The sequence below is a fragment of the Toxotes jaculatrix genome, chromosome 17 (genome assembly GCF_017976425.1).
Source record: "Toxotes jaculatrix isolate fToxJac2 chromosome 17, fToxJac2.pri, whole genome shotgun sequence".
Lineage (NCBI taxonomy): Eukaryota > Metazoa > Chordata > Actinopteri > Toxotidae > Toxotes > Toxotes jaculatrix.
The window spans coordinates 13748845-14005151 of record NC_054410.1 but is presented as its reverse complement, the minus strand read 5'-3'; the positions used below and the strand labels follow the sequence as shown (position 1 = coordinate 14005151).

The 256307-nt window shown below is 42.5% G+C and overlaps 16 protein-coding genes across 19 annotated transcripts; 9 read left to right on the top strand and 7 right to left on the bottom strand.

The window, feature by feature from the left end:
• The first annotated feature begins 16337 nt into the window (after positions 1–16337).
• LOC121197469 (synapse differentiation-inducing gene protein 1-like) lies at positions 16338–23000 on the top strand. Its single transcript, XM_041061085.1, has 4 exons — positions 16338–16426; positions 18232–18726; positions 21930–22067; positions 22696–23000. Exons 2-4 carry the CDS (start codon positions 18301–18303, stop codon positions 22852–22854), a joined length of 723 nt encoding a protein of 240 aa, XP_040917019.1. The 5' UTR covers positions 16338–16426; positions 18232–18300; the 3' UTR covers positions 22855–23000.
• A 10422-nt stretch (positions 23001–33422) lies between these two features.
• Positions 33423–38934, bottom strand: vsx2 (visual system homeobox 2). Its single transcript, XM_041061059.1, has 5 exons — positions 38508–38934; positions 38099–38183; positions 37419–37542; positions 34275–34455; positions 33423–33802 (listed from the first exon to the last, which is right to left on the bottom strand). The coding sequence occupies exons 1-5, from the start codon at positions 38932–38934 to the stop codon at positions 33423–33425; spliced, it is 1197 nt and encodes a 398-aa protein (XP_040916993.1).
• A 5426-nt stretch (positions 38935–44360) lies between these two features.
• Positions 44361–54834, bottom strand: lin52 (lin-52 DREAM MuvB core complex component). The gene is made up of 6 exons (XM_041059900.1): positions 54809–54834; positions 53582–53656; positions 53463–53500; positions 53266–53332; positions 52981–53064; positions 44361–44816 (listed from the first exon to the last, which is right to left on the bottom strand). The coding sequence occupies exons 1-6, from the start codon at positions 54825–54827 to the stop codon at positions 44761–44763; spliced, it is 339 nt and encodes a 112-aa protein (XP_040915834.1). The 5' UTR covers positions 54828–54834; the 3' UTR covers positions 44361–44760.
• An 812-nt stretch (positions 54835–55646) lies between these two features.
• On the bottom strand, positions 55647–61948 carry pomt2 (protein-O-mannosyltransferase 2). The gene is made up of 21 exons (XM_041060715.1): positions 61205–61948; positions 61027–61111; positions 60852–60956; positions 60592–60700; positions 60147–60255; positions 59781–59940; positions 59574–59680; positions 59386–59468; positions 59094–59203; positions 58922–58988; positions 58756–58816; positions 58577–58655; positions 58220–58371; positions 58023–58114; positions 57857–57933; positions 57694–57765; positions 57545–57604; positions 57348–57453; positions 57093–57233; positions 56698–56809; positions 55647–56360 (listed from the first exon to the last, which is right to left on the bottom strand). Exons 1-21 carry the CDS (start codon positions 61513–61515, stop codon positions 56255–56257), a joined length of 2304 nt encoding a protein of 767 aa, XP_040916649.1. The 5' UTR covers positions 61516–61948; the 3' UTR covers positions 55647–56254.
• A 772-nt stretch (positions 61949–62720) lies between these two features.
• LOC121197346 (latent-transforming growth factor beta-binding protein 2-like) lies at positions 62721–142379 on the bottom strand. Its single transcript, XM_041060912.1, has 41 exons — positions 141520–142379; positions 138537–138610; positions 127714–127978; positions 111952–112217; positions 110765–110947; positions 107642–107848; positions 106136–106419; positions 104826–104928; positions 96601–96675; positions 92687–92809; positions 92427–92591; positions 90681–90974; positions 89811–89830; positions 89539–89575; positions 88978–89052; positions 87964–88089; positions 87343–87471; positions 87007–87126; positions 86577–86696; positions 83854–83973; positions 83539–83661; positions 83300–83425; positions 83069–83194; positions 82728–82853; positions 82419–82544; positions 81756–81881; positions 80667–80792; positions 80290–80409; positions 80017–80142; positions 78145–78267; positions 77368–77496; positions 71635–71763; positions 70545–70679; positions 69263–69466; positions 69057–69158; positions 68553–68681; positions 68228–68368; positions 67495–67668; positions 67113–67391; positions 66712–66861; positions 62721–65030 (listed from the first exon to the last, which is right to left on the bottom strand). Exons 1-41 carry the CDS (start codon positions 141987–141989, stop codon positions 64855–64857), a joined length of 6252 nt encoding a protein of 2083 aa, XP_040916846.1. The 5' UTR covers positions 141990–142379; the 3' UTR covers positions 62721–64854.
• Positions 142380–151548: 9169 nt separating this feature from the next.
• arel1 (apoptosis resistant E3 ubiquitin protein ligase 1) lies at positions 151549–172094 on the bottom strand. Of its 3 annotated transcripts, none has more exons than XM_041060635.1 (22): positions 171467–172078; positions 170949–171176; positions 170308–170476; positions 168562–168782; positions 167950–168021; positions 167382–167608; positions 166948–167185; positions 166688–166857; positions 166302–166482; positions 165873–166117; positions 165677–165754; positions 165445–165586; positions 165222–165343; positions 165016–165091; positions 164695–164804; positions 164397–164576; positions 163954–164079; positions 162948–163077; positions 162783–162841; positions 162608–162697; positions 162344–162519; positions 151549–151653 (listed from the first exon to the last, which is right to left on the bottom strand). In XM_041060635.1, coding segments are annotated over exons 2-22 (2961 nt in total). In that variant the 5' UTR covers positions 171097–171176; positions 171467–172078; the 3' UTR covers positions 151549–151652. The 3 variants fall into 3 exon arrangements, with proteins under 3 accessions (XP_040916569.1, XP_040916568.1, XP_040916567.1); XM_041060634.1 differs by lacking the exon at positions 151549–151653 and adding an exon at positions 160661–161493 and having other exon boundaries at positions 172060–172094; XM_041060633.1 differs by lacking the exon at positions 151549–151653 and adding an exon at positions 160661–161493.
• A 20-nt stretch (positions 172095–172114) lies between these two features.
• fcf1 (FCF1 rRNA-processing protein) lies at positions 172115–174630 on the top strand. The gene is made up of 8 exons (XM_041060631.1): positions 172115–172211; positions 172635–172699; positions 172874–172945; positions 173040–173188; positions 173330–173402; positions 173507–173594; positions 173734–173828; positions 173962–174630. The coding sequence occupies exons 1-8, from the start codon at positions 172209–172211 to the stop codon at positions 174008–174010; spliced, it is 594 nt and encodes a 197-aa protein (XP_040916565.1). The 5' UTR covers positions 172115–172208; the 3' UTR covers positions 174011–174630.
• Positions 174631–174972: 342 nt separating this feature from the next.
• Positions 174973–179061, top strand: vash1 (vasohibin 1). The gene is made up of 8 exons (XM_041060952.1): positions 174973–175095; positions 175486–175863; positions 176333–176421; positions 176846–176902; positions 177265–177339; positions 177536–177917; positions 178553–178662; positions 178886–179061. The coding sequence occupies exons 2-8, from the start codon at positions 175642–175644 to the stop codon at positions 178956–178958; spliced, it is 1008 nt and encodes a 335-aa protein (XP_040916886.1). The 5' UTR covers positions 174973–175095; positions 175486–175641; the 3' UTR covers positions 178959–179061.
• Positions 179062–181943: 2882 nt separating this feature from the next.
• On the bottom strand, positions 181944–186857 carry angel1 (angel homolog 1 (Drosophila)). 2 transcript variants are annotated; one of them, XM_041059959.1, is made up of 11 exons: positions 186753–186857; positions 185012–185845; positions 184652–184887; positions 184497–184566; positions 183962–184404; positions 183621–183762; positions 183401–183505; positions 183271–183304; positions 183000–183163; positions 182747–182908; positions 181944–182716 (listed from the first exon to the last, which is right to left on the bottom strand). In XM_041059959.1, the coding sequence occupies exons 1-10, from the start codon at positions 186817–186819 to the stop codon at positions 182748–182750; spliced, it is 2256 nt and encodes a 751-aa protein (XP_040915893.1). In that variant the 5' UTR covers positions 186820–186857; the 3' UTR covers positions 181944–182716; position 182747. The 2 variants fall into 2 exon arrangements, with proteins under 2 accessions (XP_040915893.1, XP_040915892.1); XM_041059958.1 differs by having other exon boundaries at positions 181944–182908.
• A 454-nt stretch (positions 186858–187311) lies between these two features.
• LOC121197620 (leucine-rich repeat-containing protein 74A) lies at positions 187312–191207 on the top strand. Its single transcript, XM_041061305.1, has 13 exons — positions 187312–187420; positions 187668–187843; positions 187921–188028; positions 188133–188226; positions 188470–188519; positions 188609–188690; positions 188840–188925; positions 189009–189203; positions 189296–189391; positions 189537–189680; positions 189796–189900; positions 190206–190291; positions 190598–191207. The coding sequence occupies exons 1-13, from the start codon at positions 187312–187314 to the stop codon at positions 191205–191207; spliced, it is 1941 nt and encodes a 646-aa protein (XP_040917239.1).
• Positions 191208–191699: 492 nt separating this feature from the next.
• Positions 191700–193486, top strand: LOC121197524 (olfactomedin-4-like). The gene is made up of 5 exons (XM_041061174.1): positions 191700–191753; positions 191862–192035; positions 192136–192348; positions 192425–192572; positions 192657–193486. Exons 1-5 carry the CDS (start codon positions 191700–191702, stop codon positions 193484–193486), a joined length of 1419 nt encoding a protein of 472 aa, XP_040917108.1.
• A 1702-nt stretch (positions 193487–195188) lies between these two features.
• Positions 195189–196965, top strand: LOC121197493 (olfactomedin-4-like). Its single transcript, XM_041061126.1, has 5 exons — positions 195189–195281; positions 195387–195554; positions 195640–195852; positions 195948–196089; positions 196172–196965. Exons 1-5 carry the CDS (start codon positions 195225–195227, stop codon positions 196963–196965), a joined length of 1374 nt encoding a protein of 457 aa, XP_040917060.1. The 5' UTR covers positions 195189–195224.
• A 1442-nt stretch (positions 196966–198407) lies between these two features.
• LOC121197521 (olfactomedin-4-like) lies at positions 198408–200535 on the top strand. Its single transcript, XM_041061169.1, has 5 exons — positions 198408–198467; positions 198550–198714; positions 199206–199418; positions 199510–199651; positions 199745–200535. The coding sequence occupies exons 1-5, from the start codon at positions 198408–198410 to the stop codon at positions 200533–200535; spliced, it is 1371 nt and encodes a 456-aa protein (XP_040917103.1).
• Positions 200536–202117: 1582 nt separating this feature from the next.
• Positions 202118–207363, top strand: rps6kl1 (ribosomal protein S6 kinase-like 1). The gene is made up of 11 exons (XM_041060988.1): positions 202118–202232; positions 202414–202587; positions 202945–203069; positions 203434–203526; positions 203731–203778; positions 204284–204416; positions 204563–206041; positions 206128–206217; positions 206426–206508; positions 206643–206738; positions 206870–207363. Exons 2-11 carry the CDS (start codon positions 202452–202454, stop codon positions 206978–206980), a joined length of 2394 nt encoding a protein of 797 aa, XP_040916922.1. The 5' UTR covers positions 202118–202232; positions 202414–202451; the 3' UTR covers positions 206981–207363.
• Positions 207364–208028: 665 nt separating this feature from the next.
• Positions 208029–214599, bottom strand: dlst (dihydrolipoamide S-succinyltransferase). Its single transcript, XM_041061244.1, has 15 exons — positions 214466–214599; positions 213468–213501; positions 213319–213358; positions 212906–212967; positions 212717–212791; positions 212534–212589; positions 212095–212203; positions 211794–211967; positions 211526–211611; positions 211292–211389; positions 209960–210090; positions 209498–209571; positions 209310–209393; positions 209024–209191; positions 208029–208473 (listed from the first exon to the last, which is right to left on the bottom strand). The coding sequence occupies exons 1-15, from the start codon at positions 214526–214528 to the stop codon at positions 208339–208341; spliced, it is 1389 nt and encodes a 462-aa protein (XP_040917178.1). The 5' UTR covers positions 214529–214599; the 3' UTR covers positions 208029–208338.
• An 825-nt stretch (positions 214600–215424) lies between these two features.
• Positions 215425–224675, top strand: prox2 (prospero homeobox 2). Its single transcript, XM_041061536.1, has 5 exons — positions 215425–215456; positions 217109–218721; positions 220703–220810; positions 222257–222451; positions 224078–224675. The coding sequence occupies exons 2-5, from the start codon at positions 217168–217170 to the stop codon at positions 224243–224245; spliced, it is 2025 nt and encodes a 674-aa protein (XP_040917470.1). The 5' UTR covers positions 215425–215456; positions 217109–217167; the 3' UTR covers positions 224246–224675.
• The last annotated feature ends 31632 nt before the right edge of the window (positions 224676–256307 follow it).

Below are 256307 nucleotides of genomic sequence, written 5' to 3'. Positions count from 1 at the left end.
TAAATAGAAAGTGAACACAGTGCCATCTTACATCAGAGTTCATCATCTCACTCAGTATTGTTCTGTTATTGTTGTAATAAACTGTGCGTTCTATATAAAATCATTGCCTGCGTTTCTCTACTTGACCACTGGAGGTCACCAAAGCTTCATCTTGTTTCTTCAGCTTCTTGCTAATGATTATTGACTTTCAGTTTTCAGATTCCCAAGGGCTTGCTCTATAAATGTTGCACTCTAATTAGCTATCTGTGTGTTTGACTGTAAGACTGTTTCTGTCAAATTAGAGAGCAAAAACATCACAGTCATATAATTTTCTCTATTTCTTTGTGGTTAAATTTAATGAAGTATCTTTAAATGTTAAGTTTAAAAAATGTTTTTTAAATTAAAAAAAAAAAGAGAAAAACTGAGTTTCATAGGGCCTGCAGTTTCGAGATAAATTTAAGCGTCTGCAGTACATCATTTTGTAAATATCTACAAAATAGACGGATGGATTTGTGGGATATAAACCTATAAAGACAGGCTATGTGTCACTTTGTGTGGAGACTGTTCCAATCTGCTCTGTCCCTTGGGCTTTGCTGCTAGTAATGAGTCCAACTCCACAGAGGGCAACTGTCTGCTTTTGGAGAAGCACAAATTCAAACCAAGTACCTAATCCTTCAGATTCCTTAGATTACTTTGAGCCGTGCTGCAATTACCAGGTGATTTTACCTTCTTTATTCTCAGTGCTCTGATTCATTATGTACATTTCTATAACGGTAATTCATCCTCAGATAAAGAAAGTCATTGGACTCAAATTATATCGTGTCTCTTCATTTCTTGCAGCCGTAATGACTTGTTGCCTTACATTGGCTGGGCAGTGAGCAGAGACCCACTGAAAAAGGATAATCTCTGAGGCATGGCAGCAGCTCCCAAGCCTAGCCTGGGTGACAGCTAATTTACTTCCATTTGAATGTGACACTCAGCTGCAGGGGAGTAACATCCCAAGTCTACCAGGCTCCATGCGCACTAATGCTGAATAATTTCCAATATCATGGCTGGCTGAGAGAAAGTGACAGAGAGAACATGTGTTAAACTCGAGGGACGGAGCCCCGGCAAGGGCTGCTTTTTTCGCATCAAAGGGGGTAACACAGGCTTGAGAGGAGAAATGTATTTACCCTGACACATTAAAGCAATCATCATAAGATAAATACATCAGTCTCAAATCCATTTACAAACCCAACAGAGAATGTACACATAATTAATTGTAGTGCATTTAAGCCTGGAGGAGATTGCAAGACATATGTAGGTTAACTGATACAGTGCATAACTCGGCCCCTCATACATTGAGAGCAAAATATGACACTTCAATAGTCAGTCTAATTACAGCGGGCAGACAGAGATGATTTATCACCCAGACATCAGTGTACTTGGGGGAATTGGGCCATTGTGAGATACCCATAAGTTAACTAAATCTGCTAAGTCTAATGAACACACTCCGAAACTAATTAGGGAAAGATGTGGAACATCCCATTATGTCCCCCTGAAAGCAGAGTGTGGGACACAACGAGAACACAATACATTTAATACACTCACACACACACACACACACACACACACACACACACACACACACACACACACACACACACACAGATGCAATGCTCATTTCAAACACGGAGCTACTACCAACCACAATGCCTGTAGGATACAGCGACGCCACAGCCGAACTCAACTCCACTAATTCCCTTGATTATTAAACCGAGTTCATTAAGTTCTAATGATGGCCAAAGGACCCTTGTGGAGGAGCAGAGAGACAGAGAAACTGTAGGAGGCGAGGAGGAAAAAGAGGAAAAGACACACATTTTGTGGAAAGTTTCTGGAGGTGGCTTGAAAATTGTGTGAAGCCATGGTGAAATTTTTAATTAACCTTGATGATAGCGGAGGAGTGTAACAAGAGAAGGGCTGTGCAGGAGTTTCGCCAGGAAAAACATTATCGCTCAGCTGCATCCCTTTTTTGCCTTTAACAATCATGTCGTTCTTTTTTTTTCAGCTCCATAATACAAACTAAATCCACTTACTGGTTCATGGTAAATGCAGAATAGAGGAAGAGGAAGCAAAGCCTGAAGTGCATGCAAGGGTAATGAATTTGTGGACAACATTGTTGACTGTGAAAGTACCTACAAAAGAAACACCAGTTTACATTTTGGGCTGTGAATTCGTCAGAATAAAGCTGTGTACACGCATAATCTATGGGTGCAGAAATTCATATCCTGGAAGTATCCAGTGAAGTGGCTTCATAGTATTTTCTTTTGCTGGCATACCAGACAATGCAATCTCTCTTCCTGTAGTAATGGCTCTCCACTGTGTTTGGCACAAGCATGTACAACTTGTAAATAAAGAAGCAGAATGACACTCACAGGATGATGCATTTAAAAGCCAAAAACACTTTCTTTATTTAGGTTGTTCTGTGCATGCTGTGTAGTTCCTGTGACTCGTTAGTCACAGTATATAATAATACACATCATGAGAGAGGAAACAGGATACAGCTTGCAGTTATATGTGGTCTGGTAATGTGAGATTTATGTTAATACACAATTCACCAGTGCAGCTGCCAGAATGATTTATAATTGATTTCCATTCCCTGTTATTGCTGCTCAAGGTGAACTTTGGTGGAACGTGACGGTGGAATAAACAGAAAGCCACGTCGTTCTAAATGTTGCAATGACGTGCATTAGTGCTGCATGTTGGATCACATTTGAGCTGAATTGTGTTTCAAGTTTAGTGTGGTATATGTAGTAGCCAAGAAGTTGTACATGGCAAAGTCTTGCCAAATTACAGCACAATGTTTTATGTAAAGTATTCATCCATGCTAAGAACTGAAGGCTGGGTGGTATCTAACAGAGCAAATACTGCAAAGAGAGAGACTGCAGAGGAGGAAGATGTATTGATGAAAAAAAGGAATCAGGCTAGTGAGAAAAGAAAGAGGTAAAAAAAAATGGAGGGACGAGAGCTGGGAGAAGAGCAGATGCTGCAGTATTGGAACAACCAGAGTGCGTTCCACAATCAGCAGAACCCTCTGAAAGAAAACATTGCCAAGATCAAGGAAAGTGAACCAAAGCACTGCTGCAGCAAAGGGACAGATATAGAGAGAGAGAAGAGGCGGGGGTAGTAGGAGATTGAGTTTCCCCTCACTGAGAATTCTTTATGAAGGTGAGTAATACAGAGCAAATCAAGTACTCGTCTGAGTTGGTCTGTATCTGAACGCTCTAAACTCAGCATCTCCTTCTGTTTCCACAGAGCAGTGGGACACTGTTGGGCTCCCCCATCCGCCTAATAGGAACCACAGTCTGCTGTTTACAGTACAGTAGCACTAAAATAGAACGTGCAGCATAGATCACTGAAATCAGAAACTGCCATAATGTGTTTTTTTTTTTTTAACATAAAACCAGTGGTGCTCAAACGCTTGAGATTCTCTGAGCATTCTCTAAACATTCCTACTGAGCCGCGCCACCAGCATGGCTAAAAAAGGTATACCTGAAAGTGTGTCTTTGGTGGTTTCGCATTACAATAAAATTACATACAAGCCTGTAGATTTTCTCTTTCACTTATTGCCAGGTCATACAAAGTACAATAAAACAGAGAACATTAACTTTAAATTAATTTCTCTTCTCATATTCTTCTTGTACAAGCAGGACTTTATTGTTTTCCTTGAGGCAAGACCTCCACAGCTGCTGCAGCTCATTTGCATACACCAGCCTGTAGACAGTATATTTGCACAGTGCATCTCCAAACAATCATGGTTTGCTCCAATATGTGTGTATATGTTCCAGCAAGAGCAGATTTATTGAGGATTTCATCAAAGCAGACTGAAGATAAAAACCATGAGGACAAATTTAATAACCGGAGCAATGTTTTTTTTTGCATTAATACATTGTGCACAGTGTGATGGCACATAAAACTGATCATCTGCAATAACTGCTCTATGTCCGCTGAATGTGTCCCAATAAAAAGTGAAAATACAAATTGGATGTAACACTATACTATTAGAGAAAGGATATTCGCTGGCAGCAGGTTGCATATCATATTCAGTTATGTCTCTCTGATGGATTCATTCTCTAATTAGGCCTTACTTTAGAGTGGGCCAATATTTCCAGGCTTTTGATTTAACATTTTGACCCAGGAACCTCTCTGCTTGGGATATTCACTTCAGAACATGGTGTGTTAATGCTGTAATCAAACCAAATCATGCTCAAATTTCAGGAACCGCAGCTTTTGAAAGGCTATCACTGAGCTAGAGTTGTGATAATTTGTTAAATGGAGCTTCAGTTTGCCTCAGCAGCGCATCTATGTATAATGAGAAGTTGTTCACTGCAGCAAAAACACAGAGGGAGTGTGCGACTGTCCATTTACTCACACCATCAGTCCCACACCTCTCCATCATGGCTGGCTGAAATAGCCGCAGGACTTTAATGAAGGCCAGCAGGCTGTTTAAGAGTCTGCTGGCTACTGTTGTTTGACTGCCCTCTGCTGCCTTCTCCAATGACCCTAGATTTAAGGACGTGTCAGGGCCTACAGCACAGTCTACCTAAAATGCCTTGAGGATACAGTGACATATGTACCTTGCACATCATAACAGCACAAAACCATTGATATCACTTACTGCTCAGAGGCGATACATCACTTAAAGGTCAGAAGTAAGAGATGTTTCTATCATTCCTTCGCCATGTCTACTCTGTATTCTCTTTGAAGGTCACATCCTCGGGAGAAAAAGAGGAAAGGAGAGGCTGAAGATATGCAGTCACCGCATGGTGAAAGAAACAGATTGAAGAACAGCATTTCTGTTCAAAACAAGCTGGTTTTTATTTCATTGCATGGCCTTGGTGCAGCAGATAAGGCAAACAGAGGGAGACGTGTTTGCAGAAATCTCAAAGAACTAGTCGGTGATGTGTTTAGAGGGTGCTGATTTGTACTGACAGTGCATTAAATTCTCCCAGTGAGGTGCATGAGTGAAACATTCCTCTGTCAAACTCTGTTCACTGTGGAACTGCCTATTGTTCAGAAGATCACAGGGGGCTTGTATCTTGTTTAAATCAGTTAAAGCAGTAGTTTGACATTTTGGAAAATACACTCACGTTCTTGTCAACATTTATATGACATGATTGATAGGACCAGTCTTATATCTGTACCTAAAATATGAAGCCAAAGCCAGCAGACAGTTAGGTTAGCATAAAGACTTGAAACAAGGCGAATGTTCTGTCCAAAGTTAAAGTTTTGACAAAGCTAGTTTTCAATCTAGTTTAGCTTTAGTCAGCTTAATTTAGCTTAGCTTAGCTTTAGCCAGAAAACACTGAAATAACTGCCTTGTCTGTCCAGACATGCATTAACAGGTTACCAAAAACAAAACAAAAAAACAAAAACAAAACATAAATCTAATAGCCACAGGGCATTTGTGTCATGGTTTCTTTGTATCAGCACTGCCACACTGCATGACTCATGTTTCATGTGTAGACACATCCACCGTAATCATCAAGGATCACCTTGCTCATCCCTGGAGTCAACAGAGCAATGGGTGCAAGTTAATTTGGGTCAACTTCAGAGAAGTTAAACACATCACACACAACTCTCCACCATCTGTGAGCAGCCAACCCACAGGGAGCAGCCAACTGTTCAGATTAATGTGATTTGATGCTTTCGTCCCTGCAGGCATCCCTGGAGAGTGACCATTAGCACTGTACCCAGTTTCTTCTGAACAGGATAATGGGAACTGAAAGATAGTCCGCTTTTGTTTTTTTGATGTTTATAACTGGAGCAGATCTAATCATCAGACAAAACAGAAACACACACACACCTGTACTGCTCATCAGTCATTTGTGTGAAATTGCTGCAACAAGGTAACGACTGCATGAGTCAGGGGGCCACCCACAAGGTCCAGAAATAGGGAGATTTCTGACCTTCCCTGAGCCTTGCTGACTGCATGAGAGGAGGAAGCCCACAGATAATGTAAGTAGACAGTTCCGACCTGTGCAGCCACTGCTCTTCATTTATACATCACATCGCCTGGGAACCCGTCTCCTGGCATGTCAGAAAACTCTCACATCCCAGTGGAATCAGGGAATGGTGCAATTCGCTGCACAAACTGAGGGACAGATCATGTTGACTCCAAAGTTGTGGGTATTTTTTCGATGAATCAAGATATGCAGGTTCACACAGCTAAGAGCTCGCACTTCTCCCCACTTATACATTCCCATCTGCAGTTCTCTTATTTCTTTTTTTTTTTGCCTGGTGAAGCTTCACCACTGCACCATGCAAAACTATATTTAGGATGTGTTACTTTGGTCTTTGGCAGTGTTGCAATTACATGCAAGAGTTTCTTATACATAAAATTGGAGCTGGAAGTGGACAGGGAGAGAAGAAACAACAGAAATTAAAGCTGCAAGCAGCGATGACGGGCCCTCGCACCCCTTGCGACCCGCGGGAGTCGCAGCCGGCGCAGCCAAGAGTACCAGAGTCCTCCTATGTCCTCTCCTCTTCTCCCCAGTACACGTCATAGTACAAACAGGTTATTTCCTGTTACCAGCAGGGGGCGCCACGAGTAAGGCGGGAGTTTGACATATGGAGCCGTTCAGGGCAGAGCCCTCATCATGCTCATGAAGTTTGACGATGTTTGGATAAAGTATGTGGATGTGAGAGCCATTCAAAATGTCATGGCAAATTCACCAAACGCCATCGAACTTTGGCGAGCCACAGAGGCCACGCCCTTTAACTTAGAGAAAAGTCTCTTATAACTTTTGATCATCATGGTCTTGAGGTGAGGTCCACCAGATATGAAGTTGATCGGGTGAAATCCCTAGCACGAGTTCATCCGCATACCAGTGGTGGAAAGCAGTGAAATTTGGCCGCCAAAAACAAAATGGTCGACTTCCTGCTGGGTTGAGGTCATGGTGTCAAGAGACTTTTTTTTGCGTCTGGAAGTGTTCTTTATGTGTACCGATTTTCATCTTCATACTCCAAAAAAACCCATATGGAGAGGGGTATTTTAAATCTTCAAGGGGGCGCCGTTGAGCCATTTTGCCCCGCCCAATTACAAAAACCCCATCAGAGTCTAGGACCAGCCCCCAAGAACGTGTGTATGAATTTTTAGGATCATAGGAGGTGGTTAAGGTCATTACAAATCCAAACGTAATTTCACGGCGAGGGATCGTCAGTTGCCGCGCCGCCACACAGATGCCATTGCACCCAGCTTCACGGCCTTTATAATGTAGCTTCACCAAGTAGTTGGGAAGGTTGTAGAGCAGAAACCAAGCCGATGGTGTCAACTATTAAGGAGCAGTACACTTCAGAGTAAGAATAGGTCATTTCCTGTTACCAGCAGGGGACGCCACGAGTAAGGCGGGAGTTTGACATATGGAGGCGTTCAGGGCAGAGCCCTGATCAAGCTCATGAAGTTTGAAGATGTTTGGATAAAGTATGTGGACGTGAGAGCCATTCAAAATGTCATGGAAAATTCACCAAACGCCATCAAACTTTGGCGGGCCACAGAGGCCACGCCCTTTAACTTAGAGAAAAGCCTTGAATAACTTTTGATCATCATGGTCTTGAGGTGAGGTCCACCAAATATGAAGTGGATCGGGTGAAATCCCTAGCACGAGTTCGTCCGCATACCAATGGTGTAATTCGCCAAAATGGCCAACTTCCGACCACAATGGCGGACTTCCTGTTGGGTTGAGGTCATGGTGTCAAGAGACTTTTTGGTGTGTCTCGGTATGATCAACATGTGTACCAATTTTCATGCACCTATGACAAACTAAGCCCAATGGGAGGGGGGTTTTGAAAATTTCAAGGGGGCGCTGCGGAGCCATTTGGCCCCCCCCATTTACAACGACCACAAAATATCAAATTTTTCACCAGACCTGATGAGTGTGCAAAATTTCAGGCGTTTTAGAGCATGGGAAGGGGTTGAAAAATGCAGTTGTTTGGGAGGAATAATAATAATAATAATAATAATAATAATAAACATTAGAAAAACAATAGGGCCTTCGCACCACTCGGTGCTCGGGCCCTAATAATGAGCAAAACAAGGTCACAATGCAGTCACCACAGTTCAGAGCATCATTTGGAGAATTCTATAGCCAAGACTGGATGCTCACTTTCACAATACATGCAGAGTATAATTAAGTATAATAAAGAAATGTATTCTTTCCTACTGTTTCCAACCAAACATGAAACTGAGTTATGCACTACCCTTTCAGACGTCTGAAAAATCTACTGTAAATAGATCGTTACACACTAAATTGTCATCTTGCATTGCTGACATCAGGTCTAAAATCAGAAATTGTTTGGTTAGTGGTATAAACACGCACATGGACTACTACTTGTAAACATTCAGCAAAATATTCTATCAGTCATATCTACTGTGGTAAGAGCATGCATTTCTCTACTTGCAAATTCGTTTGCTATATTTGCACAAAAATCTAATATGTCAACCTGTTTTAGCCGCGCAGGCGACAAGTTGTCACAAAAAATCAAACACTTCCGATAAAAATGTGCCTCTTCCTTATACATGACTGTCTCTGTGATTTCCTGTTTCTCACATACTGGCTTGCCAACACAACTTGGCAAGTGAGCCCACAGATACAGGAACCTTTACATGGAACCGGGCCATTTAGTAGCTTTAATTTTAATATTAGCAGTCTCTGCTGCACAGGGTTATTGCTTCAAATATGGATGTATGCACACATCATCTGCACCACATACTGCACCTGTAGAAAATATGTGAAGATGCTCAGGTATAATGCCGGAAACATCTCTAGCGAATTAGCTGTACTAACTCAGATGACCCATACAGGCTCCTCTCTGCTCCCCCTCTTCCTCTACCTCTTACTTGGTAACCATGGTTACCTTAGGTGTCTCTTTGTCCACCTATTTTAAGAAACTATCATCCCTTATATAGAATACCACACAAACACACACACCTTGTAGGAGGAAGCTACTCTATTTATCATGCGGATGCTTTCAGTTGCGTAATGTTTAACTCATGTTAATCTTTTTATAGTACATGCAGTGTAATTACAGCATCTGGCCATGTTATGTTGGCAGTACAAGTCATTCACAAAGACGGACTGAGGTTTACTCCATCTAAACTAATTGTATCCATTATATATACTGTATTTTTAGCCGAAGCCCTGTGGATGCAATGTTGGTCTGTTGGTCTTTGGTCCAACTGAAATATCTCAACAACTACATTGCCATTGCATCTGGTACAGACATTCCTTAGAACATGAATCCTACTAACTGTGGTGATCCCTGGACTCACTGACAGTTTGCAGGGCCACAGTAAAATGGCATGTCCACCTCTGACTCAATGTCAAGAGGGAAATAGGTCATTATGAAACGAACGAGAGATTAAAAAGGACCTGATTAAATCTCCATCTGAGCCATCACTCAACATAATGAGAACTTCAATAAAATATGGATATGCCAATAAAATATGTATACTTCCAGCAGTCCCCAGTGTTGAACTGACCTAACTTTAGTGTCCTGCATCTCTAGAGTCACAGTTCGTTTACCACAAACCTTATAAATCTGATTAGTGGGTGCATAGGCTAATATGGCATGAATGCATTCATTCACGTACATGAATGTTCAGTTTATAATTCAGATTAAGAGAAAAAAACTAAGCAACACCTCCTCAGTGGTTTAGCATCATCTGATTGCTCCAGTTGTGGTAGTGATGTTCTCATTACATCCATACAGACAGCCTCCATTTCCCTCTGATGACGAGAATAAACAGCTGACACAGTGACAGTGGCTGTGACAACTCCAGCCTTGAACTCAGGAAAAAAAAATCCACAAATAGTGCATTTCAGATGAATTATGCATAGTGAGGCATCTATTATTCAACCTAACAAGAGAAAGCAATGTCAATTATAGCGCAGACATGTTGTCAAGTATTATCCATAGTCACATCAGTTCGTACAAAAGCTTTCAGTAATGGTTCTCAGAATAGACTCATTTTCTCACATTGTGTGATTTTTCAGCAACTGTGTTAATGTCACGATGATCTTAATGTCTGTGTTGTGGCTTTACATTTACCAAACTATTATTCTCCTAAGTTAGTGAGCATGCGACTGATCATAAAACGAGAGAACATCATGTTGGTACGAAAAATATCAGCTACATCCTCTCCTGCTGCACTGCTTTTCAGAGGATCACTCTATTGCCGCAGACCACTGTCCAGGGATAGATGACCAAACTAATATGGCAGAGAAGACCAGTCATTTAAAGAGCCTTGGACCAGAGTGCTCGAATGGATGAGCAGTTACAGAAATTCATCTTTCTTCATGATGATTACTCCTCTCCCAGGGGTTACACATGTGAGCATTGATTCTCTCAAAAGCCAGTCCAAGTCAACACATATCCTGTGGAGCAGTTGTGTGCTGCCTTTGACACAGAAACGATCATGCGGCAGAGCATCATAGATTTCTGGTGGGCTGTAATTATGTCTGGATTGGTCCTTTGCCGTGGAAACAAGACTCGCATCTCCTGTGGGTCCATTAGAGCCTTTTGAAAATGAGAGGCAGGTTGGCACACACAAATAAGTAGTCCTTCCTGACCTTTTGACACCCACAGGAATCTCAGGGTCTCTTGTATTGTTTATTAGTCACAACATCAGCCACAGTGACAGTGTGCACTGAAAATAGCTTTTTAAATAAGGGCACTAACGGCAGCCTGCCAAGGCTCAGATAATAAACCCACCTGAAATTACAGCCTAGAGAAGAACATTAAAGAAAAACATTAGGGAACGTGTGGCTATTGATTCAAATCAGAGGGGGGAGCAGAGAAGAGTTTTACTGCGCATACATTATGCAAGCCTCATGAAATGAAATAATTAGTTTTACAGTTTTTGTTTCAGCAGAACATAGTTTTCAAACACATTACACTGAAGAGGATTATGCAATCTACCACAATCTGTACATCAGCATTTTAGTTTTATTGTTCACAGCGTACCAAATGATTTTGTGCGCGAGAGAAACTGTAATATACTGATAAAGTATTTCCATAGCTGCTGAAAGCACAAAGGCATTAGACTTTCGTAAATAAAACCCAATCTTTGTCAGGGCTCACAAGTGCCAGCACTGAAATAGGACTGGGGAACTAACCTAGCTAAAGCTGCAGTTCAGATACAGCCCTCTGAGCTTCAGATGAAAATGCTGCCACCATTTTAAAACTTTTCAAATAGCTTTAATAACATCATGGTGTCCTTAAATCTGGCACAGCTGATTTTTTGGCGACTTGAGGGCAGCAGATTATGAAGCTGATGTGGCAAATGTGTTAGCAAACAGCTGCCAACTTGCACATAAAGCGGATACAGAGCAACATTAGCATCCATTTAGTGTCATGTTTGTGTCCATCTGATGAATATAACTGCTATATTCACTTTTTTGTATCCATGTTTTGGTTTCCACGAACTCCGGAGGGAAATATATGACTGCTGAATGCTCTGCTGTGTTCACCAGCAGAACATTTAGCAACTGTCTTCTGTTTGGTGCTTGGCAGGTAGAATAAGCATTGGTTTTATAGCTTTATTTATTTTTATTTTTTTAATTTTGCTGAAAACAGCTTTCTGTTGTGACACAAAATTACTCTATGAACCAAAGTGAACCAATTCAGTAAAGTTGCAGGTCGTAACACCAAAACATTTAGCTGAAAGTGGATAAAATGCTTTGTAGTGTTGATAACTGCAGAGTTGAGTGATCATTCTCTATGGGCCTCAGACATAGAGTGACTGCTTTTACACTAATGTGAAAATAGTAATTTGCATTCACTGGGATAAAATAAATATTGATTTTAGCTGCTTTAATAAATTGGGGGAAATTCTTTTTATCATCGAGAACACTGATGCACCCTGAAACAGGCTCTTAATTGTGTGTGCGAGTCAGTGATTTTGAGGCGGTGGTAGCTGGTGCAGTGACAGGTGCAGACACCAGGTAACTGACATGATGCGAAGAGACAGGGCGATGAGTCACCCCAGCCCTCAGCGAGCTCCCTTGCTTAACCTGCAGTGGCTCCTAAACGATTACCTATTTATAACCCTTCCACAGCAGTCCCACAACCACTGACAGACGGGGAAATCTGGCTTCATCTGAGCTCTGTTTTGCTCGGAAGCACACTGAAGACACAACACTAAATCTTTCTTCTGTTTAAGATATGGTTTAATGGAAAATCTTAGTGCAAAGCTCCGACACATGCTTAGGCTGATCCTGTGACACATCAGGGACAGCAGCTCTGGCAAGGTTAAGAACTTAATTGTTACCTCGTCTTATTGGACTGATGAGATAGACTGTGAATAAAACCATACGCCTCGAAGTCATACAGCCAACTGTCAGGCCAGGCTGACTCATCTCCTAGTATACCTGGAAACACACTCCACAGGATTAACAGCATGCTTTTCATTAGCACTAATAATCTTTCGAATGGTAATCCTCTGAGGTATTATGTCTTAAAAAAATCTTTAATCCCCTTAAAGCGGGACACAGTGTCAGTATCAAATCATAACTGTTTTCAGTCTACAAATCAATAATGTAAATAAGGCGCACTGCTATTATGTTTTTTCTTTTCTTTAAATTTTTTTTTCATACAGATAGGACTTCCTGGCACAGCATTACTACATTAGAGGGAATCCATCATATTAATGATCCCAAGGCCACTTCATTATTCACAGAGAAGCAGCTCGGCTGTCCAAATAAATTATCATTGGTGTTCCATTAATGGAAGTTTTCAAATCTCGCCACGGAGGATGCCATTAATCTGCACACAGTGTCTCTGGAGTGGAACGGTCGGCTACTGTACCACTGCCAGCGGTCTGTGAAGATGAGAAACTCCCCACTGTCCTCTCCTCCTTCACTTTCCTTCTGTGGGAGGAAGTCCAATTATGATTGACGTTAACTACTGTGGCTCCAGCCTGGACCTCTCCCAAGTTGCACGCTTTACATTTTTTATGCACTGCTAAATGGGGACGTGTGGCTTACAGGTGGAGGGAAGAGCTACAATGCGATACTTCTGTCTGAAATTGTGGATGACAATCTCCGACCTTTCCCCTCCTGATGGAGCGCATTCAACTGATTCGACACATATTGCATTTGTGTGTTAGATAATTGCAAAGCCAAAAGCCTCTGCCGGTCCCTTGGGACTCCCTGCACATCCATTCCCCCTGAACCGGAGCACAGACGTGGGCCAACTTCCAGACATACTGTTAATATTCTGATTGAACATTTGTAGAAGGACCTTGAAAAGTCACATACTGTGCAACTTTCTAACACTTTAATGAAATTGCTTCTCATAATGTTGGCATTCACCGACTATTCTGTTTTTCATTATGGATGTAAGAGGGCAATAAATTCATTTACTTTAATGCCCTACACTGCCTGGCTTTACTATCAGACCTTAACAAATAACTAAAGAGAAGTTCTGTAATGCGGCTCTTAGAAATTAATTCTCTGGCAGCCTGTTACCAGAACTTTATGGTAAACAAACTGAGCTTTATAAAACATCTTTTGTTGTGTTTGTCATCTCTTAAGCTCAAATTGCTGTTCTGAAAGACATAAAGACATAGCCACTGCCTGCAGGTGAACAGCTGGATCTGTTGTTTTTTTTCCCCACCACCAACCTACTATCTTATTCATCACCACTTCTAATTTACATACTCTCTCTCTCTGCCCATAAGAGGACATGATGCTGTCAACCGCTTCCTGGCCAGCTCATTCTGCCTTGAGTCAGGTGGTGAGTGTGAGGCAGTATTCTGCTGGGGGATTTCTGTTCCAGTGAGTTTTCAGTTTGAGGCTTGCAGCATGCCTCCAGGTCTGGAAGGAGCTCCAGCCAAAGCCTTCCCACATGCAGAGCCTCCTCCTGCTCCTGCACCTGAACCTGGCACCGCAGGGATTCCTACTGTTTTCTGCAAACTGACCTCTTTGGACAAACAGAGGAGCTTCTCACACAGCACCTGATGTGATCTGTAATGAACAAATACAAGAACAACCGACTCTTTCTGAACTGACTAGAGAGAAACAGACACAATATTTGTCAGATATTGGGCTGTAAATGCACAAATATGTCTAAATTAATTTTCCAGACAGATTTAATATTGTATTTTCATCAGTTCCATGGGTTGTTTCAGTGGTCAGAGGTGTTTCTATTGGCAGATGCATTGGTCAAGTGTTTAATCAAATAGGAAATAATGCACAGAACGGCCACATGGGAAAAGCCGCTTAAATCCCCCCGCCCGCCCTTCTTCGCAAAAGCAGGCTGGGCCAGATCAAATTAAGTGGTTTGATACTTTCTCTGCCAATCGGATTAGGCTGATTAATTCCCAAAAGTGTTTAAATGATTAAAGCTGGTTAATGGGCCTTAGGAAAGTTCATGGTGTCAGAGTTGGCTGCGATATCAAAGAGGGGTGGGATGGGGCGTCAATACAAGAGGTAACTGTAAAAGCTCTGTGTCAATCAGGAGTTGAAAAACACCTGCACATTCAGCTCTTACAATCCTTTTGTTTCTTGAAATTACAAGACTCAGAGGAAAAAATGCTTGACAAATAGTGCATCTGCTCTGTAGTGACACAGTGCCTAAATATAGAGTAGAAAATGGAGCAGAAGAAAAGGGCACAGTGAGGACCATAAATATTCACAGTCCATCTACAGAAGGCTTGCAAAAGCATGGTCCAAGGAGAAATTTTCTCCTTTCATAAACTATGCTTAACATGGCACCACTGAGCTCTACTGCTGTTGCCTCAAATTTCAGATTTGGATGTTTCACACGGTGGATGTTCCCGTGCCATTTTGACACAGATGTTCATTAGAAAACGTTACTCTGAATCCTGCTATTAATGATGATGGAGAGAAAGAGAGAAAGAAAGAAAGAAAAAAAAAGAAGTAATGGATGAACGGTTACAGGTTCTGGCCCCTCCCTCACCCCCTCTTCTAATATACTCGTCTCCTGAGGGAGTGGTATCCATCATGGAGGCGGCAGGGCTGTTACGCCACGTCGACTCGTGCATGCGAACACAAGGTGACTCGAGAAGAGACACAGCTCATGTGTGCCCAGTCTTATAAATGCAGCCCCATGTTTCTGCCATAAAGTGTCCATCAGCACCTTAATGCATCTCCCAGTGAAAGTGACAGAGCCTGGGCTTGCACATTATTAACTCCAGACATTTTTATGAGTCTGTGGAACAGAGTGCTCCTTCTGAATAAGATATGTTTCCAGTGTTCAGTGGCTGCATATCAGTCTTTTAGTTTTTGGCACAGCATTACAACATCTGACTGGCAATGTTTTTAGTGTGTTTTTACATGAGTCTAAACCACTGACTGTGTCTCTGTCATGTCGCTATTATTCTCCAGTGGGATCCAAATAAATGAGGTTTATTAGGTTTATGTCACCCATTTGCTTGCATGGGAAACACATCTATATTAATAATATGTAAACAGTGTTTACAATGATAAATTGTGGCATGGAATCATAAGCAGCTTAGCAGAGTGGGGTTAAAGGCACAGCCAAATTGGCAGGCTCATGATAAATGCATGGGATTTGTCTAAAATATTAATCAAATATAAATGTGCAATGAATTTAATAGTGGCTTATTACTGTGCTATATTTGGAACCGATTCAGAGCCCTGCCCAGTTGCAAGGTAAATTGGCACAATTTAAGAAACAAACAGTAAAAGCTGAAACTATGTGAAGAAGAAGAAGGGGAATTCTAAAATTCATACCGAGGGAGAGGCTTATAAATATGAATGAATGAAAAGTTTTTGTGTTGTGTGTTTTCTACAATTAGTGGTGAAGAATGCCACTTAAAACAGCTTACACTTAAGTTGTAGAAATAATAAGCTGCGCAGTTACTTCAGGACAGATCTTATAAGTGTGCAAAGTGGGAATATATTGATTATATTTCAGTGGTTGTCTCAGGAGGCACTCGATCTGTTCCAAAACAAGATTCACTGTTTATGCAACGAGGCAAAATAGTGCCGCTGGGGGTGCCAGCACATGAGACACTGGGCTGGGGGAAGAAGCCCAAGCAAGGAAGGTAGAGTTTAGAAATATCAAATCCGTGGTCGGTAACAGAGTTTACAGCGCGCCTCGCACAGCCAATCAGTTGGCTGGAGTCAGCTGAGCCTCAGTCGGAGTTGTTTGGAGCCTGAGCTCAGTGTGATACTGTGCGTAAAATCTACCTGTCAGACGCAGCAGTAGTGCCATAGCAGGCAGAGCTCAGCGAGCAAAGTCCATTCTCGCACACCCCGGAATTACTACCTTTTATACGGATACCATATGTTGTGCTACGATGGCAGTTTTCCCAAAACTGATTATGTGAAGTAGAAAGGTGGATCCGTCCGTCTCCATCGACTCAGTTGCGCCGAAGGAACGATGCTGAGCAAACCTGCGGGAGGATTTTCCACTACAGGTAAGATGATTTTGCCACTAGTATCTAAAAATATTCTCAGTCTATTATTCTAGGGGAGATATGAGATCTCTATATGACTAAAAAAGAGTAAAAAAATATGAAACAGTTGCTGCAAAAAATCTGTAAATTAAGTATTTTATGTGAAATTAAAAAGAGGTGATCATCATATTTATGAATAGTGTGTGTGCGTAAAGGACAGAATAAGATATATAATAATAATAAACTGTGGTAAACAGACAAAAACAGGGAGAGAGAGAAGGTGGAGAGACAGAGGGGGCTCATGATCATTAATAATTGTGGAGTCTGAGCACACACTCACATGTGCTAAGTGCACACCTTCTCATGTCAGATGAATTATTTGTGGATGTGGGATGTGGTTTTTGTTGTCTAATGTAGTGTGTAATGGAATTCCCTGCTATCTGGTGAGCGGCTCAGCCTCAGAGGCATGTGAGAATGGAGACCGCAGGACAGTGTAGAAGATAGTGAGCCTGAGTCTTGTGCGTGTGGGCTCAGACTCGCAGCCGCTGGCCCACATTATTCATGCTTCTCCAAGCCAAACAGCTCTGAAACCTTCTGTAGCTGCGTGAGCGCTTGTTTTCATGGGGTCACATGGACCAAAGGTCTCCTGTAGATCTGCATGTCACCAATGAGGGTCAGGAAATCATTGCAAATGCACAGAATATAAATCAGACCAATACAATACAGGGTTTCTTTCTTTCTTTTTTGAGACTGTTAGAGGCATTGGTACAAATCTTGAGACTATCATTTGTAATGCTGTTGCACATGATGGCACTGCATTTTATGATGTTCCAGTTAATATGCCTGGCCTATGTGTCTCTGTATTTCCTTCTTTGCAACTCAGTCACCTCCCAGACCTCATAAATCAAGCTCCGCCACACTTCTTTTTTTCCTAATCTGTGGAAAATCACTAAATTGTCTCGAGTATTTTCACCCTATGGCTCATTTCTCACTACAGCACTTTGAACAAAAAAGCATGAAATGACTCTGACTTGATCTGCTTCTTAATACTAATTCCAAAATACTACATAGCTGCCTCAGGGTCTTTTATCTTATTTCATCATTCAACGTGGGATGGAAGATTAATTTGATGGATGAGGTCTTTGCGGGCCAAGAGGGACCGACCGTTGGATGGCAAATTTTCGAAACAAAATTGTGTATTTGCTCGCTCAGATCTGGACATGCTCAGATCACGCAGCCTCTCATTGGTGGACTTGTTGCCTCAGTGACTCCCTCTCCTAACAGAATTACTGCATTCTTTTTACATAAACCTCTAATTTTATAACTGATCTTCCACTTCATTTGTCCCCACTCTCCAGCTGCATGTGAAAACACCGAGGAGGAGTCAAGGAGGCCAGTCCACCGACTAGTCAGAGTGATCAGTATGCACTGTGAAACACTGCAGCACCTGCCACACTTTTCCCTGGTTTTTGATATAGGCAGCTGTGACAAGTGGTAGATATTTTTTCCCTACATGTTTATATGAATCTTGCGGGTGTGAGATGCAACAGTTGAACATACAGCAGATGGTGAATCTATGGCCCAGACTGGCGAGAGCTTGCGAGAGGAATGCTGATTGCCAAACAAGATTTCCCACAGTGAATTCAGGTCCAAGAAAGCACATTATTATTAAAAAACAAAAACTCATGTTGGATCAGAATAGATGGCCACATTACACCTCTATTTACTGTATTTTCCCAAATTTGTGCCATGATTTAACTGGATCATTGTTTCTCTCTTTTGAGCTTACATTGTTCTGTTCTTAATGTGTTGTAATGTGTCTCCAGCTGCCAGACTGCCAAATCTTTCTTGGACTCCATCCTCTGATCCCCTAGACGTCTGAACCTGCCATCATCATGGAGAGCCTCAGCGAGCTCCAGAACCCCCTGCTAGACAAAACCAGCAGACACGTGGTCCACAACGACTACCAGGGTTACCAGTGCGACTACCCGAGCCAGCCTTACCAGGACAGCCTCATCGGGTACTACTACACTGGGACTAATGGCAAGCACAAGACTCAGCAGTTCCTGGATGCAACGTCCCTGCACCTAGCGGTGGAGGCCTTTTACAGGCCCAACTTCATCCTATACAAAGACGACGTGAGCCTTCACAGCAAGGACTCCAAGAGCGAGAGCTTTGAAACCACTTTCACAGAGAGTAAGGACACTGTGTTGGATGGAGTGTCTACAGAAAACACCCCGGACAGCATACAAGGAGAGAAGGACGTGAAGATCCAGACGGTGTCGTACGAGGTGGAGGATGAGCAGGGTCCTGAGTACGAGGTCAGAGGTCACTCTAGGGCTGTGGAGATTTAGGTGCCTGATTTAAAAGCAATATATGTTTGAGTTGTAGACTCATACATGGTTATACTCTCAGTATGCAGAAGTAGAAGTAGTGATACTTCAAATTCCTCACTCCTGCTACAATTTACAAGGGAATAATAAAAGGCATTTGAACACTTGTAACTGTCAAGGCCATCTTTCCGCAGAAAGTGAATCATGCCGCGTATACTGTAGTGATGCCTATTATTTCATTTACTGTTCTAATAGACTGCCAGTGTGATTCATTCTCATTTCTCTCTCTGTTCTCTAAATGGTCAATTTGCCGGAGTCTTTCAAATCTAGTGCAGGGTAATTGTACGCTTTCTGCTTTATAATTACATTCTAAGAAAACGACACATCTGATCTGATCTATCGAGGCCATTGTTCTTTCAGGACTATAACGACACTCTCCAAAGAAAACCATGACAGCAAAAAGAGCAAAGTCTTTTCAGAAGTGGTAAAAATCTAATTTCACCCAGGGACGATTGTGAGACACCCAGGGCTCTGAGCTGGCAGAGGAAGAAGTATAGCACTCTAACTGGGCTGATGATCGCGCCAGCACTTGTCACTCGGAGGCCTGGCAGATAGATAGAGACATGGCAGCGACTGCCATTAATGCCATAAGTAATGTCGTGCTTTGAGGGTATTAAGCAGGACTCTGCTGAAGCACGGCTGTTGGAGCAGGTGAGCCTGGAGCTAAAGTTATTCCGTGTCAATTCAGAAGAGCAAATGAATCTGATGAACAGCTCTCAGATGAAAGTTGGGTTCCCAGCTGGAATGAGACTTTTTACTCAGCACCTGCGTTTCTTTACTTTCCCTTCCTGAGTGCCTGTATGCATGTGTCTGTTGCTCTCAGTTTCATGTGCTTTTGCTCATAGAAACACACAAACATGCACACTATAGATTCATTTAGGAGCAGACGTAATTTCTGGTCTGGGCTAGAGCATGTGCCAGATGTGTGTGTGATGCATAGCAGCTTTCTACAGCAGCAAATCAAACATTCAGAGGACTTTCACAGCAATGGGGACTGAAAATAAGAGGGAGAAAGCAGAGCTGGGGAAGGCTTCATGCACTTCCTTAAATTCCAGGATATAGACTGTGGCGCTTTGTGTCTGGTGTTTACACAGTTTCCCATTAAATCTGCACTAGTCTTTTTTTAGCAGATGTGTTTTTTTCACTCCTATCTGAAACTCACATCATCTGCATTTCCTTTGTTCCCAGTTCATAGTGTACAGCCAGCAACAGTACAAAATAAGGTTGTGTAACTTTACAAAAATGTCTCCAAAGCTAATATTTGTCAGCAGATGTTTGACATCTGTGTGACAGTGAATATATAAATTGCAGGTAACAGAGTAACAGGAGCATGTGAATGACGCCTCTGTGATTGTCCCTGCCTTACTAACCTTGTGCAGGGGTCTCTGTGTGCCCTGCTGTGGAGCTGACTGTCCCCCTTCCAGACTCTAACGAGGCCTCGGAGAGAGCTGTGACAAGGTTGTTAAAGCCACTGTGTCTCTGTGGACCCCCATCAGTTACACTGGCATCAGACCAGACTGGGAGTGTGTCCCTAGCTGGCCAGAGTCGGTGTCAGGCTGACTGTCAGTAGGACTGAATGCACCTGTCACTCAGGACGGTTATCAGGTCTTGCTACAAAGATAAAAGGAGATTACTGCTGTTTGTGTCCACCGGTTTATTCATGTGATGTCAGATTATGTGGTTACGACCGGCTGCTGTTTTGATGGATCACACCTGGTTGTCCAGGTGGACAGTGTTCATAAAGCAGATAACATGAAGCCTCATAATCTTTTCTTGGCAAAGGTAACTGTGTGGAAACAGTTTGGACAGTATGGCGCTGTCGTCCTCCACTTCCCTCTTACATCTGAATAAGGTTTCTACACAGAAACACTCCCAAAATAGCTCAAGATAATTATATTAGACCCTGTGGTTTGGTAAATGCAGATCAGATTAGAAGCCAAAAGAGAAAATTGCGCACAATATGCTTAAAAATGAGGTTGTCAGTGCACAAGCATGGTTCCTTTCTTGTTCGCCCGCCTCCCCGACTGTTCTTTAATTACCTCTAAAATGGTTGGGTCAGTTCCTGCCTTACATATCGATTTCTATTTTGTGCCTTCCTTTTGCCCACTTTGATTGATCCCTGCAGGCAGTAAGACTAACAAATGAAACCTGCTCCTTATGAGAGCTATTTATTTAGACAAACATCCACTCCGTCTCCCGGACAGCTGGATGAGAAGTAAGGCTGCGTCCTCTTAAAGGTCAGCCGTGCAGTCACATTGCCATCCTCGCTGCAGGCACGATGTGCCAGTGTAGTCTGAGTGGCAATCGAATGTATCATTCATTAGCCCACTCAGCCCCTGTGGCCATGAGTTTTGTGGGGGGGTTTTTTTATTTCTTTCAGCAAAAAAAAAAAAAGAAATTAGTTCAAATCTATAAATATGCAAACTCAAAGATTTCTGCTGTCGGAAAAAAGTGTAGGCAGAAGCTACAGTTTATAATACCTACTCTTTTAACAATCCATCTTGTCCAACGACTAAAGGTAACATCCAAAAAAAAAAAAAAATCCAAACAAAACAAAATCAAATGAGAAGTCTGAGTATCGAGGCACAATATCAGGAGCCTGTTGAACACTCTGAGGCTCGTAAGACGCTGGGTGCACTGAGAAGAAATGGTTCAGGTCTCTCATGCTGTAGAGGCAATTTAGCACATAAATGACACTGTCTTCTTGCTGTTTCCCCTGTCACCTCGCAATGATGGAACAATCCGTTAATCCTGCGTTATCTGTCAGGCCGTTCATGAGTGTTGACAGAGCCACAAAATCCTCTCTGGCTGGCTGAGCACATCGTGTCCTGGGTGGTTGTGGAACAAGGGCAGATACTGTGGCCTGGGGAGGGGTGGTGGGGGGAGCTTGAGTTGTCAAGCACCACCACTGTGAAGATGTCCAAAGTACACCTGACTATCTACACGTCCGCCTTACTCCATTATTATTTAGGTGTCAATCTCAGGATCATTGCATTCGCCTTTTGTCCCATTTTAAGAAAGTGTTCTTTAGCTCTCTAAATGTATTTCCACTGTGGAAAATGTGCACTAAACAGTATAAACCCTTCCTTTTCTGACATTTAATTATTCTTTATCAACACGCTGTCTTCCAGAGTGACAGCTCCAGTGACAGTGAGAGTGAGGACAACTTCATTGTGCTGCCCCCTCGGGACTACCTGGGCCTAGCCATCTTCTCCATGCTCTGCTGCTTCTGGCCCTTGGGCATCGTTGCCTTTTACTACTCTCACAAGGTAAAGGCCCAGAGACCTCAAGCCTGTCATTAACTCTGATTACACTGCATTCTATTTAAGGTCAGTGAGCACGAGCACTCAGACAAGTGCTACCGCAGCCCATTTTCCACAGCGTGACCCTCCTTGCAGTTGTTTCAGATGATTGACTGCATAAATGTAGTAGGTCCGGCCCACACGTCAGCCTCCTGTATTCCCTTTAGGAAACCATTAACATAGCTAAGACCTCATTTGTAATTATCGCAGCATCTAAGGTTTGTCTAATGTCAGTATCTCTCTGGTACGAGAAGATTGGGCTCATGCCCTCGAAACCTCAAAGCAAGCACAGCGTATCTCAGTGGTTTTGCAACATCTTCCACAACAATTGCAGAGACAATTATACCGGAACAGAAAATAATGTGTCAGAAGAATAAATAAGGGCCAGGCTCATTTTTTTGATAGGAAACCAAAACACCCAAACAACACATTTGTCACTGTCAGAGGGATAATGACCTAATTGCCATGGTAACTAATGGCTCCCCGAGAGCATTTCTTGTTTTCTCTCTTTTAACTGTGGCTTAACACCTACTCATACGCTCGGTGCTGATGAGTAACACACCGGCTCATTTCTCTCTCTGCTTTGTTTTGTCAGACTGGGAAGGCCATCGCTAAGGGAGACTTCTCCAGAGCAGGAATGAGCTCCAGAAGAGCCCTATTCCTGGCTGCTCTTTCCATCACTATTGGAACAGGGATGTATGTGGGGGTGGTTGTGGCCCTCATAGCCTACCTGTCCAAGCCTGGACATGTATAACAGTGAGGCCAGCTTTCTTTTGGAGGGGGAAGACAGTGAGAAAGAGCAGACAAGATAGGAAGAAGGGAAAAGACAAGGTTGGACAGATTTCTTTGCCTCTACTGACTCTACTACGGTTGAAGGCTGCTGCTGGCTGTCTGCGAAAACGAGAGGCTATATGAAGAGAAAAGACTAACCAAGAGCGAGAGGAAACAAGGGGAAAAAAACAAGATGTGTGGATGGAGTATTACTTGGACTGCATATTGATCTGGACTGAATCTTTATTTCTGGGATGCAACACTCCCACCAAGGTATTCCACCACCATCACAAGGAGAACGAAAGACAGCGCTGAAAACGATGACTACTCTTCCACAAAGACTGTGCTGTACATGTATGTTAGAAGAAAACTGAGCTAACGGCAGTAAAGAACTACCTACCTTTTACCACATTAGTCGTTTACAGCGTTTTTATTTTCCCTTTACAGTAGATGTATTCTCTGTCAATACTATTACAGATTGTGTACTGTCCACTTTGTAAATGAATTGCTTGGCAAAACAGTCAGCCAGTGGGTTGTTATGTTTGTCTATTCAAGGAAAATACCGGAAATTGATCCAGTCGGTAAACAGAGGGACGTGGACCCTTGAACACAGGAGAACAAAGGTGATATTCAGAGTGTACACAAAGCTGCTGAGCAGTGGTCAAAGGGGTTAGTTGCGTTTATTGTGTACTGTAAATTTAGTCAATAAATACATTTGGCATGAATAATGAAATGTTCTCTGCCAGGTCTCTCATCCTCTTGTTCATTGTGTCTTTGCAAGGTGTTGTCTAAGAGCAGTGTTTCCCAACCAGAGGTACTTTTACCCCAGGGGGTGGTTCTACAGGAACCAGGGGGTCCCACATGCTGGGGGGTATGTGGAAAGCTCAACTAATTAACTAATTAAGTCAAGTAAATTCAACTAAACACCAAAAATAAAGCTATTATTTGGAAAATAATACCACATAGCTGTACTGAGGAGTAAAACGGCAAACGCAATGACAGATTGTGCGATAGCGATCTTTACAAGCTGCACATCAACCAGAGTCAGCTGTAACACAAGTGTGACACCAAGAGTTGCAATTGAGAACGTGTAAAACCTCATTAAAAAACAAGTTGAAAGAGTTAGCTAACAGGAAGGAGCCTTCCTCTTCCTCACTTCCCTGCAGGCAGCAAGACCTCAAATGAAATCTGCCCCTTATGAGGCCTATTTATTTAGACACACATCCACTCCGTCTCTGGGACAGCTGAGAGAAGTAAAGCCATGTCCTCTTAAAGGTCAGCCATGCAGTCACATTGTCATCCTCGCTGCAGGCACGATGTGCCAATGTAGTCTGAGGCCCTGTTCAGACCTAGCGTTAACATGCGTCTCGGGTGATCCGATCACAAGCGGACACCTCGAAGTATACAGGTGTGAATGCATCCAAGATGCACTGATGACGCATTGAGATCCGATGGCTCAGACCATCATCAGGTGTGGTCTGGGCCTACGCTACTGTCACTCAGTGCTAGCAGCACAAACTTGAGCACAGCAACTTACGCAATGACAATTTAATGGTATTAAAACATATTATAACAATGTTCACTTATGATACCGAACAGTGTTAAATAACATCCAGGTGACACAGTAAGAACATATGTGGAACATGATGGCTGGAGGCGAGGAGGAAAAATTCAGCTCAGGGGATAGGGTTGTCAGCGTAGCATTACATTGGACAATAAAGGTTGAGAATTACTGAACAAGACATAGATTGTGTGGTTAGTGAAGCCTGTCAGAGCGTACTGTCGACCGCAGCGTGTAATATCGACTATTTGCTATTGCAGGCACAAGCCTCTGCTATAACTGCCATGGCTCTTTGCTGTCTTTTGGCATCACTCACCTGTTTGGCCTTGAGGTGACTTTAGCTGCCAGCGTCAGGAACAATGCCGGCTCTCTGAAGTCAGGATGTCAGAACAAAATGAGAGCAGCACTTTATTCCCCGCCAGGATTTGGAAGGCCCATCATGCACGCCCCGCTCTCTTGCCCCACCTGCCATCAAATCACAACATGAGATTTGTCAGAACCAGACAATCCTACACCACTCAGCATCCTTCAGGTTCAACTTTGCAGATAATATTGATCACCTCCTAGGCTCGAGAATCGAGAGACAAAAGATTCACTACACCTGTAAACTTTGCCATTCACTGCATGAGGCTAAATGGAGCAGATGGCAAGGCAAGCAAGTCTTACAGGAAAAGCTTGCACAGCCTGACCCTTTCCTAAATTTATGTGTTTTCTCTTTTGCAGCTTCTCTCCAAGCAAGTCTCTAATGCATGAAATGTGGCTCGATGGGGGGAGACGGGGGCGAAAGTGCCGCTCTCATCAATGGGAGCTGTATGGGGTGCTGAAGTGGGCTCACTCTGTGAGCGAGTGCAGCGCTGCATGTGTTTTCTCTCCCTCAATAGCTAGGAAGCTTCACCCACGCCTGCTCGCACACTCACTCACAGCATCCACAGCTAGCTCAGACCACCAGAAGCAAACCGATTTTATTAGTCATCCACCCCCATGTGAATAAAAAAACTTTCCAAGAGGCTGCAGCAGGTTGAATCTGAACTTCTGCAAACATTTCATTGTGTGAATACAGTTTTATTGTGTCTCACTGTATACTACTTAGGTTTTGATAGAATCATTACATTGTCTGCACTGTGCTTCTAAGTATAATCCTCTTGTCTAAAATTAACCAAAAGTCTGTTTTTGTGAAGTCTGACAAAGTCATACCCGAGATCTCACATGTGGCAAATGACAAAAACAGCAAATGAATGGGTCTTGCACTCAGAACTAAAGTGAGAAACACATTTCTGGGTGAAAAACAATGATGAATGGGCTGAAACAAAATGGATAAGAAACTGAAAGGGAGTGGAAAGACAAAAAGACATTAGAGCTGAGTGCTACATTAATAAGGAGCATGATGCTCTTGACTGTTCATGCGACTGTGCGACTGAAAGGCTTTTTTAGATTCTTATCCTTGCTTTGATGAAATACCTGTCACCACTCTCCGCGCATGGACAACAGACGCATAAACAATATTTTCAGCTTGTGCCATGCCTTTGCAAAAGAGGATTCGTGTGAAGTGGTTGCAACAATTAAAGGAGAAAGCAGTAGATGTAGGCATGGCAGCCTTTTGTTTTACTGATATAAAAAAATAAAAATAAAAAACAGAACAACTTCCAAGGAATTTCTCTCTTGTGACAATGATAAATCAAGTGTTACACTCAAAACCGAGATTCAGCGGAAACATTTTCAACTCACCACCCAAAACCGCAATGGGAAGATGTGAATGAAGAGTGTGGAAATTGTGTTCAAGCAGTTGGGGAAACAGCGGTTATCTTGTAAAAGCGGAAAAACCTCTTGGCTCTTTATATTTGGTGACAGATCTTAAATCAAAACCACACAGTTCATTTGGCAGATTACAGACCCTTGCATGCGGTTTGAAGTTCATCCCAAGATCATTTTCCATGCAAGCAGATAAATTTAATTTATATTTGATTATTCCAGGGACACTTTCTAGGTCAACAGCAGCACCAGTGATGTCTGAAGCAGTGGATGGAACTAAATTCATATCGCACCCTATGAAATTTCAGGCAGTTTACATACAGAAATGAATGGCGCTGAGCATACAGTAACACCAGCAGTTTCAGACAATGGTATTCTTAAACACAGGCTGGAAATCTGAAGCGTTTTTGTTGCTGCTGACTTTATTTTGCATTCCCATTATTTCATAAACTGGCGACTCCTCTGGACTCTCGCCCAGCGTACGCTGGGATAGACTCCAGCCTCCCACAACCCTGCACATGATAGGTAGCTTCAGAAAATGGCTGGATGAATTAATTTCAGAAATTGTTAAACATGAGGGTGTTTGAGAAGTGTATTCTTCTTTTCCTTGTACGGCATATGAATTAACACTGAAGATGAATGTGTATGAATTGGAATTTGAAACGTCAGACAAGATTTAAGTCTGGGTCTCACAAATCTGTGTCTACACATCTTTTGTGAAATGGAAAAAAAAACCTTGCATAATTCTTTCTCAGAGCAATATTAAAGAGTTTTTAATTTTTTTGGTTCCCATCATTCTACTGCCAGGGCCCCTTTCTTGTTTGAGACATTTTGGCAGCTAATTCTAAATGCACTCGTTAAATATGTGAAGAAAGAGAGATGTACTGTTCTCGCTTACTGGCTTATGATTCATTACCAGAAACAGTGTCTGGTTTTTCCTGTTTGACGCTCAAGGGCAGAAAACTCTCCAATATGTCACCCCAAAAAAAAAAAAAGAAAAGAAAAATTCTCCTTCTTTCCTTTATGCAATTAATTATGTTATGAGCCCTCAGATTTATCTTGTAAGTCTTTGGAAGGGACCCAGACCCAGGCTGACGACCACCGGTCATAACTACACATTTCTATATAAAGTAGTTAAAACTAGCTCCACTTCAATCAGCTACAGCTGTCAAATGCTTTACATGCACTGATGCATTCATATAACAAGCTAATAATGTAATATGATGTAACATTCACATGGTTCACATGTTTATGTTTTATTAAGGACTACTTTTACTTTTGATCCTTAAAGGACATTTAGCCCAAAATGCCTCAGTACTTTCACTGAAATAAGATTTTAATTGAAGGACTTTTGCTTGTAATGGAATAGCTCAGCCTTTTTACTGAAAGTAAAGGATCTGAGTACTTCTTCCACCACTGCTCAGCTTTAGCAGGACAAATCTGTATTCCCAACAGGTTTTCTATAGCACTTTTCAGTGTGCACAAGAAAATGAGGACATCCCTACAGCAACTCTTAGCACAACAGATGTCAGCATCCATTTCTGTAAACCCATCTCTCTTTCCCCCCTCTCTCTCTCTTTCTCTCCCCACTTTCACATCAGAGTTAAGCTCATCTTTGAAGCATTTCACACATACACGCTTATCTGCCCTCACACCTTTGTCGCACAGCAACATGCCTCTCTCTGTGGCGCCGGCATTTGCCAGGACGCACTCTGGACTGATAAGAACCTCACAGCCTCATCTTCTGGCTTCACTTATCACTCTTGAGCAACAAGGGAGAACTGTCTATCTGTTCATGTTTCTCTTCCCTTGATAAGTAGAGACTGGACACTTTGGTCTTCTTTGCTTTGAGCGTTCCTCAAAACTGCCGTCTTGTGCCAGCAAAAGCATCTAATGCTGCTCAGGGACTTAAGAGCTGCATTGGATGGGAGATAAGCTGTTTTTTTTTAATTGCAGTCTACCTGACACATCACAGGGAGGGGTGCTGTCATTTTCTGAGACAAGAAATGTGAAGCAGGAAGTAATAAAGGCCGGGAAGATTATATTAAAGTAAACAGAGACGAACACAGTTTATGTCTGCCCGGATGACTGGAGTTGGCATCTAAAACTGCCCACAGATGGCCTGCTGAAAATACCCAGCACTGAAGGCTGGAGGGTGGCTGCAGTGGACGGCTGCTGGTGCTGTGCCACACAAATCTTTCTGGTACATTCAGTCAAGTCCAACTTCCAGAGATAACCGATGTCCATTACTAGACTAGGCAGCAGTGACACAAAGGAGTCTGGGTCTATAGGGCTGAGCTATGGCAGAAAAGGTTATCCAGACACACACGCAGAACTCCCACCATGCAGCTGTAATTGGTCTAACCCTATAATCCTGATGCATAATATTCAAAGACCCTTTTCTGGTAAAAGAAAACAAATGCTTGTGTATTTTTTTTTCTTTTAGAAACTGGCTTGGACATTTATGGCCATCTAATGTTAAGAAAAATAGTGGTTAATGTCACTGTTGTTATGCTACAGAAAATGCCAGCAGGTCCAGGTGAGGAAATGAGATGCGTTTTTATTTCTATTATTCACTTTCCTTGTTCCTTCATCTGCTGTAGTCAGACTTTAATCTATCATAAAGAAAGAATAAAGTAGTATTCAATAGAGCACAGACATCAACAGCAGAGTTCAATCAGCAGCCTAATCAAAAGGCTTATGGGGCTAAATTAGCATTATTATTACACAACTACAGTGATAATATCCCACACAAACTCAGCATACTGACGCACACAGATGATGATTCTTATCCAGTGAAGTGTCAGAGAGAGAGAGGTGGTCGGCTGTGTGTGATCGAGCCTGAACGGCTCTGGAAGGATAAACCTTGGAGATGAAATCAGCCCCCAACCAGGACAGATCATTTAGCCGCGGTATCAATCTCATCTCCATTAACCAACAGCAGACAGCCTCATCACTGGGAGCACCACAAGAGTGACAAGAGATGACAAATATCGATCAAGACATCAGATCATGTTTGCTCAAAAGCTTGTAATACAGCCTCCCCTTTTTTTTTCAACCTGACAGATATGATCAGTGCCAAGGTGCATATGATGTTTAAGGAACAGGATTTTCAAATGTTGACAGATCATACTGACCGTCAAATATGTGAACGTGAACTTGCAATTTAATTCACATGCACATCAAGTTGATAAGAGGTGTGTTTTGGATTGAAGTTCAAGGCTGCCACCGTGTGGCTAAAACAATGCAATGCGGTTTCAGTGACAAGAGGGGCCACTAAAAGATATTTACAGTCACACAAAACAAAACAAAAAGACAACACAGCTAGTTTTTGAGTATACTTATCAAATGTAAAACATTTTAATTTAATGTTAAAAATGGCATTTTTAAAGTAAGGTTTATTCTTTAACACTACCGGGCAGCTCAATTGTATGAATTAATTCAAACTGCTTTAAAATTCAATTGTTGCTGTAAGCGGTTCACTCTCCTTCTGTTACAGGCACATAGTGAGAGGTGAATTAGTTGGATTGAAAAAAGAATAGTAAAGTAGTGAATAGTAAAGTACATAGAAAACAAATTGAATTTGAGCACACAGTTGTAGCTGCTCTAGAACAGCTACCAAAGGACCTTGTGGTGATTTGTCAACTAAACATAGTTTCATTCAGGACCTACAATTACTTGAGTCATTAAATTTTGATTTTAAGAGAGTAAGTAATTCTGTATTTTCAGTTCTTTAGTTTGTGGTGGATTTAATTCAGTAGTTTCCGAGTTAAAGAATTTACTTTCAGTTCATTCACTGATTTGTGCACTTTGGTATATAAACAGGTTTTATTGATTTATTATCTTTATACAGTAATTTCTAAAGATTCTGTAAACATTAAATATAACTGAGAGACTACCACCACATTGGTTTTTTTTAGATATTGTTAAATATCTTGAAGGATTCAGATTTTGATGACTGAGACGTCCTCGGGCTTGTACTGATGTTGTACTGATAACTCTGAGCAGCAGAGGGCAGAACAGCACCACATTTCAACACTTCAGTCTAACTACAGTCTTGTGTTTCAGCCCAGCAAGCAGCTGGAGCCAAGAGCCTTCCCAAAATGATCTGCAGGCACTTAATCTCACCAATGAAATCATATTGCTCATAACCCCATCAAAAAGAAATTGAATGTTAATATTGCATTAGTCGAAATCTTTCCATAAACCTCCCTCTGATCTCACTTTGCATGGATTGAGATGATCTTATGATAGCCTTGAACGAGCAGACTGTCCATCATAAGGGATACTGTGAATTACCTCCTCATATCCAATGTAAACAGCTTGATCTTCAGCAAATCTGATCTATCACCAACTTCTATTCCACTCTCAGAGGATTAAATAGCTTTGCACTTTAGAGGAATAATCCTCACTCTGTATATGTCTTGGTCTCAATAACTGAGGGTCTGTGGAGGTGAGGGCTCGGTCCACTGCAAATCATTTTGCTCACTCAGCCTCAAATGTTTTTTTTTTTTTTTACACTTCTTTAAGGAGGGTGTGGAAAAAAAAATCACATTTTGTGTGATGTTTGTTTCCAGATTTAAAGCGTGACCCTAATTCTCCTGAAATTTAAGACCAAATCAAAATGTTCTAAATTGTGTGAATAACAAAGATCCAACTGCTGCGAGCAAATCATCCTTCAGAAGTTACCAATTTTAGGTTTTGATAAGGTCACGGTGCAGTCGAAGGCCAAAAAAAGTTCAGATTCAGATCAGGTTGGTCTCAAAGGTCTTACTGAGGTATAACTGAGAAAAATCAACTGAAAACAAGACAAGAGTCTACAGCCATGCCAGTAGCTCTGTACGGCTGTGCTCAGGCACAGCTGCACTTTGAGCTTGATGCAAAAATTCCTGTGGTAACTTGCTCACAATGAACATGGTGACATGCAGGTGTAACGTTTACTTTGTTCACCATATTGTTTTAGTGTGTTAGCAGGCGTTTTGCAGTCATTTGATTATAAACGTATTATAATCAAAGTATTGGACAAATTTAAGAAATGGACCCGATGAGGGTGTAAGATCAGAACTGAAGGGATCACCAAAAGCATTACAGTCCACCCTCAGTGTACCAAATTTCTTGGTAAGCCACTGAATAGCTGCACAGTCACTCAACTAAAAATGTCAACTTCATGGTGCCGCTCGAGGAGAAGTCAGATGGGCATCAAAGTCAGCTAGCTCATTTAGCTTCATCCTCTGTGGAGATACAAAATACAGTTGCAAAATATAGTTGCAATCAACACAGTTGTTGAGATATTTCAGTCTAGTGGTGGACCAACCTACATTGCCATCCTTAAAACCATATTGCCAGCATGGCTAAAAATATCATTTGGTGATTTAGAAAGCAGATGAATGAGCAGTTGAGCTGCACAATGGTGAAAAAGACAAACAGTGAGATTAGCCTAAAATCAAGACTGATTCGAGAATCAAGCCCAGTGTGCTGACACTGTTTCAGCTTAAATCTACCTGAAACAAGATATTGAATCCCTGTCTGCTCTGGAGACTGCTCTGTAGAAGATATTAAGTTCTGTCCTCAAAATAAAACCACGAAAGTGTATTTTTCTTTTCAGAAAAGAGCCTCTTCATCACAAAGGTACCGTTCAAATCTCAGGTACACCACTCTTTACTTCCACTATTTAGGTGATCAAGCATCTTCTTAAATCCACACCTCACAACACACAAATCAGGGTTATTCCCAAGTTCGGTGCATCAACATTTACCACCCTGACACAATCCAGTCCATCTCCCAGCCACCATTAATTATTATGTGTGCTTATCTCTGTCAACAATGTGATTAGCAACCTTTTTTCCATTTCAGAACATTATGGTTCCAATCTGAGAGTCATTCAGTGCAGGGACATGCAGCAGCATACTGATAGCCACTGTCCCTTGCCCTTTGAAATTGCTGTGTGTTTAATAGGAGTAGAACTCAGTTGTTCAACTCATTGGGAAGGTCCATTAGCTAACTGAGGATGAAGTGTAAAATGTTATATGGATTACGGCTAATGCGAACACACAGACGCGTTGTAAAGACGAGTTCAAGTGGCCTGATACAAAGTTTTATGAGCAGCCCGGGGAAAAAGAAGATTGCCAACAAATAAAGCTGTTAGACTTTGGCTAAGTATTTAGATAAGAGGATGAAACGGCTTGAGTGTCGGCTGGTAATAACATCTATTAAAGTGATTTGGTATCAGGCTGGGGTCATCCTGCTTGGGGGTGGGCGGGGGGGTCGGGGTGCTCTCACTCTTTGAGCCATCCCGAAAGCACCGGTCCCCTGGTTTAATCTGAAATTGAAGGCTCTCAACTGCGACGGATTATGGGGACTAACCCAAGCATGCAGCCCGGGGACTGTCTCATAATGAGCCCAGCCAGCAGAGCATCAAGTGACAACAAGTAGCTACTTCAACAACGAGGGCAACTTCATGCCAGTTAAGAGTTACAGTAATGCTTTGACAACGAAATCGTTTGACACAGGTTTGAGAGGTAAGTAGAATAAATAGACAACAAAAAGCCACATTTAATAAAAGGCTATTTCTATTTTTATGCTTTGTATTTTGAGTTATACACATTTTGAAATGAATACACAAACATTTTTTAAGACTACAAGAAAACATATTTAAAATTGTGCCTTAGAGAGAGAGATTAATATATCAATTATATACAGCGTGATATAGGACAACATTTACTTTCTTTCTCTTGGAGGAGTACTGTCGGTGGAATGGTTCTTATTTCAAATGTCACCATTTACTAACTGTACAAGCAAAGTTAAAATGAATGTCAAGGATAAAATGTAGACCTTCAGACACTGACTGCTCATCGGTCAGTGGCAGCCCTAACTGAAATATTATAAGTGTTATACTGGATAAAATTTGACTCATCTGGCTCTATATATATATATATATATATATATATATATATATATATATGTATACCAATATTAACACTGGACTCAGTCCAGTCTTCTCTACTATGCATAAGAAACAATGACCGCGAGTAAACTGTAAGTTTGGAAGTAGATCAGAAAAAGTGCATCTTCTGTGCAGCAGATGAGTTTTCTTCGGCCAGACGTCCAGATGCAGGCCAGTTTAGAGAGGTCGGTGAAGGATGGAAACCTGCAGGACAGCGTGTTATGGCGGGTAAGTCCGTACACATGCTGAGAGCAGCCAGGCCACTGCATTCCCTCAGGAGAACAAGAGTCCTCAGTCTCTATGGACTCTTCTCCTCCTCTGCTGGACTCAGGGGATCACTGGCCCTCTCCTCGACCGCCTGTCTCTCCTGTTTGCCCTCCTGCAGTCTGTCGTGAGAAACCGTCCCCAGCACTTTGGCACTGTGCTCCTGTGCCTTGGCCCTGAGTGCAGCAATGCTGTTCTCTCTCAGTTCCTCTTTAGAAATGGTGGAGTTGCCTTCTGACCTCTTCTCCTCCGCCTCAGCATCTTCTGCCCTCTGAGAGCTGGGCTGCTGGGGCGCGTCACACTTTCCTGTTGACGGGGGAGCAGCTGCCTCCATGGACTTTTTGTGCATCCCTGCAAAGAGTTGCGGGTATTCAGATTTAGAATTGCGTCTGTTGATTGGTAAGCCATCTTGGACTGAAAATAGCAAGCAAAAATAGTTCTGGTTTAGAATATCAGGTCTGAATGCACAAGGGCAAATCATGGCCAAGATAGAGGATGAAATATTTTATGTAATACAAAGTCTAAGCTGTATTCTTGATTTATGAAGTCTCTTTGCTTGAAAGGGTCATGCTTAGCAAATGAATGAAATCTGCTGTACTTGCAAAAAAAAAACAAAAGTGCCTGCACATACACCATCAGTCAGTCACTATGACCATGAAAACTCAGGGTAACACATCTGACACTAGTGTAGAAATTATGATTACATGTGAAGAACTTTCAAGCAGCCACACAGAGAAGATACAAGATGATGCTAAGCTTCAGTCACATGATTTAGATACTCTCTACACATATTTAAACTGTCAAAATCCATAAACAGAATGGCTAAGAACAAAAATGAGAAAATAATACTAGAGCATGTAGAGAAACAGTAGGACATAAGCCTCACCGAGCAGCCAGGGGGCGCAGGACTCCATGATGCCATCCTTGGCAGACTTGAGTATGGACTCTGGCAGAGGGATTGAATGTCTCACCATGGCTCCATACAGGCCGTACTCAGCCATCACAGTGCTGCGGCCCCAGCATTTCTCCCTCTTCCTCCACTTAGCTCTGCGGTTCTGAAACCAAACCTGTGGCAGGACGACAAATGAGTTGCTGGGTAGCTGCACCATCACCCTCACACCCAAATACAACGATTAAGTCATTATTTGCTCTTCCTGTAGAATTTCTAGAAACAATACTGCAGTTTCCAGTGAGAGGAATGTGTGGATGCAAGCATTTGATCACAGGGATAAAACAGGTTAGTCTGAAAACACTTGTGCTCAGAGCTAAAAATATGGTGCACTTTTAAAAAAAAAACGCTTTCCATTAGGATCACCCTGTTTTTGTCAGTAGTGTCGGACGTGGCTGAGATGGAACTAAAAAAGACCCGTGACCCTTAACCTGCAATAGCAGAGACCAGATGATGAGGGAATTCTAAGAAACAGAGGAGAGAAATAAGATCTGTGGCCGTTCTGACTTCAGTGAAGTTTAGCCAAATATGGCAGAGAGGATGATGTGTATATTCTAGGATTAATTTTTGGGTTACAAATAATCCAGCTGCAGTTGCCATTTGTATTTTCCTATGTGCAAAGTGCAACAGTTGGTACCCTAAAGAAGCTCTGGCTTTATGTGATAATCAATTTAGCTTGTGTATTTATCCTTTCTATTTGGTAATGATGTTGGTTATCCTTTAATAAATGCTCACTATTTTGTTAATAAATGGTCTGCGGCCATTTTCCAGAAGGTAAGGTAATGGTATGGGCCATTTAGTCAAAAAGATTTTTCACACAACCCAAAAATTGTTTTTTATTAATGAACTTTAAAGCATTACTATGTGATTTATTAACCACAGTTTAAGCCATTAGTTGCAAACCCTTCAGAAAGTGGTGCCCGAGTATTTATTTTGTTGGTGCATGAAAATGAATTTGGACATTTCAGTACTTATTTCAAAGCTGAATCAAAGTGGGAGTCAGAGTGTGATTGGGAGTAACTTAAGATAACAGTTGCTCCATTTTGATTCAGTCCATTGATTTCCCATAACCTCCTGCTACAGGTGTGAGGGATCTCTGCCTCCTGTCAGAGCTCATCTCCAGCTACCTGTGGTGGCATTTATAGATGGTTTGACACATCAAGACACTCCACTTGGCCACAGCCAACAGCTGCTTGCGGTCCTGCAGGCTATCTGTCAGCTCAGAGAGAGGCCAAATTGATTGTATAGCACAACACAGGACTGTTAAACACTCTACTTAGGCCCCTGTGATGGCTCTATGAGGAGATGAGGGGGCCAGAGAGAGAAGGATTCAAGTGAGGAGACAGATATTAAATTGAAAACGACCAAACCGTTTTCAGGCTTTTTTTTCCCTGGTAATTTTGATGATAACCCTTATTTCATACAAGATACTTTTATTTTATTTATTTTATGAGAAATTGCTTCTCTGCCCCTCAAAAGAAGCCAGTGTGGAAGCCAGCGAGGAGGAGCGACCCTGGGGCACGCCGAGGCTGATTGAAAAATAAGTTAATTTCAGGCCCAATCGATGGTGGGCAGGCGGGCAAATATCACGGGAAATTAAACTACCGGGACTCGGGGGAGCAGTGCTATTGACCCGTGCTAATAAATTCAATGTAGTTATTTCATTTGAACCCCCCCTGCGTCTCTTCTGCTGCAGCAGAAACAGCAGCAGCAGCAGCAGCAGCCAGCCTCCCGAGCTCGTCTGATTTAACTAATTACACTCAATGAGAAAATTGGGTGTTAATTTTATTTAGGATAGGAGCAGGATCCGGCCTTATTTATTTATTTATTTATTTATTTATGTCCTTTTTATTATTTATTCGCGGCTGTACTGTTGCAGCCCGTAATGAGAATGAGATTAAAAAGGCACCCCGGCAGATGGATGGTCCAGGTCACACAGCAATCTTCTTCCGCCTTGATAGCTTGATTAGGTCGTTAGTGGCTTCTTCTCCGAGAACAAATTGTTTCACATCCAACTACTGCGCCTGATGAGAGATTATCCGTCCTGGCGAGGATTGCTGGAGGAGAGCGGTCTTTGTGCAGACAGGAGGGGAGCAGCACTGATCGATTTGCGGGAGGGGGGGGGGGGGGGGGGGGGGGCGTATGGAGGGGGTGAAGCTCGCTTAGCCTGTCTCCTCTTAAACGTTAGAGCAGCGTGAGAGGCAGCTGGCGGCCTCCGGCTCGAACATTACAGCAGGTTATTAACACTGATGGGAAAGTGAAAGATGAGCGAGTTGCACCTGCTCTTACAGGTGCATATTCATTAGGCAAACGATTATAATGTTCACACAAATTAATTGGAGGGAATAATTTCAGGAGTTATTTTTAAATGCTGTTTTAAAGATACTGTGGCTTATTCGAAAAATAGTTTGATGGCTATGATGGATGTTTTGCGATGTGTGGTGTCAGTCTAAAAAACATTTAAATTGTTGAGTCTTTTGAAGACACTGTGCCTATAAGTGTCTTTATTCTTTTATTAGCCAGGCATTTTTTTGTTTCACATATATTTGGCTGAGAGCATCTCAAAGAGAACACAGGTCAAATAATGCTTTTTCAGCTTTTTGAAAAGCAGTTTAAGGTCCTACTTGAGTATTTTGCTATTCATACTATAGCCCAAAAATTAATTTAAAACGGCCCGAAAATCTTATTTCTCTATAATGTATAACCTTTCTATGTGGAAAATTGACTAACATTGGTACCTTATGACAGAAAGAACGTGTCTGAGACATTTAAAATATAACTTAAGCTAATTACTGGTTAAAGTGCCCCATAAAGGTTTGACCTAATTCATATAGATTGGATTTAATACACTCAAATAAACCTAACACACGCCCTTGTATTAATAAAAACTGTCAATGCCAAAAAGCAGGAAATCCAAAAAGCAAAGCATTTTCAATGCTACCAGATATTAAAAAAACTTTCGATTGACACCAACTGATTCTTATTATCATTATCATTATCATTATTACTATTATTATTATTATTATTATTATTATTATTATTATTAGCACCAAAACACAGGAATCTAAAGAAGATAATTACCTGTATCCTGTCTTCAGGCAGCTCTGTTTTCATGGCCAGCATCTCTCGGGCATAAACATCCGGGTAGTGCGCTTCATTAAAGGCCTTTTCCAGCTCCTCCAGCTGATATGAGGTGAATATGGTCCTGTGGAAAACGGGTTATCATTTTCAGTGTGTGGACAAGACGAACAAAATGTATTTTGCAGAGAAAATCCAGCAGAAATCGTTATTTTGTGCTCTGTCGTTTAAAGTGAATGAAAGGTGAAAATAAATTTTAAAAAAGCAAACAAGGATACAAACGCAAATGTTAACAACAGCAACAAAATTTCAAAAGGCTAAATAATCTCTGGTTTAAAGAAATTAGCCCTTTCTTCTGTATTGGTGTGACGAATGTAACCAAATCAAACAAAGCCTGAATATTTCAGACGACCTCTTTAACTCCTGGGTGACAATAAGGGGAAGGAAATACGAGCAATCTGTGGCCGATTTGTAGTCAATTCTAACCAGTAATTAGGCTGGTTTATTACCAGTATCAATAAAGCTACAAAACAAAAAACAACTGTATTTTGATGAGAGTACTAGAGCCTGTAAAATATGACTCATTCCATTTTATAGGAGAAAAAATGTGTGAATTTCAGTGAATTCATAATTTCTAAAATTATTATTATTATTGACCTAATAAACCACAAATATTCACTAACCGGTGACGCCTTTTCTTGCGTTTCTTGCTCTGACTTACAGATGACTTCGACAGTTTTCTTTCATTTGAAGATAAATCCTCGGAATCTGGATTTTTAAAAAGGGAGAAAGTACAAAGGATGATGAAACCTAAAAGAGCATTTCTGAATTGTTATAATGCATGCTGACAACTGCTGACACTGACAGTACATCCCTATTTTTATTAGGCCATTTTATTCGAAATAATTAATTTAAAATCACACAACAACAACTACAACAACAGTAATAATAATCATAATCATAATAATGATATAACTCAGTGTAAAAATAAGGAAATGCCTGCACAGTAAAGCAGGTTGGAAATATGACAAACACTATAATTCTGTTGCAGAGATTTTCATATTCATTATTATCAGTAAACCTAAAGCTCACCTGAGCTGGCAGACTGGCTGGTGTCCAGCGGCCCCACGGACCTGCTGTGGGGCTGCAGGTGAACATCCTGTGCGTCCGACAGCACAGTCTCCAAAAACGCTGGCTGGCTGTAAAACGACGGAATTCCACCAGGGCCGATTAATCCCATCCCGACACCCATACCCACGCCGGCGGGGCCCAGCACGGACCTGGCGGCGATCAGGTGCGCCCCGGCCGGCAGCGAGCCCAGCGGGTTTCTCGGGGCCGCGGACGACGGCTCCTTATTGAGCCCCAGTATCTCCTGGATGCCAAAACCGGTGCACCTGGGCGGCGGATGGGTCGCGCTGTTCTTCGGCTGGAGGCTGTTACTCCCTCCATTTGCACCCAGAGAGGTTTTCTCCGATAAATTTAAACTTTCCGAAAGCACGGCGCCTTGTTTCCCCGTCATGGTGTCTGTAATGCTACTTGAAAGGCCTATTTCTTATTAAAGCGTCTCATAGGACGGTCCCCAGTGCATGATCCTCTGTGTAACACACAAGAGTCCTTTAGAAAATGGTCCTTTTATCCAACAGGTCCATCCCAACAAGAGGCAGGGCCCAGCAGCCAATCAGCTGCAAGGATTCAGGATTCCTGTGGATCATGGATGCATTATACGCCCTCTCGGATACATATCTGCATTTTCCTGAGGGCTATATGGATAAACGAGGAAGGGATTTAGGCTACAGGAAGAAAGGGGTGAACGAAATGTCTGTCTTCAAGGCAGGAGGAAAGGCGAAATGCTGCGAATGAAAACTACATTTCAAAAAAAGATCCCGGCATCCTACACATTTTATAGAGACACTGAATAATAGATATTAGAAATTTTTAAATTACACTATTAGACCTACGAACGAAACACGCAAAATGTATTATGTTCGAGTCAATATGAACTCACTTCAGATACATTATTGTCCGTATCATTTTTCGTTAAGAAGTCAGGCCTAATTAAATCGTCTATTTCACACCTCTTATTTACCTTTGAAATGCTGCAGGTTTAGAAAATTACCTCAATCTCTCAGAATAAATCAGTATGTGTTACACACACACACACACACACACACACACACACACACACACACACACACACACACACACACACACACACACACACACACACACACACACACACACACACACACACACACACACACAGTGAGCTGTGATCTCTCTGCCCAACCACTGGCTCACACGGACGGATAATTGATCTCCAGATGCTATGGGAAACTCATAGCACGCAAATCAAAGGCCCTCCCAAAAAAAACGACAGCTGGACGATATGGACCCACTCTGCACTGCACGGTGCTGAGCGGCGCTAATCCCACAGCAGCAGCAGCAGCACAGCGCACACTACAGAGCAGATTAAAGGACATTTCCTCGGAGGAAATGGAAAATTATACAGAATATGGAGCAAAAGAGGAAGACTAATAAATAATCAACTGCCTTTTTATTAGCAATTATTATTTTACATAATAATAAAGCTGATACAACTGTTTACCATTAATAATGATAATAATATTGCAACCTGCACTAAAGTCATCAAAAACTATGTGCTGGCTAATTATGACTGGTACGGGATAATCATATAGGGCCAATACATTCACATTAGTTCAATGATGGCAGAAAACTGAAAGATCTTGATGTCAGTAAGTTGATGAACAGGCTTATTCATATTTTGATCATAGTTGGTGGCATTTTTGTATTTGCATTTATAGTTCAAGTCTGTTTAAAAAATACATATAAATATATATACAGGCATATATCTGTATGAATTTGGTTCTTTGTGACTTAATTGCTGAAAAAAGAGACATTTAGTCTGATATGGTGTCTCGATTATGTTAAGAACTATTTGTTTTAAGAATAAACACGCAGACCAGGGCTATCCATTCTTCTTGGTGTTTCAGAGCCAGTCAGATCATGAGAGTGTTGAGGGTTGTAAAATAGAATAATCTCGCCATTAAAAGCTAATTTGACATATTTGTGCTAAATGAAATAAAATTTAAAAAATAATAAGGCTTGTAAAATGATGATGTAAATATATGTTGTTTTCCTAATTGCTTCTGGTATCATTGCAGTGTTTGGCACGATTCATTCGTTGGCATGAGCTTGCTTGGAAACAGTGGAGGACAAAATTAGGATTGGCCCACTTTGTGCATATGGGGGACAAGTGTATAGGATGATTTCCAACAGATTTTCTTAGCGCACATTTTACGCACAGACATCATCAGCGTGAAAATGCAACGAGACAACGAAGGAAACGAAAATACTAAATGAACACAAGAAAAACACCATGTCACTGTAAAGCAAAACAAGAAAAATGCTGAGAAACTGCAACTCGCAAGGACACAATGCACAACATGCTTCAGACTATATGAACTGTGACTCAGACTTTATGCAAACAGGAGTGCGGAGACTCGACGTTGCCGCATATTTTCTATCAAACAGAGTGAAATGAGCTGCTGATGAAGGAGGAGAAAAATATTGCAGCTGCAATTAGAGGTTGGCCGGTTGAAACTAATTAGGGCCTATTTAGTGGAAATTCTATTAATGAAGAAATCAATGTTATTAGGATATGCTAATGACACACCAGCCTGTTGGGATCCAGTCATTTATTAACATGGAAGGGTGTGAGTCCGGATGACCCGTCAATTACAGGCGAGCCACTGCCCGCTCTCCTCACTCCATCACCACTCCTGCTGCAATCCATACAGACTGTTCTTGTTTTTTTTTGTTGTTGATACTGCCACACTTTCTCCTCTCTGTGTGGCTTTTAATAATCCATCTCCTATGAAAATGGCTGCATGCTGATTTACATGCAGAAGAGAGGCTGCCTAATAAGGCTCTAGATTAAGGGAAGATTTAGTTCAGTCATTCGTGTAGATTGGGTTGCCCATCAAAGACATGCAGGATCTGACGGCTGCAGATTAAAAACGCAAACAGCTGTTGGAATTTTTTTTTGTTTATCTGCTCTCCCCCACCAACCCCACACACACCTCACCCCCCAAACACACACCATTCCCTTCCAAACCCTGCACCCTCACTTCCTTCACTCCTCCTGCTCCCTGCCCTGACACCCCCCCCCCCCCCCCCCCTTTTTTTTTTTTGTCTTAACAGGAACAAAAGTGTCCTCAAACCTTTGTAAGTACACGTTGACAGCACAGATGAGAACAAGCAGTGATAAACTTATTCAGTCTGTAACCTTCAAACATAGGAGTTTGTCGGCAGCAGGTCAAGCACTGATAAACAGCTGAAAGTGCAAAAAAAGCAAAACAAAAAAACTACCATGAACATCATATTATCATTTCCCCGCAGACGTGACGGGTTAAAGCTTGTAGTGCATGCGAGATAATGAATAAGCAACTTGTTTATCAGCAGGAAGGTCACAGCAGAAGTGGAAACATAAATTGAATATATGAACTGATGCCCAGCACATAGACCAGTTTCTCAACTCACATCACATTCATCTCATCATATGAACTTCTATGAATTCAACACTGGTAACACTCAGCATCTCTTCCTGGTGTGACACCATTCATCTGTTTTCAAAGACAAACACACTAACGAGCCATTTTGCCTCAAAAATGTGGAGAGAAACCTCCCGTGAGATTCAGTGCTGAACCAAGCTGGATCCTCAGTGTTGAAAAGGGGTGCAGGCAACTTGATGACAGCACACATGTAGAGCCGAGTCAGGGGAAAAACTAAAGCACAGCCAGAGCCTCTGCTTTCCCAAAGCACTCGCAGGGCGTGATGTGATGCCATGTAAATGCACCCCCCTTCCCCTCCACACACACGCACACCCACCCTCGCCCCTCGACCGCCCCCCTCCCCCGTACAGAAAGAGTTTGCAAGCCCCGCAGCTTTCTCATGGCTCCTTCACAATGGCATGTTTGGAAGCTGCCCGTCGGCATTGCTTAATTAGGCGAGGAGTTGATTAATTTGTACTAATTGACAGCTAATTTAAGGACTCAGGGCACATCGGATTGACGTTTGTAGGGGCGCAGAGGCTATGTGAGGTCAAGGCAGCGCACTGAGGATGGATAGACGGATGGATGCGTGGATGCATGGGTGGATGGAGGAGCTGTGATGTTTTTTCTGCTCCCACCCTTCTCTCTCTCTCCATGTGGAGGACCAGCTCTCCGGGGACGGACGCGTTTCTTGAAGAGGCTTCTTAGCTGGAGGTTGACTGCGGGTGGCAGTCAGCCGACAGTGCTTTGCACCATATGGAGGATGTCAGGTCAACGCCGAGCAGACTGATCAGGCAGCATCAACAAGTGTCCACATGCAACCGGTCTCAATGACAGCAGGGTCACCTCTGGGATTTTTAACGCATTTAATAGGGAATCTACTTGCAGCTATTGTGGGTCTGTGCTGCAAAATCACCATACTCCAACACCACTTTCTGATACGGAACCCAAGGAACTTGAATATTAAATACATTTCTCACTTTTGCCTGCACATTTATCTGACAGCTACAAATTAAAATTAATTTTAAATAATACATCCGATGAGCTTTTACACCCAAAAGTACAAGACAGTTAAAATTAAACTCAAACTCGACCAACAACCAACAAATGAATCAGTAAAATCAGTGAAACAACGATAACCAATAATATATAACAGTATAACAGTCACAAAAGGGGCCGTTTACCTGCACACCTAAAGGATCTGAAAGGATATATACATTTGGGTTTCCAGGTTTGATATTGTTTGTCCTATTTGGTAATAATAGTTAACGTGCATTAATAAATACAGAGGGGCTTCTCAATTTCTAATAAACCATTAAACCTGCAGTTATACATGTTAATACATAATTGTTTTCTTTTCTTTTTAAACAGCAAATCCACAAATCTACATCCTCTACAACTCATTCTCCAGAGAATAAAAATGACAAAGCAATTGTCAAATTACAACTATGCTTTTCAAGGAGTGCCTTACTAGAAAGTGGTATTTACCATTGTATGGGAATTTTCGTGAGACTATTTTAAGTGATTAATTTGCAGATGTATCAGTCTTGGTTGGCTAAACTTTGCATCTGGATTAAATACTGTGCTGTAAAACACTAGCTCCTGAAGGTTCATGTTGCGTTCAAGACTCCCCGGATTCCCCTCTCCCTGTCCCGGGATACTCCAGCAGCGCACACAAAGGTAGTCACTGTTTCCGAAAGCCGCAGAACTGTATAAATAATCCATATTTTTTCGGAGGGGTGAACCAGGGTCCGTGTGAGAGGCAGGGGGTGAAGCCACCGAGGCAATGGCGGCCTCTGTCCGTGTGAATCGGAAAGACTCGTAGGGGCTTATTAGCGGCCTGGGGAGAAGTGTAACTTGTTGGCAGTGAGCGACCAGAGCCTCAGCGACATCTCCAGCCGAGAACAGTCCGAGGCATTGTCTTACCTAATTATGGCGGATGGACTTCTTTTTGTTTCCCATTCGGCATGCCTGTCTGATTCTCTTTTTGCCTGGCCGCTTGCTCCGACAACGCTGAAGTGTGCTAATTAGAAAAGAAATGGTCCTAGTAATTATGTCAACTCTCGTTAACGGCGATGACAATGAGCAATATTATTTTTACGCAATGTTTTGTGTAGGGGACCCTGCTTCCAATGCTCATTAAATGGAAAACATGCCCCGGTAGCCGGGAAAGCACTCTCACGTCGGAGCTCCTTACATGTCCACAGCCGGAAAGGTGCTGCACTTTGTGGAATGGCGGAGGCATGAAGTTATGGCCCTAATTAAAAGTTGAACGGTCTCTTAAAAACTGTTGCATCACCAAAGTTGGTTGCTTTGGCTGCAAACTTAATCACTTCAAGGGGTCCTTATAAACGAAAAGGCAATCATCTTTTCATTTTAAAACTTTATTATACAACCTCACGAATTGCTCAAAAAATGTAAATCATATTTAAAATAGAAATAAGAATAAATAGAGAACGCTTAATCAAGGCAGGTCTACAAGCTACAGAGGAATTCTGTGAAAAGCCATAAATCACTTTAAGTTTCCATAAAAGGAAAGGCATCTATCTAGAGGACAACAGGTGCACTGAGGAGTCTGGAGACCTCAGCTGTGTGTGTGTGGGTGTGAGCATTTTATCCCAGTTTACAGTTTGAATGCAAAGTCTCTTAACTTTGTTGTGAAGGTCTGAACATATCCTGAGTGTATTGCCAAACACACAGATCAGATTCCGTTTGAAATCCCAAATCTCCTGTTGTTTGAAGAAATCAAACAAAAGGAAAAGGAAAAAAAAAGGTTACTTCTTGGGTCTCTCCAAGATGTTCAGGAATTTCCCCCTGGTCATTTCCCTTGCTGGAAAACAAGAAGACACAACATCACATATTCAAGCTAAAGCACTTCATAGGTTAAGAGACCACTTATGATCATTATTACTCTTGTACGAGACCAAGACTCCAGTTTCATTTACCACCTTTGATAAGACGGTAAAATCAAAACAAAGGTGTCAGTCTTAGACAACATTTGCCTGCCGCTCTAACCATTTCTCAACTGTTGTTTGGTTATGCAAAGCATGTATTTAATATCTGCAGTATCGCGCGGGGAGGTAATTTACACAAACATCTGTTCATTCAGGACATGGAAAAAAAAAAAAAAAAAAAAAAAAAAAAAAAACATAAAATGGAGACGCAGCTACCAAAGAGCCTTGTGATTTGCTTGATTGCTATCCCTAATGTAGAGAGGCACAAGTATGCTGACCTACACATGCATGGAAGCGTGTGTTTGTGTCTATGCACCTCACCAAGACAAGACACAAGTCTAAAGAACTGGGAACTACTACTTTAGGTAAAACACTATAGACACGACTGTCCTCAGAGTTTCATTACAGTTAGGTGATTTACATCATTATGAGTTACAACTGAGTGAACTGTATCTTTGACTTTGGCAAATATTACCCAACTTTATTCATCTTCACACACTAGAATTGCAATGACATCTGTGATGCCAATAAAATACTATTAACGTGGGTTAACAAAACAGTGTGGTAATTCCTTGCTAACGAGATGTCTGGGTGGAATCCAGTGAAATAGGTTTTGCACAAGTGTGTTAACTGTGTGTCATAGACACCCCTGAAACAGAACCATCCCTGCTGAAGGCCCTTTGTGAAACTGGTCTTCACTGGGAGGGATTCATTGCTGAGGCTTTTCTGTCAAAGACAAACCAATTGTGTCACTATGCAGACTCACAGGGACTTTCCTGCAGCAGCATCACAAACCCCAGAGAATCACCATCCAGGTACGGTAATTACTCTTTGTTACAGATAAGAAGAGGATCAGGCTCTCAGCTCCACTACAGTTTTCATAAGCTGCAAAGCTGAAATCACCTCACTGACTTTATTTGGCTTCTAACTAACCTTGTACATCACACAAATATGAGACTACAGAGCAGCAGAGTGAGGACTGATTGCAAATGGGCATTAAGAAGAAAGTCATCCGCCCTCACAATGTCTGTACGAAGAATGTGATCAGGATCTCGACTGGCTGCTGCCTGCCCGCGCGCTGGTGTGAAGGGGCCCCGCCTCTCTCCCTGCCCACGGCGGCTAATGAAAAAGTCGGGGCAGTAAGTAATTTAGATGAGTCGCACAGTGTGGAATGATAATGGTGCATCTGGGCGTGGGGGCCACGTCACCTTGGGGTGTCCGTCATTAGGTTAAAGATGATGCTAATTGGAATGGGATGGAATCATTTTGCACTTTGCTGTCTCTTCAAATCACGCTAAACAAAGTCATCAGGGGACTCCTGGACTTGCATGGGGTGATTCAGATTAAAATGAAGCCATCAAAATTTGGCGAGGGAAAGCAATTACATTGAGGTGACCCTAAAACCGCAAGTACACCAATGTCAATTTATAATTGGGAGCAGTTAAGATAGGAACGGCGAAGGGTAGCACTTAATATTTTTGATTTTTAAGGTGTCATGCGTTTCTAGCTTCTCTTATCCTTTACTCCATCTCTTGATGAGCCCAAACTATAAAACAGATCAAGGATGGCTGAGCCACTCCCCTTGAGACCCCTCACCCCACTGAGCGTCTCATTAATTACGGTTCAGTTCAGCCTCCTGCTACTCAGACAGAAAACTGGTAGCATTGATATCATCACATTAAAGACCCCATTAAACATAAATCAGAGCTCAACTTATAATGTGGGAAGTATGGGGGGAAAGTGATGTGGTTGGAAGGGTGAGGGTGGGCTCTCGTTTTGGTGACACGGACAATCAAAATGTAAACAACAGGAAGTTATTACAGTGAACGAAAGGTAGATGAAGAACACATTGCAAGACATAGTACAAAGATAGTGGGACCACTGAAAGAGCTACAATAGCCACAGACACAAACATGTTGACATGTCAGCAGGTTACGAACAAAATTAACTAAATATTCAAGAGTCCTAGTCCTTCCAAAGTGGAAATGTAGGAAACCAAAAAATATATACATCAAAATATCACAACGTTGGTATATCAATAAAAGCAAAATGCAACAAAGTGCAATGGAAAGAGATTTAGCAGATAAATCCTGACGTATGTGAAGCATGTGATTTAAATGTCCACTTAAGTTTCTGCTTCACAGACAAGATGAAAAACTGCAGCAGACAAAAAACATCAGATTTGTGTGGAGTGCTGTGGAGACTGTAACCTTCCTCAAATTCATACACAAAACAAACATATACGCCACATTTCTATTACATGTTCCACCATGTTTCATTAGTCTGAGGTTTGATCGGCGCTCTTTTAATTACCTCATCTCAATGATTTAATGGCACCTGACTAGAGAATTATTGCCACTAACTGTTTATCTTGATGGCTCCAACTCTGAATATTTGCATAAGGGTAGTGGATGGAAAAAGACAGGATGGATGGATGGCTGGATGGCTAGTGTGACACTGAGCCAGCACGCAATACCAGGACCCTGAAGCTAGAATTCTACCATTTGTTTCTACCATCAGCATAGGTCATTTCTTAAAAATGACCTATGCTAACAGGAAGTAAAAATTTCAAAATGGAATTCTCAAGAGAAAGTCTGGAAATGGTTGATTTCAGCTTTGCTTTTAATTTGTTATGGTGCTGTTTTATTATTAACTATAACTTATGCTATATTTAAGAATTTATTTTTTTCCACAAGTGATTGTATATTTTTGTAAAAATGTACAGATGAGATTCAACAGTCTCAAAACACACACACACACACACACACACACACACACACACACACACACACACACACACACACACACACACACACACACACACACACACACACACACACACACACACACACACACACACACACACACACACACACACACACACAGTCTTTGTCATACAACAGGAGAGATCAATACTGATTAGGGGGACTTAGAGATTTGTTTAGTTGATTAAAAAGGTCAATTACTAATTTTGCACTAAGTTAATCAGCATCTCGTTACGACTGCCATCCATACTAAATGACACCTTATGGATTTTGAGAGCCGTTTCCTTGCCCTGTTGATTTGTTGCTATCTAATTATCATTTAGCCCGAACTTGTCTGAGATTCCATCATAGTCTAACATGGTAGTTTAGTAAACACAGCCACATTATACTACTTACAATATTATTACCTAAACTCAATAATCAGTGTTGCTTGACTGCAATACACTTTTTTCATCCATACACAGAAACAATGCATGTTGCAAACGAAGCTGAGCCAGGTAATCTTCAGCCTGAGGAATTATGGCATGTTGGCAGAGAGGCCACTATGGAGCAGATAACAGAGCAGCCTGCTTAAGGTCTCTGGCTCCTGTACCCCGAGCTCCCACATCAGGCCAGTAATCCTCTATCCCCTGGACATAGATTTGGACCTGATTACTGCTGTAAATGTACATAGCAACAATGGAGATCAAAAAAAAAAAAGAAAAAGTATGCCCTATAGCTATTCATCTTTATTACAGATATACATCAAGAAGTAAAGTTTATACAACAACAAGCTGTGTGGTGCAACCTAATTTTTTCAGCAATTTTCTGCTTCACACTGGCAAATTATTTTCCTCTGGCAAATCCCAAGTGGCAAATCCCGAGGAAATGCAGTGGTGTAACATCTTACTTTCCCCTCGTTTACGGTGAGTGAGCTGGGTGTCATTGTCACAGCCCACTCCCAACCCCCACCACAACTCCCCTGTGTATAAAAGGAGAGTAATCATCACTCTGTGCCCCCCTCCACCTCCCGCCCCTCCCTCTGCACCCCCCCCCCCCCCCCCCCCTCTCTAGATGGCACGCTCCTGGCGAGCCGCTGGACCCCTGTTAGCTCCAAAGACAGATGACCACCTGGGTTAACTGGAGTCCTGGACCCCGGCCGTGACTGCCCCAATTCACTTTCATTAAGAGTTAAGAGGACTTATCTGACCCTCACTGCCCATCTCCAAGTGCTGCTCAGCTATTACGGGCTGTAAGCTTTATTTAATGGATTTAACATCCACTTTCACCGCCCTCCTCCCCGGGGACAAGGGAGACACAGAGGAGATGACACACACAAACACACAAGCAAAGAAACGCTTGGAGGCACACACATTCAGCCTACGCACCCCCCCCGCCGCCGCCAAACACCCCCGCCTTGCAACACATACACCTGACGCTCATGTTTGTGTTCAAAATTCAATTACCCACTTATTGATACTTCACAGGGATATTTAAGATGCAGACACGAGCTGTGATTTCCCAGGGGAGCCACTGGTTCCTCTTTATGTCCCAACCGAGAGGGCCCACCCCTCCCCTCCCCTCCCCTCCTCTCCTCCTTCTCCAATGCATTTTCGCCTGGCTGACAAACACACACACAAAACACACTCACACAGACACACACGGACACACACTTGCACACCAAAACAAACACATCTGCACCTCCCAACCCCTGCCCCAGCCTATGCCTGTTCAAGAGGTGTCCTTATTAATAGGCAATCAGTCAAAAATCATTCATTAAAAAGCCTAAAAGGTTTTACACCCGCACTATGATTAGCTGGGAAAGAAAATCCAATGAATTCCTAATGCCTTTATGGAAATGAGGTGTCATTTCCGATCTGCTCAGGGAGGCGGCAGGCAGGCAGAACTAAGGAGCAGTGTTTGAGTGTGTGCATGTGTGTGTGTAAAGCTCTGCCTCTCTCTTCTTTCTCGCAGCTCCGACACTGATCCTGCTTACGATGTGGAGAGGCTCTATCAGATACAGCTGCAACCTGCTACGCCCGAGGAAGGAGATACTCAAGTCATCCTGCTGCACAATGTGTGTGGAATGGCTGACTATTTTTCAACAATGGACTGTGACTATAAGTAGCAGCACTATCATGAAACAGCACACCCGATAATGTGAAATATAACTCAGAGGGAAGCCAGTTTGAAAGAACTAACCATACAAGGTTCAAGGTTACTGAATATTAACCAATATGAACCATCCTTGATCCTTGTTTGACTTTCCCTACAAGGAAGGTGCCACATTGAAGGAAACACACCACAACGCTGCCATTCATCGCCACTACGAGCCCACAGAGACACACGGGAGAGGTGAAAAGACGAACACAGCGGAGTAGAGGTGAGGAGGAGGCGGAAGAGTAGTAATGGCGGTGGCAGGGAGGCATCCCCTGTTCCTCATTCAGCGGCTGTCAGCTCAGGCACTTCATAACCGCCCGCCCCGCAGTCAGCCCATCCTGATGGATTGATGGAGGCACATTAGCGCCAGTGGGGCCCAGTGAATGCAATCATATTCAGCAGCGGCATGCCTCTAATAGGCCGGAGATTGATCCTGAGGGTGAGGAGGAGGTGGTGGTGGTGAATGTGGGCCCATTAGGAGCTGTCAGGGCAGGGCGACCTTCAGCCTCACCTTCACACAGGAAGATGCAACAGGGGTCAGCCTGGGTCTACACCGGGTGGCATCACGGTGGAGGAGAGGGGCTCTGTGGTGCTACACAGGCAACAACAGGTGGTTCTACACACTGAACACACTGAGTGACACCGTTTTTACCTAGATTACCTCTGGTACCACTGAAAGGCAAAAGGTATTTGCCTCTAGTCAATATTTTTATATGACAACCTCAGCTGAGTGGCAGCGTTCTCACTGTTATCAGCTCATGAGGTTTCCCACCCACCACAACAATGGAGTGGAATTTTAACACTGGTGTACATCCTCATTTAGATATGATTTAAGGACCATTATTAATGTTACACTATGACATTTTTTGATATCATTTCAAACATTCATGGCCTGAAATTTCTGTAACTGCTGAAATGGTTACTGAAGCAAGATTGCGGTACAATAATGATGACAGTACAGACACTGCAGCTTGAGCAAAATCGAAATTAATGTTTATAGTAAAATAACTTTTCCTCATTAGCTTCATGTCCCAGCAAAACAGGTGTTAAATGGTAGTCAGTAGCCTTGAGCACACAAGTGTGATAGAGCACCATCACCAGCTCCAGCAGCCATGTTACCAGCCGCCTCAGAGGCCGAGGCCCTCCAGTGCATCCCCAAGGAACACTCAGCTTTCAATTACCTCCAATAACAGCACTTATCAGAGTCCTCAGCTTTCCCCAGAGACTCAGGGCTTGATGCCCACGCTCAGTGGCCCACGACAGGGGCATTCATCATGGGGCGGAGTAACAGCTGGGGCCTGAGGAAGAGGCACGCGTCAAGCCCCTGTGGGACTAGACCCGGCCAGCGTCACACAGCCATTGGGGGGGGGGGGGGGAATAAGGGGGCATCTCATCCTGTCTTCAGATCGATGTTAATATTAACATAGATATGTTAATATTAACATAGATGTGCACAGAGCACAATCTGCAAGAAAAAGCAGAAACCAGTGCTTGCACTGCTTGGGTGTGTTCTAGCCATAGGAGAATGGAGTTTTTGTAATGTGTGGTTCAGGTCCCCTTTCTCACTGCAGTCGGGTGGGTGAGTTTTCACTGCTTGATTGTATCCTGCCCATTAACCAGCTCCCTCTTTAATGGTCCACATGTTGAAGGGGGAGGGGCAGTAAATCCTGTCCCCTGCCCTAGCTCTGCCGTGACTCTGCGGTGTCTCGTTTATGGGTAGTGAAGAGTGCACAAACATGATGAAAAAGTAGCCGAGATTTACAAGGCCTCCCCTGACAGCCAGGAAAAGGAGAAAATTAAACCAGAGAGCATTAAACAGGCACCCATTACAGGGCTGCTCCGACACCAATAATAACCATCATTGTGTCCCGTCATCCCGAGGTACATGACATGATTGCAAAGCCTGCAGTCCTGCACCTATGACAGCTAACATCTTTATACCAGCCAGATTACATGCTTCTCTGGGTGTAGAGAAGTCAGGCAGATTAGACACTTTTTCAACTAAATGAATTTGTGACCTGTGGTCTATGCAAATTCATCACATGCTACACAATCTATAGACGCTTCCTGTGGCCTATTTATATAAATTTACTCTTTTCTCTTCTCTTCTCTTTCTTGACCCCTGTAGTTTGTCTATTTAGACATTTGTGCATTATACCATCACCAAAAATCTTCAAAACATTTCATTCAATCTGGAATCGACTCACATGCCTTGAAACCGATGATCTCTCTGGATAATTAAAAAGTTTCTACTCTCACATTTTATCAAAGCCCTTCCAGATTTTTGTTTGGCATCATTTGATTCACAAGTACAGACTGTCTTTATGGAGTTTTACAAAGCAGCGAGCTCATTACAAGCAAATGTTGCACTGTGGAGGCCACAGTGCAACATTTGTACAGCTTTTTCCCTAGATCAGGTCACCTTGTCTTCATGCACATGCACATTGGTTGAATTTAACAGATTTAACCTTCAGGTTTGTTTGTTTACATATCTGATTGCAATAAGAGGGATGTTACTCCGAAATGCTTCATTGCTTGTTTGCTTTTTCACTGGAAAAATACACACCCGTTTTTCTCTTAGGAAAATATGAGCACTTATCTACATCTCTCTAATCCACACTCCACAAGGATTATGACAATGGAGGTAGTGGGGAATGGATTAAAAACTAGATTTTGCATCCATCAAATGCTTGAGCATTTTTTTGTATGGGCTCTTGTGAGCATGTCCTTCTTTCTTACCTTTTTCCAATTTAACAAGATTGACCTAAATCCATTATTTTCAGACCCTGAGGTCAACGTATTTGTGCTGTTTGACAGGAATGGAGAGCTGATTCTAAATTGCAAAGTTTCACTGACTTAACTTTGTTAACTCAAATTAAGATGATGTATGTTAAAAGCGACATTATCTGTTCTGTCTTTGGATAAAAACATATAAGCCTGGGTGCAGTCAGCCTATTTGAGTTTTGAATGTGAAAGCTCATGAGGATGCTGTGAAATCCACCAGCCAGACACAAAAAGGCTAAGAGCACCATCTGGTGGTAACATGTGGCCAACTAACATTTTAACATTGAGGCACCTTAAGGTTGGATCAACCCAATGCAATACATGACCATGTTTGTGTTGCTCATGTACTTACACTCCTCTAAGCCCAGCTGGTAAGCGAGGTTCTGAAGTCCTTTGACCTTCTCCATCAGGTTGGCTGTGGTCAGACTCCCCAACTCTACGGAAGAGTAACAGGACCCATAATGAAACCTCTTGTCTACATGTAACTAGTTTTGTAACTGTTATCCCATTTGACAGGATTATATTCTAATGCTGTTTCTGCCCACACTCACTACAATCATCCTGTTTAACACCAACTGTTGCCGGTACAGTGAAAATGTTCTAAAATAACTATGTGTCTCTATATACATGCACATACCTTTCAACATTTCAATGTCCTCACTCTCTAGTTCAGCCATCCACTTGGGAGGTGAATTAGTGATGGGCTGTAACATAAGACACAACAAAAGTCTCAGAAGTCAACTCATGAAAGATTTATACAGCAGGTTTATATATTGCAGCTTACTTAATTATTTAGCGTGTAAATCAAAGCGAGCCACAGTGAATATCACTCACATTTTTACAAGATGCAGCAAATTCTGCAACTCCGGGCACTGTGTGAGAGCAAACAGGATAATTAGGATAAAAACAACATAAAACATAATCCCATAATATCTAAAGATGTGGAAACTTACATTGTTCTGGCCACAGGTCTGGTGACGCTCTGTCCAACTTCTCATAACTCAGCAAAGAAGACTCAAAATCGTCACCTATCATGATACAAAATGTTTTTAAACATTTTCTACGGAAAATGCATCTTACGTATTTGTAAATAATGTAATGGCAGAACCAGAGCACAAGCACAGACGAACACTTCTTGGTGGTTTTGGTGGACTTAAAAGTACCTAAAAAGTATATTTTTTTGTAACACTAGTTACTAAGTTTAGAGACTGCACACTAAAAATACATCCACATATAAAAACCCAGTTTGGTTTGTCAATTAATGAAATCCAGTTCAACACCAGTGGGCAAGTATTTTCATCATCAATTAATCATTTCAGTCATTTCTCAAGCAAAGAAAATGGTGAACATTTTTACTCATTCTCTGGTTCTAGCTCCTCAGTTACCTGGTAAACTGAATACCTCTGTGCTCTGGACAAAACAAGACATTTGAAGACATCACCTTGCATTCTGCAAAGTTGTGTTGGTATTTTTTTCACCCTCTGACATTTCATACACCAGACAACTAATTCATTAATAACAAAATAATCGGCAGATTAATCGATAATGATCATTGTTTGGTTCCAAACCCTAAAATATATAAGCAAATCCGCCCCTCTTTGACAGTTTCTAAAGACCTGGAGATTATTGGCATCATGTAAGAAGACTTAATAACACAACAGTTGCGCTGGATGGCATTAGACTGTTCAGGTGTGGTTATAAAAGTGGGCAATGAGTGTGTACCGTGCAGTTTAGGAGTATTTTACCGTAGAAATGTTTTTAAAAAATCCAACGCGAGTGTACAATCTGCAGTGATAACGTTGTGTTCAAGGCGAAGAGTTAAAAATCGAAAGACCATCCATAAACAATTACGATGCTGTGAAACAAAACACTGTAACTGTTACCCATGATATAAACAGAGGTGATTTAGCCTGTATGTAGCGCATACAGGCTAAAAGCAGCATATGTTTTGGGTGAAGCTGTACGTTAGGTTCAGGCTCTCTGTGTCTGCTGTGCTTCCCTTTAGCCAACCGGGTGAAAAAACATCCCCAAACAGTACAAATACAGCGCTAACATGTGTGTTCTGTCGTCTCTAGATGTTCGTGTAAGACAGCATGGACGTTGTTTGCCGTTTAGTGCGCTTAATAAGGTTAAATTTACAATTTATACACGACATAGCAGGGTAAGGAATTAGAATTTACCTCCATTTGGAGACGCCATCTTCAGAATTGACACGTGACAAACGACAACCAATCACAACAGACGTCCTCGGAGTTGACGCGTATTTGTGTACTTCACAAACGCGCCACCAGACGGTACATAGGGTTACTGTGACTCCAGCATCAAGGTGAAGACAGGTACAAAAATACGTTCTAAACACAGTGTACTAGACACTTTTCTTGTGTGGTACACAATCAAACAAATAAATGGAATTATCTTTCATGTTATCCAGCTTTGGGGCTGTTTTAAGGACCCATTCAAATTGTTTCTAGCATTTAAACTTTTGTATAATTCAGAGGTGTCCAAACCATTCCACAAAGGGCCATGTGGCTGCAGGTTTTTGTTCCAACCAAGCAGCAGCACACCAGACCTGAGTCATTTAATCAACTGATCTCAGTCTTCAGACGGCTGATTGGTCAAACTGTGTGCTCTTGATTGGTTGGAACAAAAACCTGCAGCCAGTTGGCCGTTTATTTCTGATTTTGTGACCTATGTTTTATTATTTTATCTGTTTTATTCTGTTTGTAAATGAAAGATTTATGATAAGGCACCCTTGGTCCATTAACTATTAATTAAAATGTATATATATATGCAATTTAAGCTAAGGTAATGCTTTGTTAGACAAAGATGGCAAAGCTGAACTAACTGCCTGGCTAGTTTGACATGGGGGTATCTGGTTGTAGCACAATGCACCTTTATTTGGTAAGTCAAGTAAAGAGTAATAATTAATTCAGAGATTATTAAATTATTTTAAGATGAAACATTGATAAAATGAGCATAAGTAAGCACAGACTACAAGAATACTATAGTTTATTGACCATACTGAAATATACACAACAATGAGAGTCAGTAGTCTTATAGTGTCGAAACAGAAGCCAGTAATAGACAGCTCTATCAGCTGAATGTAATACAAAAATAACAGGTACTAAAATCACAACAATCCTTTCCAATAGCAACAATGTTTAGGTTTTTTTTGTGTTTTTTTTTTTTTTAAAAACGGACTAGTCTTGAGATGCAGCATTTAAACCCTTCCATTTTTTTTTCACTAGTTCCAGGCACTTTAGCTTCTTATTGTGACACATACAGTATACACTATGTTCAGGATGCCAAATGTGTTGTCAGTTAAGGCAGCTTGGTGATGATTATGTGTGTAGATCTTTATTCTCAAATACTCCACAGCATATTGCACTGATTCAAGTGTGTCTTGTCAAGCTTTCTTTGTACTACAATGCTTTGAAATGTTTAGACACATAAATACTTGTACAGGTAGTATAGTAGTGTGTACAGTAAGTACCTTATGAAAATTATATCTGTGTGTAAACACTCTAAGACCATAAGTCTGTGAGACACTTGATTAATTTAAGTCCCTCATATTCAGAACAGTTGTTATACATCCTATCATTAGTGTCATCTTTTTGCAAAGCTGACTAGAACTCCCAGGAGTCCATCCACTTCAGACCAGCCATGGTGCTGCCCGGCTCGTGTGCCAGAGGGCCCGTCATGCCATAGGAGAGTGGGTAGAACAGGTAGAAACTAACAGGGAACAAATTGCATTGATTTACACAAAGCAAAGAACTTTACACAGTACGTTCCAGTTGGCAGATTTAATTTTTTTTTACATCTGGACAGAGGCAGGGGAGGTGTTTCCTTCAGCTTCCAGTGTTTGTGCCAAGCTATGCTAACCACCTGCCAGCTGTAACTTCAAACTGGACTGGTATTAGTTTTTTCATCCAACTGCCAGCAAGAGGGAAATTAATCGTACTTACCAAAATGTCAAACTTCTACTTTAATGTCACACTATCTTCAGAATTGTGTAAGAATGAACAATAAAAATTTTCCTTCACAGTGATTATTCTACTGGTCGGCTCACCTGTAAAGAACAGTGAACAGAAGTCCGAGCTGCCCGACTCGCTGCAGCCAATCCGAATAAGGTGGGCGGAGCAGCAAGTCAGTGCTTTTTAATAAGATGTCAAGTGTAATTCCTGCGAGAAATAAACAGAGCACTTCAACCGGGATTACATTCTGGCTAATCTGCACCATTAAAAATTAGCCATTAGCAGTTAGCAGTATACCCACAGGTGTACAGACAACTATTGTGGGATCACATTCATTCTAAACAGATTTAAGAACGTTTATTCATGATGGAATCTAAAACTATGTGTTTCGGCCGCAAGTGCCATAATTCATCTCATGCAGTATCTTTGCCTCACAAAACATCTGCTCTTTATAATGGAATGGAATAGATGGCAAAGTGGGATTTGATACCTGTTAGCATGGTGCTAAAGAGCATGGCAGGGAAGTAGTGGTGATAGTAGAGAACACGGCCCATAGTATAGAAAGGTGCATAGTGAAGCAGCCAGCCGAGGAGAAGCAGTCCTCCTCCTCTCATAAGCACACGAGAGTGCTCTGAAACACAGAGTGAAGTACAGAACATTTATCTGATGTTTAAACCATCTTTTTTTTACTGCTGCTGCAGCCATTATCTATCACATCAAAAAAAGTCACTGTCAATAATCATACCCATTCTCTTTTGACCCAGTGAGAAACCTCTTTGGAGGGTTATAGACACCACTGCCACCATGATGAGATACAACCCCAAACTGGCCAGGTTCAACCACCAGACCACCTGAAAAAAGAGTTTTTAAATCGTGAAGGTTTTAATGTGCACCAGTCAGACAGGAGTCACAACGGGAGAATAAGACAAGCTTAAGACTTACAGGGTTCCCCAGCAGGTAAACTCGATACTCTGTCTCATTCACTCCTGAAAACCTCAAGCCCTTCACAGAAAGAAACCAAGAACATCTGTAGTTAAAAACAGCTGATTTTTGCAAAAAATAAACTTTATACCATAAATCATTCAGTTCACCTGGAAGTTGATGGGCCAGTGCCAGGGTTTTGAGTTCATCTCATTGTCTTTGGGTTTCAAACCACTGTTTCCCTGAAAAGGCACATTTTTCATTTCAGTAAATCATTTCTGAAAAGACACGTTTAAGAACACAAGGATTTGCTTGCACAAGGATGTGTCTTACTCTGATCATAACAATGTGGGACTCCAGTAAGATCTCCAGAAAATGGGGCTTCAGCACAGACAGGCTAATGTTAGGTACTGCAAAAAAAGAGTAACATGTTTGCTAGTGTTTGACATCAAGAGGTTTATACAAAAATGTAGGCGCACATGTAGTGAGTTTATCTTACATTTGGGATTGATATGATCTTCAATGTTCCACTGAGAGTTCGGAGTTTCCTTCAAGTAGGGACTACAGGTCACCTCCACCTGTTCCCAGCCCCTGAATGGAAACAAAACGCATACTAGTACATGTTGACTGACCACACACATAAAGAATCTTGAATAGAAGAGGAAGTTAAGTCGGAGCAGAGATGACTAGTGTTACCACTTTGGAAGAATCTTGCCAGAGGAGTAAAGCACGCAACCGGTAGCTCGGTGCAGAAAGCGGACTTTGCTGCGCAGCACCTTCACCAGGTCACCCTTCCGACCTCCACACACCTCCACCTGCCACAGGTCATTAGTGTCTCCTGTGCCATTCTAACAACAGAACAAAGACACAGCAGTGTGTTAAGCTCAGGACAAACAAAGATATGATGACACAAGATCACAATCTGATATGTTTTTAATGCTGAGCATATCGCTAAGTAGTTTGGCAGCAAAAGGTAAACTTAGCTTTACCTGGAAATAGTGCAACATGTCATAGGCTAATTGTTTTGCTTCAGATAAGGTGAGCTGTACTCACAATGCCATAGCCTGTAACCTGGAAGTGCTTCTTGGTCAGAGGGGCCTCATGAAGGTGACTGTGAAGGTTGCGAGTTGTTCTGAAGGAATAACATTATAGAAAAGAGAAGGACATTTAGATTAAAATGAGCTTTTATCATTTAAATTAGCTGGGATTAAGTAATGCTATGTTATACATACTCTTTGTGCTCCAATCGAATGATGTCACCATGACGAACCAGGTCAGGGGTCTCAGATTGAGCTTTATAAAGATAAACCATAGTGAATAATGTCATGTGGCTCATATTTAATAATTAACTGAATGTTACTGGTAACTCTTAACAGTTAATCAGCCTCATCTTCTCACATTCATTATTATCCTGTCTGTGAACGAGCCACAAATTGTTGTAGTCCTTATGGAGATAGGCTGTCACCTGTGAGCAAAAAGAAACAGTTTATTTGGAATAAATAAAGTTACCACAGGTATAAGCATATATAATTTGCTTGTGAGTGTTCTGCAGTTGAATCTGTAGCCTGACCTGCTGCTGCTTTGCTCCAACTCCCTCTGGGTATAAGTGCCAATGAGAGTGCAAATAGCCTCCAGCAATGCGGAGGTTTTTCACAGTAATGGTGGAGCCATATGCAAGATCTACACCATACGAACAACAAGATATCAAAAAGGCCACATTGTTAATACACATGAAACAAGTAGATTTAATGGAAAATGCTGATACAGCCCTCACTAGCCAATTATGGAACTGAGTGTAAAAAAGAACAGTTAGCTTCAATAGTAAAACCCTGATATGTAACAGTCATATGTTTGACACTCACACTCAGGCATGGACGCATTGTGTAGGTTGTTCCCGATTAAACGAGACTGAAAGGCAGAACTGAAGAAACCATCTCCCGGTCCACTAGTGAGAGTGAGAAATCATGACAGCCCAAATAATGTCATCCTGTTGTATTCTGTGAGCCGAGCAGTAAACACACTTCATCTGTAATACAACAATCAGACTCACCTTTTGTTCAGCACAACAAAGTGGATGGCAAATACTGTAACATAGAGGAAGAGTGGAAGCAGGATGAGCCCACCAACCCGAGCCAGGAAGTGCTTTGCAATGTCCACCTGGAGCCAGAAAATAAAGTCATTGGAGCGGCCAAACTTCAAGCATCACTCATCAACACTGTCAGCTACCAATACCATTAGAATGTATGTTGTTGTTTACCAGTGAGAGGCGAAGGTCTCCCAAGAGTCTCCAGAGATCCCAGACTGTGTTGAGTCCAACCAAGAGGATAACAAACAGACCCACAAACTTCACCCCCAAAGCCCCAGCAAGGTTTACACCAGTCAGTACAAGCCACAGCCACCAGGGGGCAGTAAAAGGCCTGAAAACAAGTGTTATGATATGAAATTTGAAATAATAGAGCCATGCGGTGACCGAGTGGCATTTTTACTTGAAAAGTAGTTGATTAATTGATGATAAACTAACTGAAATGAATCACTATAGTCATCCATTTGTTTACTAGTTTCAGCACTACACAGCACAGGACAAGACAGAAAAGCTAAACTTAAAGTTCTAGTGGTGTCCTACCTGTGTTGCTGCTGGTTGAACTTGACCATGCTCAGCACTGCTGCCATGATGAAGAACATGAGTATGGGGTCTAACAGAATGTACTGGGAAATGGTGATGCAACCGGTGTCTGTCAAGGAGGGTGAAATGAAGCACAAAGTCACGCTCCTTCTTACAGCAGGATAAATACCTGCTGTGACACCTGTCAATGCACTGAATGATTTGACATTTAAAGGATAGAAAACTACAACTGCTGTGAGGAAAAAAACACATAAAACAAAAACAATGAGTCATTTCTAGACTTCCAAAATGTGTATATGCAGGTTTCACCCAAAGCTGCCTGCTGTTCCTTTTATATTTTTCAAGAAAAATAATTAAAGTAGAAGTTACAGTAGTCAGCGTATTGGAACTTTAACATATTGATTAGAGTTGTGCAACCCTTTGAAACAATTAGACAATTACTCACCAAATATGAGCAGAGTGGCAGTGATGAGAGCAGCAGTGTGAAACCGAGACAGCTCCAGCACTATGAGGTAGGCAAAGACTGGGAGGAAGGAGCCCAACACAGCACAAAACTGTAGGGAAAACGTGAGCAGGACAGACACATCAGCAGCCATAATATATGTTGTCTGTTTTAAAACTGTGACAAGATTATACGTATGTATTCAAATAGCTTTCTTAAAAGATTGGAAAAGAGCAGGCTTTCTAGTGTGGAAAGCAGCATACCGCTCTCATCCCCCAGTAGTTGTGGAGTTCATATTTATCTCCTGGCTTTATGAAGGGAAAGGTGCCATCATAGCCGGTCATGTAACCAGCGAGACCTATCAGCATCTAGAAGAGAATAAAGGAGATTAATAATGGAAAGATTTTCCCAGACGAAAGGGATAATCGGACATCTCACTTTTCCAAGAGGTGGATGGACATCAAAGAAGAAGGTCCTGTTGATGTAGTAGCTCCCCATCTTTCCAAAGTGCGTCTCATCCCAGCTGAAACACCAAAACAAGACACAGTGTAAAAACAAAAGGCACGCTGCGATGCTCAAAATCACGTGCATATGTTTACAAAGGACTTTTACTCACCACACATGAGGAGGCTCTGTGATCTTGTAGAGGCGTGTAGAGAAAGACAGCCCAAACACCAGCACCAGCAGCACTTTGCTTGGGGGCTCCTTACTGACACCTCGTCTGTTCGAAAACTGAGCAGATGTCCCATTAAGGGACTGGGTGTCATCTTCTGACGAGCGTCCAGCAGTTTGAGAGCCTTTGTCCTTTGACACAGGAGTGGATGGGGTTTGGAGGGTCCTTTCTGAAGTGGCGAAGGTTTTCCTGTATCGTAATGTTGAAGTGTCCCCTGTTTTGTTCCTCTGTGTAATACATTCTTCTTTTGCCATGAGGAAGTAAAACCTGTAATAAAATGACCAAAGCCCCTTCCAAGCCAGACCAAATCATATACTCCCTGCTAGTTAATGAGTGATGTCTAGATGATGTGCAACTGTACTAGCCGGGACAAATAACTACATTTAGCATAAACAACAAAAAGGATTTTCAGTATTGCACGTTATGTCAGAGAAGGCGAAGCTGACAGTGACTGTCACACCTTTCATACTCAACAAATTATCAGACATAATATTAGTTACTGTGTCGCCAAGGCATTAGGACACTTTTATCAATAACATGCTAATGCTAGCGTGCTATTTTCTAAACGAGCATCCAGTTCCACAGAATAATAAGCAGAAAAGTGCGAACCTTTCTCTGTCGCTGCAAAATACCGTTTTATTTCTCAAAGATTTGCGTTAGCCTAAAAAAAAAAAAAAGAACACGAGAGCTTGTAGCTCCACTGCACGAAAGACGTAGTGAGCGCGGGGGCTTCTGGGAGGTGTAGCCCACTGTATAATTCATGTGGGCAAGGTGTCGCAGGGAAAACACAATTTCCCAGAATCCCTCTGGAAAAGCTCCTCGTCTCCCGGTTAGCCAATGGGAAAAAGCTATGGAAAAGCGGAGGAAGAAGCAGAGAACCTTGCCTGCGCAGTTAAATTTGACCAGTAGAGGGAGATGTGGTATAAGAAATCAGTTTAACACCAAGTTTATTTATTCATTCATTCGTTCATTCATTCATTCATTCATTCCACAGCTCTGATTTATTTATATTCTCGAAGACAGACTGTGTATATAAAGGCTGTGGTTCATACCCGTAGTCAAATACATTCGCCCAAGTACTAAATACTTTTTAAGTATTTTCATTCTCTGCTACTTAATGCTTCTGCTTAACTACATCTCAGAGGAATACGTTTTTATTCCACTATAATGATCTGGCATTGGTTTGTAGATTAAGATTTTACATTCTAAACAAACTATGATCTTATATGAGACGTCGCTTTGTCATGCTTTAATACAAATTTGATGAATTTGCTCTGCCTTGACCAACTACAACATTAAAATGCTGCTTACATGCTTTTGTATCAAAATAACACTTAAATAATCCAACAACACTACAAATAAATTTGTATGGGGAATGGAGAATGCAAACTGTGTTGGGTGCCATTTTCCAAAGTAAATCATCAAAGAGAAAGACATTTTTTTATGTTTTTATTTTGATGACTGATAGTGATTACAGTCAAGAGGTAAACAAAATGAATGAGCATGATATTTCCAATGACCTCAGCTTTACAACAAGACATTTATCTCAAGTTATTTGTGGTTTTCAAAAGGCTTTAAATAGTCCAACTCTGTCCTAAGTCTTAGAATTCTGGATCGGTTCAGACGATGATTTGAACAGTGCGGTGGACGTGGAAGTGGAAGCATTTGTACGACTGTAGGTTTACGAATGCAGGTTAAGGGCATAATTCATCAACTTTAGTCATCCTCCAAAGTTAGAATTTGACTTTTATATTGCTGCTGAGCTTCCTTGAGAGAAGTTCAGTTCTTTAGACAAATAATGCCATATTTCCTTAAAACCTGAATATGTAAGACAAAAAGGTATGACAGGGAAATCAGAAACCAAATGAATAGGCTGATACTGTCCTTGATACATTCATGACCAAAGGATTCAACAGAGACTAAAAGAAATAATACTTAGCCATAAAGTTGTGACGCACATAAGCAGGTGCTTGCATTTCAAAAGCATTGTCTTTGTAATGAACTTGAAGAGACAAAGTGTCTGTGATTAGAACAGTGCTGCCACTTCCAAAAAATATATTTCATTGTCTGCTCCACAGGGCAGGGTATACGCACACAGTTCCTCTGGTACAGTGTCAGCCACTCTCCTCATACATAAAAAGATATGCTTTAAAAAAAACATTTATACAGACATGTATAAATCTACAAAGCTATAATGCCAGATTTTTCTTACACTTTATGTTTTATGTCAAACAAAATATTGGTTGTGCTATAATGCATTAAGAGAATATGTAACAAAAATAATACATAGTACTAGATCTGTACAAAATAAACCAAACCTCTCCAACGAAGCCTTTGTCTTTACATGCATTCAGAGATGCATACATGGGAATGGACAGATATGTGATCCAATTGCATTGCAGTTGAATGAGAAATCCTTTTGCCCGTGTGACACTGGAGCCTAAAACCAATCTTGAAGTGTAAGCAGTGATATTTGTGGATAATTTCAACTTACGTATCTTCTCATAGTTTCAGACGTTAGGCTAGAATGTAGCCTAGAATCATAACTTTGATAAGTCATGGTGCAAAAGTATAAAACACGTTAACACTGTTAAAAAGAAGAAAGAAGAATTGGGATCAGCAACTGAGTCCATGTTTTCCTACTTCATTGCTTTATATTAAGATTGTGAAAATGGTGTCAAACAGAGGAAGGCAGGTTATACCTATTGCACCTTTTTCAAAACATTACATAGATCATCATATACATCTACAGTCCTTCCATGTCCATGTAAAGACTGATGCTTTTCATGAGAAAGTTTGGCTGTGCTGACTTCCCAGTTCTTGGTCCAGAGATTCTTCAACTTCAGCTTGTAGTTAATCTTGAAGTATAGAAAGACAGCTGTGGGATAAGTTCTTTCTTTCGAATTTGTGATGTCTGCCAACCTTGGCATCCGCTTAGTCCAAGGCCAAAGCTAATTATTATGACTGAGTGAGACAGTATTGGTAAGAGGTTTGACAGTGATGCACAAGCTCTTTTATGAGTGGCTGATTTGTTATGACATTCCTTCTTTTACACAATTCTTATCTCCCCACATTGTCTCTGAATCAATTGGTGAGACAAATAAAACAAAAGGAACTGAGTATGCCCTCTGAAATAGGTTGCTTTCTAAGTTTGCAGAGGCCAGTCATGTAGATGAAATAAATAACACAACAAAAAAAAAAAGAAGTGACAGAGAAAATAATGTGGAAAATATATCTGTATATCAAATTGCCTGGGGTTACTGAATAAAAAAACATCAGTCCACAAAATCCCTTTAAGGCAAATGGATATCTGGTAAATACTAAATCCCATGTAATACATTCACTGCACTGTATTCTTGGTCCTCTTGAATGTGTTTGAGGGGGATATGAATATGTTTTGTGCGGAAGGCAAGTATCTGTGTGTGTGTGTGCTTTAATATGTATGTATTTGCATCATATGTAGGCAAACGAGTTTGGACGTTTCAGCGTTACTGTTGGAGGTTTAGTGCCGGGCCCTCGGGGAAAAGGGCAGAAGGTTATGTAAGGCGATCACTGAGGGAGCAGAAGAAGCCAGAGCACCAACAGTCACTGTCTCAGTTTCCTGTCTCCCTAAACCCAGACTCCGGGATTGCTGGGATGCATTTGTGCGGTTGGGCGGAGGCCACAAAGCCCGGCAAACAGGTGCACTTGTATGATCCCTCTGTGTTGGTGCACTGCCCGTTCTGACATAAGGGCACCTTGTCGCTGATGTCCTCACACTCATTTATGTCTGCAGGCCAAAGAGACATGAGGAGTTAGTCACCCGAGGGAGATTTCACAGCTGAAACAGCTGCCTGCTTCACATCTGCTGCTGAGTGGCCTTATGGGTATTAGAAGTGGGATACTGGAATAATTCATACTAATGATTTCACTTTAACTGCTCTTTGGTCTTTCTTTCTTTCTTTCTCTCTCTTTCTCTTGTACCTGATCTAATCTTCTGAACTCCTATTCCAGTGATTTTATTATTTTAAAGTACATTGAATTTGAGTTCCAAAGTTTATTCTTGGCCTAGTTGACAAAACCACCTCACCTCAAGGTTCCTTTAGTAGCTCTTCTGGAGTTTTCTACTACATAACATAATCTTCAGCAGCAGATGGAGTTTGAAACTCTAAGAAAAAAATGTGATCTATAGAAAAGTACTAGGTAAATGCTTTGATAATCAGTTCATGGCTTACATCATTTTTTAAGCACAAATATCAAACATTATCTGGTTCCAGTTTCTTAAATGTGAGGATTTGCTGCTTGCCTTTTGTCCATACTAAATTGGATATTTTGGTGCTTTGGTTGGTTGGTCAAGACTTTTGGTTTGAGTGAACAGTTAATCAAGAAAATAATGGGCAGCTGAGTCAATAATGAAGATAATCATTAGTTGTACCCTTATACAATTCATTGACAACTGAGCAAGATTTTTGAAAATCTTGTGAGCCATGAACAAATGTGTTTTAATTAGTTCCACAAAAGTTCAGATATGGTACAAAGTTGTCAGTGTTGCATAATATCTCATCTTGTAGATCTTTAATCAAACATGTCGTCATGTTGCGTGTTGGCTGGATAGGATCTGAACTTTATTTCCCAGCCATCTCGAGCACTGAACTGTTCAGAATGATGGTAAAATTAACAATGCAGTGGATTACGTTTCCTTTTGGCCTTCAAGAGATTTTTCTTTCCCTTTTCCAGCACGGGAGGTCTGATTGTCATTTCATAGCAGTCAATCTCAAATGACCCTTCATCTGTTTATGTCATGTTCTGCTGGGGAAATGCTAGTGGTGATATTTATAAAAGGAGGCATGGCATGAGTTGCACAGCTCCCACATGTTTCCACAGTGTCGGAATTCAATCGCTTTCCTTGGGAAAGCGGCTGGCCTTGGAGCTGATAAGCTTGTATGCAGACAGAATATTGTAAACAAAGCATTTCATTACAACAAGACAGTCTCACTTTCTTACAAAACAAAGTACACTTAAAACACATAATATCTCATGTAATACACTGAGCGGCTAAGATTCAAGGCCTCCTCACTCTTGGCAGTGTGCGACTAGGGAATTTCAGACCAAAGGGTAACACACAATGGTTTTGAGGAGTAAACCACTTTCATTAGTTTCCCATAAAACATAGCTTAATGCAAGGTTGTTAAATTCAAAGCTTCTTCTTGAGCATGATGATATACTGCATAAAACGTTACCTCACTGAAATTAATCCAAGACCTGGCTCCAAAAGGCTTTAACCTGAAGGGAGAGTTCAACGTGTGGTTTGATTTTGAGATTCAACACTACATTTTGAAATGAGATTAAATGAAGTGATTAATTCCCTATTGATTCAAGGAAGTCCCTGAACAATTTTACTTGGAGCACGGAGTCTGCATGTGGGTGGTCTGCTGAGAAAGATGTCAGAGATGCTGGGGAAAAGAACCTACCTATACAAGCCATCTTGTTGAGGTCAAGTTCGTAACCGTCGAAGCAGTCGCAGGTGTAGCCTTCTCGCACACGAACACAACGGCCGTTTTCACACCCATTCAGGATTCCACACTCCTCTGCCTGGAGACCCTCAAAGCCATCGTAGCGCTCTGATTGGACACAGAAGTATGTAAGAAATTACATTATCATTAGTAACTTGCCTTTATGCTATCACTACTAATGAGCTTGACAACTTTGCCAACAAATATTGGTGTTTTTTTCTCCATTATGAATCTTGTGGTTTGCCTGCATTTTATTTGCAAATGAATTAATGCACATAATACATATTATTCACAAATGCTCCAATCAGTGAACATATTGGAGATGAAAAGCTATACAGTGTGTGCTTGCATATACCCACCAGTATTAGAGTCCACAGGTCGCGGCTGCTGCTCCCGTGGTCGTGGGATGGGGACACGGGCAGGTGGCTGTTGAACGCTGTAGTCGTTGTCATTAAAGAGAGGAACGCTTTCAGGAATGTCATAGGTTCCTGCAGGGCTGCCATAACTGTCCCAGTACGGAGGAACAAAAGGCTCCGCGGGATCTTCTGGCCCCTCAAGACCGTACTCGTATCCTTGCCGCTCTCGCAGACTGTCTGAATCGCCTGTCCGAGGCAGGTTGCACATGACTGCATAGTCATCTGAACACAACAGCACACAGGGAAGAGTAATATTTTGGATATTAATAACAGTGACAGTTATTAAGCAGAGAAAACACTGTCTTATGTGCATCCTGCTTCTCACAAGAGTCTCTCCTGGGACAGAAGGCACACTGTCCACTCCAGGCGATGCCGTACAGGCAGCAACACTCAGTGTATGTAGTTCTGGGTCCTGGGAGGGGATCCGAACACATGTTGTCCCCCTCCAGACGCTGCCAGCAAATATCCATGTGCACATCTTGATAAGGTTCTAGAGTTTCTGGGAGACAGAATGAGCAGGGATTAACAAACCCACCCCGTTGTTTTGTTCCCTCCGAGGGAGCATCAATCATGAGCCTACACCTCACTTCTCAGCTAACGATTATTTTCATTATTCACTAATCAGCATATTATTTTCTCATTTAACTGATATATTGTTTAAAGTATAGAGTATCTGAAAATAGTAAAACGAATACCAATTGCAAATTTTCAGAGCAGACATTAAGAAACTATTTGAATTGCCTTGTCTGACCAGATATAAAGATATTGAATTTTCAATGGTATCTCTGCATAAGGCAGCAAATCATCTCACGTTTGAGCAGCTAGAATCACTGTGTTTTAGCCATTTTTTGCTCTTAAGATAATTTTAATGATTTGATTATCAAAACTACTGCAGATTAATTTTGAGTTTATCAACTACTTGATTAATCGATTCATCCTTTCACATCTATAAGCAACTGCAATTCTGCTATTGTGAGAATCCACAATGAATTTTCAAAACTCTTTTAAATATCATAAATGTGTGTGTGTCATTTTTTTTGTGAGAGTGTGTGTCACACCTTCTGTTGTGTTGAGGCTAATGCAGCGCCGCCGTGTGCTGTCCAAGACTAACGGAGGACTACAGAAACAGTTAAAAGACCCGGCTGTGTTCACACACACTCCATCCTCACAGGAATTTCCAGATTCACACTCATCATAATCTAAAAACACATACACAAGGAGAGGGACATACACATTATTAATCATCAGTAATAATTCACTGCATTTTAATGAATTAGTTAAACAAATAATTCGATGTTGGATGGATGGGGTACAGACTATCTGTTGATGTTATATGAATGTTATCAAACGTTAAAAAAAATGTAAATAGATGTCATTTCTTACCCACGCACTCAAGTCGGATGTTGTCATAGTAGAAGCCAGAGCGACAGTAGCACGTATAGGTAGCAAAGAGATTTGAACACTGTCCATTCTTACAAACATCTGATCCAAATATCTCACACTCATTTGCATCTGAGGGAAGACAGAAAGATTCACACCTTGGTATTACATCAGTAACATCAGTACAGAAATGGAACTCTGTAAACACCGGCACCCTGCCTGAAATGTCATTCACTCGCCTCGTATGAAGCTGTCAGGACACACTACGATTACAGTTAGTCAGGAATGTAGGTATCCCATTAAGCCTTGGCTAGTTGTAGAGGCAGCCTCATAAATTTGGTGAAGGATTGTGTCTGTCTATCTGGCTTTAAAAGTTGCTGACGGTAGAAATAAAAACAGGGGCTGGCATTGCACCTTCCCGTGCCGATGTAAAGTTTGTGTGATGGAAAGCTGTAAAAGCTCAGGGATATCAATAAAACATGTTAGCATTCATGAAAGAGAGTGTACCTATGTAATCGAGCTGTTCTCCCAGAGCTTGTGCGAGCTTGTGAGAGGAAACAGGCAGGGATAACAATCCACTGCCATGAGGGCACAACTGTTTAAAGTCATCTGGAAAATAAGAAATGGCTTCATTAGTAAAATGCAAAAGGAGTGAAAAAAAAAAATCAAGCGGTCATTAAGTCTCAATATGGATCATCAACTTCCTTTTGTACCTCTTCCTGGGACAGGACAGGCGTGGATCTCGCAATTGTCCCCCCAGCCGGCCCCCACTGTGCAGCAGCACTCCTGCTTGGTGACGTTGCGAGACAAAACGTTGTCACAGAAGTTGGCATCATTCAAGTTATAGTAACACTCCTTCCTCTCCTCAGCTGTGGAAGCAGATGGAGGGACTTCAGCAGGGTATTTCAGGTCAGTATCTGCGGTAAGACAGACAAGGAAATGATTTCTTTAGCTCAGGGAGGTCAGAGGTCATGGATAGCTTTAGAAAAGCAAATGTGGAGGTGGTAGGGATTTGGTAGTTCAGGAGGGCAGATGCTTGCTGATAGAAGAGCTTGAACCCAAATCTCCCTGTTGAGGAGGGATCACCCACTAGATAAAGTTACAGTCGATCCTATACTTCAGTTGCACATCATCGCACAGCAGAGGCGTCAAGTGGCCTCTGCTCTTCATCCATCAGAGTGTGTCTGCATGCCTCCAGCAGGTAGTGCATTACCCTCGCCTGCCACTGCTGAGCCTGCTCATTTGTCCAAAGGCATGGGCTCAGGCATTTCACCCTTAAGCTGCCGGCTTAGCCAAATGGAAACACTGGCATGTGAGTCAACACACCATTCACTCTCACATGATTGATTAACACACGTCAAAAGCAAACAGCGGAATGTGGCAAAAAGGTACACAAAGGCATAGCTGGGGTTTAGTGCCCATGCAGAAGAAAAAACATCCCCGCTAAGGGCGCGGCGCTTAATAATGTAAATACACCCAATTTGTGTACACATACGCCTATCAAGCTAGAGATGTGATGGTATTTCCATGACTCAGAAGGCTTGTTCTGTCGTTCTGAAATTGCAATACATTGCATATATGGAACCACTGCACTTAAGATCATTTTAGCATGGAAGACAGCAATGTGTCTTTAGTGCTAATTGCCAATAGCTACACCTTATCCTTGTTTGTCTTGGTGGGAAAATGGGTTTACAGTAACTAGGGCCTTAGGGCATTTGTTTGGCTTTACTAGAGGGGTTACTTCATCATTTGTCTGAGGGATTAGGCTAATACGAATTTTTGTAGGCAACCCACCCAACCATAACTCCAGCCTATAAAACAAATGGAAACGGCCAGGTCAAAAGATACTCTAAGAGACGTTATGTCCACCTCGTCACCCTTGTTGTTTGGATAATGAGAGACGGCTCATTAAATCAGGGAAAACTCCGTCTCCTAACGATGGGATGGAGAATTAAGTCCTGTGAGTCACTGTGAGTGCTGGTCCTGCTCTATTACCCAGGGAGCGGCACTGGCTGGTGATGGGATCAAATTCCTCATTGTCGTTGGGGCAGATGCACAGGAAGCTGCCATCGACGTTCTCACACAGGGCCTCCCCGCACAGCGCCAAGCTCATCTCGCACTCGTTGATGTCTGAGAAAGATGGGAGAGGAGGGCGTGAGGTCAGTGAAGCATCAGGCACGTAGGCACAGGAATGTGCTCAATGTGGTCAAGGCAAGGTCATGCAAAAGCATAGGCATGAAATAACCATCTTCATCATTACTGAAAGAGTAATTCATATCATCCTAAAAAAGCGAATTATAGGCATGCATTTCTTTATTTAAGTACTGTATACTTTCTAGAATCAATCACTTTCTATGAAGAGGACACTTTTCCCCTGTCAAAATCTGATGTATATAAAAAGCTGAAAGTTGTTCAAATTTGCTAAATACAGTAAAAGTGACCAAACATTTTTTTACAGAAAAAAATAATTCTGGTGATACTGTATCTTTTTGTTGATAACAAATCCCAGAAAAAGAACAATATGATGGTATGTCTCTCAGTACTTCATGGTTTTTCTGTGGCTCTCCCAAACCCTTTGGCTCCTACTGAAGATGTCAATCTTGAAATGGGTCACAAATACATACTTTCATTTTTTCAAAAAAGGGCTGGGCACAGTAGTTTTAAGTAAACACAATTAAACAGGAATAAACAGTGCTTTTGTTCGGGATTATTTTCAGCTGCAGATGAATACACATTTGATCCTCTTGTGAGTATTTATGGCAGCAGGATGGTGTGTGGGCTTGACTCAAAGTAATTTCAGTGCCCATGTTCGTAGTAATGAAGGAACATGTCATCCACTGTCATGTTGTGACTCACTAATGTGTTTTTAATGTGTTTTAAATTCCTCATTGTTGTTTTTGAACAATAAAAAGGAGGAAAAGTTATATCAGGCTGTGGCTCCACAGACAATATTTGTTAATGGGATCAGTTCATTGCTGGTTTTGATATTTTCATAGGTTTGTTGACAATAAATAACTAGAAAACATCATCAGACTCATCCTTTAGCTTATTGCTCATGGATATTTATTGGAGAGCAGTTACGCACCGATACATCTGCTCATATCTCCAGGCGGGTTGGTGTAGCCCTGGTGACACTGGCAGCGGAAAGAGCCATCTGTGTTCTCGCAGAAGCCGAGGTTCCCACAGATGGTTTCATTGATGCACTCATCAATATCTGCAAGGCCAGAGCAGAGCACACAGAGAGGTGAACATTAATGTTTACAGCATCAGTCTGCACAATAGACTTTCAAACTGCCTCGGTAAACACAGCACTGCTTTTCCAAAATAAACATCCCTACCATACAGAACTTACAATAACAACAGAAATCACTTCCATCATAACATGTTAGACAGAGTGTACAGATTAGACAATTCATTAAGAGGGTTTTCAAACTGTGCTGTTTGTCAGTTAACTCAGGGAGACTTTGTCTCTGCATCAGCACGGCGTATTTGAATGTACTGTGGATCTGGAAAGCTGCAAGTGAATGTTTTTTGGTTGTGTTAATGGAGTGAGAAGTCACACTTAGGTCACTGGGATGTTGGCAAAATGTAGGAGATGGGGGAGTGTACAGCCAGACACTTTATTAGCAGTTGGAGAAAGATGGCTGAGAGTTCAGATTTGTTGTGGAGAGGTTTTTTTGGACAAGTTTTCAGGCAGGAAGTGCTCTACACTGTAATCAATGAATCTGTTTAAACCCATTCAATCTGTCTGACCTTAGCTGTAGATGGCCTTAAGAATTAAAATGGTCCTATGAAAAGATTTGATTTAATTGCAGCCCAAAATGGTAGTTAGTAATCAAATCTTTTAGGCGGCAGGCCCCATAGTAGTTCCTTCTTTACGTGGCAATAAATGACAAAGTTTAATAAAACCAGCGGAGGAACGTTTCTGTATGTCAGTGTATGTGGAGAGAGCGACATGGACATCGAGACTGGACATCGCTGGACCATGAAACGGCACTGTTGATTCTCTCACTGTTTAAAGGCAACATTTGTTAGCAATTTCTGGCATACATGATTTAGTATTTCTTGGCATCTTGAATACAGCAGAGAGGCCAAAGACTGATACCTCCACTGGAGGGCAAGTCTGATTCTAATTGTTTAAAAAAAACAATCAGACACTTTAATGTTCACACTTCAGTCACGTGAACTTGTTCTCTGGTTGGTCAGACTTGCCACAGGTCAGTGTTAACATAACTGTTTCTTGACAACCTACCAAGTATGGTGACATAACCAAACTTTTTATTTAGTTTTTCGGTTCCACTGAACTGTGTATTTTAGTGAGTGTTTACTTGTTCTAAAGACAAAGCAGACACACAGACAAAGTAAAAACTATTCAGCCAGTGATGTAGTTAAAGTCAGTGTTTGTATAATTTCTGCAAGTCATTAAGCTGAGAATATTATGACAGGCAGACCTTTCATTTGATATGAAATACACTGATGAAATTAGAGGACAAACCACTATGTCTGTTCTATCATAAGCATGATTAGATTTTTTTTTTGTTGACTTTTTAGTTTCATAACAACCCTCCATGATCATTCCATTCAAAGTTTCCATGACTAATAGAAACTCCATCAGAGTGATTACACGTTTTAGAAAATATGGAAAAAAAAAAAAATTTGGACAATAAAATCCCAACTTGAATATTTGAATTACATTTTGACCAGCTTCAGTGAACAGTCTCATACTTAGGGTTAGCTAAAGCTCGTCCTGGATCCGTCTGTTCAGTTAAGACAAAACCTCACATCTAATGATACCTCAGATGTTTAAAACAAACTGATGTACCGTCATTCACATGTTGTCTCAACCAGTTTTATTTTGCCTCTGAGCACTCATAAAGGTTGTAAGCATTGAAGAAAGGAAGGAAGAGGGCCAGAGAAACCACAACCCGTTTCATCTGACAGAGCGCTTGGCCGGGGCCCCATACAACACAGACAACTGCTTTCTCAGGCTTGCTGGGGGACAAGTCAGTGTTACTGTCCTGACTTGGCTGCTTCTCTAACATGCCTCCGAGGTCAGAAACAGGGGCTCCCACAAGCTAATAAAACTGCAGAGACAAAATTGTCTTTGTCATTTGTAAAACCTTTCATAGGAAATGCTGAGAAAGACCAAAATTGCTAGAATAGACTTGTGGGCTCAAATGGCCGCCAGATGATAGGGGAGAGGGAGAGGGAGAATGGATGGATACATACTGAAAACCGCCAACCCCTCGGATTTGCATTTTGCAGCTGAGGAGAGAGATGCCAAAATAGTGCAGAAGTGGCGTAGTGTTTTTTGGACACTCTAACATGTTGCTTGTAACCGAAAAATACATTTTCAAGAAGAATATTCCCAACGCTCTATCAAGAATATTCTCAAAGTAAGGTAAAGGGTATTGTATATCAGAGTTTGAGGAACATTTCCTCAAGTGTGAAGCACTTAAGTGGAGTTAGGAATGTTGGAATAACAGCGGCTGCCAGCTGGGAGGTCTGGGAGGAAGGCGATGAAAGCTTTCTGCTAATATATGAAATAATCAGTGTCTGCATGCAGCTTTTCATTCATGTGTAACATGGAACAAAATCTGTTGCAAACCACATGTTGTGATGAGATGCAATCAAAGTATCATCCCAGGGAGGAATGAGAGCATCGAGACCAAAACAATTTTAATGGCCTTTGTTTTTCTGTGTATCTGACTCTGGTAGCGTTTGAGTGGCAGCATTACTTGACCAGCCATTTAGATCTGTCATCCAAGCAGCTTGCTCATCACAGCACTAATGGTTTGTGGGAAAAAATGAACAATACAAAATGAGATAACTCCACCAAGAGCTGGTCTCACACCAGCAGAACATGGGATCGCTTTTCTTAGTTTTTCCATGCAATAATGAGTTACGTTAGGACACATGCAGAGCTGTAAATTGCCCGCAGAGAAGAACTGAGGCAAGAAAGAGTGTAAGGAGTTCAGCTGAGACGGGAGGAGCTGAGGTTAAGGGACAATCCAGGCCCAGTAGGCACCTATCCTAATGGTCTGACCCAGGAGGGCCTGCTTCCTGGATCCAGTGATGCAGTGATCAGGGGGTGGAGAGGGGGTAAAGTGTGGGTCTCTGTGCCATTCGTTAATCTGGAGCACATGGTGGCAGGCAACGAGAATATAGGAATCACTGACTGTTGGCTCACCCTCCGCAGCCCACACTTCTCCCATATTCTCTGGGCAACCCCTTGTGTGATTGGACCCATATGCTGAGGTTATTTCACACGTGACTGGACAAAGATGAAGTGAGGTGTTAGGTTTCAGTGATGTATGTCACCTTGTAATGCACCTTACCTGACATTACATCTACAACCTGCCTTGGCTTATCTACCGTGGAGGTCAACCTGTCATATTGTGTGTGTGTTCTTCTAAGAAAAAAACATCATCTTCCATCTGGACAACAGCATGAGCAATCACACACACATGGTAAAGTCTTTAGGTTTCTATACGTTTACAGGGGTGGGAGGTTGGCAAGAGTGTGACCGCAGACAATTTCCGCTCTTGGGCAAGTCTTATTAGAGGCCGGGCATAGTTTGAGGAAATTTATGGGTATGATGGTGAATTAAAGCTAAAAACAATGACCTGGGAATACACACATCTACACACACACACATACGTTGTGCCCTGTGTACAGTATCATGGCAGTGCTGAGCGGAGCCCTCATAGCACAGTTGCGGCTGACGCGTTGCTGTGGAAAAAAACCCTGTTTTTCCCTTTTGTATCATGGCCTCTAAATCTAAATGAGTGCTTTGAGCAGAGCCAAAGACAACCGCTGCCCCTTCGAAGGCCGGTGAGTAAAAATAAAACAACGCCCCTCACAGAAACGGCAAATTACAGCGTCTGGCCTCTTCTTAAATATTTGATGATTTTTACAAGCAGACAAAAATGCCCCGGGGTAATTGAGCTCCCTCCCTGGACTTTTATTGAGGTGACGGCAGCATCTCCCACAGCTTCCCATCGTGAGGTGAAACAAGCCACTATTGTGTGTAGTGTTGGGCTTCTGAGGGTAAGAGGGCTTGGTTCTCAAACTGGGGCTGTGAGTCAATGCAGAGCTCTGTGAGTGTTTGTTGTGGGGTCTAGTGAAAACACGAACAGCTGGCGTCACAACATAGCAACAGGAGGAAGATAGTCAGACGTGGTCATAACTGGGCAACCATACAGGCAAACAGTTAAACTGGGAGTGTTGTGACACCATCGCAGACAGTGTGAAGCTTTTTCAATCACGTCCCACCTACAGATTCCATCATGCTTCACAGGACGTGTCAGGTAGGATAATGTGTAACAAGTCTTTGGTCATTGATACAGTTAACAGGGACGTACAATGAAATCACACACCAATGTAAACTACGCTCATTTGAACCTATACAAACTGCCTAGTAGTGTTTTGACTCTAAAGGCGCAGAGGTGAGCAGCTGGTTTCAATCTGCCCTTATCACACTGCAGGCCCCTGCACTCTTCAGCTGGTGCCAGACAGACAACGCTATAAAGTGTAGTTAGAAGTCAGTCGCACATAGCCGGGATCAGGGTGATGGAGGGGGCGGAGGTCGGATCTGTCACTGATCAGTGCTGCAGCAGCATATTCTCCCCTGATCGCCGTCTGTTGATAGTCCAATAAAAACTAACGGTTATGAGAATATGTGAAGCTGCGTCGCACTCCGAATGCATCCCTACAACCGTTACAGGCCGTGGTTCTTTTTCTCTAACACAAACACACGAGCGAGGATGCAAAAACCACATGCACACACACAGGCTCGCACTCACATACACAGACAATCACCCACAAACACCCACAGCTTCCAACTTCAGTCCAACACATCATTCCAATCTGATGCTCTCAGCCTGCTTTCCCCTCTTCGACTGTCACTCTCCGATGACTGTTTGGATTCTGTCTTAATATGAAGGAAAATATTTGGCCTTTTGTTTTTGCCTCTCATAAACCCAACTTGTTGTTTTATGGTGCTATGAGAGCAACAAAGACAAGAAACACAGCACTAGAAAATAAAGAGAGATAAACTCACATCGTTGTGCAACAAACCACATTAATATCTCAAGCCCAAGGTGTCTAACCCTGCCAGTAAATACATAGCAAGGCTCCATGTATTCTGGAGGTCATGGAGATGTGTCTGTTGTTGTTGGACATTTGTAGATCCAGATGTAGCATAAGTGCAAACCCAGCCTGCCAACCCAGGTGACCGGGCACCTCCGTACGGGGCTCCAAAGAGGTAAGGGACCATATAAGTCGGCCTGACAGTCCCGTCCCCTCTCAAAAGGAGAACAGCGGCGATCAGGTTCCACCTTGTGTCTCTGCCAGAGGCATTCCATTAGCTCCGTTGTCAGGAGGATGAGACTATTATCGGCTGCTGGCCTCACACACTGCCTCCAGTGACAGTGCACTCCTCTTTCTAAAGTGCCCCAATTTCAGGGGCCACTTCTCCTCATCTCCCTCGTGGTCTTTTGTGTGGGAGGACCTCGAGTGTCTGATAGCTTCTGATTCACATCGGCCTCTTTGTGTTTGCGTGCCAAACAGATATCATTATCTATGCACAGAGGGAGAGCCCAGAGGAGTTTGGAGAGTGGTGGGTTGATTTGAAGCTACTCTCTACAATCTCTTTCTTTCTTTAACTACAGCCCAAATGGTAAATGGATTGAATCAGGGAATACGTATGGCAGATTCTTTTCCTTTAGTCTGAAGACAGTTAGGCTCCAAATTTGCCTTTTTTTTCTTAGGATAATTGTGTGCTAGTCTTTTAACTATATGGGATTTGACCGCTCACCACAGTCTTTGGTGTCTCCTCCCTCGACACCAGGCTGGCAGCCCATGAAGCACCGGTAGGAGCCGATGGTGTTCTCGCAGCGCCAGGTACCACACACTGAGCTGCCAAACTCCTTGCACTCATCCTGGTCTGTGAAAAGAGAGAGAGACAGATGTTGGTTAGTGACTGACAAACAGAGGCACAAACGCAACCACATGTGCAACCAGACACTAACGTGGACACACGCACCCCCGCACACACAGTATTATTCCCTCCACTGCTCCTCTGCTTCCAGTGTAATGGCTGTGCAGCAGGAGTCGGCCAGGGGGCCTGTGGTGTAGCTGTCCTCAGTAAACGCAGCAGGCAACAGGAGTGGCCAAGAACAATATTATCACAGCAACCAAAGAACTTGTGAAGGAGCTAAAGGGAGACGTTCCAGAGGGAGAAACACCTCCTGCTCACAATGGGGTCATTCATGCTTCCCTCGGGAGAGAGGGAGTTCAGGGTTCCAGCCACGTAATCCAGGCACCCCTCAGTCCTGAAACCATGGAGGAAAACCTCTAAGCCAGGCTTGGACACTTTCACTGGAGCCCAGTCCCAACTCGCTATAGATAATCAATCATATCCAACTGTGCTATACCGGGTACGGTTAAGGCTAAATGTAGCGTGACAATCAAACAGCAAATGCTGACATGTTGGTTCACTCAGAGAGAGGAAATGTCAGGGCAGAGTTTTGGGGTCAGTAATCACTGTGACATACACAACAGGACATCACAAGGGAGTTTTATTCCATCTTACCTTCACAGTCAGCTGTGTTGGCGTTGAACTTGAAACCAGCTTCACACAAGCACAAGAAAGAGCCATCAGTGTTCAGACACTGGCCCCGAATACACACATTGTCCTTACTGCATTCATCCACGTCTACAGCAGAGAGAAGGGAAAAAGAAAGGCAGACAAATTAAGGGTGATAATTGGAGAAAGGGTGGTGTCGAGATTTGTTACAAATTGATTATCACTAAATATCCCCGTATATAATCTGTCTTCATTAAATCCACAGGGAACACCACTCCTTTTCATAAGTATCACAAAAAGAATGTGTAATCAAGCACTTGTCTGGACACAAGATACATTGGCCATTTGAAGCACTTATCGGTGTACTGGCAAACAGAAAACAAGGGAGAAAAAAAAACTTAACCTCAGTTTTTCAGGCTGAGAACATTTCCCTTCGTAAAAATTAATAATGAATGCTACATGCTTGATTAGCTGTAGATCGGTGGGTAATTGCAGCATTACAACATAGCTTGTAAGGTACATGGACCTGGGGTAAGAGGTGGGGGAGAGGCAGGAAATCGCTGGGAAAATTAATCAGAGCCTGTCTTCCTTTTCCAACCTTTGATAATCAGATGAATCTTTCAGAGACGACAAGGTAAACATCCATTTGCAAAGATAGGGTAGAAAGAAAAAACAATACTCCAGACTGTAAGTAAACACATAAATATGCAGTGACTGGATATCTTTGGAGTTATTTCAAGGACTTCAAAGCCTGTACTGAACAGGCACAGCAAGTCTATGGCACAACCTGATGATTTGGATTAAAATTAGATGTGTTTCAGTCTGCTGTCAGTCTTTTATTACATATGCTCTGTTTTTGCCGAGACACCAGCCTGGTCAAGGCCAAGCATCATTTTGGCCTCACCTGACAAAACCCATCTTTCATTCCCATAAACTCACATACCCTCATCTTCCCCCTGCAGGCTCATGTCAGAGGGGTCTGGCTTTCATTGTGTCAGCACTGTACACACAATGGCAGACTGCGAGAAAATATACGACAACTGCTGATTTATAGGATAATTAGAGCCCAGTGTTTGTTGTGGCAGGCAGCCAAAGTACCTGATGCAGGCTGGGCAGTTTGCTCAGAGACTGTGGACGATGTCTAAGGCGCTACAAGGCCAAAGCCTCAGTGGAAGAATGTCCCTGTGCAAAAAGTGACCCAAGTCTTCTCACCCAATACAGGACCACGCCAGCGTCTTACAAGGGTCTGGACCCAGAGATCCAACCCTACCTGCATCATATCATGACAGGATATTTCACTGCCAGACATCCAGCTGTTTACTTAACTTCCCTTCTAACTCACAAGACCCACCAGAAATAACACTGATTCAATTCTGACATCCAAGCCAAAGTTATTTCATGTATTTTGACAGCAAATGCTCCAGAAGAACAGTCGTCCTCAGCTGATGATCAGGCTACATCTTTTTTCCACCCCATCGCAGTGACCAGAGGGTCACTGGGTGCGGCTGGAATAACATCAAACTGATGTCCGAGCTGAGAGCGAGTGAGCCGAGACAGTTGATGAAGCCATGGCCAATTACGCAGACAGGCTAGCCTGTGCACCCATGCCAGGGGTCCCAGGCCTGGCCTCAGCACCCAGGGCAATAAAGTGAGGACACTGTCTGTCAGTCTGCCTGCACTGAATGAAGAAATCTGCACCCGCCAACAAGGTTACTGTAAAATTACTTAAGCAGTATGCGCTAAAAACTATTATTACATTACTACCAGCGTTCTCCAATTTTGACTCTGCCTCACCCAATTACACAAAGCCCGTAAAATCATCTGAAAAATAATTTCCCATTGCTATTACTGCTCATGCTGTTTAGTGCATTACTGTACCTTGGCAGCCGGGCCTTCCATCGATGGTGGTATATCCATCAGGACAGATGCATGAGTAGGAGCCCTGTGTGTTCACACAGTCTCCTTCTCCACAGATCCCCACAATGGTTAAACACTCATTGATATCTGTCACACACAAACACAAACATACACACGCAGCTGTGTCAAGATGCCAACATGAGGTAGGCCACAAGAAACGGTTAACCACTAATGGTATATTTTATGTGTCAGATGATCCACAGTGCATATAGATATATACATATATATATATACCTCGGCAGGAAGTCCCATCCACCAGCTCCAGACCAGCAGGGCAGGAACAGCTGAAGGAACCGACAGTGTTGGTGCACTGACCTCCAAAACACAGACTGGTGTCCTCACATTCATTCACATCTGTATTGACACATACACAGACGTCATCGCTATGACACATTCACACCAGCTGTAAATCACAGGGTCTCACTTTAGATTTGTCATATGGATGAAGAGCTTCCAGACCACAGTGAACATGTCAGAAAAGTCATGCATCATCTACATCAGCAAGTAATGGCTTATTCTTACTATAGCACCCTGGGGCAGAAGACTGTGAAATGAATTGCGCAGCCGTCGTAAAATTTAGTGACCACAGTGAACCACCCACAGCACTGTACCTTCACATGAGAGCCCGCTGGGTGCCACTGTAAAGCCTGGGTCACAGGCCATGCAGGAGAAGGAGCCTTCTGTGTTGGTGCAAACACCCGTGGGGCACACACCTGGGGTCTGGCACTCATCGATGTCTGAGAGACAGAAGAAGAAGAAGAAGAAGAAAAGGTTAGCTATAGGTTATCATGTAAAGCAAAGGGACCTTTAAAGAGTCCACTTTTTTCTAATTCACTCTCTTATCTGTTAAAAAATTATTAATGGTTATGTGGGACTCAGCCCAAAATACAGTAAGTAAAGCCCTCTTTATTAGATCGCACTGACAGTGTTTTATTAAAAAGGGTGGAAAGATAAGTATGCAGGATGGTCACTGAATCCAAAACAGCAAGCTATTACAGGTGGCGTATAATTACTGTATCTACAAACAGTCACTGGCTCGCTGTTATGTGATCATTGGAAATTCCTCGAGCCGGTACAGATTGTATTTCTTACGGAGAAAATAGTGTGGGCCATTGTTAAGTGATTGAGACGGCTCCGTCTTGCCTTTGGGTGAACAGAGCGAGTTCAACAGGGCGAGCTCTCTGCAGTACATGGAAGGCAGGGGAGTGGTTGACTTCATTTCAAATTAAGCCCTTAATATTTTCCATGGCATCAGAGACATCCATTAAAATCCTATCAGAGGCCGACTTGGACTCTGCCTTGTTTTGTGAAACTTTTTCCCAGAGCAAAGACACATATCAGTGGGGGATCTTCCTCTCAGGCTAGATCCACACTTCCATTCAAAAACACACCGCAGTGTATATGACTAACTGAGGCCGTGTTTGAATCCATTTAAATAATCATTCCTTTTCTGCTTCCCATGAAGTCATGACAGATCCAACCTCCCTGGATTCGTCAAAGCAGCCGTTTCACTGCATTGATCTCATAAATCATGTCATGACAAATTACTGAGTACTATAAAGATTTTCTGTAATCATGTTCTAGGCCTTCTGCAGTCCTCCTGTTTGGTCCAGTGCTCTCCTGTAACTTTGGTCCAATGTTCACCATAGTGACAGCCTGAACTGTCATGAGCAGGTAGGTAAATACAGATGTAGTCTTACCCTCACAGCTGTAACCGTCCTCGCTTAGTTGCAGGCCAACTCCACAGCTCCTGCAGGTGTAAGATCCTGGGGTGTTCAAGCACAGCTGGCCCGGGCATACGTTAGCCACCAAGCACTCATCCACATCTGGACACAAATACACAGACACATCATAGCACAGATTATCATCTCTGGCTTCAAATAAATAAAGCCCGCCAGTTGTAATCAGTTAGATTGGTCATCACTGGAACTAGGAATTACAAATGTCGACACCTCTATCTTTTTAGCTGAGCTATCTGCAGGACATTTGCCTGACATCATCTTGTTCTATTTGAGGGCTGGTGTCTCATTGTGTTGAGCAAGGATTAAACGAGCGGTGCCAGAGGCGGAGGGATCCAGGATCCAGCTATGATGTGATGTCTAGAAGGAGTATTTTGGGATTTTGAGCACAGATGAAGGGGCTTTTGGTCGAAGCTGTCACACCTGATGCTGTTTACATACAACCTGAACCAGCTGGGAAACGTGTTCGACAGAGCTGGCACATTCCACCCTAACCACGACTTTGTTGAGTATTAAAAGCATGGTCTGACATGTTTGAATAGGAGAGGAAGCTACACACACCTGCGCTCAAGTATACAAACATAACAAAGCACATTCCTGCACAAACACAGCCAAAAGCCTCACCATCGCACTGCTGTCCATCCTCAGAGACTCTGAAACCGGGCTGACAGACGATACATGTGAAGGAACCCTCTGTGTTTGTACATGTTCCCTGGGGGCATGTAGTGGGCAGCGCACACTCATCAATATCTGGCGTGAAACAACACACACTGTTAGACATTCTCTGCAGGACTGGGATGTCTCTACAGACAACAAAACAGATCTAAATTCATCTAAATTCATCATCAGTGTTAGGTCTTTGAGCCTGAATTTAAGATACATGTGGGCTTATGCAGAGGTCCATTTAAATGAGTGGGTGTTGAATAAACAAACCTTCACAGAGCTCCCCGTCATATGACACTGTGTATCCTGTAGGGCAGTTCTCACAGGTGTACGAGCCCTCCGAGTTTAGACAGATCCCATTGGCACAGGTAGACAGGGACTGGCACTCGTCAATATCTGAGTGAGACATGCACACACCAGCACAGATGTGTTTGAGTATCACTATAGGTCTGAATAAATATATAAACATGTGGGGGAATTCAGTTGCACAGCAATGGAGTATTAATGGCAAGCTGACAAACTACCCAGATGTGTTGAGTAACTCCTTAAATAGTCTTTAAATAGTAACAAAACTAGTGATTTATAATGAAACAGCTGGAGGCTGGGTTTACCTTCACACCTCTGCCGGTCTTGAGACACTCTGTAGCCAGCCTTACACCTGGTGCAGGTGTAGGATCCCTCCGTGTTGGCACACACCCCACCCAAACACAAGTCACCCTGGGCACACTCATTCACATCTGAAAACAAAAACCACCACAAACAGGAAGACAAATCATTACCATCTAACAGTGGCTGTCAAAAACTGCATCTTAGCATAAATCATTATACAGCAGATTTCATACCTTCACATCTCAGTCCATCAACAGATGGTCCAAACCCAGGCCTGCAATCCTGGCAAGTGTAGGAACCTGCTGTGTTGATGCAAATTCCCGCAGGGCACGGATTACCAGTTGCGCACTCATTGACATCTAACAAAAAGAAATAATTTGCAGACATTATGCTGCTGTCGAGAGAGCTCCACAAGCAGAGGAGTATGCAGTGATGAGTTACACCCATCAGCTCTAGATAATCCTTTGCAGACCTTCACAAGCTTTGCTGTCTGAGGTGACTTGGTAACCATGGTTACAGGTGCATTTGTGGGTGCCGTCCAGATTGACACAGCGGCCGTTAAGACAGACTCCTGGGAGCACACACTCGTCCACATCTGGTGGGAAGATACAGAGGGGAAAAAAGGGGGCCTCAGAAATAAAGACAACTGCTAACTCTTTGTAGCCTTTTTATAACTTCAGTGGTGCCGCAAGGCTTCTGTAGTAGCACTGTGGAGAACTATTCACAGGGCTGTTACTTTGATATGGGACGTTAATAATGTTCGACTGACCTCTTGAGAGACACTTACCTTGGCAAATGTTGTCTGGTGAGAGTTTGTAGCCTTGGAAACAGTTGCACCTATAGGAGCCCTCAGTGTTGACACACCTACCGCTTCCACACACCGTTTGGTTCAAGCACTCATTTACATCTGAGGACAGAAGGGATTGGACACATGGATGAGAACATGATTTTAGGTTTGATCCTGCCACAATTGCACTGTAACATTCAACAGTAACATATCTTTTAAGAAACAACGTCCCAGTTTACTCAGGATAAATAAGGGTCAGCAGATTTCACAGATTCACTGTTGAAATGTCTACATTTAATTTTCAAATGTAGTAAACGCCACAAATAAAGTTTAACTCAGAAACAGACACTCCTGACCCTGGAAAAAAATCTGTATGGCTAGTTGGTACCACTGGAAATAAGTTAGATGTTTTCTGTTTTTTTTTTTGTAATTTGAGAGCACTAGCCCTTCAATGCAAGATTAAATGTAAGATGGGAGGTTGATGATCCCTGTGGGAAAACTGAGCCTTTGCAACAGGAACGAGCATTAAGGTACAGAAAATAAAAATAAAGACCTGTATACAAACTAAGGGGCTGTATAAGCAGCAGTAAAGGGGAAACAATCACAGCATAATTAGTGTGCATAATGACTGCAAACAGCAGTCATTAAATTACATCAGTGCACAGACCCAAACCTCATTCATGAAGGCCTTTTACTATATGTGGCAGTAGCTGTCTTTTCCACTTCGTGAGTCAGAACAGTTGACCCAGGAATTATGTGGAAAACCTCATGCAGAAATAATGTTTTATAGTGGAATTTACTAAGTGTTAACAATGGCAAGTTTTTCAGGTTTCATGAAGGTCCGGGGAGAGAAAGCAGCTGAAGTCTGCTGATGTGAGTGTCAGAGACAGTGACATTAAAAGAGGAAGGGAAAAGGGGGAGAGGAAGGAAAAGTATTTGTCTTCAAAGGAGGTGGAGAGAGGACGTTACTGAGAGGTGATAGCGGTTCTGAAACAGAGAGCTCACACAGTGAAAACACAGCGAGAGAGTCACAGACGGGGTTTTGTTTGACTAGCCGTGGGCACTGCCAGACGTCTGTCAGTGTGGCCCAATGCTTTGTTTCTGCAATCATTCGGCATCTCTCAGGCCTCCGCGATAAGCCTTGACAAGGGAATGGAGCTGTTTTCTCTATCACACCAGCAATTAGGCTTATCCACGATTTGGCCAATTGGGCCCAAACTACTGAGCTACCGTCAATTGACTGAAGCAAATACTGGAAACCCAGCACTCACGTTGCCTCTTTTATGTGACTCCCACAGCGCCAGACGTATACTGTGGGGCTGTTAGTGCTGCCTGAGTGGATGTTCGGAGTAAAAATATTTACCTCTAGTGTTATCCCTCATTTACAGGGTTCCTCCAAGTTACTATTTATACACCACAGATTTACACAGAATGAAAGCGACTAGTGGACTGATAAACAGAAAGAAGCTGAAGTGGTGTTTTCTTTGGAGGCAAGGAAATCATGAGACTTTAAACAAGGGCATAAGTCATCAGACTCACTGAGAAATCGATTATAAAGAACTCCAAAGTACTAGTAAAGTTAATTTCCATAGTTTCCATCCTCATTCCGTCTTTGAGCTTTTCACATTTCTGGAATCCTCACTCCAGGAGCTTAGGTTTCCAAACAAATTAGAGGGGTGCAAGGTCTTACAGAGGGGATGTGGTAAGTAACACCAGTCAGGCTGTTATGTAACAGGGACACTTTCAGGCTGGGAGCTGCTCGCGTGTTAGCTTAAAAGCAACACACACCAAATGTAGTTTGTCAGCTATTTGTGTATTCAAATCTAATAATCAGCAGTAAAAGTTTTACATTGGACCACGACAACACCGTGGGTGAGTGAGAGAATTTGTTTGCATGTCGAGACCCCTCCGCAGTGGGGAATTGACCGTCTGACCTTCCCATACATCTCCTGCGACTGCTCAGTCCTCTCACCTAGCTCAACAGTGGTAATGAAGCCTTGCTGGCCTCCACCGGGCCCGAGAGTACAGTGGCCAGAGCTCTCCAACAATAATATGCTGTTTGTTCAAGGCTGTGGCCAAGAGAAAATATTTGGACTCTCCTAAATTGAAGTATTATAAACAATCTTTTTTCGGGGGCCAGTGATATCGAAAGATCAGCAATAACACAGTGAATGTGTTTAAACAATATTGGGGATATGCAGAGGCTGCTGGGTGGAGGAGCTGATATATCATATGTGGAAACACTGAATGGAGAGAGAAGGTGGAGGGTTTTTGCGAGGCCTACAGTCACTGTGGTTTTGGGCTGTCAAGCGGACCCAGTATTGGTCCACACTGGACACTGAACATCCAATATAAAGCCTTTTGAAGCATAAAATGAAATGTATTTCATATAATCTTTGTGCAGTGTCCCTTTGAACAAAAAGCTCCACTCAACTCAGTGAAACTATTTCAGCTTGTGCCATTAGGTGAACTGCACTGCATCACAGGCTGTCAACAGGTCTTTAACGGCACGGCTCCATGCCACGTCGCCTTGGTTATTTTTGGTGATGCCAACCGGGAGCAGTAGTTTCATCTACGTAAATGTTACCTAATACAGGAAGCTTTTACAGTGTAAGAGGGAAACCCAGCTTATTTCCATGCCGCGGTCGGAAAAACCCTTAGAAGTTTGGGTAGGGGTGGTGGTGGTGCCGCTGATGCTATGATGGAGTGTGGGGTTGCCTTACCCACACATCTTTCACTGACAGGCCTGAAGCCCGGGCCACAGGCCTGGCACTGGAAGGAGCCGAGAGTGTTGACGCAGACACCGCTGGGACAGGAGCTGGGATCTCTGCACTCGTCTACATCTGCTCAGGGGGAAGGTGGGACATGAAAATAATCATTTGAATTAGTTGTTATTAAAACAATGTGCACATGCATGGAAGAAAGAGGATGTAAGGTCGCAAATGCTAATATATACAAACACACATCTCTCTGTCACGAACTGAGCATAGCTTTCGTATATTTTCTTCCTGGCTTTGACTACAGGAAAATGCATGTGTTTTGTTACTGGGCTACACATTGACTCATGGCAGCAAACAAATAGGTCTGGCTAGGACTGTGCTGTTACGTGGACTTGACTGTGTGCGTAGGTGCATGTGTGTGCATGCATGTCACCTTCGCACAGGCCTCTCCAAGACTTGGCGTAGCCACTGTTGCATTCACAGGTGTAAGATCCTTCTGTGTTGACGCATTTGCCATTCTGGCACTTGCTGGGCATGCTGCACTCATTAATGTCTGCCAAATTGAATGAAAACCAAGGAGAATGGAAAAGAAAGTGACTATTGTGTTCCACAGCATTAATTAGGGCAGGATGCTTTTTAAACGAAGAGCGCTGACAGACAAGAACTTGCGATGCTCTAACAGAGAGTTAGAAATGCTAACAGCAGCCTGTGGTGGCTTTCATCCACAGGAAACATTATATCTCTTGCTGTCACTTGGGCTGTATCTCACCTTGACAGAACTTCCTGTTCTGGGTGATCACCTGGCTGTAGCCACTGTGGCACTGACACGTGTAGGAGCCATAGCTGTTTATGCAGCGGCCCTTGCCTTCACATGGGTCCTCGTCACACTCATTCACATCTGCGAAGGAAGACAGAGAGAGAAGGTAAAGACAGAGAAGGAGAATAGGAGAGGTTGACTGCAACATCAGATTGCATTTCCATTTCACCAGCAGAGACTGTACACTTTCCAAGCCCTGACTTTGGAGCTCCTCTACTATACAGGCATTCCTCAGTGATGGGCCTGAGCCCAGCCGGGTGGAGCAGAGGCTCCAGCCAAGGCCTTCACTGTGAGGTAAGGGATCACAGCACCGTGGCAGCTCTTTGGACAGCGTGTACGCTGTTGTCAGGCATCACGGAACAGGTCAACATAAACAAATGGATCCTTTTCATTTTGGCTCGCTTCATTTCTCAAGGCTTCTGTGCCGTGTAATGTTTGGTGTTGAAGACTTGCTTGCACTGAGATGATGATAGACAGAGCCGCTGGGACCGCTGGTGTCTGCATGCCCCTCCTTCTCTCTGAGTGTCCCACCGTTACCCCTGTCTCACTCCATCTCCCCCATTCGTTGCTTACCAATGCAGTTGGTCTGCAGCGCACTGAGCTTGAATCCCGGCTCACACTGGCAGGTGTACCCAGTCTGCACAGGAATACATCTCCCACGACCACATATGTTGGGGGTGGTGACACACTTGTCAGTGCCTGAAAGAAAAGCCACAAAGAGGTGCACAGTCATTGCTCAGAAATCAGACAAGAGTATTTTTGACCTGAGGTTACACAACATTACAGACACTGTAAAAAATAAAAGGGTGCATTCCAGTAACACATGTTGTTCTCCATGGGAACCCATCTTGCTGTTTTATAGGTGGGGTCTTGGATGAGAGGACAGGTTTTACAGCACTGTAGTGTTCTAACAGGTGGTATGGAGCGCTTACAAAGAGGTCGACGAAAAACAGGTCACGCACAGTAGAGCCTGACATTAGTGTTGTTCTTGTCTTTTTCCATCCAAATGGACTGTGGTAAAACAAAGACACTGAACTGGGCCCATGTGTATGACTAAAAAAAAAAAAACTAACTGCAGTATGTCTTTTTCTGTAGGTTTACTGTGAGTTCTCCTCACTTCCTTTACCTCCACATTGCTCTTCACCTCACTCTCTCTATCACCCAAGCACACTTTTACTCTCTCTTCCCTTCTTCCTGCATTTGTCAAAAGTCTGGCCTCTGTCCACTCAGGATAGCTTCCCCTTCCAAGATGCACACTCTTTCTTGGTTTCTCGCCCTCTCACCCTCTGTGCAGTGCAGCATCTTCAAGCCAAATTGGCTTTGAGAAAAGGGGTCAAATAAAAGGGTAATCCAAGTTCTCCCCAGCTTAACTTCGGGTCATCCTGCAAATATGCCTCATGAGATACGCCGCTGTCTGCCAGCAGTTGACAGAGAGCATAAAAAATGAAGAGTTCAGCTTCTTGCTGTTCTTGAGCATGGATGTCCTTCAGCGCCATACCCACCTGGTGATTTTAGATTTGCATCTAGAGTTTCAAAAAAAAAAAAGTCTCAGTGTTTAATTCATGTAGTCTAATGTGTGTTTTCTACCTGTGACTGAGTCTGTTTGGATCGTGTCCTTTGAATCTGGCCTCAGGGTGATGATGGAGGAGTCTGGAGAAGTCTCTGTGAAGGGGGATCAAGGGAGTGGGAGAGTGCAAATACAAAGAGCCACTAACGCTGTCTCACAGAGTAAATTATCATTCTTCACAATCATTATGATACACTGCTTGTTCTCCCACCCACTACCGCCTTAGTTTGTCACTCACTGGGCAGCTGTATAAAAATGATCTACTCTTTTCTCCAGGCTAAAAACAGCACAATGACCAAAATAAATCAAGCAGACTTATTGAATGTAGGCAACCTTCAGACTTTAATGTCAATGTTTTCACTGGCACGAGGGCAGAGCAGACAGGGACTGAGACTGCCACCGCTGTGCAGGAGAGAGCAATTTATAGAAAACACATCACATGTCTGTGCTTGACTGAAACTACTATTGGCCCAGGAGCTTAGAGATGCTAAATAAAACCACAAGAGGCATTAAATAGCACTTGTCAAGAGTGAACAAGTAGTGTTATATGATCTCTGTGAGTAAAGCCAAGAAAGAAATACCTGGATGTTTCAGTGGTGAGTCAGTCACAACAGCTGGCTAAAAAACAAGCAAATATTACTTGTCAAAAAAGAATTTTGGTTCCAGTTTTTATGGCCATATTCATACACTCTATCATCTTATGTCATTATATTTAGTGCTAATTATGTGTGTGTACCTACTAAAATGTGGTCTGAATAAGTTATATAATCACAACAAACCCTCCAGCTGAGATAGCTAGAGCATATTGTTCTAAGATAAACATTTCAAAAACATGAAGAGAGGGAGAACTTACCCGGCTCAGAATTTCCACATCTGCCACCAGACAGAAAGAAGAGGAAAAGTTTATCAGTAGCAAAAGCTTACATTCTGTTCGCATTAACAAATACCATTATGGACTACAAACAGCATACACAAAAACCTCGGGTTCTCTTTAAGCACTTGACTTGCAGCTTTGGAGGTCTTTAATTCTAATAAAACAAAGCTTACGGCACATTTATCCTCTAAGCCAGACAGAGAAAGGCGTGTCATAAAAGTAGAGCAGACTACCGGCCAAGGAAAAATGCAAAGAGAGACAAGGAAATAGATACCTCTGATAATGAAGACAAAAATCCCTAAATATTTACAGAATTGTCTCCTCATATAAATCAAAGCGTCGTAACTGTGCCAGTAAAGTATCCCACAAGCATTAAATCAGGAAGATACATTTGGAGAAAATCCGGAGGATTTAGATGTATGGCCAATGTGGATTACTTGTGTGCATTGCTGTGATGCTCACAGGAGTTTCACTTTGATGGATGGCGCACATGAATACTCCTCCGAATATCTTGGATGTTGGATCAAGCATTTATTTGTGGAGCTCAAAACATCCTGTTGATGTTTGGATTCTTACAAAAGAAGCTAATCCATTTACATCCTGGAGAAAAAAAAAATCCCATTGTGTAATCACTCAGCTGCCCTGCATTATTTATGCCATGGGTTGTGGTGAAAATATTTAAGTGGTTAAGAGAATACCATGTTTGGATAGCTCTGAGGCTTAAGAGCATAATATGTACAGAACATTCAGCAGCAACAACTATTTGTCTCTTTACCATTCAGAGAAAATATTTATCAACCTAAAAGTCAACTTGGCAGAGATTTTGTGTACCAAGCATTTTATTCTCACCTTCCGGCTGTTTAGGTGTCTCTCTGCCTGCGTGAGAGGGATGGAGAGGCTGCTGCGGAGTCAGAGGGTACTGGGGCACTTGTGGTGTCAGTGGGTAGATGGGGAATTGTGGCCTGCTGGGCACTGGCAGTGAAGGCTGGGAGGATGGAAGCTGAGGATAAGTGGGGCTCTGCTCCTCCCATGATACTCCTGTGCTCTGCAGGTCATCTTCTTCCAGCTGTCTGAGGGATATCTGCACATCAGAGCGTGAGTAGGTATATCCGTGACCAGCTGGGCAGATCTCCTTGAAATGGTCTGCGGGGTAGGAAACATATCAGCAAACAATGAGCCACAGAAAACACTGCCTCTGTATTGTGCTCTCGGTCTCCTGCAGCTAACATAAAACTCTGCCAGAGTATAATTGTGGCTCATATTTCTGTCCGATGTTCACAGCAATACCATAAGCCATCCGTGTAATACTGTTATGTTGAGCATGCTGTGCTTTACTGTGTGCTGTGAATGAGGGGGTCGGGTTTCGGCTATTGCTGTAGAACTAGCGAGCTGGCAAGCCAGTGACAGCTGTCACAGAGGGCTACCAGGGGAATATCTGCAAACAGACACAATCATGCCAGTGGGGGAAGCAGAGGATCATGTAATACTAACTGACCTTTGAACTCTTTAGTGTAGAGGCATGAGAGTGAGAGGCTAATGGAGGATTGGCTGGTTACTTAAAAGGAGGGAGACTGCACCTCTTTGTGTCCGAGCCCAACAAACCTCAGCAATGGTGAATCCATTACAAGTGAGGAGCACTGTGTCCCCTACCTGACCTGAAACCAGCAACTCTACGCCAAAAGAGTCTGGAATAGAGATACGAGTAATGACAGATATGTGGTCTCTGTAAATGCTTGTCTAAATGCAGGAAACGTGGATATGATAAGCAACTGAATGATGAATTTAAAGTGGAGGGAAATGGGCCTATATATGATCAGGAGCCACATCCGAGAAGTAAATATGGAATGAAAGTGAGTGGGCTCCTGTTACTGAGTCATAAGAAACGGGCTTGGCTGCTTTGGTCAGAACATGGTTCTAACAGCTTGTCAGGCCAAACAAAAGCCAGCGTGCGAAATAATCAGGGGTTGTGTGTCTGTGTACTGAGTCGGTCCTGGTTTGAGCAGCGCCATGGAGGTCTGTGTATGTGATATCTGATCTATGACAATCCACATGAATCACTGGCCAGTACAGACACTCCATAAAACCAGCCTGTTTCTTTCAGACACTTTGAAGATTAGATCGGTACCAAAAAAAAAAAAAAAAAGATGACAACTACTTCCCATGTTTCACTTGGCCAAGCTATTTATTTGTGCTGTGAGGCTTCGCCGGTCTATTAGTGGGGTTTCTCTCAGGAGGTTGGAGTGATAACACAAAACTGACTCCCACTATTATGTAGCCTCCAAAATATGAAAACTGTTATGTTTTTGGTCCTTCTCCACTCCAAACACATTTGGTTATTTTGAACTGCCTTACACGCCTGGCAGAGAGCAAAATGGTGACTGAGTGGTAAATATTCTTTGCCTGCGTTTTCACTACCATTGCTAACCCTTGCATAAGATTACATGTGACATTTTATATCTGCAAAAGTGTTTAACCTAGCGAACAGTTTTACAGCAAGTATAGGAAAAAACAGACCTTGGACAGTTAAGTTTGCAGATGGATGACAAGTCTTGAGGAGAATTCAGATTCATGCAGTGGAGTAATTTTACACTGTACCTGATCCTGGCAAAGGGCAGCGATCACACCCAATGCCCCAGGCCTTGCCCACTCTGCTGCAGCAACAGATCTGCTTGGTGATGTGTTGAGCAAGCGGCAGAGAGCATGTGCCGGCTGACACCGATCGGTAGCACAATGCCCTCTGGTCAGAAACAGCCTTGTCCGCTGAGGAGAGAGTTGATACCAACGTGTAAACCAGTGCAATACATAGGAAAATAGTCACAAGCCTGTAATAATTTGCTGTTATGAGGGATACTTACAGACACAGTGACTCCTGGCAGCGTCTAACATGTAGCCTGGTTTGCACGTGCACCTGTAGCTTCCCTTGGTGTTGAGACAATCAGCATTCTTACAGATCCCAGGCAGCAGGCATTCATTGATGTCTGTGAAATATGCAGGACGTCAGTCATACGGTGCATTCTGATTATGGAAATATCATGAAGTCATGTTTTTCCCCTGGCAAAATTTTTTTTGAACTCCCCCTGAACCCCTCGACCAAACTTGGTATAAGTATCAATATCAGATTTAGCGTTCTGCATTTCACATTAAGTATACAGAGCTTTCATGCCTGCAGACCAGCAGAGATGATGTCAGGCTTTAGAAAACATTTTATACCTTGAAAGGTGACAAATTATATTGCAATAGATCATATAGTCAAAACCACCAGCTGCTGGGAGGTGATGAAATAAGGAAACTTTAAGGTTACACAATTGTATGAAAGCAAGGAGGAGTGATGACATGGGGGAAACATGCACAATAAATTTGACCACCGTAAATCAGAATACACTCAAAATAATGCATCCTTCTGACTGAAAGATATGACAAGCTCTCAGGGCTGCGGTAGCCTTGACTTTAAAACCTGGGAAGTCAAGCAGACACAGAAGAATTTGCAGAGTGTTTTATACTATCATCTTCCTCAGCATCGTTCCATTGCAGAGTCCAATAAGGTCACAGCTTCCTCAGCATACGTCAGTGAGTGAAACTTTTTCCCTCTGTCTGACCTGAACCATGTGCCGGAGTGATACGGTGGTGAGTGGAGTTCACTTGCTGCTCCAACGACTCCCAAGTCACTAAGCCAGATGGAGGCAAGCTAACCAGTTAATGTGCCAGCCAGGAGCATAGGGGGACATATTTCAGGCGCTTAGTCATGCGATCACACTGGGACCAGGCAAAGTTTGTTGTTCTACCGTGTTAAACAAAGAGTACATCATTAGGTCTTTTCCCATTGCTTTGACGACTGGAACTCGACAGCCTGCCACCACAGATTTTCCCAATTCTAATTAATCTGCTCTTGTTTTGTTGTTTTGCTTCCTGCTGGAAAAAGTGAGCTTATAAGGGATTGAGGCTGATAAATTCTGTGGACTGAAGCAAATCCAGGGAATGCCTCAATGTCCCTGTTGTTGTGCAGTTGTTTCTTCTTTTCTATCTCTGTTTCCCTTTGTTTTTCCATTTCTCTTTGTACTTTTTTATCTCACTTGGGAGGGACTTGTTCTGAAGCTAAAGCTGCCCTTGTAATGACAAAGCGTCCAGCCCTCTATGTTATGATAATGTAAACAAGCCTGCATCTCTGCTAGCAAAAGAAACCTGTTTGGATGAGGATGGGGTTGAAGATGATGAATCAGACCACAGATGTCATGCCTGTCTCTGATGATATTAACACTCTGAAGATTGGAAGAACAATGTTGTGTGGTTTAGTTTAGTTTAAGCAGCATGCTATCTGGTCAGAGTTCAGGTCAGCGTTGGGCTCAGCCTTCATCACATGGGGTCTTTAATCCATGGTTCGGTTGAGTCCCAGATTAGTGCTATTGTTACAGTCTGCTGGTGGGTTGATTGGGATTGAACCTGACTTCCATGACAACCTGTCACGACCAGCACTAATCTCAACATCTATTTTGAATTTATGCTCAGTCGCCCTCACTGACAAATAGTCCTAGTGGTAAAAATTCCCAAGTGTCCATCAACAGCTTTCATCACGCTTGTTTTGTATTGTTAAATGATACATATTGATGACTGCAGTACTTCCAAAAAGTTCCCTAACTTTGGTTTAAGTGTCAACCGGTCTGTTGCAACCTTAGGTGACCTTGCCCGCTCTTAACTAGGGGAAAAACCAAAGATTCACATAAACACCTGCAGAATTATTTATAGAGACTGTGAAGGAAATTGGCAACATTATGCTCTTTATTATGTATTGGCTGTTATGGCCAAAGGGAGCACCTTATGACTACTTTGGAAGTCTCAAACCAGACATAACTTGTCAGGCCAAAATTCATCCATTTAAAAACTGCGAAAAGTGAATGCACATTCTCAAAACACAGCCAAAACAGCCATTACTGGGAACAGTAAGTTTTCACAGGCAAATTCCTGCCTAATAAATTGATGTATCGGGGTCTCACCCTGTTGACCTCAATATGATATATGTCAAATGTCTGTGTTTTTAAATAGTTTGTAACTTTCATTAAGTTGGTCCAAAATGTAAAAAGAGTTGCTCCCAGTACCAGTTTGCCATCCACAACAGAGACTGAACATTCAACTACTGTATGTGGGCCTTTCATCTAACAGGCACAGTAACAAATGGCCAATTCAGCTGACCTAGTTTCTGTGAAACAGCTTCTGAAGATAAGGAATCATCTCTGAAGTCAGAGTGCACAGTATGGCTCTGATGGGGCATCTTATCATATCGTACTGAGGACGTCACTGACCGCAAGGGTCAGCGTACAAAGCCAGAGCAGTAAATCACGCCTGTTATAGAACATGAGACAAGCTCTGTTCTGTTCCATTAAAATACACTCCAAACAGCTCGGAAAAGCAGCCCCGGTTTGGCAAGCTGGACACCATCCTGATAATAATGACAAAATCCAAGAAAAAGCAGGTTTTTGCCTCCTTGGCAGCTGCTGCAAGACCTGAAATTAGAAATAATTTTTGGGAATGGCGCAGCAACTGAACGGGACAGAGACTTAAAAGCGCTCCAGTAAATATTGTGGGTAACTGTCAGCTTTGCTTTTTTGGAACTCAAGTAACGAGCAACTGAAAGGGAGGAACATCTTGAAACAATCATAAAAGAAAAGCATGAATAATAGAAAGATAAATTTCCACATTTGTTGGCTAGTTGACACACTATTGGAAAATAAGTGCGTCCTTGTCCACAGGTCTTTGTTTTATTAAAATATGTTTCCCAGCTCAATCATTACCTGAAAACATTAATAGTACGGATAGGAAAACATGTTGAACTTGCTGAACCAGTGGATGAGGCCTGTTACTGATGTAGTCAAATCTGTCCATTGGAGCATTATGTTGTTACACTCCATAGGCTTCAGTAAGCATTGCCCTTTGGATTATGACACCATTAATCAAGTCACTGACGGAGCTCAAGTAGGCTGTCAGAAAAGCTGCATTTTGTTTTCCAAAGTGTCAGCATCGGTTGCCTTGTTCACAGATCAAGCAGTGCATTTTGTTCCTGTGTCTTTGAGCCAAGGTTTATTTGTTCATGTTGACTAATTCCGATGCTGTATACTAACAGCACCAAGAAATATAAATGGTCTAAATTCTCAAGCGGAAGACTGTCTACAGGGTTGACACTGTGGGTGGTTATTGCTTCTTGAACCATCAGCCATCTGACAAATGGCCACCTCTGGGATGCTGCAGTGAAGTCAGGCACAGCGTATGTTCAGGAACAACCTGAGTTTGTTTTAACACACAGATGGATGGGTGAGCTTGTCCTACATACAGCTTTTCTTCTGTTGGTACATTTAGGAAGGCTGAGCAACAAACAGGTCTGCAAGTAAAGCTCCCTCAAAAATACTCAGAGACCCACATTTACCATAATCGTAGCCTACCGTACCATTCTCCACTTAGAACCCCAAAGACCAATTAAAACAGCAGCTCTAGGCGCTTATTGGCTGCTGAACTCTGACCCTGGACCAAGGCTAAGTGTAGTCCTGACCTGGTTCCCATAGGGGCCAAACATACAGAAAGGAATACTTTTATAGGCATCCTCAGGGGTCCATGTATACATGGAAACATATGGGCAGTAAGTTTTTATCACATCCATGCCATTATATTTAATATGAGCTATGTTTTTGTTATGGGTAAACTACCTATTAAAATATACAGTGAGATAAATCATGTAATAATAGTCAGAAAATACTGAACTACATCGACATATTTTACGGCTTACCTTGACAGTGGGTGAGATTCATCCTTTTAAAGCCTTTGGAACATTCCACTTGTCCATTTGCAATAACTGCAAATGCTGCAAACAGAAAGAGAAAGCACAGCTTTAGAGGAGCAAAATGATCTTACAGCGCCGTGCCTCTCTGTCACAAAGCATTGCATTCATCGCACTGAGAGAGGAGAGGAGCTCAGCTTTAGGAGGGGACCATATAACTTACAGATGTGAGCATCTTGGCAAGAGGAGAAATGAGGGGACCCACGGCTGGGCCTCGAGGGACTCCAGGGTGAGTGTATGGAAATGGATCCCCATCAACCACATTTATAAGACAGCACTGCCATCCAGCAGAATGTAACGATAACACTCGACGTCATTTATAATCATATTACCTATAACTCTCCTCAGCCCCCAGGGACAGATGAAGGAAGTGCTTATATCATAAATATGTTGAGGAAACCTCTGTGACAGCCCTAACCTTTATCATCAACCACAGTGCAAATCTACTTAAACAAGAGACTAATGCTTTAACTGTGCACGCAAGGAATGACAGTTAATGTACGGCTCACAGGAAAGTGACTGGCCCAAAACTTCTTTTTGCTTGTTTTGCCAAAGCAATAAAAATCATATGGTGTGCGCTTCAGGTGTGTACATTAGAGGGTCAGAGAAGTGCTACAGTAAATAACACGGCGTGTCTGTTAATGCCCCCAGTGCGGCCATACTATCAGTGACAGAGGCCTGAAAACATCATGTCATTACTCATTCGGCACCCAGTCAAGCCCCAGCATGCTCCATTAAATGTAGAGAGGGGTCAATGTGACTATCATATGGCAAAGAGAAGGTCTCTGTTTATGCGGTTGTGTGTGTGTGTGTGTGTGTGGGTATGTGTGTTTGACAGAGACAAAGAACTAGTGTGTGTAAGGATCTTAGGGTTTCTTAACAGGGTGATTATTAGCAGCAGATCTTTCCATGACATAAAGTGAGATGAAGAATTTTGCTTCATATCATGTTGAAAGGAGATGATCCACCTTCTGATTATGAAGGGGAAAACGTGTGTTTGGGAGAGGAGAGCTCTAAAAATAACGACATGCTTATTAGTATGACGGAACTGTTTCTCACTGTTACGGTCAAATTAAATTACAGTCATGAATCAGACAGCTTAAAGCCATGATGGTGGAACCGTGCTGTGAGTTCCTTCCTCATCCTGATAGTCATGATTCTGTTTTGCACTTTTAGCACATAAACGCACTGGAAAAATATTGTTTACTGCCAGGATCTTAAAAAATGTACAGGTAGTACAACGCTTCTAAATGTATGTACAACAAAGTTTATCATTTCTCAGCTCAAGCAAGCTTTACAAATTCAGGAATATGAATAGGCATTTTACTTTTCCAAAATATGAAACAGAGACTTAATTTTTTAAAAATACATAATAGCAGAAGTCATCTCATTCACATTCGCTTTTACTTGCATCATCATCCAATAAGAGCAAACGCAGGGTTATCCAACATTTCCCACTCATGGAAAACAGGGACAAATGACAGTGATGACAATCTTTGGATTAACACCATGGCCAGAAAAAAATAAGATTTTACCCAAGTTCAGCATTGCTTTAAACTTGCTGCCACAGAGATGAAGGGTTGAAAACAGGGGTGACGCATGCAAGAAACTACGGTCACAGTCTTGCCAGCAAAGAAAACACATCTCTTTCCCTGGCAGGGTGCTCTGGGAAAGGGAGAAAAGTCGCACTGTGTTTGTGACCAAAACTCCAGCAAATCAGAGTGCTGACTGAGAGGGAGCACTGGTCTGATGTAAAAAGCTGCCTGACTGCTGGCAAGCAGGATCAGACAGGATCACATCTCTATAACCCATCATTCATCTTCAGGCACCTCTGCCACCTGACAGAAAGCACTAGAAAACACATACACTGAACCCTCCAGTGTTTCAGAAGCTTAGTCATTAATTTTCAAATTTGGGAACTGGAAAGAATTATGTGCTGTATGGTTTGAGGTTCCAAACCCAGCAGCCAGAAAAAAACGACTTCATCAGCCTTTAATATGTACAAGATACCAGCACAACAATCCTGTAAATATATGCCGTCAATATAAAACCCAGCAATCAGTCATTAGTTTGTGTCATTTTCCCAGGGGTGACTGGAATGTGTGCCACATGGAGGTTTTCTGGGAACGAGGTTCTGAAAGCTGAGTTATGTTTTGGTCCTGCTGTGACCCAGTGGACCAGGCAGGGTCAGTGTACCTGAGGGTTGACAGAGCAGAAGTGGGTCAACATGAAGGGGGCAAAGGAAAAAGGGGGGAACTGTGTCAAAGTGACGCCCCTGTTCCTGTCTGCCCACCTCCTCATCTTCCTCCACACCCCTCTAATCCCCCTCCAAAGTTTCTGAGTAATGAGCTGTTGTGGTAGGGCGGTGGGCACGCCCTCCTGCAGTGATGGGATCAGGGAATGTCTGGCCTGAGTGACAGCAGGGCGCACATGCCAAGGGAAGCCCAGTGGGGGAGGTTCAGGAGTCTCAATAAAGCTTATTAGCAGGGAGGAGAGGACCTCTGCAGTCAGTAACAACTTCAACATGAATCTGAGAGACAGCTCATTTCAAAACTCTGCTTGTCTTAAAACATCTTTGTGAGAAAAGACTTGGATGCTGCAGAAGACTTGTGCTGCTTCAAAACTTAATTATGTAAGAAGTATCGCAGCGACATTAAAAAGTGATGTGAAATTGGCAAGTTTCCACAAATACCAGAAGCATTTACAGAATATGTTCGTAAAACTTTATTTGCACATAGGATCTAATTTGGCAGATTGTACTCAACATTTCCTTATGTGCCTCCTGGATCTAAAAAAAATGCTTGCTATCAGAGTTTAGTTTAGTCGATCTTTATTGTTCCCTAGAGGCAGTTTGTTCTCAGTAAAGTTTAAAAACCAGCTGCTGAAAGTCAGCATACAGAGGTTGACAACAGCCTCCCTAAATACTGGTTGCCTTCTCTAGGATGCATTTATCATAAGATACAAAGAGTCATGTCTGTTTGATGAATTAATTAATTCTGTAAGTTTGGAAGAAGGCTTGATAAATTACTGTAGCTGAGATCTTGCATCTGAATCCTAGACTACTGTACAGGAAAATGAGAACCATGTCTTCTGAACAGTCACTTCAGGAAAAGATGCTAAGCACTGCAAAATCATTGACAACTTGGCCATGTCATTTTCATTATTATACAAAAAGCAAAGGATTTAATGATGTGTCCGTTCTCATGCTTGTTTCTACAGTCATTTGTGTAGAAAACATAGTTACACAGGCAGTGGCTTGCAAGAGTGAGCTCCAGCTCTGCATCATTAGTGTCACCCTTGGTTACAAAGACTGTAGACCCAGACTGGTCTGTATCCACTGAGGTTACAGACAAAACCTTCCAATTGTTGTCCATCCGTCCCTGTTCAACAAAAGACTTTGTCACCCCTCACTAATTTATTGTCCGTCTCCATTCAATTGTGTTGTGCATTCCAGGGGCAACTGTTCAGTAATATTTGCTCAAATTCCCTTAATTCAAATTCCTTGGAGCGTCTTGATTGGCAGCGCTGTCCTAAATCAAATCTGAATAAATCCCTTAGGTCTCTTTTAAACATGAAAGTAAAACTTGCTCCACGGAGGGCACTGCTGAGGGCATTCAAATGAAAGAACAGCTTATGCAAAATGAGAAAGAAAGTAAAGAGAGAGGGAGGCAGGAGGCTGAGAACGGAGAGAGTTCATAGTCAAATGGGTTCCTCAGCTGTACAGAAATCTTTAATTGCTTATTCGGTACAATCGCCCTGTGGACCACCCGGCCCGGGGGCTGTTCTTCTAAGACGATTGAGAGGTCTGGTCCATCAATCACGGGGCTCAGAGCCCTTCACCAGCTTCCCCTGGGACCTGCCTGGGAGGCAACCTCAGTGCTGGGCTTCTCTCCTTAACTGGCAGGAAAACCTGAGAACGCGTGGGAGACAGGGAGGAGGAGGGATGGATGCCATCCACAGGACGGGAACAGGAGACAGTCTTCCTTTCCATTCCACTGGGGGCCACTCAATAGGAAAACAGCCAACACCAAAGCCAAGTACTCCTCAAGACCCTTTCCAACAATTTACTTTCTGACATGCCGCCATGGGACAAACTGGTGCCGCAGAGAGAAAACCAGGAGCAAACACAGCTCTTTAATCACCATGGAGGGTTTCAGCTCTTGTGAGTCTCTAAGATGGCAATGCCATCTCTTCCTGGCCTTTGAGCCAATGTTTGATTGGAGCAAACAGTTTAAAGGGAAGCCGTTTGCTTTCAAAACAGAATGCCGCCTTGGCACACGCCACATTTGCCATTCTGGCACAGTCCATATCGAATACCCTGTAAATAATGAGTCCCAGTTTGTGAAGTAAAGACTAATCCTTTGGGACACATGGGACTAATATCAACATCCTCTTGCTGATACAGACATAGACACAAAACCAGTCTAGAAGCTATAGGATATTTGCTCAATCATTAACAGTCTTTGCTGTGTATCTGTGTCATATTGCTTCAACATGATAATCCCGCAGGACATATACATCAACAGCAAAAAGGCTTTGATGGAAAGGTTATTTCATTTTTCTGCAACATTAAATCTTTACTCAAAACATACTTTTCATTGTTCCTATTCACGAAAGTATGCATTTTACATCTCTGTTTGCAGTTTGACAATTTTCCTAAACGCCCTTCTCCAAGATCCTGATGGCAAAGTAACCCGCATCAAACACACATTTAAAACAGATCCACATTCCTCTATAATCTGCAATCCACAGTGGAATAATAACCAGCTGGGCTGGTTCCAAAAGAAGGCATGCCACGGTACATTCCCAATAAAAATGTGCTTAAGTTAGCTTGTATCCAATTAAGAAATGTAACACAAATTTCATATCCATCTGCCTCCAACTGGGATTTATTTCTTGTAGCGGTTAGGTCTGCTCAGCCCTGATTAGCTACACTGTTGCCCAGCTAATAGATTCCATCATTCTAGTTGTGAAGGGATAACACTAAGTCAACATCAATGAATCAAATGCTGTCAAAGAGAAGTGACGTCTCTGTCTAATCACCATGAGAAGCTGTTGTGGAGTTGTTCCAATCCATCTGTTCTTTCGCGGCCTACTTCTAAAGCGAAGTTGCTGCATCTCTGGTTCTTGTTGGTCATTAACAAGTGTTCATGTTTGATCAGCGCTAATAAAAAGCAATAAGCGCAGGCTTTGGCCCCTCGATGGATGTCAGATTAAATGTCTGGGGAATAGATGGGAGATTTGGGAGGGATGAGTTCATGTGGGAAGATCTGGAAGTTGTGGAGCTCTGTGGGCCCCCTCATGCTTTGCCTCATCTGCCTTTATTCATCTAAACCTCATGAAGAATAGTGTCCTGGTTACAGAGAGACATGGAGAGGAGGGCGGGGGCAACAGGCAGCCAACTCCCGCAGATAGAGGTGGATAGAGGGTGGGGCAAAGACACCATGAGGGCACTGACATCATGATAACCTCGATGACCCAGGGAGGTAAAGTTAGAGGAAGCCAAAGCTCCTGTGGGTGTGGTGGTTACTTTAGGCCCTGGGGACGTCTGATCTGGCTCCCTGGGAAGCCTCCCAGCATCGCAAATGGGGAGAGTCACAGAGAGTGAAGCTGCCCAGCAATGACAGATGGGGAGACAAACGGCTTGTGGAATTCCATTAGCTGTGAAAGGCACAGTGAGGGAGGGGCTGCCAGTAGAATTACACAGAGTCATGCCAACAGGGTCAGACTTAGGCCACAGCAAATGGCCTTCAGTTGGCTTAGAGGACCTCAGATTACTTTACTGATAGAAATGTATCCTTAACTCATCCCCAGAATGCACAAACTATCATGGCTCTTTGATTTTTAAGGATAAAATTCCTCACACTAAGCAGTGGATTCAGTTTCTGCCGTATGCTTCTTATGCGACTTGTGCAACCAAATTGCCTCCTGCTCCTCATTTCCCATTCTCCCTCAGCAAAAGTCACTGGATAGACCTCATACCTGAGGACAGTTTTTTACCGCCTCTACATCAGTTGCTATCAGAAATCGCACATCGGACTAATTTGAAATTCAAACAAAGTGCACACAAGAGGGATGGAGCGGACTGCAGCCTGTTGTGGTTGATCTGGATCTCATTACGGGCCAGGAATCCTCAGCATGTGACTTTTAAAGGCGCTGACTCCTAAAGACTTCACACACGGATATTCATGCCTCCATAACGTCAGACACATACAGACACGCATACAGACATCATGTCCTCCCTTATTGCCACAACAGTGACATAACATTCTGTATAATAATAAATAATATCCTGCAATGCAATGTCATCATCCGCGCTGAAATGCAAATACATGCACAGACTTCTCATAAAGACCCAACCACACTGGAACAACAGCAATATATTATGAATCTATATCACTAGACTGAGTGAGGCTGATGCAAATATACTGACAGCGATGTGGAGGCTAAATGGGCCTAGATTGGGACGATATATGTAAATCCAGAAATAAGAATCCTGTCTGCAGCAGGACCCCATTACACTGTGGCGATATTGGCACCCTCTGTAAATGTAATTAAAAAATGAAGTAGCAATATTTGCTCCCAGGCAACAGTGCATTTTGTAACCAGCTATAAACTGAGCAGTGGTAGTGTTACACCCCTAAATACAAACTGGGCTTTCATGACATCATTATCACATACTCAGAAAGAGACGCAGGAGACTCTTTTAATGCTATATGACTTTTCCCCACGCCTCGAGCCCAGCTGACCCATTCACTGTGAAATGAAAAGAACAGCATCATTTTTCAGAGGCCGTTGTCTCCAGGTTGCACATCATTCCTGTCAAACAGGTACGAAAGCATACGTCTTGGCCAGTAAGGGAGGAATGCGGCTGAAAGAAGTGTCTGAGAACTGAGAACAATAACACTCTGGAGGAATTCAAAGCATTTCTCTTATTAAAGCTCCCTCCAAGACTTCTGGGACATAGTATATGACTTCATTTTGACATCATTTTTCCTCTCCTTCATTCTCTTTAGCCTTTTTTCTCTGCCTGCATGTGACCTAGGCCTACAGTATGGTGCCCCCCCAAAACAATCACAAAAATGAGTGAAAGGGGTATTCACTCCGTTTCTCTCGCAAACTTCAAAGGAGGGAGCAGAGGAAAACATCTGGGAGCCAAAAGAGATTGTGCCAGAGACTTAGGAAGAGCGGGAATCGAGCATGCTGAGGGAGATAAAGAGTGGGAAAGAAAAGAATGGATCAGCATCGATGATAGATGGCAGAGGAGACAGAGATGGATCATGTCTGCTTCTGATTAAGTTCTGGTCAGACATTAAACAAGGTACGAGGCCTTCGACAGCCACTTTGGCATCTGCAGGCATGGTCGTAGTTTGATTAGGAGTGATGGGAAATAGCTGAAAGCAAAGTGTCCCTGTGTACCACCATACTGTAGCTGCTTGCCATGAGGATTTAATAGCAACTCCTGGACCAGCACAGGGACCTAACCATACCCTCCAAGAGCTGTCAGGTTGAGCAAGAGTCTCCATCTACAGCGAAGAGTGTCACCACCCACCCTGCCTGCCGGCATACAACCACCCTGTTGCTGTTTCTGAAACCTACCGCAGCTCTGGTTGGGCTTTTCATTTCCTTACTCTTTCAAGGCCACATTGGCTCATTCTGCCCTCAGGGTGGGTGGCACTCCTGCCAGACTCTCATCTTCATGCTAAATGTGTTTTCATTTGCTTTCTGGTTTTTATGGAAGCGCAAACAGCTTCATTTTTACAACTGGGTGCATGGGCGAGTCACGCAGCCTCCTCAGTGGAGTTTAGGAAACTAATGATGACTGCTATTTGCTAATCATCAGCAGTCATTAGTATTGTTTAGGTCTGTGATAAATACTGTAAAAATTCACCAAGCACAAACATGTGTAGCTAAAGAATATAACACGCATCACTGACTAAATAACTTCATATACAGCACTATGAAAGTAGAGCCCAGCTGTGTCTGGCTGTTTTGAACAAATGTGAATAACAGTACAAGAACCAAGAGATCAACATACCAATAGCACAACAGAAAATAATACCAACAGCATTAGACCAGATTAGAAATAGATTAGAAATAGATTAGAGTATGTAGTGGAACAGAGCAGGACAAAAAAGTGTTCAGATTTGTTGGCTTTAGTCGTTAAGGCTTACCTGGTTTGGTTGGACACTTTTGGCACTTGTTTAGACCCCAGGAGGCGCCTACGCTTCCACAGCAATCATCCTGTTTGGTTAGGCCTGGCAGAGGCTTGCCACACTACAACAACACACATCTGTGTTAAATCTAAGAGTCTAAGAAATCTAATCTAAAAGACAGGTTTTGAGTATGAGTGTTACATGTTTGTGCATGCTTGCTTGTTTGTGTGCAAATGTGTGCGCGTAGGCAGGGGCCGAGCCCGCGAGTGTGTTTGTGTCAGAATGTTTGTGTATACCTATCTGTGAGGACAGAGTGAGCTAGACACATCTGAGACTGGTTACTTGGAGGAAGACATAAACACTGAGCCTCAGGAACAACTATGAACCTCCTGGCATGCCTCATTAAGTCTTTTGGCTAATTGTGAAGAGAGATTCCTATCAGACGTACTTATTGGATTTTTGGCCAATAGAAATTTCTGAAACTAAAGAGACAACAGAGAGGACATTCTTCAGCAGAACATCCAACTGGCATACTGGCATGAGAAGAGGGAAATCTGCAAGCTAAAGCTTTTGTACACTTCTATCCTAGGGCAGTTCTGTTGGGGTTCTGAAATATCACTGTGACTGCAGGGTTTAATTTCAATCTCTCTATGAAACCAGAGTGGGGAAAATAGGAGCTGCAGTTCAGGACAAACAAACTTGTTCAAGTAATAATGTTGGCAAAAACAACTCTACTGCAGATCATTGTGTTGTTGCAACTGCAAACCTAAAGGCTAAGAGTCAAACATAATGCCTTATCACAGCCAGGCAAACAGATGCTGTATTAAGTGTATTAAGCTTTGGATTAGCCAAGCGCACGCACTGCCATTTAAGTCCTCCCCTAACTTCTTTTTCCCTTCCAGTACCTCATAGTCTGTTGTGACATCCATACAGTATCTTGTACAGTAAATCTGCAGTACGTGCCATGAAAAGTCTCCCTATTTGAGCAACAAAGAGAAGGCCCACATGGGCTGGATTTCAAGCTTAACCTTTGTCCTCTGAATGCATCCTAACTTATAACATGCCTTTGTTGGAGAAGTGGCGTAACATGAGATGACCAATGTGGTCAAAGCTCATAAATCCTGAACATTTCATAAATCATTTCCACAGGCTCACTTCTTGTTTGAGACAAGGAAGGTGGGAGGATGTGAACATAATGACACCAGGGGTAAAAACATCACTGTCTCCCACTGGTTTCAGTGACTATCTTGGATCAGAACACACCAGGTGGCTTGGATCAGCTCGTGATGACAGTGTACAGAGTGTGCTTTAACAACTTAACACAATACCTGTCCATCGACTGTTTCCTGAAAGCATCTTCCCACATGTCCGTTCTGACGGTTGTGTGGTCTGGGGTGGCCATTGCCATTCCCATTGGTGTATGAGTTCCTGCTGCTATGCTCACTGGTGGGTTCATGTCCATTCCCAGGCTGGGAGCGCTGCTGGACAGAGTGAGCACCCTCTGTGGTGGCCGGTCTCTGTCCAGGCTGGACTCGAGCTACTTGGTGGATCTGAACCTCTGCCTCTGGAGGGTGCTGTATATGGACATTCACCAAGGATGGGTGGAGAGACACTGGACAAGGAGAGAGACACAGTTTATACAATATAGCGGATAGTTTATAGTTTCAAATTTTGAATAATGTAAATGGAAGTGTCCTCAGCCAAGGCATAAAACCTGTATATACATACTGCAGTTTGCGAGCTATCAGCTAACAGACCTATTCACACACACACTTTGCTTGCTTCATCACCAAGTTATGAGATCTACATGGGGAATTCCCAGCAGTGAAGACACTATTAAAATACTACAAAACAACAACAACACAAAAAAAGTTTTGGATTCTCTGGTTCAAATCAAATCATCATAAAGACCAAAAACAGATTTGCTGAGGAGCCGAGAAGATGTTGCAATGAGGAGAATGGGCTCTTTTGTCCTACTGACAGAGGGGAAGCATCTATCTTCAGGGAGTGCCAGGGTTTTTTCCCAGAATCCTGACCCACTCTAATGAATCATAGTCTCACAGACAGACGTCAGGGAGAGTCCAAGGAGAAGAAATAGACCTTATCAAAAGTCCTGGACATGAAACTGCCTCCGTGCACATATAAAGCATGCAGACAGGAAGGCTCATTTCTTCGTGTGACAATGCAGACATCTGACTCATGTCATTAAATTATGATTATTCATGTCATTTTGTTCAAAATGGAGGATGGACGTTTTCTGAATGGAATTTAATTTATCTAAGACAGAGCTTCTGCTTCTATTTACTGTCAGAGTGTGTGAGATGTGACACGAAGAGGAAATTAAAAAAAAGAAGGTACCAGGAGAGATGGAAAGTAAGCAAATCTTTCTCTTTTATATTCCTTCTTATGGCTTCATGATGTTGCCTTGTCTCTGTTTCTAATATTCACTTCTGTTTGATAAAAGCATTGTGTGAACAATATGAGGACTTCCACTGAGTCATCCATTACTTGCTCTGCTCAAAATAGAGTCCGACCCCCACTGCTGTGCTGCAAAGGCAGAGCGCTACAAGGTAAACAGGTTTGTGCAAAAAGTGCAGCAGCTGGCTAAAAATGAAGGTCTTGTTGCAGCAACACTTAAAACAATGAAATATTGTGGCAAAACCGGGGAGTAAATCTTTTTGTGTTGCATTCAACTGACCTGACCAATAGCAAGCCATCCTGATAGTGCTGTCAGGATGATATGGAGACAAGTGCTGAGCATGTTACGTAGACATGACAGAAGCTTGATAACAGTCAGTTGGTAAGCTTGGTCAGTCACAGTGCTGAATGATTACCTTGCTGATTGGACAGTGGCAGGGTGTACATGGAGTGGGAGGGAGATTTTGGTCCCTGGTGGCTGGCATCCTTGTGGCTGTGAAGGGTGGGTCTGGAAGGAGCCGGGGCTGGCAGGTGGCAAAATTTCCCCGTTGAGTTTGACGGACACCAGCACAAGTCCCTGCCGATGCATCGGCCTCCATTGAGACAGGGGATCTGACAGAAGACTGAACGGGAGGAAGAAGGGAGAAAGAGAGGGATGACAGAGGTAAAGAGAAAAAGATGTAGAAAAGAGGTTATTACAAGTGAAAGATTCATTAGAGAACACAACACGCCACATTTAATTTTACAGATTTATGCATCCTCATACACAAGGATCCAGTAATAAGAAACAGAATAAGTACGCTTAATAGGAAGGGCATGTGCTGAGGCATCATGTGGACGAGGTTCGTTTGCAACCGGTTAGCAATGGTCATGCTGTTCTCTTACTTTGGCACTACCAGACACCTCATTCCTCATGACATTTATAAAGTTTCAGCTTTGTCCTGAGGCACTGCCCCTCATGCTACATCTCCTTCCTCGGCATGTTGTGCCTCACATCAGTAATTACATACTCCTGTGTAGGGTGATGAGTGATGATTCATCCTGTAATAATTCGGAGAAAATAACAAGTACAGGGATATCTGCAAGGAACACTTGCTTGGCGAGCAGTAAGAAAAGAAATGAGTGTACAAAATTTCAAAGGAGGACAACTGGCTCTAAACCATGTAAGTAAATTTAATCTCAAAACGTGCTCCGTCTACACTTTGATTTATAGTTTGCAATTTACCATGGAGAGAAAAAGAGGAAAGGTCGGCACTGGCCAGATGGTGTTTGACAGTACTGCTTTCACAGCGTTTTCATTGGCCTTATCTTTTGGCATCAGGAATGAGTGCCAGCTCAGCACCCTACATACCTGAGCCTGCTCCCATCTACAGATTCACTCTGACCTGAACTCTCCTAACTCAAAACATCAAAGACTATCAAATGAAAAAAAAAAAAAAATCTATCCAACCGTGACGAATAAGAAAAGAACCATTCTGGTTGCACAAAGAATGAAAACGTGAAGCACTGCACTTTTCCGGCTCAGCAATACCACACGCCACAAATATGAGGACTGTTTTACAAGACATTTGGAGATACGAATGGCACACATGCTATGAGATGAAAGAGGAGTGATGGAAATATGCTGCGAGCTGCGTCCTCTCTGTTTCATTGAGACAGACAGTAACATATTAACAGGGTGCAAACCGGGAACAGACAGACGCTGGACAGTGTCGATGGCATGTAGGGAATGAACTCCCTGTCACATAACATCAACAACAGTGAGATTGGAAGAGGAAGAGAGGGAGGGATGGAATTAGAATAGAAGAGTAACTGATAGAGAATGAAAGAGATCAGGAGAGGAGAATGTTAACAGAACAGATTGAAAACAGAAAAGAGACAGGGATGGAGAGAAAGAGGGAATAAAGATGTGGAAAGGCAGACAGAGAGACTAAGCTGAGTCCTGCATTGGCGTCCAGACATGCAGGAAGGTCTCTTGTGATTAAACATGTTGGCTAAATTATCAGCTCAAGGAGGCTATTAAATCCTCTCAATGTGGGATGCAGGTCTGCACTGGTCTGTGTTAGGCCAGTCCCACCCCGGCATGGGGCTAGGAACTATTCTTAGACCTACTGTCGACGTTACACACCTCACTCCCTGTCTGCCTGTCTGTCTATTTAACAACCAGCCAGACGCACACACACACTTCTCACTCAATAAACAGACTTCTACCCAATATAATATCAGGCTTTAAAGTAAGTGCTGTACACAGGGCGCGTATCAAGGGAGTTTGTTATAATTATCCAGTCAGATTTTACTGCACCTTGTAAGGAACATAACAACAGCATGAGATAACTGTTTGCTGTCCACTTGACATTCCTTGACGAACACGCACACCCAAGCAATAACAGGATGCAAGTCTAAATGGAAAGCAATCTCTTTTTAACACACTCTTAAACACATGCCTTTACATAATGAAGGGAGATTTCTGGAGAATAAAAATGGGGCATAAAAACAAACCTCTGCTCAGGAAGAAGTGGAGGTGCCAGGAATGTAATCTTGTGGAAGGCCTCTGCCAGGATGCTGAAGTGTTTGGAATATCTACACCACGTTCCAAAACCCCATTAATAGGCACATAAATCTGCAACATCAACCTGTTTATATATTCATAAGTCAGATAGGTCCTCCCCATAGAGCCTCGTGCACTTAGGTAAGGGATGGGTTGCATGTTAGAGTACGTATTTATGTGAGTTGTGCCTCAAGAGGACTTGTATGTGTATGTGTGTGGTATGTGCACCCTTCACCTCTAATCCACAAGTAGTAATTAGTCTGAGCTGTAGCTAGACACTTACAACTGATGAGAAAACTAAGAAACATGCAGGGGTATGACCCTGCCCTTGGCATTGACTGCCCCCTCCCTTCCCATGGACACTCCTGTGTGAATTTGGAGCAATGCCCCCCCCCCCCCCCTCCCCGGGTAAATGGTAGGTTTAATGTAATCCCTATAAAACCCTGTTCATGCTGCTACTCTTTCTCTCTTTCTGCCTCTCCCTCTCCTCTTTCATTTGGTTCCTTCTCTCCCAGGGAGCACGTTAAATGGTTAATGGCGGGGCCAGCAGCGAGGTGTAAACCGCAAAGAGATGGGGCTAAGTGTTGGGAGCGTGGGACCACCACGTGTGTGTGTGCGAGGGGAGATTAGTCCCCTTTTACAGAGCCCGCTTTTTAATCTGCTCTGCCCCGTCTCTCCTGCTCTCCCTGTCTCTCTTTCTTTTTGACAGGGAGAGTTTTTAGCGTAGCTCTCAGCTTTAATCTCCACTCTGCCTCCTCTCTGAGCTTGGTATTCAGAACAGACAGCATGCCACTGGGAACCCATTTTGTCAAGCTCACCCCATAAAAAAGTAATGGGAGACTAGGATGGACACACAGGGAAAATGTGTGAGAATCAGAAAGTAAGCAAGAGAGACAGCAAGAGGGAGGAAAAGAGAAATTAGGGAGCACAAAGAAGCATCTGAGAAAGATCAGCGTTAATGGCAATCATAGGGCCTGGAGTCGACACTCACAAAGTCTGAAGCCCTGGTTCTTTGGTTGTTGCTGCTGCTGCTGCTGTGAGTTCTCACTGTAGACGGTGGTGATGTCTCCCTTCTCACAGCTGTTGTAGCAATGCCCACCGCTGCACACCCTCCGGCACAGCATAGGAGTGAAGACGATCTTAATGCGGTCCAGGTTGGAGGTGAGGTTGGCCCCTGGAAAACACATGCACACCTGGTTGAGAAGGAGGAGCAGCAGAGACGGGCTGGAGACGAGCTGCATCCTTTCTCCTTCAGCCTCACTGTGACACACTCCCCGTCTGGGCAAAGGGAGGTTTATAAGTGTGTGAGGGTGTGTGCTGACGGTTGGCCAGTGGCACGCTGCAGCTGAAAGAGCGATGTGCCACAGGCCAGCAAATGAGGGAGAGAATACTATTAGGTATTGGGCTAGCCTCCAAGCCCTTTATCTTTGGGAGAAGGTGTTTTAGATGTGTGTATGTGTGAAGGAGACAAAGAGAGCGTGAGTGCAAGATATTGTGTAATGGTGGGAAGCTGTTCAACAACCGTTGCCCTGGTACAGGGCTCAAAAACAAGAGAAGCTTGAACAGCAGACAGCTGTGTATGCTGGATATTGGATCAGATGAAGTAGTGAAAGGAGAATAAAAAATTAGGAAAGACAAGATCACATTTCTTTTTGTTGTGGGTAAAGGCACCGGTGTTCAGTGCCTGTCATGTCAGAGAGGTGACAGTGCAGATTCCCAAAGATATCAAAGCATGAAACTGTGCAAACACACAAGAACAAACACACTGTTCAGTCTTCTCCGGCAATTTTGAGTTTGTCGACCAGCGGCACACACACACATGGTCACACGCTGCATGCAGTTTTGATATTAAAAGTTTATTTGGTATGATGCAGACCGCAGAGGGGGTGGGGTGGGTGGACAGTGGGAGAGGGGAATGGCAGCCTGGGATGCGGCCAATTTTTTTTTTTTCCTTGAGGCTAATGTTCCATTTAGCGATGACACCAGAGGATGTGCATGCATGTATCTTAGCCTCTGTGAATTGAGCCAGAATGTGGCTGTGTTTGTTTTGACTTGGCTAGGGAAAGTGGAAATGTCAAGTATGCACATGAAGTGAAAGCTGTTAAAAGTTTTATGGTATTCATTTCACCATCTGCAATAGATATGTCTTTATCTTTATGATAAGTTTTTTGTCCTTACCTGCTGGCAATAGTGCATTGTTGAATTGTCCATGTAGCTGGCTGTCGCTGGCAGGCCTGTGAGTGTTAAAGGAGTGCACATTGCTTTGTCCGTTTCTGTGTCCATGCCAGGTCCTGTGTTCACTGTTCTGGCCATTAGCGTAGCCATTGCCACCAGGTAGGGCGTTGGAGGTGATAGGCCCAGAGGATGACGGATAACGTTTCACAGTGCGGGAGGTCCCAGTCTGCTGAGGGGAGGAGTCAGGGGGTCCCCGTCTCACTTGGGTCCTGTCAATCACATCATCTCAAGATCATAAATATATGACCTCAGACAAAAGCTAATGCTATACATTTATATATATATATATATATATATATATATATATATGCTAAAAAAGATACTCCCATCAGCAACGTATGTGCATCACCGTGAAATCCATTTAAGTGTGGGCAGTGTGTGCAACAGAAAATAATATCCCTGAGAGACAAACATGCTGTCTTAGGTCATAGCTTCGCTTAATTGATTTTATAGATAAGACACAACGATTTGGAAATAATTTTGTCTTAATGAAATTAATAATACCATATCATTCTTTAAGCACACAGGGTTTCTCAACTAACATCTGCTGTAAGTCAGAGCCATGACCCACACTAATTAATGAAAGACTCTGTTTGACATTAAAGACATTTCGCAAGAGAAGATTTTTCATCACTGATTAACAAAAAATAAAGTCAGGCAACCAAAGGGAATAACACTCACAGGTCCCAGTTTGTGTGTGTGTGTGTGTGTGTGTGTGCGTCTGTGTGTAGCTGGTCTGTTTGCCTCAGAGAAAAGTGTGTGATTAAGCACATTAGATCTTTCCATCAGGACTACAAAACCTCTCCATCACCAATTGTGTCTGCTTGACTAGATTATGAACTCCCTGTTCTGTCTGACTGTGGCCAACCAGGGAGCAACATCCTGAGGGTTGCGCCGGGCTGGAGGAAGTATTAAAACTGGGGTCGAAGAACAGAGCTCAGCCAGAGCTGCGAGGGGCACGTTTTTTACCGGTGCGCATTTGCTTTGGGTCAATTACTGAGCCTGTGTTGTGCGACCTGGAAGCTGAGCTCATGTGAGCGACCTGGGGGAGGCGCATGCCTCTCAGACAGACAGGCAGACGGGCCTACCTTGGCTCTAGGGGTCTAGGAAAGCAGGGATTCTAGGAGTGCTGTGATTCGGCCCTGCAAAAAACATCTGGATCCCACTGATCTGCCCTGACAGACAGTCAGCAGAGCAAGACAAAGATGAACCATGTCGGGTAGATCAGAGGAACAGTTCCACAGAGCACACCTGTGGCCCTGTAATGTAATTGAGGCTGTAATCAAACCCAAAATGAGGATATAAACCATGCATTAACATTTATTGCATGTGGTTTTTAGCCACACACTACGTATTTATCCATTGAATCAGCTCTGCCGACCGACAGACACACAACAATAATCAAGGAAATAAACACACATGTGCATGCTTCTCTAAAGTACATATGTGTAGACACACTTGCATACACAAAAACATACACACACGCCCTGTCCCAGATGTGCTACATGTAGCACAAGCCTATGCATGTCATCTCTTTATTCACAGAGTACAGACCACATTCCTGCTGCCAAGGGGAACAGGACACTAAATGAGAAGAGGAAAAGAGAGACAAACGTTTGATAACGGTCTCTCACGTCATCTTTTCAAAAGACCACAGGCAGCACCTATAGCTGACAGCTGCTGACCCAGATCCTGAATCTGTAGGGTGGTTCCCGGGGCTAGGATGTGTCACAGGGAAACAAGAGGTGCTTGTGTCAAGGTGGTAAGGATAGACAGGAGGTGGCTAACCCAGCTACACTGGCCACTCCAAACTATGACTGCGTTTTTCCATTGCTGACAGTGACACCTGGCCTGCAAGCATCCTGTCTTGCTTCCTAGGCTAAGCCAGATGTTGCGTATTCTGTCTCTCTCACTTTCAATAGCAATAGACTTCCTCCTAGCATGAGCTCAGCACTGCCCTCTCTGCCTGCAGATCAGGGGGCGGCAAGGGCGAGCACGGCTCACTCTGCACGTTTGATGTCATCATTAGGAACTTCAAGGCCCCCGCGATCCAAGAAGGAACCATTCCCCCGCCTCATTCTGGGTGACTTGAAAGCAAATTTGAAGACCTCTGCCAAGATTACACGGAGCATGGTTTGAACAGACAGATGGAAAAAATGTTTTGGGTATCAAATTATGGCCATACAGTTTTAATTAAATCACTGATGGGGCAGATAAGAGAGCTGCTGAATGAGCATATGGTACAGACACGAGGCAAATAAAAATGACTCCAAAAATATATTGAATATATAATATTTGTTTTTCATATGACTCCATATTCCTGATGCTGTCCACTGCTAACTGAAAGCTTGTATCTTTGTCGAGCACTCCTGAGTATTACTGTAGTTATGATCATCAAACTCTTCTGTGCAGCTTTCCTCAGCTCCACGGAGCAAATTTCTAAATTACACCCTCCAGCACCTCTAAAGCTCACTAATTAACATGCCTCACCGCTAATCTATATACAAACAGAAATATAAAAATTAAAGTGTTTGGCCTTAGGGGGGATTTACCTGTTGTAAGTGTTTGCTGACAAACAACTAATCCACCCAGCACTTCTGTGCTGCACCTCAGGCTATAGCACTGCTTGTAGTAACCACAACAAGTCTCTGGGAAATCAGGAAGCATATTTTTGAACTTTGGAGCAAGCCAGGTGAGCTGGTTCCCTCCATTTCCTGTATTTATGCTAAGCTAACCTAGTCAATGCTTGGCTTTTGCTCCAAAACTTACCTAACTCAGAGATATGACATTGGAATCAATCCTCCAATCCAACTTTCGGAAATAAAGTCAATTGGCATATTTCTGCAAATGCCGAACAAATCATTTAGCTAAACACATTAAGAATGGCCAAAGAAAAAGCATTATGAGTGCACATGATGTTGAACTCACGAGGCCAAATCATATTTTATTATTTAGTCACTTTGATTACATTAGGGAGATTCACAGCGTGAGGCTCAGCTGGTACATGACATGTATTATTTCATGTTCAGAACATGTGCTCAATAATTGTATTCAAAGACAAACAATTCATATGCGTGGATAAATACTTGTCCACGCATATCCAAATACTTGATCAAAGCGTCAGCTTATATTTGATAAAGCCATTGGCGCTGTCCACTTTCACTCATCATTATTCATCTCACATGTATGGAAAGCAATTAGAACTACACCTCATCACATCTGAGAAAATTACAAATCGAAGTGATGGCCAAGAATCTACGCTGTGCATGAAACTTCCAACGCGTTGCAAAAGAATTACTTGGCACTCGGCTGCTACGTATCTTTGAACTCATCTCAGCATTACAACATGTGAATATTAGTTCTCATGAAGGCGTGACAGGCAGCATAAATGGCAGTGCCAGCCGTGCCTCTTGACCCAGATGAGTTGGAGAGGAGGCAGTTTTGGCGCACAAACAGCACAAAGTCAAGCTCTGTGAAAAAACAAGCCAAAACCAAGAACTGGAGGATAGTCAAAAAGGCTACAAACCCTCTGATCTCTCAGCTTCTGCTGATGCTGTACATAAACCATGTTGTTAGTAGAACCCGGTGAATTGCACTGCCAAGCAAAACGCTAGGTGCACTTTGAAGTTTTGATGAAAGTGCATTGGGGGAGGGGGTGTTACATGAAGAAATTCGGTAAGGTGCCTTTTTTTAAGTGCCAGGAAAGCACCATAGTGGGTGCTTGGAAAACACCACTTCCCATCACCCCAGTGGTGACTGTGTTGTTTCTGTAAGTTGCCCACTGGGAAACAGGAACCTCTTAGATAGATGGGGAAATTCTGGATTTATCTGAAGATCCTGTTCACCCCAAACATTCGCACACATGCTCACACACACACACATACATGCAGTGACCCAGATCCTGGGGAACTGTTTACATCTTAAACCATCTCCGTAGCCCACTCGGCATGACGAGGCCAGAGCAGTGTTTATGTGAAGTGCTGCACAGTAACGTATGGGCCACAGCTGATTCATTCAGTTCAGTCTCTGAGGTGCTTCCTTTATCTTCTGTCTCTATAAACCACTATGAAATAAAGCATATTTGTCAGTTAATGTGTTTCAGACAGAGAACCTCATTTTTCTGGGCTTAGGATGCCAAGTTGGAAAGAGGGTCAGGATTAAACAAACATACCTTTGGTGGTACAGTGGTTAAAAAAGATATCAGAATACTACATTTCTTATTTGAAGAGGACAAAATATTTCAGTATGAGGGAATAATTCAGGCTGGTGGGACATCTCTGGAAATATGCACAAACTAGATGCTGTATTAAATGATCAGTCCTGTCAAGAAAAATAGCTACCAACAATATTTTATAAAGCATTAAAGTATGTGTAAGATACACTACAAGAAAAAGCTTTAGTATGATATAAGAAAAACAACTGGGATCCCCCACCATGTTTATGAGGAAACATGTTAGAGGACCTTTCCAACAATGGGGAATACATCAGAGAGGCAAATCTATTCAATATAAAATACTCCTTATTATCAAATAAAATGGGTCTAAAAGAAATATATGTTGAATGGTTGGAATATGAACTGCCCAGATCACCAAAGGTATGTCTCCTTAGGGACAAAACTGTGGTGCAGCAGTTGAATTCATTTGCACTATTAACAACTAGCTTGATAACTTGTAACCAATTTATTCTTTAATGTTGGGAAGAGCCTCAAACTCCTACACTGAAAATGTGGAGGGAACAAATGATGGAAACTGCGGCATGTAAAAAGATGCTGAGAAGACGGAACGTGAAAAATGATATGGCTAAAGAACAATGGGACAGCTTTAGCTGGTATGTGTCTGGAGGGGACAACCTAACCCTGAAAAGAATCTGATGGTTTGGTACAGTATCTGTAATTGCTGCCATGTACTATTGCCCACCACATTACTGTAACCAAATAACTGCCTTTCTTATATCAATGTCCGTTTGGTTCCCTGACTTTTTTTTTTTTTTTTTTGTTTCCATTTTTGGGTTTGTTCTCAGTTTTTTGTTCTCGCATTTCTCTTTCTGGAAAACTCATTTAAAAAAAGATCAAATTAAAAAAGAAACAGGGTCAGGATTGTGACATGGTTTTTCACAGGCCCTCTCAGCACTTGAAGCTCAGCACAAGTCTACCTTGGCAAAGCTCATTTTTCATTTTGATTTGTTTGAGAATACCACACTCTGAACCCACATCTTATGGCTTGGATTGTTGGCTTATGGCAGCTAATGCAGAAAATAGTCTGATATGAAGAGCTCGTCTGGTTGTTGGATGGAGCCATTTGGCTTTCAGCAGACTGTCTAAACAAGACAGTCTGACAGCAGGCAGAAGTGTCTGGCATCCCAGTCTGGGTCACACCGCACAACTCGATAGCTCCCAGCTTTGTCACTTTAACTCGTCACACTTCTCTTTATGTTGGACTGGACATGACCTCCAGAGTGACAAGCAGCAAACCTCTGGAACCATCAGCAGGCTTATGACCAGTCAACACAAGAGTCTCACTATTCCACTAAGGAAAATCAAGTCATTTTTCTTTTTATTTAAACAAAATGTTTAATGGTTCCATTTACCTCTTTCCAACATGGAGTGTCGGCCAAAAACCCGTATTACATAAGAACTGCACATAATTAGGGCAATTTGAAAGCTACTTGGTAAATGGGAGACTAAATGACGGTCATCAAAGACAGAATGTAAATCGAAGTTTGCACACATTCATTTCGTTCAGAGAAAGTGTTAAAGACTATTGTTCATTTCAAAGCTTGTCCTCAGATACACACGATCATCAGTCTAACCAGAGGGAACAGAAGAAATCTAAAAAATTGTGCAAACAGCAGCTGAAACAATGAAAACTTTGTACTGCTCAACCACTGCAAACACTGTTGGCAACAAAGGAGGAGAAGATTTATGAGTGTATTTGGGACATGCACTTTTGCAGTCAGAGAAGGAGCACTGAGAACTTTACTGAGCAATGTGTGAGGGGTACAAACAGTTTTTTGGATCCAACAAAGCACACTGGCCCTATTCCAAAGCTTTTAAGTGGTCCCTACGAAGTGGCAAAGCAACAGTTACGAGATTTGGATTCAGATGGTTTGTGATGAAACAAATAAACCATGCAGGCCAATGAGTTTGCAAAAACACTATAATGCTCAGAGGAGACACTGTTAAACTGGGAAACACCTTGAACCGGACAGAGATCATGTATCTTTCTGCTCTAGATTTTAAATTTGAGAATGTCAAGAGAGATGTTTTTCAGCAAAAGGCTCTACAACAGATGGTGCTCCACATTTCACAGACTAAAGCTTGCAGACAAGGAAGGAGAGCACAGACTGTTGAAACTAGTCCCAGGAGGTGTTATTCAAGAACATTAGCAAAGACATACACACTTGACTCTTGTTCATGTTTTGCTATTCAAAGCCCAATAGTGTTATGAATCTCTGTGACGTCCAAAATATTAACAGCAATGTAGCTAAGAAAAGGAAAACATTACGGATTAGAAAGATGCTATCATTGGTTGTCTAGGATCCCTGTTCCAAGTATGACCTGTTAGTTTCAGAATTTAATTTAGCAAAAAGTCAGCTTTTATATCTGGCATTTGATTAGAAATTAATTACAAATCTGAATTTTTAGATCTATTTTGTTTTTTGTTTTTTATTTGAGGAGATGGACTTGTTTTCCCATGTTTGATCTAGCTCTCTGGACTCACAGGCAAAGAAGGGAAAAGCTTAATTCAGAATTTGGTCTGTCTTAACAACCTTGGTGTATTTTAGGAGGTGAAAGAAGTCTCTGAGGGCTGAGCAAGAATTAATCCTTTCTTACCCACCCAGTCAGTGCACCAAACCATCTATACCACCAGTGGTCAAACCCCAGTGTGGTCACACATCTCATTCCTCAGGCTTTATGCAGAACGCCCTCATCCATTCATCATTCACCACAGAGGTCCTTGTGTGTTTCTTTCAATAAAATCCTGAGGTTTGATCCTTAGCATGCACCAATACATATAATATCCGAGCCCATTTTCATTATACTGTTGTTGTGTGTTCCTCATAGCAACAAAGTCATGCAATGGCATAGCGGTAAAGTTTGTGTTTTTTTGGAAATTCAAAAATAACTCAACATGAGCCTCTGTCACATTAAAGTCTTACCCTAAATTATAGCTTTTTGTGGATGTTTAATCTCGGGTAATAAATGTTTTAACCTTCAGAGTCTTGGCTTTTCTCACAGCTTGTTTTGCAGGATAATCATGAAGCTTGCATGTCAACTTTGTATTACAGAGTTAAAACCTATTGAAAAACTCTTGATACTAAACAATGTTTATAGAAATAGTTTATCCATTTTCTTGCTCAGAGTTAGATGATAAAATTGATACCGCTCACATTTCTGTACAGTAAATATAAAGCTACAGCCGGCAGCCAGTTAGTTTAGCTTAACATAAAGGCTGGGAACAGGGGAAAACAGCTAGCCTGGCTCCATCCAAAGGTAACAGAATCCACATACCAGCACCTCTAAAGCTCACTAAATTTGTTTTATCAGCACAAAACCCAAAGTGTCAAACCTAAAGTGTCAAACCCAAAGATGTTGTAATTTTACAGAGAGTTATGTACTGGACTATTTCTATGTCAGGACTGGTAACTTAGAGTCTTTGCAGGTTATTTTGCAAGAGTCAAAAATTAAGCCCATGAGGCCTCGTAAAAGAGCCAATTGACATTTTTTTTGTTACAGATTAAACAAACAAGATATAATGTGTGCAATCGTCACTTTTAGAGCTGGTATACTCCTGTTTCCCCTGTTTAGGGTTAGGGTTTAACAGCTGCTTGCTCCAGCTACATATCTTAAAACAACAGAAAAATGAATAATGAATGAATAATGCCACAATACTCAGAATACAGGGCAAGAAAAAACAAAACTAGACTGGCACTCAGTGCGGCGTACATCCTCCAAGGTCAAATATTGACGAAAATGCCTCGCATTGTTAAGGAAAGTGGAAAAAAAAAATGCCCGCCCCTTTAACTGGATCTGCACCAATATTTAATGGGTTCTTCCCTGGCCCAAGCCCCATCCCTCCACCAAATTTGGTGCAAATCAGTTCAGTAATTTTATGCAATCCTGCTGACAAATAAACAAACAAACCAACAAACAAACAAACAAACAAACCAACAAACAAACAAACCAACAAACAAACATGGGCAAAATCATAATCTCCTTTGCGGAGGTAATGATGAAATTTTGTCTGAATGCTCCTTGGAAATTTAATTTAACATTGCCAGTAGTGCCAGTAGTCCAATATGTGTCCCATACTAGAAACAAGGAATAACAGGAAAACACCTAGTCACAGAAACATGTGCAGCGCTTTAACGATAAGCTCCTTTCTCCTCAAACAAGTTTTTCATATGTGGCTGCATAAGGCCAAACATCAGTGAGCAATTAAGGTTCAGTCTTTCTTTGATAAAATCTCTAGTCATTATGAGTTGGATAATTGTGGGTCCTGGCAGAATATTTCCCCTTGTGAAAATCTGGGTGTGTCTGGGGGCTTATCGCACCAGCCACGGAGGCTGGATTAAATCATGTTCTCTCTGTCTGGACGGCCTTCCAGGAATCCCGCTAGTAGCAGCCAGAGCCTGGGTGAAATGAATTACAGTGGAGTTGGATTGATTCAGAAAGCCTTTTTTTTCTCCCCCAAGGGATGAGGCTTGTATTAGTGCAACAACTGGGTCTAGTGCACAATGGAAAGCAGAAAATGTTCTTGAGAAATTTATTTAGCAAAGACTGTTATTTGGATCAGCCACAGTGCTACACAGATAAATGAAGAGATGAAGTTCCACTTAATTTTATAGGTATTGCTTCCCCCAGCTGCCAGCATGAAAATAGATTTTCTGTGAATTTGACCTCATTGAGGTTTTCAGACACTACATGATCAAAACATATGACTACTGCAGTCTACACAATCACAGGCCAAAAACTGTTAAATAACCGGTTCCCTTTTTATCTTCAGGGGCACAGTAGCAGTGGCAACCTGTCTGTTTTGACCTCAGCATTTATAAAGTGGGGTTTGCGAGCTATAACAAATCCAGAAAGAGCCTGATTCTGGATAGAAGCAAAGCAGTGTGGTTGGTGTGGTTCAGGGGCCAGAATCAAAAAGCCTGGAGACGTGGGGAGCTGAGAGGCCATTCAATACTCTCCAGTTTATTGTAGTTGCTCTGATCATTCACTTAGTAAAATGCCACAAGACAGGTCAGCAGGAAGAGCCGTTACAAAGTGCTGACTGAGACCATGCCTACACTGGTCAGTGTCATATGTCAGACAGCTTTGACAATAAGCCAAAGAGGGTTTCCAATAAGAGAGGTGATTGAGAGAATTTTTGAACAGACCTGTAACATTGGTTTGAAAAGCAATAAAAACTTTAACAGAGGTTCAGAAAGAACATGGGGGAAAAAATGCAGACAGGAAGACCAACACAAATCTGAGTTTTGATGTCTGGATATAAAAGAAGAAATGAGAACTTGAGCATGTTGGATGTGTATGGTAGCCCCTTTAGGTGGTCTGCTCCACCACTCGGCCCCCACAAGAACCCTACATCCTGACATCTGAATGCACCGCCCTACCGCTAATTCATGCTTTCAACACCTTGCCCCATATCTGGGAGATGAGCCTGATTGATGCTGTCTCCATCTGCCTCAGCTCCGGAGCTGGAGGCTGGACTGCATTCTGGGATAAGCGCCCCTCTTCTTATAACTGCTGTACACTATTTGTCCCTCCGACAGCTGCATCTGCACAGGCCCGCTTGATGAGATGGATTTGGCTACAGATGGCGAGCCTGCTGGCACTGAGGCACGGAGAGTGTGTTTCTGATGGGGCTTCGGGCGAGTTGGGATGAAGAGAGAGAAAGACATATCTGTCCCACGCTGAGTGCTGAGTTCTCTATGGTCCTTTGTTCCCTCTGGCCTAGCAGGAAGCCAAACACTCATGGGACTCGTTTGGCTCTGTTTGTAGAAAAAAAAAAAAACACCAACTCTTCCTGGCCTGGCTCGTTCAATATTGTTGCGTGTTTAGCTTGCTCACATTTGAAAATCTACACTACATTTATTGTAGACACACATTCTAACAACATATGCTGAATCAATCGCGGTTAATTTCTATCATCGTATGCTGCACAAAGTTCAACATTTCGCTTTCTTGCCTTTTTCCAGCATGAGAGTTCACCTGAGGACAGGGTGGCCTCCACAGCTGAGTCCGCATTCTGCCATGTTGATTTTAAACACATAGTAGCAGAGGTACACAATGCCCCCTCCAGCATCACAAAACCATTGCAGAGGATGTCCAGCCATGCTCCGGAAAGTCCTATCCCATTCATATCACAAGTGAAAATGCTCACCAGGGACTGGGGTTGGGGCAAAGGTCAAGTTTGTAGCACCAGCACGCCAAGACAAACACGCCTGCGATCCACAAGCAGAAAGCCAGTTAACCTGACCCCGTTCAAGTTCATTCCCACTCTACCCACGCAGGGATACAAATCACAGCTCTGGACGCACATAGTCATATGCCTGGTTTAGAACAGAGATAGAGTCCTATTCATGTGAGAGCAACGCATACAACCTGTGGGAATTACCCTGCACTTTACCCCTCAGTTCTACTTCAGCCCATGACTCCCCATCTGCAAGCCTCCTCTGTTTTGGCAGCAGCCAAAAAGGAAGACATGACGATGATGTCCTCTTTGAACAGCAAAGCAGACTGCCAGGTGGTACAGTGGGAAAACTTTCCCAGGCCGAATGTTTAGACACATATTTTAGTTTTAAGAACACCCATATCTGATCAAAGTCGAAAGCATCAAGAGTATTATGAGATGGAAGGCTACAGTGGGATTTGGGCTACTCTTTTAATTTATTATCCTCTCAACTAAGTTATGAGAAACTTGTTGAGCGAATTTCCACTCCTGCCTTTACGTTTATGATCATATTTTATTCAAGCTCTGCGTTTCTGTTACACTCGATATCCCAAATTCTTCAGTGATCGTTACAACCAAGAACACTGGTGATGATAGTAAAACAGTATTTCGATACAGGTGCTGAGGTCACCTAGAGGATTTTGACAGAGGCTCCCGTCAGCGCTGGTCGTGCGGTTTGTCTGGAGTGGGAGTGAAAGCAAGCAGTGATCCATGATTAACATGGAGAACTCCCACTACGACCACAGTTTCCTCTGAGAAACAGCTGTGTGGCTATGTGCAAAGCCTTGAGTCAACAAGCCACATAACCGCCAGTCCTATTAGTCACCAGGCAAACGGTGGGGCTGATATAAGCATAACAGTTAATGCAGAGAAAGCCGCGTGTATCACCCGCTTAAGGGTTTTTTGCTCCGTGTTACTGGGTGTTCTTATTTACCTTCAACATCTCAGTATGTTACTGGGTGTGACTGAATTTGCAATCATCCCTGAAGCAAATTGGCCTCTGCAAAATCGTACAGAACAGTTACTTTCACTAATGGTTTGAAAAACTGAAGCACTGAAATTAAAGCTGAAACATTTTAAACAAAGAACTAGGGATGATAAATGCGAATATATCAATTTTTATATCGATTTAAGATCTGGGTCAAACTAAGGCGACTTGAACTGAAGGCATCAGTGCACAGTTCTGTTATCCAGGTACAACCTGCCAGCTGTCCTGACTCTGATTATGCAACAGAGAACAGAGAGAGAGATGACCTTTGCAGGGATGACCCGCATACTGCACACACATCCTGCTCTGCCCTGCTCTGTTTCCTGCAGAGGACTGATGTCAGAGAATGGCAGGGGTGTGAGGCTGATATGGCGGACTCCTAGGAGGTGGTGAATACGTCCTCTATGCTTTATCACAGTTCCAGCTTAGCCAGGAGTGTTCACCACTGGCCCTGACCTTCATACTGGGAGCTGACGGACCAGCTGTGATCTACAGGATCTTGTGCTGACAGGGACAAGCCTTTCACTACCGCTGAGCACAGCGCTCACAGGAAACGCTGGGTTACAGTGAAACGCATTTGCTCTGCAGCGCAGGTCAGAGGAGGAAACAGTTATTTGTTTGCCAGCTGCATATAGGATGTACCTTTTCAATTTTACAGTTTAAATCCCACAGAACAGGCAGCTGATACATTTGGGACACAGTTGAAAGGGTCAGAGGAAAGGTGGAAGGCCGGAGACAGGAATACAAGAAGAGGGAGTAGGGTATGGAGTTGTATTCACATGTCTCAAAATTTTCACCGAACAGGATGCTGCTCATATGTTTTGTTCATCCCACTAAAGCTTTTACCCAAGGCTGTCACTGATGAATGTGCTGGGTTTGTTCAGTGGGACTGTTCAGAAAACACTTTCTCTAAAATAACATTTCATAGTAGAGGTATACCTGGACAGAGCAGGCAACATTTCTACCATCGTTAGATTTTGATACAGAGTGAGTCCAGATTAAACAGGCTAATCTTTCGGATGTACAGATGTGTTACCATAGATATGGCCACTAGGGGTAGAGCAAGCATTATAAAGGTATGTTCAGACAGAACATGCTGTGAACTGTGGCAGAGGTAGATGGTAATTTGCCCAGACTGGAGCCAGCTACAGCAAAGATATGTCCAAATTTAGCTTTGCATTCTGACTTAACACAAAGGTTTGTTGTGAGAAAACAGCAAAGAAACACTGAGACACTAAGGTGAGCATATAAAAATATGGCTACTCCAAAGGAAGTCTGTGATGATCTGATACATGCCAATGGTGAAGCCTTGCCAAACAAAAGACAGCTAGTTAAATCGAGTGTTTACACAATGATTATTCTGCTAGTAATTGAAAATGTTAAAATCCTACACATTTGTTTATTGGGTGAATAGTTTAATAAAAACACTTCCTTCTAACAGAGTAACCAGACTGCAAAATCTCTTTTAGTTGCTCAATGTCTAATCAAAAAAGTCTGTGTCTAGCCACACAAATTTTGCTGGCCTACTGAAAATTGAGTTAAGCATCATCTTCACCAAGATGTTGACAAACCTCTTAAAATCAACAGCAGACACCACACTTTCTCTGCCTGTCGCCTGCTGAAGTGCACACAGTGGAATTTCTGCTGTCCATACGTACAGCCAAGCCGTACGTATGGACAGCAGAGAGTTTTCTAGAATCTGGACCATAAACTGGTCAGCCCCTTTCTCTTGTTCAGCTGAACTAATTGCTTTCTCTGATTGATGTTTTCTCTTATTATCATTATTTTTGTTCTGTCCCTCCTTGTCTGTCTCATTCCTTCTCTACACTATTTCTTGTTCTTGGCGCCGTTTGACAGGCTGGGTCAGTAAGAGGGTGCTCCTGACATAACAAGTCGAGTCCGCTCCAAGAAAGACATATATAGTACCTCACACCTTCTCTAGTAGGAAAAAAATGAAAGGAGACCGGCTGGGTGCTGCATGTATGGGGTGGCCTTTGCTCTTTCAAGTGGGGGCAAGACCAACATGATCTATCTAAGCCTGAGCATCTGTCCTCCCCACTCCTCTTCTTACTCCTTAATTGAGCCTTGGCACTGGTCTTGTCTCTCTATCTGACTCTCACTCTCTGTGACCTCACATTGCTCGTGCTTTCCTAGCTTTGGAAACAGTGGAACCTCAGCCTGATATATGAAACCAAGACTTGCATCCACCACTTCTCCAGGGGGAACACTGTTCCACCCCTAAAAGATCATTCTGGGCCGAGAGAATGCAGAACATTTGCAGCAGTTCACCAGGGCTGAGCTTTAAATGTGCATTACACAAGCACTCAAACAGCTTCCTGGAAGTACCAATGAAAGAGAGTCAAGTATTCAAATAATTCTTTGAGTAATGTTTAAATGAAGACATTTTACAATTTTGGCAGTAGTTTTTATTCTGTCCTGAAGATTTCAGGGAAATCTGTCAACTAGTAATTGGATTAGTCTGAGCTGAGTGCTTGGAAATTTTGCACTGCAGCACAGGAAAATGTCTCATCTTCAACTTGACAACACCTCTTAGGAACAGTTAGTCAGATTCAGTAGAAACATGATGGTAAAGTGACCAGTCATAGTAGGGGCATTTATGACTCAGGAACACTGTCTGCTTCTTTCACTGTTGAACCTGTAGCCTCGTCTCTTTCTATGTGTCCCAGATGTGACTCAGGACGCAAAAATGTCCTGTGAGTCAAGAACAAAGAAAACATATGCACAGCAACTGTGCGCTCTGCAGAGGTCTTGTATTGATTAGAAAATTTACTATGACTCCAGGATAATTGTTTTGGGAAGGAGGATGTACAAAAACTCTTTTATGAACCATCTGCCAACGCATTTAGTAGAGTTTCATCGAGCTACCACAAACATGTGGATGGCTCAGCCAATGTAATTCCGTAACACCAGCAAAAGCACAAAATGACACAAGACCCTCACAATTAGCAAGAGGAACACCATAAATGTCAGATGTAATTGAGAATGTTTGAGTGGTTTGGTGGAGAGAAATTACCCAGATGACAAACTGGCTAAAAAGTGAATGATGACCTCAGTGCCCAAACAAATTATGGCACTTTAACCAACTGTGAGCAGATTAGAAAAGAACTGGGCCTAAATCCAAATTTGAGCACAATTTGACAAGATAAATCTGAACCTGTAAGCAATAACGATCCATCAAAATATTCCCGGAAACAATTACTCCCTTTCAACATCCTTGATCAAGAATATGGTTCTAGCCATGGCAAAGTGATTAATCAAACCAAAAAGCTATTTCCAACAAAATTGGAACTAAAACAGTCAGACGTTCAAGCCAAGAAACTATTAGGCTTGTCTGATTAGCAGTCTTTGGAGAATTTGCTGAATGCACTGAAAGAGGCCTTAGTCTGAGCAATTATTAGCTGGATGCATCATAGTCACAGCTATTCCAATAAATCAAAGAACAAACTGAAACGGTCAAAGCCTAAAGAAAATATAATCTTCCTGCCTTTATTTTCATAGCAAATAGCATGGGTTAATACTTCTGTCTGGTAAATCAAATTATATTTTCCTATATTTTCCAGATTTACCTTAATACATTTTCAAGAATGGCAGTCTGTGGTAGCAAAGCTTACTTGCTTTACTTGATATTTGTTTTACTTAAAGTGTATTAAAGATTTAACATATGAACCCAGTCATCTGGTTTGATTTATTGCAAAGATAAACACAACTAGTGTTGAATAGGAGTGTAATGAGCTACTGTTTGTTCAAGAGTCTTTAAATAAATGCTTACAGCTCAGTGTGTTAATTTGTTTTCTATGAGCCTGCATCTATAACAGTAATGGTGGCTAAAACAAAATATTGTATATTAACATATGTTCACCACATTTAAAAGAAGTTTTCCTATGCTCTGAAAAAGCACAGCTATCAAAATGAAGATTCTAACAAGAGCTGAAAGTGTAAACACTTATTTTAACTATGAGTGAGTGAACTTACTGTCCAATTAGTGACAGTAAGCGTTTCCCTCTTTAATATCTGTTGACAACAGAAAAAAAGCTAAGAGAGCTATTGTGACAAACCAGTGCTAGTCAGTCAATAGTTCACAAACTACCACTACAAGTAATCCCTCCATTATTACTTCCTGGTGTGGCCAGGCAATAAATTAGAGTTAATGGAAGACCTTTCTATTAAAATGTTTTTTGGCAAAGCCCTGAAGGATCTTCCTGGCTATAATAGGAAGTAGGGAGGCACAGCTGCATCACTTACACAGTGTGGACAGGCTGTCTGGTGGTCGCAGGTCGTGGGGTCTGGACCTTGATGGTATCGATGACCTGTCTTTCTGAGGGTCTTCTCCGTGGTTTCTGGAAAGGGTTGGTGCCGGGTTGAATGCGCCTGAGGGCGCCTCCGTCGCGGATGTACACCTGCTCTGGAGCCACCTCCTCACAGCGGGGCCCCTGGAAGCCTGAACGGCATACACAGGTATGTGGTCGGCTGCAGGAGCCACGGTTCTGGCAGGGGGGCTGGCAGTCAGCTGAAGAGAGAGCACAGATGGAGATCAAGTTTTCAGCAGGTCACGTTAGAGCATGTGCCCCCCCTTGTATGAAGGAGCAGTAGCAGGAATGGCTTTTCTGCTACTGCTCTTTCATGGCTTTCCCTGATCTCAACACTGGGGCTCACTTCAAATTGATTCAATCAAGAGGCCATTAGTTTCACTTCTCAACCTTTTTTTTGTCTGTTTCATTCAGCAGAGAGCCTGGAGGGGCTGTCATGTTCAATTTCTTGAGCCTTTAACTGCCCTGTTTAGTCTAAATGTATATGATCACTTACATTAAATCCTTATCCAATTTCTTACTGAGGTAAAGCCTGTGCATCAGGTTCATGGCTCAATTTGGTGCCGCCGGCATTTCTGTACGGAGCGATTTCCTAAAAATACCTTTCGTCACTGATGTAGAATCCAGTGTGTGCTTTCACTGTAACAGAGGCAGCTTAAAAAGGTAATAAAAGTAAGAGGTCATAAAAAAATGAGCGAATGGGAAAAACTGGTTACTGAAGGCCAACTGCAAATAGCTGACACTTCATCAAAGAAAATGCCTGTAGTGCTGTATCTTTTATTTTAAAAACAAACTAAATCTGAAGGGGCTTACTGTACTTAAAAGATGAACGTGAACATAATGTCTTGATAGTCTGCAAAGACACAGCACTGAGGTCATTTTATGGTCATGGAAAAATAATCTGTGTCACTCTACCAACCCACCCCACACCCTCTCATCACATTCCTGATACTTGAAGTACCGAAAGACCTGTGGCACGCAATTTAAAGTAAATAAGCTCTCGATCTTGTGACACAAATGTATGTAGTAAACAGCACTTGAGGATTTATGACATTGTCCTCAAACAGTAAATCAGGCCACTGGTCTGTGGTGGCTAAAGCAAACAGCGGCACTCTGTCAACAGGGCAATGGAATGCTATTGACACAGATGCTGTGGACACTGACAGATCGCAGGCAGGAACGCTGCCATGGCTCTTGGCAGTGAGGAGTGCTGGCAGTCGAAAAGGGCCCCACTGGGTGCGAACAGCGCTCTACCTGCTGCACACTTCCTGTTATTGCAATGCTGCTCAGACGGGACCGCTTGATGTTTCTTTAAGCCTTGAGTGAAAGTTAAAGAAGGAAACGCTTTGTAACAAATGTCACATCAGACTTTGATTTCCATAGATATGTTCCCACACTGAGAGCCAAATTAAGCTCTGTATTTTGGTTTTCTCAGATCATGATACATGTTAATTGAAAGACCACTGCATTACGCATCGTCAGCCTGTGGTATGATGAGAAAAACTAACAAATTGAGGATTGAATATCAGACAATCACCACTCTCTTCTGCTTTATGGTAAAGCAAATTTTATTTAGACCAGCTTATTCACTCAAGCATTTCGTTTCAACTACTCTGAGGAAAATGTAGACCCTTTTTTGATGAAGCAAACACATTTAGAGAAATGCGGTTGTGGATTTGTATAACTTGGTATGTGATCCAAATTTTCCATCATGGGATAAAATAGGAATTGCCTGAGCTCTGTTTGGCAAGGAGTTAAATACATCGTCTAACTAAAGTACGGGCTGGCTGGGTGCCATCTCCTTGTCCAGAGTCTGTTTAACCTCAAGTTTGAGGATAAAGCGGTGAATCAAATGGGCCACAGATTCCAGTGACATTATGCTTCAGGGGGAGAACTTGGTAATGTGTGAAACGGCATTCTTCAAATAAACCGTCTGAATTGAAATGAGAAACAGCACGGGGCAGAAAAATAACCCAATAAATGGCGGTTCATGGCTGGCTTAAGATGGGATATGTGTTCAGTCGAGTGACGTGTGACCCGTTTTTAGCTGCGAGGCACAGAACTGACACCAGACAAACATGTGCTGCGCTGACAATAGAGTGGACAGGTCAGTGACTCCGTGCCTGACATGTGCCCACATGAAGCCCATTGCGTGGCTGCGGCATACAGTGTCACTGCCTGTCTGTGTTGTCTCTGGGCCCTGCCTCTGGGCTGTTGAACACATTGTCGCAGTAATTGCTGTCGTACAGATTTGTCTTGCACATCATTAAAACTAATTGCCTCGCATTCCACCCATTTCACAAATATGTGCAGCAATTATTACTTTGCGAGAGTAATAATAAAATGAGAATCCATCGGAAATAAAAGAGGAGAAATGGCAAACATTCCTGGCATTGCCACTTCAGCCTTAATTATGGCTGAGACAGACTGGCCAAGTTTTGAGAGATTGTGTCCAGATCCAGTCATCTGAAAAGAGGAGACTATTAGACTGTTGTTGGCAGCTCTGAACCTCCCAAACAAACATGCTGATCCAGACGAATCAGTAATAAAACACATTATTAATATGGAAACCACATTTTCTTTGGGCTTAGCTAAAATATCTTTAACTTCATATTTAAGAGAGTTAGATGTCTTCAAATCCTCTCAAACTCAAGCCACATAAGGATACTCATCAAAAAAGTTTAAGGAGGTATTTACTGCCTGAGTAATGCCTGACAGCTACGATACATGCAAATATCCATCTTTCTGCAAATAGAGTTCACTTGGGGGTTTAAGAAGCCCTTCATAAATAATATAAGTTCTTGGTTGGTTTTTAAGTGATCACAAAAGCAATTCTGTACATACTGTATATTAAAAACAACCCGAGGGTCTTTATTGAGGTAAGTATTGTTCATTATTTCTCTAGTGGGTTACTGTTACCTGTTATAAGCTTAGGTCTGCAACAGCATGTATATCCAAGGAAAATTGTCGTCCCCCCTCCACTGCACTCTCATTTCCAACTTAGAGCTCGTTTCCAGTCCATTACAATCCACCAGAGATTCGCCTTTCCCTCTCTCTGACTCAATGTAATACAACCCATCAAATCTTTATAGTCCTTTCATTCAGCAAAGGGCAATTTGAAACCAATATCTGAGATAACTCAAACATGTAGAGAAATCTCCTCACTTTACACGGGTCAACAGCTCTACCAGAGGAAACCTGACATTTCTGAAAATAATATTGATAATGAAAGCATAATCGCAATAATCTTGGGAAGGACTCTCTACAGGCTGAGAGCCATTATGAGATTTAGAGGCTAGGAGCTGCTCCGGAGATTAGAATTTAGTAGAATATGACAAAGGGCTTGACTGAAGGCCTTTTCAAGCCCTGAAAGAAGAGCCAGGAAGCTAGGAAATATGAATGAAAGGCAAAATGGCATAAGAAATTATGGCTGAAGCGACCTAGCTCTGATTGGCTGTTGCAGCGCGGCCATTTTTGAATGTATTCTAGTGAATAGTAACTGTTATCATACATGTGTGTACATGCACGTGTATGCAATGCTTGTGAAGAGGCTGAAAGCCTTGAATGTGCCCTTTAAAATAGGTTCTAAAATTGACGCAACTTTACGCAAAACTGCAAAATCAAAGACAATTGTAAAACTCGAGTGACTGAACTTGTAGTCTGGTAAACCTCCTGTGATGACAGCTGGAGCCTCTCAATGGGAGTCACCACAGAACCTAACAGATCTCATGAAATAGGTCAAGTGTTTATGATTGTGGGAGGCAGCAAGGAGAGACAAGCTTAAAAAATTGACCTCTCATCCGACTTCACTGTCCACTAAAGAAGTAAGAATTGGTCTATTGAGCAGTTAATACAATTGCCTCTCAATGCTAATCATTTCAAGTGAGTGGTAATCTCTTTACAACATGTGATTTCCACATGGTTGCCGGTGCAAGTGCTATCATTTCAGGCCTGCCAAACGCAAACTATCCTGCCTACAACAAACTCCTGTTACTGTAACTCTGCATGCCTTCGTTAAAAGTTCAGAATCAAACTTCTCTATTGTTCTAATCAGAAGCAGAAGGGAGGGAGCCTGACACTGTTTGACTGATCCTTTATTTTCTCTTTGTGGTGAATCTTACAAGGGTAATATTTCACCAAATTAAGGTGCCTCTGTCATAGATGCACATTTTTCAATCACAGTGTGGGTTTTTCGGTCCAAAACAGTAGTTGGAGTTTTTATTCTCCTAACCCACCTCAGCTCTGTGGGGGGGGGATTTTGTTAACCTACATCTGACCCATGACACTGTGTACATTACTTTTAGCCACGCTATATCGTGCCTCCACCGCACCCCTCAAACTCCCACATTCAGCTTCTAATGAGCCACATGCTGGGGCGCTCCGTGGAGGATATCTGGATCTGGAGTGTGCGCCCGCAACTTGTAAAGCTGACTCTGTGAGACGTGGTGTTCACCAAAAACCCACAAACCCCATCCTCCTGAGGGATCACATCCCAACAACTTCCATATGGTCTTTAAGCAGGAGGGTGCTATGATATATGGTTGACTACAGGCTGCCCTAACAACACTGTGGCCTCAGTGAGCGTATGTGTGACTGAAGGAGACGGCTGCTTGTTGTTAATGTTGCACTGTAGGTTAATAAAGGCTCGTCTTGCTTTTTTTTTTTTTTTTGGCATTTCCGCTGAGAGATCTGCGGTAGCATGTGTACTTGTGTATGTTTTTGAATCATGATGCTGTAAAAAAAAAAAAAGAGAGAGAGAGAGAAACAAACAAGTGCTCTTGAAGATTGCTTTTCAGATTTACATGGCCAAGTTTGTTCTTCTTCTCTCTTCATCACTTCTGTATTATGAACAGCTCATGAACAAAGATGTACAAATAAACAAAAAAGAAATTCCACAGGAAGATGTCTAGGTCCAGACGCTGAGTAGTACCTCCTTTCACCATACTTTCGTCTGTGGTAGCAATTAGAAAAACATGTGGCACAGGAGGCTAAAACAAGACCCAATTGCAACCTACAAACAGACGCACCAGCTGGAGTGGAGAAAGCTGCACTCCTGGTTTGAAGAGACAAACTGAGAGCGAGCTGTCCGGCGTCTGTGTTAATGATGGGGTTTGGGGACGATGGGGTGTGTATTGATTACAGGATCTGTCTAATGGGCCATAACTCTCCACAGGGCTGCCAAGGGAGTGTTATGCCCCTGAACTGTGAACTGTGCAACCCCCACAAATCCACACACACGACATGTAAAGTCGAGGAAGGCTCTGTGGCTGTCTGCGTTGCAGTAATTTCAACCCCAGCTCAGTGACGTCGCTAAAAACACCAGCATCTTAAAAACCTCCTCCTGTTCTTGTAAAACTGAGGACGCTGTTCAGGCTTGGTTCTCATCACTGTTAAGTTTTTTTTTAACCTTTGGGAAAATAAAATTTCTTTCTTTTTCATTTTTACTGTGATTTGAATGCATCAATGATGCAGAATAATTGCAGATGTGTGATTTAACTAGGGACATGTTACTCCTGCTCATCATGAAATTAATTTTCATTAAGTAAACTGAGAAGTAAACTCTCTGCATAGAAGATGTTGTAGCTTAAAGGCTTGCACACAGGATACTGACTCATCATATCTACAATCTGTCTACACTCTGCTGAAAAACTAATGGATTTAACAGTGGTATTTACTGGGAAAGTCCTGGTGACTGGGTGGATCATGGTGCACACTGCATCATGTGCTTGGCTCTGACTCATGACCTCTAGCTGCATATACTATCCCATGATGACAAATCAAAGACTGTACTATGAAAAACCTTTAATAATACAGTTGTTCAAACATTGTTTATGCACACTAAGTCTTTTCAGCCAATGAAAACACATTCTACATGTGGTTTATGTAGATTAGAGCATGTATCATGGTGCAATGGACGTGTAACTACCTTTGAGCCAACGTCTTGACGTTCAGCATAAGTTTTTGTCCGTACGAAGAAAACAAACCTTACTGTAAGATCAGGGCCACTACATTTGAATACTCTGCTGTGTGTCACAAAAAGCAAACCGAGACGGCTTGTATCTATTAGGTGAAGATGGTGAACCTGCATTTTTGGGTACTGTTTTGGGGGTTAGAAAACGTTAACACATGTATGTCCTTGATACTTTACCAGCTGCGTCACACATGTTGAAAGCCAAAGAAGAGCATCAAATGTGACACACCCAGAGGATCAGGTTTAAACCCAAAGTGCAATTGTGATAAAAGAGTCAATTTAAATGTTTTTATATGCTGCTAGGGGCATAAAATAATTTAATCAATTAATTCACATAAAACCCACATTGTGATGCTTTCACATCCATGAAAATCCAATTTCCTCTTTTGGACTTTAAATGAGCTTTAATTAAATACAACCAACCAGTGTTTTGTGTGTACAGAATGAGGTAACCATAAAAACGTTGAACAGCTGAGCCGAGCCTTTAACGTGACATACATGGCTCTCAATGTGTTCACGCTGCAGGCTTTAAACCTGCTCACTCTGCACTGGAGGTGTGATGGAATAAGAGATACATGGTACATTAAAATCTTTTTGTTTAGAAAGGCAGGGATAGTTATCTTGGGATGGCAGAGGTAAGCAAGACAGAGAGAAAGACTTTCTGCTTGAGGAGTTATTTTAGGGTTGGGATGGGGCCCTGAACGGCACAGCAGGCCAAAGAAAGCTGGAAGGCAATCAAAAAGAAACTCCTCTCTACCGCGTTTCACTCTGTCAATCACCAACTGCGTAAGAGACTGAAAACAACTTTATTCCTCCACGTGAATGATGCACCTTTCATCTGCACTCTGCAAGACAACAGCAGCGGGTTTAAATCAAGGGCCACGTGAGTGCTTTTCTTTGGTGGGTGTGTGTGCGTGCGGGGGGGGGTGCTCTCACTTTTGACTATGCTTGCAGCATGTTGCCATATGTAGCACATGCTTTCGCCAAAACATTGTGATGTATAGTGTGGTGAAATGGATTCCACGACAGAATCTCTAAGCCTGCACTTCAGGGAGCAGTATGAGCTCGGGTGAAATGTAAAGTCAGTTCCTGTCTGTGCAGCAGGGAGTCTCTCCCCATTCTTCCCCTGTTCTGGAGTATCCTATATCGTCCCAAGCATTCACATTCACACTCTGTGTGTGGTAGACTATGCCATTAATCCAATTACTTAAACAGCCATGTCTACTGGAGAAGCCAGGGCAACATGACGTAGCTTTGATGCATAGTGACCCTCTTAGAGGTACGCCAACACCTAGAGCTCATTTTGTAGCCTTGCTAGTGGGAAACTTTGTCCACCACTTCGGTCAAGAGTGAAATATCTCAACAACTATTGAATCAATTGCAGTGAAATGTCCTATGGATATTTGTCGTACCCAGGAAAGGAATGCTAAAGACGTTTCCGCTAGTACCATCATGAGGTTGACATTTTTGGTTTTCAGTGGCATAACTATTAGAGGCATTTCCATTAAATTTGATAAACCTTCATGTCCCCCTCAGGCTGAATTGTAATTACTTTGGTGATCTCTTAACCTTTCCTCTATTGCCACCGTCTGGTCAAAATTTCAATTTGCCAAATGCTTTGGTTTATGAGCAAATAGATAACTAATGACAACCCCCTCAGCCTCAGATATACTTTGTGTGAACTTGGGAAACATTATATCTACTAATCAGCATGTTAACATAGTCATTGTGAGCACATTAGCATGCTGATAATTAGCATTTACCTTATGGCACCACTGTGTCTACAGTACATACAGCCTCACAGAACTGCTAGCATGGCTATAGAGCATTAACAGTGTATTAACACTACTCCCTGGTTGGACTGAGAGCCATATTCAAGAGTGCTCAGATAAGAGTGAAGCCTCTGACAGCAGAAACAAGAGAGAAGAGATAGCCTTTAAATCTATTCTCCATCAACACAGGCATTTAAAAGTTCTTACTATAATGTTTTTTCCAAGAAATGTTGTAAACCAAAACTGTAATTCTGCTTTGATACAAGACATCTAATTGAGGGTTACTGTATTTTTCCTAAAATATGCCAGCTATTCAAACTTTCATCCTAATTCCACAGCTAAGTAACTTACTATTTTGTAAACAGATTTCTGTGGCTGTTCTCAATACAAACTACAGTAATGGTACAAATTTTACTGAACCAACATGCTGTTTTCTCTTTCTGGCAATTACTGTTTAGGCAGATGTGCAACATTCCCAGGGCTCACTATTACTGGCATATTTTATGATTGATGTGTTGTTGATGTGTTGGTGAAGCACTGTTTTAACCTGGTGTGACACTCCATGAAAACTATTAGAAAGCTTTATCTGGAAATCTTACAGTGACCTTTAATCGGTTTTGACAGTGTTGACAGTTACAGTAAAGCAGCTGACAGAAAGCCTTGTCATATAACAGGACTGCTGCTGGGCTGTGACTGGGTGAGGCTACAGTATGGCCTCCCTCTGCTCTTCATCTAAGAAACAATACTTTTGATGAACAGATGTGAATCTCAACACAGCAGGGAATAAGTAAGGGCTGACACAGAAACAAGATGCTCCATTCATCTCGACGGGAGCTTCGATCCTGCCTGCAAGTAAACAGATGGAAATAGAGCCAAGCTCACACCTGGCCTCACTTTACCAGCCAAGCACAACACACGCACCTTTGGTTCTCGGCCACCATTAATAAAATCAGCATTGGTTGGGTAAAACTTCAGTCATAAAACCGACAAAGTTTTACCCGTAATTACAGCGGTTAACTTGACTAGAAGAGAAATAAACATGACGCAGCAGTGGAAATGCAATGCTCTTAATGGATCAAAGCTTTCTATCAGACAACACTGGCTATTTTCTGCACACAGATTTTGCCTTAATATACAAACAGATCTGCTAACCATCCATCCTGAGATCAAAAACAGGGACAGTCAGCACCAAACCCTCCAGGACTTGGGCAGGACCAAATCATCAGAGAGCCTCCAACTAGCAGACCCAAGCAGACCCAGACGCAGACCTTTTTATAAACACATTTCTAAAGACATGTAGGCGCACTCCCTGGACAACTAGTGATCCAATTCCTGTCATATATTTGTTCTGAGCTCAACCCAATTGAACAAGGAGGCATTGTTAGGAAGCCATAACTCTAGACACCCAATCCAGCCTCGCGGCTGAAGCCTGCAGCTGACACTTTTAATATTAGACATTACTTCAGTCCCTTCAGCGAGAATTTCCTAGACACAGCTCAGCCCCGATATGTTTTTACTTATACTCCCAGCCAACAGGTTTGTTCCTTTTCTTTCCCCCACTGTGAACATGTTTTCTCATGCTGCCATCTTCTAATAAAGCAGCCAGGGTTTCAGGCAGGGACGGAATAAAGATAGCCTGAGCCTGTTTTCCTCCACGGAGGTCTTCTACGTGGGGGCTTCCAGTCCCAGCTCAAGTCTGGGGCCTTTGTATTGGCACCTTGCCTGCCGTGGGGCTTCACTCAGCTGATGATAGCATAGCCTCCAGTCAGACCTGGGTGAGGGCCAAGCTGTAAGAGGGTCCAGATGGTTGGACAGACCCCTGGCCTCCTCAGATTCACTGCCTTGTTTAACATAGTAGTGTTAGACTGGACTTGTTACTTTCTGGCAGATTATAAGTATTTACTCTTTTAATTTGGGTAACTGCAGCTCCATGTTAGATGTAATTCACACCCTAGTAACTGTGCTTTTAGCTGGGCCTTGAGAAAAAAAAATGGAAGGAGGCTTTTCACTGGGCGGGAGGGAAGGAGATCTAATTAGGAGGCTGCCGGGGCCAGTTAGCTTGTTGTGTAATCGACTGGTTGAAATGTATGTGAACTGTGTGTGCATATGTGTGTGTGTGTGTGTGTGTGAGGAGGATAATTAGCAGAGAAAAAAACAGAGAAAACAGTAAACAAATCAAAAGAAGTACAGCTTCCTAGATTCCTAGCTTCTGAGCTTGATAGATAGATAGATAGACAGAGCTTGAGTCACTAGTTGGTGAAGAAATGTGGCCTGCCGTGTGGGTTTTACTTGTAAAATTTAAAGATAACTTTTTCTAAAAAAAAAAAAAAACTCAATTTCCAACCTGTTATTTCAGTCTGCTGCAAACAATGGTGGTCATAAACGTGAAATTGACACATGACATGCAATGAGTAAAACTGGTGCAACCATTTCTATTTTAAGCTCGGCCTCCTTATCAAGAACTGGTCTGAAAACAGTAAGACTTTGCTGTGACAGTGGCCAATTATTCATTCACAGCCAGTGTCTTCTATTCCACTTTTAATTATCTGGCTGTAAGGATATCCAATACTGGTCTGGTCAAATAAAAGAAGAAGCAGTTCCACCCATAATTAAGGGCTTGTGTCAAAAAGAGGGCCAAGTTCTAAGTGCTTGTAATTTCCACGTGAGGATCTTACATGAAAAGAAAAGGCAAACACCACATGATGAACATGACCATGGGTGCAATAACATCCTAGGAAAATTTTATAGAGCTATTCCACTTGACAGGATAGTTATTAGTACCCATTTACTGTGTTATTTTTCACTCTGTGTGCATAAGATTGTAAAGCCTCTCTGTCAGCAAAGTTTTCTTGCTCAAAAAGCTCTAATATACTGTACATAATACTTGTCAGTGTGCATGCGTGTCATTTAAAAACATCACAAACATGTATGACCTTGGTTGCTAAGCAAGAAAGGGTATTCATGCAAGTTATATTTATTTAAAATTTACATAAGATAATTAAGTTTTTTCCTTACGTTTTATGCAGCGATTGGTTCCTGGAGCCAAAGCCCAGCCAGAGCAACACTGCTGACCTCCACAGACATTTGGCCTGAAAAAAGGAGAAGACATATAGAAAAACCACTGTAAAATAAGACACTGACAGCCCTGTTTCAAGCACACATTAATATATAGAGCCTCTCAGTTATCCATAGCGCAATAACAGTGAGTGTGGAAGGCCTCAGACCTTTGCATGACAAGCAGATCTGACTGCAAAGACTGTTACAGTTTCGGATCATCCTGACATGGCTGGCCTATTGATAGGAACACCTATGAGATTACACTATAATTGCATTTTATTTGATAAAAATTTCAGGGCAAGTCATGAAACTCTATCTGAGTGTGGACCCACAAGTCCCTCATTCTGTTATGCGAGAGTCCAAAGTGAAAACAAATACAGAGTTATCTGAGCCTTGAAGGGATTAGACACACGGGACATGAAAAGCACCCTGCATCTTCTATAAATCACTGAGCAAATGAGAGATGACAAGTTTTAAACAGTTATAACTGGATTCTTTGCACTCTTTAATCCTCACTTGCAGCGCAGGCCAATTTTTGCAGCAAGATAGATGAAAAGGCACCAGACCGCAAGAACAATTTCAGGGCAACAGTCAGTGCACTGGCAAGGATCTGTGCCCCGTCATCTTTTCACAAAATATTACAGTAAGTGGATGTCTGACTCATGGTGATTTGAGAAGATAACGGGGATTGACTCACTGACCTCAGTTGGATTGCACTCATTAGATACCACGAGCGTTACTGAGGCATCACAGGGATAACATGCAGTTGTTTGGGGCCTCTGGTGGACTTAGCTTTGTCATAAATCAAACACATCAGGCCAGGCCCGTGCCAGAGACATCAGTCATCACATTCAAATTCCATCACAGGATATATGTCTGTAATGGAGAACTTCATGCAACATAATTAGGATTATCCCCCGGGTTAAAACATAGATAACACCCCATTCACACCTTGTTATATATTTTTATTTAAATCCCAACATGAGGAGGTGGAGTATTATTTCACCACTGAGTTATCTGGATCTGTCAAACATTTGACAGGTGCATTGAAAACAGAAGGGGGAGTCACACTGAGTCAACTTGAATGTAAAGGACGGTTAAGTGAAACCCAGCGCTGCCAGTGCCGCGGGGTACAGTAAATGAGTAAGCTGAGTGGGAATTCCAGGAGGAAATGTGTCATGAAAGCACTTTCTCTAACAAGCAGCAGATGATTCATCTGAAGCTAATGAATCAAAGTGTTAAAATCACAGTGCAGGCTACTATAAGGTAATGGTCCCGCAGATTTATGTAATGCTACCCTTATGCTTCTTTAAAACTCAAAGAACTCGATTCATTTAACTCTGAAATATGTTTTGTTGGCAATGTCGAGCAAGGCATTGGCACCGTGCTGCAATAAAGCATGTTGGATCTAATACTACAGGCAGCTATTTTCTTCATGCACTACTTTAAACAGACAGCACTTCAATTCGACCATGCATCAGTGCAGCTGTCTGAGTGACGGATATGTCCAGAAATGTTGTTTTTAATGTGTGGTAAATCAAGGCCCGTGGGTGGCACATGGTATAACACATGTATTCCATGGACAGAGTCAGTAAAATGCAGATTTAAATACTGGACAAGATCCCTGTCCATCACCTCTCATGGGTGTTAAGTGGTGAGTGTTGCTTTTCAGGATCCTGCACCATAAAGACATCTTTAAGAACAAAAGTATCAATAGCAAGCAGGTGGGTGAGGGAGCACACTCAGGGCATGAACTGAAATGTATAGACCATTAGTCACTTTCCTCTTTGTTTCTATCATGTGTTAGGCTTAACTCAGGTCAGCACACATTACATGTGTGCCTACAGATGGCAAACCAATTGGCTGAATCCTCCTATTGCTTGTAAAGCATCCCCTTAAATTGGCCATATAAATAATGCAGTTTCCTAAAGGGAAAGAGGCCTTGTTATAACACGCAAAAAGGGATATTTCATTTATATTTCACTGTCTGCAACCCAAGGTGAGCCATTCAAATCCCCCTCTGATTATTATGTAAACACTCTCCCCTCCAGTGTGTATCATACTTTCTCCCTATGGAACAAACAGGACTGGATAGACAAGGGTTCATTTAACAAAAAGAAAAGAGCTCTAATAAGGAGTCAACCGACCATCCTGTTTAACAGAGACACAAAAAAATTTGGGGATTTGCAGCATTGAGAGAGGGCCATCGGAGAAACAGGTGTTTCTGATCACTAAGCAAATTTGCAAAGGTTTGCGAGCCAATGCTCCAGTTGAGCCACTACAATACATGGCCACAGGCAACAGCACGAAACTGGGGCACACACACACACATACACAAACACACAAAAGTGGTCTGCAGCCTCTCTCCTACCACAATTTAAATATACTGTAATGTGTAGTAATGGGAGGAAATGGTGATAATGCAATGTTGCATGAGTCTCAAAACAGTTCAAATACAGTTCACCCATTCACATTTGCTGTTCATTACTAGCATCCAGTATCAGCCCAGTAATCAGCAAAGCATTTAACCTCAGCTATTATTCCATGTCCTGCCATGACCTGGATGACAAAATACATACATTGCAGCTATTCATATGTAGCTGGAGTAGCTACAGCTCCTTTGCATGTTCTGGATGACAGTTTCATGCACTGTATCCAACCAGCTCTGTACTGTTATGGAGCAACACTTTGTAAGCCATTTTCTGAGAGTTGTTAAGTTACATCATCACTTGGTCTGCCTTACAGGAAGAACGATTCTGCTTAAGTGGGCCACCACTACTTTACAGTAAACCACATGGACTGATGTACAGTAAAATAGGTCACACAAATTCCTTCTAAAGTACTGCTCATACAGTGAACTTGAATGGCTTAAACAGCTTGGTGAAGCAAAGCAAAAAGGGGGTTTATATAAGACTGAGGAATACTTGGCTGTCACTCTTACCCAGAAAGTCTCCTTGTGCTGGCAGAGCTGGGCTTGCTGCTCTGCCTGCGGTTCACTCTGGTTCTGTGCTGCGGGCTGGCTGCTTGTCTGGCGGTGCGTTGCGCACCATCCCTCTGCGCAGAGGTATGGTCTTCCCGGGAGACGCCTGCAGCATGAGCCGGTCCTGCTCTGGATATGTGCCTGCCATCCACCTGGGATGAAGCGCCTCTGGGCATGCGGACCAGAGTCCTAGATTGGCTCGTCCCGGGAGAGGTTTCACCGGTTGTTTTGGAGGATGCACCGTCCTCTGGTCCCTTTGGCAAGTGACCTTGACTCCTCACCCGGGACTGCTGCTGGTCCCAGACCGTCCGGTCTGCCTCTGCAAACTCTTTCCTTCCACCTGTTGTGTTCTTGTGAGCGATGCCAACTCGCATGAGTGCAACAGTCAAAACCATTAAAACAGCAAATCCCCCACGGTCCATTTTGGGCATGCAAAGTTTTTAAAACTACCGCGTAAAAGGGTCAGATCGAGTTACAGTTTATGGAGAGCCACTAAAATATGAGCGAATTTAAAAAATCCGCGATTAGGCAACAAGAGTTCAGCAAGAAGACACCCTCTCCCAAGAATGAAAAAAGCCTGGATACCTCTTCATAATGTCCAGGTAAGACTTAACGCGGGATGTCTTAAGGTTATCAAATCAGCACCTAACCACAGTCCAAAAAACCCGAGAAACTCTATATGAGCTTTTCTCCTTCCAGCGCTGAAAAAAAAAACAGACAAAAGTTATTTTAAGCAAACATTATTCCATCTGTTTTACAAGAAAAGAAGCGCAAACAGAGCAGCTCCTCGGCTGCTCCAGGGCTGCTGAGGCTGTACTCCTTACTCCAAGTGAGAGCGTTTGAATCGTGCTCCCATGAATATCACCACCTCCTTGGATCTGAAGTCACCGGGAATTTTTGTAGGGATTGCATGCGCTTTGCAAGAAGAAACTCCCCCTTGTCGGCTGAATTGTTGCTTCCACTCACTGCACCGCTCGGTCCATGTGCCCACACGCACTTTCTCTGCCAAGTTACATCATGTTAGTGTGTTTCTTCCTCTGATTCCTTTTAACAGGACTGTTGAAGTTATCATGCCTGCAGCTGCATCAGTCATTCACGTTTAAGTCAAAGGGAAACTGACAGGCTACTACAGCATCAATAAATAGATAGATAAAACATAAAGAAATAAACATTTCCAGGTTTTCTAAAAGACAATGCTGTCTCTGTGTTTGATGATTTGAATTGACTGAGTATCGGATATATCATCTTATCACAGTGCCACAGGACAGTGTGAATTTAATTCACAAAACTGCAGTTCAGCCAGATTAGGACATATAAAACGTGCATCCTGGCAGTTTGTAGGCTTACAGACTCGCTTTGATCTAGTAGTAAAAGGTATGAGAAGCTCACACTTCAAACTCAAACTGAAACCTTGGAAAACTGGTCAGGTTATGTAACAAATCCCATTCATCTCCCCCTCTCATCCATGCTGCATCATCACTTTCCCCTCTCACTGTCTGGAAACAACACATTACTCTTTTCCCATAATATCTTAAACAACCCAGAGAGAGGGGGCTCCCTCCTCTCATTCAACCCACAAAGATGCACGCCTGTCTCTCTCTCTCTCGCTCATGAGCGGTCACCCAGCATCATTACCACTCACAGGACTGCCATCCAAAACACACAGCAGCTGACAGGCAGACTAGTAGTCTGGCCATTCTGCTTCTCACTATAGCTGAGATATACAAACCTCTAAAAAGAGAAGTTTCACCAGGAAAAGTTACTGCATGAATACTTTAAGAGACAGATTGTCCCTCCACCAGACTCTTGCCTTCCTCTTTTCTGTTGGCTCCGAGCAAACATAAGTGGAGGCTTGGACTGAGCACCACAGCTGATTACAGCTCATCTTCCAACCCATGAGAAATCTAATTAGAGAAGGAGGCTGCATTTGTCTTATGACTGTCCAGCAGTCTCACCCCACCCCCAGGCATGTTGCCTGCCTGGTGTCGATGGCGCCTCTTGAAACGGTTCACGGCCGGTTGACCCCCAGCGTCCTTGAGGGTGACCAGGGCGTGCACAGACAAGTCCATGAGGTGCTATCAGCTCAGTGACCTGTGTGAGTAAGCAGCTGGCTGCAGCTCAAGTGTTGGCTGTACTACGGCCTCAATCAGTGTCTTAATCTGTGTCTGTATCATATCATAAACTCAGTGTTGCATGTTTGTACAGCAGTGTTTTGTTTTGGGTTTTTTTGTTGTTGGCAGATGGACCTTTACAGGCCTGTCAGATGAACTGTTATGTAATACTAGAGAACAGATCAAAGTGAATATTCTTACAATAAGATTTTCCCCAAATTTTGTCAGTGTGGTCAAATTTGTATTTGTTCAACTTGGAGTGCCAAAAGCTGGACAACGTGTAGCCATGGCTTCGACTGCCTACACTTTTGTAGTTGTCAGTTTATTAGAGTACACCTTGCTAAAACTAGTGTGGTCTAGGTTATAAGGTTCAGTTTTTGTTGAAAATATAGAGAGGTGTCGATTCGTGGTCATTTTGGAGGATGTAGTTTGTTATGTCGTTGAACTGTTTTGCTTTATACTGACAAATGTTTTCTATAATTTGTCATTTGTATCAGTACATTTTAACCCATCACCTTTAGCTAATTATTTTCTGTCTATTTTTAACATTTATCCATTCCTTTTAGCTCACTGTTTCCACATTTAGCTATTACCATTTAGACCTCCATGCACCCTTGCCAACTAGATTTCACGAATGAGTGGATATATTTTTCAAATCAAATTGTAGTTTCTATTTTTTCTTAATTAGCTGACCCGCTCAGCAATCTTCCACAATAACCGCAACTGCAGACACACCCTCTGGGGCACAAGTAGCCCTGGTCGAGAATCACTGAAGATCTGTGGAGCAGCTATCCATGTTATGAAAGTGGGCCTTAATGTGTCCCAATTTGATACAATTTACAGCATCTGGAGGAACTCTAGAATAAATACCAGGAGGATGTCTCTGGCTATGACCGACGCTTCAACACAAAGGGTCCTTTGAAAACTCTGGCATGACAACCAAGCCACTCCTATCATCTTTCAAATGCAGAGCAGAAATATAACTGCATTACACTGCACAGTTTCTTACAAAGCACAGGGTCACTGTAGCAATAACAACTCCCAAGTTTTGTAATTACACTGACGCAAACAGCTTGTGCGTTTGTGTTTGATGGAGAAAGCTCAAGGTGAATTTGTTTCGTCGTCAGACTACTGAGTGCTTTCAATTGCTCCACTTCCTAGATGGTTTTCATTTTATAACTGTGAGGCAAATGTTTTGAAGCTACTGGACACACATTTTATGCCCTCTAATTAATTCTATCGTGGGATCAAACTCTACATGTTTACCTGTCAGCGCGAATGTCCCAAGAGAGACATTTTTGCATCCATTCACAGTGGAGAGTGACAGCCTCGTCACCGCTGAGTGAGGGAAGGGTCAGGGTTCAAGTGTACCCATTAGAAAGCCAAACAGTATCGTTGCACTCAGAATGTAGGGCTCTCATTATAAGCAAGTATCAACAGCGTATTCTTTGCCTTGCCTCCAGAATTTTAAGTGATCCATGTGAATCGGTCTCTGTGATGACTTTCAATGGAAAGCACCAACAAGGAACGTCAATCTCTTCGTTAGCTACCTTTTGCCGTTTGTATCAAAGCCCTCAGCTCTCCTTCCTCTTTGCCCAGCAGCAAACATAATACTGACATTGTTCAGACTGGGCAGCGGAGAGGACCTGAGGGAAAACGTGGAAAAAGGAGGTTCATTTGGCAGAAAACCACTTCGTAAAAGCTGAAATTATGTGCTTTATTAATGTAGTGTTTTTTCATTAAACATGACAGCTTTTCCTTGGAAGGAATATCACAGAAGACCTCCATCGAGCTTCGTAGCAGATTAAGCAGTGTACATAAAACAGGCATTCACGCAACAAGAGGAAACAGTTGAAGATAGAGCAGGATAAATGTAATGTGCTTAGGCCAAGGACTACAGGGTCTTTCCCAGCTTGTATGAATGAAGTGCTGTCAGCTGGGTAATAGAAGTAGGTCACATGGGCGTTATTTAAGACAGGCACTTCCACTTCGCTTTTCATGATATTCATACTTGGTTTTTTTTTCTATGGCTGTTGTGAGGGCTGGCTTAAAACAAAAAACTGACAATTGTGTGCGTATGTTCTTCAAAGCCATACTATGCATGCAAGCCTTGCACGGCATTGTTATACATTACCGGAGACAAAGGGAAAATCTATCAACTCTGCTCTTTCAAATAGTGGAGCGATCCAGAAACATGATAAAGTTAGACAGACTTGAGCGCCACTGGCCATGTTTCTGATGCATGTCATAGCACTGGCAATACATCCGCCCTGCATTACTTCATGGGTGAATGATCAGCTCATTCATTTATGGGTGTGAGTTGTTGAGTTAACAAAGGCTTTAAGCAGCCTGGGATGTCGGCGCAAAGAAAGAGATCACCAAGAAAACTGTAACAAAGATTAGATTAAGTACTTCCCTTCTACAAATTACCCTTTTGCCCCCTCTGAAAAGCCTCACCAGAGAACAAGCAGTTTTGGCTCTGGTAGAGGAATCATGATACATCATATGTTACAGTGCAGGCTGTGATATAGATGGACTCCTTGCTGTAGAATAACCAACCAGATGCCAACCACATCAAATGAAGTCAAGCCTGGTGTTCAGAGGTCACCCTGGAGAAACAAGAAGGACTAAATTCATCTTACTATATGTTAGATTTTGTTGATTTACTTTACGAGTCATTGTTATCATCAGCATGGTTCTGTGAGGTTTAAGACCTGAAGAGGTTTAATGGATAGTTTTCTGCTTGACCTGATGGGGGCTAAATGTTTTATGGGCAAATCTCAGAAGCTTCCCTGTCTTGCTCTTGATGTTCAGCGTTAGCCAGCAGGGGATCGCAGAACAGACCTGTGTTTTCTGCTGGTATAATAAACTGTAGTGGATGAGGGCAAGGCAGTCATTCTAGTTATCCACTGATACATGAACCACTACGGAGCTGGTGCCCCGAAGAGCTCTGCTCCTTGAATATTTGAATAGACTCTAGTTCCTGAGATAGGAATTTGAAAAAAAAAAAAACAAAAGAAAAAAACAAAACAGAAAGGCAGATGTTACCCTCATGCTTCCATCTAGGGGCTAAATATGTGAAAAGTAAAACAGTTCTGTCATTGGTTTAGTTTTATCAGAGTCCAGTCAGCTGACAAAACCATCTCTGCTATTTGGAATGTAATCCAGGAAGCTGCATTACATTATAACCAAGATGTCGGATCACGACTGTCCATTTCTATCTCTCATTTAATCGAAAGTGGAAGATTCCTGTGGATTTAACATAATTTACACTTCTAGTTCAACACAAACTAATTGTTTTATCAGTGACAACCTTGGTGAACCTCTGCTCAATTCTGTAAATATTCTCTAAATCCTCCACTTTAGCCTTGAATTTTGTGGTGTAGTCCTTCTGTCTCTTAAAGTTTGATTTAAACGCGTCTCTGATGAACAATACACAGAATGATGTCATGCTACTGCATGATAAATGCCACTGGAGCACATTCAAAGGGTGGATCATGCTGGCAGCCAATTAGGTCAAATAAGAACTTGCCATAACTTTCCAGAAAACATACATTTTCCAAAAGATGTGGGGGCCTTCCAGTCATTAGCCAGACATAGCTGAAAACATTCAGATTCACAGGAAATCAATCACAGCATAAATCAATACTGGCAGAAAAGTCTAAATAAGAGTGGGATGGTGGGATTGTGCCCTCTTCGACATGCATTCTTGTACATTCTGGGTATTTAGTCGTCATGTTTTCTTTGGCTCTTAGCAGAATTCACTAAAGAAAAAAGAGAGGGAGGACTTAATGTGTGTGATAGATCATTCTGGCTTTTCACCCACAGCTTTCTTCCTCCTTTTCCCCATTTTTCTCTCCCCTCCCTTTCAGTTTTCCTGGCCCCTCAACCTTGATTCAGCGTGACTCTCTAGCCGCTGGCCCAGGCCCCGCGGACTCTCCTCCTTCTGGTCCTCCTGGCTGTGACCTGGCCACAAGGACTGCTGGACTGACTCAGCTGCTATTTATCGTGAAGGGGTGATAGATGGCCCTACGCCTCACAGCTTCGTGTCCCCGTTCACGTTGTTTCACGGTGTCTCCACCAGCCGACCATGGAAAATCAAGGTCAAGCATTTTCCACATTAGCAGCTTTACCAGGAGGATATACATGGATATCTGCTGCAATTACCCTACATCCCCCTCCACCCACCACAGAAGGAAAAAAAAACTACACTTATCTCTCAAAAGCACAAACTGATGGCTCTATTCAACACACTTTCATAACAGACAACATGAATGATGCTGAGGCAAAATTAGATGGGATATTTTAGAAATTGGGGCAAAGGTGAGACATGAACCTATGAGTTTATGCCAACTCTCTGGCACCAAACTGCCAATGACTTTCCAGTAGTTAACCATCTAAACCCGGAGTGTGCAGTTTTTCAGACACGCAACTGGTGCAGTACAGAGCAAAGACTGAAGCCCGTCTGGTGTCACACTGCAAAATAAATTCACTGATTTTCAAGTTAAGAGGCGACGTAACTTTTTATATCTCACTTTAATGAGCGTTGCTCAGATCTTATAAAAGTGGGTTTATTTTTGAAGCAGGACCTGTAAAAATGCTGTTCACACTTGTGCAGGAAGAGTTATATTCTACTCACTTAACTCCTTTAATTGCCTCCAGAGGGTCATTCCTTTTTCAGCGCCGGGCATCAGCAACACAGCCTATAATGTTAAAAATGATAAACAGTGTTAAAAGTAAAGATAAGTATGATAAATGTGGTGTACATTTGCCTTCAGATCTTTGTGTATTTACAACACTGTCGGCTGTAACTCACTCTTGTGGAAGTTTTGAAACCTCGTGTTTTTCTTAAGTACCCACAAAATTATTTTAGGGTTTCTAGAACAAACAGCTGTGGCACAGAAACTGTGACTGCCTGACACTGAAAAACAGCTTTTTTTCATTTCACCCTCTCACTCATCAGTCTGACCACATGCACAATACAAGGAAAGATTTACCAAACTGTCAGTTGTTTTGATATTAGAGTGCAGCCTGCTGAGTAATGCACGTTAAGGTCTGTTTACCTTTACTGCTGGGAATGGATGATGCATAAACCCCATTTGGTGGCTGACTCATGGATGACACGTGCCTTCCAACCTCAGACACAACAGTACAACAATTTGGTATGTAGTGTAGTTTGGGCCAAACTAACTTTGGTGTTTTCAAGCAGTGTTTTTCTTCCCATACGTAGTGTTCATGTAGTGTTCACGTTTGATGGCTGCTGGACGGGCCTCATGCTTGGCTAGCTCTGAGCAGAGAATCATGTGCTCTCCTCAGCAACAGTTAGGTGAATGAAAAATCTTCTTCGCTGCTCCCAATTAACAGTGAAGGTCGAGCGCCAGAAAGTTATGATGCGATTTAACCCCCCGCATGAGGTCAATTTGACCTGAATAGCTTCCTATTAAGCATGATAAATTTGTTATTTTTCAATCCATTAAACCTTTTCCCCATAGTCCATTTAGTCAGAACAAACCACTGGCCTGCCATAACCTACGTCCTGTTTACCGCGAGCAAGCTTCAAGGAAAAAGGGGATGACACAACAATTAGCCGAAATGACTTCAAAGTGTTTTCTGCCACAGGCTTTCGCTAATTATCAGTCACCAGTGTTGGGTGGGAATCCCTCCAGCGCAAGGGTCAAAAGGGTAACATCAACAGCAGCATATAAGAAAGACTAAAACTTCAGACCAGCCGGTGCGACTGCCATCAATGAAACCTTGTTATGACCATGGGATCCACGGGATAGGACTGAGGGGAAGAATAGGGGTGTGAGGTTCAGGGGAGGAAGCCTCTCTGACTGCGCTGACCTGTCTGCAAGAGCCCCCCGGGCAGACAGACACCAAGGCCTCCGACAGATGTTTGAGAAAACTGCCCCATTCATCATGGCACTTTTGTGGAATCTCTTTGAACTGCCTTTTTATTTTGTGTCAAAGTTGCCAGAACCAGAGACGCTCAGGATAGATAGCTAGATAGCTAGATAGATAGATTGATAGATTGATAGATAGATAGATAGAATATTCATAACATTTCCATGTCTGTAAAGTAGGCCTTAGTTCCTGGATGTCTCCTGTCACTGCCCAGCTCGTAAATCACACCCCTGAGGGAGCTGTTGGGCTAGACGTGCTATTGTGCAACACTGTCTACAAGCCCACATCACACTCGGTTTCCTCCAGTGTTCTCACACACATACACACATATACACGCACAAACATAAATTGGCATGTCCACAGTGGAGTGTGAAGTCATGGCATGGATGCAGGATTTCAATCAGCCCTTATGGAACTGCCTTTTCCTCCCACTCTCCCATGCCGCGGCAGTGGGGTTTTAAATCACCCAAGGCAAAGATGACAAGATGATGACAAAACTCTAAACAAAAAACAGTCGCAGAGCCAATAAAACTGCTCTCCCCATCAGATCGCAAAATTAATTTCCGCAAAAATAAAACATGGAGGAACGACCGCAGAATTTATTCTGTGGACTGTCTGTTAACATTCCAGTTCACTGTAATGTAAAAGTATTCATATGACTCTACCCAAGCCTGCCGGTACAGCTGAGTTTTATACTCGGGCTCTCCGTGGGGAGCAGGAAGAGAGGCCCCGTGTGTCCAGAGCCCCGTCTCCTGAGCAGCACTAAGCACTCAGCAGGCTTCAAGGGCGAATGTTCATTAGGGAGCCAAGTTTTAATAAGCCCGCAGACAGACATGCTGCTACACAGCCTCAAGTGCCAGAAGAGGTGAGTTTACTTATCCTGCTGATCCTCATGACTTTACATGGCATCATGAGCAACGTATCTATGTACACAACCCAACGTTCACCTACTGCGCAGCATTTACTATCAGGTGAGGGAGGATAGAGAAACAAGTGAAATGTATTAGATACTTCACTCATGGAATTGGAGTTGGATAGACGCAAATGAATTGAGATGGATGGGTGAAGCAGTGGATAGTTCAAGGTTTATTTATCAAGTGAAAGTTGACTAAGCATGTGCCAGCTCCAGCCTGGGCTAGGAGCGGAGTGCCTTGCAAAGAAAGAACGTGAAAGGTGTATGTGTAATTCACTTGCCTTAAATTATTTCTCAACAGGTCATAGGGTTTAAACCAGCAACTAGCTGGTTCTGTCTGCCACCACGTTCTTATATTTTCCCATCGGTGGTGAAAGAAGTATTCAGGTCTGTTACTGAAGTAAAAGTGGCAAACCCACAACTTAAACATACTCCACTACAAGTGTAAGTCTTGCAGGCTTAAGTGCTGGACTTATTCTTGGCTAGTCCAACTGTCAGAGCTGGGCTGGCTTTCTTTCCCTGTTTCCTGTTGTAATGCTAAGTTAAACTAACCGGCTGCTGGCTGTAGCTTCATATTTAACAGACAGATAAGACAATGGTGTCTCTGTTTCCTAAAATGCCGAATTCATATGCTAATCTGCAGAGTAACTAGTAGGCAGATAAATTTAGTCAAGTAAGACAACAGCATCAGAAATATAGTGAAGTTTATAAACTGGAAATAATCAAGTAAAGTACAGTTATCTTTAAACTGTACAGTACTTGAGTAAATCTTCATAGTTACAATCCACCGCTGTTTCTCATATATTCGCACCAGATCTGCGACTGTGTCATATCTATCAACCTACTACTACAAAAACAGCCTTTTTATTTAAATGAATTACAGTCTATAATCCAAAGATAAGAACAGGGTTGCCACAGCGAGAGCTTTGATTTGTTTTCTATGACAAATGTTAAGATGCAAGACACCAGTGATATATAATGTAATGAAACATGAAAACACGAGAACATATCAAGGGTGTACTTTATTACTCTGTCATTATGGAGTGAACTGGGTATGATAACTGATCCACTGTTATTTCTACAATGTCAAAGTGCTCTCGATGCAGAATGAGTACCCGGCCTCCTTTCTTCATGGATAATCTTGGCACAGTCCGAACCAGTGTTTATCTAGGGGAGACGTAAATTACGAAATGAATAAAAACAGGATGACAGCCGAGTAGAAAAATACATGATGATCGACATGACAATTATCGAGAGCTGTTAACAAAACGATAAGGTCATAAAATTGTCCTTCAACTGTTTCTACTTAACTGTGCCGGCCCAAAGATAAGATAACCCAGAGGAATCAATCACAGGACTTGTATATTAAGACTTGCATGACAGACCTTGATATAAGTCTGTTCTGCGTGGGATGTTTAGATAGATTTCAAAGCAAAATTTGGCTTAAAAATCTTGCACATTTCGTTCTGTACCAGGTTTCGTGTTGGGAGAATGTCAAAGGCTGCAGGGGGATTTCATAATGGGCAAAAGGAGAATGGAATGGAAGTATGTAGCTGTATTCACAAACAACCCAGTCTCTGTTTGTTGTTTGTGGACTGATCCAGAATATTTTAAGCTTCCCTCTGAAAATAAATAGATTCTGTGGCATTCTAACAAAACAACAAAGACAGATGCAGTCAGTAATATTACCCTCGAAAGGTCTGGCTAACATTAGAGGCCGTGATGGTCGAATTCATATTAATCTTACTACTGTTTCCCGCCACCTTATTGTTTTCATCTCACCAGTTGATAGTATATGATGAGAGGTTTGGTAATCACTGGCTGTGATTGCTTGCAGAGGGATCAACCATCTGTCCACCATTTAGCAAAAAGAATGATTCCATTTTTGCAGCGAGTAGTCAGATCTACTTATTAGATCACTGCGTCATCCCTTATGATGATGGATAGTGTCGCGTAGGGTCACTCTTTTATTGCTGAATTGATCAAAAAATTTTCTCAGTGTGTGTCTGAGGCCAGGCCGCATCTGGAGGCAACCTGGGGACTGTTAATCACAAACCTAAACAGAAAATAGCTCAATCTCCTTGTCACAAACACCCAAGAATTCCTTTGGTTGCACAACAGCCTTCATTATGTCATTTTCTTACTTAGCAAAAGACAGAAAATGGATGGTTTTTATATATGTATATACATATTTATGTGAACTGTGACTGAAAACGTGTGTATACTGTGTTATACTGTGTTTACTTGGATGTTTATTTCTATGCAAAGCTTCTTGGGAGAAGTGTTTCTGGGCATCTTTACTGATGTAATATTTGCTTTGCCACAGAAATCTTGCTGTTGCATTTTCTAATGACTGTAACAAGATCACAGATTTATTCTGTGGATGGAAAATATCCTAACCACAGTCCATGGACTATGTTGGATATGTGACGAAATTTGTATGTCCTTGTGGAGCCGCTGGCCGGTTATGCGAAGGGCTTTGAAATGATGACGGTGGTCTGGAACGGACAGCTTCAAAAGGCAAGGGATTCCATCAGGTCTGTGAAATATGTCGGCTAATTGGCAGGAGTGATGCTGGGAATGAAACAAAGAACGAGGGAGGGGGAAATACAACATCTTGACACCCAAAGTGATTGATTATGATGACATGTAATGGCAGAGGTAACAATGAATATCAAGCATTTTTGTGTGTGTTTCACAGTCTGGACAGTGTCACTGGTGGGCCTTGTTCCCTGCTCTTCAGCTTTCTCCAAACAAAACAAACAAATCAGAAGCATTTCAGCATGCCTCTCCTCTGTCTATCAGCCCAGAACAGGAATATGTATTTTCTTTCACTGACCTCATGCAGGCATTTCACGGCAAAAAGCCTGTTGCATTCTGTTCTCTTCATTTTACTTTGATGTGTCTGTTGAAAACTGTAAAGCATAAATGCATTCTTTGTTTTGTCGGCACCACATGATTCTTTGAGCTGCTGCTCAAAAAGGTCCCAAGAAAACACAAATGGCTCTTTTCTCTGAAATTACTCAAAGTGAGTGAGCCATATTTCTCATCATAAACAAATGCGTAAAGTAGTCATGTGTTCAGAAGATAAGCAGGAACGAAGGGTCTTTAAACCCACGTGCTGTGAAGAAGTTGCTCAAAATACAGATTTGTTTACACGTTCTCTGTGATATTCTTGGTGCAACAGTGTGGTGACCCTTGATGGGGGTTCCTCTACAGAGCCTCGTTTCAACCAGTCACCATAAAAGAAAAAATATACAGGCAGATCCTCGCATAGCTCACACCCAGAGCAAAGCAAACACTCTTTGCCATGTCCGTGGCCTCTCTCATGTCCTCACTTGTCTCTGGTCTTTAATGTCCTCCCCAGAGTGTCCTGGATGGTATCCTCATCATGCTATTGGGTGGCTGACACCCTTAAACAGGAAGGGACTCCTGCCATGACCCGCGATGCTAACAGAGAAAGCAGAGAGGAGCCTGGAGTGAGTTACATCACATCCTCTTTGGGCTGACTTGGACTTGGATCCTGAGAGTAACTTTACGAGAAGGGGGACCTGCAGTATTCCTTTAACTGGAGACAAGATATGTGAAGAATATCATGTTATGAAGCTTATTCCCTAGGATTACATACACTGAGTCCAACTTTTACATGCAGCAATGACTGTCAAGAGGAGTCATGTGAATCTGCTGTTCATGAGAACATAGCTGAAATGAACTCAGGTTGAAAACACGCAGTCTCTTTTTTCAAAGCATGTACACGGCAGGCTGCCATCATCTGAACTATGAGCTGGGCACGTTTTAGACGCAGCAGCTGATAGGATGCAGTCAATCTTTCTGTCAGTCCGAACAGAGCCTTGCCCTGTTCCTCTCTCTCACCGGGGTGGTCCACATTCTGCCAACCATCCCTGTTTGGGACGACTTGGCTGTGATCGCTGCAGCGGACAGGAACACGCTTCCTCTCAATCAGCAGTTTCCAGGGGGTGTGCTGCACCTCTCTTTTCTTTCATCCACATCTCTAACTCACTGGCTCCTGGCAGTTCCCCTTGAGTAAATTTAACAGTATGTAGTGTGGCGAGTGGTGTGCCAGCTTAGATTCTCACACACCAACATCCCTGAGCCAAGCAAAACGTGTGCGAATGCAAGATTCTTATTTGGCTTATTTTTAACATCCTGCCTTTGATGCTCCCGTCAAACTGTCTTTCTCTCGACAGATTTGACTTAACAGCACAGAGGTGAAGGTGATATGTGGCTCTGGACTGTAAACACTCTTTAATCTGGCCGTTGCTGATGTGTACACAAAAAGTGATGGCACATGTGCTGGCCAGATGTGGCTACTATTGTTGTGGTTGCACGGTTGTGGTCAGTGCAACCCATTTAAAACCTCATCCTCTAACCGGAGAAAGTATGAATGAATGAATTCCCCATGTGAGCTGACAAACTCTATGATGACTTTCAGCTCAAGAGATGACTAAAAGCTGTGGAACTTCCACATTATTGTGGTGTGGCCCAAACCACAGACCAACACAAGGTGCTTCATTCACAAATACTGAGCCTTAGGTAGTGTGATGTGGAGCTCTTTAAATCACCATACATTTAAGGTTTCTGTCTGTGATAATAAGGATCGACATCTCCCCTTCAAAGCACAACTTCTTTGCTACATATTCTTAATAATTCAGAAATTAGCAAAGTGTACTTCAAGACAGGGGCTAGGATACTGACCAACACAGCATCCTGGGTCAGTCCATGTAGATGTATGGCCAAATATGACCTCTCTGTTGAGCAGGATTTGCTTGGAGACAGGGTCTGGCCTGGTGAGGAATTACAGTGTCCAGGATCAAACCAGTGGCCTGGAGCTCTTTACTGGCTTGCAGTAGCTGTGGTTGGAAAGAAGACCAGTGCCAGGCTCATTACTGGCCAGTGCCAACCAGATTTTGGCACATTTCAAGATCCTCAGGGTGGCAAGTATCCCATCAAGCCTTGCTTATTTTTCTCTTTGGTATAACTGTGGGAGTCAGGATTAATGACAGGGATTTTGATGCTCACCTTGTGACCCTAAGCCAGAGTTATGCAGCTTTTCATCACATTGGAAAAACATGTTGTAAACCACCCAGTTCTTCTCCACAGTTCAGGAACTGTATGAAGCATTTTACATGCATGTACAGTTAAAGGGACAATTTGACATGGTTAAGTTTATGAGCAGACAGACAGAAACAAGACAAGAAGTCTGCAAGTATGCTACTGGCTGTATGAGGCAGCAGTGCTTTGAGCTAAATGCTAATGTCAGCATGCTAACAATTTCACATTTAGCACCTATAATGTCCATCCAACAGTTGTCAAGACATGTCTCTAAGAACCAAAAATGTCAATCTCCTTGTGTTGGTAGAATAAAAGTCAGCAAAAGTCAGATTCACCAAAGTTAGTAGGGTTCACCACCCGAGACCCATGAATGTCTGTACAGAATTACAAAGCAATCTATGAAATAGTTGTTGAGATATTTCAGTCTGGACCAAAATAGTTCACCAAGCTACAGACTTGACGTTACTAGAGTCATTGCTCTATTGTGGCTAATAACATTTCGCCTGCACTTAGAGTTTACTGCACTTGTACTGTACACACAGAGACAGACATCAAGATGAATCTCACTTCACAGTTCATTTATACCTGCTATGGTGACGACCATACGAACAATAAGGGTGGAGCGGCGGCAGTGTTTGTCAAACAGTTGGACAGTGTACATTAGAGGCCCTGTCTTTGGAGAGGAAATATAAGGACTGAAATGTTTCCCGACACACCGAATATAATACAGCTGCACATCCCAGCAGGACAACTAACCCCATGAATCAACAGCCCCTCTCCAACATCATATATAACATAGACAGTCATCAACCGGGGGACACTTAATCTCCACACAAGCAGTTTTTCAAGACCACTTGTGGCTGTAAGCTTCTGCTTGTCCCTGACCTCAGCTGTACACATGGACGTTTATATCATTTTCAAAACAAAACATGTGTTCCTGTTCCTGCTATAGGAACGTATTTTAATGGGGTCTTTTCATGTTTGTGTGGCCACTCGTTCATATTGCTCAGTGTGGACTCGCTGCATCCCAGTCCGGGTGTTGAGAGCCAGGTCTCAGCACTTAAATCACACAGGATCGATAGGAGCAACAGAGAATCTGCGAAATATCAAGAGACGCAGGGAAAAAAATCTCTTTAATCAGCAGCAGTATCCCGTCCATACATTCCTTTGCTACACTTAGTTGCCAGACCATTGTCATCACCATGATGCGTATTTCTCACAGTCTTTTTTTCCCCTCATAATCCTCAACAATTTCAATCGCAGAACCCACACTGTCACCAGTCATAAAAGGAGCCAGTTAAGACCCTGATAGGGCAACTGCTTAAGACACGGCGGAGGCAGAAATTCCCTCTAAAGAGCCAAACAGTCAAAATTATTTTAGTGGTCAACCATTGTGAAACGAGGGGGAGAACTCTTCTTTCAAACTCCGAAAAGAAGAAAGACTTTGAATGGTCACAGACAGAAACCTGATGTTTACCAGGGTTTGGACCAAGGCCTGAGGCTAACATGAAGTCTGTACACTATACAGTGAAGAATAAACTTCGTGGGGAGAACTTCAGTCCAAGACTGCTCCTGCAGCAACGCTCTCCCGTCCTTCAACAGCACTGATTGAGATTGGCCTCTAAATCGGCCCAGTCATCACCGATGATGAATACCTGCAGCCAATCCAGTTGGCAGGTAATCAGTGGCGTCCAATCAGATAATGAGGGCCTGCATGTTGGAATGGGAAGCAGACAACCCCACGGCTGTCTAGCAGGAAGGAGGGAGAGCAGTCATGTTCTAAAGATACTTAAGGCGTGCCACATTTGTGTTCTCTGTCCTGTGAAGATCGCTGTCTGTGGACAATTATCTTTGATCAGAGAAACTGATGGACATCTCCTCAGAGGCAGGGTGTCTGACTCAGAGATGGGAAATGAGGCACTGCATTTTCGATCATGTAAATTCTTTGGTGGAGGAGAACCACCCATAAATTGACTCCCCCAGGAACTTGGCAACCCCAAACCCCAAAACCAAGCTGCAGTAAGGTCTGGAGATGTTTATGGAATAGTACATGGAAAATTTGTCAGAGAAACATGTTTTCCCGGGGAATTAGTATCATCAGATGAATTTACAAAAATGCACAGTGTTGTAGCTGAGCGACCTCCCACAGGTTCTCTGGGGAAAGAGACCCTTTCCAACGTGGTACATTACTCTTTAGTGAGTGCCAGAGGATGACTTTCTGATTTGTGGTCCCTCTTTAGCAAGCATTCCTGGGGGAAATTTGAGAGAGACCATTATGCAAATCCACAGGTGCATGCCAAGACCAAAAAACTGGACTCCCTCCTCCAAGTACTTCAAGATGCCTTTCTGCCTGCTCCTGATAGTGTTCAGACCACAGTGTGAGGAGGCACGCCAGGAACATGTGGGTGTAGTGCGGAGGGGCCACGAGGCCTGCGTGTCCACAGCCTTCAAGCAAAGCAATTAAAAATTACATTTTTACTTGTAGAGTCCATTATCAGACCGTCTCACTGAGGAAGCAAACATTCAATCATGCAAGAGTGCGTTCCTATCACATCTTGTGCTGATAGGGCTGTCAGTTATGCCACCATCTCCATCTGGTGAAAGGAAAGGGAGCTCTTGTTTTCCATTTCACTTTCAGCAGTTGGGCATTATCACATTCCACACACAGGAGAGCTCTCAAAAGAGTGATTTCATTAAGACATCGGCTGACGAGAAACCAGCAGGTTTGAATGAACTCTGTTTATTTTCATGTGTTTCATGAGGAATGTGTTGTATGTGCGAGGGAAATGAGAAATGTCTTTAATGGAGGGGGATTCAATCTGGCCTGCTTCTCTGTGTGTTGAAAACTTTAAGTGTTGAGGGTCAGCTGAAGACAGGAAAGCCCCTCATCATTTACTGCTCCTAAACTGTCACGAGGGATGACAGCAGAGGAGGCATGTAATCTCCACTCATGTCACATGTAGAGCCACTGCCCCCTTGTGTCTGAAACATGAAAGCTTCTGGCAGATGACAGCTCAGCTGATGTTTTCTATATGTTCACATAGTTATAAAATACAGTCTAATGAACTGCAAAGAAACTCACATGTAGGGTTTTGCCTTCATTACAAGAACCCCACACAAGAGAATTGAACTACAGTCTACATGAGCTATTAAGAAGTAGCATTCCCCAACTGTTGTCAGTGACCACAACATATTTTCATGCGAAATCTGAAACCTGCTTTTGATAGAAAACCTTTAGAAGATATGTGTCCATCTGTATTAAGAAGATAGTGGTACTAGAGACTGAATTTAGTCTCTAGTACCACTAGAGTTATATGCTCTTCAGTTCTTTACCTTAAGTAAAGTTTAAAAAAAAAATCTACATAATGTTGGGTACACCCATGGGCCCCTCTCCAAGTACTTAACAATTTTCAGGCACAAGTTTAAGAACTACTTGCCCTGTAAGGTTTCCAGATCAGCTTTGGAAGGGTTTGTAATCATTTTGATCCACACTGCCTAACACAATCAAAATATTATGCACAAAAAAAAGAGATATGGTGATAAGAATTTAGTCCATCATTTTTTATTCCCATAAACAAAGGACCTGCAGTGCAGAGAATCTCAAACATTCATCAGCAGAGGCTTGCCATTAAATAAAAAAAAAAAAAAAAAAAGAAAGAAAGAAATGGAAAAAAGTACCCCAACTTCAAAGTCATAAGCAAATATTTCACAATATCTACATCGCTAAAAGTCACACACGGACGAACTAACTCAGAAACCATCCAAACATAAAACAGAGTGGTAGACGCTCATGAAAAGCAAAACATTAAACAAGAACATAAAACTACAGGACAGACCTCCCTCATATTTGTTTACAATGGTCATGTCATCTAATGGAACATCAGCTAACACATTTAATGCTTAAACTACCTTTAATTCAGATAAATAGGATATCAGCCATTGGTACTGGTGCTGGGAACACACCCTTCATGAAACATTTTCATCAGCACTTATCACATTTTCACTGCTCTGCTCAGCACATCAGGTCGACATTGCACAACCCAAACACACATAAATCCACAAACCCTCTGACAAACCTCTTAACAGTGTAAAAGGTCAGCTAAAGCAAAAGTAAATGCTCATTGAATCCCACTGTATTGGCTCTGTTCAGTCAATGCGATTAATCCCAACCTGCAGCAAATAACACCTACAGTGAAAATGTGACATCTTTGCCATTCAACAAGTTAAATCTCTTAGTGGCCGAGTCGAACTGTTACTGCTGACTGTGAGAAGAATGAGAGGAGTGGAGCTGCATTCAGAGTGCTCTGTGGGTTGAGAAGAATTATTCATAAACATTTTCTTTTTGCTTCTGAGTCTAAACATGAATTTTCCTAAATGCTCTACAAAGACTCTGCCTGGCAGCACACACTATAACAAAGTGGCTAATGAACATGTAAACTCTGGAACAGCAAAGGAACTGTTACACAATCATGAACAGAAAAAAAAACACAAAACAAAGAAACAATTCTGTTGGCTCAGGATACAGAAAACTAACAAATAGCTTTACAATAATATAAGGGCATATTCCCCAAAGATACAATGCTTTAGTTTGCTGAGGATGTGGGATAATATGGCTAAAGGTTGTACAGTCAGGGGTTGGAAGGAGGCAACTATGGACAAACTGAATGTGTGTGCATGAACACATATACACCTGGGTCAGAGGATGCATAGGTGGAACAGGAGATTCTGAGGTAAACCCATAATAGGCTGTGAATGAGAAAGTAAAAACCATACAGCATATATAACAGAACATTTGTTATATATGGGCTCTCCCCAACATCCAACCAGCACTCACATCCACAGTGAACCCTGTGGGGGTAAAAATGCAGAAGAAACGTCATACTTAACTATTATCTATTATTGTCGACTATGCTTCTCTCACCTACGCACCTCTCTGGATACAATCAGAGGCAAAGGGCATGAATAAGGCAGGTTATAAAACATAACAAAAACATATACCGCTCCAGACAAACAATAGTTTTGACTGTATGGGTCAACACAAATATTTTTTTTTCAAGACACAATAAGTTAAAAACATGTATAAACAATAGAAATTACTTGGCTCCTTTTTAAAACCCATTCATCTCTGACAGAAAAAAAAAAAAAAAAGCTTATAGAAGTTATATAAACTCTCAACCCATCAAAACGTGCAACAATAAAGAAATCCCCTCACCTTAAACGTCAAATCAATGAATAACAAGATGGAAAGGTATGTATACACACTAGTATGTACAAGTACTGAAATAAAAGAGTGATATTAGATATTTACATACAAACATCAGTCCCTGATTGATTAAGGCCAAAGTGCTGTAGATGCACGCGTCACCCACATCACATGTAGGCTGCTGTTGCACTTAAGTGTTCCTCAGTTTGCAAAATTGCAAAAGAAGCGATTATACAATAATACTCAAGGCCTTTGCTCTAGCATCCTTTGTCTTTCAAACATATAAAACTTAGCAAACTTTTAGCTTTGAGAAATAAAACTAGCCCAAACCTCACCTTTTCCAGCAGTCCGTGGTTTCCTTTTTTTTTTTTAATACAAAATTGAGATATTTTATTATACATACAGTAGAACTAGAGTTCATATAGATCGAGTTCTGTTCCAGTTCAGCCTTCTGTAACTTGCTGTAACACCCTCTCATCCTGAGAGAATATTTATAGGGAGTCTGGGAGATTCTTTACCAAGAAACCCAACTGTTAAATGCAGATGAATGCAGGGAACTGGTGCACTGGAGCGGACAGTGCTGGTCTCCTCTTGTACGAGTGGAACCACAGTGCCAGTGATGGAGGAGTCAGAGCATGCCGAAGCCTTCACTGCCCTCACTGATGGCCAGCTTCAGCATCTTGTGCAGCTCCTCGTAGGAGTCATAGGTAGGGAGGCACAGCTGGTTAAAACTAGAGAGAGAAAAGAACCATGAAGAGTCAGCTGTTGTCCAAATAGTGATCAAGTATGTATATAACATTTATACATAATGCTACATGTGACTGGACATGATATTCTATATGTTCTTACTGTTAACAAATCAAATTAAATCAAACCAAAAAATAATAAACAGCATACTATAGTCCAAATTCAAAATAATAAAGGTTGAGGATACTGAGCCTACAGGAACGAGCGCAAGTGACAAAGAGTCCTACACTGTGAGCCCATCAGCTAATCTACGCGTTTGCAAATTATAAACCAAATCATGTGGATTTTTTATAACTGTCAATGTTAGCTAGATGCATGGTAAGCTAGTTAAACTGTGCGAAGCAAGAAGCTTCACCTCTCGTAACATGAACATTGAAAGCTGAAATTACTCAAACCGCCCATCTCTACTAGTTGCAGTAATAAATTAGTTAACCTTAGCTGAGGATCAATGCTTACCTGTTGAGGAGAAAATTAGCCAACTCAGCATCCGTCTTAAAGTCCGTCTTGGTTCTAAGCTGTCTCCACCTTTCAAATGTATGGCCAATATGTACGCGCATTTTACCTCGTCTCTGGTCATGCAGCTTTTTAGAAGGATGACGAGGCTTTTTAGGTCGGGTAGAATCTAACATGATCACGATTCAATTCGTTTGCCTGCTTCCACGTCTGCAGCAGGCTACGTTCACTTGCACATTAGTTTCATATATGGCAACCCGGGTGTCAATATTGTCTCCTTAATCACTGATGACATATCATAGTGATTTTATGACTTGCACGTGCAGTACATGTATTACACATTGTTCCTTTCAGTAGATCTGCCTGTGTTTGCCTACTCACCAGGTGTGTGCGGTGGGCAAGGTGCTGTGTGTGGGGGCGGCGATGATCTGGAAAGAGGGGCAAAGAGTGTTGAATCCCCCAGGGGGAAGCTGAGAGGAGCCGGTGGTGAACTGCAGCAGACGAGCCAGCTCCTCCTGGGTGAAGCTGGACACCACGGCCCAGAACCACTTCATCACCTGTAGCAACAGAAAATAAACATGCTCAGACATTTTCATCATGCCCTGCTGTTAGGAAAAAGGAAGACAGAGAATTTCCATGACATACCTTCTCCCTGAAGTGCCACGATCCTCCAACAATCACAGCGTGGGCCTTGAAGTCCTGCACGTTTATATCACCGGTGCCGCACATCAACAGCTGAAGAGATTAAAAGGGGAAAAAAATTATAATAACCCAGTGGTGTTGCGAAAGATCAGGATTTTATTGTAAACATCACACATACCTCCAACTCATTCTCATCAAATATGGCTAGCAGGTTTTCTGGAACCAGTTCATTCAAACCTGCAATTGATGAGGAAATTACACTAATGACGCCTGCAATACCGGAGACCTCAAATTAGAGGATTTGGAATAAAATGGCAAAGTGCAGCTGTGCTAGTTCCCTTACCTTTCAGGAAGTGTTCCACCTCATCTCTCACCTGGCTGGCAAGCCTGTACTGGGCCAGCAGGTTGAGATAATGCATCTTGTTTTCATTGGTAACAGCGATCTGAGCTCCCCCCGATATCAGCTCCACCACCTGCAATAGAACATGTGGCAAAATATAGGCCAGAAATAAATATAAAACATTAAAACAACAAAATGTCATAAAATAAATTAAAATCTAAAATTATGCAGATATTTAAAAAAAGACTAGTAAATGTAAGATGGTGGAGACAGGATTAGAAAATGTGAGAGTTCAGAAACTGTCTTGAATGTGTGTGTTTGGCTGTCAAACACTTGTCAGCCTTATTGTAAATATTTAAAGGACCAGTGTGTAGGACTTAGTGCCACCTAGCAGTGATTTTGCAGATTGCAACCAACCCCTCACCAGCCCCTTTCCAAGTGTGTAGGACAATCTAAGGTGGCCTTCAAGTAAAACATAAAAACTGGAAAGGCTCTCTCAAGAAGCAGTGTTTGGTTTGTCCATTCTGGGTTTCTGTAGAAACATGGCAACGCAACATGGTGGGCTCCAGAGAGGAGCCAAAGAGGACCCGCTCTTCCATGGAGGGTTGATTCTAAGCTAACAAAACACAATGATTCTTAGTTTTAGGTAATTATACACTAATGAAAAATTAATGATTATTATATTCCATTTCTAACAACAGGACCCTCTAAATTCTACACACCAGTCCTTTAATCAATTTAAAACTTAAAAAACAGTGACATGTATCTAATTAAAAAGAGAAGGATGAACTCTGTTTCAGCTCATTACACAGTTACATTATAACTGAGCACCAAAGTTTAAAAAGGTTTAAAAACATAATGTAAACTCACCACTCCCCCTCTTTGAGGAAAAGCAGGACGCTTGCCAAACAAGCAATATGTTTTCTTTTGTTTGGTTTATTGCTTCTATCTCCTGTGAAATTACATCAGGGATAAAAGGGGAGGTTCCTTTCCAAAAGTGTTGCCTCACCTTCTCCAGCTGCCCTGACTTGCTGTACTTCTCCTCGGCAAACACCAGGTCCATTTCACTCACGTCATTGTTTAGGATGAAGCAGACTTTAGTTTTGTAGAACTCCTGGTCGTCAGTTTCAAAGTACTGCGTGTGGAAAGTAAAACGAAAACACAGGGAAATGACATTTTTAAATAAACATGACATTTCATCGTCTCGGTGGAATGATAAAAAAGATGATGGGGTGAGTTTGGGTTCTCAGCTTTGAAATCTTAGGAAGTTGGATAAACAGCACTGGCTAGCTCTCCATGAAATAAATAATGCCAAGAAACAAATCCTGGCTCTGTGAAGAATTTTAAAGTGATGAGACAGACCAGCTGACACCAGAAGGTAAACAATGAAGACATGACCTTCCAACTTTTGGAGAATGAGGCTTTTCTGTGGGAATGTATCGTGTTCCATACCTTGTAGTTCATCCGAAGGCCAATGATCTGGGCCAAGAAGGAACGAGTAAAGCGAGCTCTGACCAGCTGTTTGTAGGCTCCACCCAGGGCAGATTCATACAGGCACTTCCCTACGATGCGGCCCGCAAACTCATACATCTTTAGACGCAGGTGGGGCGGCCTGTCAGCATTTGGGTGCACCTGCAAAATAAATGTTAGTTCTCTTATTCTGCGTGTACTGTATGTAGTTTAAGAGAAGACAAAGCATCCATATGTTGTTTTAAAGGTGGAGGTGGTTTTAAAAAAAAAACTAACTTACAAGACCCTGGTTGTTGTCACTGAAGCGGGTGAACAGCTGGTTGGAGGTGTCAAAGAGGGTCTTGCAAATCAGCTCAAACCACTCCCTGCGAGGTCCTCCCCAATCCAGAGCTGCAGAAGAATGTCAAAACATTCTAGCAGTCTTAACAAATTACCGTGTTTGTGACTTTCATCAGGATGTAATCTTAAGTTCTTTTCGAGTTTAAGCCGTTGCTGCAACTGCAAAAATGTGTGAAATTCTCAATGCTGAACTAGAACTTGTACACTTAACACAAGCTAAAGTTCACTCAACCATACTCTGTTTTGTAACTGTTTTGTTTACCTTCCTCATCTTGAAACACGACCTCAAAGTTCTTACTCCAGTCTGACACAGAGAAGTTCCTTGTAGCCTTCAGGGACTGAGCAGCAGGAAGAGGGACAGAAAAATAAGAGTCAAAATTATCACTGGGTTGTCACATGATCGCTACAAGTAAATGCCTGTTTTTGTAATCCACAAATTATGAAACAGCCTCATTAAACAGCACTCACTGAATCTAGGATGGAGTGTCGAGTGATTTTTAGGCAGGTCTTGGTGCGAGGTCTCTTGGAGTGGATGTGTCTGAGTTCGCGCTGAAAGAAGTTCACCTTGTCTTGGAACGTTTCAGAGCCACCTGTGGACAATATCGTCAAATTACTGCTGCGGTGTCCACAAAAGACTGTGTTTACTAAGTACAGCCCTAGGGAAAGTGAATCACATCAGACTGAAACAAACCAATGTTCTTGTGGAGGAAGCGAATGAAGGTGGCAGCCATTATGTTCCTGTCTTTGCAGCTGAGCTCCACGGGAGGCTGGATCCCATCATCCACCACTAGAGTTAGGTACTTGTGAACAGGATCAGGGCCATAGTAGGTAAACTGAAAAGAGAGCAGAAGGTTACGGTGAGTTTGTCAAACCAAATGAAAGAGGCCGGTTTTCCAGTGCTTTCTGAGACCAGTTTTGCTTACCTTCGTTCCAGGACAGACTCGAAAGGTGAAAAGGCGCCACGGAATTATTTTCAGGTAGAACTCCTTCACGGATAGTTGCTGTTTGACACAGAAGCCCGTGTGCATACACGTCTTACTTGCTTATATTCACAAACTCAAAAGTTAAACAAGAAAAATCCTACTTATCAAACACAACGATCAAATACTTGCTGCTTACCTTTGGCGATATGTAACAGTAGACCTTTTTTGGTTTCTTGACCTTCTCGGGTTGTCCCTCCACAGGAGAGTCATGCTCATCCTCCTCTTCTCCCATAGAAGGCCTCCGCTGGGGAGCCAGCAAAGAGGAGGCTGGTAACTGCCACGAGGAACTGCTGTAGTTCCCACTGCTGTAAAGGTATGCCTCAAAGTAGATGCTTATGCCTGGAGTGGACACATTCTTCTCCACACAGGCCTTCTCATTCTCTGTAATATGAAATGAAAATATGAGTATTAGTATTTGAAAACACATGCACACTAGGCTGAATAAAACACAATCCACCTCATTCCTAATAAATGCTTTGAAAAGTTATGAGAAAACTACACTGCATTTTTGGTTATTTTCTTCTGAAGCAGTGTATTTTTTCCACAGCATGTAAATGCTGCTCACCACTGAGAACAATAATGTCAAATTCCCCATTGCTGAGCGGCTGGTCCTTGTAGGAGATGCGGGCCCTGAAACAGCCCGTCTTCCTCAGGGTCAGTCTCAGCAGAACCTGGCACTGCTGCTTGTTCAGTGAAACTGACTTGCTGTAGTACTCCTCCAGACTGTCATCATCCACTGTGCCCAGCTGGAAGAACAGGAAAACTAAAATGAATTCCAGCTTAGAATTTCTCGAGTTACTGGTAAGAACATGTTCTGCTGTAAAGCCAGAGACTGTGCAATTGGGAACAGAAGGGTGAAAAGAAAGGCTGGCTTTCATTTTTGCAATTTTTTATAATCAGGAAATAAATCTTCAAATTACTGTATAATAGAAAAGGACTTTGTTCCCTTACAGAGTGCACATGGACGCTGTAGTTGGCTTCATCTGTGAGAGATGTGGAGTTACTGGTGGGGTTTCCGTACTCGTCCCTGGGTTCAATCTGCAAAGTGTGCTGCTGGCCGTTTGTTAGAACCAGAGTGGAGAAATGGTAGGCTATCTTGGTTTTAGATGGGACAACTGTACCTAAAGTCAACAAAAGAACGGAACTTGTCAAATCCATAATTACACAAAGCAAGATACAAGTTGGCTCTTTGACATATTCAGCAGTCATACCTGGCTGGAATATTTTGTAATAAGGGCTGTAGGCCACGTTGAGGCCGCCCAGCTTGACAGCAACCTCATAGCGACCGGCCTTGCGCACTGTGAAGGCCACTTTGACTACATTGGACTCTGGTTCTTGCAGAACCTCCTGTGTAACAGGGATGTCCAGAGCCAATTCAATGTGGGTGATGTTAACCCTCAGTCCCACAGGTCGATGGGCCGGGAAAGGCTGGCCATTCTTGTAGAACAGCTGAGCAGACAAACATACAAAGGGGGTTTAATTTAATAGAGGACACACAAGTCATGTTTACATATCTCAACACAGTTTTTCTAAACAACTATTCTTGAAACAGCTGCTTACACTAGCCACAATCAAAAAGTCAATTAGGCTAGAAAAAGAGGTGCAGTCCATCTTTAGCCTCAGTGCACTAGGAATCAATTATCACCTGGACTCTGAAGCTCATAGTCTGCCCCACTTCCTGCGGTTCCTTCCAGTCCCATGACACCTTGCAGGAGCGTGGGTCCAGGTAGTTTCCCCGGACGTAGTCGTAAATGCTGCGGTCACCGCGTCGCCCTGGATCCTCATTCTGCAGGAAGCTGACAACCCTCGCTGCAAGCTCACAGAGGAACTTGATGGTAAAGACAAACGCTATGATGGAAACAGTAATTCCACCTGCCACAAGAAGAGAATAAGTACAAGAGACAATTTGTTGGAACACGTGTTTGCAATGAATGCAAGCTATTTCTGTGGCTTTGAAATGAGTGGATTGACTGGTTAGTAGACAAAGAGAAAGTATTTGAACAGCAGAGATTAGAATCTGACAAAGGTTTACGGGAACAAAATTTTACAACAAATCCTTGTGGCTACAAAATACTAAAAAGCAATTTGCAAAACTCCTAATGCCACATCACACTTGAAGTATGTGCTTGAAGGAAAAGTAAGAGTGAGTCATGTAGCAGCAATTTCAGAACTGGCTGTATCAGCCCAACCCAAAGAGCAAACACCAAACTCACCAATCACGTAAAACATGAGGTCCCTTATCAAGAAGCACAGCGCCACAGTACAGCCAAATATGAGAGCTCCCGCTGAAAAGACAATTGAATATTGTATCAATGAATAGTTAAAATGAAGACAACACATTTCCTGCTCCAGGCTTGCAGGGTAAATTTTGATGGTTGTACTTCCTTTTCTTTTTAAGATATTGTTTTTATGATTAAACAAACCCAGCAGCACTATATTTTACATGGTTTGATGTCAAATGAATCAACATTAAATGCCAAGAAATTATGTGATTTCATGCTTTAATGTAGCAACATTTATTCATTTTTTTAAATTATCATGTGTTTATTCTCAATAGGAGTGAATGCTCTGTTTTTATGAGAGAAAAGGTCAAAAAAAACAAATGAATGCTGAGCTGTACAAAGAGATGAGGCAACTCTGAACTTCTCCATTACAACACTTTTGAGTTACATTCAAATAATCAGTGACTTTTGTAGTAAAAACATTGGTGAAAACACTTAGCAACACTTAGCAACAGTACAATCCATCTTATGTTTATGTTGATGCTCTGCAGCTGTGGTAAGCAACCCCAAACTAAAACCATCCTGAGGCAGAAAAAGTCTCACCAATTGACCACTTCTCATTCAGACGCCTCTCCGCAAGGCTGTGCACCAGCCGGATCTCGTAGTCCTGGTCTCGACTCCCCCTGGAGGTCTGGAGTATCTTGATGCCTGTGGACAACTTTATGTAGTCTTCGTAGTAGTAGCCCCAGGCAGCTAGAGACAGCTGCAGCTGACTGTCAAACTGAGATAGATCGTCCAGATTCATACAACCCAAGGTCTTCAGTCTGCAGAGGAAAACAAAAGTGAAACTATATGAAGCACATAATTAATAAGAATGGTAACCCTGCTTCCAGCAGTACAGCCTTTAGAAAAATACAACCCTTGAGTCACTGCTGTTATGTGAGGTTTATTGAGGAAGTCTGCTGACTTAACTGCACACAACAGGTTGTCCCACACACTGCTCAAACATTCGCTTTTGTGAAACTCTGCACGAGCGTAACCTTAATCTTATCAGCTAAAGTCTTTAGTGAGATGACATGTTGCATCTAGTGTTGCCACAGAGCTTTAAAGGGAAAGGTCAGCAGCAGAAAACGCTTTTTAGATAAATGGCTGTAACGATTAAAACCAGAATATAATCTCCTATTGTGAAAGCTACTACTGCAACATTGTCTCTTTGCTGCAATTAATTAATCTACTGCCACGGCCAACACTACGGTACCACACAATACTAAATAATTACTAAAATAATATGAACATCTTCTAGCAATATTAACACTTTAGTGACTCTTCACTTCCTGATCATATGTATTTTCTCCATTTTAAAACATATTTTCAATTCAGAATGTAAAAATCCTTGTGCAAAACATCTGACATTGCTTTTTCTATCTTATGTTGCACAACATGTGAATTTACTGGCATGTTACTGTGTCCATTTCACAATGTGTGACATGGCTGATTATCTACCTGTTTGTTGTTAATTGTTGTCATAATGACGGTAATCCAAACAAAAACTAATATCATCCAACTCTTACTTACACTATTTCTCAGAGAGCCAATGAGAGGCTTATGTAAATCTACAACTTAAAATGACCCATTTACAGCATACAGATCATCTCTGGCCAGTACGCAGTTGGTCAGTGAAACTCACCCATAATTGTGTGAGTAATAAAGGTTCTTTAAGTCCAGTGAATAAAAATCAGCAATGTAGGCAGCGGCAACATGACAATCATGACCTTCAGAAAAGTGACACTGTGTCCCTTTAGAAATGTTGAACAATTTTCCTTAAAAACATGATTATATGTGTTTGAGAAACACAACTGACCTTTAAAAACATTTCAATTGACTCTTCTCAAACACAGACAGGACAAACAAACAGTGTCATGATGAAGCAATAACTGCTTATCATAGTCAGTTCTGACTGCGTCAACAGAGAGTACCCAACACACACGCACATACACAAACATCTGCATTGCTGCAGGGTCTCACTGTAACAGTCTCTAAAGAATACTTTTTACTGCAGTGACCCTCTGAAACACTGCAACCTCCACAGCTCAGTGTCAGCAAACTCAGCTAACCGTGGTTGGAGAGGCTGCCCTCAAGTGGACATAAATACACAAAGCTTTTGTTGACCAGCCTAAAACATGACCATAAACCACATAACCAATTCAAGACATTAAAAAAGTCACACACAAAAAAAAAACATGCCAGGAAAAATCTACATTCATGACATGCTAACTAGTAATTGAAGACTGCTCAAAACTGTTTGTCACTTCAGTGTAAATGCTAAAGTTAAGACCTTTCATTGCTTACGTATGGTAATAGTGCTCCAGGTTCTGGGAGCAAAGCCACTCCTGGAAGGCAAAGTCTCGGAGCAGCTGGATGTGAGCCTCTGCAATTTCCCTCCAGCGCTGCTGTTCCTTCACCACCTCTTCCAGGCGACTCAGTACACTCAGACTCAGTTCCTCCAGTGTCTGTACATCTGGATGACACATGAACAGCACATGAAAATCCCCTTGCACATTCTGGCCAGAAACTCAGCATCAGTAATGCCAGAGCACAGGCTTAAACACTCATTAAAGTCTATTATAATGAGTATTTAAGCCTGTGCTGATTGTCCGTAAATGCAACTTGCATTTCGTAAGCCTTTAGCGTTTTGAAACCAAAAAATGACCAGGGACAAAGCAATAAGCAATACAATCTTGTTGCATTAAACATGGGTCAAATGAAAACATGACTCTCATCCCATGAACTTCTACAGAAACTGGGATAGGTGCTGGATAAGTCCATTGTTAGAGAAACTATTCTAACCACAAACTGTCCAATTTTAAGCCAACAACCTGTCCTGCATAAGTTTCCTTGTGCATATTTCTGAAGCTGTTTATTTCACCTTGGACAAGACCATCAACTGAACTTCTTAGGAGTGTCATATGAAACAACAGTAACCCACTGACCTTCAAATAAGTGCCTGTATTGAAAGAGGCTGTGTCCTTGGAGCCATTCCTCAATCTGACTTTCTTTTCTTTTCTTCCAGCGCACCTCCCAGAAGAAGATCCACGACACTGAACAGAAGAGGAAGGTCAGGAAGAAGCGGCGGTCCATCAGACCATCTTTCAGCCTTCACTCAGACCCCTCTGTGCTCAAAGAAGAAGTGCCATGCACCAAGGAGCTAGTCAAGCCTCCTACAATGGAAGACAAAACTGCTTAGGCTCAAAACTGCTAGACCATAAAACACACAGAACAAAGAGTTCAGGTTTACAAGAGGTGGATTCTAATGAGCAACACTGGTCAAACAGATGAGAAATGATTAAGCTTAGAAGCTTCAACTGTAAACTGCTCTGCCAAGAAAGCATGAATATTTAAGTGTCACCCTGGAGAAATGCTGGCCGGTGGGAGAATAACATTACATGTAATCCACAGCACTGAAATATGCATGAACAACTTGGCAAAAGAATAGTCATTAAACTCTCACCAGCCTCTGTTTAACTATCAAAGTCAAAGAAACCAGGTCAATTAGGGTGTAACTGCACTCTAAATCCCATCCACCGACAAGTCCAAATGATGATGATCGTGGTAGTGAGGATGATGAGCTGTCTAGACGTGCTAGCTCAGGTGTCAAAACGCTTCCAAATGGCATCCGCTGCCACTGTCATAAACAACCAGATGGCTAAATAACCTATTCAAAAAGCTTTAGTAAAGGTCACAGGACAGCTGCATGAACTACATTTCAAAATTTTCCAAAAATCCGATATCACCAATTCTCGACTGTCTATTGACACCTGGAGCGTTAGGTAAAGCTAGAGGCTAAAGCTAACGCCTGTTAGCATGGTTAGCATGCCAAACGGCTCCAGTAGCATTAGTTGACTGGCGAACGATGCTAACGGCTAGACAAGTTAGCCAACAATGTCAGCGTATTTTCAGAAAGCTCCTCAACAACGCGTGGCGTTAATCAAGATGCACATCACAGCACGTCCACAAGACGCCAATTGCAATAGCACGACTACACAAATCCAACCTGTAAATGTAAAAATGCCCTTTAGCTATGCTTTTAAACACTGCATCTACCTTCGTCTCCTAGACACTAGCTTAGCAGCCGGAAAATGCGCACAATAGGTGTCGACTTTTGATTACGTCACCAGTGATCGCATCGGTACACGAGGGGAACGGGATCAATTTTAGCAGAGCTACTGAGATCTGTGTCTCACATTTAAAGCATGGTAAGTAATCTGTAACTGAGTGACAGCTACTCCACGGCTGTCTTGATAGCTGCTGTCTCTAGTGTGATATTTTGTATATTATTAATGAGGCGTTTAAGGCTTTTTGGCAGGCAAGCCTCTGAGCTAAGTTAGCTAGCCTAGCGTTAAGCAAGCTGTGCCAGTTGAACAGCTTCACTAGATCGTGCTAAAGTTAGCCCTTGTTTTCCTGTATGTTCAGCTGTGGGATACGGTAGCTGATATTTTCTCCCATCAATAAAGAGCCTGTGACAGCACTGTGCTGTGAAGTGGACTCTCCCTTGTTAAACATCCACAAACACAATAACAATCTTTTCTTCTCCTGCTTTCAAACAGGCTGCTTGAACTGTTGGTTGTGATTTATTTTCTAAACAAAATTTCTGTTTTTTTGTTTGTTTTTCAATGTAGGGGAAGCAGAAAACAAAGAAGTTTGCTGCAATGAAGCGAATGATCAATCTGAAGGATCAGAGAATGTGAGTTCTGGTTTGTTTTAATAATTGTTCTCTGTTGTCGAGCTAAAGGCACCACTGGTTTAACCAGCTCCTCTATCACTATGAAGTTTATTAATCCAGTAGACCAAAGCAATTACAGGTGAAATGTGGACTTAAAAGATGTATACAAGCCTCATAAGTCTCTTTGTTTTGTAGAAAAGAGAAAGACCGAGCTAAAGCAAAAGAGAAAAAGAAGAAAGATCCATCAGAGCTGAAGGAGAGAGAAGTGTAAGTTGGCCACACAAATTGAATTTGAATTGAACTGGATGATAGCTTGTGGTTTATGGCTCCTTAATTTAATTGTTTTTAACTCTTTGCATAGGCCAAAGTACCCATCGTGCCTGTTCTTCCAGTACAATACTCAGCTTGGTCCACCGTACCACATTCTAGTCGACACCAATTTCATCAACTTCTCCATCAAGGCCAAACTGGACATTGTTCAGTCTATGATGGATTGTCTTTATGCCAAATGTAAGTACTATTGTCCAATGTAAAGTATTGATGAGGATCATCTTTTTTACAAAATATTTATTATATACTATAATGATTCAACCTGTTATAGTTTAATAAAAACATAGTCATTCTTTTTTTCTGCAATCTTATCCCATCCAGGTATCCCATATATCACAGACTGTGTGATGGCTGAGATTGAAAAGCTTGGAATGAAGTACAGAGTTGCGCTCAGGTACAGTATGGTTGATCTAAAAAGAAACTTTGGAGATGAACCTATTTAAATCATTAATAAATTATTTTGACAATTTCAATCTTTGCTTGGTTTTGTTTTTACAGGATAGCCAAGGATCCAAGGTTTGAGCGCCTGCCGTGCACACACAAAGGAACATATGCCGATGACTGTTTAGTCCAAAGGGTTACACAGGTAATATATTATGCAGCACAATACATATATTCTCTTGGGAGAATAAAAATAGCATATGACAGACGGCACTGAAATCAATAGATGGAGATAATGTGGATTATGAGGGGCAGATATAACATGCATAAAAATATTTCCACAGCACAAGTGTTACATCCTGGCTACTGTGGACAGAGATCTAAAGAGAAGAGTCAGGAAGATCCCAGGAGTACCCATCATGTACATCTCAAACCACAGGTACACCACAAAAAAATGTATCAGCTTTATGTTTGTGTGCTTTTGCACAAAATGAGAGACTTTGTCCTTGAGTCAGTATCAGCTTCGCCAAAAGCAGACACAAACACTTATTTTTCTCTATTTTTAAATACAGGTATAATATTGAACGGATGCCTGATGACTACGGTGCTCCAAGATTTTAGTATTTCTACAGCTGAGCTGGACTTGTAAATGGACTGAAGTTTCCTGTGTAATATTATTTTCCTTTTATATACATTAAAAACTATTATTAGGTTTGGAAGTTTGATTTGGTGAAGATGGGATAGGGGTGTGTTTGATGTAACTGAAAATTACTTAATGTTGTTTTTCTCATAAACATTTTTGTTACAAGAATAAATGAATTGTTGCAATGCATGTTCTATTCAGCCTTCAGTTTCTTTCCAACACCCTACATATGCAGAGGCAAGATGTTAATTTATTTTGAGAAAAATAACCTAGGGTCATTCGAGGTTCATATTTTACACTGTTGAGTGGGCCTTTAAAGCTTCTGTCTTCTTAATTATCCTATTGTATGGTCCTTCAAGCAACTACAGTGGAAATATGTTTTACTGCATGTTTATTTTTTTGTCCCTACAATAAAGTTCATTTAAATGTATAATAGAAATTACTGGGAAGAGATGAATGTAAATGTAACAGTGTAGTTTGACAAATTAATCATGAGCTAAAAGTGACACGATCAGAGCATGTTGGATATTCAGCTGAGGTTAAAAACAATACTTTCTCACTCTTTGACATGTAAATAAACACGATTGTTTTTATTACCTATGGTTTTCATTTTAATGTTTGAAGTCAATTTCCTTTTCCTGTCATTTCCATCACAGAACCAAAAGCTACACTATTAGTGAATTGTTAGTAAATTGATCCTAAAACGTTGCGTTTCGGTACTGTTAATAACCAAAAACACGAATATATAAATGTATGATTTTCTCAGTTTGACACCTCGCGAGCAGCACCTGAATGCAGCATTTGTCACAGCTGAGCTCATCCGATAAGTAGAGAGCATGCGCAGTACACGGGAGTCTGGGAGTGTCTGAGCGGCTCGTTGGACGTGAATCCAACCCGCAGTCACTGAAGCCAAGAAGAGCATCTGCATGAACAATGAACCGGCTGACTTGGGAGGAAATAATGTGGTGAAACGGACATGAACTGGACGTACGAGGAGCGTCGCGTCGTGATCGTACAAGAGCAGAGATTTGCTGGATATCTGTGGTGTGAATGACCTCTAACGGTACAGGGAATTAGTAATTTCTAGTACTTTGTTGTCTGCAGAGTCAATCCTCTTATAGACTGTGATAGCGTTACATTGGCGGGATCGCGTTTGCTTATTGGTGAACATTCACATTATAGTCATTATAACAGGCTGCATATATAAAGGCTTAATGGCTCAATCAATACATTTATATCAATAGCTGATCATTGGACGGCCTGTAGTCTGGTAGATTTTTTTAACCAAAGTAAATAGTTACTGCAAAGTCGTTCTTTATTCAAATAAGATGAGCTTTTTCTAATCCACTTCTTACATCGTTGCTTCATATTCACCTGCTTCAGCAGCAGAGGTGAGTTTCATTTACAGCAGATTACCTTTACATTTAAGACACGGCTGCACTGACTCTTTCAGACACTGGTGGCACAAAGCTGCTGGATGTCATGAGTTGGCCATCTGTTGTGGGAACCTACTTAAACCTGCAAGCAGATTAATCAGTGAAAGGGTCCAAAGGCATCAGTCAGGACATTTCTGTGCCAGGACTCTGTTGGCTTCTCCGGTGGAGGAGGCATGCTGAGGGCCACTGTGGGCTCAGTGGAGGAGAGAGATGAGGAGCAGGAGGATGAAGGTGAAGAAGAGTTGAGGGATGGAGGGGTACCTTTCTACGTGAACAGAGGAGGCTTCCCGGTGGATGAGGAGACTTGGGAGAGGATGTGGCGCCATGTGGCTCGAATCCACCCCAATGGTGAAGCTCTGGGGAAGGAGATCCGGGGTGCCACTGACCTTCCTAAGGTAAAGTGTTGGATATGTAAAGTTGCAGATGATTATACATGACAGGAGAAACTGGTAGAGTACACTGCACTTCACACTAGATATGTGGAACCTAGTGGAGAACCAATTTACACCTATGTGTTGTGGGAAATTTTGAGTTACAGTGTTACTATGCAGTCCCCACATGACTAACAGAACTGCAGGCAGCCATGTGCCTTAAAATCCACTATAAATCATTTTTTGTTGATAATTTTTTTCAGTGTAATCATAATCATAAAGTACTGTGCATGTTTTTTTGGATTTGGATGTTGTGACACAGAAGAATGATACAGTTTATTCATTTCTCATGAGAGTCGTTAAAGAGCAATTAAGATACTTACACCATGAACAGAGAAGAGCATAGAGGTCAAACAAGACTCCACTCTGCAGCTGCAGTGAATATTGGGATTGTATGATGCCATTGCATTTGTTTGGCTCCTCTGTCCCGCAGATTCCAGTACCGAGTGTGCCTACATACCAACCTACCACCACTATCCCACAGCGCCTGGAAGCCATACAGAAATACATCAGGGAATTGCAGTATCCTTTGGCTTTTGGTTAGAACCAAAACAATGATTAGTGAGTAGATTTAAACATTTTTGTAAATGTGTCATGTATAGTTAGAAAGATATATTTTAAACATTCATCTTACTCAAATAGATGCACATAGCACTAGAAAACAAGACAGAATACCTCTTATTAATCCCACTGACCCACTGTTTTAGCATACTTCGGTAGATATGGGCCAAACATTAGAAAGTAGGCCACTGTAGATACTATATTCTATATTAAGCAAAAGCTTGATTTCCAGTTAGAGTATTCATTCATTCATAATTAAGCAATGATCTATGACTGTTACTAAGCACTTTATGTACTTGTCTCTTCTCCTCACTGAATGCAGCACTGAGTTCCAAAGCAGCCTCACGATACTCTGTTACAGTAAGACCTTAACTGTATCCTACAGGTACAATCACACAGGAACACAGTTTTTTGAAATCAAGAAGAGCCGTCCTCTTACTGCGTAAGCCAGCTTTCTTTTTAAACCCAAGACTGATCATCTTGGTTAGACTCACAGAGCTTTATGGCAGCAGTCACAGCATGTCAACGGTTTAGCCTGTGCTGCTGATGGCTGATGCATGCGGATCAGCTGTGTCTCTGGTTCACCCCAGGGCTTTGTGAGAAGGAACTAACGTCAATCAGCAGAGGCCTGACCTCACTTAATTAGATTTAACAGCACAGATTAGTTCCTTGGCTCATGGAAAATGTTTTCTTTGACAGCGTGAAATCAATAATGGTGTGTTTATGTCATTTTCACTGCAGTCACCAGTGTACTATTGTCTTATACCACAAGATCACGAGTTCTCGTTCAATTTTTCTGCACAGGTTGATGGACATCGCTAAGGAGATGACACGGGAAGCTCTGCCAATCAAATGTCTGGAGGCGGTGATCTTGGGGATGTATCTTTACAGCAACACATCATGTGTTTTGTGAAACTTTAGATGCTGTGGTGTCTTCAGATTATATTGTTGTGTGTTTCATTGCATTGACTATCAAGGCTGACAGCTTTCCAAGTTTTGCTCAAGAAAGTGTCTAGTCTATCAGAACCTCTGTGTGACATTCATCCATCCATTTCCTTGACCCACCTTCATACAGTTACCTCACCAACAACATGCCGAGTGTGGAGCGCTTCCCCCTCAGCTTTAAGTCTCAGTTCTCAGGGAACCACTTCCACCACATCGTGCTGGGAGTTCACAGCGGGGGACGTTTCGGCGCGCTGGGCATGAGCCGGAGGGAGGACCTCATGTTCAAGCCCCTGGAGTTCCGGACACTGATGGACTTGGTGCAGGAATTTGACGGAGCCTACAGGGGCTACTGGCACACCCTCCACAAGGTCAAGATCGGCCAGTACGTGTCCCACGACCCTCACAGCGTGGAGCAGATAGAATGGAAACACTCCATACTAGATGTAGACAAGCTGACCAAGGAGGAGCTACGGAAGGAGCTGGAGAGACACACTCGAGACATGAGGCTGAAGGTACTGCACAGTAATAAAGAGAAAAAAAAGTTAGAAAAATCCGAAAAGACATTTCTGTGGTGGAGTTGTGAATACAGTGCAGACGCAGACTGCAAATGCAGGAAAACTACAATCTAAACATTAAGCAGATGTTCTGCATGTTTAGCTTTTGCTTTACTTTTCTTTCTGTAGTCTCACTCTGCAGCTGACACTAGTACAATCTGATGGAGCCCTTGCAGGACTAAAGACAATGATGAGAAATATAATTTGTCCTAACCTCTTATTAGGTTTCCTTTGACATGCTGTTTCTCCACGCATGGTGACACCGAGTTGACTCGCTATTTGAGGAGGGATTTCTGTCAAACGATGCTCTCTCATCACCTCTCATGCTAACATAATGAAGGCAGCCTTGATGCTGAGCTCTCTGTATAATAAAACTAATGTGATGGCTTGACTCCGCTCTGCTGTGCTTCATGCATGGCTGGCTCAATCCATCAATAGGAGATCTTTTACACTGATTGCTCTGCACAATCACATTAAAGACACAGACAGGTCTCAGCCACCGACATCGAGAGAAGTGAGGACACAAGTGTAGTGTTACTCAACCATGTGATGTTTTAAAGCGACTGAACTTTTTGTGTGCATTGCTTTTGCAGATAGGAAAGCCCGCACCTCCCTCTCCGACCAAAGACAGAAGAAACAGCATGGGTTCTCCCCTCAGAGGTCCGAGCAGCCCCATACGCAGGATCAGCCGTGTCGAGAGACGGTATGATGATAAATCATGTGCTCTGGATAATTTAGTTCTTCCCTAAAAATACAGGCACTACAATCACTGACATGAAATCTTCGTAGTCACTAGAGAATATTTGGACTTCAGATGTCTCATGATTCAAGGCAAAGGAGAAGTAGCTTATGAATAAGTCACAGTTTCCTTCTTGTGTGAATAAAACTCATTGTCTTGTCTCACATTTGGGTTTGTTCTATTACAGTCCCTCTGGAGAGAAGAAGGTCTTGGAGAGGAAATCATCAGCAGACATGAACGGATACCAGATTCGAGTCTGAAGAAGAATTTTAGTTGGATTGTGAAATTTTAAAGGTACCACACGCTTGTCTCACAGGGCCGTTGATTTACTCTAAGGCTTAATTCTTTGTACACATTGGCCTATTCACAGGATGCAATGCTGAATAGGTCACCAGCAACTTTGCCTCCCAAAAACAAATGCCTCATTCTGCATCCCAGTGTCTGTGTTGATAGAGGCCGTCTCTGGAGCAGTTACTGTGCATAGTAATTGGTGCTGGCAATGCTCCCAAATTATAAAAAAGGGGTCAAAAGTGCAGTAATTTGTAAACATTTTTAAATAAGCGCAGAGTTTTGCAGACTGTACACAATGTGAAATATGACGCTTCCCTGAAGCTGGGCAAGACTACCACTCAGTGTAAATGTGCTACTGGACATATCATAGGTTTTCGTGGTGTTGTTACGTTCAACAACTGCTCTTAAGGCTCGTCTGCAATTTGTATCGTCGTACTGTAAGTGTGCAAATACATGTAATGTAATTTTAAGTCCACTTAGGCCGTGCTGGGCAGCAAGCGCTTGTGTAGTTACTAGTCTGTTAAACCACTACCCTCGTGCCTTGTATGACAACTCAAAGTGAAGAGAAACACTTTTTATATCTAATCCATTATCGTCATTGCCTCACTAAACACAAAGCAGTGTAATCTCTGCTCTTCCAAATTACTATGAAATAAACTGAGGGACAGTAAATAGCCAGATGCTAGCATGTTTAGCATGCTCTGTACCTAACAGATGTTGACTGAATACAGGATTGAATACATAAATATACATAAATATATCGAAGTGTAAGAAGGCATCTGCTGAGCGGAAGTATGAGTCATTCTGTTTGCTGAATATAAAACATTTCAGTGAACTAAGACAGTTATCAAGATAACTCATGGCAACACCGCTGACTGACCTCATCTGCATTTAATGTAGATGCAACTTAATGAGAAGTCAGTATATATGTACTGTATAACTGCTTTATATATACATCATTTCTAACTTTTATTTGTAGCAACTTTTTTTCAGTGTTTCACTTGCCTTAAGTGGTATCCAAGCAACTGACTTCCATTTAAGCAAAGGTGTAAAGAAGTTTGTTTACAGCACTTTTATCTGCATTTATAAAATGTTTTTTTATTGGAAATTCTGTCATTTTATACTTCCGTCAGTGTTGATGATCACCAGTAGACCACTTAATATTTATCACGCACTGTTCTGAATCTGTTGCCACAGCCAACATTTTTAAGTGTACAGTAGGTGTTGTCCAGTTTTCATTTCAACTCTGTAACACAGTTTTTTTGTATCAAAAGATTGTTGATTCACAGGATCACAATAAAGTGTCACCAGGACTGTGGCAACACAATTTTGTGGCAAGTTTCTTTTTTAAATTCATGGTTTTGTATTTAACTACCTTGCCTACGTCCCAATAAATCCACAAATGAAGTGGTACTCTGTAATTAGTTGTTTGGGTGTCAGGCAGGGAATGGCGCCAGTTATCTGTCAACCAATAGTTCAAACTGAGCACAGGGTGTCCTCAGCTGAAGGGCGGCTTTTGGCACCAAGGCAGATGATGATGAGAGCAGACTGAAGAGATCTCTAAACACTAACTCTGTTAGGTTTATACAAAGGAAACTCAGCGCCAACAACTCTATAAAAGGGAAGTTATAGGCCTCAGTGAATTAATACACTCAGTCAGACTAAGTGGGACACTTTCAACATGTTTCAACTCTCCAAATGTTCAAGCTAACATTTCCAAAAGGTAAACCTACACTGACACAAGATGGATACTGTATAACATAATTCCACACTTCATATTGTTTTGGTGTTGCCAGTGTTTGCTGAACTTACAGTGTATTCAGAAAGTATTCAGACCGCTTCACATTTCTTTCATGTTGTTATGCTGCAGCCTTATGTGAGAATCGTTTAAATTCAGTTTTCTCTCGTCAATCTTCACTCAATACTCCATAATGACAGAGTGAAATTACGAAAACTGACATATCACATTGACATTGACACTTGAAATTTAGCTCAGGTTTCACCAGACCAAAGAATCTTGTTTCTCACAGTCTGAGAGTCCTTTTGTGTTTTGCTTTTTACATTTCTTTTTTTTTTTTGCAAACTCCAAGCAGGTCTCATGCCTCCTTCACTAAGGAGAGGCTTCTGTCTGGGGGTCGGAATACTTTTCTGAATGCACTGTATGTAAATTATTGCAGTGGTATGCTGGCAGCATGAGCTTTGCTCTCATGATCAAGGATCCTGCTTTTTAATGGCTCCCCAACTCCACCCCACAGCACAGCAATCAGCTAATAAGCTTTAATGGATCCTGCATTCAATGAAAACCAGTCAGCAAGGAGCCACTTTCATGCATAGGCCAGTAACATAGCTCAGAGAGGGCCAGGGCTACATGTAAAGTAAAATAATGTCATATTACAATATACTGCAAAACCACATGTGAAATAGAAGGAAAATATGTGCAAGTGAGTTCCTAAAAACAAAGATTTCTGAATGTGGTAGAAATCTGCGCTGAAGTTTGCGGTGAATTATGAAGAGACAGGAGTGACAAGAAAGAAAAACAAATCCCTATCCTCCCTTCTCATCTGGAATCCCAGTGGATTCCAGATGAGAAACACCTTGTCCACCAGTGTTTGTAAGACACAGAAACAGGAGGCATCATGACCTATTTGGAAAGAAAACCTACTGACCTATTTTGTTTACTTGCATACATTTGATGCCTCAAGGGGAGTAAAGACACACACAATCTGATTCTGCTGTGCATCAAACAGTTCATGTCATGGATGATTGTATTATATGGAAGATATATATTTACATAGCACACTGACGAGTATGAGGAAGAAGTGAGTGAAAGACGTCCTACTAATGGGAAACACCTTCACAGACCCACACACAACACAAAGGTCCCTTACTGAGCCCTGTCATGCATGAGCACTCAACTATCTACATGAATTATTCATTCATGCATCAACCAGATACACGCGCACACCCACAAGCACACACAGACATCTTTGCCCTAACAAACTGAGTGCTTCAGTTTAGTGGGATGGGAGGGGCAGAGCCAACAACCAGGTCACAGCCTCAGCACAGGATACACAGGCAGCCCAACACCAACTGGAAGAATTAATGCTAGCGGATGCATTTAAACCTTGCTACATCATAAATCCAGAAAGGAACTATAAATTGTTATTTCCAGCCTGGAGGCACACATTTAATGTCTGCAATGTGTTAAAGATTAAAAAAAAGGAGTCACAAATTAATGGAAAATATTTATTCAGTATTTTTTCCCATCTGAAAAAATAGAGCTGGCTCATGAGAGAAATCTAATTCTCATTTTGAAATTGGGTTTAAAATAAATTAAAATGTGACTGAGTAGTTATCAACAAAAGGAGCACGTCAGTGTGTATTATCACACCAAAAAGAAAGCAATCACTGCCTTCATTCTTTTTTTTTTTTTTTTTTTTAATGAACTATTACATCACCACAATTAAGATTTGTCGTATCTCACTCATGGCTCATCATTTATCTGATGAAAACCATGTGGAAAGAAGCGGAATATTGGCATTCATTATATTTTTCCTGACCCTTTTGAACAAAAATATTAACTTCAATTCAGTTAGAAAACTATGAACCTGTGTTGCCAAGACTGAACCACAAGTAATGCCATTCATGCTAATAAAAACAAAAACCAAATGTGTACAGAGCAAGACCTGAACCATTTGAATGGAAATATGCTTATCCTCTGACGTACAACCCACTGAATTCACCCACCGTCCTTCCTATCATGCTGCATTCAGGTCCAGCTGAAATTTGGCCACGAGACTGAGATGGTCAGAGGGGAATATGTGATTGGGAAGGCCTTTCAATGACCACAAGACATCCTCTGATAGGAGGGAGAGACTACCAATCAGCTTCAGACCCTCATTCGCAAAGCTGCCTCCATCTAAGAAAACAAAAAAACAACACCTACGTTATTTACTCATTCAGAGCTACAGCATGGCAAATAGTCTCTGCTTCATGACATGTCTCGTAACCTTTTTTATCAGAGGTTAAGATGCGTCTTGGGGAGTAGAAGATGTAGTCGACAGTGGCTCCCCCCTCAGAGTGCAGTGTTGTGACTTCTGAGGTGCCAGAGCCTGGGAGAATGTGTTTATAAACCGACTCCAGGTGTAACCGATGACTGATTGTGTGTCTGAAACTGTGACACAAAATTTATATCTAGTGTCACATGGTATGAAAGCACAAAGAAGCAGTAACAGTTGATCCTTCAAATAACTACGACAAAAAGACTAGAGGTAAACTGACCTTTTATTATAAGGCTGATTTCCCCTTGAGGCATCTGTGCACAGTAAGAGGACACACAGATCTAAAATAAGTCTGAAATGGTTGAACTGGTATAAGAATATGTTGCTGTGTCTGCATGGTACAACTGTACCTGGTGTGTTGTCGGTCACCCCTGGGATCAGCTCCAGGTCCACAGGGCGGACGCATGCAGCTGGACAATAGCGCAGCTGTAGCATAAAGTCATGGTTGTACTTCCCTACACAAAAGGAAGTAACACATAACACATAACACATAAAAGACTGAAATTTGCTCCTTGGGTCGAGATTACAAAAACAACAGTGTGTAAAAGCAGTGTGACTTCAAACACTGACCTGACTTCTGACTCTTGCTCTCAAACGTGTCCTTGACAGTAGTGTACTGGCAGGCATCACTGATTCCCAGACAGCTGGGCCACAGGGGAGCAAACAGTCTGTGACAATATGTTTTGTAGGACAGGTCCTCTTGACCTGATATCTGTAGGACAAGGTGAATACATGCATGGTTACAGAGTGAAATGATGCCAGTGTTATGACAGAAAACTTGACGTAAAGAAACTAATACAGCTATTCCAAACAAGTCCACCGAAAGTGACGTGGGAGAAGGTTGATATTTTTCAGTTAGTATGCCTGACACTGATTACAGCCAGTTGTTCTTTGCAGGGTTGCAGTCTCACCATCCATGCTGGAAGACCCTGGTAGTAGAGCTCCCCAGTGGTGATCAGCTGGTAGAGAGGCATGTGTGGGACCGAGTTAAAGTCTCCACACAATACAACATCACAGTGTTCACCTTTGGCCTTACAGGACTTGACCATGCTGTCGATCTCTGCCAGTATTATGGCTAACTGAGCAAGCTTCACGTCACCCCTCCTAGGGTTGAAGAGCAGGTGGGTGTTGGCTACGCAGAGGAGCGGACCCTTCGCCTTGGCTTTGGACTCCTGGGTGACTACAGGCCGAAGCAGCAAAACAATGCCCACATTGTGCCGGTCCAGCAGCTCTGTGTCAGGCCTGAAGAACTCCAGGGGGGTGACTGATACCTCAGAGAAGCGACTGCTTCGATAGCATGTAGCACAGCCGTCTGTCTTTGTCCCTGTCCGCCGCTTGTACACACAGGTGTAGCCTGGAGCAACAACATGAAGACAAAATATGTGATGTCTTTGTCACAGTATCCCCCAACATGATTGTTCCACTGTTTTTTCTCAGATGACCTACCCATCTGAGACAGGACTGGATATAGATGCTCATGGTAGTGGTTCTCCTGAACCTCTTGGAGACACAGAATCTACACACAAGAGGACACCCACAAATCATCACTGAATGCCTAAAAAATAAATTTGAAAATTTCAGAAAAGTTGCATTCCACTCACATCTGGTGTCCATTTAAGTATTTCGTCTAGGAGTAGGCTGCAGCGGTAGCTCCAGTCCAGCACCTCCAGAGGACAGTGCATGTACAGCTCCTGGTTGGCCTCCAGTAAGTCCTGAGCCAGGATGTTGTAGGACATGACAGTGAAGTCCATCGAGACCTTTGTGAATGGGAAGGGTATCAGGGCAGGCTCTGCTGCAGCACCACTCTCATCCATCTCCTCCCATACTCTCCACATTACTGGGTGGAAGACAAGAACATACATACAAGTCTGTGCAAACCCGTGGCTGGATGTTCAACTACTCATGACTGTAAATGAATCTCATGATAGTGGAAATATTGGGAAAAGAATTGTGAATCTCACCTTCAAAGGGTTCTGTGTGCTCTACTGGAGGGTAATAGCTCATGGTAGGAAATTGCATCAGTGGACACTGCACTTCTTCCGCCAAGCCAGGTCCTGCAGGGAAGTGCCAGCCAGTCTGTGTATCATGCTGCCCACTGACATTAAGGTGGGTCTGAGTGTCAGGAAGAAGAGAGGGAAACACCAGATTGGAACTGCTTGTCCCAACAAACATTGCATCAGCAGTAGGAGCTGTGTATTCATCCCAGCACTCAGTTACTTCAGATGGAGTCACAGACTCTCCCACACTTAGTATCTGTATTTGTGTCTGTACTGGATTGGTAGTTTCTCGTGTGCTGTCCTCAGCTGGAGCTACCGCTGACTCCTCCAAGTTGTCTGTCTGTCCTTGTTCCTGTACTGGAACAGCAGTTTCTTGCATGCTGTCATCTGTTTGTAGGCCCTTTAACAGTGCCCTGAATGCTTGTTCTGGACTGACAGGCTCGGTTGGAAACATATTTCCATCCTCTCTGTTTTGTCTCCTATGCAGCATTACATGGATATCCTCTTGCTTGGCAACTTCCACTCTTTCTTGTGGCCCCTCACTCGTCTTTATAACCTCATTCTCTGTTTCTTTCAGCAGGACAGCTACCAGCTGTGCTTTGTCTGTGTCAGTACGTGTATCATCCTCTTTTTCTGAGTTTTGCTCTTTCGTTTCTCCTTTCGTCTCACTGCTTGGACTGAGCCACTGGTCCAAAAGGGTTGTCTGAGACTGGGTGAACTTCCTGGTTGTGACAGCACCACCATCCCACACTGCCGTGCCATTAACCACTGCAGGAAGGAGACTCTTTTTTGAGGCCTCTGTAAGACAAGATTAGTGTAAGAACACTGATAACAGTGATGCATTCATAATAAGCTAAAACTTTGAGCTTTTTTTTGTCTTTGCCTAAACAACAACGAGACAACCAGTTTTAAATGCGACGCAGTGTTTTCCATAAAGGCTCCACTGACAAAATCACTCGGTTTCAGCTTTGCTAAATCTGATATTACATCGACTTATTGCACTATTTTTGGCCACACACCTGTCTGACAACAGCCTCCTTTGTGCGCAGCCGCCTAGCTAGCGTCAACCTCCAGCTTACAGGTGGGGCGTTTACAGACGCTCGGTATATTGTAGCGTCTCCCGATAGCCTGCAAGTGAGGCGTTTAAGGGACGTCTCTAAGTTGCCACTACGAAAAAAAATATATGGGTTACACTCCCCTCCTCTAAACTGCACGAGTCTCTGCATGCACATCGGTCTCACACCGCGCCACTCACCACCACAAGTACATTTTCAACGTGTGGGAAACACTGTCTAAACAAACATGGACTACATTAGCAAAACACCCCCACGTGGTGACGTTCGAATGTCACAGGGGGCGGAAAAATCTGTAACAGGTGCAAGCAAACACGTTGTCATGAGCTAAAGTTAACTAAACTACAATAACATGATCAGCTCTGCTCTCCCGTTTTTAATAAAGGAGAACCTGTTAGCATTAGCTCAAACCTCAAGAGAGGTGTCACACCAAGCCTGTGATAAAACACAAGTTTGAATCAACAACACCGCAAACAAATGTCACGGCAAACTGCTCAGTCAGCAGCGAACTAAACTTAACGTTAGCAACCACAGTTAGCGCCTAACAGCTGCTCAGAGGACACGCACACAGGCAACACTGGCACTCACGCTTTTAAACACGGTTATCGTTGCAAGTGTGCTGTGAGATTTACCTGAGAAACGCCCGGTCAGGTACCGTGACAGCGGGTACAGCACATAAAACAACAGGCTGCCAATCATGTTTCTCGACTGAGATTAGCGCATGCGCGTTCCGGGGTTGATAGAGGAGTGAGAGGTTAGGGGGCACAAGTCAAAAGTCACCGGTGTGGTTTTCCTCATGGATGCATTTAGTTTTTTTGCATTTGTATTAATGTGGTTTAAAAAAACATAAAGTATAAAATAAAATAATATAAATAAAATAATAAACACCATTTTACTCCAAACCATATCATTCCACATACTGTGCCATTCTAAAGTTTGTTATGCTTGGAGTTACTAAAAACAGAGGATTGTAACCACACTGAGGCATAAATTGTTAATGTCGCTACACATGAGACATTACCTGAGGGGTAGAATTACCTGGTGAACAGCACAGGCTTATTTCATTTCACAGTATTTCATTACCCATACAGAACAACGAGGAATGAATGGGCAAAATACCCTGAAGACTCTGTTCCTTTTGTGTCTATGAAGTGGTTTCAAATAGGACATAAGCTCTGAAAGCAGACTGCAATGTTGACTATATCTTTCGAGTCTCTTTGCTTAAAAGATGATGACTGTCCATTCCCAGCTCAACTCCAAGGCGAGGAGGACGAGTTTGACACAGACTTGGAGTCGGATGGTAAGTACATTAAATTAATTCTGGGTTTAATTTCTGTAGTTCTTGGCTAAATACTGCTCTTAGTGTGAAGCTGGAAAGTCTTATACTACATACAGCAGACATATACTGTAAATTTATTGCAGTTGGATAAAAACAACACAGTGCAATTAAATGGCTTGTCTGAAGTGTTGCTGTAAAATATATCCTGACTACTCTATGTATAGGGTCCATATAGTGAGACTCACTGTATGGGGGTATTTGTTTCCAGAAAAAGATGAGAGCAATAAGGAGGTGTCTACAGCTGAAGTGTACCTGCAGGCCTGCAAGCTGGTGGGTGTGGTGCCGGTCTCCTACTTTATAAAAAACCTTGACTCTACAACCATGACCCTCACCCACCATGGACTAGGACCTTTGGGAAGCAAGGCACTCGCTATTGCATTGGTGGTAAGTTTAAAAGGCAAGCGTGTTATTGAGTTTGACTTCACGATGTACAACATTTCTGATAAGCTCTTTGTATTTAGAGTGATATGCATATAAACACTCTGGAACTGGCAGACAATCACATTCAAGCTGAAGGAGCCAAATACCTTGTGGAAATGTTGAGGGCTAATTTCACAATTCAGCATCTGGTATGTAGTACTGCAAACTCACCACTAGGTGGCACAAGTGCTATTCAGTTGAAATTTTACTTGACTTTCACAGTGAAGTTTACCAGCATCTGTTCTGCTTTTAGGATTTGTCCAACAATTATCTGCAGTCTGCAGGAGCAGAGTGTGTGGCTAAAATGTTGCTGGACAACATTTCATTGAAATCTATTAAACTTTCAGGTAACGTGCACATTAACAGCATTTAACTGCACTGACATTAGTTGAGAGTGACACCATGAATTCAGTTTCAAGTACCCACATTGTTAAGTGTCCATAGGAGCTTAGTTTGCCTTTCAGTGTTGGAGGTTGAAAAAAAAATATTTCTTACAAGATCAGTAAATTAACAATGACAGTAATAAGTGTTATTATTATTGATCATCATGCCTATTTTGTATACACAAACAAGTAATACTTTCCCAACAGGAAATGGATTTACTGATGTTGATGCTAAATATTTTGCAGATTCCTTCTTGGTAAGTTATTAAAGAATAACTAACCAAAGCCTGAGTGGTTTGTTTGCTTTTTTTTACAATTACTATATTTCTAATATTTTGACATTTAGAGCAATTCCAGAATCAAGGAACTAGACCTGAGCCATAATAAGTTTTGCGGAAAAGGAGGGGAACATTTGGGACAACTGCTGGGTACAGTGAAATTCACCAATCCTTTATAGATGTGATGTGATGTGATGTGATTCAATGCATTGCTTTACTTCAACAGTGTGATGAAAAATTGCCACAGCACTGGACGCAAAACCTATGTATTTATCTCTGATTTTCACTTTCATCTACAGCAAGCAATGAAGGTCTGGAGGTGCTGGACCTCAGCTGGAATCATCTTAGAATGAAAGGGGCTGTAGCTTTTTGTGCAGGACTCAAGGTATTGCTCTCTAAGAAATTAGTTTGATTATTGACCTGGTGTACAACATTTAATGACATGTACTGTACATGTTCCATATTTAGACGAATATGATGTTAAAACACCTTGACTTATCATGGAATGGTTTTGGGAATGAGGGCGCCCTGGCCATGGGAGAGGCCTTAAAATTCAACAACACTCTGGTGCACCTCAACCTCAACAACAACCGCATCACCAATGAGGGTGTCAGCATGCTGTGCAAAGGTCTTGAGTTCAATGACACACTCCGAGTCCTACTGGTGGGTGGATGAAATTGTATTAAACCAACAGACATCATCAGTATGGCTGCACATACACTGTAAGCTGATGATTTATTCTTGTATTCCTGTAGCTTGCGTATAACTCTATAACAGTAGAGGGAGCACTGGCCTTGGTTAATGTGGTGAAGAACACACCTAAAACTGCCTTGGAGGAGATAAACATGTGTGTGAGTGGCTGGTGTGGCACTGTCTTGCATCCTGATCTGATTTTTCTGTCACACAATCACTGGCTGTTAGCACAGTTGAGTGTTTGTATTCATATTAATCAAGATAAGATTGCATTGTTTCTTTTTTCACCTTTTAACCAAGCAGAATGTGCTGGTAAATGAGAACTTTGTGCATCTGTTGGAGGTGACATGTCAGGAACATCCCGGCCTGGATGTACAGTATGGGGGGGTCGGGGGCTTCATCGCTAAGAAGCCACCAAAACGCGTCGATCCAATGAAAGTCATCCAGGTCTGTTTAGTCACCTTATGAGAAACAGCAGTCTGACACATTCATGTATAATGTCTAACAAGTGTTGTAGTCATACTCATGTTTTTATCATAATACATTCTCCGTTTTTCAAAAGGATTATCTGGATCAGCGCAAGCTGCGCCTGTGGGATTTCTTTCGGAACATTGACAAAGATGGCACCATGAGAGTCCCTGTTGCTGACTTCAGGAAGGCGGTGCAGGTTTCCAAATAAATGCTGATTCATTGAACCGTGCAGAGTTAGTGACATTTGCAGGAAGAGCTGCATTGATGGATTTCAGTGACAGAATATTATGAGATTGTCCTCTGAAATAATCCTTCATGAGGGCTCCTCCAATCCAATTCATAGCCGTTTCCTGATGCTGATCATGACCAAAATAAAGCACACAGCAAATCAATAAAAATCCTTCACTAAGGGACTTGTAATACACTAATGCATTGCATGGCAAATAGAAACTTTATAAATTGACTCTTTGACTCTTTTTTTATTGTGTAAAACCCTAATAGCAATCAAGCATACCTTTGGATCGATACCAGATTGAAGAGCTGATTCAGAGACTTGATCGTGACAGGACAGGAATGGTAGACTACAGGTGAGCATATCTACTGTTTGATTATACTCACAGATGGGGCCTCTATATTGTGTCACACAGTAAACCTGGGCTGGTAAAATTGCTTGTTTTATTGTTGTTTGAGTTATTGTATAGTTGAACCATGTGTGTTTAAATTACGAACTGGGAATTTGTCCAGATCTTCACTTGAATGATGCCTTCAAGAATGATGTTCTTAAGGAGTGATGTTGTGATGTATATGGCACAGAAACTGTCGTGTGATAAACTTGTTACAGTCCTAAAGTGTGACTCCACAAAGCAAATGTTTGATCTGATGTTTCTGTGCAGGGGGTTGGCAGATACTAGGAAACAGATGATGAGAGATCACCGGCGCCAGCTGAAGAAGGTTGAGTCCCGTCAGAAGAAAGAGAAACAGAAGAGCGACCGTATCCTCAAGACCTTCCAGAATGCTGTGGAGGCGGTTACACCTCACAGCTCCATGGTCATATCTCCAGGAGGTGCCAAAGATGACTCAAGTGGCCCGCAGCAATTTTCTGCCACCCCTCTCAGCTCATGGCACCACATTGTCATGTCCAACAGCAGTCGCTATTCTGTCACTAACCTAAGCAATGAGCATGTCCACCTGCCCATGTTAGGAGGCTCCACATCTTACCGTCCAACCAGTTCCCTGGCAATGCGCTCCTACTCCCAACCCAACCTGCTGGATGACTCCCCACGCTCTGCCCCAAGCAAATCCATCTCAGCTCAGGGTATACGCTCTGATCCAGAGATGAGCCACAGCAAGCTAAGCCCCACTGCTAACCACCTGACCAGGTCCAGGCCTGCTCTCAATGCTAAGCAGCCAGAGGTTAAAGCCAAAAGCAAGAAAGTGAAGAAAAAGAAAACAAAGAAACATGTGGAGAAGGGCTCAAAGAATCTCACACAAACTGTCAAATGACTGTTAAACTCTGCACAATGCAATGAAACATTATGATTCTTTCTGCATGTCCTCACTGGCTTCTTTGTTGCATGCAGTTATTAAATAAAGAGTGAGTTTCATTATTTATCTTGTTTCCAGTCTCTAAAAACAAATGCGGATAAATTTGTGAATTCATCATTCAGCATTGTGGTCGCCTCTCAATCAACATCTCATTCAGTTTCCTGCTGAATAAATGGATTTCATAACTCTTGGGAACTCTATCAGATGCTAAACCCACCCACCAGCAATTCTTCAAATCCTAATGCACACCCAAATATTGGTGGAACGTTTCAAACAAGCATCTGAGTATTTCATTTCTGTTTGCTGAAGATAACGTCAGGTGTTACGTCTTGGCTAACAATGCTGTGAACTAGGACATATGCTGTGTCCTGCAGGATCCGCATCCTGCTGCATATATATAAGCCCTGAAGATTCAGCTGCCTCAGTCATAAGCACTCTGACTACACCAGAATGATTGGCACTCTGTATTTCTTTGCACTGCTGGGCTCCACAGTGGCCTGGGGGGTATGTATGGCATGACTTAGATCAACTGATTCATCTTTATTCCTTTAGGCTCTACCCACATTAGAGGTAAGCTAATCTACAGTATGTTCACATGACCCTCTTTCTCAGGGTGCAGGCTTGTGGAGCGAGCGGAATGTGAGGAATGAGACAAGTGGTGGAAGTGGGGACAGATGTACCTGTGATGCCTTCTTGCCCAGTTCAACTTTTCCAATAAGAGACCTGGTGGTAGTGGAGCAGACAGTTGGAGAGATCTCCCACAAACTGGATCTGGAGATGGGCAAGGTACTCTGGCATACTGGAAGCATGTGCAATAAATTATGACTTATTTGAGACACACAAAAAAAGTCTAAAGTGTGTGTTTTTTTTTCTGACTTGATTTCAGCTGGAAGACTATGAGATCAAGCTGACTGCATATGCAGAAAAAATAATACAGCTGACAGTGGAAATCGAAAAAATGGAGAAGGACCCTGATGCCTACAATGAGGCCCAAATGGATGAAATGAAGGTGGAGATCAAACAAGTGGAGGCTCTGATTAAAGAGCTGCAGCTTTCCATCAGAGGCTCCACCACTGTCTTTGAGTCTCTTCGCGTACAGGTGAGTCCTGAAGATGGCAGTGGGCAGTCTCTGCATCAACAGACACGATGCTGACAAGCCATTTGTCATCTTTCAGATCACAGCCATCGAGGTGACATTGAATAGACTGGAGGTGACCTACGACAAGAACACGGTTCTGTTGACACGCCGAGAATACATCAAGGTGCAGCTGCAACTAGAGGAGTGTGAGAGACGCCACCAGGAGCTCTTCAACCCCAACATTGGTAAGGACATTCACAATACTACATACATCTAAATCAAAGCCCCTTTTGGACTCATTTAATTCATTTTCCTCTCTGTCTCTGCAGGGTCCTGTGCACATACTGGTATCATCAAGGTTAGCAAACCCATTGTGAGCCAGCTGAATGCCCATCTAAACTCGGGCTACAAATTTGGAGGCTGGGGGAAAGATTCAAAACCTGTTCCCGACAGAGAGTCTATGTACTGGTACTCTGGGTACACTAGTGGCTCCATTGTTGACATTAGATTCTACACTAACTACAAGAATCTCATTTTGAGAAACCACTTCCAGCATCACAACTTACACAGCAGCTGGATCGGTACAGGGAACAATTTCATCATCCGTGCCAATACCCTGTACTATCAGATCAACAGTCCATTTGGGTTGGCTAAACTGAATTTCACTACCATGAAATATGAGTCCAGGGTGATTCCTGGGACTAGCACCAAATTCTCCTACACTAACTCCCCCAATCAAAACTTTGACTTTGCTGCTGATGAGACCGGCTTGTGGGTGACCTATGCAACAGAAGAGTCCAGTGGTCGGATGATCATTGCAAAAATAAATGAGCCTTCATTTGGGGTTGAGGAGGAATGGGAGACTAGTGTCTACAAACCAGGAGTGAGCAATGCCTTTGTGGTGTGTGGTGTTCTGTATGCAGTCAGGACAGTCGATATCCAAACTGAAGAAATCTTTTACAAGTACGACACCAAAACCAAACAGGAGAGCTACTTGAGGGTTCCCTTTGAGAGGTTCCAGGATAAGTATTCTAACCTGGACTACAATCCCACTGACCAGAAGCTCTACATGTACAATGACGGCTACTATGTTAACTATCATCTGTGGTTTAACCACACAACTAAAGCCACTGTGGCACCACCACTTCTCCTGAACTAAATCACTATCTGTGATTTACTGAAGTATAATGTGAAACAATAATTGTGTCTCTTACTTTTTTCTTGTACTTCATGCCCTTCTTCATCATTTATCCTTCTTCCTGAATGCTAATAAATGAATAAATAATCTCAAGCACTACGAAAGTGTAATGTGTGTTCCTGTGCTAATGCTCATGAATAGAGTGTGTTATGTGCTTGGTTCTGAAAATGAGAGTGCGACTACAAGCTGATTCAGTTCATTGACAGAAAGTATAGGGAGTTATATTCAGATTTAAAATGGAATTCTCATCTTCAAAGCCCAATTTTCTCTTTGATTGACCCTAGAAATTATTAAACATGATTTCCATAAACATTCATACAAAATGAAGAATTTGTTTACAGTACTAGATGAACATTTTCAGTATAACACTAAAAGACCTGATCTGAAATGCCAGATTACCTATGAATCAGAGTATCTTGTGTTTTGCTCTGCCACTTGTTTTCAGTTTTTCTGACAGACTACAGACTTGTTATCAGCCTGCGGCCACAGTGATGGCTTTCCAAATTTATTAGCTTAGTGCTGCAGCACAACAAATAGCATTTATTTTGTAGCACAGCTGTATAGTCGATCAAAGATGGCTGAATTCCGTTTGGCTGCTTCAGTTTCAGAGCCCTGGTGTTGTGCTTGCTGTCTCTCTGTCACACTGTCATGATTACTGGGATGTTTGAATAGAACAGAATCATTGTTAATGTCTAAAGGTGTCAGTGGAAGTGTCAGAAGTAAAGCTTGTGTTTTTCTTACTGCTACAAGTCAAAATCCTCTGCTACGAAAAAGGCCTGTTTTTGACCATTAAAAATACAATATCCCACCAAGAAGATTCAAAAAGAGAAAAACCTACAAAATACTCACCTGAAACCTCACTGTTCATTTCATAAGTTTAATAGAACATATCTTTTTTTAATCAATAGGTACAATGACAATCCATTAAAACAGGGAGAAAATTACAGTCAAATACCAGCAACAAAATACATCAACTGATGTGTTAATTTAGGTAATGTGCTGTGCTTTACTTTAGTCTGTCAAGGTTAACACAACAAAGTTAAAGACTTATTTCAGTTGCTGCTGGGGTTTGAGTCAGCATTAAATTCAAAGGTTTTTCTCTTGTGGCATAATATTTCCTTCCTATGAGCTTCACTGTTCAAAGGCAACACCCAAGTCACATGCAAGAGATTATGCAATTAACCATGCAGGATAAGGGTCAATTTTAAAAAATAACTTTGATTCCATCATTCAAAAAACAGTGAAAACTGACTGCTGAGGCGATGACTACAGTAAACAAGTATATTCTATTAAGTGTGGTTAAATATAAATAAATTACAGTACACTCTTGGGCCAATGCAATACAACATGTCTGCCTGGGGATATGACGATTTCTGCCTGTTCCCATATGGCATATGCAGCACTTAGCAAACAGGCCATAAACATGACAAGGTGTTGCCAGAATTCACTGCACGTGGCCTTTTTCTCATCCACACCCCGTGTTCGGATCAGACCTTGTGTGGCAATTTCCTCAGAGCTTATTGTGGTCAAACAAGGATAATGTCTGTTATAGGCCACGTGTGAACAAACATGTAGACCTACGCTGAGCTCAGATCATAAATATGGGAAGAGAGAAGGTGTCTCTGATAATCTCATAAGAGCTTTAAAAACCCTATGACTGAGCCACAGAGGAGACACTCAAGAGGTAAACTGACACACGATGCTGTCAATTCTACTGCAACTCCTCCTGGTCTTCAGTCCTGCTTTTGCCTGGATTGTAAGAGACTTCTACTTCTACACTTCTTTGCATGCACTAAAGCATACAAATGTATTGGTCATTTATTATGATTGACTTTAATTATTGTATTTTTTTTATTTTCAGCCAGTGGTAGACTGGGAGTCTGGCAATGTGACTGCATCAGTGGGTGAGTCAGGTCAGTGTGTTTGTCATGTGTATCTGCCTGACACCACCTTCCCTGCTGACCGGGTTCAGCACATGCAACAGGTCAGCAAGGAACTGATCCTGGAAGTGGAAATCCAAATGAACAAGGTGCAGTAGGCCTGACTAGTAGCAAGATGAGTGAAAACAAATGATGTGGAAAAACATCATCATGTTGACCTATGTTTTCTTTCAGATGGTGAGCTATGAGGGTAAACTGGAGATCTATTTGAAAGAGCTGATGGACCTGACTGTCAGAGTGGCCATGCTGGAGAGCAATCCTGACAAATACATCAAACTGGACTTTGAGCTGCTCAGGATTGAGCTCAGAGAGTTTGAGGCTCTGGTGTCGCAGCTCAAAGACTCTCTCAACTCCTCCTCGCCCATGTTCGACAGTCTGTACAGCGAGGTGAAAGAGCCATTTTTGAACCTACTTGCAAATAATGCATCATTCTTCACGGTTAGAACATGAGATTTCAGTTTAGTTAATGTGTTTCTTTACAGATACACAACATGACACTCATTGTGAACCAACTGGAAACTTATGACAAGAGCAACCTGGAGGTGATCCGCTTAGAGTTTGCCAAGCTGCAGAAGAAGCTGGAGGAGTGCCAGAAGGACCAGGAGTTCTTCACTCCAGATATTGGTGAGGCAGTGAGTCAGAAGACAGCGGATAATATTTTACATTACCAGTCATTTTTTACATTTTTCTTTTTTTTTTTTTCCAGGCAACTGCAATCACACAGGAATCATGAGCATGAGCAAACCCACTGTGGTCCAACTAAATGCTCATTTGAATGCAGGTTACCAGTATGGGGGCTGGGGGAAAGACTCCAAGCCTGTTCGAGGCTATGAGTCAATGTACTTCTATGGTGCGTACAGCACTCCCTCAGTGCATGACTTCTACTTGTACAATAACTATGAAAAGCTGATTCTCCGGTCTGCATTCAAACAGCATGACATACCAAGAGGGTGGGAAGGTGCTGGTAACAATTACATTGTTCATGGCAACACCATATATTACCAGATCAACACACCTTTCAGTATGGCCAAGCTGAATCTGACTAGTTCCAAATATGACTACAGAGTGATCCCAGCTGCCAGTCAAAGGTTCACATACAGTTACTCAAACAATCAGAACTTGGACTTTGCAGCTGATGAAAATGGCTTGTGGGTAATGTATGCCTCAGAGAACAGCAAGGGTAAAATTGTCCTTGCAAAGCTAGATGAGAAGTCTTTTGGCATTGCGGATGAGTGGGAAACCGGTGCGTTCAAGCAACTGGCTGGCAATGCTTTCATGGCCTGTGGAGTCATGTACGCCACCAGGTCAGTAGATCTGAACACAGAGGAGATCTACTATGCATTCAACACCAAGACCAGAGAGGAGAAACACCTCAATATTCGCTTCCAGAAGTTCCAGGAGACATACACCAACCTCGACTACAACCCCACTGATCAGAAGCTCTACATGTACAACAATGGCTACTATGTGTCCTATAGTGTGAAGTTTAACAGACAGTGATTCTTCCTCTTTGTGATCTACCGTATTGTGATTGGTACGACTGATCTGTGTTTACTCTCTTTGTCACTGAGTCTGACTATGTACTGTTTTCTTCTGAATAAAATCAAGCTAAAGCATTCAAATGACGTGACTGGCCTTGATTTTTTTATGCACATGAAAAGTACAATTACAAAATGAATGACACACATGGTGGGGAAAGAAGTACACAAGTAAAAATTAGCTCTAGATAACCAAATTAAACAATTAACTGAGATATAAAGTAACGAGACAACAGACCAGTAAATTCAATCCCATATGGCATCAGTGGAGAAAATATATAAATAATAGCGAAAACACACTTGTGTTTTGGCACTGCTGTGTCAGAGCCAAAAGTGACAAAAACATAAGGAAAATATATACTGGTTATAATCAACCTAAAAAATGTGCGGGCCCATTGCCTATGATTACAACACAGTATGTGCTAAAGACACATTGAATCAATTTCAAAAGGTGCAAGTATTGCAGCAAACGGATATGATCAATAACTGTATCTTTCAGTGTCATGACCAAAATGAATTAAGCGTGCATGTACTGCTCTCTCTGCTGCTTGAAATGAGTTTAGAGAAAACTTGGACAGAAAATAGAAAATGCTCATGTGCTTTTCCACACATTGACAAGAGCCTTGCTATACTTACATTCAATTTTTTGTTTTTCTCCAGGGTGCAATGAAAGCTTAAGATTAATATTGAACCAATTACCCTATAGTCCCAGCTAATCTAAATACAAACTGACTGAAAATGTCAGCAGCCTAGTGAACATTGCTGGTACTTTCCTCTTTCGCTCCTGAGTTGACGTATATTCACTTAAGAAAATCTGAATGTCTGATGTCCAAAGCCTCATGTCATTTAAGGCCACATTTTGACTCTCAGCATCACAAAAGTGGGAGAGGCCGTATTCTTATTTAGGAGATACATGCAGTAACACAAGGTAAAGTAAATCATAGAGTCTGAAGAATAAACTTCAGAAAAAAATACAACACCATTTCACTTAAAAATACTGTATTACTTGTGCCAAAGTGGTCACACATACTGATTCTGAAGCACTTCACTGTTTTTAATATACTCACCACCTACGTATGTCCTTAATATATACACATTTATATATAATATATATACATTTATATATAATATATATAAATTATCTTAATCTGTATAGGGAACATTTAGTGTTTTCATAAAACATAAAAGTCGTAGAAGACAATAACCCAATCAGAAATCATAAAACTATGTTCATCCCAGCATAGTGTGTAATGCACATCTGCACTGATCTCAAGGATGCTAATAAAACTGTTATGACTGTGGAGACAAGTCACATGTTTTAGCTGGGCTGATAAGAAGTGTAAAACCCACTGTTAACAGTAGACATCTGATCAGACAGCAATCAGAAAAACTACCAGCAGAGACATGATGCCTCTGACTCTACTACTACTCTTTTCCATGCTTGGCCCTGTGCTGGCTTGGCTCGTAAGTTCTAAATGTCTTCATTATCCTTTAGTGAATTTTATTTGTTGTGATATCTGAGTAAGATAACTCTGTTTTCTTGCAGCCAGCGGAGGACTGGGAATCAGGAAATGTAACTACATCTGGTGGAGGACTGGAGTGTGCTTGCAGTGTGTTCCTGCCTGACAGCACCTTCCCTGCAGACCGAGTGCAACACATGCAGCAAGTTACCACAGATCTCAGGCTGGAGGTGGAAATTCAGATGAACAAGGTCAGTTTTTTTTTTAAATTTTGGAATAAGTGGTGTAAAGCCTCATTTAGACCAGACACACCAGAGATAACAAACCCATATGACTTAATAGTAATTTATGTAAAATGGTGCAATAATATAAGTGGTTTGTCATTACTAATGTTTTATGAGATTGAAACAGGCATTTATGATTTTTTTTAGGTACACATAATTCAGTAATACCTCCCATTAACACAGAATTTTGAACTACAAAAGTGAACCAATACCAGCAATTTCCGGCGTCCATTTTTCTGGATCTTACAACTTGTGAAATTTAAGTCCAAGCACACTGTAAATACTGTATACTGTACACACTCTACCCATCACAGATACTCACAATGCACCACATTTACACAAAGTAACTCACATTACACATATTTATTCTAGCTGCACCGTTTTCTTGTTTTGTGGTTGTGTTGATTAATAAAATATAAACAGTTAAAATGCGATACAAACAAGCGTGCATCTTTCAGCTTGTCCACTATGAGGGCAAACTGGACATCTTCCTGGAAGAACTGATGGACCTGACTGTTAGAGTGGCCATGCTGGAGAGCAATCCTGATAATTACATCAAACTGGACTTTGAGCTGCTCAGGATTGAGCTGAGAGAGTTTGAGGCTCTGGTGTCTCAGCTCAAAGACTCCCTCAACTCCTCCTCACCCATGCTGGACAGTCTGTACACTGAGGTAAAAAGACAAAATCAAGACTAAAGCCTAAAGACTACTTTTGAGATTTTGTCGATTATGTGATAACTATTGTGGTGCTCATTTGTGGCAGATTCACAACATGACCCTCATTGTAAACCAAATGGAGACCTTTGACAAAAACAACCTGGAAGTGATCCGCATTGAGTTTGCCAAGCTGCAGAGGAAACTAGCAGAGTGCCAGAAGGACCAAGAGTTCATCAAGCCAGATATTGGTAAGTCTATTAGCCAGCTATCTGCAGTAGCTGACTAGTAGGTTGAATGTAACGTCAAGGTACTAACACTTTTTTTCCCACTTCTCTTTCCAGGTAACTGCAATCATACAGGAATCATGAGCGTCAGCAAGCCTACCGTCATTCAACTAAATGCTCATTTGAACCCAGGTTACCAATACGGGGGCTGGGGAAAAGACTCCAAACCTGTTCGAGGCTATGAGTCAATGCACTGGTATGGTGCATACAGCAGGCCCTCTGTGTATGAATTCTACCTGTACTCTAATTACGACAAACTCATTCAGAGGTCCTCCTTCACACACCACGGTCTGCCACAGGGCTATGAAGGCACTGGTAATAATTATGTTGTTCATGGTAACACCATATATTACCAGGCTGCTAACCCGTTCAGAATGTCCAAATTAAATCTGACCTCTTCTGTTTATAGTCACAGACAAATCACAAAAGCAAGTGAAAGATTCTCCTACACCTACTCACCCAACCAGTACCTAGACTTTTCAGCTGATGAGAAAGGATTGTGGGTAATGTATGCCACAGAGGAGGCCAAGGGTAAAATCGTGATCGCTAAGATAGATGAGAAGTCTTTTGGTATTGAGGATGAATGGACCACTGGCGCGTTCAAACCTCAAGCGGGTAATGCTTTTATGGTGTGTGGAGTCATGTATGCCACCAGGCCGGGGGATCTGGACACAGAGGAAATCTACTACTCCTATAACACTAAGACTGGGGAGGAGAAATACATGAGTATTTCCCTTCAGAAATTTCAGGAGAATTTTGTCAACCTGCACTACAACCCCACTGATCAGAAGCTCTACATGTACAACAATGGCTACTATGTGTCCTACAATTTGAGGTTTAACAAATAATCAATGGTCTTGTTCTTGATCTGCTGAAATGTGACTGATGCAAATGATCTTTGTCGGCTTTCTTTAACATTTGTGGTACCTATGTGATGCATAGAAACCATACTTTTGCTTCTTGAATAAAATCAAAACTGGGCATTCAAATGAGTGTCGTGTTTTCTTTTGTTTCAATCAGTTGAGAATGAGTGTAAATATCTGTGATAAATCACACCCCTCCCTTTCTGAATTTTGGATAAGGTTGCAGCATCTGATACATCTTGCTTTTCCTTACCCTCCTGCTCCATACTGGAGCTTCCTCCCCCCTTTGTAAACTGGCCCTCCCTTGGGGTGGGGACTACTCTCCTTTGTGCTGTGGTTGGAGCCTGGCTCCATCTGGTACTGAGCACCAAGGCCCAGCAGATTATGGATTCTGGGCAGGGTGATCCCTCCATTCATTAGTGGATGGAAGACATCAAAGAAATTCATTACTGTATAATTATACAAACTGATCAATTTTTGTTTTGTATTTATCAACACAGCACTAAAAATGGAACACAGTCCATTTTAGAGGTAGAAGTCAGGGTTGAAAATGGCCTTCAGTCAGTGCACACAAAAACAGCACTGTCTCTTTAAATCGGCCAGCATCTGTCAGGATGAGAGGGGGGGAAGTCATGGTACCCTGAAGTGACATCATGCTCAGCCAATGGGCAGCCTCGCCTGAGCTCTCTCCTCCTCTCCTGCTCGTGGGATGAGTGTGTAGAGGCTGCTGAAGACATGGGCCGCTGCTGCTGCTGATGCTGCTGCTGGCGCGGAGGGGTCCAGGGCATGCTCGCCTCACATCAGGTACAGCGTGTGCATCTGTGCGTGTACGCCTGTTTTCTGTGCTATTTGTGCATGTATTTGGTATGGTGGGTCTCTCATTCAGTGGCTATGGAAGTGCATGTTGAGAAGATGATGGAGGAGAATGGAGGAGACTGAGGGTGGCTTTGTGTGTTTCATAACACTCCTTAGATGATGTCGCCTCCATGACTGTAACCAGAGTGGGGTGTGTATGTGTGTGTGATGTTTGCGTTTCACTCTGCAGCTAAATCAAGGGGAAAGGAAAGTTGTATTTTACATTAATGGGAGATTACCCTTAACTGCCTGACTGGTAATACATTTGTTTCATGTGACAAAGAATTACTTTAATAGTAATGACTTTAAATATCCTTGTCAGCAAAGAATGTATTCATCCTTTGGAAATAATCCACTTTGTGTGATTTGTCTAAGTGTGTGGGTGAATGTCTGAGACCAGATCAGTGTGTCTCCAGTTTGGCACACACAAACACATGGTTTTTGTAGCATATATTATTTTTTATAATTTAGTAAGAGTGGGGTTTCAGCACCTTCTCTGGCCTGTACTTCAGGTTTTAATTATCCTGTGGGGATATGTGACTGTGCAGTTAACCTCAGTGACAATGTGCCTTAGTGTTCTGAGTCATCTCTCTGTCATCTTTCGACGTTTGCAACTCTGCTTCTTCCCATTCATCAGAAATAGTAGGCACAAGCTCGTACTCACTTCCTGTGCAGGTCTGGAGGTTAACTCTTTGTTTCCACTGGCTCAGATGATCATGCTCTGCTGCAAAGACCTAAGCCGTGTAGTCACTGGGGGCACACGCACACTGAGCCCAGTGACAACAGACAGAGATGTGTCCTGCTGTTGATAAGAGCAGAAAGCAAAGGTGAGTCCCAAGCTAAACACTTATGGTCTTTAAATACTCTTGAAGCATTCATATGACTCACTGAGAGCAGTTTAAGATTCACTTTCTTTTTCTATTTCAATAAAATAGCATATTTATAACTCAGCTATTTGCCGTGTCTGAATGAAGCCCAGCTAAACCAGCAATACTTTTTTCCGCTCAGGCCCAGCTGGACCTTGACTGGTCCAAAACAAGGCAGCAATGGCAAAGAGAGATTACCTGGTGGAGGCTGCCAAGCAGATCCGCATGGCACTGGACAGTGAGGTCAATGAGGACTACGAGGCAGCTTTCAGTTACTATAAGAATGGGGTGGACTTACTGCTGAATGGGGTTCAGTGTGAGTAGACCGCATTTGTTTTTTTCTTTTTAACCCAAGTGTTTATGGCTGCGTGTGACAGTTTATGGGGAATTTGAAGAGGCGTGTTTCCACAAGCCATGTGATGGGAACGTGCTGACGAGAATAAAAACAGGAAGTCACTAACCAAAGGTTAAACAGATTTTCTTGTGGGCCAGATATTTTTCCCCACAGTGTCAACAGTCAGCTGGCTCTGTATCACTGTTCCTTATCCTAGTTCAGAGGCCAGAAGGTTTAGAGAGGACAGGGTGTTGTCTGTTAGATCTGTTATCTTCACAAAGCTACTGTATTGATCTTTACTTTTTAGCTGCAGCCTGATATAGTTTAACTGTCTTGCAGTGGACCCTAACAAAGATCGCCGGGAAGCTGTGAAGAGGAAGACAACCCAGTATCTTAAGAGAGCTGAAGAAATCTTCATAACCCATCTGCAGGATAACCTGGGGAAGGGGAGCTCACATTTAGGGGTAAGACATCTTCATCCTTATCTATCATTTTCCATTTTCCTTTTTGTTGACTGCTTCGAAGAGTCTAAATGTGTGGTGAGAACAGTTTCACAGAGTTAAGGTATTCTTAATGTTCTCCACCTAAGAATGTTGGAATCAAAGTAGATAAACTGCATAAAAATGCCAGCATTCCTAGTGTGTACTCATTTGAAGAACACAAAAGAAAACCTCCTGTATTGCTTCTTAAATTGGATGAAACGTTTGGTGCCTGTCTATCACACACTGTGCCTTATTCCTCTAAAACAGAGCGAAACAAAATGCAGTTCTGGGTTGCAATGTGCTGCGTTGTCCTGAAGCTAATATCCTCTTTGGCTTTCATCCCCAGGGTTATAGCAGTCTCAGATTCCGTCCAATCAGACACTTGAGTTCGCCCGTGGAGGATCTGGAGATGTGTAAGGTGGTCGGAGTGACTGATAAGGTAAGACAGGCTTTCTTGCACTCTAACACTCACCACCTGGGTGATTCAGAATGAGTGACGGCTTTGCGCGTCGACACTCCTTGTTGAAACAGTGAAAAAGTACGCCATCATGTCTAACCACGAAAGCTGTTCCTTGTTAAATATGCTGTGTTAATTCATCTGCTCTCCAATCGTTGCCTAAAAATGTTATTTTTTATTCCAAAGGTCATGATTGTCCAAAGTATGATCAATAAGGAGACGTTTGTTGTAAAGGTGAGCATCCAGTCCTTCTCCATGGCCACTACACAGGAGAACATAAGTCCAGCCTTCAGAATGAATGGGGATTGCACTGTGTTGTAATACATTTGAATTAAACACAGATGCGTTGGCCTACGTTTATCCACTCGTAGTGGAGGTGTTTTGGGGATTGTCATCTGGCAGCAGTCCAGTCTTTTTGAATTCTGTGGCAGGCCAGTCGATGGGAGCTCTCTCCATCCTGTCGCCCTGAGTATCATTCAGCATCGATCTGCCTGAGAGCTCTCACCCTTTTAGCCAGTGCAACTGCACCTCAAATTTCACTCACCAGAGAGACATGGTAACAGAAAGACACTAATCTCTGAAACGGCCAATCCAAGCAGTAGTATATCTTTTTTCTTTTTTTTGCCAATCATGTCCATAATAATACACAACATTAATGCACATATTTTTTTCTCTTGCTAAAAAGGTACATATTTCCCTTTCTGAAAAGATCAATCATTACATGAATGTGTTCTCGCAGAGTCTGGTCAAGTCGAGCTGGGAGAGCAGGGACCAGCCAACCATCATTCCTCAGGGGGTGCCATACATGGTCAAGTTGCTACGATATTATGTCAGCGAGGATGCTGTGTACCTACATCTTGAGCATGTCAAAGGTGAGCTGCTAACCGCTGTTCTGCTCTGACAGCTGCAGAGACAATAGTGGATGATTTCTTTCACAATCAGCATTGTAGCATTAGCAGTAATGGAACACATTGCTTGTCCAACTCCTGATCTTGTTGTACTACACCTATCATCCTAGGTGGGAGGCTCTTCTCCAAGCTGCACAAGCTGAGGAAGGAAAGGGCCAAGGAACACCCAGAATGCTTCACCTCTGGCCAGCACAGCATCAAGCTGAAGACCAGCTACACCTCTCCCACAATCAGCACAGACTACCAGCACAACAACAGAGGAGGCACGGGAGTGATTCCTGAGAAATTAAGCGATGAGAGCCCAGATACGGACTTCCCCACTTTATGGGATGAGACTCAGCAGCGTCTGGAGAGCTGCGGGACTCACTCCTACATCGAGGAGACAGGCTGTCTGCAGAACACGCGCTCCGCTGCATCATTTTATACCAAGCTTGATCGACTAAGTCTGCATTCACCTTCGGGCCCGGCGAGGACACAGGTCAACACCCGCATCCATCCACCAGCTCCTAGTTTGTGTTTGCACTCCAGTGAAACTCAGGAAAAGCCTGCCCTTCCTATTTCTTGCACCCGTGTCAGTCAAGCTCTCGACGTCATGTCAGAACTCCAGAAGAAGAAAGCTGGAATGGGACTGATAGAGTGCAGCTCGGAGTTTGAAGTAGCTTGGAAAGCTGCGGATCCATCACACTACTGTGAGAAAATAAACCCCTATGCAGTGACTGACAGTAATTTACATAGCACACTAGGACAAACCGCACCTCATACAAACCAGACCTCATTTATAAAAGCAGGGCCGCAAAACAGTGAAAATAATGGTTTGAGTTCGTCCCCTGCCATTTTGCATCTTCCTCTCCATTGCCAAACCCAGATCCGTGGCAGGGCACCATGGGATACCAGTGGCTCTGACCAAGGATCTGTTTTAAGTGGTAACTCTGCAGACACATTTACAGACTCAAAGCAAGACAGCGGCAGTCCAACCACGGAGGAAAGAAATGGTATGGTGGTCATCAGGAGCACGGACAGAGCAGTATTTTCTGACCACACAGACACAAAAATCACCTCAGAAAGCTCCTGGCCTTCTGCCTCACTCTGCCACAGCACTGTGGGAAAACAAGGGACATTGTCTTGGGTCCCCCTGTCCCTCTCAGGGGTGAAATACAAAGGGGAAGCAAGTTCCAGTGAAGCAAGAGAGGGCGCAGAGGAAGCCTATGAATTGCTGAGTCCTAGAGAGAAAGTGGCACCTGCAAAACAAGGATCATTTGTGAGCTGGTTCTCCTCTGGCCCTCCTGGGGCCCCACCTGGAGCCCCACCCCATACAAGGGGAGAGGATAAGGAAGCTTTCTTTAAATCAGAAGAATCAGAGGGGCAAGGTGACGACCAGATCATTGAGGTGGATGGCTGGTGCCACCTGCCTCGGTTCCCTGTCAAGTCCTCCAGGCCTACAGGTAAGGCCATGCAGGCCTGCTGGGGGCTTCCCGAGGCAGAGGTGCGTGTATGGGGGGCACAGATCCTATTGGCTGTGGAGAGTCTGCATCAGCAAGGCATCCTGTGTCGGGATCTCAACCCTAGAAATGTTCTGCTGACCAGCAACGGTGAGTCCATCAAATAACTACAAAAGACTAAACGAGGAAAAAGGGCAGTATTTTTGATTTTGATTTCCAATGCACTGTTTTCACAGGAAAGGTGTGTTTGACATTTTTTGGCCAGTGGAGCGAGGTTCAGTCAGAGATTAGCTCGAAAGCCATGGAACAGATGTACTGTGCTCCAGGTAAAATATGCATCGCTGTAAAGCTCACATCGGTAGTTGTTCCTTGGTGTAACCTGCCACCTAGTGGCAAGATGCAGTTTGTGCACTTTATTCCAAATAAGAGGTCAACTACTTTACATTGCATGGGAATACAAAGACATACAGTGACATCACACACATTTTCAAGAAATGTGCACGAAGTCAAAATCAGCTTTTTGTTTGTTGACAGAAATTGGTGGGGTGTCCAGGGTAACAGAGGCTTGTGATTGGTGGAGTCTCGGCGCCTTGTTGTTTGAACTGCTAACAGGAATGGTGAGCAAAAAGCACTACGAGCATGTTCAGTCTAAAAGAGCAAAGTCTGCAACTGTGTCATTTTGCACCTCTCCTGCAAACTGTGACATTGAGACAATGGCTTCTCAGACACTCTCTGTTCACTGTGCCTCCAGCCACTGTGGCAGCTCCACCCAGCAGGAATCCACTCTCACACCCAGCTGCTCATCCCCGACCACCTGAGCACTGCAGCTGCATCGCTGCTCACTGAGGTTAGATTTAAGGCTTTTGTGTTTAATATTACATTTACATTATAAAATTAAATTGCCACACGCACACACAAGCACAGTATGATTTGATGTTTTCTTTCAGTATCTCCACTCTACCTTATGCTGCTCCACAGTTGCTTCAGTTCGATGCTGGCTATCGCTTGGGTTCTGGAGGTGGAGGTGTGAGTGACATTAAGTGCCATCCCTTCTTCAGCGGTGTCTCCTGGAAAGCTCTGAGCTGCTAGCGGGTGTGGTTGCTGCACCTCTGCACGCCTCTGGAAGGGAAGATGAATGCTCTCCTGAGTCCAAGCATCCTTGTGTGGCCAAACTGGATGCAGCACCATATCCGGCTTTCCTTCGCATTTTGTGCTTCCCAAAGAAAAATGACACAATAAAAACTGAAACATCAGAAAAACTGGTCAACAATGTCCCTTACGAAACATGAAACATATGAACTGATTGTCTGAGAGAGTTCTGATATGTGAATTTAAGGTAACCATAATGCAATTTTGATAGTTATACTTTATAAGTTATACTCTATAATACTATCCATGCATATCAACTTCATTAGCACCAGACTAATGCCACTCAACACTAAACTCTGATAATTACAATTTTTGGACTGTCTGCCAACAAATATGGTAAAAATCAGGCAATAAATGATTTCCTCTTTGTATGTCCCTGACATTTTTACTGTTAAAGCCTTTGTCATTATTTATAAATTGGCTATGTATGGTCCAAAAGAGGACTGAGACTCAAGGACCACGTTAAGTTTATGGCTAAAGACAGAGGGTTAAGAGATATAAATCTCACACCTGAACATACGGAATTATACACAATCATGGACAGCAAGCAATAAGCACATCTCTTCTAAACGCTAATTAGTTAATCTATCACAATATAGTCTATGGATTAACCGCCTTTTAAACAATATATGCCCTGGGTCTATTCTTCTAAACTAAAAACTACCGAGACCGTCAAAACGTAAGAACAAAAAAGTATCCAAGGCAAAATCTACAGTCGAGTAATGCAGCTTTTATTGTTTAAAACCTTCTTTTTCTTAAATAGTCTTTCTTAAACAGCATAAAGAGTGTTTTCCTCGGTTTTGTGAAACAGATGGAATAAATTCTCAAGAGGATTTCTTCGCTTTGGACATTGCAGAACATAGTGTTTCTTGGTTTGCAGCAGCCCAATGTGCTTCTTGTTCTTCTCTCAACCAAAATAATGAAATGATACTATGTAGTTTTATCTATACTTGTCATTCATCTCACAATAAGGTGAAAATTCTTTTAGTTTTATGTAGAAAATGACATATGGCGCACATGAGTAATAGAACATCCTTTTTTTTTTTTTTTGATCTATAGACCAGCACCACAGAAGCCCCAGGCCCTGAAATTTCTCCACAACAGCCCCAAACCTTTAATCACTGCCAGCCTTACAAATGTCCATTGCACAACCCAACTGTTCTCCAAAAAAATATTTTTTTTTCTAGTTAACCAATACAACAATACATCAACTGCAGTTACGGTAATGTTCATCAGGTGAGTACAGCCACTGTTTGTGTAGGGTGGTTTGTTTGGTTGGGCCTGGAATTTACGTGGGTTCACATGTCAAGAAGCAGCACCCTGGGGTCCTCCACCACTGACTTGATCTTGCGCAGGAAAGTGACGGCCTCTCTTCCATCAATCAGACGGTGATCGTACGTCAGGGCAACATACATCATGGGACGGATCTCCACCTAAATAAGGAGGGGAAAAAAAAAATCACTGAGAGAAAAGTTATTTACTTATACACCAAACAGTTGGTGAAAGAGATGAGGTAAGGTTTAATTGAACTGGTCAGTGAGAAATTTATAGGCCAAGAATAAGACCCCTCCTTAATGTGTTCAGCCTGATTCTTAATTACACCCTTGCACTTGCAGCTACCACAAGTCCAAATATTTTTCTTTAAGCAAAAAAAAAAGAAAAAAAGAACTTGTTATGTAGGGACAGAATTGTTAGCGAGCTGTGAACGTGTGTCAAAAACTGCAGAGTTGCCGGGTGTAGCTTATGAACGACATGATTCTGTGCATGTAGGAAATATAGATAAATAGAAATACACCAATAAAAACTGGGAAACATACTGTGATCCAACAGCTACTGTTTTTATCAAAGACAAGTTACTGATCAACTAAATCATTCTCTGATCTACTGAAATTCATTTTCAATTAATTTTTACCATTCATGTTGCATATGTGACTGTTCTCTTATTTTTGTACACCATTATGTGCTTGCACTGAGGAAACAAACCTTGCCACCGACAGCAACAGGCCTGTCAAAGATGCCATGCATGCCCAGAATAGCTGACTGTGGCGGGTTGATGATAGGTGTGCCGAACATGGACCCAAACACACCACCGTTGCTGATGGTGAAGGTTCCCCCATCCATGTCCTCAACAGCCAGCTCATTCTTACGGGCCTACAAACACACATTGATAATTACTACTAATCACATAATCAGGAAATCATAAGAAAATAGTGAACCAAATAAAAGTATGACAAACTAAGAATGTTTAATGTGTTATGTAAAATATTACCTTTTCTCCCAGCAAATTGATGGCTTTCTCAATGTCTGCAAAATTCATTCCCTCTACGTTTCGGATTACAGGAACCACCAGACCCTGAGAGAGAAGTCACATGACTGAATTTTCTGCCCTTCACATTAGAGACAAGTGGGCTATCAAGCCCTTACACTTAGTGTTAGAATATAATCCACTTGTCTTACCTTTGGCGTGGCCACAGCCACACTGATGTCGACATAGTCCCTGTACACAATCTCTTTGGTTGTGTCATCGATTACTGAAAACACAAGAACAGCAGAAATACTGTACATAGAAAAATACTTACACATATTACAACTGTCGGTCATCACTTCATTTGGTTAATTTCCTTTTCTCATGTGCCATTTCTCTTACATGGAAGTTAAAAGGAAGATGAAACCAACAAACTATTTTAGAATTTTATAAGCCAGCAATACAGACCACCCCTGCTTCATTGTGGTCTCTCTAAATAGGTCAGGGTGGTCTGAAAGCAGTAAATAAGTTAGTGCTGGTTTTGAGGTTTAGCAGTGAAAGATACTGAAACTCAAATCTTTTTCTTCACCACACACACTTGCAGTGACTTGATACGAAGCGTGCAAAGAAACAGTCAAACAGAGACCACAAAAAAGAGGTCTTTTAATCCCTACCAGCATTGACAGCAGGCTGGTCAGTCAGAGCATAGGCAGCAGCCTTCACAAATGCAGACATGAAACCCAACTTGATGTTGTGCTTTTTCAGGAAAGCATCTTTGTAAGCCTTCCTCATTTCTGAGATGTTGCTGTGGGGAAATACAGAAAAAAAAACAGCTTGGTATTAAATCAACAGGCAAAGTTAAAGCCTTTAGGAGACTGGATTTGGTGCCAGTTATGAAAATGAATTCCAAGAGAGCTCTGACTCTACAAACCAGTAATATGTTCTACATGGAGCTGATGCTTTTTCTGTCTTTGGTTTGTTTCTATAGATGCAATGAACAGTGCACAATCCATGGCTCTTACTAATGAGGTATACAAAACTCTAAGTAATACCAGAGTCATTACTACAAGATTTATTAATTCTCTTTGTAAAAATGTAATTTTCGAAAAGTCTGACAAAAACACGTATGCTTTTTGATGGCTATAAAAGAATGCTGTTGCAGATCATGGTGAATTAAAGCTATTGAAATTGGGCTGCTAATCGTTTCACCATTGCTCATTTTTCTCTTGTATCTCTCTTTTTAATTGTTTGTTTTCCTGTCTCTAACCCTGTTGAAGCTCTAGGGTTTCTCCGCTAACATAATTAGCCCCTCCCAAGACACAGACTCTCCGAGAAAGGAGAGAAGAAGCGATAAAAATCTTCACTTTCTAGAGCCTGTAAATCTTATTGGGCTGTCATAAAAGCCCATATCGGTTGAGGCAGCTCTTCCACTCAGAGCGCAGGTCTCTGTGGGCCCCTGCAGATGCTGCGGCCTCCTGCTCTGACTAGCTCCTTCGGCTCCAGATGAGCCCTAGCCTGGGAAGTCTTCCTCCAGACCGTCAATGTCAATCCAATTAGGATACATAGAAAACCCTGAATAGCCGAAAGCTGACACCACACATTTGCAGGGAAAAGAAATCCTCAAAGTGTCCTCTTTAGCACAGGGGGCAAGTGCAGACAATAACATTTCCTTGTAAATTAATAAAACCTGTTTTAACAATTCTTATCTTCGTTTTAGATGGCATTACGACCAAATATTTACATTCCAGTGTTTAAGAGGATATCGGGTTTCAAAAAGCTTTTCCTATTGGGCAGATTCCAATCTATAACCATTTGTGCAAGTACTGTTTTGGCTTTTAACACAGATATATACATATAGTATGTATACCGTACATGTACTGTGCTGGTACAGCGTGAGAATGCACACTAACAAGCATGTTTACACTTATTAAAAAAGATTTGGTCTCCTACACTCTAAATGGTCTGAGGGCTTAATAATGTAGGTCAACCAATTTAGAATTTCCTACCTCATGTCGACCTCATTAAATGTAGTCAACATAGCGCAGGTGTTCTGGGCTTCCTTCAGTCTCTGGGCAATTCTTAGTCTCATGCGGTTCATCTTAACCTAAATCATAAAAACAGAAATATAGGTTTCAGTAAACATTTCCTAATTCTTACTCTATTAGACCATTAAACAAATAAAAAGTCGACAGGTCCCCCAAAATATTTTTTTTAGGTGTTGCGGTGATTTTACACTTTACCCTGCTCTCTGTCCTGGCTCCTTTGGGTCCTCCTTCTGCTTGGGCTGCTAGTGCAGCTGGAGCAGCCGTGGGCTTGATGGCTGAAACTGCGAAAAGGACATAAAGATGCAGTTAGTATCTCTAGACATCAGTTTAGTGGAACTGGTGAAAGCCACTGTCTACAGAAAGCCAAACAATGATTAATCATGTAAGCTCGAGGTCAAGAGCACAGATGTCAAGCAAAACAGTTCTCACATGACACAGACCCGTCTGTCTGATGACAACTAACCTGGTTTGGTGTCCATAGCATGTGCTGGCACAGGTGGCACAGGGGGCATAGTGGTGGGAATGGGGCCCACAGCTGAGGGTGGAGGAGGGGGAGGTGGGGCAGCAGAAGGTGGTGGAGGGGCGGCAGCGGCTGGGGCCTCAGCTTTGGGAGCTTCTGCAGCTTTTGGAGCCCCAGCTACAGACACAGAGGTGAACAGTTACAACAATACAGGCTTCACAGAAGTAAACTGTCAGTCAAGTATCACTTTAATTACGCTACTTAATATTGAGGTTTATATTGTTACATTTTGAGTATTACAGACCTCCTTTTCTAAGCTTGAAAAGAGGAGTTCCTCCCTCGACTTTGCCTCCGTCAGGGACCAAAAGTTCCTCAATCACTCCAGCAGCAGGAGAGGGAACCTGCACTGATGTCTGACAGCAGGGAAAAGAATTAAGTGTCAAAATTATCAAAAGTTTAAAAAAGAAAGGTAAAAAGTCCCAGGGTATTTTCCAGATACCATTCAAGTTTGTGATTTGCCTGATTTAAGTGCAAACAAAACTAAAATAAGTTCAGGTTTTTTGTTTCAGTTTTATATGCAATTACTGAAAAAGTAAAAGGTTACACAACTTTGGGGAAACATGCCCTAATTCTTTCATTCCTGTTGTGCAACATACTCTGAAGGCGTTCACTTTCATAGGCATAGCCCAACACTTACCTGCAATCACAAATACAGAATCTGTGTAAGATTTATTTAGCTTTACCTTATCCGTCTCAATTTCGCACACCACCTCATCCTCCGAGACAGTGTCTCCAACCGCTGTAAGGAGAAAAATGTATTTTAGCATCTCAGTGCAATTTGACGACCGTCTGTTGAGTGTGGTTGTGTTTTGACCAGTGTCTGTATCAAAAACAACTAATGCACGTTTACCAATAAATGGAGTTACCTTTCTCCCACCTTACGTCCCCTTCTGTGACAGATTCTGCAAATGCAGGGGTCTTGACTGTGACAACTTCATCTCCTGGAGAACAAAGACAAGTCAAAAGAAATGCATTTCTTCACTCCACACATCACTGGTTGCTCCTCATATTTGTATTAGTGTAAAAATAAAAGGAGTGCATGGTAAAAAACATACTGTAGGCTACAGACGTCCTGAAGTACTGGATTTGGAAGATGCTGGACCGGGGATCAGGTTTTCTGAAGATAACAGAAAAATGTAATCAGACAAAGAAATAGAAATCCTAAAAGGTTATCATATCAATTACTAATAATTGGTGGCTTTACATTTGGATTGTACTGCATTTGTGGAATGACACTATTTCTGATGAATCATTTAAATTGGTAACAACTGCTGGCTGAGAGACAAATACTGATAATTGGAAAACACATTTATGACTTAGTATCAGTGGCAAGGTTATGACACTTTGTCAGGGTGACAACTGAAGGGCTTAAGACTATCAATAAAAAAATTAATTCAACATATTTGAATTTTGACAGTAATACTCCCTGTCTCTAATAACAGTTTCACGTTTTTATGTGTGTACTTACACATTGTTGTTGAAAGTGATAGAATGGTTAGCTGATAGAGCTGTTGGAGGGAGTACAAGAGAAGTATGTAAATAACATCTTGGAGCAGGATTATCCAAAAGCAAAGATTGGGACTTAAGACTTCATGTTTGACCAGTAAGTACACATACCTGCCACGGTCCGACGAGCTAACACATTATTCCCCTGTGAAAACACACAGTCAACGTATGTGAATCTGTGTCACAGTCATGTCATGTCCTGAAAAGTATGCATTCATAAGTTGGCTGACAGGGCCATCAAGTTAAACAACTGTGCTGACAGAGAAAATAACTGACAGCTGAGATTGTATGTAAGTGACAATGGAGTCAGCAACAGGGAGACTAGTCTGTGCTGTTGGTCAAAGGTCACTTCTACCCACTAAACGATGACCCTTGACATAATCAATAAAATTATCTAACAAATGGGTGGTTTGTGTGGTTTTACATGAGCACAAAACTTAAAGATGTATAAAATATCTATTTATATGTATAGATCTATTTATGTAGCTAATGTAACAGCTGCATTCAAGTTAATGATCAACTTCTAATCTTGTTGACAATTTGACACTGTGAATCCAGAGCTTCACTGTCATTTGACTTAGCTGACTTTGTTTTTATGCAACTACGTAAAGATACACACACCAAATGAAAAAGAAATTAAACTTAATACTTCCGTTATATTAGCTAAACTCACTGTCGTTTCCTCTCATAACCCACAATATGACCTCAGCATGACAGCTAGAAGCAGCTAGCTAACCTACCCATACATTTAGCTATGAATGGCTAGCATGTTCTTGCTAGCTGCCTAAATATCACTAAATAAAGTTTGTGTTAACTTCAATGAACATGGACCTGGAGGTCTTTCTGCTCCGGTCAAACACCTTTAACACTTGTGTCAAAACGTGAGACCAACCCAACACAGAGGGCACTGCGTTTAAGTTTAATACACACTGCGGCACAGACTTATGAAGGAAAGTGTCATACTGTCCTTGGCTCACAATGTTACGGCCTGACCGCGGCCTACAGCAGCGAGCTGGCTAACGCTAATGCTAGCTCTGACAGGGCTGAACGTCCACCCGCAGCCGCAGGCAACGCGGAGTCCGACAACGGTTTATCTGCTTGTTGCCTACCTGGCGGAGGGCAGAGAGTGAACGGCCAAAATTCCTGGTGAGACACCGGGAATGGGATAACATGGTGGCTGTATGACAGCAGCCTGTCAGCGGAAGGGAATCTCCGGTCACACCGACAAGCTAAGCACGCGCAAGTACCGAGGAAGTAGTGTGGGATAAACCAAGTCCTCCTAGTGGAAGGGGGGTGAGGGGGGAGTCCTCAGTGTGGTCCCCTCCTGACCCCCTCTCCTCCACTACATCAATTAGTGCAAGTGTAAATAAAGTGTAATTAAAGTATAAATACGGTACACCTTTGCAGGTAGCTTGCAGGCAACAACATAAACCATTAGAACAGAATCGAATAGCGATAAGATAATTTCCCAATGTAAAAGCATAAAAAAGAACAGGACAGATTAGATTAGAAAAAGTTTAACTTATTCAACTGACTAAACTAATCTTTGAGTAGACTAGTAACATCAGTGATGCTGTAAAGAGAACAAAGAATAAAATCATTTTTTAAATTTTTGTTCATAATTAAACTTATTTTCGAGTTGTTTTCGCTCCTGCCTTCTTAGTTTTTATGCATGCTTTGTGTCTGTTTCACCACTGAACAACCAGACGCCCTTTGGGAACAAATAAAGAGAGTGATGGATTGTTGTATGAAATACTGGCATTTGTTGTTTCCCAGTTATTGACTAATATTAGTACAGAATTACTGGCTTATGAATATTGATGCGTATTTCCAGAATGCCTCGAGCGTGATTTTTCTCGTAATTCAGTAAGTGGGCTTAAAATCCACCCGCTATGAAACCGCTATGAGCAAGTAATCACTCCAGCACCTTACAAATACTTTCCTCCTGACATTTAAATGGGTGATGAGCCCATGACCATTTCTTTGCTTTCATATGGCCACGCCCCAGCTCTGTTTGATACATCGACTCTCCTGCACCCCGACTGTCCAACTCACAGTCTGCGCAGGCCACCCGCTCGGCTGCACGTTCCAGCGCAACAGGTAAGGTCCCATCACTGCCGCTTGACTCTGCCTCTGTGTGCCGTGGTTAAACTGTAGCCCTGTAGGAGGTGTGACAAAGTGCATGGCTGCAGATAACCCCGCTTCAAAACTCATCTCTTTAGTTTAGTGGTTTTACATGAGACATGGGGGTTATTGATATTCGCACGCATGCTTTTACAGCACGGTTTGCAACTACAATTACGTTTTGATGAGTTTTTTTTTTTTTTAAATTGAGTTATCTTGTGTTTATTGACTGTTCAGAGAATGTTTCAGGTTTAAGAATCTATAGGATAAAAGTAGACAGTACAGTCTGTGCCTTCACTTAATTAGTTTCACATATTTGAAATACATTTGATCTGAAGATTTTATGTTGTTCTTCAGACAGTGAGGGTCAGCTAATTCACCATTTAGCCTCAAAGCAGAAGGAGTACATTACAGGAAATGTTCAAACTGTAAAAGGAAATGTTCAAACTGTAAAAGGAAATGTTCAGACTATAAAGAGTAAAGGAAACCAAAAAAGTCTTGCTGTATACAAATTATAGGATGTTTAAATGATCTTAAACTTTGCTAAGTCAGATGAGTAAGTCTACTTATTTTTAAATATGTTCCTAAAGAAGTTTGGTCTTTCAGATAAAATGCTTATTTATATTAAAAATAGGAAATAGAAACATGAATGAGACTTCTCAAGTTGTGAGAAATTACTGATACCGAATCCATTGTCTAATGTAGAAATATAAAGTAGACACTGTTCTTCTAAAGTCCGTCTGTTCCACTTGTAAGTGCAGATATACATTCTAATTAAATTAATTAATTTGTGTTAGATCACTATATATATATATATACACAGATTAAAATATTTTAAATACACACAAGGAAGCCAGTGACCACAGAAGAATAAGGCAATTGAGCTTTGCTTTTGATTATTCCTCGAGATGAAAACCATGAACTATAAAGAGGTTTTCGTGATATTTTCTCTTGTAAATAATGTATACACAGAGCCGTTTCTTGTGCGTGGACCATTGCTTTCATGGGCTGAAATTTACCTTTCATGGGCATATCACAAATGTTCTTTTTATCCTTTGTGTTTGCGATTATTATAACCCCAAGATGAAACGATACAAAAGAATCCCCTCTCTTAATGCTTGAGATCAAGGATTTATCTTTATTTTATTTTATTTCAACAGAACTGAAGATCTTAAAAATAATGCAGATTTCTTTGATTTTCTATCATATGTAATAGTAATACCACATTTGCTAGTTAATGTAGTAATTTTAAATTAAATTCACAACTCTAATTTCAAGTTTGATAAACAGTGATAGAATTACCTGTGAAGATTAATGTGATCATTGTACAAATGAATATACTGATATCTCTTTTCTCTGCCCAAAGCATAAAGAGGCATTACCTGTTTTATCATAGCAGTTTTTTGGAATAACAGGCAAAGACACAAAAAAACATTATGTCTTTTTTTTTTTTTTTACTTTTAAATGTAAAAGAATCAATTACCCATTTAGACAACTTGACAACATATAGAATTAAAAACAATTTTAAAACCAATTAAGGGCTATAGAACTAAACATATTTACATGTTTTTATGTGTCTTTTTTATTATTTATTATCGTAACTGTGTTGAATTTGTTTGTCTTTTCAGATTCTTGTATTTCACTCAACTCAGATTCGTCAACGTGTGTAGCTGAAGCCCCAGTGAGCATGAACCTCAGTCTTCCTGACCAGAACATGCACAGCTCTAGTGAAGGCTGCATAGAGGACGACAAACCTGATGTCATGTTACCTTGCTTCCGCAGAAACATGTATGACGAGCCTCTGGCGTCATACTCCAGTGGATCCATCATCTCTCAACTCCTTCGCAAGACAATTCACAACAAGCGGGCATTAGATGAAAGCCATTTTTACCTTTCCAGCTCTGCTGCCGCTGACTCTAGCCAGGAAGACCAGAGCAGTGTGTCCTCCAAGGACAGCACCGTGGAAGCAGCCTCCCCAAGTGGTCACATCTCTACAGGAAACAGCCCGGACGGAGAGCATGCCATGACTGACCACCTGCAGGCCAAGAGGGCCAGAGTGGAGAACATCATCAGGGTCATGGCTGGCTCTCCCAACGGCAAGCAGCATGGAGACGTTGAGAGGTCTGACACAGAAGCCAGAGACACCAGGGAGGCCAGGGAAGCATACAGGGAGAACAAACGTAAACAGAGGTTGCCTCAGCATCAGGAACACAGTGTTTCAGGACCAGCGACCAGAAGACCTGGAAGCAGCAATAGTGATAACTGTAACAACAAGGACGAGGAGTGTCACAAGCTGAAAGAGCAGCTCCACAGCATGCAAAGGCTCCTGCGTCAGCTCCAGGAAAAGTTCCTTCAAGTTTACAACCAGGACGATCCTGAACATGATGACAGAGACGAGACAGAAATCGCTGTCGAGCATGACACCCTGGCAGAAAGCACAGAGTCACGCTACATAAGCGCTGAAGATGATTTTGAGCGGAAGAATAGCAGAGTGACTGCAGCATGTAAGGATCGAATGAAAGTAGTTGGTTATCTGGTACACCAAAGAGAGAATCAGAACCTACAGGAAACCCTGAAGCAGGAGCTCTCCTGGGCTGTTAATGAGTGTGTGGACAGGGTGTTCAAGAAGATGTCTCCCCAAGGACTGGACCTGTCCCCTCAGCCATGCATGTGCTCATCTCCAGAGATGCAGATAAGTGTGGGTGCAGACAGGAAGAGCCAGCAGGCCAGCTCCACCCATGAGCAGCCACAGTCTGAGGAGGCTGCAGTCAAACCGCGCTCTTTGGAGTACTATGAAAGCTCTGAGGCTCAAAGCCCACAGGATCAGACAGAGGCACTGTCACTGGTGGTCCGCAAGCCGGCAGTGACCCCCCTGAGCTCAGTCACACCGACAGTGAAAAGGCCCTATCCTGTGCATCAGACACCATTTCAGTTCAATTACAGCACTCCTCTGCATGACAGCCAGATCCTAGAGCACCTTCTTAAGTATGGGCCTCATTCCAACTTTGGGGGTCTGCCTTGCATGCCCCCATCGATGGACAGGACCTCCCCAGACTCGGTGGACCTTCCCTGGGACACCATCGCCATGAGGTCCAAAGTGACATCCAGCCACCTTGGACACCACCCTCGTCCCTCCACCCTGGGGGCAGTGACAGTCGACAATCTGTGCCTCCCTCACGTGAAGATCGAGTGTGGTGAATTGCAGAGCATGGCTGAACGAAACCCCTACATGTCTCTCAACATATCCTTTCACTTCAGTGAAATAGCTTCCAGCCAAAGTGCCTTATGCATTTTTTGATGCAAAAATTACCAACAAGCTGCTGTTGTTGTGGTTAAAATTAAGAACTGGCTTGTTCATTTTTTTTTTTTTTGCCTTATTATCTATTGTCAAAAACATAACATAATAATCAGATTCCAACATATGTAGGCTGAAGTTGTGGTGATGTAAAACCCTGTAACGTTACCATAAAAATATAAAATAGGTAATAATGAATGACTACATTTTTTTTTAAAAATAAGAACAAAATCAACATCCACAATCTCACAAAATTTGCAAGAAAACCCTGATGCCACAACATCATTTTATAAGATGGTATATTTGATAATATTTTATATATTCTGTATTTACCTTTTATTTTATACAAACTCCCTATATTTCAGTTCTTCCATTTGAACAATGGCTGGTTGAGGTTCATTGCAGCATGGGCAGTTCCAGTAACAAACTTCAAGGAGAATTTTTTCTTTGATCTCACTAACCCCATAGAAAATTATAGCATCTTCTTTAATCTGAGCAGAGTAATGACTTTAAGTCTAGAAAAAGACAAATAAAAAGGAATACAAGGCTTTGATAAGAATTGCCAGGAACAAAAGCCAATTTTTCAAAGGCAGAAAAAGCATCGGTTTCTGTTTCAGGAAGCGTCGTTTTTTCAGACTTGAAAAGGTGCAGGATCTATTTCTCCATCATCAGAGTGATAGGGGTGCATCTAAAAGGTCACATCTGAGTGCTGGTGGAAAACACAAGTGCCTCCCAACCATAACACTTGAGCTCTTGTCTTGAGCATTTGTTGTTGGATGCCTTTGTGAGAATGTACATGATTAAAATAGAGTGCAAGATAACAGCATTTTTGCCTCACAGGAACTCAAAGAAAATCACTCACAGGACAAGTTGTTCTGCTCAGGGAAAAATCTGGCCATTGTTTGGAAAGTTAAATAACATTTTTTTTTTTTAATTCTGTGGTTGCTAATGTCCACAATCAATACGATTAGAATAATATCTACATTTCATCGCTCTGTGCTTAAGTAAATTGAAATAATTTCTTGTCACTGTCACTCAATATAAAGCAAACAATTGTAAAAAACAAAACAAAACAAAAAAAGATCCAGTTTTGTTGATCCTCTTGTCGCAAGACATTAGAGAGGAATATTGTGTGGTTCCTCTCCGGATTTGCTTTATCTTTACAGTGCAAAGAGCTCTGCTTCTCTTTGAACAATACCACATAAATCTTTCATTCCAACTTCCTTATTTCAAAGGTAGGGTTCCCTAATAAATGTATGGTGTGGTGACCTGATAAGGAAATATTATGACCTAAGGCGTGGTGGTGGACTACAGAGGAAATGCTCCTGAGCATCTTCATTGCCATGGGGGAGAAAACTTGAGAAAGAATTGCATTTACTAATATTTGCAGGAAAGGAAATATACATTGTTGAATCTGTTGAACAAATTGTAAATTTATTGTTTATTTTTCCACCATTGAAATTATTTTAAATATACCACATAATCTAAACTATATGAAATTATATATATGTTATATATATTATCTCTAACGTTTTACTTTTTTGCAGCTGGATGTCCCATTTTTGCGGGGTTTTTGTGAGTTAAAAATATATAGCAACAATTACTGTCCTTAAATCAACTTAATTATATCAGAAAATCAGCCTTTTTTCACAACATTTCAAAACAAGCTGTCTTAACTGCCAGGCATGAAGTGCTTCGCTCTCTAATTAAAAATCCCTAATCTAATTCGTAATTCTGTTTTGCCAATAAGCACATGTTAGGGTCATTATTGACTCCCCGGTTAATGCCGAGCTGTTCTTTAGCGAAATTCAATTTAGCTGAAGATTGAGGCAACACAATACTCTGGTCTACTATCACTTTGCACAGGACTGTATTCTGTGTGTTATATTTAATTGTCAGTTTTTTCTGCCTTAACCTAAATGTGAACATCCAGGAGGGGCTCACCCCGAGCCATCTGAAGAAAGCAAAGCTCATGTTCTTCTACACCCGCTACCCCAGCTCCAATGTGCTGAAAACTTTCTTCCCTGATGTCAAGGTAAATTTTTTTTTATTGTTTTTTTTTTTTTTTTTTTTTCATATAAAAAAATTAAACTTTTTATTTACCATGTAAAATGACCAACAGACTTGTTTGTTTTGAGTTTAGCTCCCCGGTATCTACTTGTCAGTGTGTGTTTGGGACAGAAAAATCAGCAGCGTGTCGGAGGAGAGAAACAAAAACGCAGAGGGTTTAAATAACAAAGCCGCTGAGCTGCTAGTATGTCCTGGGGGCAGAGGGAGATACAGGGGCATTCTCTCTTTAAAAAAGCCTCTCCAGTCAGCAAATGGAGTGACAAAGGACTCTGTAGGAAAGGCATTGCTATTGAGTGTCAACAGAGAGTTGGTATTAGAGACTTGTGCGGCAGCCACCAGGCGGTGGTGAGCTGGCCCTAAACACAACATCCTGTGTGTTTTGGCCTTGGTCTCGTGTCATGCCTCCTCTTCTGTCACCTCTTTTTGTCTTTTCTCTTGTCTCCTTATCTGCATCCTGTTGTTAGCTCTTCCCATTCATTCTATTTATCTCTCCTTTCTTCTTCTTACCTTCCCATTTGTAGCACAAGCTCCCACTAATATCTCCTCTCCTGCCTACCTTCCAATTTCCTCCAAACACCTCTTTACGTTCTCTTCACTCTCCTCTCCTTTCCTATCTTGTCTCCTGGATCTCTGAGCTGGTTTGCGGGCCCCTGCCTCTCAATCTGCTCTGACCCCCGGGGTCAGGGGGGAGGATGCTGTTGCTGCAGTCCTGCGAACGTCTCCTCCTTGCTTACAATCCTGTGGTGGGAAGTGGCACTGAACAAAAGAGCACCTAATCCCAGTGTCTGATTCCATCCTATCAACCCGAGTCAATGAGAGGGAAGCTTCCTTCTGTCCTTACACTGCCGCTTTCTCACCCACCACACCAGAGAGAAGAAGCGTCTTTGATGCCTGCCCAGCCCTTAGGCATTTTTTTTCCGTCTTTCTGGATGATGAGATAGAATAACAAGACTAATGTCAAGACTGAGTTTAGAAATACAGAGCCCTGACAGATGTTTTTTCACCCCGGACATTGGTGGGAAAGGATCAATGCAATTAATGTCGCATGGAGCGACAGACCATTAGGTGGCATTTTGCCCTACAGGTACTAAATGCAGGTTTTCAGTCAATTATGCGAGGGTTTCTAATGCCAAAGCATCAGAATGTCATTCCATTTTTAATTGAATAGCACAGAGATTAATATTTTTAATTTTCTCATTGAAGTCTCGAATTGTGAAAATGCAAGCATAATATGAATTTTTATTGGCCTTCTTCACAGGGAGGTCAAAGGTCAGAAGCTAGTGATTGATTGTCTTGCTTAAGGAGACTTAGGCTGCACAGATGCTTGTCACTTTCTACAGCGTCAGTTGCAGAAGGTCCCTTTATCTTATGAATGGGATAAAGTCAAGTACTATTTTCTCTCCATTTCCAGTTCAACCGCTGCATCACCTCTCAGCTGATCAAGTGGTTCAGTAACTTCAGAGAGTTCTACTACATCCAGATGGAAAAGTTTGCCCGCCAGGCCATTGTTGACGGCATCAGCGAAGTCAAAGACATTACAGTTAGCAGGGACTCAGAGCTGTTCCGGGCACTGAACATGCACTACAACAAAGCCAATGACTTCCACGTAAGTGTCACTCATTAGTCATTCCTCTTTTATGTTACAGTTTGTATTGTTGGATTATTCTAGCTGATTTTTTTGTGCCTATGAGGTTTTGTTAAAGGGGCAACTACTGTCATAGAGTACATTCACTACAACAGAGAAACTGCTTAAACTGGAAGAACATATTTTAAGGATGAGGGTTAATTTTGGGAAATGCGCCTATTCGTTTTCTGGCAGAGATTGAGATGAGCAGATTGATCATTCTCATCAGTCAGTCAGTCAGTTTAGTGTGAAGCTGCAGCCCACAGCCAGTTAGCTAAGCTTAACACAAAGACTGGAAACGAGGGGAAACAGCTGGTCTGGCTCTGCCCAAAGGTAACAAAATACACCTGCCAGCATCTCTGAAGTTCAATAATGAGCACTTTATATCTTCTCCATACACAAATTAAGTGTAAATTTACAGTTTTACAGGGGTTTTGTGCTGGACTACTTTTGTTTTTGGCTCTGAGAACTTGCCAGACAACCAGCGAAGACATTTGCTTCTTATTTATCTCTCTCCACCAGAAAGCAAATAAGTGTACTTTCCAGAACTATTCATTTAAATCACTGGAGTTAACACATTCATCACAGTAGTTACTAACCTGCTAAAGTATGTCAGACCTCCTGTCAGCCTACGCTGTGGTCACGTATGTTCATATGCTGACCTGTGTGTCACACTGCACCTGTGGCTGGCCAGCCTTTACAGCCATTATCTAAACTCCAGAGTGATGCTTTATCAAACTGTGGGAAGAGGAAGCCGCAAAATCCCACTAAAACAACTCAGGATTAGAGGACCAGTACGCCTGAGCGAGGCCGAGATTGCTACTGATGCGGAATGCTGAGAAAGACGCTGTGGATTCCGAGGGAGAAGGCCATTTGGTGGGAAAGGGACGAGACCGTTTTCTTTACCTTGGGACCAAGACATTCCTTTCCCAGGGATGCTTTTGTGTCAGGAGATGAGGGGAAAGAAAAATAACTTATGCCAACAACTGTTGTGCTAACTGGCCAGTGGATGGGAAACAAGGGCGGCAGGGCGGTTTTCTCCCAGCATCCCTTGCATCTATTCATTCACTGATGCGCTTTTCTCTACTCCCAGTTTCGTACCCCAAATTTAACCACACCAAGCCCTTACTTAACCACAATTATCTCTATATTTATACCTAAACTTAACCAACCAACAAAGTCTTACACCTCATCATAATAATTTTAATCCTCAGCTTCTTGGCATATTCCTGGGATCCATTATCGTGCTTTGTTGACTTGCCCTGGCAGTGCTGAATAAGAAGAAAGCTCACCAGTAGTTTGTCTAGGTTCAAGAAAACAAGTCGACCTAATCAAAGAAGCCTCTAATTGAGAGTTAATGATTGCAGCATTGCATTTATTGTATCTGTGCAGAGAACAAAGAGATGAGCTCCCTTTCATCAGTTTGAGTGTTTGAAGAATTGCACTACAGGTCTTGACTTCATATATTTCTGACTTTGAGAAAACTGAAGATAGACGGCTTCCAGTATGTTTGCAGCACAGTGTTACATCAAGTGATTTTTTTAATATAATAAAGTTCCAACTAGATCAACTTCATTTCTAAATCTTTACATTTTCCCTCTTTACCAGGTTCCCGACAGATTCCTGGAGGTTGCTGAAATCACCTTGCATGAGTTTTACAATGCCATTTCTGCAGCCAAAGATTCAGACCCTTCTTGGAAAAAGGCCATATACAAGGTGATCTGTAAACTGGACAGCGATGTCCCAGAGGAGTTCAAGACATCTTCTTTTTTATAGGCATAAGTGGAGAAATGTACAGGTGAAAGAAATGCGATTTTTGAAGTTAGTCCCTTGACAGTATTATTTCATTTCATTTTCATTTTCATTTCTTGTAGTGCATTTTAGTGAGGTGAAATGTAGATGTTGGCTAAATAATTATTTTGTAAATCTGTAAAAAAACAAACAAAAAAACCCACACCATTTTAAAAGTTAGCAACCTATAGTTCTACTTTTATCAAAAAGCAACTATTGATTCATATTAATGCTCTTGTGGTTTATTCTGTTGTTTAGTATTTACTCATATAATCTGCCTCAACACATTTAGAGAGTTACTGAGTTTGTGGGTGTGTGAAAATGTTTACAAAGATGTAATCATTTATAGTGTTGCCTTATTTAGTTGAACTGGAAGAGTTTTTTTTTTGGGGGGGGGGGGGGGGGGGGGGGGGGCATTACTCGTCAGTATTAGTTTTTTTGCTTCGCTGTTTAATTCAATTTCTTTTCATAGCTGTGTGTGTTGTGTAAATGTACAAGCGCTGCTGTTGTATGTTGCATAATGTTCTATAAATTTGTTGTAAACTATTAGCTCGACAGAATGTGCATGTGAAAATAATGCAAGTTACTGTAATGAGTGTATAAAGGTCATGTAAAGAACAATCATTTTCAGATATTTCAGTCACAAACATTGTACTGGATGATTATTGACATTAAAGATGCACTAAATTATAATATAAAATTAGTATGTCATGGTTTTCCTTTGTGATAATCACCGCATGAACATATTTTTAATGTTTATAAGAAACAAGACAACCCAGGTAAATGCTTTATTTTGGGCTGTAAATGTTTAACTCTCCTGTGAAAATACTGCGTCCGAGTGCTGAGCCCCTAAGGTGCCTCTAATCCACGTCCAGCAGCCAGCTGTTAAATGTCCCCCAAACTATGCTGTTCTCATTGTTCACCGAAGCCAATTCAAGTCAACTTTCTAAGGCCCGCATTCATTGTGTGGCCGTTGCGGATGCGGACAACTGCCATGTCTTAAAAACAGCCACAATGCATTCTCTCCTAATGACTAATGCCCGAGGTGACCTCATATCACAGTTGTGCCACCAAAGCAAAATTCCACAAACCCGTTGACTCTTTCTTCCAGGCACCCACTCAAAGCAAGCTGATCGCTATCACATACACACACGCACATATGCACACGCACATTTGGTGATGTCAGAAAAATCACAGATGAGATACTATTGATGCCGTGGGCTTATTATAAACCAGAAAATCAAAGCAGTGAATAAAATATGATGAATCACATCCACTGTCAAATTTATATTTCACTGTGAATGAACATAGTAAATCATCCATATAATGATCACATTGTCAGTACCGTTTTCGTGTGTTTACAGGTGATTTTATCCCTTAAACTTTTACAAAAAGCCTGCAATGTGCCTTTAAAATAAAGCCCATGATATGAATGCACTGTGCACAACAGCATGGACTACTTTTATAGAAGTACACTGTTTCTTGTCACTGTGTGCGATGACATTGTCAGTGCCCAAAACCAAACATTTAATTGGAAAACCTGTTAGGCACCCAAGCACCAATTACATCAGAAATGATAACATTAAGGAAATTAAAACAATAGTTGGATTGGTTGATGACAAAGACTGGAGACAATAAACCTCACTAATCTTTTAATAGACATTTCTTTTCAATTAGATCAGTCTTCTTCAGTAAATTGATTTACATTCTCAACTCAATTAAAATGCCTCTGGTTGAAGCAAAGTGCTTTGCTCAAATTAATTTGTTGTGACATTTTCTGAACAAGACTTGGTAACCTCTGATATAATGAAAGAAAACAAAGAAAATACCTTCAGCTGTTTAACTGCCTCTGGCTGACAAGGCTTCAACTTAAACACTACAATATGAAATTATGTTCTGTATTAGAGAGTCTCGGATAAAACAAAGCATGCTTTGTAATGAAGATGAAATGAAAAGTAAAAAGCAACAGGACGTGATGAAATTTAAAAAAAAAAAAAAAAAAAAAAAAAACACTGTTTGATCAGATGCTCGATGCATTACATTTAACCACTTAGAAATAAACTTTTATACATATACTGATGTTGATGAAGCCATTGTTTTGTCAGTCTCACACAGAAAGAGAGAAATAAAGAGAATTTACATCAGAGTCGGTCGCTTATAGTTCTTGGAGATGGATGAAGCTGATCACAGAAAAGAGTAACAGCATCATCTAGTGAATCTCTGATGTAATGCAAACAGCTCAGTTTGCCTCAAAGTGGACTGAAACATCTCTGACAGTGCCAGTATGATGTTTTTTTTGGCGTATGCTGTGTGTTTAAATTCATTTTTATATTTTACCCAATCACTTTTAAAATGATATAGGCATTTCAAGCCATTAAAAAAACAGCATCAGATTTTGTTGTGTACAAAAATCTCCACACAGGGGTGCACTCGTCACTGTACACTGAGCTGCTGTAAGGGGATTCTTCAAAACTGCTCAGTTTTTCCTCACAGTCGAGACTCCAGGGAGGTGGACACTGTGAAATCTTGTCAACATCATGTTTTATACTTTTCTGAGTTAGGAAACCATGGCTGATTGTGCACAGTCAGTGTGTGTGGTGTATTATTAATGAAAAAAAAAAATGAGCTGGTGTCTCCTTAGCAGGGTCCTGGAAAGACAAAGGCAGGATCAAACACCCCTGAGCTGGAGACAAAGCGAGCTGTGGGACTGGGGGCACTGGGACAGTCTCTCTGTTTAATCTCTTGCTCATAGATCCAGGCATTTTGGCAGGCTTACGGTGGGAGGGCGCTGGGAGCAAAAGGGAGTGCAACTTGAGAATGGAGGCCGCTGACTTTAGGCTGCCCTTCAGACAACCACTTCTTGGTGTAGTTTGGTGTGATCACCAGTAAATCTTTATTAATTTTAATTGGAGCCCCCATTTAAAAGAGCAATTAAAGCGGATTAATCGAGCCCATCCCGTATAATGTCTTCTGTTAATTAGTTTGTCAGCACTGTTTTAATATCGCTTAATGACTTCATATTTCAGGGATGACATTAAAGGGATGCTGAAGGAAAAGAAATGGCCTTATCACAATGCGCTGCTTTAATGGGAGATGTCCCCCGCCAGCGGGCAAGGTCAGGCCTGGGGCCGCTGGGGAGGAAGAGGCTTCAGGGTGGCACAGAGGCAGCCACCTCCAGAGATATGCTGCCTCACACACACCAGCACCCAGTCAGTGTCATGCCTACAGTCTCTGTCAGTCACTCATTCATCAAGGATAAGACATAAATGGAGAGCTGTGAATATTTGTCAGATTCTGTTGAATTCCAGTTATAATGTGTTTCAGTTGAAAAGGAAAATACAAATATTTTTTGGTGAAAGTCGGTGAGTGAGATCAGAAGTTGAGGTAGCAGTGTGTGGTTTTCTTAAATTTATAACTGATTTATTTAACTTTACATTTAACTTTTACATAGTCTATACTGGAGAGAGACACAAAAGAGATGAAGACGAATTGTAAGTCAACACTCTCAGGTCAGACTCCCAGACTACTGCACATTGTACTGCAGGAAACCACCAGGATGCTGCATGACATTCAAATCCTAAGAGCTCCTTTATATTCACATCTACACTGAATGACATCTATAGCTGTGGTTCCCAAAGTGGGTGCTGTGGCACCCTGGGGTATTTAAAGGATGGGACAAGGGTGCTGTAAGATTTTTTTGATTTACATTTTTACACTTTTGAATACTGTTGGACTCGTTGTGGGTGATATCATATTCAAGGTTACCATCAGTGGTTTCTTCAGTGTTGTTTGCTATATAAGTAATTTTCTTTTTTTAATCCTTAGATGTTCAACAGAAGCACTGACAAGTTAAAAATGCTCCTCTCGTGGACATAAAGTTCAGCTCCTTTTTCAAACAGAGATCAGATGTGCTGTAACAGTGCCGTACATGGTGCCTGTACATTAGTCCTGTGATGCTCCCCTCACAGTGACACTGAGCCAAAGGTGGCTGGGCAGCAAGAAGTTGATAAAAACCAACAGCACATCCTCCTTATTGCAGCCCTGGCTGGCGTGCATCCCTGCTAATTTGAGTGTGCCCTCGCACCTCCACTCTCCTCAGCAGATTCATAAATCTCATTCCCATTATCCCGCTAATTAGCCGGGATTACAGGAGCATGTAATGCCCCCGCTTCCCAATAGATTGATTGGAGGACGGTCTCTTTGTTTTGAAATCACTTCCTGATTGATGTACAGAGCCCTAGTTTGCAATTGTAATGGCCCAGATGTTAACAATCAAATGTGTTTCCGCTCCAGGAAGTAACAGTCTGTCATGGAAGAGGAGCCAGCCGAGCGTGTAACGACACATCACAGGAGTGTGGGGAAGGAGGGACTGCAGAGGAGGGGATGGAGGGATGGGGGGGGTGGGGTGGGGTTAGGTACTGGATCCTGGCTTGAATTGCTGCTGAGAGAGAGTACAATGTCCATGCCAATGCTTCCATCTGAACTGTATCTGAGCTCTGTGTTTTTGGATGCTTTTGCAGTAGAGAGTTGGCTGTATTGGCTTTTCTGATGCTTTATTATGGGTCTGACTTTTTTTTTTTTTTTTTTATTGTTTGAATGGTCACCCTAAATCTTTTCTTTTCTTGAGGTTTGTCAGTGTGATTAAAGATTGTCTGTATTAAAAGGCATATTTCAGGCTAGAAGAAACACAGAGCCCTTTTCCAAAACTCGCTCAGCACATCAATGTTGACAATGTTATCACTGCCAGTTTCCAGTGCCCAGTCCCTGGAAGCAATCCAATTTGTAAACAGTAGAGGGCACTATTGTCTAACCAAACTGACTCCTTTGCCTTCCTGCTCATTCCTTTTTTCTTACCCTTCACCAATAAATCACTTTCCCGGATAGTTAATGGATATAGAAGCAGATCATGAGTGAGCTATCTGTGGGGCGATAATTTAAGTGAAGATCCTCACAATGATTGCAGTGAAAGGTTATTTATTTCAACAATAATGCAGGACACAAAGGGGGAATCTGGGCAAGATTACCAGCTAGGGTACGCTAGAGTGCTCATCTCCAATGGAACAGCGTGTAAATTGGGTTCACTTTCCCCAATGAAAATACAGACTGCAGTTTATTTCAACTTTATGCACATGGAAGGCTGTGCTTTCCTCTCAAGGGTGGCTAGGGACTTAGAGATGGCTGTGCATATGAGGGGAGGGTGGGTTTAGACCTTGAAAAATGCCCCTTTTGTCCCTGAGTCTCTGGAAGGCTGAACTATTGAGGTATAGTCCCCCATCCACCAGATTCCCACTCTCCTCTAATTAAAAAGCATGATGACAATAAGGAAATGGTCTAAAGTATGTTGGCCTGAATAATGGACAGAACAAGCACCGGCTTCTGAATCAAACTGAGGAAAACTCTTTGCGTGTATCTGTCCTTGTGCGCATTTCTATGAGAGTGTGTGTTGGCATGCATGTGCTGTGTTGTCTGCACAGTGATGCCGGGCACTATTGATTGACTGAGTTGGTGGAGAACCACAGGGCACAGAAGCCAGCTCGGCACAGACACTCCAGTTCTCAACTCATGCAGAAAAATGCATGATTAAGGCCCAACTGACATGTCTAAAAAGTCCTGGAGAGGGGGGAGAGGAAATAGCTCCATATGCTGCCCCATGTGGTCACAGCATCCTGGAAGTATGGCACCGCTCACTGTCTGGTTTTGCATCACTTCCAATAGCCTCTAATCATCAGGGTCTACAAACAGTGCTGCTGGTAAACACATGCCATAGCCAAGTATGAGAACTTAAAAGCTGCAGAGTACAATGCTCAGGACACTTGGGTTTACAATTTATACTTTTACATGTCTGTCATGCTCTGGGCTTTCAACTACGCTGTCAGCCAAGATATGCATCGGACATGGATCCAGTGCTGTGTGAGATATAACCATTGGGTAAAGGATGGGAGCCCTTGAGCTGCATGATAAGCACTGTCACAGACACATAACATATGTATCTATGCTATGCTTTGCTTAACGCTCCAGCAGGCTTTGGCTGACTTTACCTGGGGTGGCAGGTGAATTCCCCTGCTCAGTGCCAAAGCTGAGGAGTGAGAGGATCAAAGCTCAAGTGTCTGAAGCAGTGCAGAGAATGAATAGCCAAGAGAGGTAAAGTGACGGGGCGTCTTTAGGAGTCTAGGGTTTGGACTCTCCAGGGGGGGATCTCTGTCCCCAGATGGGCCTCCTGATCATCAGACTGCTTCCTCGGGGTGATGGAAGCTAAGCAGCCGTCTCAGTGCCGCCTTCTCTCCAGATGGGTGGATCACAGGTCAAATCGTCCTAGACAACTGACTGGGGACATTTGGGTGGCTGGTCCCAGGGGGACAGCACGGGACAAGAGGGATCCTGCCTGAGACTGGCAGCTGCAGCACTCCCTCCTGGCCTAACATACCCGAGGGTGTACCTGCTGCTCAGCTTGTGCCCCAGTGGCATGTGACAAATGGTGACATGCTTCTGCTCCCCTGCTTTGTTAGATCGGTGGCCCTGATTGAAAGCAAAGCAGCAGGCATCTCTCGGATCCATATGTCTGCAGAGAGACGGAGAGAGGAAAGAACGAGAGACGGGGCAGACTCATCTGCAGCTTTAGTGAACACTCAGACAAATGAAAATAAAGTGATATCATTCCAGCGCATGAACGTATGCAATTTTCTGCAATAATGGGGTAGTGGAGATGAGCATATGCACTGCCATCATTTTATTTACATATGGATGAGTCCATTTTTGTTTTTATGCACACCACTCTCTTCATTAAAATGTGCAGCTCAAGTCATTCAAAGAAGGATCATATTTCATGGAGGAATATGGAGAGTTCCAAAGGATTTTGAAGAAATAAAACAAGAAAGAAGACAACTGAGCCAGGCCTTCCACTGAAGTTCCAGCAGCCTTTATTAAAAGTGCTGCATGATTGATAACCTGTCAGTCATTGGAATAATCACGACCAATCCCGTCTCTCGCAGCCAGCTCTGCTTCCCGCCCTCATCCTTTATGCCCCTATCACCCCCAACACATCCACTTGCCATTGAAAACCTGTAATTGAATGAGTTTTCGTCATTATTGTGATTAATCATATTAATTTGAACTAATTAAGAGATGGTTCAAAGTTATGACAATTAGATTAATGAAATTAGTTTTAACTTTTTCCCCCAACCTAATAAAGAAGGGAAAATCAGACCAGGACTGTTATGAAACAGTTGGCAATCTGGATTTTGGGACTAATTGAATGTCTGATTTTATTAATGATGAAATTTATAAAAGTCCTTGAGGGGGAAATTAACGCAGATTCAGCTGCTAAGAGTGGAAAATTAATTAAAATTCCTGGAGATATTCCTGTCATTAAAGGCACAGGCCCTGTTAACCCTGGTCCTACTGTGACTGGCTAGCGTGTACACAGAGGGGCTCCCCACAATGACTGGAAGGAGATAGGCTATGCAGGGTTTTTAAGGATGACAAATAAGCTTTAAGAAGCCCTCCCATAACTGGGGTCATTAGGGGTTCAGCGCTGGAAGTCTTTGTATTTGTTCAGGCTTTTCCTTTTCTTGCCTTCTTTACAGTAGATTTCTATCAAATTCAGAATACAATTCAAGATTTTTGTGACAGATTTTAGAGCTCTGCACCTTCCTGTTTTTAAAAGCCACAACCCAATATCAAATGATATCAGTGATTGATGGTTGTTTTTTTGCACCAGGCTTAAACTAAACCTAAGTCTAAACTGTGGTACTCGTTCTGCAGACTTCTACCGACTCCTACTGACTCTGATGATCCTTTAACTTTGGTAACGTGCACTTAAGTTGCACTAAAGACGCAGACCATTGTTCACCTGCTTGCCTAACAAGTTACTTCATCAACTAGCCAGGGAAAAATAAAAAACAAAACACTCTAAACTACCTTTAAATGCTATTCAGAATAGTAGGTAGAGTTAAATGGCTCCTTTTGAATTGTTTGAAGAGTTCTTATTTTCAATATCCCAATATTTGTCAGGAAGAGATGATACTTAACTTTCTTGTTCTACCATGAAATAAAAAAAACTTTATTTCTATGTGAGTCAAACTGCAGTGTTTTGGGTCCATTCCAAGCAATCCCCATCCTGTTGCTTGGCCAGTGCTAGTGATTGACACCCAGGTCAACCCCTGCCACTCTGGGTGCAGTGGGGGTCTGACACTTGTGTTGCATGGGCTCTGTGTGCTCCTTCAGGTCTGCATATTCACCAGCCTGTCTCCCTCTCTGCAGGCCAATTCATAATTAACAGCTGTTGGCTTGTCAAGAGTGGCCCTGGCCGTGGCACACACACATATATTTATATTCACTGTGAAGACCCCCTTGCCATGGATGGATTTCAGAGGCCATGAACCCATCCTCTTTCCCTGAATGATGGACACTCACCTGAAAGCTCAAATACATACTCAGTCAACCTGCTCTCGCCATCCCACCACCTAACCCTCTCTCTCTCTCTCTCTCTCTCTCTCTCTCTCTCTCTCTCTCTCTCTCTCTGTCGGTATCTAGCTCATCCCTCTCTTTTTCTCTTTTCTCTCCTGCTCAGCGCCTTCTGCCACCATGTCAGGAACTTTTGCATTAAGTCCCGTCCGTCTGGCCTGCGAGGAGGCAGTATGAAAATGAAGTGTGGCCGTGGCTGGCCCTTTGCTATGTGTGTTTGTCATGCCTGTTTAGCTGAAGTTGAAATGTAAATATAGGCCGCGGGAGATCTTGGCTGCGATAGGCTGCTTGAAATTCTAATAAACAAGTAGCTGTCCACCTGTAATAAATGATGCCCATAAAAAGGGGTGATTCCTTGAGCAGATAAAGATGAAAAGTAATTGTTTGTGCTCACACAAAATTAATCAGATCAAAACAGGGGCAATCATTTTAAAGAGACACCAGACCCATAAAAAAGGCAAAGCTGTGATAAAGTATTGGCTATCAGGCATGCAGTCTGGAGGTTAGCATTACAATAATATGGAGGTTCCAGTATTCATGTGGCTGGAGATAGGATTATTGCATATATTCAAAGAGGGGAAAATGTTTATAGTACATACATATACAAGCAGAGGTTCACAAAGACATTCAGGGGACAAGGTCATATGCTATGGAGAGTTTCACGAAAGGAGAAATATAATAATTTTGTTCAGACTGAGGCCAACAAAGTGAAAAATTATTATAAATGTTTAACACTTTAAGAGAATAAAATTTAAATCCCTGTAAAGAGTGATCAGAAATTATACTTACAATTAATATGTTACCAATGAAAAACGATCAGTGAAGTACTGAAACTATCTTAATAATTCACAGAAATACTCAAATTATTAAATTCGTAATTTAGAAATGAATAATTACAAGGGCATCTCTGCTCCACACATCTGATGGCATTTGTCTATCACAATTTCCACATTTGTGCAAAAAGAAGCTTAATTTGAATGAGCATTGTGTCTTGTTTGTTTTGCCATGGCTACAGTCACTTGTATTGAAACTAACACACTTGCGGTGCCAGCCAGGGGTGTTCCCCTTACCCAGATGCCACAGTGATCAACACACACAGCTCGTGCCATCCGGTCTGAGGGCCCAGATATGATAGACCACCTGGAAAGAGAAGAGGCAACGCAAACATGGTTATTTTCACAGCTTTGATATGCTAAACACACAAAACCCACTCCAGCAAAAGGGCCAATTTCTGTTGCTCAGTGTTTAGCAATACACATGGTGAGGACGTAGAGGAGCTCTGTTCAGCTCCTATGCACTGGCTGTGGTCCTATGCAATGTGTTTACCAGAGCAGTGGAGAGAGACCCTGATGCACACAAACAACAGTGGAGCTCAGTGCCCACCAGCCACCTTGGAGACCATCCATACTCTATTTCTAGAATTCGTATTGGTCAGTTGTATAAAATAATGGCTGTTACTCCGCATTATTTTATTTACTGCACTTCTTCTTCTTCTTGTCCTTTCCAAGCCCAATGCGATGACTTACTCCTTCTTGGAGTGTTTGATGTGATAAAAGATTGGTGCTGGAGGATCATTCCAGAGACAGCTTTGGAGATCAGATGGACCTAAAACTGAGCCACAGTTCACTAGAACAGTCCCCACCTGTCAACTGACAATGACCTGTTTTTCTATTTGAGTGCAAAGCTGCCAAACTAAAAGTACAATGAACTCGGAGGGTGTCAAATAGAAGAGATCAACAAGTCTTCCATTTAGCAGCTGTCCAAATTGAGCTGGTGATGAGGCTAAGGCTTCTCTGGAGGGTATTGTATGCTTTGGCAAGTGTCTCATCTAGTTACAGGCAAAAGATTGCATTTGAAAGTGAGAGAGAGCCAGCAGCCGAAGGCAGCACTTGTGTGAAACTCTTAACACCGACCAAATTCCCTGCTCTCTTTATTCTTGTCTGGCAGGTTGTAATGGAGTTAATTGTACAATAAAAGCTATTCTCTAAATCATTTCCTCTCTGTCCATACAAGATTGATCACGGAACCAATCCTTTCTACTGCTGTAATTTTCATATTTAATGAGCGTGACTCCAAAACTATTACACTAATTAGTCAAATCTCACATATCGGTAATGATGCTCGCAGTAATTAATATTGTATTTAATTAAAAAATGACCCATTTCAATGGCTCGCATGCAGGCATTGCTGGTTGCTTTGCCTGCGGTTAGGAGGGGATGTTAGAGATGGGGGGGGGGGGGGGGGGGGGGGGGGGGCGTGTGAGGGGGGAGGATGGGGGTTGGGCTGTTGGACAGCACGGTGGAGATGGATAGAGAGCTAGAAGAGATGGGGAGAAGTGGGTGGAGGGGGTGGTGGGGGGACGGTAGACAGGTGTAGGTGCTGTGAGTGGCTCCCTCTCTAGCTGTGCCACTGCAGATTTCCAGTTTCCTGCAGCATATGTCTGTGGGGTTAGCATGTGCTCAAAACCCCCTCTTTCTTTCACTGAAGGCAGCCAGCCTGTGTGATTTATGTGGGGCCCCTGTTCCACTGTGCATACACTGGAAAATCTCCAGTTTACACAAGAATTGCCTGAAAAATGAGATCTGTGACTACATTCTTTTCATTAGCGGCTTACGCTAGCGTGGAGCCTGGGAGCCTCTGAGCTCCTAATGATGCGCACGCAGCCCCGTAGCCTCCCAGCTGCTCTCAGGCTCTCATTACCTACAACATTCATGTCACAAACACTCTTATTTAATTTCCACAACAATTAAAAAGGAAAACAGTTGCTAAACTTGTGCTGCTTGAGGCAGCTGAGTGCTGTGTGTTCAGTGGCTGGAGCAAAATGTTTGTGCATCACATGCACACTCAACAACACACATTTTGATGTTCAGCTATAAAGAGAGGCTATAAACAAGGGCTATATTTTGATATTGTATTCTATGCAATATACAGCCAAAGAGCTCCCAGATAGGAAATGACATTAGGATGGATATACAACAATGAAATTTTATTACCAGGGGACCCAGTTCACAAATGCACACTTAGAAAACAAAAACCATACCTGTCTATCTGTGCAGTGACAGATATTCTCTGCATGTGGTCTGTTTGCCTGCACTCCTACAAACAACATTCAATCTCTCTTATGGCATAAGAACATGCAAAGACCGGCCACTTTCCCCGAGACCCCCCCAACACCCCCCACCTCTCCAGCCATCAGTAACAAACAATGATGCTCTCGTCCTAGGCAGCAGTTCAGTTCTCTTATCTAAATAAGATTTAGCCTTCATTTAAACAGGGCCTCCATCAGTTTGGAGAGATGGCAGAGGAATAGTCAGCAGGATAGAAGACCTAGGGCACCTCATTTTATCTTTATTTATGTCTCTCTGCCTCGCTCTTTTCCCAGCAGCAGGACTGGGTGTGCACATGCCACCGCCGAGACGCACTCAACAATGTAATTGGGGTGATGAAAAATTATCGTGATTGGGGGCATTGCCTCTCTCCCTCTCACCCCCACCATCACCACCACCCCCTTGCCGCCCTGTGCTCCCCAGCCAACACACCCGCTCCTCCCAACACCCTCTCCCCTCCCTGCTTCCCCCGACCAGTAATAACATCTCCGGGCCCATCTGTCACCATCTAATGTGACAAAGTTTTTATCGCATGTATTAAGGCGGCCAGATTAAAAAGTAAATACGGCAATCTCACCAGGCCCCTGCGCTGGCAGGTTATGGCGCATTTCACGGTGGCCTGAGCACCTCATCAATGTTCCGCCGCCTGTGCCCCTGGCAGGGAAACAAACAGGCCCCCAGGGAGCAGAGCCTGAGGGGGGGTAGAGGTAGAAGGGATCGTGGTGGGGTTGTGAGTGGGTTGCGGTTGGCTGCAGGGGGAAAGAAGGGGATGGGAGGTGCTCGGCAAGCAAGGGGGATTGGGGTTAAGGAGATGTTAACGGATACCATTAATGTTATATGTCTTCTTCCCCAAGAGGTAGACGGCAGCCTATATTGCCCCTTTGTTCCCTCCACGTTTTCTGCTCTTGCTCTCCATGGGTTAAGAGTGTGGAAGAAATCAGGAAGCTGCATGGAAGGAGAAGAGTTGGAGGGCCATCGTAGCCAAGTGGATATGGTACCATGGCCTTCTGTGCAAGGATGTCACATAAACTAAACAACTAGGAGGTGGATGTTGATTCTCCCAAACTTCATGCCCTAACCAGGTGATTCATCCGTGATATGACCATACCCTCGGTCGTCCTCTCCCTCAGTGCATCTCTCTGCATCCGTGGTCAGTGGCTCGCTTCTAAAGTAGGGTGTTTTCCATCTGGCCCATCCATCCCAGTTCTGCACTCAGGAGGAAACACACTGTGGCTCTCAGCACCGCGGCTGGCAGATGGGGAACTGAATGCAGTGTGCCTGTCAGATTAGCTCCTGTAATGGCTCATTTGGGCTCCTATGAGGAGATATTAGCACATGTGTTCCATACGTCTGTGCTGAGCTCCATTACACTACCAGGAGAATCCTTCATAAACACAAAACGCACACTTCAGGAGTCATCTTAACAAGGGAGACCAAGTGGAACAAGGTAGTGAGAGTTGTCTGGAAATTTAACACCAGAGTACAAGATGACTTAACAACATCCACTCTGGAAGATGCTGGACAGCAATTCAAAGCATGAAAAGTGCTGTTTATTTGTGTCCCAGAACACTCTTAGGTGTGGTGATAATGAAGTGGCCAAGGCCGCTTTGAATAAAGCCTTAATGAATCTTAGCAGCAGCAGGCTTGGCAGAGCAGCCGACAGAACAGGGTGTGGAGATTGTCAGCCGAGCACCTGGGATAGCTGGGCTGCGTGCTGGGCTGCATGGCTGACAGGCTGGCTGCTGACAGCTTTGTGACAGGTCAGTGTCTGTGCCGGAGCGCTATCTGTAGCCTCCTCCAGAGGGAGAGCCAGCGAACATGTGTAGCTGTCTCTCTGCCTGTCATTAGGGGGTGCTTAGCGAGTGGGCCCCAACGCGCCACTCCAGTTCACAATTAACTTTGCAGGGCGCCGGGTGTGACAGACAGTGGATGGTGCAGGATGGTGTCGGGCCAACAGCGAGGACAGGGCGGCCGCTGTGCTGCTCCCGTCCGCAACAGATGCTAGTTCAGATGCCCGGGACCTCGGTGTCACTGACCAGTCTCATTGCCACCACACTCCACAGACCTGAGATGGCACTTGGACAAAGACCAGGAAATTCATTGGCAGCAAATACTCTATACACATGTCTCACTCTGCATAATGTAGTGGAATGGATCACTGACAGGCTAGTATGCTGTGTAGAACTATACCTACAATACAGTTTAATCGGCTACATACATGCTGCAGGTCAACAAAGTAAAATGTCACGCGGTGCTCTCATGCAACATCTTGTTTTCCATCTGCCTACACTGCAAGTCCAAATAAAATGCAGCTGTATGCATTGTTACAGCCTCAGATGGACACACTGTTCTGCATTGAGGCCTTCTCTGTCATGTCTCAGCAGTTCGTTGTGCTTGTGTTTGTGCATGAGAGAGAGAGGGTTTGCATTTGTACGCCCGAGCGTGATGTGCTGACAGGCTGCTGATGTCTGCCAGCCAGGCCACACTGCAGATGGAGGACACCCATGGTGCTGAAAAGGCCAGGGCCAAACACTTAGGAGTCAATTCACCAGAAAGGAGCCCACCAAGAAAGGTCAAGTGGACACATTACTGGATTCAGTGAGGAAGACATGGGCTTTATAGGGCGGAAGAAATCAATTCATAATCTCCTAACTGAAGGTTTTTCTGTGTTCGTACGTGTGTGGGGGCCAATATCTGCTACATCTCTCTCTTCTTAGATGTGTGTATCACGATGCTATATTATTGAATGACCTATCGTGTATCTAGTCTTAACACACACAAACACACATTTCAGTCACAACACTCACCTTATCCAACTCCTGAGTGTTGTACAGAGAATCTAAATAGCACAGTTGAGTTACTTGACTTACAGGCATTGACTCTGATAGCGCACAAGTGGAAAGAAACAATCTCAGAGCCTTTTAAAGGTTGGAGAGAGATGTTTTACACACAGTACAACAACACACTCAGGTACACAGTGCAGAGGAGGAATATCTAATAAAGTCTTAACAGATTCAGTTGTGGGGTTTTTTTTTTCAGCACCTCAGTATTTCTGCCAAGTGGCCATCTATCATTGATTCCTGTAGCCATTGTGATCAGATATGTGAATGACCTCTCATTAAGTCAAATGCAGCAGATTAATCAGGGCCAATGGGTCCTGTTCAGGAGCAGGATGAGAGAAGGGGGAGAGACGTAATGACTGGGGTATGAAATGAGATTGAGAGGAGGAGGGAAAGAACGTAAAGACAGAGGAGAGAAATGGATCATCCTTCTGAGGCAGAGAAAGGTGAGAGGAGAGCTGTGAATGAGTATGCAAACTGGGTGACGGCTGTAGTGCCAACACTTACAGAATTACTCTGTTCATTCTGTTTTAAATGATTGTCTGGGCCTATACTATACGGAACATAATCTCCTCTTATTTTTCATTAGTTTCACCAAGAGCTGCTCTGTTTGCTGCCATAAAAACAGTATAAATAACGTAGATGCACCACACGTAAAATGTTTGTTAAAAAAAAAAGTCAAATGTAAAAAAAGAGAGAATTGTCAGATTATTATTGAAACAGTGTTCAAAAAGGAATTTGTTAATTTGTACTCTCAGCAGGAGACATCCTAAGCCATTGTTTTTATGTTTCTTTGAATAGATTCCCTTTCAGCACAACATTTAAATAGGTCATTTTGGTCAGGCACATTCTTTAAGAAGTGGAAATACTTCTTGATGTTTGGAATATCCTCTGTCGAGGCCTTTTTTTTTTTTGCCAAATAACATTTTTATGGAACTTTTAGTTTCGGAAAATTGAGATACAGGTGCATAACTCACCTTGTGTTTCATTCTTCAGTCTTGCTAACTTCAGTTGACTGTTGGCTGACCCTGAAAGGAGAACATTCATTTTTTGAGAACAACATCTAAGTTTGAAAACTCTATTATTATATTCAAATATATACAAATTTGACAGATATGAAAGTGAAATCATGTTTCGGCTCCAGTCTTTGTTTTGGTTGCAGTCTTTGCCTCTTTAAATATGTTTTAACTAACCCAAAATCTATATCTGCAAAGTTTCTGTGTTTGTGTTTTTGTACACCCACACATTTAGCTGATAACAGTGTTTTTGCAATAACTGCAGTTCCTCCTCTCATACTATGTTTCCCTTCAGCTACAAATAAACAAATTCTTCCTTTTGGTAGAAGGTTGCAAATCCATCAGTCAGTATTCCAAAAACACTGATTATTTTATCCTCAGCCACTATTTTAGTAAGAAAAGGCTCTTGTGATGACTCATAACATTTTTAACATGATAATATATAATATAAATTCATAACCCATAATCTGCCTTTGTCTGAGTTCAGCAATTATTTAAAGGAAGCAGGTATCAGTGTTCTCATGTGAAGATCCCACATTGAAAATTACGTGAGAAACAAGTTCCAGGCCAGTCTACAAAAACAAGTATGTCAATTTGCTTTCAGAGCAAGGAAGTCATAATATCTATTATGTTACAGCCGTATACTGTATAAATATTATCAAAGCAAAAAATTCAAAACTGTCAAACTTTGCTTGCTACATATCTACTGGATGTCTTTTAACGTGCTCCACCTATGCGCCTGCTGACGTCTGATATTTCCTTTAGCCCTGTGTGTATCTGGTCACCTGAGATTGCCTTCGCTCAGAGTTGTGGGGATATTGACGAGTGGACAAGGTCAAGAGCCAGCAGCACTTCCACCTTCTTGTGCATGGCAATTAACATTGAAGCAGCGGGGGGGGAGGGGCCTGATTTCACTAGCCAGTCAAAGTGCCAATCAACTCTGATTGGCTCTCCTTCCTCTGGTGTGTATGCTGCTGGGTGACGGGTGAAAACGGGTGTTGGGGGGGGGGGGGGGGGGGGGGGTGTTGTGGTTTGAAGGGTACCTACAGTGATGGTTGGTAGGGAAGGGGGTGTTTAGGCTTTTAGCACTACTCCCACTACTTAGCGTCTTTGTTTAGCAAAATGGTATTCCTGATTTAATTAACACTTCAATTAGATGTGATTGCATAAACACTCTGCTAATAACAGCAGAAACCCGCTTGTAAGCGGTGCAACATTTGAAGGAGTTTTTCTCATTATGGCAATGAGAACAATCTTGTTACACAAATGATAATTAGGTGTCATTAGCACATACAAACTGGGTTAATTAGGGAGCAGGAGCACAAACACTTGAGATGGACTGATCAAAGTTCCAGTCCGACATTGTTAAGAGTAAATCCAGCTGAGGGTAGGGCCACAGAATTATCACTCACATCAGCTACAGAGTCGGACCAAAAACAAAATATGAATACACAGAGAACCATCCATTATGGAATGCATTTTATCATATTCTCAGGTTCCCCCTTATCGTCCCAAGTTTTTTCCTCTTTATTCATGGAATATTCCTGTGGTAATCTGTAGGTGCTCAGAGCATCCCCCAACTGCTACGGCAAGACGGTAGACTCACACCTGAACTTTGATACTCTTTAGAATAATTGCATATCAGCATACGGCATCACCATGGTGCACACCAAACAAGCTCTTATGCATGGCAAAAACCCCACTGTTTGCATAGGCCCATTTATTATGAGTGATAGCGCTGCCTTCACTGACATTTCGTAAACTGGAAGCGCCTAATCTTGTTTGGGCTTGATACTTATTAAAATACCAGAATAGTCAGGCAGCCGATGTCCAAAGCAGCGCTGGCCGTGTCCTGATAGGCGTCTTGTTTTTGGTAACAAATATAAATACATTTGTCTTGTGGCGGGCTGGCTGGGTGCGTCTGTGTCCGACGTGCTGTCCGAGGTGAGAGGAGCCCTGTGGCTGCCTGCCTCAGTCACATGATTTATGATCTAAAAGCAGCGAGCAGGAGGACATGGCTGAATATGAAAAAGTTCACGACGGCTGGCCAGAGAGCAGGCCTGCCTTCCAGCCTCGTAACCTTCCACAGCTGGCTCAAACAGCGGGCCAGAGGAAATGCTGTCAATATCACACGAAGACGATCAGATGTGTGCTTCTGTGCAATAAAGGCGGGTGGAGGGGGCTATGTGATAGTGGTGCGGAGGTAAGCAACTGAAGACAGGTGGGGGTAGCGTTGCCGAAATAATTGAATTCTACAATGGCTGGCAGATATCTGAATGTGACTTTGTGCAGCTCCAATCCTTTATCCCTTCCCAGTTCGAGTATTGACAGCTAAAAACAACAGCCATTATCTGTTAATTACATTAACATTTTATCAGCGGTGGGTTGCTGGGGTGCATGTCCCGCAGCTGGAAGATAGCTGTCAGTCAGCAGCACGACCATGGAAGGGAGCGGAGAGGGGGCTGGAGGAGAAGGCCCTGGAGATGCAGCCCTGCAGGAAAAAAGGGCCTTCTCTCTGAGCTGCCCTGCTGCCCTCACACCCCTGCCCCCTCCAGGCCTAACAGGGAGGGGGCTGACAGGGGCTCGGCACCACCCCCTCAGTTGTCCAGTCCACAGAAGACAGGCCAAGATAACTGCTGACACCTGCCAAGCTATCCAACCCCTGGGCCAGAGACTCACCGATTCAAATAAACTAGTCAGGACAATGGACTTGAGACACATGCAGACGTGTGATCAATGACACACTGCAGCTCTCAGTGAGAACTAAAGGTGGAGCTGTTGGCTCTGCAGCTTTCTGTTACAACTGTAATTGTACTGGACTACCATCGAGCTCTCTATCTGAGTATATCAATGGGCACTGCTCAGTGGCTCTGCTGGCCCTGCAGCTCTTTTCTCATTACAGCTCTCATATGTTTTATTTATGCTGTCTGTAGAGTGTCCAGATCTGCCTGGGCACTGGCATGGCTGGCAGTGCCAAACAGAGGACAATAAGAGCGTGTGCCAGCTAGCACTGCACGACTTGGCAGTGGACTCCGTGTGATGGCCCCAGTCCGGGAGCGGAGAGATGATTTCGGCTCTGCCCGCAGGTCTTTGGGGTGATCCACAGAGCTCAATTGCATTACCCCCCGGCTAGTGGGGCTCCTGCCGTGGGGACTTGGCCCTGCCCCTACTTGCTCCTGGCTCTGTTTATTGATTGGAAGCTGACTTATAACTTAATATTTCACCTGCTTATTTCCCCCACTGAGGCTGCTTCCTGTCAGAGGGGCGACGGGGGGATCAATGGGAACCTTGTCTGAGCAGTGGAAGGTCCCGGCAGGGGTCGGCCGCTGATTGACAGGAGCCCTGCATCCAGCTGGCAGCAGGACAGCTCACGGTCAATGAGAAAAGCCATGTCACTCTGGCCATATTGGGTCTCTTCACAATTAACAACGTTACCTTGTTTTTACAGGGCACAGTGCTGCAGTGCCCAGTCAGAGAAGGGTTAAGGACCAGTAGCTGGACTGAATGCGCACAACACAACACAACACATACACGGTACACCAAACCATACACAAAAAATGCTAAGAGCCGCTGCTGACAAAGAGAGAGTAAGAAAGAAAGAGATATCAAGTGTAGTAATCAAAATGAAAAATGGGTCTCCAGCTACTTTAAACAAGAGCTAATTTATCACCAGAAAGTACGGATAAGTAGCCGAGTTGTTGCCGTTCAGTAAGTACCCGTTCTGCACCAAATTATTCCACCCCTGCCTGCGTGCAACCATAAATCATACACTTCCACACATCTTTTCCTATTAGCAGCCGTGCTAGGCATGGGCGCGTGCTTAGCTACCAAACACAGACTAATAGGCTACAACTTTTAATTTTGAGAATGCAACTCCCCCTTCAGCGCTCCCCTCCTCCAATCCCTCATTTTCTAGTCACCCCACCCCACCCCACCCCCACACACAGCCCCCACCGCTCCTCACAGCACAATATTCACATTATCACATACAAGAGCATTACACAATCATGTTTATCACCCAGTGCCAGCTATTCAAGAGCCGTATTGTAAAGGCTGTCCTCCCCCTTAGTACTCATTTTGTGTAATGTGACTGGGGGGCTTCACGTTACAGACAGGAGTGCAACCCACCACTATAGATAGAGCTGATCTCTTAGCTGTGGACACAGGGGAAACACCTGCTAGCACTGTGCTCTCTGGATGTAGACTAGAACCATCAATAGAGAGGACTGATAAAGCTGGAACAAATGAAATAAGGTGTGTTAAAAAGCACTACTAGAGCAGATGAAAAAAAAAAAACTTTATATCTCAGATGTGTCTAAGTTATGAACAGTGATGCATTTTTATTAGGGAGATCAGTTGGTAAGAAAAATACACCTTGAAATGTGCAATTTAAACAGTTCAAGCATATTAAACATGCTCTTCTTGAGATCTGAAGTCTGCTTTGATGGAATAATTTAACATTTTGAGAAGTACATGTGAAGCTACCCTGAGCAGCCTGTTAGATAAGCTTAGAATAAAAATAGGAAACGAGGGGAAACAGCCCATGTTTCCAAAATGTTGAACTTTTTCTTTAAACAAATAACCAAATGAGCTTTCTCTCTGCACATATACATTAAATGAAATGCTCTGCACCCCCACTAAAGACCATCTCTCCATTGGAATAACAACAACAGCAAAACAATGGCCAGTGGAATAAATTCATCATGCAGACTCGTGAGTTACACTGGGAAGTCCCAGGGAAGACAGCAACGCCAGCCCCAGTCAAATGCTAAGGGGACGTTATACGTGATGGATGGAGTCTTTGACTTCCAGTAGAAGTGGCATGATGGCCTGGCATCTCTCTGAAGTGCTCCGCTCGCATTGTGACCAAATCCTGTTATGTCCCTGTTTCATTGTGGTGACAGCATGAGGAATGCTTGGTTTTGTTCTCCCCACTGTTGCTATCCATCATCTGTGGAGAAAGAGAAAGAGAGCGCAGTGGCACTTTGCTTTCCACCTCCATCCCCCCTGCACACACACACACACACACACCTTTCCCTGCACACTCCTCTCTCTTTCTCTCTGTTGAGACATCCTGTCTTTGCCACAGCGTACCCGGCCCCCTCCTTTTTTGTCTACACGTGTGTTGTTAAATTATCCCTCCTGTTTTTCACATACTCCACACTCCATTCCAGTGGAGCTCTCTTTATGGGGCATGTGAAAGGACAGAAGAGGAGGTATGTGCTGCAGCTCTATTCAGAAACACTTAGCTCGTAAAGACAGCCTCCCCTTCCCCAATCAATCCACTACTTAAAGGCGGATGTAATTTGAGCTCAGTCAATGTGCTTGGTGTTGAAAGCATCCTGCCTGGTTTTCCTAACCTGGAAAAAAAAAACACTAATGTCCAAGCATCTAATTAAAGCTTGAGTCTCACTTGATCACATTCTGGAGCGGTCAATGGATGGTGGTGGTGGGGGGGTAATAGTTTAATTATCCCCCCCCCTCTGAAAGTGGTTAAAGCTAATATTTAATTAGAAAATAAACAGAAAACGGAGGCCTTGGTATCCAATCATGATCAATGATGCAGAGCGAGGACCTATATTGTAATAAGGGGGGAAACTCCCAGCTTATATTGCCACATAAAAGAATCATAATTAGTCAAACATAATTAGCAGAACATTACAGAATTACTAGGCTGCACAGCAATGCCTTTCATGCTTGTGTGAAGACAAAGCAAGGAGACGACTAATCAATGAGCCTATCATTCCACTGATATGGATAGTGTTTATATACTGCAAACCCACCAGTTCTTTGACTGTAACACAATACAGTGTTTAAGTTTACAACAACGTTGTCATTTTTCATTCATTTCTTCACTGCACACTCACATTTAAAAGTTGGCACTTGGCAATACCCTGCCTGAGTACTGCTATCACTGTCAATAAGGATAAAAAATAACAACCCGTGTGTGGATATTTATTGAGGAATATCCCACCTCAGGCAAAGTATACAGACATGCTGTAATTCTGCTGCCTAATAAGCATCCGGGACCCAGCTCTGCATGTGAGTGTGTGTCAGTGTGTATGACGCAAGCTCAAGTGTTGAGATCTTATCTCATAAAGAGGCTTATAAATGTACAACTATCTCATGTCACATAAAGGAGCCCACTGATTTATTCCTATTGATCAACTGCCGGGGGCCGCGACAGCCTTGTAACGGAAATCAACACTCCCCTCCCAGCCAAGGCAGTCTGGCTGCACCGAGACATATGCACACAAGTCGTCTGCTGGGCTATACGGATTAAAATGGAAATTATGCATGATTTATCACGCTTCACTTGAAAGTAACTCCATGAGTAGAAATACAACGTGTATTACAGAAAGACTGGCGGACAGGTGGACACACGGAAACGCATGAATATTGCAGGAGGAAACTGCACGAGCGATCCATCCCGAACTTTGGCGAGCTTTTAAAAAACAAGTGGAGTAAACTGACACCCAAGTTTACTAAGTGTTTATGTGACATCACAGCTGACCAGTGCTAGACAATGACCCTCAACCTGTCTCTGTATGGTGCCCCAGAGGTGTCATAAAACCTGGGCAGGGAGCTTTGCTTGGGATGACAGAGTGCCAGGCGCTCTCCCACCAGGACCTAATTTCCCCCTGTGAAAATGGATAGCACGTCCATGGCGTAGCTTAGTTTAAAATGCAAAATGTGGACATTATCTGGCATGGAGATTCAGCGGCATCCATCACACTATGCTAATGCAGCCCAGTGGTTAAGATATTCTAATGTAAGCCACCCTGGAGATGTAGAGGAATTAACACAAACAGAGCAGGGCGGCGGGAACACAGAGGGGTCAGGAGATAGGACAGGGGAGCTACTCCTGAGACAGGCGCTGCCACACACACACATGCACACACACGCACACTCACAGGTGCAAATAATAGCAAGCACACAACAATGTTTCTGAGCATGTGCACATGCAGACATACTCATACACACTGGCACTTACACCCCATGTGCATTTGCAGGCACACATGCCAACAGACACCAGTCAAACTACGTGTCAAAATCTGCAGAGTGCTGTCACTTTACAAGGCAGTATCATCTCTGATAGATATAAACAGTAAAACTGACAGGAAGAATATTCAAACCCACCACCTCCTTTTTAAATTCCACACACACTAATTGTCTGACAGCCTTGACTGCTTGCTTCTAAATCCGATTCTTTCCCCTCTCAGACATTTCCTCCCTGGCTGGAGTAATGTTTCCATTCACATTACAGCTGCAGGAGCAGTGAGCTTGTTTTCCCCCGTTCTGCAGGCTGTTTGGGGGCTGTGCAGAGTCCCAGCAGAGTTCCTCTCCTCAGCTTAGCAGTGCTCATGAAAGCCCTGTCCCAGTCCCCTGCTCTGCCTGCCAGAGCTGTAAGGGAAGGCATTATTATCATTATATTAATGTGACATTAATTGCTTTTACTTTTTCACTCCATTAAGTGTGCTCTATCTCTTTGGGAGCCTGGCCAGATGGTTTATCACTTCCCGTGCTGTTGGTGGCTCCATTAATGGGCTAAGACACTGGGCTATAAAATAATTGCGCCGCAGTGTTGGAAATGTTCATCGTGCTAATTGAAAAGTAATTGCAGAGGTATAGTGCAACTGTCACGCCATAAAAGCCTGTCACAGGAGAGGAGGAGGGTTTTATAGTAAAAGGCTATTGTTTGCAGTCATACAGTACAGCAAGTGGTCAAAGCAATAGGGGAACAGCCTTTATGCTAAATGTTAACAGGGGCAATGATCCATTGAAAACACGACTCTTATCCTCTACCACCCCACATGTTAATGCAATAAATATATCACAGCAATTCTCTTTTATACTGTAGTGATTTACATTATCTTAGTGTTTTGTTATCTCTGTAAACCATGTCTACATACTGTAAAATTAACACTGTGAGCAGGAGTATATGAGTCAATTAAAGGAGTGAAATGACAATGCAGGTCCTGTGATGTGATATCTGAGCGCAAGTGCACCCTCACATTAACAGGTGGAAGGAACAAAACTGCAGTGTAGGAAAGTGTTTTTTGAAATAGTGGAGTGGCACATAGTCAAACCAGTTGTATGGTAGACGACTGGTAAACGATTGGCTAAAAACAAGAAAGCACACAGAGCAGAGAGATGTGGACTGTTTCAGTTGTTTCTGCTGACCGTACTAACATTCATGCCTGCAGCGAGCAGAAACAAAACAAGCACTGAGACTGAATCAATGACTTTGGAGACCAAAACATATATTCTCGCTTTTGTTTGCCCTGTGCTTTCTCTTGTGTAATCTAACATTTCCCTCTGTGTGTGTGTGTGTACAGGAAGTGGATGTGTGCATGTGTGCTGTACGTGTGCCCTCGGTCACCTCAAATATTTGGTGCATCCCTGATTTTCCACTATACCACATATCTTGTTGAGATATAAATCAGAATTACAAGTTCAATAACCACAGCACCGTCAGTAATGAGATAAGATTTACTTCTAATGAACTTTGGACATTACAATGCAGAACCAAGAGCATTAAATCGTTAAAGTGTTAATGTAACATTCTAAAATGCCATTAAGCTGGTAATTAATCAGCTTGAAAAATAAAAGAAAGGATTTTACTGCTCCAAAACCTATAGATTTCTAATTTCTTCTCAATACTGAATGTAGGGAAATAAATCCCCCGCAGATATATTCATTCGAAACAGGATGTCAGTTTTCCTGCAACTCTGAATTGTGGGATATGTGCAGATGCCACTATAAGTGAGGGTCCATAGTTTGCATCTGTCCCTTTATTGATGAAAGCCTGTTGTTTGAGGTGACGCTGTGGGTTAACGGAAGGGCCGACGGGCATTTGTTTAAGCCATCATTACTAAAACAAAGCAGCCTCTCGCTGCTTATCAGTCCCTCATCGACTCCCGCCCCTCCCAGTCCCTGTCGACCGGCCAATCCAGTGTATTGACACCCATTGACTGGGACTTGAGGAAGAACAGGATGGTGAACTTGTCCAACGCAGATCAGGGTCAGGGCAAGGGACAGGGGAATGGGGATGTTCGTGTGAGACCCCCCACATTCTCCCGCATGGATCCAATAGTGCTGCGTGTGCTCCAAATCAATGACATAGGGTGAAAATGAGGCCTGAAATTGGAGTGATTGATTCCAGCAGTTACGATGCTGCGTTCGTTGATGCCGTTTGATTTGAACTACTTTCCTTTCGATTCTTCCAGCTTCCAAAATGGCCACACACAGCCTATAGCCTATAGACTGTGAACTGCATGTGTGGGCTGCTTTGAGGAAGGAATAAATTCTCTGTAGGTCAAGCAACCGGCATGAACTGTGAGCTACCTCAACCCCTCACCCAATTTCCCCTCCCTCCATCGTTCTCTCCTCCTTCCCAAGGTCAATATCCTCAACAATTAGTCCGAGGAGGAGGATGATTTGAAGCATGGTCGCACCCTCTCCAAATGCCCCCTCAAGGGCTTTGGGGGGCAGCAACGGTATGTCAGACTAAAGTGAAAAGTGTACCCATTCCCTCTTTATGTCTCCATTTGCCACCCTCATTAGGGCCATTCATGAGCACTTAGAGGCCCCCTGCACATCCACACATCACCCCGGTCAGGTCTGCCCTCTCCTCCATGCACCTTCCCCAATCAAATAACTATCATTAAAAGCCCATGTGTGTGTGGGTGTGTATGAGTGAAAGAGAGACAGACAGAAAGCAAGAGAGGCAGTCACCAAGTATCTATATAGTGCGATCATACTAATGTAATATTGATTGGTCCCAGTCACCATGGCACCAGGACAATAGTCCAATCCTGCTGGCCACTGGTCAGTCTCCCAGCAGCCACCTCTGTCTCTATCCTCCCCCACTTGGCTGGCTGGATGATCCATACTGCCGCAGATTAAAAGGCACGGCTCTGTGCGTTTTTACACATAGCTGCGTAACCTATAACGTATAGGACAGAGGACAAAATCTAAATGTATTCATAAACTTCATCCTCAAAGTGGCAAATCCATGTACTCGTAAATCTCCTGCTCATCCTCTATGCTTCTCTTTTTCTCTCTCCGCCAATGCCCGCTGGCCTGTCAAGCCTCAGAGGAAGCGAAAACAAGAACGGGGCAGTCGTCAGGGAGGAAGAAGAGTGTGAAACTACAGCGAGGTGAAGCAAGTACAAATGTTGAGCTCAGAGAAACTAGTCCCCTGTGAGCCCATGCGCAGTGCTACAGAAAAAAAAAAGAGACAGAATCATTACATTCAGCTCAGGATTTGCTGTTTGTTCTCACAGTAGGCCACATTTCTCAACCCTGAATATTTGCTACAAAACACAGTGGTGAGTTGACATCATTTTGAATTCCAAAATCCTCAGGCTGTTTCTTCTGTTGTTTTTTTTGTGTGTGTGTGTGTGTGTGTGTTTTTTTTTCTGGACAGCTGTTCCCTTCCATCCACTGGACCACACACACTCACAGAAACGTGGGATTTGCAGTAGCAAAAATTGCAGCAGAAGAGAAATGGGGCTGGTGACAAGAAAGTCCAAAGCGGGGCATCTGATTTTCACGATGCCTCAGCTGCCTGAAAACAAGGAGCACAGGACTCCATTTTTGATTCAAGTGAGTGATTTGCATAGAAAAGTTCATAAGCATGGGACATAAGGATATGGTCATAAAAGAGGGCAATAAAAATTTTAACTATGACAGAATATTAAAAGTGGCAGTAAATTGAAGGCAGGCTGCAGAATGACCCTTGCAGAGTGACTTCCTCGGTTGGGACTGCTAATCTCAGTGTGTGAGAGGGGCACTCACTGTACACAGAGAATAAAACATCTCCTGCCGACCCCTGACAGATATGGTTGTCTCTCACACTTTCATCCTGCTAGATAGTTAAGATTTAAGATAATGACACAACGACTTTCACGTTGATGCCGACATTGAATCTTTTTAAGAGGCCTCCTGCTGCCGAGCCGGGACGGCCTGTCAGCCACTGGCAGTGAAAGAGTTGAATGTCTTGCGCATACTCGTTTCCCGATGTCAGGAAGAAATTGTTCGTAACATCGGCCCCTCACACTTGTCTCAACTCATTTATTTCAGCCAAGGTCTGCGGATATAAATAAAAGGAAATGTTACTGGAGCATTTAAACTCAGCGCCAGCCTTGAGACCAGTAATGTAACCACATATCATCAAAAGTGCTGAATCTCCCTTTGTCACCACACATGACATGCAATTCCTCCAAACATATTCACGTTTGTTGCCATTCATACAAATAAATAATCACAGGAAGCCAGGACAGCCCTTTAAAGCTGACCTCTACAGCAGCACTGAGTGTCCATCAGATTTATCCTGCGGCGACTAAAAATAGAGCTTTGAAACCGTTTACCACCCACAAGCACTTTCTGTTTTTAACACACTGCAGTAACAAGATTCTTCTCAGCTGGATTTGAGGAATTTTGGCATGAATGCAGTTCAACAGGTGGTCCATAGATGGAGCTCTTCTCATTAGAATATACATTACATTACATTACAAAGCTGTCCTCGGGTAACTGCAAGCTGTCCTTCATTCTTCAACAGCATCCGAGGAGGTGGGCTGCAGGATGGGCTCCATCTTCACCTGTCCTCTGTGTAAGCAGAAAAAAAAAAGGTTGCTCTAAAACAAACATGCTGCCTTATTGAGAGAGAAATGTTAGGATATATAAGTGTGTCACTTGTACAAATACAGTGACCATTTTAATAGTTGTGTTTCTCTGCCTTACTTAACACACCGGACCCCTTGTGAGTGAGTGTCAAACCACAAACCGCCGGGTCCCCGGAGCAGTATGACTTAATTGAGCTATCCTGGGAAATCTAATTACAATAATGCACAGAGGATTGTGTAATATTCCCTCTGCTTCTGCTCTAACACCTATCCCTCACACACACGCACTCCAACGCACACTCGCACAGACAATACAGGAGGGAGGGTGAGAGGAGACATGCAGACACGGATGTGCGGGGAGGCTGCGGATAGGCACAAACTGCAACAACCGTAAAACATTTCACGGGAGATGTTTTAATCACGATTCATGGCCCAGTAAACCTTTAAACAGCAGTCAGTCAGATCTGCTGGGCGGTGAGGACAAAACAATGACAGTGTTATATGATCAAAGACTGAGGCACTTATACAGGGACAAAGCAAAGTTTCTTCCTTGTTTTGTCAAATTATTAAAATGTTTTATGCTTTCTCAAAGTTCATGAGAAGGATCATGGAAAAGAGGAAAAAGTTTAGCTGAAGGTTGTGACACAGGAGAACAATATTAAAACAAAATACACTTACTTTGCTCATTCGATTTGCACTGTATGGCTGGGCAACCATCGTGGCACTATCAGTGTAGTGAGACGTCGATCAAATCACAGCAATTCATACGTGGCCAAATGCAGTGTATGTCAGTGTCGCTGGAAAAACCTACAGAACACACATACACACACACACACACACACACATACACACACACACCGCTGTGGTTATTGGGATTTCTCAGACAATCCATCCTCCACGCTCATTGACAGTGTTAATTCCACTGAAAGGTGTCCTAAAATGCTTGCTGATATGTGAGCTTTGTGAGAGACAATCGGAGGAGTCCTGCAGCTGTACAAAGACCGTATTGATGCTTTGTCAAGCATCGACAGAAGAGGCAACCTTTGTGTTTGGTACAGACTTGCACAAGTGACACTAAACGCTGAAATGACTGAGCAAATAAGTGAACTTGTGCATGACTGTGTGTGATAAAATTCATCTGAGAGTTCTCGTGTGTGCGGTGTAAAAACAGAAGCGCATAAAGAGCTGGTAGGCAGACATGATTTGTGTACAGTTTCTTATAAAGTCAATATGCGTCTATGTGTGTGTGTGTGTGTGTGTATGAGGTCTGTTTGTGATTGAGTGCAAGGTCAAAGGGACACAGGAGAGAGACGGAAGGGAGCGGTGATGAACTAAGGGGGGGGGGGGGGGGGTTTGCTACTGTGCCCAAGGCCATACCCACACAGACGGACACCATATTGAAATTAGCAAATGGACTGCATAGTGTCGCTTGCTGCCCCATTTGCGGCCGCCTCTTCTCTGGGTGATATACAGATGCACCCAGTGAAGGGACATCACCATCCCAAAGGGGCAGCAGGGTGGGGTATAGGAGGGATGGCTAACCTCCCCCCTGTCCTAAAATGAAATGGGTCGACTCTTATTTATTTACAGCGTGTTTTGCACTCATCCCATAACACTGTAAATTACCTGCACGGTCAAGGCTTCTTTCTCAGGCAAGGAGAGAGGGGAGAAAAGGACATAAAACATGTGATCTATATGATATTTAATTCAGGAATCACATATGATCTGTCAATTTCCATATATCATGCTTTATGAGTCATATTTTAAATACAAAATCACGTTTATGAATATAAATGTGTGAATTATGAGCAGCCATATGTGTTATATGATGTACAAAATGTCTATAGGCCCCAGACAGAGTGTCTTGCCAATATTTATGAGATTTCTATAGTACGTCTCGTGAGCGGATAAGGGACGGGTGACTTCCTTCCAGGGGTCTTAGGTGGTTGATCACATATCTGTTTCTCACATGGCGTGCTGTTCCATCATGCTGTTGACTCTCTGACTCCTTCTGAATCCACATGAAAAAGGAAACAAAGATGATCACACTAACAAATATTATAACCTAAAATACTTCATGTCATAAAACAAGCTGAGTTTGGTTTGTTTGATACAAGAAAGCTTAACACTTACTTGAACTTCATTATGCGGTAAAGCTGGCAGCAATAGAGACAGTAGACTGTGTGTGTGTGTGTGTGTGTGTGCGTGCGTGTGTGTGTGCGTGTGTGTGCGTGTGTGTGCGTGTGTGTGTGCAGAGAGAATGCCATCAGAGGAAACTCCTGTGGGACCAGACCTGGTCTCCAGCTGAAAAAAAAAAAAAAAGACAGGGGCCTCCTCCATTATGGCAAACAAGTGCATTTGCTTTAAGGCCAGTGGAGATTTCTAACCTTTGCTTGACATGCCGAAAAGGTCAGGCCCATCTGTGGCTTCCCTCCGGAGTTGAGCCTGACCATTTCCTCCCTGCTCCTCAGGACCCCGGGAAATCCTGGGATCCACAGTTCCAACAAGCACAGAGCAGATAGTCAGCCAACGACATACAACAAAATTAGCTTTTCTGCTTCAATCATGGCTCACTAATTCTGAGGGCTTGTTCACAATATGTAGCAAGTGTAATTAATTAGGACACTAAAAGAATATATATATTTGACAGAGAAAATTTGAATTTGAAAGGAAAATTAATAAAAGCCTAATGTAAATTACAGATTTAAAAATATAAGCAATTCTAATGTCTGATTTCTCATTTAAAAATTCAAAATCAGGGCCACAAAGTATAAAAAAAAATCACACCTAGACATACAGATGAAGTATGTGTCCTAATATGACTGAAAACACAGGCCTGATCCACAGTAATAACGCAGTAATTGTGTTAAACACCTGCAAAGTGAGCACACAAACCATTCTGTGTGCGTTTTTCTCCATTTGATGGACGTATCCATGCTTATCAACGTTCCTTATCTCCCTTCATTATTTCCAAACCAGTGGTTAAATTGGAAAAGCCCATAAGAACGTGTGAATACATGGCAGAGGCAATAAAACAGTAGGGAGAAGAGCCCCCCCACATCCCCACAACAGTGTTTTCCTTGGGTGGAGGGAGATACATTCGGCAGATAGTTGGAAATATTTCTGCTCCCCCCACAGCTTCATATCAGTGAGCAGCACAGATAAAGATACAGTTGGGCAAATAAATCTCAAATGAAGGAACAAAACCTTTCACATGCAGTTATCTTGTATGTGTGTGTGTGTGTGTGTGTGTGTGTGTGTGTACACAGTTTATTACCTACCTCTCTCTCACGGTGCTTGTGTTCCTACAATGTTGAAGTGTTAGAGAACACAAGTGCACCGATTTTTAGCTAAAAGCAGTTTTCTCTGCAGCCCTGGAGGGTCAGTGTGGTCTCATCCTAGCAGGCGGCACTTCTCTCTCTCTCTGTATCCTTTGGGACTTGTTCTCAGGGGATTTTGTGTGGGTTCACTTCATTTCTGCAGTGCTTATCAGCTGAAAAAGTGACACTTGTTCATGCAGCTCCTTTTCAAAGACCCACAGTTTGGCCCAGAAACATACTAGTGTCACTTATGAAATGCATGACTTGATATAATATTTCATTTTCCTTTCTTGTTGCAGATTTTAGTCTGACACCTACAGCAGACTGTAATGCTAAAAGTTTTGCCTTTCACTGTACGATTGCATAATGGTCTGTCTGAAAAATGTAACCAGAGTAATTTGACAAACTGGGACAAAGGTCCGCTGATGGCCATTAGGTTTTTTAGGACAGCGGCTCAGCCATGCATTAAGTGATGAAGAGAGCAGGCGTGTAACCTGATAAATGCACTTAAAACAGTGAAGATGGACAATGAGAGGGCGAAATCTCAGATGGCCCCGGTTGCTGTGCCTGCTAGGCACTTTGACAGTCTATTGATCAGCCAAAGAGAGTCTTGAGCAGGGTCAGAGGTGTGGGGATGCATGGCTCGGGTACTGCCAGCAGGACAGGTATAGGACAGCAGTAACCAGGATCTATTAGGAAATAGATCTTCTCTTGAGCCAATTCCATTGTCCTTTTGTTGAAGATCATATGTGTTGTTGACTGCTGGCACTCACAGTTTCCCCCAGCGGAGACGGATGAATTTTCTTCTCCACTATAATACACAACAACAATATAGCAATCTGTCTGTTGTTTGAAATTGATGTGACGTAACGTTTCTGTCTGGGACATTGATAGCTCACGGTTGTGAAAATGCCCAGCTCTTGTTATTGAATAGTAATAGGCTTGTCGGCCGGTGCCTCCAATTTCACAAATGGAGCAATAAATACACATAACAGAATCAGTGGAACAATAAGAATGCCCATAAAGGATGGTTGTGCCTCAAAAACAAGGAGGTGAGTGCAGGCAGGGGAAGGGAGAAGGAAGGGGGGGGGGGGGGGGGGTTGGAAGGGGTGGGGCAGTCAAAAGAAAATTTGACAAAGGAAAGAGATGAAAAGTGTGTGTATGTGTGTGAGGGATCGACAGAGAGAAAGAGAGAGAGAGAGAGAGAGAGAGAGAGAGAGAGAGAGAGAGAGAGAGAGAGAGAGAGAGGGAGAGAGATGGTGGCCCACTCTTCATTTCTGTGCCACAAGCTCTCCTGGGCATTTGCGTGCTCCGTTTTCAACCTAAGTGTAATTTGAGCCCTGGGTTGATACAAAGTGTATGCAGCAGCTCTGTTCAAACCCAATCACTCACCCTGACGTGTAATCCTTTCCCTCACCATCATCAACGTTGCTTTGGGAATAATGAAACACACTTAAGCAATACACAGCAGTCGTACAGCTGCAAGCGGGGCCGCATCTTGATGAGATGCCTCATAACTCTAATGAAAGGTGTTTTGACCTGTCAGTGGAGGTAAATGATTGCCTTGCTACTGTATCTGTGAGAAACGTATTGATGGCAATATCTTGTCCAACCGGACGATTTGCATGAGAAATGAGGAGCACATTGCTTTTAAAAATACAGCACCTGGCA

Excerpts from the sequence above, each read along its gene's own strand:
- angel1 (XM_041059958.1), bottom strand. The coding sequence starts at position 186,819 with ATGATTGGCAGCCTGTTGTTTTATGTGCTGTACCCGCTGTCACGGTAC. Across the intron at positions 184,888-185,011 it reads GCACACAGAACCCTTTGAAG|TAATGTGGAGAGTATGGGAG; the intron begins GTGAGATTCACA and ends TCTTCCACCCAG. Across the intron at positions 182,909-182,999 it reads CTTAACCTCTGATAAAAAAG|ATGGAGGCAGCTTTGCGAAT; the intron begins GTTACGAGACAT and ends TTGTTTTCTTAG.
- LOC121197346 (XM_041060912.1), bottom strand. The coding sequence starts at position 141,989 with ATGCCCAAAATGGACCGTGGGGGATTTGCTGTTTTAATGGTTTTGACT. Across the intron at positions 87,127-87,342 it reads GAACAGGAAGTTCTGTCAAG|ACATTAATGAGTGCAGCATG; the intron begins GTGAGATACAGC and ends TCAATTTGGCAG. Across the intron at positions 86,697-87,006 it reads TTGGAGAGGCCTGTGCGAAG|ATGTAGACGAGTGCAGAGAT; the intron begins GTGACATGCATG and ends CCCCCTGAGCAG.
- LOC121197521 (XM_041061169.1), top strand. The coding sequence starts at position 198,408 with ATGATGCCTCTGACTCTACTACTACTCTTTTCCATGCTTGGCCCTGTG. Across the intron at positions 198,468-198,549 it reads GCCCTGTGCTGGCTTGGCTC|CCAGCGGAGGACTGGGAATC; the intron begins GTAAGTTCTAAA and ends GTTTTCTTGCAG. Across the intron at positions 199,652-199,744 it reads GTTCATCAAGCCAGATATTG|GTAACTGCAATCATACAGGA; the intron begins GTAAGTCTATTA and ends TTCTCTTTCCAG.
- pomt2 (XM_041060715.1), bottom strand. The coding sequence starts at position 61,515 with ATGGCAAAAGAAGAATGTATTACACAGAGGAACAAAACAGGGGACACT. Across the intron at positions 59,204-59,385 it reads CAATGCGTCCATGCCTGAGT|ATCTTGCATATGGCTCCACC; the intron begins GTGAGTGTCAAA and ends CGTATGGTGTAG. Across the intron at positions 58,372-58,576 it reads AGGTTACAGGCTATGGCATT|AATGGCACAGGAGACACTAA; the intron begins GTGAGTACAGCT and ends TTCTGTTGTTAG.
- LOC121197524 (XM_041061174.1), top strand. The coding sequence starts at position 191,700 with ATGATTGGCACTCTGTATTTCTTTGCACTGCTGGGCTCCACAGTGGCC. Across the intron at positions 191,754-191,861 it reads GCTCCACAGTGGCCTGGGGG|GGTGCAGGCTTGTGGAGCGA; the intron begins GTATGTATGGCA and ends CCTCTTTCTCAG. Across the intron at positions 192,573-192,656 it reads GCTCTTCAACCCCAACATTG|GGTCCTGTGCACATACTGGT; the intron begins GTAAGGACATTC and ends CTGTCTCTGCAG.
- LOC121197493 (XM_041061126.1), top strand. The coding sequence starts at position 195,225 with ATGCTGTCAATTCTACTGCAACTCCTCCTGGTCTTCAGTCCTGCTTTT. Across the intron at positions 195,853-195,947 it reads TCGACAGTCTGTACAGCGAG|ATACACAACATGACACTCAT; the intron begins GTGAAAGAGCCA and ends GTTTCTTTACAG. Across the intron at positions 196,090-196,171 it reads GTTCTTCACTCCAGATATTG|GCAACTGCAATCACACAGGA; the intron begins GTGAGGCAGTGA and ends TTTTTTTTCCAG.
- prox2 (XM_041061536.1), top strand. The coding sequence starts at position 217,168 with ATGAACCTCAGTCTTCCTGACCAGAACATGCACAGCTCTAGTGAAGGC. Across the intron at positions 218,722-220,702 it reads ACCCCTACATGTCTCTCAAC|ATCCAGGAGGGGCTCACCCC; the intron begins ATATCCTTTCAC and ends CTAAATGTGAAC. Across the intron at positions 220,811-222,256 it reads CTTTCTTCCCTGATGTCAAG|TTCAACCGCTGCATCACCTC; the intron begins GTAAATTTTTTT and ends CTCCATTTCCAG.
- LOC121197620 (XM_041061305.1), top strand. The coding sequence starts at position 187,312 with ATGTTGACTATATCTTTCGAGTCTCTTTGCTTAAAAGATGATGACTGT. Across the intron at positions 187,844-187,920 it reads CACTCGCTATTGCATTGGTG|AGTGATATGCATATAAACAC; the intron begins GTAAGTTTAAAA and ends CTTTGTATTTAG. Across the intron at positions 188,520-188,608 it reads ATTTTGCAGATTCCTTCTTG|AGCAATTCCAGAATCAAGGA; the intron begins GTAAGTTATTAA and ends TTTGACATTTAG.
- rps6kl1 (XM_041060988.1), top strand. The coding sequence starts at position 202,452 with ATGGCAAAGAGAGATTACCTGGTGGAGGCTGCCAAGCAGATCCGCATG. Across the intron at positions 203,527-203,730 it reads TGGTCGGAGTGACTGATAAG|GTCATGATTGTCCAAAGTAT; the intron begins GTAAGACAGGCT and ends TTTATTCCAAAG. Across the intron at positions 206,509-206,642 it reads TTGAACTGCTAACAGGAATG|CCACTGTGGCAGCTCCACCC; the intron begins GTGAGCAAAAAG and ends CTGTGCCTCCAG.
- vsx2 (XM_041061059.1), bottom strand. The coding sequence starts at position 38,934 with ATGACGGGGAAACAAGGCGCCGTGCTTTCGGAAAGTTTAAATTTATCG. Across the intron at positions 37,543-38,098 it reads CGCAAGAAAAGGCGTCACCG|GACCATATTCACCTCATATC; the intron begins GTTAGTGAATAT and ends CGTTTTCCACAG. Across the intron at positions 33,803-34,274 it reads CTGCGCCCCCTGGCTGCTCG|TCCAAGATGGCTTACCAATC; the intron begins GTGAGGCTTATG and ends TGCTATTTTCAG.
- lin52 (XM_041059900.1), bottom strand. Across the intron at positions 53,501-53,581 it reads AGACCTGTGGCCAGAACAAT|TGCCCGGAGTTGCAGAATTT; the intron begins GTAAGTTTCCAC and ends GCTCTCACACAG. Across the intron at positions 44,817-52,980 it reads CCAGCTGGGCTTAGAGGAGT|CAAGGGAAATGACCAGGGGG; the intron begins GTAAGTACATGA and ends CTTGTTTTCCAG.
- fcf1 (XM_041060631.1), top strand. Across the intron at positions 173,189-173,329 it reads GGATTGTCTTTATGCCAAAT|GTATCCCATATATCACAGAC; the intron begins GTAAGTACTATT and ends TATCCCATCCAG. Across the intron at positions 173,829-173,961 it reads ATGTACATCTCAAACCACAG|GTATAATATTGAACGGATGC; the intron begins GTACACCACAAA and ends TTTTAAATACAG.
- arel1 (XM_041060634.1), bottom strand. The coding sequence starts at position 171,096 with ATGGACCGCCGCTTCTTCCTGACCTTCCTCTTCTGTTCAGTGTCGTGG. Across the intron at positions 170,477-170,948 it reads ATACAGGCACTTATTTGAAG|ATGTACAGACACTGGAGGAA; the intron begins GTCAGTGGGTTA and ends TGTGTCATCCAG. Across the intron at positions 165,092-165,221 it reads GACACTCCATCCTAGATTCA|TCCCTGAAGGCTACAAGGAA; the intron begins GTGAGTGCTGTT and ends CCTGCTGCTCAG.
- LOC121197469 (XM_041061085.1), top strand. The coding sequence starts at position 18,301 with ATGGAGAGCCTCAGCGAGCTCCAGAACCCCCTGCTAGACAAAACCAGC. Across the intron at positions 18,727-21,929 it reads AGCAGGGTCCTGAGTACGAG|AGTGACAGCTCCAGTGACAG; the intron begins GTCAGAGGTCAC and ends GCTGTCTTCCAG. Across the intron at positions 22,068-22,695 it reads CCTTTTACTACTCTCACAAG|ACTGGGAAGGCCATCGCTAA; the intron begins GTAAAGGCCCAG and ends TTGTTTTGTCAG.
- dlst (XM_041061244.1), bottom strand. The coding sequence starts at position 214,528 with ATGTTATCCCATTCCCGGTGTCTCACCAGGAATTTTGGCCGTTCACTC. Across the intron at positions 211,390-211,525 it reads GAGCCAGGACAGAGAGCAGG|GTTAAGATGAACCGCATGAG; the intron begins GTAAAGTGTAAA and ends TTTATGATTTAG. Across the intron at positions 209,394-209,497 it reads TGGCTGTGGCCACGCCAAAG|GGTCTGGTGGTTCCTGTAAT; the intron begins GTAAGACAAGTG and ends CTTCTCTCTCAG.
- vash1 (XM_041060952.1), top strand. The coding sequence starts at position 175,642 with ATGCTGAGGGCCACTGTGGGCTCAGTGGAGGAGAGAGATGAGGAGCAG. Across the intron at positions 175,864-176,332 it reads GTGCCACTGACCTTCCTAAG|ATTCCAGTACCGAGTGTGCC; the intron begins GTAAAGTGTTGG and ends TCTGTCCCGCAG. Across the intron at positions 177,340-177,535 it reads GAGGCGGTGATCTTGGGGAT|TTACCTCACCAACAACATGC; the intron begins GTATCTTTACAG and ends ACCTTCATACAG.